The sequence below is a fragment of the Lithobates pipiens genome, unplaced genomic scaffold (assembly GCF_037356315.1).
Source record: "Lithobates pipiens isolate NorthernLeopardFrog02 unplaced genomic scaffold, aLitPip1_a1.2 Scaffold_13, whole genome shotgun sequence".
Lineage (NCBI taxonomy): Eukaryota > Metazoa > Chordata > Amphibia > Anura > Ranidae > Lithobates > Lithobates pipiens.
In genome coordinates this window covers 387425281-387642074 of record NW_027507718.1, presented here as the reverse complement: position 1 = coordinate 387642074, position 216794 = coordinate 387425281, and the positions used below count along the sequence as shown (strand labels likewise).

Genomic DNA, 216794 nt, shown 5'->3' with positions numbered 1-216794 from the left:
GGATCACAGCTAGCTCTATGTGCATGGACAATGATTTTTATTTCTATGTTTTATGGATGTTATGTGAGCCCTGCACTGTGATCCTGGACAGAGTCATGCCATGATTGCCACCATCTGTTGCTGCCCTCCTCCTGTCAACTGACAACTGTCAGACTGGCCACACAGAGTTCTAGTCTAGTGTGCAACAATCCATGGTGTCTCGGTCGGTGTGTGTATGGAGTGCACAGCCCGATCTTTATTCAAAAGACGAACAATGAGGACTGTCTGTGATCAGAGATGTCACCTTCAACCACTTCCGACTAGTAGAAGACCCGTGCCAGTCACATTGGAGGCATCATGTGACACCTACCAGGGAGGGTGATCGGAGAGGACAAGCTGCTCCTGGATTTTCATAGGGGACAGAAATAAATCACACCACACACAGGGGGGACTGTCCATAGTATGGTGCCACTGCCTACTGAGCACATGCTCCTTGTGCAAGGGTGTCAGGAAATGGCAGTGAAAGCTGTCATAGAAGACAATCACACCTCGGGACCATGTGCTTAGTAGGCACCATACTATGGACAGAGGTGTGATTGTCAGTGCCATTTCCTGACACTCTTGGCACAAGGACCATGCCCTCAGTAGGCACCATCCCCTGTGTTTGGTGTCATTTATTTCTGTCCCCTATGAAGATTCAGGAGCAGCTTGTCCTCTCCAATCACCCTCCCTGGTGGGTGTCATATGATGCCTCCAATGTGATGGGCACAGTCTAGTAGTCGGAAGTGGGTGAAGGTGACATCTCTGTGTAATTCTGTAGAAATATTGCTATAGGCTTACAGTGACACTCAGGAATATCCTCAGTCTCCAAATATAATCCATACACCCATTACTTAATGACCCTGACATATATTTTTTATGAAAATGTTTTAGGGTCCATTCACACTAAGGTTGCACCCATACTGGTGCCCATACTAAGCATTTTCACAACTAAAACCAATACATTTGCAGTGCAATCTGAGCCCATACAAAATGAATAGGCTCAAATCGCACTGCAAACAATCACATGCAATTTGACCAGAAATGCGGCGTGATTCCTGTCTGAGCCTAGGTTCACGTTGATGCGATTTGTCATGCGATTTGACATGTTAAAAGTAGTTTCTGTACTACTTTTGGCAACTTTGGGTGCGATTTCAATAGATAGCTGTGCATAGTTGCCAACACTGTAAAATTTTTTTTATAGGGACACTTTTTTGGCTGTAGGCAGAGTCTTGTTATAATTAGGAGGAGGGGTATGCACTTTGAGGCGTGACATAGCAAAAAACGAAAAAGTGGCACGCCTCGCTGAAAATGGGCATGGTTTATGCAAAATAGTAGGCGTTGCCTATATGCAGGGCCGGCGCTACCACTAGGCAAACCAGGCAGCCGCCTAGGGCGCACTGCCGCCTAGGGCGCTGCCACGGCCTGTCACCTTCTCATCCCCAGTGGATGTCACATCGGGAGCCTGCACTAGTGTATCGCAGGTCCGGAGGAGGAGAGGGAGGAATAATGCAGGGGCGCGGGGAGGGAACTATCGCATGCAGTACACTCACAGATCCCTCCCCTGGCTCCCCCAGCTGTTCGGCGGCTCAGGGCTCTGATTCATGCAGAGAACATCCTTCATTTTCACTGGTCAGTGGTCGGGACTTGTGAGGGGGCGTGGCCAGCACAGGGTTGATCCCATCTGTCACTGGGGGGGGAAGGGGGCAGAGCAGCCAACCTCAGGTATGGTGGTGCAGTCCTTCTGGGTCAAAGAGCGACATGGAGGCAAACAACTTCTATCTGTTTTTTTTTTTTCAGCTCCAGGGGTGAGTGTGCATTGTAACTCCTAATCAGCCTTGTGTGTGTGACTCAGCCAGCCTGGGAGGGAGGTTGGAGAGGGGAGATCAGTGATAATTCCTCCTGCTCTGCTCTATGCACAATTGGGGACCGTCCACCCCTCAGCATGCTGACCAAAGTTTGCAGGGGTAGGCTAGGCTAAGGATTGGGAGGGTGCTGGGAGTGCAGATTGCTGGTAGCAGGAATAGCAGGGTGCTGGGAGTGCAGATTGCTGGTAGCAGGAATAGCAGGGTGCTGGGAGTGCAGATTGCTGGTAGCAGGAATAGCAGGGTGCTGGGAGTGCAGATTGCTGGTAGCAGGAATAGCAGGGTGCTGGGAGTGCAGATTGCTGGTAGCAGGGATGGCAGGGTGCTGGGAGTGCAGATTGCTGGGAGCAGGGATGGCAGGGTGCTGGGAGGGCGGATTGCTGGGAGCAGGAATGGCAGGGTGCTGGGAGTGCGGATTGCTGGGAGCAGGAATGGCAGGATGCTGGGAGTGCGGATTGCTGGGAGCAGGAATGGCAGGATGCTGGGAGTGCGGATTGCTGGGAGCAGGAATGGCAGGATGCTGGGAGTGCGGATTGCTGGGAGCAGGAATGGCAGGATGCTGGGAGTGCGGATTGCTGGGAGCAGGAATGGCAGGATGCTGGGAGTGCGGATTGCTGGGAGCAGGAATGGCAGGATGCTAGGAGTGCGGATTGCTGGGAGCAGGAATGGCAGGATGCTGGGAGTGCGGATTGCTGGTAGCAGGAATAGCAGGGTGCTGGGAGTGCGGATTGCTGGGAGCAGGAATGGCAGGGTGCTGGGAGTGCGGATTGCTGGGAGCAGGAATGGCAGGGTGCTGGGAGTGCGGATTGCTGGGAGCAGGAATGGCAGGGTGCTGGGAGTGCGGATTGCTGGGAGCAGGAATGGCAGGGTACTGGGAGTGCGGATTGCTGGGAGCAGGAATGGCAGGGTGCTGGGAGTGCGGATTGCTGGGAGCAGGAATGGCAGGGTCCTGGGAATTCGGATTGCTGGGAGCAGGAATGGCAGGGTGCTGGGAGTTCAGATTGCTGGTAGCAGGAATAGCAGGGTGCTGGGAGTGCAGATTGCTGAGAGCAGGAATGGCAGGATGCTGGGAGTGCGGATTGCTGGGAGCAGGAATGGCAGGGTGCTGGGAGTGCGGATTGCTGGGAGCAGGAATGGCAGGGTGCTGGGAGTGCGGATTGCTGGGAGCAGGAATGGCAGGGTGCTGGGAGTGCGGATTGCTGGGAGCAGGAATGGCAGGGTGCTGGGAGTGCGGATTGCTGGGAGCAGGAATGGCAGGGTGCTGGGAGTGCGGATTGCTGGGAGCAGGAATGGCAGGGTACTGGGAGTGCGGATTGCTGGGAGCAGGAATGGCAGGGTGCTGGGAGTGCGGATTGCTGGGAGCAGGAATGGCAGGGTCCTGGGAATTCGGATTGCTGGGAGCAGGAATGGCAGGGTGCTGGGAGTGCGGATTGCTGGGAGCAGGAATGGCAGGGTGCTGGGAGTGCGGATTGCTGGGAGCAGGAATGGCAGGGTACTGGGAGTGCGGATTGCTGGGAGCAGGAATGGCAGGGTGCTGGGAGTGCGGATTGCTGGGAGCAGGAATGGCAGGGTCCTGGGAATTCGGATTGCTGGGAGCAGGAATGGCAGGGTGCTGGGAGTGCGGATTGCTGGGAGCAGGAATGGCAGGGTCCTGGGAATTCGGATTGCTGGGAGCAGGAATGGCAGGGTGCTGGGAGTGCAGATTGCAGAAGTTTGGTTTGTGTAGAGAGCAGCAACTTTGAAGGTATTTTTAATTTAATTTTTTGAGCAGTCATTAAAAGAGTCAGGGCAAGGACAAAGGGGTGGGGTCAGGGGCAGAGCCAATGGGGCGGCAAAATAAGGTTTCGCCTAGGGTGTCAAAAATCCTTGCACCAGCCCTGCCTATATGGGCCAGAGTCTGAGATGAATGAGAGATGGAGAAAGAAAGGGGAAAAGAGGGAGAGAAGGAGAGAGAAAGAAGCAGGGAAGGAGAGAGAAGGAAGGAAAGAGGAATGGAGGGACAGCAGGCCCAGATCCTACACCACAACAGAAATGTGTATTCCAGAGTTGAACAAATCTGCTGATAAAGACACTCCAAACACCTCCATGGTTGTGGTGTCAGGATGATTGAAGTGCATTATTACTATTATTACTTTGTAATATAGAATTAAATCATTCAACTCACCATAATCCAGAATCAGTGGGACCCCTAAGCGTGTCACCTGCCAAGTTGCCTGCCACCAGATACCATCAGGTGCCCCAAGCAGAGTCCATCCTTGCTACAGGTGCCCCCAGCAGAGTCTGTCCTTACATCAGGTGTCCCCAGCGGAGTGCCTCTTACATCAGGTGTCCCCAGCAGTTAGTGTCCCCAGGGGAGTGCCTCTTACATCAGGTGTCCCCAACAGAGTGCCTCTTAAATCAGTGCCCCCAGCAGAGTGCCTCTTAAATCAGTGCCCCCAGTGGAGTGTCTCTTAAATCAGTGTCCCCAGCAGAGTGCCTCTTAAATCAGTGGCCCTAGTGGTGTGTTGGCTGCAGATGGAGTGTTGGCTGCAATCTAGCTACATCTCCTCTTGTTCCTTGTGTTTAGTGGAGAGGGGAGGGGCTGATCCGTGCAGCTAACCCTGGCTGGAGAATTGTGAAGAGAGAAGCTGATTCATTGGCTGCACAGATCGCCCCCCTCCCCTCTCCACCGAACACGAGGAACAAGAGGAGATGTAGCTGAACACAAGAGGAAACTCTTGTGGTGGCGCTGGCGGCCATTTTGTTGGAGCCAGAACTGCTGTAAAGCCAAACATTCCCTTTTTTTCATGGACAAAGGGCAAAATCTCAAATCAGGATGGCCTCTGATCGGGACGAGGGTCCCAAAATCGGGATTGTCCTGGGAAAATCGGGACTGTTGGCAACTATGATCTGTGCAGAAACCCACACAGTTGTCTCTGAAATCGCCCCCGAAGTCAGACTGACTTGCGGGAATGAGATCAAGTTCAGATGAACCTAGACTGTGTGACCCTAGGCTGAATCACCTGCAGTTTCTCACACTGTTCCTGTGAGAGCCTTGTCTAGTGACTTGAGTCTAGGTTCACACAGGAGCGGTGCACATAGAGAAAAGTTGGTGCTTGCACCAGACTCAGTGTTAGTCCACCAGTTCGGTAAGTACATAGGAAATGGGGGATGATTAAGAGGAATTTAAAAAAATGTCTGATAAAAGTCCATATAGTCCGTATGATAACACCTAGAAGGCAGCCCAGTGGAAGATGAGAAGCAAATCTTGGAACAGCTGAGGATAAAGCACACAGGCATCACTCCAAGTGCATTATAACAGTAATTTTAATACACAAGATACATACTCATAAGAGTAGGGTAAAAACAGGCATTTTTTGTCACAGATTGCCTAGTGTCCGAGAAGGGGGTGCATCCGTGGAGCTGCCGGCTGGTGACTCAGAGTGGTTGCGCCGGTGGTCGCAGACACTTTCTGGATCTGGAACACACAGAGAGCCGAGGGGTGACGTCACTTCCGGACAGGGCCGCTGATAGGGCAGTACAACCAGCCCTGTTGTACCGGGCCCGGCCAGCAGGGGGGGCCCGAGCAGCTTTTAACTTCTAGCTAAAAAAAAAAAACAACAAAAAAACGAAATAACTATATTAACCTGCACCCACTTGATTACTAACATATATAAGGAATATATATTCATTTCCTGGGCCCCATCAGGTTACCAGAGGGGCCCAGGAGGTGAAAGCAGAAGAGGGACTTTTTTTCTATTTTCGGGTGCAGGGATACAATGCTGTGCCGCATGCTGTTCTCAGTATACCTGCACAAACTAAAATTCTTCCTGCTCACTGTATGCTTCTCCGGCGGATGGATATTACTGTTATACGGCTCCCTTCATCCAGTAAGTGCTGCAGCTTGAGGGACTTATCACTGGGACGGCTGAGACAGACAGAGCAGCAGGAGTAATCTGGACAATGGCAGTGGTGCACAGGCAAGCAGTCCCCTGCACACACACACACACACTGACAGGTCACACTATTGTAGCATGTGCAGTCCCTAGACTCTGTGTGCTCATGGTTATTATCATTATGATGATCAGGGCACAGTAGGTGCTGTATGGCTCTGTCAGTGTAACATGACTGTGTGGTGCTGACTTTCCTGATATATGACTGTACTGTGTGTTACAGACTATAACTCAGCACAGCCATAACAAAGTCAGCATCACACAGTCATGTTACACTGACAGAGCCACACAGCACCTGCTGTGCACTGATCATCATAATGATAATGACCATGTGCACATAGTGAGATGCTACTTTTACACATGTGATGGGGGAAGGGACAGTAAAAATACATAGCCAAGCTGCATTTTTACCACCCCCAAACCACTCTCCTTTCATAACCTTTCACCCAAGCTTTGCAATTAGGTCCTTTTTCATGCAGACCTGATTGAAAGCTCCGTATGAAGACACAAACTGAATGGGCACAGATGTCAAAACACTGACATCTCTCCCATTCAGATGCAGTTATGATTGGTGGGGCGCTGTAAATGTTAAATGTTCCAGCTCCTGCCTCCTGCCCTGACAGCGTGGAGGCAGGGGTGGGGTTATGGGCGGAGCCAGGATGGGTTGTGGGCGGGGTCAATGGGGCCCCGTCAGGTAGGCTGTATGGGGCCCCATGATTTCTAACAGCGGCCCTGCTTCCGGATATGTGATGAACCAATAGGCGTCGCGTTTGCGAAGCATGTGCTCCTTCTTCAGGCCTAACGGGAGCCATGTTGGATGAGGGCTTATAAGCACCACATATACAAATGCCATGTTTGAACAATATATCATTTAGTGACAACTTTATGTAAACAAAAAAATATTTTTTTTTAATTTTCCCTGAAACTTGGGGCAAAATATAAAATATTCCATGGGCACCACATGCCTCTCAGCAAATAGCTTGAAGTGTCTACTTTCCAAAATGGGGTCTTTGGGGGGGGTTGTGCTATCTTGACTTATCATGGCCTCCGAAACTGTGATAGGTAGTGAGGAGTGAAATCACTATTTTACGCCCTTAGAAAGCTTGAAGGCGGTGATTGGTTTTAGGGGTCCTGTACACGGCTAGGCTCCCAAAAAGTCTCACTCATGAGGTATCCCTGTACTCAGGAGAAACAGCAGAATGTATTTTGGGGTGAATTTCCACATATGCCCATGGCGTATTTGAGCAATATATCATTTAATGACAACTTTGTGCAAAAAACAAAAAAGTTTGTAATTTTCCAGAAACTTGTAGCAAAATATAAAATATTCCATGAACTCAACATGCCTATCAGCAAATAGCTTGGGGTGTCTACTTTCCAAAAAGGGGTCATTTGGGGGGGTTGAACTGTCCTGGCATTTTAAGCACAACATTAGAAGCTTATGTCACACATCACCCACTTATCTAAACACTTGAAGACATGATAGAAACATTACTTTGAACCCCCAAACATTATATATATATATATATATATATATATATATATATATATATATATATATATATATATATATATATATATATATTTAAAGAAAAGTCCCTACAGATTAAAATGGGGGGGGTGTTGCAATTTTTTTTTCATACAGTATTTGTGCAGCGATTTTTCAAACGCAATTTTGTTGAAAAAAAAAACAACTTTTTTTAATTTTAATACACTAAAACACACTATATTGCCCAAAAGTTTGATGAAATAAAAAAAGATGATCTTATGCTGAGTACATGGTTACCAAACACGACATGCTTAAAAATTGCGCACAAACGTGCAGCAGTGGCAAACTACATACATTTTTAAAAGCCTTTGAAATCCTTTACAGGTTACGACTTTAGATTTACAGAGGAGGTCTACTACTAACATTACTGTCCTCGATCTGACCTTCGCGGTGATACCTCACATGCATGGTGCAATTGCTGTTTACATATGACACCAGACCGACGCTTGCGTTCGCCTTTGCGTGTGAGCACTGGGGGGCAGGGGGCTTTTTTTTATTATTATTTCTTTTGCTTTTTTATTTTATTCTTAAATGGTTCCTTTTGTTTTTTTGTTAAATTATTTTTATTGTTATCTCAGGGAATGTAAATATCCCCTATGATAGCATTAGGTAGTAACAGGTACTCTTTTTTTGAAAAAAAAAAGGGGTCTATTAGACCCTAGATCTCTCCTCTGCCCTCCTCAAAGCATCTGACCACAACAAGATCAGTGTGATAAAATGCTTTCCCAATTTCCCAATGGCACTGTTTATATCCGGTGAAACCTAAATCATTCCGGTTTCTTAGGCCATAGAGATGATTGGAGCCATTCTGGTCTCTGATCAGCTCAATGGTCAGCTGGCAGAACCACCGGCTGCATTCTCGGTTTCCCTGTTGGGACAGGAGAGCCTGAGAAAACCATGGAAGATGGTTCCCTCCCACTGTTTATAACAGAGGTTTAGAGGCTAATTAGCCATTAACCACTTAACAACCGCCCATTGCCGATTAACGGCTTCAGGGTGGTTGTTTAACTCTGAGAGGCCGTTAATTAACGTTAATTAACGGCCTCCCAGAATTCTGCTCTCGCGCGCGGCTTCAGGGTGGTTGTTTAACTCTGAGAGGCCGTTAATTAACGTTAATTAACGGCCTCCCAGAATTCTGCTCTCGCGCGCCCCCTGGGGCGCGCACACGAGAGCATCTGTGACCGCTGGGTCCAGTGGACCTGGCGCATCACGAATCACGGTAAACGGCCGCGCATTGCGGCCGTTTACCACGTGATCGCTCCGTCAAATGACGGAGTGATCACTTGTAAACAAGCCGGCGTCATGTTATGACGCCGGTTCCTCCCTCCCCCTCTCTGTACCGATCGGTACAGCGGAGGGGGAAGAGATCGGTGTCAGCAGCGATGTGGGCTGCATCTGCAGTGCCCACATCGCTGCTCACCGAAAATTAACCTCTCGATTCCCTGCATTACTCTGCAATGCCCTGCAACACTCCGCAATGCCCTGCAACACTCCGCAACACCTCGCAACACTCCGCAATACCCTGCAACACTCTGCAACACTCTGCAATACTCTGCAACACTCTGCAACACCCTGCAACACCCTGCAACACCCTGCAACACTCTGCAATACCCTGCAACACTCTGCAATACCCTGCAACACTCTGCAACACTCCGCAATGCCCTGCAACACTCCGCAATGCCCTGCAACACTCCGCAACGCCTTGCAACACTCCGCAATACCCTGCAACACTCTGCAACACTCTGCAACACCCTGCAACACCCTGCAACACCCTGCAATACCCTGCAATACCCTGCAACACTCTGCAACACCCGCCAATACCCTGCAACACTCTGCAATGCTCTGCAACACCCGCCAATACCCTGCAACACTCTGCAATGCTCTGCAACACCCGCCAATACCCTGCAACACTCTGCAATGCTCTGCAACACCCGCCAATACCCTGCAATGCTCTGCAACGCAGTACTCTGCAACGCCATACTCTGGGATACCCAGCCATACTCTGAGATACCCAGCCATAGTCGGTGATGCCCTGCAATACTCAGCCATAGACACCCCCCCTCCCGCCGCCCTCCGCCCTCCGGTGCTTCTACCGAATCGCTAATACGATCAAAGCCAGAATCTTTTTTTTTTTTCAGGCTTCCCAGCTTAGAGGTGAGATGTGGGGTCTTATTGACCCCACATCTCACTGTAAAGAGGACCTGTCATGCCATATTCCTATTACAAGGGATGTTTACATTCCTTGTAATAGGAATAAAAGTGATCAAAAAAATGTTTTGGGGGGAAAAAAATGTCAAACTAAAATAAATAAAGTAAAATGAACAATAAAAAAAAATGTTTTTTTAAAGCGCCCCTGTCCCCATGTGCTCGCATGCAGAAGCGAATGCATACGTAAGTCCCGCCCACATATGAAAACGGTGTTCAAACTACACATGTGAGGTATCGCTGCGAACGTTAGAGCGAGAGCAATAATTCTAGCCCTAGACCTCCTCTGTAACTCAAAACATATAACCAGTAAAAAAAAATTAAATCGTCGCCTATGAGGATTTTTAAGTAGCGACGTTTGGCGCCATTCCACGAGCATGTGCAATTTTGAAGAGTGACATATTAGGTATCTATTTACTCAGCGTAACTTCATCTTTCACATTATGCAAAAATTGGGCTAACTTTACTGTGTTTTTTTTTTTTAAGCACAAAACTGTTTTTTTTCCAAAAAAAAGCATTCGAAAAATTACTGCGCAAATACCGTGCGAGATAAAAAGTTGCAAAGACCACCATTGTATTCTCCAGGGTGTTTGCTAAAAAAACATATATAATGTTTTGGAGTTCTATGTAATTTTCTAGCAAATAAATGATGATTTTTACATGTAGGAGAGAAATGTCAGAATTGTCCTGGGTGCTCCAGAACACCTGATGGCGCTCCATGCATGTTGGGCCTCTGTATGTGGCCACACTGTGTAAAAGTCTCACACATGTGGTATCGCCATACTCGGGAGTAATAGCAGAATGTGTTTTGGGGTGTAATTTGTGGTATGCATATGCTGTGTGTGAGAAATAACCTGATAATATGACAATTTTGTGAAAAAAAAAAAAAGTAAAAAGAATCTTGATTTTGCAAAGAATTGTGGGAAAAAATGACAACTTCAAAAAACTCATCATGCCTCTTACTAAATACCTTGGAATGTCTTCTTTCCAAAAAGGGGTCATTTGGGGGGTATTTGTACTTTTCTGGCATGTTAGGGTCTCAAGAATTGAAATAGGCCGTCAGTACTTCAGGTGTGATCAATTTTCAGATATAGCTTGTGGACTCTATAACTTTCACAAAGACCAAATAATATCCACCAATTTGTACTTATTTTTACCAAAGATATGTAGTGGTATAAATTTTGGCCAAAATTTATGAAGAAAAAATTACTAATCTGCAAAATTTTCTAACAGAAACAAAGAAAAATTCATTTTTTTACAGAATTTTCGGTATTCTTTATTTTATAGCACAAAAAATAAAAAACCCAGCGGTGATTAAATACCACCAAAAGAAAGCTCTATTTGTGTGAAAAAAAGGACAAAAATTTCATATAGGTCCAGTGTTGCATGACTGTGTAATTGTCATTCAAAATGCGAGCACCGAAAGCTGAAAATTGGTCTGGTTATTAAGGGTGTTTAAGTGCCCAGTGGTCAAGTGGTTAAGATTGCTTTTACATGAAAGCTGACCGCAGGCTGAAAAGAATGATACCAAGATGATACCTAAACCTGCAGGCATCATTCTGGAATAACCACTCAAAGTCCAGCAGCATATCAGTACGTTGCTGGTCTTTGTTGGGCATATATTGTAATGTTCTTTTTTTCATGCAGCCTGTGAGCTGAACAAATAAAACAGATTGATCGGTGGGTATGCCCACCATCAGAATACTGCCCTTTATCCACCCACTCCTAATGATGGGCATACATGCACCTTTTTTTTTTTTTAACTGTGGTGGTGAAATCACCTCCTACAGCGCTGGAGTCACTGATTTATGTATCGTGAGAGCAAACGCTGTTGTTTTCAAGATAAATAAATCAGTGCTACAGCTGAATGCCGTACCTTAAAAGCATACAATGGTAACAATAAAACATTAACTCAATAAAACTTGATTTTTTAATGCAATCTGTGCCTAAAAAATATATGCCGAAGCATGGGGGCAATCCGCCCCTAATGTTAGGAGCAAATCGCTCCTCCACCCCTGCCCTCATGCTGAGCATATATGCTCTTTTTTTAACTGTGGTGGTGAAATCACTTTCTACAGCGCTGGAGTCACAGCTTTTCACATCGTGGGAGCAAACGCTGTTAATGCCAGAATAAATAAACCTGTGCTGCAGCTGAATGGAAAACAATAAAATTTAACAATAAAACAGAGTACCATTTCAGTATAACAGTAGGACATATCATACCTGCAAAGTGAATACAATAAAACATAGTAAAAATAAAACATTACCGTTCTAAAATACAGTAACAATAGAGAGAGAACAATAGATATAAAATAATAGAGAGCTACAAATAGAACAGACAACAGAGAGTGAACATAATAGAGAGAACAATAGCGAGAGAAGAAAAATAAAACCACAACTATTTTTGGCTTTTTTATTTTTTATTTGTTTTGTGTTTTTGTGTGTGTGTTTTTTGTTGCACGTTTATATAAACTGTAAGGCCGCATACACACGCGGGGACTGTTCGCCCAACTTTGTCCGTCAAACAGTTTCGGCAAACAGTCCGCTCAAAATTAGCATGGACGGACATGACCACACACGACGTACGAACAGTTTGCTGAAACCGTGCGCGATGACGTGAACGGCACGTACGACGGGACGAAAAATACGACGTCCTATACACTGCATTATAACTTTCGGCGTGTAAAGCCTTTCTGAGCATGCGCAGAACTTAGTTTCTCGAACAAGCCTACACACGAGGGAACTGTTCGCTGAAACAAGGTTTCAGCGGACAGTTTTTCGGAAATTCCGAAAAACCTTGTTCAGCGGACTGTTCGCTGAAACTGTCCGCTGAAAGCCCACACACGAGCGGACTGTTTGCCGAAACACTGTTCAGCGGACAAAGTTGGGCGAACAGTCCCCGCGTGTGTACGCGGCCTTAACGTTCCAGATTAGGGTCTCTCAAAATGTGATGGCCATCTCATCTTTCAAAACTCTGTGTAAGTGTGCCCTAGGTTTTTACAATGCTGTATCCTACGCTAATACTCCACACTATGTGTGGTAGCATTTGAAACAGTCACTGATGCAGAGACCAGGTTAGTCAAGACAGGAGGGACAATAAAAGCGGGTGTCACACCTAAATCCACGTTTTTCTGCAGCTACATCTTCTTTGCGGATTTCTTTGGGTAGGGGTACCCAAAATGCCTCTCATGCAGTCGGCTCACTGCATTTGCGTTGTGAAGGTGGGCCAAAGCTCAGTCTGGAAACAGAAGGGCTGTGATGATTTCTTCCTGGAATTTAAGGAAGGATCCAGTTCATCCTGAAGTTTTGTATAGCACATAAGCATTCAGCAGACCAATTTGAATAAATATACAGACACTTTTTTGTACCAGCGTCTGGTCTTATGGGCAATTTGGTATGGCACCACTAGTTATGAGGTCCACTCCTCCCATGTTAAGGTTGTATTTGTGGACAGAGAGGGGTTTTCCACAATACCAGTCACCGTAGGAATTTGGAGAGTCGTATCTGCGTGAAGGGAGGACAGAACGAAAACATTCCGTGTATCCCTCCACTTCACTGCTAACAAATTATTACATTTCAAGCAGGCTCTCTCCCCCCGTCTAAGTCGGCATTCTACAAGCTGTTGGGGGAAGCCCCGGTGATTAGATCGCATGGTGCCAAATGCGCAAATTCCACACCACACCAAAAAGGTGACTAAAAAGTGGCATACTTGTGTAATAATTGTCCACGTACAAGTGGTACCCCTTTCCGAATAAGGGTGACACCAAGTCCCACAAAATCTTACCAGCGCTCCCTATATAGTCTGGGCAGTTCTCAGGCTCCATGTGACTATCTCTTCCCTTGTAAACCATAAAACTATGTGTATAGCCTGTTGCCCTGTCACAGAGCTTATACATCTTGATGCCATATCTGGCACGCTTGCTGGGAAGATAATGTTTGATAGACAAGTGGCCAGAAAACTTAATCAGGGACTTATCTACGCAGACAGCTTGATCGGGAGTAAACAAGGCTGCCAACTGTTGGCTGAAGTGGTTTACGAGGGGCCAAATTTTGTGGAGCTGATCGTATCCAGGGTCACCTCAAGGACGACAGAGTTCATTGTCATTAAAATGCATGAACCGTAAGATCTCTGCTTGTCGTGTCCTGGTCATGGAGGCAGAGAACACGGGCATATGGTGAATTGGGTCAGTGGACCAATATGACCGCAACTCACTTTTTGTTTAGCTATGCTCATGAGGAGGGATAGGCCCAGGAAGTTCTAAATTAGGAGACCGTAATAGGTCTCCAATCTCTGGCAAGGGCTAACTGGGGATAAGCGGCAATGAATTGACCAGCATACAAACTGCTTTGGTCCACGACAGATCTATAGAGATCTTCCGTGAAAAACAGCGAATAAAAATCAAGCAACGTAAAATCAACTGTTTCTACCTGAATTCTGGTTTGGCCAGTGAATGAGGGAATTATGGGTGCTGCAGAAGTGGTAGGCTCCCAATTCAGATTGGCAAATGCAGCAGGAAGGGCACTATGGGCTCCATGAGCCTGTGTTTGTTTTCTTGGTGGCTGCGGGACTCTAATTGTGCTAGCCACCTCACCAGCTTCAACTGCACTTATGGACCACACCACGTCACAAAGTGTTACTGCAGTGTCGGATGTATGACCAGGATGTGCTAGGATAGGATATTAGGATATATATATATATTTGTATATATATATATATATATATATATATATATATATATATATATATATATATATATATATATATATACACTATGTTGTCAAAAGTATTGGGACGACTGTTTTTACACACACATGAATTTTAATGGCAACCCAGTCTTAGTCCATAGAGTTCAATATTGAGTTGGCCCACCCTTTGCAGCTATAACAGCTTCAAATCATCTGGGAAGGCTGCCCACAAGGTTTAGGAGTGTATTTATGGGAATGTTTGACCATTCTTCCAAAAGCGCCTTTGTGAGGTCAGGCACTGATGTTGAACGGGAAGGCCTGGTTCGCAGTCTCTGCTCAAATTCATCCCAAAGGTGTTCCATTGGGTTGAGGTCAGGACTCTGTGCTGGCCAGGTAAGTTCCTCCACTCCAAACTCGCTCATCCATGTCTTTATGGACCTTGCTTTGTGCACTGGTCCAAATCATTTGGTGGAAGGGGGATTATGGTGTGGGGTTGTTTTTAAGGGGTTGGGCTTAGCCCCTTAGTTCCAGTGAAGGGTACTCTTAAGGCATCAGCATACCAAGACATTTTGGACAATTTCATGGTCCCTATTTATGGGAACAGTTTGGAGATGCCCCCTCCTGTTCCAACATGACTGCGCACTAGTCCTCACAAATCAGACCTCACAAATGCGCTTCTGGAAGAATGGTCAAACATTCCCATAGATACACTCCTAAACCTTGTGGACAGCCTTCCCAGAAGAGTTGAAGCTGTTATAGCTGCAAAGGGTGGGCCAACTCAATACCGAACCCTACGGACTAAGACTGGGTTGCCTTTAAAGTTCATGTGTGTAAAGGCAGGTGGCCCAATACTTTTGACAATATCATTTATATGTACTTTAATTGATGATTCTAGTGCAGTTGCAATTGCTATAAGCAGTGTTGCTGCACAACAAGGAAAGATCTAGTGGGCTAGGAGATCCTTCTACTCCATCCAAAACTTGAAAAATGTTGCATCTCCTTATAAAATGTATTTATTGAACTTTTGGAATAATAAAATCTCATTAAAACATTTTTAGGGTCAATTGCATCTCCAGTTTGTATTTTAGTACTAAAGCTCTAAATCCATATGTAATAATTGTAGAATATTTATTTGAAGATCTTTTGCAGCAGACTTTCAATGCTGTCTTTCCCTACATGTGAGCTCAGCATAATTGTTACCTCTGCGGGGGAACCATAGCAGCACAAATACACCTGCTGGTCACATACAGACACCAGCCAAGCCAATACGATGAAAGTGGAGTCAGTAACAATGCACAGGGACAGTCACCAAGAAAAGAACAGCGAAAACTTGTGACATGGCAAACATAATTATCTGGTGTAATACCGTGTCTGTGATCCTTACACTATATTACTATATGATACAGAACCCTCTATTTGCTTTAGTATTGATTGCTGTATGCATTCATTTATGGTGTGTGGTTTCATTACTCTTGTGTTATGGTGTCCCTGACTTTATTCTATAGTGCACTCTTCTCAGGGACTTTTTAGTCCATTGTAACTCACATTGTTTAAATAATTACACAATGAGGAGGATTACAAGATAACCAGGAGGAGGATACTGCTATACTGCTCTTTTCTATTCCTTTATTTTCTATTCCAGTCTATTCTGTTCTATTCTTTTATTTTCTATTTTCTGAGGAGGATTAACACAAGATATGGATCGATCGTTCGATAATCTATTCTATTCGTTAGTACACAGCTTTAGCACAGATCCGATTACGACAGTTCATGCGAAAATATTCAAAGGGACAAGCACCAAAAGTTTTCTTGTAAGATAACAAAACAAACAATATTATTTGTTTAACTACTTAAGGACCAGCTGCCACAGTTGTACTGCAGCAATGTGGCTCGATCCCACGAATTGCCGTCATTGTACGTCGGCTTGTGCACTGTGATTTGCGGCGGCGCGCACATGCCCACTGGTTAGCAGGGGGGCCAATCAGTGGGTGGGGCAGACTTTATGTAACCTGCGAACGTTCCTCGCCATGACAGAACAAGGTTCTGCCTGTGTAAACAAGGCAAATCCCTGTTCTCACAGGGGAGATCACACAGATCCTGTCTTTCTTCTATGTAGGAAGACGGATCTGTGTATTTAACCAGTGACACAGTCCCCCATACAGTTAGTAAACACACCTAGGGAACACATTTAACCGGGTGGTTGTACAGAAGACAATTAGTAGATACTTCTGTACAATCAGTCTGCCCAGCAAAAATTGTCTGGTTCCTGCTGATCCGAATTTCAGTCCATATATGCTCACATTCTAGGCTCCTCAAAGATGGGTCTTTTTTTTTTTTTATCGGCCAGTGAGCTGATAGAAAAAAATGTAATAGATTCCTCTATCCACACAAGTGAGGCAGATGAAGGAATCCTCCCCACTGTGTTATTGTATTCTGGCAGTGGGACTCCTCGGCTGTTAGCCCTTGTACACACAGTCGGAAATTCCGACGGAAAATGTCTGATCGGACCGTGTTGTCGGATAATCCGACCATGTGTGGGCTCCATCTGACTTTTTTCGTTGCAATGTCCGACCAACAAAGTTTGGGAGCTGGATATAAAATTTTCTGACAACATAATCCAATAGAACTTTGTCCGATCGTTTGTAGAGAATTCCGATCAGACAAAGTGCCACGCATGCTCAGATCTAATTACGAGACCAAAGCTATTGGCTACTAGCCTGAACGTAGTCCCGTCATAACGTACAAACGTCATCACGTTCCGAACGATCGGATTTTCCGTCAACTTTGTCCGATCATGTGTATGCAACACCAGTTTCGGACAAAATCCGTCTGAAAAAATCAGTCGGATTTTGTTGTAGGAATGTCCGACCATGTGTACAAGGGCTTAGAGTAAACCGATCAGCGCTGCAGCTGATTGGCTGTAGCCATTGATCGAATTAAAATTTTCCAGCATTCCCAAGAAAGGCCAAAGCTGTATTGAAATTCGGCCGACCCATAAGTGTGCACTTGTCAGACTCTTCCTCCAGCTCTATGTTTGTACCGAGGTACGGGCTTTCAGTTGGAGAGCTGGATGAAGTGTCAATGGGGTTTGTAATTCATTAGAGATGTGCATGGTGGAAAAATGTGTTTTGTTTCTGTCTGACTTTGTTTTTTTAAGAGGTTGTAAACTCTGACAAGAAAAAAGAAAAAAGAAAAACTGTAAGACAAAGGCATAATGAGGTAGTATGCATTGCATACTAGCTCATTATGAAATACTTACCATAGATCAAAGCTGTTACACCGCTGAGACAGCTGACATTTTCCCCGGAGTTTCTACCGGGTTCATCACTCCTGCGCATGCATGCAGGAGCCTGTTCACGGCACAGGGCTTGGAAGGAATGGCACCTGTGGCATGCACCAGTGATGTCGTCAACTGCTTGTAATGTACATACCTCCTAAACGGTACACGTTTAGGAGATATTTTCACTACCTATAGGTAAACCTTATTATAGGCTTACCTCTAGGTAAATGTCAGCAACGGAAGTTTACTTCCTCTTGAGGTTAATAATTTTGTTTTGTCATATTCGCTATGTTCGAATGATTTAGTCTCAGAATTTGTTTTGTGTATTTAGATTTGTTTTGTATTTTCGTTATTTTCAAATTGATTTGAAATTCAGATTTACTTGAAATTCAGATTTATTTGAAATTAAAATTTTGAAGGACTGCTACCGTGTTTCCCCGAAAGTAAGACAGTGTCTTACTTTCTTTTTATCCCCAAAAGCCCCACTATGTCTTACTTTCGGGGTATGTCTTATATTGGAAAAAAAATTTAGAATTTTTTGTTTTAACCATAAAAATTAACATTTATTAACAACCTGAACAGTATTGTATTCACCACAAAACAGTTTTATAAAAGGAAGTGCCAAGAATGTCTTGTTACAACATTGCATAACATGTAAAACAATGAAAAATGGTAAAAATTTGTTTTTTAGTGTATATGCATTTTATGCGCTACAGAAGAGGACTACAAGTCCCAGCAAGCAAGGCTGCACTGCATTACAGAGGACTACAAGTCCCAGCATGCAAGGCTGCACTGTACTACAGAGGAGGCCTACAAGTCCCAGCATGCAAGGCTGCACTATGGAGGACTACAAGTCCAAGCATACAAAGCTGCTATGCTCAGCAGAGGAGAACTGTAAGCCCACACAGCCCGGTATGTTGGGACTTGTAGTCCTCCTCAGCTGCATCTTGCGGTTACATAATAAGAGCTGCAGAGAATCTCTTCACACCCCCCCCTCCCCCTCCCCCTCCCCCTCCTTGGTCTCTCTCTGTATAACCAGCACTGACCTTTTCCCGGGAGGACACAGAGCCAGTGACACCTGTCGGCAGTGATCCGGGACCTGGCACAATAATCCCCTTCTCTGTGGTTGCGTCGCGCCGTTCTGATCAGTCTCGGGCAGCGGCTGTCACTCACAGCCGAGCAGAGTGAAGCCGCCTCCCCCTCCTCTTGTATGGCTACACAGTGCTGTCCATGAAGGAGAAGGAGGGGGAGGCGGCTTCACTGAAGCCGCCTCCCCCTCCTCCTCCTCCATACACAGCACTGTGTAGCCATACAAGAGGAGGGGGAGGCGGCTTCACTCTGCTCGGCCGAGACTGATCAAAACGGCGCTGTCTCTTCAGTCGGAGGGGGAGGGCGCTGGCCTGGCACCCCCCCCCCCAGGGTGCGGCCCGCACCCCCCGCCCCACTCTTAGTACCGTACGTCACTGGAGGCGGCAATACCCTCGTGTTTCCCTGAAAGTAAGACATATGTCTTACTTTCGGGGTACGGCTTATATTAGCCGACCCCTCTGAAACTCCCGATACGTCTTACAATCGGGGGTGTCTTACTATCGGGAAAACACGGTATAAGTGTTTTATTTTTTTCTATTCTAATTGATTCTATTCTATTCTGTTCTTATCTATACTGCTCTTTTCTATTCCTTTATTTTCTATTCCAGTCTATTCTACAATGTTCTATTCTTTTATTTTATAACTCTATTCTATTTGTTTTATTCTATTCTAATCTTTTATTCTATGCTATTCTTTTTTTATTCAATTCTGTTCTGTTTTATTTTATTCCGTTTTATTCTATTATGTTCTATTCTATTCTATTCTATTCTATAAAGCTGCCTAAGTAGAAATCATCATTTTATTTCACATTTTTTACATTTATGTCTCTATTTCAAATTCAATTAATTTTCTAATTCAAATAATAATTGGATAATTCATTATAAATTATTTCATATTCGCTGAAACTTGTTACATTCGTTATGTTGATTCATCTGACTCTCTGAATAACAAAAATGTAATCCGAATTTTCATATGTTGAGTTTGAGTTTTTTCACCTCCCCGCCAGTGCACCACCCCAGTGTGAAAGCATCCATTGATTTGAATGGTAAGCAGTTTTCGTGAACTTTTCAGGCACGGTTTTTAACACAAAAACGCTTGAAAAACTCCTCAGTGTGAAAGGGGTCTAATGCCCCATACACAACATTCCAACCACAAAATCTGTCTGATTTTTTCCAATGGATTTTGGCTGAAACTTGTGTTGCATACACACGGTTGCACAAAGTTGTTGGAAAATCCCATCGTTCGGAACGAGGTGACATACAAAACGTATGACGGGACTATGTAGAGGCCAGTAGCCAATAGCTTTCGTCTCCAATTTTTTTCTGAGCATGCATGCCACTTTGTGCGTCGGAATTCTCTACACACGATTGGAAAAAGTCCGATTGGCTACTGGCCGACGGAAATTTCTGACTGAAAAAGTCAGATAGAGCCCACACACGATCGGATTTTCCGACAATATAATCTGATCAGACTTTGTACATCGGAATTTCTGACTGTGTGTATGGGGCATAAGAGTGTAGACCCAGGTGTACACAGCAGGTCACCATCATAAGCAAGGGCAAGGCAGAAAATGATCCACATCTTTACCTCCCACAAGGAAGTCCGGACAAGCCCAGAGAGGAGAGACTGGAATGACCACATAATATCGGCATGTGACTTTTCTTCCTGTTCCAGGCCAATCACAAATGTTGCTAAGATGGATCGCCATGCAGCTGCCTGAACTGTGGATGCCATTATTAAAGCTGGAAAGAAAATTGGGACACATTCTTTTAACTAGGGGCGAAATTGCGGGACAATTTTTCCTGATGACAGCCCCTAAAATCAGGGACTGCTCCTGGAAACCAAGGACATCTGATCATCCTATTTTAATTGGTTTGAATCCTCAGGGAGAAACACTATATAAATAAATACAAAGACATCTTATGAGCTGTTTTGTTTCCTATGGTGACCATTGTGTTCCCTGGTTTTAGTGTGCAGAGTGGCACAATAGAATTTTTAATAAATAGGATACACTATGAAGACATGCTTTTACACAAAATTATAAAAACTTCTGAGATGACTGTAGCCCCCTGGTCCTACACCTCGCTGCTAATAAATCTAGTTATGCTAGATTATAACTAGCCTTTGGTAGGTTGATCCACTAATTCCTGTCCTAAGTCTGATTTTGGGTAGTCTCTCTCTTCTGCCAATAGATAGCACTGTTGCTTTTGGCATTAGAATGATGGATTACCATAAATTCAGGTGATAGGTAAATAGGTTGTCTCAGCCAATCAGCAGGAGTTTCTTTGACCGCTGTGTATGCTGGGATAGGCTATTTATTTGAGAGGAGTCAGGTGATCGGGGTTGTGATCTGCAGTCATTGGTGGGTGTGTGTTGAGAAGCTCCTGGTTGCTAGGCCTGAAGCCTGAGGCCTATTCAGGAGGCATGCTGGCTACTAGGTCCACTTAAGGCCTATCAAGCAGTTTGGGGTTCCACAAAGGAGGAGCATCCAAGGTTAAGCCTGAAGCCTGGGGTGGAAACACATGTGTTAGAGGCTCGGCCTGACGGGAGCCTGATTGTTGTCAGAGGTAAGGGGGGAAACAGTTGCCACTAAGGGACAACCCCTTCTGTTACCAGAGGCAAGTTTGGAAAGGAAGGATTTTTGAAGGAGTACCAGAGCAGACAGTTCACTAGCTGGGGACAGTTTAGTGGTGGGAAAGCTTCAGTAGAGACTCATCCAGGAAGGCCGCGGGTAGCTGTGAGTAAAGCTTGAAGGAGCACGGCGGGTAGCTGTAAGTAAAGTTTGAAGATAAAGTACAGCGATTAGCTGTGGCTGAGAATCCAAGAAGTCTAGTGAAAGATGGCGAGCTGAGCTTAAGGATCTACAGTGGGATATTGTGAGTTAAGCTGGAAGATCTGCAGTGGGTTACTGTGAGTTAAACTGGAAGATCTACAGTAGGATACGGTGAGAGAATTTGTTGCCATAGGAGGCAGTGATTGCTACAAGATACAGATTGCTGCATTCAGCTTAAAGGCCCTCTATCTGTATTGCTGTCTGTCTAATTCTATTTTTGTTGGCGGATTTTGCTTTCATTGCTATTGCACTTGGGTTTCCTGTGCCCTAAACCCTCTCTCCCACCATTCCTAATAAGAGAAATTAAACTCTCACTTTGTTCATTTGTACAAAAGTGACTGGCGCCCGATCTTTTCACCTTGCACCACACCCACTATGCCTAGTAACCTGCACGATGGGGAGGAATGTCAGTTCTCCCTGGCTCTTGGGATCACCATCAGGCCCTTGGAATTCGGGAAGACCACTACATGACTAATCTACTAAATGTGTACATGGTCCATCCGTATAGTTTGTATTCTCCTACCTTTGCACCCCATGCAACTTCTCAAATAATCCTTTTCCTCTTTCCGACCATCACCTAATTAGTTTCTCTCTCTCCCTGTCTTCCAACACCTTTCCCTCCAATTGCCTAACTATCACCTGTAGAAACGCTCGCAACTTCAACTCTTCTCTCCTCTATTCTGCTGCTGACCACCTCTATGACAAAATCTCTCCCCTGTCCTGCCCCAACCAAGCCACTTCCATCTACAATAAATACCTGTCCTCCACCCTGGACAAGCTCTGCGTAAACTGTCGGCGCTATATAAATCCTGTATAATAATAATAATAGTCACCTTACGATTACTATATAATTATGGCAGAGGCTTTATGTCCTTGTGTTCATTTCATCTCCATTTATATATTGTATACACAGTATGTGCTTTTATACCCCTACCTGTCTGATTAATACTTGAATCCCAACTGGAAAAATTATTTCTATTGACCTATTAATAACCAAGGCCATCAACAGTTTTATCTCCAGGTAACAATAGACATGTCTGGCTGGAAATACATAAACCTGCTAACTGTACATTGAAATGTCAATAATCTTCAGTGACGTGCTCAATAAATGGAAGAGTGTCAGGCCATGGTCACATAAAGTAAACTCTGAATGACAAACACACACAAAGCACATGGATTGTTCTGTAAATGAATCCACTTGTTATATATGCTACCAGTTAATGTTGAGTGTCATTGTCGGTTCTACAAAGAAAGTGTACAAATATTATTTTATCATGAGTGCACTTTCACAATGTGTGTGTCAACTCTGGGGTTTGCATGCATCACAGGACTGAAGGCAAAACTTTTATTTTCATTTTATATATAGTAAGAAAGGGTTATAACTCCTGTCAGTTTTTATGTTTTGCCATCTGTGCCCCATTGGGGGGGATTTTCCTTCTATTCATGTCCCATACCCAAAACAGGAAGTGAGAGGAAATCCCAGGTTGTCACCAGGTCAACAGAACGCACGTCCCTATCAAAAGATTTGCCTTCTACTCCCGTTCTGGTGACAACCCAAAATCCTGAATTTTCTTTCACTCTCCGTGATAACAGTAAACAGTACAGATATAGAAGGTGAAACTCCCTTATGGGGATAGCAGTAAAAACCTGACTAATCGTTAGTGGAGTCAGAAATTGATCTGCAGTGGGTGTCAATAATAACACCGGCCACGCGCGATCATGTGTATGAGTGCCAGCACGGGGATTTGTGTGTGTAAACACACAAATCCCTGTGCTGTCAGAGGAGAGGAGACATGTCGTTTGTTCCTACTACTATGCAGGAACAGTGATATGTCTCCTCTCCTACTCAGTCCTATCCCCATACAGTTAGAAACACTCATGAGGGAACACATTCAACCCCCTTTTTTCCCCCCAAATATATATTTTTATTGATTTTCAACAATGGGGCAAGAGCCCGTCAAATATACAGCGGTAGCTTAAAGCAGGAGTCCGCCGGGAGTTCCGCCGTTTTTTTTTTTTTAAAAGCCAGCAGCTACAAATACTGCAGCTGCTGACTTTTAAAATAAGGACACTTACCCGCCCAGCGCGCCCGCGATGTCGGCACCCGAAGCCGATCTCTCGATCGTCTCTCGGGTGCTGCCTCCGCCCTCTTGGGTATGGGAATCAGGAAGTGGAGCCTTTCGGCTTCTTTTCCCGGTTCCCTACTGCGCATGCGCGAGTCGCGCTGCGCAATAAGGATGGTCCCGCTGCCTCTGGGATCCGTGTGTTTCCCAGCAGGCAACGGGGGACTTTCGGAAAGGGGCGTGATCTACGCCCCTTTCCGCAGATAGCTATGCCGGAAGTGGGTGCAGATACCTGTACTGTACAGGTATCTGCACCCCCCTCCCCCTGAAAGGTGCCAATTGTGGCGCCGGAGGGGGGGAGGATTCCAATGAGCGGAAGGTCCACTTTAGGGTGGACCTCCGCTTTAACTGTGGAGGTCACAGCCTCTCAACAACATGTCTTAGTAATTTGTAATGCATATTTAAACATTCAATGTATAGCAAGAAGGGTCCACCGGTGGGGTAAATAATAATCTGCCAGCCCCACGGTCCTGGGAACACAAAAAATACAAAGATGGTAAGGTAACCAGGTGTCCTATGTCTCAAAACGTCAGTCCATTGGTTCAAATAGAATTGGAGCAAGATAGGTCACATTCAACCCCTTGATCACTCTTTAGTGTTAACTTCTTCCTTACCAGTGTCATTTACAAAGTAATCAGTGAATTTGTATAGCACCGATCGCTGTATAAATGTCAGTTTTGATGCAGATCACTGCCATTACTAGTAAAAAATAAATAATAAAATTGCCATAAATCTTTTCCATAGTTTGTAGGCACTATAACTTTTGTGCAAACCAATCAATATATGCTTATTGTGATTTTTTTTTTACCAAAAATATGTAGAAGAATATATATTGGCCTAAACTGATGAAGAAATTTGTTTTTTAACCTCTTGCTTACTGGCCACTTAAACCCCCCTCCTTCCCAGACCAATTTTTAGCTTTCAGTGCTGTCACACTTTGAATGACAATTGCGCAGTCATGCTACACTGTACTCATATGAAATTTTTATAATTTTTATTTTCACACAAATGGAGCTTTCTTTTGGTGGTATTTAACCACTTGCCGCTCGCCCTATAGCAAATAGACGGCGGCAAAGTGGTTGCATAATCCCGACCGGACGTCATATGACGTGATCAGGATTATGAGCCGCTGCGCGCCCCCGGGGCGATCGTTGTTGCGGGGTGTCAGTCTGACACCCGGCAACTACGATCTCGGTAAAGAGTCTCCGACGGAGACTCTTTACCACGTGATCAGCCGTGTCCAATCACGGCTGATCACAGTGTAAATAGGAAAAGCCGGTGATCGGCTTTTCCTCACTCGCGTCTCTCAGATGCGAGTAGAGGAGAGCCGATCGGCTGCTCCTCTGACAGGGGGGGTCTGTGCTGATCGATTATCAGCACAGCCCCCCCGAGGATGCCCACACTGGACCACCAGGGATGCCACCAGACCACCAGGGATGCCAAGGACAAGGTATGCCACCCTAGACCACCAGGGATTTCAATCCGTGCCACAATGGATGCCAATCAGTGCCCATAATGGATGCCAATCAGTGCCCACAATGGGCATCACTGATTGGCATGCATTATTGATTGGCACTGATTGGCATCCATTAGTACAATATATTATAATACAATGCCGCCTATCATTTCCCATCTGTGCCGCCTATCAGTGCCTACCCATGCCCACCTGTGCCGCCTACCCATGCCCACCTGTGCCGCCTACCCATGCCCACCTGTGCTGCCTAACCCATGCCCACCTGTGCCACCTATCCATGCCAATCCGTGCCAATTTGTGCCACCTATCAGTGCCCATCCGTGTCGCCCATCAGTGCCACCCATCAGTGCCGCCTATCAGTGCCACATATCGGTGTCCATCAGTGCCACTTCATTGGTGCCACCTCATCGGTGCCCATCAGTGCCGCCTTATCATTGCCCATCAGTGTAACCCCATCAGTGCCCATCAGTGAAGGAGAAAACTTACTTATTTGCAAAGTTTTGAAACTGAAACAAAAAAAAAACATTTTTTTTTCAAAATTTTCGGTATTTTTTTATTTGTTTAGCAAAAAATAAAAACCGCAGAGGTGATCAAATACCACCAAAAGAAAGCTCTATTTGTGGGAAAAAAATGATAAAAATGTCATTTGGGTACAGTGTAGCATGACCGCGCAATTGTCATTCAAAGTGCGACAGCGCTGAAAGCTCAAAATTGGTCTGGGCAGGAAGGTGTTTAAGTGCCCGGTATTGAAGTGGTTAATCACCATTTGGTTTTTTATTTTTTGCTAAACAAACAAAAAAGGCAGAAATTTTTGAAAAAAAAAACAAAAAACATGTTTCATAGTTTGTTATAAAATTTTGCAAACGGGTAATTTTTGTCCTTCATTGATATTCGCTGATGAGGCTGCACTGATGGGCACTGATGGGCTGCACTGATGGGCTGCACTGATGGGCACTGATGGGCTGCACTGATAGGCACAGATAAGGCGACACTGATAGGCACAGATAAGGCAACACTGATAGGCACCGATAAGACGGCACTGATAGGCACTGGTAGGTGGCACTGATGGGCACTGGTAGGTGGTATTGATAAGCAGCACTGGTGATGAAGCACTGATTGGTGAAATTTATAAGTGGCACTGTGGGCACTGATAGGTGACACTGTGGGCACTGATGGGTGGTACTGTGGGCACTGGTAGGTGGCGCTGATGGGCACTGGTAGGTGGCACAGGTGGGCATAGAAGCCTCTGCAGAGGCTCTCCATGATCGGGACTGATGTCCCTCTCACAGCCACCGGTGGTCGGCTGTTTTGTTTCCTCATGCTACCAGCGCGAGGAGAAGAAAAAAGCCGATTAATGGCTCTGTTTACATCACATGATCAGCTGCCATTGGCTGACAGCTGATCACATGGTAAGGAGTCGGGATCAACCCCTTAATCCGATCTGTGATCAACCGAGTCTCATAGACTTGCTAATCACAGACTGCGCCACGCCCGCCCTGCAGGGGGCGAGCAGGCCGCTCAAGCACAGAAGGATGTCTATGGACGCACTCCTGGCAAATTAGGTCCACGCTGTAGCCGTCTTTCAGCTATAGCGTGGACGGGAGGTGGTTAAAAACATTTTTGGGGATATTTATTATAGCAAAAAGTAAAAAAAAAATATATTTTTTTCAAAATTGTCGGTCTTTTCAGAGTTGATCAAATAGCACCAAAATAAAGCTCTATTTGTGGGAATTTTTTTTTAGGTACAGCATTGCATGACTGCGCATTTACCAGTTAAAGCGACGCAGTGCCAAATTGTAAAAAGTGCTGTGGTCAGGAAGGGGGTATAACCTTCTGGGGTTGAAGTGGCTAATGTGCCTCAAATGCACGTAATACCCGTCAAAAACAGATGTTAACACTATAGGCACATTGGTTCACATTATAATTTTTTGCTAATTTCAAATTAGCCTTATGGCCTATACACATAATCCGAATATCTATGACCTTTTTCGCTTTATAGTCGCAAGTAGAAATTGAATAGGTAAATAAAGTCCCGAAAATTCTCGTACGACAGAAAAAAAAAATTCGGAAGTGATGTCATGTGTTGTAGTGTATTTGTATTATATTTTCGGACGACAACTATACTGACTAAATTAAAATCGTACGATCTGGTATCATACGAGGCAAATTTTCGTGCAAATAATAATCAGATGAACTGGCGTGATCGGCTCTCGAAAGTAGTGTACACACGATCCAAAAATCGTACGATTCTTCCTCGGGCCACAGTTTTCGTACGATATTCGGATCGCGTGTATGGGCCAGGCTTTACAAGATGACAAGAACAATACAAATGTTTCTGATTTTTTTTTTCCCTGTATTTTAATGTAAACTCCTCCAGGAAATCATGTTATTCAGCGATGTTAGATGTGCATTTTACTTTAGGTAGCCTGTTTCTGTTGTAGTGATCAGGGGAAAGGTGTGGCTGTCACTTCAATTCATGAGCCTTCTGAAAGGACGGGGCTTGGTTACAGCACTGATTGACATCTAGGCCTCCCAGAGCTGGCCACAGCCTCCCATCACAATACACTGGCAAGAGATTTTAGAACTCTCTCTGTTGCCTCTGACAACCTGTCTCTGTATAATTAAGGAGAACAACAGAACAACAAACACCGAGAGCACTACTAAGCTAGGAAGCCTGGATCATAAGGATCTAAAGAGGAAAACGTCACATTCACACTCGCAGTGAGTTTTCTACAAAATTTGTTAACGTAACGCGTTAAAGAAATGAGGGAGAAAGTTTGGATGGGGCACAGCAGTGTAAACCTGGGACTAAGGCAGGCCCTGTCACTGAGTGGGCTGAATTTAAATGCACAGTACAAAGGGAGCTTTAATTGCATGAATAGCGGGGATGTTTTGGTGGATTAAAAGACTATTAACTTTGTGATAATTAGCTAAGGCCTTCAGAAAAAACTGCTTGTTAACTATTTACAAATTCTGAACTTTGATTATAATTTTGAAGAACATTTCTGTTAGATTTTGAAACAGTATTATATATACCGTCGGAGGGGCTATAATTTAATATGCTATAATTTTTTTCACCAAGTGCTTCAGATGTGGGAAAAAGACAAAGCGTCACCCCACATTAACAATCAGCTATTTAAATAGCCCCACTTGCGTCCTTTTTTGTTTTATGTGCAGTGCTTACGCCGCCATTCACTTAACATAGAAATTGTCATAATTTACATGAAAAAGATACTTTTTGTATGTGGTTTCTTAGTGAACATACACAAAGCACACCTGCGTTTCCAGTATTTCAACAACATATGCTTGAATAATGTCGAACAATAAACAATTGATCCATTATGTGAATGGTCACAGGTAATCTACAGAGCTCGGTAATGTTGAGTCCATTATGTGGTCTGGATTGTACGCTTATTATTGCTATATGCTTAGTTTATAAATCAACATATACCTTTTATGTTTGCCAAGAATATATTCAGGTAGAAATTCACAGGTGTGCAGCTCTGATTTCTGCCAAGCACCCCAGACCCTCAGATCAGAGTACGAAGCCAAACAGACCGGTTGAAATGTCTTAGCCCTTTTACACATGGTCAGATATTCTGACAACCAAATCCGTCGGATTTTTTCTGACGGATTTTGTCCGAAACTGTTGCATACACACAGTCGGACAAAGTTGTCAGAAAATCTGATCGTACTTAACGTGATGACGTTATTTCGTTAAGACAGGACTACGTTCAGGCTAGTAGCCAATAGCTTTGGTCTAGGAATTTGATCTGCGCATGCGTGGCACTTTGTCCGATCGGAATTCTCTACACATGCTCGGACAAAGTCCGATCAGATCATGTTGTGGGAAAATTTTATAGCCCAGCTGGAAAAGTTGGTCCGTCCGATACTCCGACGGAAACAGTCCGATGGAGCCCACACACTGTCGGATTATCCAACAACACGGTCCTATCGGACATTGTAAATCGGAATGTCCGACCGTGTGTACAAGGGCTAAGTCCATTGGACTAGGTTTGACATTGACAACAGCAAAGATATTCTCCTGCCCATTGGTGTGATGGTGCAAATTATAAGAGGACTTAGCGGTCGCTGGTGGATATTAATGCACAGCCTTGCTGCCCTCTTGGACTGGGGTTGTACTCAGAACACTGTGGAAAATAAATAAAAACGGAGGGCGCACTGGCCTAGTGCATTATCCAACATAGATTTATTGAAGATAAAATTAAATATAACTACTCACAAGTGTAGGTAGTAAACTCACTCATCGAGCCACTGCAAGTTGCTACAATCTACCAACTTTACCAAAGCCTCTAGCTTAAAGAGGACCTTACCAGGGTCTGTGCCGGTTGACGCATTTTGAAGGTTACCCTTCTTCATCAGAGCAAAATAACAACTGATTATACAACCTATATCTACACTTTCTAATTACTGATACCATGCTAGTCCAGTCACAGCCTACACTTAAACTATTACAATCCGAAAAAAGTCTCTGGCCCATTTGCAGCTCTGTGACCCGTTAGACCATTGCCGAACTCCTGAAGTAAAAGGTGCTTACCTGACTGGTAATATGACGCTCTTAAAGTGGTTGTAAACCCTTACAAACCACTTTGACCTACAGGTAAGCCTAGATTAAGGCTTACCTGTAAGTCCAAGAAATATCTCCTAAACCTATACGGTTTAGGAGATATTTGCCCGAAGACAGGCACCGCTGTCTACGGCGCATGCGCCGTACACAGCGGCGCGCAGGCGCACTGAGCACGGCATCGTCAATGATAAGGATGCCGCGCGTGCTGATCCAGAGCTCCACCAACTTATCATTTAAATATTTTCAGCGTTGATTAAGGTCCTTTTTTTTCCCAGGTCCTACCAGTTGACTGTCAGAGGATGTTTGGCCGTAATCGTTCCCCACCTGGATCCTCCGTACCCCGTCTGCCTGTTATAGAGCATCCATTGTCCCGCCTAGGAGACCCAGAAACATTGTCTCTCAGAGGGGTTTCCAGACCAGGGGATGAACAGCATGAAGAAGAGGAAGAACTATACCCTAGAAGGAACCTGCAGACAGCATCTTCCTCCTACAGTGACAGGAGCCTGACCCCACTGAAGCATCATGTGCCACAAGGTGTGCAGGTCACTCTCTCCTCTGAGCCAAACAAGACCAGACTACCTATATTTGGTAAGTTTGGAAATACATAATATAAATTCTGCAGAATCCAGAATATTACCTAAATGCTTCAGAAACTGTTGTGTTATAGGTGAGAGATCATCACCAAGTGATTTTATTTTGCCTTCCCTGATTCCCCCACCCCTTCATTAATATGTTATTTTTTTATTAAAACCTACCCATTTTTTACTACCTTATTTTAGAGCCATTAATGTCATTACTGGGTGTCAGTGCTTCTCTTTGCAATACAGACTGGTGGAAGGGGCTTGTAGGGTACATAGCTTCCTATAAACATCACAGAATTTGGCCCCAGTACTTACCTCAAAAGCCCTCAGCCCTGATACAAGTAGTGGGCTGTTATTTGGGAGGAGTTATACAAATGTTCAGCTTCTGTCAAAGGAGCATGACCAAAAAACATCTGCTGATTGGCATCCGATCAATGCTCTCAGCCAATGGGTGTGAGCGCTGACCAATGTGTTCTGGTGGGGGCAGTCTCCCCCTGTCAGAACGCAGTAGCTCAGTGGGGTGATCACCGTACTAATATCAGATAGTTAGTACAGCAAGCTCCTCTTGAACGCCTCCGTTTTTTTTTGTTCAGCCTTCTGGGTTGAACAAAAAAAACTGATAGTGTGTGCCTAGCTTAACTGCTTCCCACCTAGTCAATGTACATAAATGGGCAGGTAAGAGCTTCACCATTCTGAGTGGATGTACCCGTATGTCTCTCAGAGTGGGTGCCCTGCATGGCTCCAAGGCTGTGCAGCGGCGCAATCCTGTGATGGCTGTGATCTTTAGGCACAGCACATCACAGATCAGGACATGGATGCTGTGGGGGGGGGGGGGGGGGGGGATGGCAGAGCAGGCCTCTATGACAGCTCTGTGTAACTCGTGATTTTAGTGTTTAGTTACGCATAGATCACACAGACTGCAGCCATCCCCACACAGTACACCAGGCACCATCTGTTCCTGTCCCTGTCCAAGTGTCCCATAAACATCTGTACCAGTACACAAAAACATCTGCAATAGTGTTCCATTGCAACATCAACATCTATCAGTGTCTGCCAGTGAACGATCAACATTAGTCATAGTGTACAAGTGAACAAAAATATATTTCAATATACCAGTGTCCCACCAATGAATAAATAAAAATGTAAAGCACCGCGTTCCCCCGTGCTTGCATGCAAAGGCGAACGCACACGTTGGTCCTGTAGGCATATGTAAATGACAATCATGTGACACATGTGAGGTATCGCCGCATATGTCAGAGCGAGATCAATAATTCTTGCACCAGAGCTGCAACTCTAAACTGGTAACCAATAAAGGCTTATAAAGCATGGAATATGGAAATTTTAAAATGCTGAAGTTTGGCACCACTTCACAAGCATGCACGATTTTAAAGCATGACATGTTTGGTATCTATTTACCCGGCACAACACCATATTTAATATTTTACAAAAAAAATCGGTATTATATTATCTTTGTGTGCGTTGAAATTCATTAAAGTGTTTTTACGAGTTAGTGTGTAAAATTGTGTTTAAAAAAACGTTGCACAAATAAACATACATAAACAACAACAAAGTTTGCAAAACCCACCATTCTATTCTCTACAGCAGGGGTAGGCAACCTTTTGAGTACAGTGTGCCAAAAAATGTTTTCAAAGAAATTGAGCACGCTGATTTTTTAACAAACAAATGTCAACTTCACGCTCTCAATCACAAAAAGGATTTTTATAAAGTAAATGCTGTAAACTACTTTAGTAGTGAGAAATTAACATCCTGCACTCTCACGCCTCTGATCAGCTCAAATTCCTGCACCTTCACACCTCAGATCACTGTCCCCCCTGCAAAACTGTTTCACCACTGTAACCCCCTGCACATCTGCCCCACCACTGTAACCCCCTGCACATCTGCCCCACCACTGTCCCACCCTGCTCTTCTGTCCCACCACTGCAACCCCCTGCTCATCTGCCCCACCATTGTAACCCCCTGCACATCTGCCCCACCACTGTAACCCCCTGCACATCTGCCCCACCATTGTAACCCCCTGCACATCTGCCCCACCACTGTAACCCCCTGCACATCTGCCCCATCACTGTACCATCCTGCTCTTCTGTCCCACCACTGCATCCCCCCCGCTCATCTGCCCCACCAATGTACCCCCTTTCTCATCTGCCCCTCCACTGTTACCCCCTGCACATCTGCCCCACCACTGTAACCCCCTGCACATCTGCCCTACCACTGTACCACCCTGCTCTTCTGTCCCACCACTGCAACCCCTTTCTCATCTGCCCCACCAATGTACCCCCTTTCTCATCTGCCCCTCCACTGTAACCCCATGCACATCTGCCCCACCACTGTAACCCCCTGCACATCTGCCCCACCTCTGTACCCCCTGCTCATCTGTCCCACCACGGTAACCCCTTGTACATCTGCCCCACCACTGTAAGACCCTGCTCTTCTGCCTCACCACGGTAACCCCCTCTCATCTGCACAACCACGGTACCTCCGTGCACATCTTCTCCACTGCCGTACCTATGCCCTTCTGTCTCACCACTAAACCATCTTCTCATCTGTCCTAACACTGAACTTATCTGCTCATCTGCCCCACCAATGTAATCCCCTTTCTCATCTGCCCCACCAATGTAACCCCCTTTATTATCTGCCCCACACTGTACCTCCTGCACATCTGTCCCACCTCTGTTCCCCCTTCTCTTCTGCCCCACTACTGTAACCCCCTGCTCATGTGTTCCACCAATGTAGCTTCTTTCTCCTCTGCACCCCACATCCATTTAGCAGCAGCAGTGTACATGAGACCTAAAACATGCCTCATGTAGAGCTGCACAAACCTGATGGTGCTGGTCCATATGTAGTTCAGAGGGGTGCTCATAGTGATTCCAACAGATGGCACCAAGCAAAACGAGTACTACTTGAAGGAAGTCATCCGAACTCCAAGAAGGTTAACTCTCAAAGGTAAAAAGCTGTTTTAGGGCTTTACAGTGTCCCCTGCCTCATGGCAACCCAGTGACTGAGTTGGGTGACCCGAGGAAGGGATCCATGGCCTGTGAGATCCTGAAATTAAAGCTTTTTGACCTATGTGATATTATCTGTTCATTATTTTTGACAATGTATTTTGGAGTGCCAGTGACTTCCTTCCTGTACTAGTCTGGAGTAGTAGACATGCCTAGGCAGAGTGCAGGTGCATACAGACTGCCCTAGTTTATGCCCATGTGTGATGCTGAACCTCCATGATTGAAAGAATACACGAAAGTGGCAGGTCAGGGATAGTCGGAATTGGAAAGAAAATGCTACATGATTCTGGCCATGTAGATGCCATTTCCAGCCAGGAAATGAGGCGGGCTCTATCTGATTTCCTGCTTAAACAATTCAGTACAGGAGAGGAGCCTGTACAGCTGTGATAGACTGATAGTACCTCTATGGTGAGGTGCCAGTATGAGTTTCTTGGTGTTGTAACATTAAATATTTTAAATTGAAATAATACCTGCTGAGTATTCTAACCATCGAGGGAACTAAGAAGAAACTCTTGACATGTTGGACCGCTGTCCCAGACAGCCCATGGAGCTTACTCAAGGCCACAGACTGGTGATATGGCCATAAAGCCTGGTGTTGGAATTGGTCTCTAGGTTGTTATACAGTAATATGTTAAATCTCCCCCCTTCCTCTTTTGTAAGACCTACAGGCTACAACTATATATTAGTGTTTGAAAATATGTATTATAGTCTATTAAAGTATACAGCTAGAAGCTAAAATTTAGGTTTTAACAAAATGTAATGGACTTTTCTTTAAACTTGATGGTATAATGTTTGGTGGATGCTGGAGAATGAAATCATCTGACAGTTTTCTTCTATCTTTTTGAGATGAGACATCTTTGTCAGAGATCCCAGGTCTGCACGCCAGCTGCAACCATTACAAGTGGTCTTTAGTCTCCCTGTGGGGGTTTTAATTTTGTGGTATAAGGAAAGCAAGATTAGGTGCTGGAAAATGTAAGGATGGGTGGGAACACCCCAAACTCCGAGGTGGATAGGAAAAGAAGTCAAAAAGTTTTGAGGGCTACACCCTCTTCTTCAGAGCCACTCTGAAGAAGGTGGTGTAGCCTTCGAAAAGTGTCATCCAGTAAGGACCCTGGTGGGGTCCCCCTGTACTTTGGAGTGAATTGTACTGTGGACTACTGGGCTACAAATGAGTAGCTCGAAGAGCGTTTTTAATGTAATTATTCGTGAGTATATTTCATGACGATTGCCTTTTAATAAATGCTGTGGGATAATGCGCGAGGCTGGTGTGCCCTCTTTTTGCCATATTTTGCCTTCTAAAGAAAGTGCTTGTGTTGGTACTTTATTTTGTGATGATGTGTCTGAAATGACAATTACAATGAATACAAGTACCAATACTTTCATTTTAGTACTTTTTAGTACTAATTACCAATACCTACCACAACTGTTTTGTTTACACTTCAGCTGTCTACAATGGTACAAAGCATTGAAATTTTATTTGCAAATTAAATCATTTTTTTTTTTTTTTTTTTACGTTTTGCGATTTGTTTCAATGTGAAACGTTAAAATATATGTTAAAGGTAAACAAATATTAAGCAAACAAAAAATGATTAATAGTTTATTAAATGAACTGCTTTAGGCAGCACAGTGGTGTAATGGGAAGCACTCTAGCCTAGCAGTAAAAAGGGTCGCTGGTTCAAATCCCAACCACGACACCACCTGCCTGGAGTTTGCATGTTCTCCCTGCACCTGTGGGGGTTTCCTCTGGGTATTCTGGTTTCCTCCTACACTCCAAAGACATTTAAGGTTAATTGGCTTCATGCCCAAAAATGGCCCTAGTATATGAATGTGAGTTGAGGACCTTGGATTGTGGGCTCCTTGAGGGTAAGGTGCATTGTATGTGTGGAGCGCTGTGTAATATTGAAGGCACTATATGGGTACCTTAAATAAATAATAATATAATAGATGAGCATCCTAATGAGACACAATGTATAGGGATAGGGACAATTGTAGACACACACCCACACTCACTCAGGTTGGACTGGTGTCTTTATTCAACCTTACTAACTAACTATGTAACTAACAAAAAACAACAGGGAAATATTAATTAAATGGTGGAGAATAAGAAGTTAATTAAGGCTGATTGAAGTAAACGAAAGGTTAATAAGGGGTTAAACAGAGGATAATTTAATGAAAAATATTTTTTTTTTTACTTGACAGGTTGCTTTAAAACTGACTTCATCTGCAGATCGTAGTTCATCCTTTTGATCTGTAGATGAAGAAAAACAGTAAGATACAAAATGAAACAATGTTTCTTTTTATCTTTCAGCTGAGCGGCTGAGCATTGTTGTTCATAAACATTGCCCAGCTTTTTCCTTTTCTTTTTTATAGCTCCAATTGCCAGGACTTTATTTACACTTCAGCTCTCAACAGGGTAACCCCACTGATGAGTCATCGGTTGTTAAGGACACGCCAGCTACTTAAAAACCAATAATTACCAGGGTTTTTTTTTTTTTACATTTTAGCTGTCAGTGGGGTCGGTGGCATTGTCAGCTGAAAGAACCTAGCCTGAAAGTATCGGTTTCAGGTATCGGAGCATTTGCACGAGTACTGACACTTGTGCAAATGCTTAGTATCTGCACCAATACAGATATTGGTATTGGTGCAACCCTAGTTAATAACAGAGGGAACAAGACTGAACGTTTAGATTTGGTCAAGGTGAGATAAGGTGTTGAGAGCCCAAGAGAATTTGGGGAAAGCCATTTACCAGATCTGATGACCTTCTTTGAAGAACGTAGTTGGCTCCTCACACTCCATAAGGCCTGGAGAAAGATGTTTGCCATCTGCAACTTGTAGATGAGTAAAGAACCTTTAGCTTAGTGAGGTTCTGGGCATGACAATAGAGGGAGCATGTGAAGCCAATCAAGAATGAGAGACAGTGCCAGAATGCCAGATTCCCAGACAGTAGGTTTAGGGATTTGGAGTGAAAAAGTCATATGATTAGATTTTACTTTTATGCTGACAGTAAGCACAAATATGGGTAAAACGAGTCGATCATGAGTAGAAAAGATTGAGAGAAATGAAAAGGATTGAGTGAAAATGAAGCCACAGTTGGTATTTGGTAAGATGGGTGGAGGAGATGTGTATCTGAATCGCAAATCATATACTGTATACAAATATTAATCATATTGTAAAAATGTTTTTGGCAGCCAATAAAGTGAACTGCGTCTAATTATTTCTGACTTTGCAGTGTAGCACCCAAGCAGTCAATAGTAGTAAACGGTATGAGAATAGCCTGGAAATGACATTTCATCAGGTCAAGGGTCATGATGTCCATGTGCTGGGTTTCACTACACGCAGTATGTAAGCACTAAACGCTGTCTGTGTCACCTGTGAAAAAATATATTTTGGGAACTAATAGTGCAGGATAGACACTTTGGTAATAGCATGGCATTTTTACATGTAGTGATTAGCCACCATGATACATAATGAAAAAATATATAAAAAATTTTTTTTTCCCTCAGTTTATGCCTATACGTATTCTTCTACATATTTTTGGTAAAAAAATTGCAATAATTGTTATTAATTGGTTTGCGCAAAAATTATGGCATCTACAATATAGGGGATAGTGTGTCCTAGGGAGTGATTCTAACTGTGGGGTGAGGGGCTGTGTGTGACACGACATTGATCACTGCTCCCGATCACAGGGAGACGATCACCGTGAGACGATCACCGTGAGACGATCGCGGGTATGCCTGTGGATTCGAGTCCGCGGGACCCACAATCACACTCACGGAGCCCCCGACGGGCGCGTGCGCCTCTTAAAGGGCAACGTAATCTGCCTGTACATGCCTTTCTGCCGAAGTATATCTGCGTGAGGCGGTCGGGAAGCGGTTAAGGGGGAAAACCTTCCAGGGGGAGAAGTGGTTAAGTATCATCTACAGGTTCAGCAGTGTCTTGCCTACTTATATATTTATTTATTTATTATTTATTTAAGGTACATCTCTGGACCATAAACATTTGTATATTATAAAGCAATCTGAATTTTACAGGCATTTTTGTTAACTCTGAATTTAAGAACTGGGGTTTAGGAGCTGTTTTAAAAATGAATGTAAATCTATGGAATGCATATATTTGTTCCAGTATCTTAAAGAATGTTACTCCAACATTTCATATTCCTGATCAGTGGCGGCCTGTCCGTTAGGGGCACCGGACGCTGCCCCCTCCCTCCATGCCAACCCCATATGATAATGGATAGATTCATGCATAGCATGAATTTATCCATGGCCCCCGTGGCAACCCCCTATTCATGCATCCTGACCTTTTTGGGATGCCGGACGCATGAATTACAGCGACAGGGGATTTTTTTTGAAGCACCTGAGGCCAGCCTATGGCCAATTTTCTGGCTGTACTGGGAGAACAATCAGCCTATCCTTCAATGATCAGACTTGTGCTGGCATGGCAGCCCCTGAACAGCCATTCACTGTGAAGATCAGTGTACTACTGTTTCTCCACCCTCATTTTGTTTTATATATATATATATATTCAGTATGCACAAATGTTTCGCCTTTCATTTCTATTGTAAACTAAATGGGTTGGTTTACAAGGTAGGAGTTCATATATACTTTACTTTTCTTACACTACCAATTGCAAATATGGACAGAGTTGACTATTGTACAGGGCAGAAGTGTGTCGCTGATGCTATGTCATAAGGGTTACACAAAATAGAATGATGGTTGGTCTGTTCAGGCCCAGCCATCATATTTTAATAGCCAGGTGGTAGTTTAAAGCTGAAGTTTATGTATGCCAATTTTTACATAGTTACATTGCTCTAGCTTGGACCACCACGCCACAACCAGGTGCATTGCATTCAGCATCAGTACTGGCCATGAAATATGAGGAAGGGGCTACACTTTACCCTTACAGTTTTGGGTGGGGGTTGGGAAGTGCTAAAGTGCTAAAAACCTGGTTCGCAAGTCTAAACAAGCCGTAAGGGTTGAGTTTCTGCAATTAATTACCCCTCTGACACAGCTACTCTTCCTTAGCTACTATGTTTATAAGTTTCTGCTTGAGTTATTGAATTCTATAAACAACAGGCTTTTTTAGCGGAATACAAAGCAAGTGAATGTGAAATGGAGTCCATAATTGTACTTGCTGGCTTACAGGAAGAATAACATATATTTTTTTGATTACTCTTTTAGTCCTTAGATATATACTGTATCTATATAATTAAAAAGTCCTAAAAACACGGGTATGTTCCCTGGTAGTATGTAACAGTCAGCTACTGTTTCTGTCATGACAGCTTTCCTTGAAGTCTAGCAATGTTGATTGTCCATGACTCCCTCTAGTGGATGAATAGATAATTTCTGCATAATGCTAATATCAATATACCGAGGAGCATGCTCTATGAAACAAGGTATAGTAAAAGAAAAAAAGTTAGTTTTCTTGTTGACTGATTTATTCAGTTTGGATTGTAGAAAAATGAGCAAGGCTACCAAGGCAACCAGCTTATAAAAACAACCATTCACTTTGTGTTTTGGGGACATAAGTCAAGCATGGTAATGCAAAACGTGGGCAACCTGAAGTAGAAGAAGCGTAGATGTGACCTGAGTAATTTAAATCCATTAATGTAGGAATATTTTAACCCATCTTAACTGTCATGGTAAATAAGTGCAGGCACTGTGTAATCTCTTTAATCAGAACAAATAAACAAATGCAAAATCATATATCTCAATACCTCCTTTTTGTCAGTACTGTACAGGTAGAGGTGGGTTATATAGGAATGACATAGTAATTAACAATAATCAAAATAGTGATTAACAGGAAAAAAAATCTGTACAACTCTTTATCATATGTGAAGATTCTGAGCTGCACATAAGCAACAAACAGAGCGAGAGTTCAATTTGTCTTGGGAAAAAACAAATAAAAAATAAAGAATTACTTGTAACTAGAGATTAGTTTGACATCTTTTTTTTTTTTTACTAAAATAGGAGAGTGCAAAATCGGGTGCAGCTCTGCATGGTAGCCAATCAACTTTTAACTGTACCTTGTTTAATTAAGCTTTGACAGTAAGGCTATATTCGCACTGATCTAACACGGAAGTCGCACTTTGTCCTGAAACTTCAGGACCGACTTCCATAGGACTTCAATGGACGAGATCTGAATTTGATCCGACTTTGAAATGATTGCAACTAGTCCTTTGATCAATCAAAACAATTCCTTTGCTTCTGGAATGGATGAAATCTCACGCCAAATTTATTTTAAAACAATAACCGTTGGGTCACTCCCCTCTCCAAATCCTTACCAGGCCCTTTGGTCTGGTATGGATTTTGAGGGGTAACCCCTATGGCAAAAAAAAACAAAAAATAAATGCCGTGCCCCCCTCCCCCATAATCCATACCAGACCCTTACTCGTGGATGCAGCCCAGTAGGGCAGGAAAGGTTGTGACACAACGGTGGAAGCCAGCGGCGGAGGAGGAGTGTTTTTTATTTTCAGCGGGTCAGCAGCACAGAAAGAAGACATCGTGGAGGAAACAGAGAAAGAAGACATTGTGATTGTCGTGGGGTTTCCCCTCAAGATTCATACTAGACTGAAGGGTCTGGCATGGTCTTGGGGCGGACCCCATGCTATTTATTTATGGCAGCCTCCATATTTCTCTTTGCCAGAATTACTTGAAGTAGTGACTACTAGTTTGAGAATTTTCATAACTTGATTTTCGTATACAAAACACAGCAGAATTAATTATTTTAGCAAATTGATCTGAACCATGAAATAAAACCTATAAAAACAGGAAAACAGCACACAAAAAGGAAAATACTGCATGCAGTAGTAAATGAACCTTCAGATTCATTTCATATGGATTTTAAAGTGCTTGTAGAATTTGAGATGAAACCGTATACACTGCTAGGTGGTATGTCTTTTCACAGCCCTAAACTCTTCAGCTTTTTAATGATAAGTTACGATGCGCATAATGTTACAGCGGGTAACATGTAATTATCCAGTACCTGAAAATGTGCCACATTAGCAATTTGTAGTGTAATATATAACATATTATTAGTGCCTAGATTGTGCAATACAGGGTAGTATATTCTTAGCCTCAGTTCTAGCTTTTCGGTAGTACTGTTATAATAAATTACAGTATTTAATTCAGTTACATAGTATATGCTCATTCTTCACAAAACTTATCATACCCCCCAAAAACTGTTCCAGTGACACCAAGAGAGACTCATGATGGCCGTAGATGTAATGTTGGTCCTGCTGATCTGTTACACATATTGTGGTAGTGCCCCAAACTCCAAAGGTACTGATGAAATATTATACACATTATACAATAATACATTTCAGGTTTTAAGTCCATTAAATCCATGTATATTTCCCTTGGACACAGCCAATCACAGGTTGCTGTAAATGGTCAATCACAGCGGCCGTTTACAGAGCGATCGGCGTGGCCAATGAGAGATGAGCTCAAATGTAAACATATGAGATCATCCGTTATTGCCGGCTCTGCCTCCTCACACAGAGACCGTGTGTGAGGAGAGAGAGGTTCTGTGCTGAATCATGAGTGATTCCTGAGCACTCCAGTAAAAAAAACAGTAACGAAAAAACTTACAGTGCCCAAATAGTGCCCAATCAGTACCACGGTCCCAATTATCGTCAGTGCCATCTATAACTAGTGCCCATTTATGCCATCTGTGCCCACCTGTGCCCATCAGTGCCCATGTGTGCCATCAGTGCCCATTGTGCCATCAGTGATCAGTGCCTGTCTGTGCTGCCTCATCAGTGCACATCTGTGCCACCTCATTAGTGCCCATCTGTGCCACCTCATCTGTGCCACCTCATCTGTGCCCATCTGTTTCACCTCATCAGTGCCCATCTGTGCGGCCTCATCAGTGCACATTTGTGCAAGCAATCAGTGCACATCTGTGCCACCTGAGTGCCCATCTGTGCCGCCTGACCAGTGCACATCTGTGCAATCAATCAGTGCACATTTGTGCTGCATCATCAGGGCACATCTGTGCAATCAATCAGTGCACATCTGTGCCACCTCATCAGTGCCCATCTGTGCCACCTCATCAGTACATATCTGCGCCCATCTGTGGCGCCTCATTAGTGCAAATCTGTGCTGCTTCATCACTGCCCATCTGTGCCACCTCATCAGTGCATATCTGTGCCGCCTCATCAGTGCCCATCTGTGCCGCCTCATTAATGCACATCTGTGCAATCAATCAGTGCACATCTGTGCCGCCTCATCAGTGCACATCTGTGCGATCAGTGCCCATCTGTGCCGCCTCATCGGTGCTCATCTGTACCATCAATTAGTGCACATCTATGCTCATCAGTGCCGCCTCATCAGTGCCCATCAGTGCAGGCTTAGCACACATCTGTTCCACCTGATCAGCGCAGGCTTATTAGCACACATCTGTGCAGGCTCATCAGTGCCACCTCATCAGTGCCCATATGTGAAGACTTAGCACACACCTGTGCAGTCTCATCACCACCGGCAAGCATTGTCCACAACATGCTTTTCCGCCAAGGAGGCATACTAAATACTTTCCACTGCCGATGAGAGCAACGAGGAGCACTCTTTTTCAGATTCCCTTTCAAATTCAGATTTTGAGTCTGACGTAAATTATAAGACAGTCCTCAGTAGTGGAACACTGACAGACTCAGAGAAGGAAGATTTTCTGTCTGCCAAAGAAAGGTGTTCTGGTGAGGAGGCAGTGGCATCCACCAGCACTGCAGTGCCATCCACCAGCGCCGAAATGCCATCCACCAGCACCGCAGTACCTTGGCAAGAAAGGCCAAGTACCAGTAGGGTGTCACCTCAGCCCCAAAGGGCTAGGACCCATGCCAGCCTTCCCTATGCCCTTCAGAACCCCTTGTGGCTTCCTCCTAATTCAGGAGAAGCTAACCATCCCCCTTTCACTGCTCAGCCAGGAGTCCAGGTGGACATGGAGAATTTTGCTTTAATCATTTTTTTTTATTTCATTTTTACAGAGAACATGTTAGCGTCAATTGTGGCCCAGTGCAACCTGTATGCACAACAATTTATTTTGAATAATCCAACATCCTATTATGCCCACCCCTACGAGTGGAGAGACCTAATAGTGGAGGAGTTGAAGTTTTTTTTGGGCCTCACCAAAAAAAATTAATTGCGTTCCTATTGGTCAACCAACTCTATCCACCACATGCCGATCTTCTTCATGGTAATGCCCAGAACCAGATATCTCATGCGGTTCCTACATTTCAGTGATAATACCCAGTGCCCTCCCCGAAATGACCCAAATTATGACAGGCTTTACAAAATACTATGCCAATACTAAATTATTTTTCAGAAATATTCCCCCAGTTGTTTACCCTGGACCAACACTTATGTGTGGATGAGTCCCTTGTTAAATTGAGCGGCAGGCTTAAAATTAAGCAATTTATCCCCAGCAAAAGGGCCCGCTATGGGGTGAAGGTGTACAAATGATGTGACCGAGCCACAGGGTACACATATGCCTTCATAGTGTATGAAGGGAAGGACACCCAGCTGCAGCCCCCTAATTGCCTGGACTACTCGGGATCAAGCGGGAGAGTTTTTGGGACCTCAGATACCCCCTACTCGACAAAGGATACCACTTGTATGTAGACAACTTCTGCACAAGTCTGCCTCTGTTCCACAACCTTCATTGGAAGAAGACACCAGCATGTGGCACCGTAAGAAAGAACCAGAAGGGCTTTCCTCAAAGACTTGTCAATATGAAGTTGAGAAGAGGTGAGACGGCAAGTCTGCGAAACAAGGAGATTCTGGAAGTGAAGTGGAGGGACAGAAGGGATATCTGCATGTTGTCTTCGATCCACAATAACACCTACGTGGATGGCACCATCCAAAAACCAACATGCATCCATGAATACAATTTGTTTACGGGGGGAGTCAACTTCAACGACCAAATGCTTGAACCAAAGCTTTCCACAAATGGACATACCATTGGTATAAAAAAGTAGAAATTTATTTTTAAATGCTATGTGTTGGAAATATCTTATAAACTGACAACATTGTATAAAAAAAAATGTGTTTTAATTTTTTTTCCACATTTTTCAAAATTTCAATTTTCAAATGGGGTCATTTTGTGGTGCTCTAGGGCCTTCAAAAGTATAATAGGTAGTCAACATGTGTAATGTATGCTCCTTGAACACCTGATGGTGCTCCCTGCATGTTGGGCCTCTGTATGTGGCCAGGTAGTGAAAAAGTTCCACACATGTGGTATGGACAGGAGGAGTAGCAGAATGTATTTTGGGTTGTCATTTGTGGTATGCACATTCCATGTGAGAGAAATAAGCTATTACAATGACAATTTTGTGAAAAAAATAAAATAAAATCTTAATTTTTCAAAGAATTGTGGGAAAAATGACAACTTCAAATAACTCGCCATGCCTCTTACTATATACCTTGGAATGTCTACTTTCCAAAAAGGGGTAATTTGGGGGACATTTGTACTTTCCTGGCTTGTTGGGGTCTCTAGAATTGAGATAGGCCACCAGTACATCAGATGTGATCAATTTTTTATGATTTGCACCATAGCTTGTAGACTCTATAACTTTCACACAGACCACATAATTCCACTAATTTGGGTTATTCTTACCAAAGATATGTAGCAGTATAAATTGTGGCCAACATTTATGAAGAAAAATTGCTAATTTGCAAAATTTTATCATAGAAACGAAGAAAAATTCGTTTTTCTTCAAACTTTTTGGTCTTTTTTCATTATAGCACAAAAAATAAAAAACAGAGGTGATCAAATACCACCAAATGAAAGCTCTATTTGTATGAAAAAAAGGACAAAAAAAATCATTTGGGTACAGTGTTGCATGACTGGGTAATTGTCATTCAAAGTGTGAGAGCACCGAAAGCTGGAAATTGGTCTGGGCAGGAGGGGGGTTTAAGTGCCCAGTAAGCAAGTGGCTAGACCGCTGTATGGTCTTGGCCACCGTGCTGCTGCTCAGTTTCAGGGTCTTGACAATCTTCTTATAGCCTACGCCATCTTCATGTAGAGCAACAATTTTTTTTTTCAGATCCTCAGAGAGTTCTTTGCTATGAGATGCCATGTTGAACGTCCAATGACCAGTATGAGAGTCAGAGCTATAACACCAAATTTAACACACCTGCTCCCCATTCACACCTGAGACCTTGTAACACTAATGAGTCACATGACACCGGGGAGGGAAAATGGCTAATTGTGCCTAATTTGGACATTTTCACTTAGGGGTGTTCTCACTTTTGTTGCCAGCGGGTTATACATTAATGGCTGTGTTGAATTATTTTGAGGGGCCAGAAAACTTACACTGTTATACAAGCTGTACACTCACTACTTTACATTGTAGCATAGTGTCATTTCTTCAGTGTTGTCACATGAAAAGATAGAATAAAATATTTAAAAAATGTGTGGTGTGTACTCACTTTTGTGAGATACTGTATATGTTACTATGTCTGTAAAATGTACTACTACTACTACTAATAATAATACAAACAGTGCCTTAAAGTATTCATACCCCTTGAAATTGTCCTCATTTTGTCATATTACAACCAAAAGCATAAATGTATTTTATGTGATAGACCAACACAAAGTGACACATAATTGTGAAGTGGAAGGAAAATGATAAATTGTTTTCAATTTTTCTTTTCAAATAAATATGTGAAAAGTGTGGTGTGCATTTGTAAAGAGCTACCTTTACTCTGATATCTGTCCACATGACAACTATCACTCCACAAATCTGGCCTTTATGGAAGAGTGACAAAAAGAAAGCCAATGTAGAAAGAAAGCCATGTGGGAGACACAGCAAACATGTGGAAGAAGGTGCTCTGGTCAGATAAGACCAAAAATTTACTTTTTGGCCTAAAAGCAAAATGAGTGGTGGAAAATGAACACTACACTTCACCCTGAACACACCATCCCCACCGTGAAACATGGTGGTGGCAGCATCATGTTGTGGTACTATATTGTGATGGTTTTTGTATATTTATATGTTTCATATGCAATAAATTTTTGTATTCAATACATTTTTGTATAAAATTTGGTGTTCTCAGTCACTTTTAAAGTCCCGTTCCCGTGGGGGTGTGCTTCTTTGTATAATTAATTTGGGATGTGGTGACTGATTAACATTATTACTTTCCATGTGTATTGGTTTTTTTCTAATTTGGATGAGAGTTTGGGGTGGGGGAACTTGACTGGCCTGCACAGAGTCCTGACCTCAACCCGACAGAACACCTTTGGGATGAAATAAAGCAGAGACTGTGAACCAGGTCTTCTCGTCCAACATCAGTGCCTGACCTCACAAATGCGCTACTGGAAGAATGGTCAAACATTCCCATAGACACTCTCCTAAACTTTGTAGACAGCCTTCCCAGAAGAGCTGAAGCTGTTGTAGCTGCAAAGGGTGGGTCAACTCAATATTGAACCCTACGGACTAATGCCCTGTACACACGGTGGGGCACTCCAACCACAAAATCCGTCAGATTTTGGCTGAAACCTGTGTTGCATACACACGGTCGCACAAAGTTGTCAGAAAATACGATCGTTCTGAACGAGGTGACGTCAAACATGTACGTCGGGCCTTCAAATGGGCCAGTAGTCAATAGCTTTCATCTCTTAGTTTATTCTGAGCATGCGTGGCACTTTGTCCGTCTAAATTGTCTACACACTATCAGAATTTATGCAACCGGATTTTGTTGTCGGAAAACTTTAGATCCTGCGCTCAAACTTTGTGTGTTGGAAAATCCGACGGAAAAAGACCGATGGAGCCCACACGCGATCGGATTTTCCAACAACATGGTCCAATCGCACATTTTCCGTTGGAAAATCCGACTGCGTGTACAGGGCATAAGACTGGGATGCCATTAAAGTTCATGTGTGTGTAAAGGCAGGTGTCCCAGTAATTTTGGTAATATAGTGTAGTTTTGTTCTAAGTGCATGTTAAACAGTAGGTTCACACTATGCCAGTTTCCCAGTGGCTATGGTTGCACAGGCACAGTAGGCTATTCATTTCCCTACACAGGGAAAAGGTCTCTGTACTTTTTTTTTTTCACAAAATCACAGCCGCAGGGCAACCACATTGTGATATGCGCACTGTAGTTTCCACTGTGTTGGGGTGGCATTAAGAATTAATGGCATCCCCCTGCCTCTGTTAACAGTTTTTGATGCGGGTGCGATTACATGCAGTCCCACTCTCACATATAGTGTGAACCAAGCCAAAGCTCACCTTTTATTGAGGAAAAAATCATTCCCCTCTATATGGTCTATGTACAATACAGGGATTTTAAAAACATTGTTGTAGATTCATATCTATTTCTGCTTTGTGGATAAAGCTGTTTGTCTTTTGCATATGGATTCTGAATAGGAGTAACTAAATAATTATAATCAGCTGATGTACTTTCATGGTTCTTATGAGAAAAGTTGCAGGGTCTGCATCCATTTAGAAGTGATTAACCCTTAGGGATTATCTCACCAAAAATTACATTTCTTTTTGCAGAGGGTGTCTAAATCTTAGTGTAGACCAGTGTCGGCTGGTGGTATATTTTTTTGGGGGGGCAGCAATCCGTCTGCCGACACCCCCCTCTATCTAGGTTGCTGTCTTCCTCCGGGCGGTGGCTTTAACCTGCATTTCCTCCTTCCTCGGCTTGACGGTGGCGCAGCTTCTCCTGCATCTCCTCCTCCTCCGCAGCCAATAGAATTACTTCCTGAGTCGGTATTGGCAGGGAGGAGAATCAGGAAGACAATAGCGAACATTAATTTGCTACTATCACACAACTGGGTGGGCTTGGGGTGCAGTGCTCTGCACCCCAAGCCCACCCTTTTTTGAAGCCAATTAGAGCCTCCGGCTCTAATCACGTGCTTCTAAAAAAACACCTATTGGAATCCATGCATCCGGTGCCCCGCATGTAAATTGGGGGCCTGGGCACATGGATTAGGGGGCAACTTTTTGGAAAATTAATGATATAATCACACAAGCAGGAAATTACATTTCTGGGAAAGGTCTGTACATTAACAGTGTATAGAACACCTGCAAGTTGCCAAATTACAATGGCTGAAGATTGAAAAAGAAAGGCGATTTTTGATATGAACCACTTCCTGCCCTCCATATAGCAAAAGAACAGCCGGAAAGTGGTTATGTTATCCTGAATGGACGTCATATGACATCCAACAGGATAAACCAAGATCGGGCGCTCGCCGTGGCACGCAGAGCGGTGATTGTTGGTTTGGTGTGTCATTCTGACACACCGCATCTCCGATCTCGGTAAGTCTAGGATCTTAACCACTTCAGGACCGCCGTATTGCCAATGTACGTCAACACAATGGCACAGGCAGGCACAATCACGTAGATGTACGTGATTGCCTTCCAGCGGGTGGGGGGTCCGATCGGACCCCCTCCCGCTGGTTACGGCGGTCCGGTTCGCTCCAGGAGCGCTCCGTGATGAGGGGATGGCCGTTGGTTTTCGGCCACCCCCTCTGGATCGCTCCTGGCCAATGAGAAGCTTCCTCCCACTGTGTATTGTTTACACAGGAAGGAGGAAGTGATGTCATTCTCCTCGGGCGGTCTTTTTGACCGGACTACGAGGAGAAGACTAATAGTAAGTGTGCACCAACACTACACTGACATGTAGGTACACACAGGCACACAAACCCCCCCGATCCCCCCCCCCGATCGCCCCCCGATCCCCCCCGCCCCCCCTCCCCCCCCCCAGTCACAGTGTCACTGATTGCATTGATCATTTCTTTACTGATCAATGCATTCAGTGTCAGTTGTGACAGTAAAAACTGTCAGGACAGTTAGTGTTAGGTCCAGGGTAGCCCCCTATCACCCCCCAATAAAGATTTAACCCCCTGATTGCCCCTAGAGTTAACCCTTTCACCCCCTTTTGCCAGTGTCACTAAGCGATCATTTTTCTGATCGCTGCATGTGTCGCTAGGTAGCTAGTTATTTTTTTAGGTTCACCGCCAGGTTTTTATATCGCTAGGTACCCCGATATACTACCCAATAATGGTTTTAACCCCCTGATTGCCGCTAGTTAACCCTTTCACCCCCTTTTGCCAGTGTCACTAAGCGATCGTTTTTCTGATCGCTGCATTAGTGTCTCTACAGTCGCTAGGTAGCTAGTTATTTTTTTAGGTTCACCGCCAGGTTTTTATAGCGCTAGGTACCCCGATATACTACCCAATAATGGTTTTAACCCCCTGGTTGCCGCTAGTTAACCCTTTCACCCCCTTTTGCCAGTGTCACTAAGCGATCATTTTTCTGATCGCTGCATGTGTCGCTAGGTAGCTAGTTATTTTTTTAGGTTCACCGCCAGGTTTTTATATCGCTAGGTACCCCGATATACTACCCAATAATGGTTTTAACCCCCTGATTGCCGCTAGTTAACCCTTTCACCCCCTTTTGCCAGTGTCACTAAGCGATCCTTTTTCTGATCGCTGCATTAGTGTCGCTACAGTCGCTAGGTAGCTAGTTATTTTTTTAGGTTCACCGCCAGGTTTTTATAGCGCTAGGTACCCCGATATACTACCCAATAATGGTTTTAACCCCCTGATTGCTGCTAGTTAACCTTTTCACCCCCTTTCACCAGCGATCACAGTATAAGTGTCACTGGTGACGCTGGTTAGCCAGTTAGTTATTTAGGTTCCCCGTCAGGTTTTTATATAGCGCCAGGGACCCCCATATACTACCTAATAAAAATTTGAACCCCCTGATTGCCCCTAGTTAACCCTTTCACCACTGATCACCGTATAAGTGTTACGGGTGACTCTGGTTAGTTTGTTTTTTATAGCATCAGGGCACCCACCATTTATTACCCAATAAAGGTTTAACCCCCTGATCACCCGGCGGGTGATATCAATTAGGTTTTAGGGTCAGGGTCTGCGTCGCCCCAGGCAGCGCTAGGTTAGTGCCAGTACCGCTAACACCCACACGCAAAGCATACACCTCCCGTAGTGGTATAGAATCTGAACAGATCAATATCTGATCTGATCAGATCTATACTAGCGTCCCCAGCAGTTTAGGGTTCCAAAAAAACGCATTGTTAGCGGGATCAGCCCAAATACCTGCTAGCACCTGCGTTTTGCCCCTCTGCCCAGCCCACCCCAGTGCAGTATCGATCGATCACTGTCACTTACAAAACACTAAACACATAACTGCAGCGATCGCAGAGTCAGGCCTGATCCCTGCCATCGCTAACAGGTTTTTTTGGTAGCATTTTATATTCAAATCCGGAAGGCAGTGCTTGGTTTTCGGGGTCCCGTACGTGGCTAGGCTCCCAAAAAGTCCCCCACATGTGGTATCCCCGTACTCGGGAGAAGCAGCAGAATTTATTTTGGGGTGTAATTTGACTTCTGCCCATAGCATGTGTGAGCAATATATCATTTAGTGACAACTTTGTGCAAAAAAAAAAAAGTTTGTAATATTCCCGCAACTTTTGGCAAAATATAAAATATTCCATGGACTCAACATGCCTCTAAGTAAATAGCTTGGGGTGTCTACTTTCCAAAATGGGGTCATTTGGGGGGGTTTTGTGCTATTTTGGCATTTTATGGCCTTCGAAACTGTGATAGGTAGTGAGGAGTTAAATCAAAAATTTGCACCCTTAGAAATCCTGAAGGTGGTGATTGGTTTTCGGGGTGCCGTGCGCGACTAGACTCCCAAAAAGTCCCACACATGTGGTATCCCCGTACTCAGGAGAAGCAGCAGAATGTATTTTGGGGTGTCATTTCACATATGCCCATAGCATGTGTGAGCAATATATCATTTAGTGACAACTTGGTGCAAAAAAAAAAGTTTGTAATATTCCCGCAACTTGTGGCAAAATATAAAATATTCCATGGACTCAACATGCCTCTCAGTAAATAGCTTGGGGTGTCTACTTTCCAAAATGGGGTCATTTTGGGGGGTTTTGTGCTATTTTGGCATTTTATGGCCTTCGAAACTGTGATAGGTAGTGAGGAGTTAAATCAAAAATTTGCACCCTTAGAAATCCTGAAGGTGGTGATTGGTTTTCGGGGTGCCGTGCGCGACTAGACTCCCAAAAAGCCCCACACATGTGGTATCCCCATACTCGGGAGAAGTAGCGGAATATATTTTGGGGTGCAATTCCACATATAACCATGGCATGTGTGAGCAATATATCATTTAGTGACAACTTTTTGTAAAAAAAAAATTATTTTTTTTTGTCATTATTCAATCCCTTAGGACAAAAAAAATAAATATTCAATGGGCTCAACATACCCATCAGCAATTTCCTTGGGGTGTCTACTTTCCAAAATGGGGTCATTTGGGGGGGATTTGTACTGCCCTGCCATTTTAGCACCTCAAGAAATGAGATCGGCAGTCATAAATTAAAAGCTGTGTAAATTCCAGAAAATGTACTCTAGTTTGTAGACGCTATAACTTTTGCGCAAACCAAAAAATATACGCTTATTGACATTTTTTTTACTAAAGACATGTGGCTGAATAAATTTTGCCCTCAATGTATGACTAAAATTTAGTTTATTCGATTTTTCTTATAACAAAAAGAAGAAAATATCTTTTTTTTTCAAAATTTTCGCTCTTTTTCCATTTATATCGCAAAAAAAAAAAATCGCAGAGGCAATCAAATACCATCAAAAGAAAGCTCTATTTGTGGGAAGAAAAGGACGCAAATTTCGTTTGGGTGCAATATTGCATGACCGCGCAATTACCAGTTAAAGCAGCGCAGTGCGAAATTGCAAAAAGACCTCTGGTCCTTAAGGTGTTTATTGGTCCGGAGCTGAAGTGGTTAATCTATGCGGGTATGTTTGATGCTTTTTCAGGGACGTTCTGCAGTGCATTTTGCGCTTTTAAACCAGCGTATTTATGCATTTTTTGCATGCAGTTTTTTATTGCATTTTGCGTTTCACATTTTCTTTTCTCTTTAACCACTTCAGCCCCGGACCAATTGTCAGCCTAAGGACCAGAGGTATTTTTATAATAATAGTAATTCGCTGTTGTAACACCTGGGTGGGCTTGTAGCGCAATGCTCTGAGCCACAAGCCCACCCTATTTTTAAGCCTATTAGAGCCTCTGGTTCTAACCGGGTGCTTAAAAAAAACACCCCTGCTGCTGTAATTCAGGTGCCTGAAAGGGGCCGGACACATGAATAGGGGGTGGTGGCTGCGATGGATAGAGCATAAATAGGGGGTGGCAGCAGTGGATAGAGGGGGCGGCTCTCAGGCGCCCCTGATGGATGGGCCGCCACTGTTCAGAAGAGCAATTCAAATTAAATACCTAATAACTGTTTTACAGCTCTCTATAAATCTATATTGAACATTAAATGTGTATTTTTTGTGCACCAATATGGTGTAGGTCGGAGATGACTGACACTAGCTTTCATTTTGTTCAGGCAGCATCTGCACCCAAGGTTCTTTTGTTACTTTACAGATATTAGCAATTCCATTTGATATATGTAATGCTGATTTATATTAAAACTAAGATTTTTTATGAGATTCTTAATGAATCTAATCAATCAGCATAATATTACTTGCCCCCACCATGTTTATCAATAGGAGGACATGGAGGAGGAGGGAGGGGAGTGCCATTTACCACTGTGCTTCTCACATGGGTCACATGGGCTGCACAAATAAGAAAAAGGAAAGAATGAAGAGCTTAGAAGGGAACTAAAATTGAGCATGCTCCATAGAGGACACCAGTTGGTCTACACAATCACAACCTGCAGTGGGAACACAGAGAAGATGGGAGATACAGCTGAAGGCAGGTTCAACCAGGTATATTTCACAAAACACATGCTTTAGTGGCTTTGTGTGTATGAACATGTAATGAGAGTTTTTAATAGTCTGGGTTTAATGACACTTTAAATTACAACATGCCATGTGTAGCAATTGTGTATGGTATAATACTTTTTTAATTTGCCTTATTTTTTGAAAGTGTAGTTACCCTTTAAGTCCTGCCTATGCATTTGTGGCAAACATGTATTATTACATACGTAACATGTATTTGTTATACTCTTTTCATGATAATATACAGTAAGTCACATTGAGCACTTGATGTGTGACCGGATAATGACATGTAAAAAGTTGAATAAAAACCAAGGTCTGTGGTTGGCACCGGAGAAAGCTAAATATGTAGACATCATAAGCAGTAGCAAAATAGTAATAATAATGCATATGTGTGAAAACCAATAAATGTTTCCCTTCCCTGTTCACCTGCAGGTCAGAGGGCAGGCATTGCTAGTCGCGCTGAGAGCAGAGTAAGTACCGCCAGCAGTAGGTCCAGCCTTGTGTCCCGACCTGGAACCCAGCTAAGACTTGAAGTGGATGAGGTACAAATATAACCGTCAGTTTTTTTTTTTTAAAACTGTTTTATTGACTTTCCAGCAGGAGAATAACATCACATCGGGAACAGGGTTACATTCACGGTCAATTTACTTACATATGATAACTGTCACTTTGGTGTTAAGGAATGTGTGATTGACAAAGGGTATTTTTTAATATTTGGTGTATAAACAAACTTTATCACTGCTAAGGTGTATGGCACATCAGGATAACTGCTTGTTCTTTTATAGACAATATTTTTCTTCTTGTGTATCACGGTCCCCTTGAGGACTGCTTGGATTTACCTGCTCATCTGCATCAACATGACCCTGTAAACCTTCCAACCCACCTGACACTCTGGGTTCTGACATCTTTCCACAAGCACTTTTAAATGACATGTCACACAGATGAATATGATTATATTAACTCAGCTTTTACTGGAGTAGCTAAGTGGTATTGATACAAAGAAGAGCAATAGATCAACCGAGTTTTGAATAACAGCTCAGGCTTAAGAACAGTTTAACAGTATGAAGATACAATATACATATATGTACAGTGAGATGCCACCTGAAGCATGACCTGTAGAACAATAAAGGGTTAAGTGTTTAATGCAGAGAGTTGTACTCTAAAGGGGAACCCCAGGCCGGCCTTTTAAATCCTAATGAGAGATCAGACAGAATAAGGATAATGTAGGGTCCTTTAAATAGTACCGAGGTGCAGACCTGATAGTCTTCATCGGCAGTTGGAGCTCATTAGATTATATCCAATAAGGCACAGTAATGTATTAACAGACTGGCTGGCTTAAACAGGCTAATGGTACTCATTGAAATTGTTGTAGGTAGAGGTGTTTACAGTGTTCAAATAGAAGTTCAGTAAAGTGTTCCAAAGATAAATGTGTCTGTACACAGTGTTCCAATAAAGTAACCGGGGAAAGATTGCAGAATATGGGCAATTGCCCTCTCACCAATGACTGGACCGAACAAGATGCTTTGTAGGCAGCGACCCGGGATGAGACATCTGTCAATGAAGTTCGCCAGTGATGACCCACAGGTGCGGAGTGTAGACAAATGTGGTATTGAACTGCTGAGTTGGTGCTGTGTAGGTGTCTGATGAACAGCAAGCAGGGTAAGGCCCTCCGAGGCCGGTCTGGAATCACTTGAACACCGCCGCAACCTCTCTCGCCTGTCACAGAGAGGTGTGCATAATGCAAGGCCCAGGAAAGAGAGCGCATGGGACGGATATCCGATCTCCTTTATAGTCTCTCAAAGAAATCCCCTGGATGGTGGCAAGGATTTCTGGGATGTGTAGTAGCCCAGCATTAAAGGAAGCGATAGAGGTATTTCTACACACAAAAAGACAAAAAGAATAGGAGGAAAAACCATGCTCAAAATATTACCATAAAATGTATTAATAAATTAATAAATACTCCTCCATAATGTACAGTTGCTACTAATAATCATCATCCTTGTCTTGGCTTCATTACCTTGGAAAGTCACTGATCTGGAATAAGCATGGACCAGAATTACAGGCCTGAAGCATGAATCTTTAAAAAACAGTCAGCAATGGTAGCTTTTAAATAGTTTTCTCCCCTTTAGGGATATTTTTTCCTGCACACACACACACACACACAGAACACAGAATTTTTAGAAGGAGAGCATTGGATTGGAATGCCGACCGTACCCTATTCCATTATCACACTTTTCTCTTTTGTAATTCATTTCTAAAACATTTTGGGGCTGAGGATATAAGTGCTCATAGCTCCCAACTGTCCCTGAATTTGAGGGGCTGTCCCTGATTTGGAGCAATGTCCCTCTGTCCCTCATTCCTCCTCATTTGTCCTTCATTTTGGTCTGATCTATATAGATGTATATAAAATGCACTTGTTATCTATCAAAAAGGGTTTACCAGTGTTAAACTTGTCATGTGATTTTGAATTTGCTGCATTTGTAAATTCCAAAAGCCAATATGAAGAAATAGTAGTGGTAAAAAAAGCACTTGTGGGTTTAACCAATCTTGTTTTTTATACAATTCCCCTTTAAGGGGGTGTGGCAAGGGGTGTATCATATGCCTGCATACTTTTTGCTGATAGGTGTCCTTCACTCCCATCTCAAAAAGTTGGGAGGTATGTCAGTGCATACATACATGAATTATAGAATTATGTGTGTTATATGAGATGTTTAGAATGTGAGAGCCCAAAATCAGCGGTCCTAGAGGTAACACAGTAAAAGTGGCCCACATTTGACGCATTATATTTATTTTTTCCCCCCCTGTTTCGCATGTTAAATTTTGAAACATATTACAGTATATTAGATACAAACTGTAGTTTTTATCTTGTACACACCTTTTTACTTCTGCTGCTTACAAAAACCACATTGTTGTGTGTTGCAGTTGGAGTATGTATTACGTGAGAAGATGAGGTCTGGTGGCTATTTCAGTCTCAGGCAACTGTTTAAAAACAATGATCCAGAGGGCAAAGGACAAGTAAGCAGGTTAGTGGGTTTCTAACTAAATAAGAATGTGTGTAATTAGAAATAAAAAATCGCAAATTCAGCAGTTATACAAAACTCAAAGTACCATACAAGTAGCAATTTCACTCAGGAATTGTGCTGCAGCATGAAAGTATTATTTTCCAGCATAATCTTAGATTGATGATCACTGTAAATGTTCCCTGTTACTTTTGAAGTCGATATCAATGTCAGTCCTACATTGGTCCATTGTTTCAGTGTTATAGTCAGTGTCAATTCCCCCATTATATTAAAGTGGATGTAAACCCTCACATATACCCAGTGAAGTGAACAGCCTCCGATGATGCACAGTTATGAAAAAAATCTCCCTACATAAGTTTTACTTATATATCTGCTGCCTTCAGCTTGCTATATTCTTTAGAATTCTTACATCATGTTAGAATTTTTACATCCTCATTGAGCAGTAGGATTGTAGTCTGGACATATACTGTGTGACAGCTGATTGGAGGAAAGCCCCCCCCCTTCACATGGCAGAGAAACAAAGATACTTTCAGAGCTGCGCTGTGACAAGACGAGCTCTCTGCCAATCACCCACCCCGACACAAATTTCAGGCTAGTTTTATCTCCCATCTTGGAGAGCTTGTCAGAAGTTATGCTGATAACTGAGTAACAAAACAGCAAAAAGATGCGGGACCCAGGGCTTTGGAGAGAGATGAGTAAACACTGCACATATATATGCCTAGTTTAAATTTCATGAATCGAGTTTACAGCCACTTTAAAGGTCAGTGGAATGACTCCTTTACAGTGCTGATGGGCCTTCTTTTATTTATGGAGCCTATAGTAAGTCACCACAGCAACAGCTCCCCAGTCCCAGAGATATTGCAGCTAACCATTTGGTGACACACAGAGATTAGTCCACTCTCTGCTCTGTACCCAGGTGACACTGGCTGTTGACACTCCTGGACTCAGCACTCCAGATACTGCTAAGGCCGCCATTATCCAGCATTGTTGGTGCACACTAGACAGCGATCTGGGCGCCCTCATGGCAAGTGGAAGCTGTGTCCACTACAGCCTAAGAAGTTGCAGCTATTTCCCCCCCTCCTGGCAATCTCCCTCTGAGAAATGCAGTTCAAAAACTCTTGATTACAGTAGAGTCTCTCTCTCTGTCTTCTGGACTACAGTTCCCACAGTGTAGTGCTGCCAGTCTTGTGCTTTTAAAGTCTTCCTGCTCAGCGGCTCCCTCCTCTTGCTGATATAGCTTTTAACTAGTTAAGCACCAGCAGGGCAGCAGCTACAGAGAGCAGATGCAGCCAGTGTTTCTCTCACTCTCTATTCTTAGCCAAGCACCCGCCTATATGTAAAAGAACGTGAGGAAACCAGCAGCTGCAACATATAATCCAAGCACACCACTCATGTTAAAGAAGTAATTGGCATTGCTTGAGTCCATATTATTCTTAGTTGCCAGCTCTCACAGCTATCCTATGTCATTGCTATCTTGTACCTTACAGAGATGTTCTGCTAATGATGTTAACAAAATTCCTTGGAAGAATTATAAGCTCCAGACAATATCAGCAACTTCTTTTAAGGTATGTAGCTATAAACCAATTATTACATTTGTCACTTCGCTTGTGAACTACTTTTTTATTTTGTGGTTTGATTGGTTTTAATATTTAAAAAAAATATTTTATCAACTCTTGGGATTTTTTTATGTTTCCAATTCAATAAAGGCACAAATCCTTACCTAGTCTTTTATTTTATATAGATAACAATAATAATTACCACAATTTAAAAACAAATTGTGTATAAAGAAGAAAGTTTACTAATATGTAGAGGTGATTGTAGGGTTCTTTTTTTATTTTATTTTTTTAAACAACAAACATATTATACTTATCTCCACTGTGCAGCTTGTTTTGCACAGAGTGGCCCCGATTGTCCTCTTCTGGGGTCCCCAGTGGCTCTCGTGGTTCCTCCCCACATCAGATAACCCCCTAGGAGAAGTGCTCTCCCGAGGGGGTTACCTTGCGGGCACGCTCCCGAGTCCAGCATTCTGCATCCATAGCCGCTGAATGTATGACTGAATGTATGACCACCCCCTCGGCGCCCGCATCATTGTATTTAATTGACAGCAGCGGAAGCCAATGGCTGCGCAGCTATCAATCTATCCAATCAAGAGCCGAGAACCCGGGGCAGAGAGAAAGCGTGTCCCCACCGGGTCAAGTTCCAGGGCTCAGGTAAGTAAAACGGGGGGGGGGGGGGCAATCACTGCTAGGTATTTTTGCATCTTAATGCATAAGATGCATTAAGGTGAAAAAACATGAAGGTTTACAACCCCTTTAAAAACGTTTTCCTTTTTACAAAGTGAATTTTCAATGAGCTTAGGGAATGTTGTGCATGCTTCAATCATCCAGTCATGTGCAAGCTAAAATTCTTTATTTATTTATTTCACATTGGACAAATTATAAATATATGTTAACTGTTAACATGTTAAAGGAAGTCATACAGTATAGGTATGAAATGGGGTATTTCTCTCCAGTGAGCTTTTTGGTGTAGTTTGCATTTTCTACCACTAGATGGTAGTGGTGCCTCGGGTTAAAGGCAAATCTGTTTGTTTTTTTGGATAAATAAGAGATGGATCAGAACATCATCAGGCTTTATTGCTGGCTGTTGCGGAGATTTACCCTCCCTGTTTGTCCTTTTTACCATTATCATTGTAAGAGAAAGTAAAATAGATCCTACATTTAATTGAGGGGAAATCTTCCAATGGGGACACTAGTTCTGGTGACCTGGGGGGCTCCAATGAATTTCCTTACTTTGCAGGGATTTTCTCACACTTCCAGTTTGCTATGAAACAGGAAGTGAAGGTAAATCTCCCCAATGGGATAAGATGGGAATAAAAAAAAACTGCTAGTGGTTATACCCTCCCTTACTCTATCCAAAATGGTAAAAAGATTTGCCTATAGTTCTACTTTAAATAAAACTAATGGCAACATTTTTTGTTTTTGTTTTGGATAGAGTGGAGGTTAGAAAAGTGGATGGCAATGCATTCATTTAAAAAGTTTTTTTATTTTTCTTTAAATGTAATAACTTATAACAAAACTATTACCCTTACTTACAGATTAGCCCACTAGGTGGTGATAAAGACTATTTTACTAACCTACTGACAAATTAACTAAGGCCCCATGTACACGGGACACTGTTAAACGTATGTTCAGAGGCAGTTGGACACTTTTTTCATCTTCCCCTAAACTCATTGAATGTTATCTTATGTGACCATGTACATAGACTCATTTATTGCCATTTTTATATAGTTGCGTTTAACAGCGTTTCTTTGGAAGCAAAAGAATGGGTTCAGATGCCAAACACGCCTAAACTGGGCTAAACATCTGTACATCTGTATATATTTATATAAATATATATATATATATATATATATATATATATGCACATACCTCCTCACTAACGGACGTTCCTCTGGTGACCCACTCTTCCTCATGTTGGTGTCCATGCATGTCAGACCGGGTCGTACTTTTTCAAGTAGAAGGTCAAATGTGGCAATGGACATGCGTGTGAAATTAAAAAATGTCAGTAGGTACGCAGCTGTACATACATCTTTACCAAATATCCTGCCGACATTCGCTGTGCAATCAAAGGATGGGTCCAATAGCGACGAACTCTGATTCTGGACCCCTCACGCAATTTTCTATGTCGTTCTAGCCTCATCAAGAGCATTTTATCACATATGCTCGTAATGGGATCCATTTCCAAAAAAAGCACAGGAATAGAGGCAAATACAAGTAGACAACTGCTCTCTCTGCTGCTGCTACTCACTCTGGTCAAAATGGGCTGAAATAGTTAACCTACAATGTTTTTTAAGCTTGGGGAGGGTCTTAAATGAGGTAATCCTAATAAACGCTTCTAGACGCAAGCACGGTTAAAAGTGGCATGCAAACGCAGCTATACGGGCATTTTAAACGCCGGTTTCAAGGTGTCAAAAAAATTTGTTTAGAGGACTTTGCCTCATTGTCCCGTGTACATGTGGCCTAAAGACAAAACTTTTTCTTTAGTTTGGATAAGGTGGAGAGGTATTAGAACACCTGTCAGGTCTTTATTGCTGTCTGTGCCCCCATTAGGGAGATTCACCCTCTCTATTTGTCCTGTTTGCTGGTAATACAGAGAGTGAAAGTGAAATAAATTCACAAATATTGGGTTGTCACCCAACATAAATAGTGAAAAAAAATCTTTCAGTAGGGGACACTAGTTTTGGTGGCCCTGGTGACAACCAGGGATTTCCTCACTTTGGGGGGGGGGGGGGGGATTCCCTCTTGTTTCCTATTTTGGCTTTGGGACCGGAAGTAAAGGGAAATCTCTACAATGGGACACAGATGAAAAAAAAATATACCCAATACCGAAAATAGTTTGGCCTTTAGTTCTACTTTGATTAGAATTATGTTTGAGGGGTGTGCTAGCCTTTTCTCTGTTTTCCATGGCAAAGGCAAGCATGGCACCAGTGGGTTCTCTGTCATGGACACTCCAGGTGCTATCTTGGGGGAGCCTATGTTTGACTGGGGCACTGACTTCTCCTGAGTCTTGGATGGCCACCCTAGACACAGGGAGGCTATTTACAGCTCCTGCTGGGTCAGTTAAGGAGCCTTGCAGAATGAAGGTAAGGATAGAGACACGCTTGTTTGGGAGAGATAGGCTGAGCCTTGGAACAGGTTCCTGTGGAGAAGTGACAGCCTAGGGGACATCCCAGACACCTGTCTGTACTTTGATGGGAAGATGGAACTTCTCTGTGTGTATTCAGTGTACAGATGTGACGTGAGCCTGTACACCAGTGGGACAGTGCAGCACCCCCCTCAGCAGGTAACAGTGATTGGCCACAAGCAAATCTGCTTAATAAAGCAAGCCTCTGCCAACCTACCCCATATAAGCACTGCATTTCTAATTGCACAATTGGAGCTGTATTATATTTGTTGTGGATGCATGCCCCGCTATTAAATTTGATTTTAGAATAAAGAATAGCCTTGTTTTCTACTGTTGATTACTCAGCACATTAATAGGAAAGTTAAAGGAAAACTTGTACCACCTGACCCCCTCTATGACTATGACATAGCCACATGTAAGCAGGTTAAGTAATTCACAACAGGTACAGTTACTAAGAAAGCCAACATACTATACTGATGCGATTACTGTACAAGAGATGAGTAATTTTTTTTTTTTTTTATACTTCTTTGCACACAATTGGCTATTCAGAGCAAACATAAACTAAGAAACATTCTCTTTTCTTTTAGTAAATCAACCACATTTACATTTTTGATTTCGGCATAAGTTGAGTGCACAGCACATTGGAGTTGGTTTATTTAAAAATGGGCCAAATAATAAATGATGTTGTTGCTCTCTAATTTGCTAAAAATGTGCCATGAACAACAACTCTAAATTCTTTGCCCTAATATGCATAAATATTTTAAACACTTTGGGGTTGATTCTTGAAGGCAACAGAGACATGTAACTATGCATATACCATACCTGGCTAATGCATTTGGAAGCTGGAAATCACTGAAGTAGACACTGCTATTCCAGTGATCTCCACGTGCTTCTGGATCCCGTGCTGACGGGCTGGCCTGCTCTATTCTAGACACAAGAGGTCAGCCACTCGGCACTGGCACTGTTCAGAGAATGCTTTGCATTTTTTAATGCATGCAAGGTGTTCTCTGATTGGACATGGTGTGTTAAAAATGCAGCAAGCCAGCTGCTTAAAACAAGACCTGGAAGCTAATGGAGATCACTGGAAGAGCAGATTCTACTTCAGTGATTGACAGCTGGGGATCAGCCAGGTATGGTATATACATTGTTACATTGGCCCAGGCTGAACCCATGTTACTATGTATAAAATATTCATACCAGGAATTCCTCTTTAACCAGTTGCCACCCGCCCCTCTGTCACAGTCATATGATGGCATCCCAGAAAGGCTGCTCGCGCATGTAAACATGGAGATGACAGTAATCGGTGCTCCTCGCCTCACATTGGCAGAGTGTGTGGCGAGGAGAGCCGATCATTGCTATCTTCCCACAGGGGACAACAAAACATGTAATCAAGGCATTGATCATTAGTGCCCTGATTATATTATAGTGCCAACAGTGTCATCAATCAGTGTCCACCATTGCCCACCAGTGCCCACAAGTGCCACCAATCATTGCCCATTAATATCACCAGTTAGTGCTGGCTATCAGTCCCGCCTATCAGTGCTGCCATCAATGCATATCACTGCTGTCAATCAATGCCCATCAGTGCCCCCATCAATGCCCATCAGTGCCGCCTATCAGTGCCCCCCAGTGCCGCCTATCAGTGCCAATCAGTGCCACCTATCAGTGCCTTTCAGTGCCACTTATTAGTGCCTATCAGTGCCACATATCAGTGCCATCTGTCAGTGCCCATAAGTGCAGCATATTAGTGCCTCTTCATCAGTGTCACCTAATCAGTGGCCATAAATGCCGCCTCATTAGTGCCCATCAGTGCCACCTCATCAGCGCACATCAGTGAAGGTGAAAAATTACTTAGTTACAAAATTTTTTGTAAAAAATAAAAAACTCAGAAGTGATTAAATACCACCAAAAGAAAGCTCTATTTGTGTGAAGAAAATTGTAAAAATTTCATTTGGGTACAGTGTAGCATGACCGCGCAATTGCCATTCAAAATGCAACAGCGCTGAAAGTTGAAAAATGGCTTGGGCAGGAAGAGGGTGTAAGTGCCCTGTAAGCAAGTGATTAAATAAGAACTCCAGGAATTGTAACACGTTTAAAAATATGCTGGCTTATAAGGGGTTAAGTCTAATTAGGTGTATGATTTATCTCATTTATTAACAATTTACATTGTAACTGAGTGTAGGGAATACAAGCTACCACTATACTTCTGGCACTCTGACGCTAGACCTTTGAAATTTCCCATACAGCAGCTGTGGAGTCATTTGCAGACGCCTTGCCTGCCCTTATCCTCCTCCATAGCTCCAAAGTGTCCCTGATTTCAAGGGACTGTCCCTGATTTTGAGCAATGTCCATTCTTCTGCCCCTCTTTCCTCCTCATTTGTCCCTCATTTTGGTCTGATCTATATAGTTGTATATAAAATGCACTGGTTATCTTTCAAAAAGTGTCTCCCAGTGCTTTCATCCAAATTCTAAATTGCTGCATTTGTAAATTTTAAAAGCCAATATAAAGGAAAAGTAGTGGTAAAAAAAGGGTGGGGAAGGTAGCAGAAATGGTGGAACTTATTCACATTGCACACGACTCTCCACACAAATATGCCCAGATTTGGGAAAAGTGGACCCACTTTCGCTCTACAGAGAGGATGGAAGACTACATAGGCACTGACCCCCCCTGATAGCACAATCGGTTAAACACAATTAAACCTTACCCTCGTTTGACTAAAAATAATGTCTCTAAATGAACAAAGCACCATATAAACACCCAGAATTTAGAAATAGGGGCATATCATCACGTATTAATCCACCGTCACATACTCTCATCAACTTATTTCAGGCGTGGTGGAGCCCGGAGAGACGATCCCCCCCTTCCCATTGCTCCTCACCCCCCCCCCCCACTACCTTACCTTCTCTTACTACCCCTTCATTACCTTTTTATCCTTCCTACCCTTCCCTCCCTTCCTCTCCTCCCCACCCCCACTCCCCCCTTTACTCTGCTATATCAGATGCAGATACCCCAGACTCATAGACGGCGACCGGCTATACTCGGCTTCAAGCTCATACCCCTTGCTCATCACACCAAATGTCCAGCTGAGAACACCCCTAAGCACAGACAATACCCTTTACAGCCCCAGACAGACTGACCGGCACACCCTTCTAGAGCGACCCATCTGAGACAGCAGTTTATACCTCTCAGAGGCCTAATCCCATACAACCACAACTTTAATCTCACTGAAGGATCTCAGAACACGGAGAGTTCTCTTAATGTTGCTGATGTTCCAACCCAAGGATATCAACGTGAGAGCCAGAGTATTTTAAGACTATAGCAATTTCTGTTATCTGAACTTAAGTTGTATGTTTTTTTATACTCTGTATACTACCAGCTATTTTTGAAAATAAAAACTTTTATGGAAAAAAAAAAAGCCTTTGTGGATTTAATTAACCTTTTTTTTGGTTAATTCTTTTTCCGGGGGTGTGGCAGGGGGCGTGTCCTATGCCTACATACGTTTGCTAGTAGGTGCCCTTCATTCCCATCTCAAAATGTTGGGAGGTATGCTCCTCTTGTCCAATTACTAAAGGCTTTCAGTTATGTGAATTCATTGATAAAATACGGTGTACTGTATTCTCTGAATGGACAGTGGAGGGGAGGGATGAGCAGTGCAGCTGCTTTGCAGTAGAGTACTGGGAGTGTAGCTATAACTGTAGTCCGGTGCTCAGCAAAAAATGTAATGGTAAATAAATTGGATAAGTCTGCAAGTTAAAACAGCATGCTGTACATAACACCTACATAAACCAACATTTTTTTTTTTTTTTTTTAATTCTTTATTTATGGATTGCAGGTAATACAGAGACAAACTGTAAAAGACATAGATCCCTCAGTTTTCCAGTTTAACAAATATACATAGTTAATACTTCGTGGGGGACCGGGGGAAACCTATCCATTTATGGCAGCAGCAGCCCCAGCCGTGGCTAGACCACCACATTATCCCACTCTAATGATCTGGCACCCCAGTGTCCACTTATAAACCAGGGCAGTCCCCGGGGCGATCCCCCTCCAGGCCCAGACTGAGGGGCCTCTAACATCGGTCACCTTCATTCAATTGGTCAAAGAGCTCAGCCGGGACCACCCCGAGGGCCGCCAACCCCTGGCTGGGAAACTGAGGGAACAAAATGGAAAGATCCGTGCAATCACCATGTATTTTAATTATACTTGGGAGTTAGGGGATAGGGAAAGAGGGGGGAGCAAATGGGCAGGGGAAGGGGATGGGGGTAGAAAGAATGAAAGTTATAGGGGGCTAACAGTGCTACGAGGCAGACGGGGGGGAGAGTGAACCAGAGTGGTATACGAGAAGGGAGAGAAAGAAAGAGGACTCCGATGGGTTCCCACGGCCGGACCCTTCCCTCTGTACACGTGCCAGAGCCTACAGATAGGATCTGTATGCGTCGGAAAACCTGAACAGGCTCCAAGGCAACCAACGAGCAGTGTGTTCCTCCTCCCTGTCGCCCAACGCCGATGTGAGCTGTTCCATACGGTAGATGTCGCAAACTCTTGCAAACCAGTGAGACACCATTGGAGCGGCCTGCTGCTTCCACATGCTAGGTATACATGCCCTGGCCGCACTCAGCAGATGTTTTAAGAGAGATTTATGGTACTTCTTGCTCGAGAGTGGGGTCAGATAGAGGAAGACCGCCGCTGGGTTGTTCTGGAGATCGATAGCTGTGAGGTCATAAATGATATTGAGAACCTGTCTCCAGAAATGGGTCAGTTGAGGGCATTCCCAGAAGATATGTAGTAACGTGCCGGCTTGTTCACCCCATCTCCAGCACAAAGGGCTGTGACCGGGAAACATAGCCGCCAGGACAGTGGGGGTCCGGTACCATCGGGTCAAAATTTTATAAGCTATTTCCTGGTATTTACTACATAGGGATGACTTGTGCGCAAAAAGAAGCGCGTGGTTCTTCTGGTCTGGCGAGAGCCGGACATGCAGGTCTCGCTCCCATTTTTCTAAGAACACCAGATTACCCTGGGAGAGTTGGTCCAGTAGGATGCGATATGACAGGGAAAGAGACCCTCGGGTCGGTCCCTCCCCTGAGCATACCTCCTCAAACGATGTTAGGGGTTTGCGGAATTCGCCACTGTTTGGCAAAGATTTCAAGAAGTGGGAGAGTTGGGCAAGCTTCCACTGTCCCAGGGTCGTGGTTGCTAATGCCTCGTACATAGTGGAGACCGCAGTCCATGTCCTAAGGCCAAGAAAAGAAGAGGCCCGCACAAGGTCCCGGTCAGGGTCGAGGCGGAAAGACTTTTCCGTCATGCCGGGTTCAAAGCGTGGGTGTCCAATAATAGGAGTCATGGGCGAAGGGAAACTGGGCACGCCCGTCAGTGTAAAATATCTGTCTAGCTCTTGTAACGTTGGCTCAATGAGTGGGTGTGCCCGCGTTGCTCCCGACCAGCCCGGTCCACTCCAGGGCAAACCCTCAAGTGGAAATGGTACGGATTCACGTTCCAGACGAACCCACAGCTTATCCTTTAGGTGTCTGCACCAGTCAACTACTCTTTTCATGTGTACCGCCGTATAGTACCATGCCGGGTCCGGGAGGCCAATCCCTCCTTTGTCTTTTGGTCTGAGCAGTAATGTTCGGCTGAGTCTTGGAGGCCAGCCCTGCCATACATATCGAATAAAGATGGAGCGCATGGCTTTAAAAAATGATCGGGGGATTTTTATCGGTAAGGCTAATAATGGTAAGGTAATAGGTACAAGAGTCTGGGCATTACATTCATTTTGAGCACATTGCATCTCCCAAACCAAGAGGTCGCCAACTTTGACCACCTCTCTAGGTCTACGGCAAAAATTTTGAGAAGCGGCTGGAAATTCAATTGGTAAATCAGATGTGGGTCCGGGGGAACCTTGGTACCCAGATATTGTATATCCCCAGTAGCCCAACGAAAGGGAAAATTAGTGCTTAGACTCGTCTGGGCGTTGGTAGACAGGGAGACGTTGAGTGCCTCTGATTTCTGTAAGTTAATTTTGAAATTCGACAGGGTGCCATATCGTCTTATTTCCGCTAAGAGATTCGGCAATGTAATGTGAGGCTCCGAGACATAGAACAAGAGGTCATCTGCAAAGGCTGCGACCTTATGGTGGTGTGAGGGGGTGTCCAGTCCCTTGATGTCTATGTTCTGCCTGATGTGGTGCAGCAAGGGTTCAAGCGATAGGACAAATAAAAGGGGGGACAACGGGCATCCCTGCCTCGTTCCATTGCCAATAGTGAAACACGACGAGGCAAAACCATTGACCCTAACCATCGCCGTCGGTGACGAGTAAAGAGCTGTAACCCATGAAAGCATGGGGGGGGGGGTACACCCAGGCTTCGCAGGGTGGCTAGCAAAAAAGGCCAGCTCACCCTGTCAAACGCTTTTTCTGCGTCCACAGAGAGCAACATAATCGGTAGTTTAAGGCGTCTGGCGCGTTCTATAACATTGATTGTCCTGGTAGTGTTGTCTCGGGCTTCCCTGTTACGAATAAACCCCACCTGCTCCATAGGTATCAGGCGTTGGAGAATGGGCGCCAACCGCTCCGCCAGTATCTTAGTGAAGAGCTTAAGGTCGCAGTTTAATAAGGAGATGGGCCTGTAGTTCGCACAGAGAAGCGGATCCTTCTCCGGCTTGGGTATGACCGAGATGCTTGCCTGCAACAGCTCTGGCGGGAAGGTCTGGCCTTCCAATAGGGCGTTAAAAGCTGACACAAACGGCGTGGACAACAGGGAGAGGAAGGCCTTATAGTAAGGGACTGTAAACCCATCTGGGCCTGGTGCCTTGCCCTTGGGTGAGTCTCTTAACGCTGCCGACAATTCCTCCGGGGAGATTGGTTGCGAGAGAAGCTCTATCTCTTCCTGTGTCAGCGACGGGAGGTTTGCCGATGCTAGGTACTCGTCAATGGCCGCTGTGCCGGCCTGGAGGGCGTCTCCTGAGTCCCGGGGGTGCAAGTTATAAAGGGCTTCATAGAAAGATCGGAAACACTCCGCTATCTCCCTTGAATCATGTAGCTTGGCACCCGAAGGGGAGGTTATGGTTGGAATGAAGGACGCGTTGCGTTGGGTACGCAGGGAGTTCGCTAGGGACCTACTACACTTGTCTCCATATTCATAATACGTCCTGCGGACCCACATGAGTCTGGTTCTAGCCTGAAAGAGAGAGAAATCTCTGATTTGTTCTCTAAGATCTCTCACCTCCACCTCCAGCGCAGCAGTCGGCTGGGATTTGTGTCGTTGTTCACACGCATGCAACTTGGCAATAAGTTTGGAGAGAGCCTCAGTTTTGGCCACTTTGAGTCTATGACCATGTTTAATAAGAATGCCCCTAATGTAGCATTTATGAGCTGCCCATAACATGAGGGGGTTGGAAACAGAATCACGGTTATGTAACTTTCTAATTCCCTAAGCAGGTCTGCGTGGGTCTCAGGGTCCTTCAGGAGAGACTCGTTCAGTCTCCACCAGGACTGACCACGTGACTCCTGTTGTAGCTTCAGCATCAAAGAAATCGGGGCATGGTCAGACAGGGCTATGTGGCCTATCTGAGCGTCTGTAACCGCCGGGATAGCATTGTGGGCGACTAAAAACATATCAATACGTGAGAAAGAACGTATAGTCCCTATCCTGTGGGTGAAGCGTACGCCACACATCGATCAGTCGGTGGGAGTGTAGCAGGTCTCTTATGTGTGAACGCGTTCTCGCAGAAATCGCAGAGGTGCCCGATGATGAGTCTCTGCGGGGGTCTAAGGTGAGGTTAAAATCCCCTCCAACGATCAAAGTACCCTCTGAGAATGCAGCCAGGGCATCCAAGCATGCTTCTAAGGCCGGCAGCTGGTCCACATTCGGCATGTATAGGTTGGCAAGAGTAAAAGTTTGCGAGTGGAGAGTTCCCTTAATGAGGAGATATCTCCCTTCACTATCGGCTTGGACAGCTAACAGGCGCCACGGCAAGTTTTTAGCAAGAAGAACACACACTCCTCTCGATTTGGAAGTAGGTGACGTGCTGTGGTAGGCCAGGGGGGAAGTGCTTACTATAAAGCCGTGGTATTTGGTCTGTCCTGAAATGGGTCTCCTGGAGGAAAACTATTTGGGGCTTCATCCGCCACAATTCTGTTAGGCAGCTGGACCTTTTTTCAGGTACATTCAGCCCTTTCACATTCCAGGAAACCAGCTTCAGGGCCATGACGGCAGCGGTACCCGGCCGGCGGTCCCCACCAGAGTCAGTAGTAGATATAGAGTTCAAGCACAGAGGAAGAGGAGGAGAAAAAGGAAAAGCAGTGACAAAGCGGGGAAGGTCCGGAGTTAGTAGGGAGGAGGAGGGTAGGGGGAGTGAGGATAGATCGGGGAATTGCTAATGCTCCTATCGGAGAGAACCTGCCGGTTAGGGCAGAGGGGCCTAGTGGGGGAAGAGGTAAGGCACTGCAGAGGGAGGAACCCGTTGGTGCAGTACCCCTCCAGCATCCCATGGTCCATGCAGCCGCAATCGGGCGTGCACGGAGCTTCTTTGGCATCTTAACTACGACATCAAACGCATTATAGAACATCAATGCAGCTAGTATCGGGCAGCTAACAACAGTAGAACAGTGCATAATTAGACCAACACATTAAACTTTTCAACACAGAGTATAGATAACTTTATACCACCCAGGCACCCGCCCCTCCCCCCCCCCCCCCCCCAAAAAAAAAAAAAAAAAAAAAAAGGAAAAGGGGGGAGGAGAGGGGGAGGGAGCAGGAACGCCGCTCAAGGGCACCCGGGGGGCACCACCAGGCAGTCCAAAAACAAAAAGAGCACCGAGACTAGGGCACCTGTAGATAAACAGTAACGAGAATGGTAAACAGTACCGCCAGTAACTCAGGGCCTCATCCAGGAAGCGCAGTGTCCAACTCTGTTCTTCCAATGTCTTTCCTCTCCCCTAGTGGGGGCGCTGGGAACAATGGCCCGTGGCATGGTAAATAATACAAAGCCGAATACTCCAGTCGTCTACGTTGGTAGAGAAAAAGAAAACAAAAAAAAAAGGGTATAACACAGGAACAACGGAAAATTACTGTACTCTCTCAGGGTTCACGATCTTGAGGGGCCTGCGATCTCTGACGTTGGGATCGCCGGTGGCATCTCACTCTCTGTGGCCTGGTTGAGGGGTTGTTCGTCGGGGCCACTGCTCCCTGGGGGACAACAGGAGCCAACCAGTCGGGGACCTGAACCGAGGGCAGGCCCAAAGCCTCCAGAAAGGACGGGACCTCCGAAGGGTGTCGTAGCGCAAGAGGCCTCCCATTTTTGCGTTGAGGTGAAACGGATGGCCCCACTTGTATGGAATCCTCCGTTCAGTTAGGTGTTCCAGAAGGGGTCGCAGACAGCGTCTCATTTGGAGGGTCTTACGGGATACATCTGGCAGAAGGGTGACTTGGGCCCAATCAAAATCAATGCTTCCTTTGCGCCACGCCGCTTGCAGGACATCCTCCCTAACTGAGTAATTGTGGAGACAGCATAAAACGTCACGTGGCCGGTTCTCCGTGGGGCTCCTGGGACCCAGGGTCCTGTGGACTCTATCAATGGCTATTACTGTGTCAGCAGCGCGGTCCAGACAGGCGTTCAATATAGCTGTAACTGTGGCTTTGAGGTCTGCCTGGCCAGTGGCTTCGGGCAAGTCTCTGATCCTGATGTTGCGTCTGCGGTTGCGATTCTCAAGGTCATCCACTAGGAGTTGCAACTGTGCGACTCTGTCAGCAAGGGTATCATGTGCGGCTTTCAGGCCAGTAACATCAGTGGTCAGGGAGGTCACATCCGATGCCAGGGTGGTCACCCGCTCATTCGTAGCCGACACGTCACGTTTGACCCCTGCTATTTCATGTCGCAAGGCCGTTTCAATCCTGGCTGCCATACAGCTAAAGTCTTCTTTAGTGGGAAGGTTTTGGAGTAAAGCCAGGATGGCCTTGTCCCTCAATAATGTCGGTGCTGGTGTAAGCGGTGGGTCCCCCTGTGTGTCCGCGACGAGAGCAGCTTGGCCATGCGGTCCTGGGATGAGGCTTCCACTGCGGGAGGGTCTCTGGGACAGCTGGGAGTTGTGAGGGAACCAGGGTGGCAGGCCGCTATGGTTCGGGCTGTCAAGCGAGGCCATGGACAGTGAGCGGGGGAGACACGGGGACAAGTCACTAGGCGGGGAGAACGGAGGCATGTCGTGTCCCCGCACAGCAGTCTGCTCACCTTCCCTCTGTGCCGCGTGTCCTGGAGCGCCGGAGGCCGCGGGCGCCATCTTGGCTGGATCCGGCGTGGAGGCCGGAGGCTGTAGCGGGACCAAGTACCTGTCCATGGCAGTAGCGGCGGACCCCGCTGGGCTGGCTGCGTTCCGCCGAAGCGCGGGGATGTCGGCGATGCCGAAATATGCGACCGGACTGTGGTAGAGGGGTGCGGAGGGGTCACGGACCGGGAGCTCCGGAAAAGAGCGTCCTCACTCCTTCATGCCTAGGCCACGCCCCCAACCAACATATTTTTAAAAGGGTTATAATTGGACCTGAAAAAGCCTTTTACAGACTACAGATCTCAGCACCCTTATGAATAAGGCCTAATTTGATTTTTATATGTGATTGGTTGTTATGTTTTGTTGAATTTTGCAGCAACATCTCTATTTAGGTATTTATTTCTCTTGATTTTCTAGATTGAAGCTTAATGAAAAGACTATAATAAAGTTTGAAGAGCTATATTCAGCAATAAGAGATCCAGTCCCATCGGGAAGGCCTACATGGCTGGATCCCATTAACAGGAAATCAGATGAGAAAACTTCAATGACAGCATCCCAAGTTCACACACAGTTGAAAATGAAGAACAAGTAAGTTCAGCCACCTATTACTGTGTGCTGTCTAGATCAAATGGTACCCTAAGCCTAGATATCCGGACATGGTGTCTGTCAGCTGTTAAGAAGAACAGACAGTCAGGGAGATGTACTTTGGTATATGATTAGCGGGGAAGAAAGATCAGTAATAAAGCTGGACATAGACCTCAGAGAATGATCACATTTGGAGACCACAAGAACATGTATGTTCAGAAAGAATTATTATATATTATTATACAGGATTTATATAGTGCCAACAGTTTGTGCAGCGCTTTACAAAATAAAGGGAGACAGTACAGTTACAATACAATGAAGTACAAGAGGGTTGAAAGGGCCCTGCTCATAAGAGCTTACAATCTAATAGGGTAGGACAAGTGGTACAAGAGGCTATAACTGAGGGGGGATGAGCTGATGGAAGTGATAAAAGTTCCGTTAGGCTGGCCATACATTATATAATTTTCTTGTTCAATTTCTTTTAAAGTTAGGTCAAATATATAGTGCAAGGGCGGTTTGATCTTATATTTTATGGTTTTGGTAAATCTAAAGGGAAATTGTACAAGAAGATTCTATAATGTATGGTCAACCTTAGTTGGAGATGTGATGGGCTTCCCTGAAGAAATTTGTTTTCAGGGATCGTCTAAAGGCAGCCAGACTAGGAGATAGCTGGACAGATTGAGGTAGAGAGTTCCAGAGGATGGGAGAGGCTCTGGGGAAGTCCTGCAGATGAGCATAGGAAGAGGGGACAAGGGAGCTTGAGAACAGGAGGTCTTGAGAGGAGCTGAGATGTTTGGGTGACATTTTGAGACAAGGATAGTGATGTAGCTGAGGCAGAGTTGTGATTGGCTTTGTATGTTGTTAGTATTTTGAATTTAAACTAGGCAATCGGAAGCTAGTGTAGGGATTGGCGGAGAGGGGTGGCAGACATTGAGAGGTTGGTTAGGTAAATGAGTATGGCAGCAGCAATCATGATAGACTGAAAAGGGCATAGCCTATGGTGAGGTAAACCTATGAGAAGGGAGCTGCAATAGCTAAGGCGAGAAACGAGGGAGTTAATCAGTAGCTTGGTGGTTTTATTAGTTAAAAAGGGGTGAATTTTAGAGATGTTATGGAACTGAAGTCTACAAGCTTTTAACAGCAATTGGATTTGGGGCTAAATGGACAGGTCAGAGTCTAGGACCCTGGCATGAGGGGAGGGACTGATAATTAGACATTTGCATGGCAAAAAAATTTGTTTTGTTTCGTTTAGATTCGTTAACCTCTTGCCGCCGTCGTTTTACAGTGGCAGGACTGCACCGCTGCGCAAATCGCCATAGGTTTACATCGGCGGATTTAAGAGGTATAGGGGCGCGACACCAGAGCTGATGCGCGTGGCTGCGATGTCCCCCGGCGACCTGCCATCGCTCCTGAGAGAGGCAGAACGTGGATCTGTTAATGTAAACAGACAGATCTCCGCTCTGTCAGAGTAGAGTGATCGTCTGTTCCTAGTGATTAGAAACAGCGATCTCTCTGTACTCCCTGTCAGTCCCATCCCCCCACAGTTAGAAACACCTCCCTAGGGAACACTTAACCCCTTGATCACCCCCTAGTGTTTATGCCTTCCCTGCCAGTGACAGTTATACAGTAATCAGTGGCTATTGATAGTGCTATTCGCTGTATAAATGTCAGTGGTCCCAAAAAAGTGTCAAAAGTGTCTGATCTGTCAGCTGCAATATCTGTCCGCAGTCCTGTTAAAAATCTCAGATCATTGTCATTACTAGTAAAAAAATAATAATAATAAAAACGTCATAAATACATCCCCTATTTTGTAGAGGCTACAACTTTTGCGCAAATCAATCAATATATGTTTATTGTGTTTTGTTTTACTAAATATATGTAGAAGAATACATATTGGCCTAAAGTGATGAAGAATTATTTTTAGTTTTTTGGATATTTATTATAGCAAAAGGTAAAATATATTGTTTTTTTTCTCAAAATTGTTGCTCTTTTTTTTGTTTATAGCGCAGAAAATAAAAACCACAGAGGTGATCAAATACCACCATAAGAAAGCTCTATTTGTGGGAAAAAAAGCACATCAATTTTGTCTGTGTACAACATCACATGACCGCGCAATTGTCAGTTAAAGCGGCACGGTCATTAAGGGGGCAAATCGTTCCGTGGCTGAAGTGATTAATCTAGTTATTTCATTTTGTTAAATTTGGTTGATTCGTTCAATTCATATTCGGGATTTGTAGTCAGAATTCATATTCGGAACTAGTTTTATGTCTTTTTTAAAATTTCTTAATTTCGAATTTTCTTTTCGAAACGTTCAAATCAATACATTTTGAATCGGCCAAATCGAAAACTTTAGATTTTTTTTTTTATTATTCAAATGTAGCAAAGTGAACAAACAAAAGAAAAATCTTCATCAAATGATTACAATGACTCTTTAAATCACCTTTAGCTTAACTAAAACAGCATTGTTTTGAAATGGTACTCTAATAACACGCACAGTCTGTGATTTCAGAAACATGTTTACAGTTCAAATTCGACTGGAAATTTCAATTAGAATTTTTGGAAATTCTGAGAAATTTAATTTCGTTATTCAGAGCATTGGGTAAACTTTGTTTATCCACTTACAGACCGGACCATTTTGCTGGTCAAAGGCCAAACTACTTTTTGCGATTCGGCACTGCGTCGTTTTAACTGACAATTGCGCGGTCGTGCGACGTGGCTCCCAAACAAAATTGACGTCCATTTTTTCCCACAAATAGTGCTTTCTTTTGGTGGTATTTGATCACCACTGCGGTTTTTATTTTTTGCGCTATAAACAAAAATAGAGCGACAATTTTGAAAAAAAACGCATTAATTTTTACTTTTTGTTATAATAAATATGCCCAAAAATATATAAAAAATAATTTTTTCCCTCAGGTTAGGCTGATACGTATTCTTCTACATATTTTTGGTTAAAAAAAATCGCAATAAGCGATTATTGATTGGTTTGCGCAAAAGTTATAGTGTTTACAAAATAGGGATAGTTTTATGGCATTTTTATTAATAATTTTTTATTATTTTTTTTTTTACTAGTAATGGCGGCGATTAGCGATTTTTATTGTGACTGCGACATTATGGCGGACACATCGGACATTTTTGACACATTTATGGGACCATTGTCATTTATACAGCGATCACTGCTATATAAATGCAGTGATTCCTGTGTAAATGATACTGGCAGTGAAGGGATTAACCAGTGGGTGGCAGTGTAGGGGTTAAGTGTTTCTAGGGGTGTGTTACTAACTGTGGGGGGGCTGGGTTTTCATTTAGTGAACACTGATCTCTGCTACAATCACATGGAGCAGAGATCAGCATCACTAGTTGCTAGGCAGAATGGGGAAATTCTGTTTACAACGGCATTTCCTCCATTCAGCCGCCCCGTAAGATGATCGCGGGTATGCCTGCGGCAATTGAGTCCGCGGGACCCGCGACCGGACTCACGGGGTCCTGACCAGCACGCGAGTGTGCCGCCGGCATTGAAGATTGGACGTACCTGTATGCCAATATGCCTGCCCGTGCCATTCTGCCGACGTACATCGGCGTGCGCTGGTCGGGAACCAGTTATACTGTAATTCAGGTATCTGAAAATATATCCGATTCTCTGAATAATGAAAAATGTGTCAGAATATTTTTGGGAACGAAAAAAACGCACATGTCTACTGATAACGGCATTATTGATCTTTGATGGAAAAGTCATGGAGGGGGGTACGGGCAGTGGGGAATGTTATCAGCTCAGTTTTAGAGAGATTTCGTTTAGGGGGGCGGTTAATTGCAAACAGACCAATTTGGAACTGTTAATGGCGCCTATAACCGGGTTGAACTGGAATTGCCTAGACTGGGCAAAGTTCATCTTACGTATGGGCACTTTTAAGGTACCTTGCAGGGGATGGGATGGGAGGGGAGGGGAGGGGATGGGGGGTGTGATGTACCACTTCTATAGATATTTCATTTCTTTCCAATAATTAAATGGTAATAATCATAGTCCCTGCAAACTTCTGATGCTCGTGTTATTACCCTTTTGTAACACAACTTCTGCTTTATGTTTGTTTTCCAACATATTGGTGGGTAGGCCTCTCAATCAGTGCAGCATCTTTTAATTGCCAAGAATTTAGAACACAGTAGAAACACTTCACTACTCAGGGTGTTAATTCTCACATGCAGCTATAAATTGGTGCTGGATGTAACTGTTACAAATCACATAATCAAATGTTTTAGCTGTATTTTAAACAACTGCTTGACATAACAGCTGACAAAATACTGTGATTTCTTCCTAAAACCAGACTTGCAGAACTTTCTGAGCTGATAGCAGATAGAAATTTACCTCCGGAATTCAGAGATGTATTGACACAGCTTGGTTTCCACCTGGACGATGCAGAGTTCAACAAACTTTTTAAAAGGTTTTATTCATTTTTTTTGTAGTTTATTGAATCTTTCAGTGTATCCACATGATCATCTTTATTCACATGTATCTTTATGTTGATGTACAGTATCTCACAAAAGTGAGTACACTTCTCACATTTTTGTAAATATTTTATTCTATCTTTTCATGTGACAACACTGAAGAAATTACACTTTGCAAATATAAAGTAGTAAGTGTACAGCTTGTATAACAGTGTAAATTTGCTGTCCCTTCAAAATAACTCAACACACAGCCATTAATGTCTAAAACCAGTGGTTCTCAACCTGGGGGTCGAATGATAATTTTGCAGGGTTCACCGAATCCTGGGCTGTTCCTGAAGCCTGCACCGTTCGCCCAGCCTCTTTGTGGCCGCCCAGCTAAGCTGTTCCTGGAGCCCACAGATGCCCACTCAGCCTCTTCGTAGCAGCCCATTCAGTTCATGGCATGGCTGGGGGGCAGAGACTAGAGGTCAGCTGACTGGGGAGAAACGTGACGTGGAAGAGGCTGGAGGAGATCCTATCTCCCGATTTTGGCATAGGTGTCACTACTACAAGACCACAAAGTTGGAGACACAGTGAAGCCGGAGACAGTGAGTAACACTACCTGTGATTATAGTTGCCATTAAAAGCCCTCACTACAGTTCTCAGATCAGCAGATTACCTTAATCAAGAGCACCTAAGTTGGCTAATCAGAACTCTCCGCCAGCACTGCCACTCATCCCAGCTCCCCACCAGCACTGCCACTCATCCCAACTCCCTGCCAGCACTGCCACTCATCCCAGCTCCCTGCCAGCACTGCCACTCATCCCAACTCCTTGCCAGCACTGCCACTCATCCCATTCCCTCCACCAAGGAGTAAGAGAAGGAATAAACATAGAGAATAGATGGAAGGAAGAGGAAAAGAGGGGGAGGAACAAAGAAAAAGGAGAGAAAGAATAAGAGAAAGAACAAGAAAGATGGCTAGAGGGATGGGGGAAAAAAAAACAAGACATTGGGATAGAGAGAGATAAAAGGGAAAGAAAGGGGAACAAAGAGAAAGAGTGGTACACCCTAAAATGTACCATAAGGGGTTTTAATACTGTATGAGTGGAAGGGACTCAAAGAGCGCTAAATGTCCATGGATTAGGGGCGCCTTGGGTGCTGACAACCCACGCTATGAAAATAATTTTAATGTTAGGGTTTCCCACATCTTGGGATATTTTATCAAGGGGCCACGGCACTGGTCTAAACCATTGGCAACAAAAGTGAGTAGACCCCTAAGTGAATATGTCCAAATTGAGCCCAATTAGCCATTTTTCTCCCCGGTTTTCATGTGACTCGTCAGAGTTACAAGGTCTCAGGTATGAATGAGGAGCAGGTGTGTTAAATTTGGTGTTATCACTCTCACTCTCTCATACTGGTCACTGGAAGTTCAATATGGCACCTTATGGCAAAGAACTTTCTGAAGATCCAAAAAAAAAAGAATTGTTGCTCTACATAAAGGTGGCCTAGGCTATAAGAAGATTGCCAAGACCCTGAAACTGAGCTGCAGCATGGTGGCCAAGACCATACAGCGGTTTAACAGGACAGGTTCCACTCAGAATAGGCCTCGCGATGGTTGACCAAAGAAGTTGAGTGCACGTGCTCAGCATCATATCCAGAGGGTGTCTTTGGGAAATAGATGAATGAGTGTTGCCAGCATTGCTGCAGAGGTTGAAGGAGTGGGAGGTCAGCCTGTCAGTGCTCAGACCATACGCTACACACTGCATCAAATTAGTCTGCGTCATCCCAGAAGCAAACCGTTGAAGACAAGCAGATTAAGGACATGGATTACTGGAACTATGTCCTATGGTCTGTAGAGACCAAGATAAACTTATTTGGTTTAGACGGTGTCAAGCATGTGTGGCGGCAGCCATGTGAGGAGTACAAAGACAAGTGTGTTTTGCCTACAGTCAAGCATGGTGGTGGGAGTGTCATGGTATAGGGCTGCATGAGTGCTGCCGGCACTGGGGAGCTACAGTTCATTGAGGGAACCAGAAATACCAACATGTACTGTGAAATACTGAAGCAGAGCATGATCCCCTCCCTTCGGAGAGTGGGCTGCAGGGCAGTATTCCAACATAACGATCCCAAGCACACCTCCAAGATAATTTAGCTAAATAGATAAAGGTGATGGACTGGCCAAGAATGTCTCCAGACCTAAACCCTATTGAGCATCTGTGGGGCATACCCAAATGGAAGGTGGAGGAGCTCAAGGCCTCTAACATCCACCAGCTCCATGATGTCATCATGGAGGAGTGGAAGAGGACTCCAGTGGCAACCTGTGAATCTCTGGTGAACTCAATACCCAAGTGGGTTAAGGCAGTGCTTGAAAATAATGATGACCACACAAAATATTGACACTTTGGGCCCAATTTGGACATTTTCACTTAGGGGTGTACTCACTTTTGTTGCCATCGGTTTAGACATGAATGGCTGTGTGTTGAGTTATTATGAGGGGACAGCAAATGTACACTGTTATATAAGCTGTACACTCACTACTTTACATTGTAGCAAAGTGTCATTTCTTCAGTGTTGTCACATGAAAAGATAATATATATACTGTGTATATATATATATATATATATATATATATATATATATATATATATATATATATATATATATATATAAAATTAAAAATTAAAAAATAATATAAATATTTACAAAAATGTGAGGGGTGTGTACTCACTTTTGTGAGATACTGTATGTCAAACTTATGTTATCGATGTGTGTCTTATGTAGTATGTGACAGAAATCCTGAACTCAAAATGTAAAGATGTGCTATTTTAAAGGGCACCTCTAAGCATTTTTATTGTGCCGAAAGCTCCATTTACACCTGAGCGAGCGTAGTGATTGAAGCTGTAGCACGCTTGTAAAAAGCTTCAAAAATGCTTTAAAAGACCACCAGTAAGCCATTTTTGTTTAGCCAATAGAAAGCACTAGAGGGAGGAGAGGGAGAGGAAATTAGGGGTGGAGAGCTGCTGTTTCAGGTGAAAACGAGCGACAAAACGCTTGTAAAATGCTCAAGTCAAGCTTTTTCAGGCATTTCTATTGAAGTCTATGGGGCCAAACATGCTTATAATCTGCCAAAAAAGAAGCTCATGTACTTTTTTGAGTGACAGGCGTTTTGCTTCAGGCAACAGAATGCTCATATGTGAACATGGGCCTTGAAATGAATGGAATTTGTCTTGTTGAGAGTTATAGAGCTACAAGCAGAAAATCGCTCAGGTGTGATGGGGGCCTAAGTGGTACCATGAAATTGTACCGTCTGTTTTGAATGGGCCTTTTTGTCTTTCCATGTGACTGTGCTTTCAGGCTCAAAGTTGTAAAAATTTGCTGATGCCACTACTGTGCTGCTAAATTTTACCCTTGCTGGTTAGGAAGCTGTACCTGAGGATGTGCAGTGAAAGCATCTTCTTGTTTTTGCTTTATTCACTCTGTGATCATGGTTTCTTATCCTCTTCTACTGCTTCTTTATCATCCCCCCCTATAATCAGCAGTTCAGGGGTCATCAATAGGGTGGGTTTTCAAACACCAGAAAGCAAAGCCCGCTCTTTTACCAAGATGGGCACCTCCACATAAAGACACAGTGTGGGTAGGAATGGTAAATCACTAATAAGAAGAGGGTGAGCTGTTCTTTGTTTTGTTTTATTTAATGTGCTAGTTCTTTTGTTTTGTTTTATTTATTTTTTTTGCCACAGCTTCCACATTTCAGGTTCTCTTTAACAGAAGAAGCATTCTACAAATAGTAGAATAATAATCAAACGTTTGCAGTTTTTACATTGTAGCAAGGAAAATAGATCATATCTGTACTAGGGAACATAAAATATCAGATCTGTAACTGATAATGGATTTACATTTAAATATAGAAGCTCTATCTGTGCACTCAAAATAATGAATTGCGTGTATTTTAATCGGTGGTATTTGTACGTTATTTTGATCTACTTACAGTATATGTCACCCTACTTTTATTCTGTTAGGTACGATGTGGATGGAACTGGTGTGATTAAAGGGGACTTACTGATGAAAAGACTTGGGAATGAAATCCAAAATCAGTCTTCTAGGAATGTAACTACAAAAGGTAACAGAGGAACTTAGGCTGCATGTGTTTAAAGGAAATATGATGTATTCATTTTTTTTCCATGGTCAGTTTGTATTGATAAAAGTACATAGGGGCAGCTGCATTTGCTCATTAGATATGTACAGTATCTCACAAAAGTGAGTACACCCTTCACATTTGTGTAAATATTTTAATATACAGTCTTTTCATGTAACAACACTGAAGAAATTACACTTTTCTACAATGTAAAGTAGTGAGTGTACAGTTTGTATAACCGTGTAAATTTACTGTCCCCTCAAAATAACTCAACACACAGCCATTAAGTACACCCCTAAGTGAAAATGTCCAAATTGGGCCCAAATTGTCAATATTTTGTGTGGCCAAAATGATTTTCCAGCACTACCTTAACCCTCTTGGGCATGGAGTTCACCAGAGCTTCACAGGTTGCCACTGGAGTCCTCTTCCACTCCTCCCCTGATGACATCACAGAGCTGGTGGATGTTAGAGACCTTGCGCTCCTCCACCTTCCATTTGAGGATGCCCCACAGATGCTCATTAGGGTTTAGGTCTGGAGACATGCTTGGCTAGTCCATCACCTTTACCCTCAGCTTCTTTAGCAAAACATTGGTTGTCTTGGAGGTGTGTATGGGGTCGTTATCATATTGGAATACTGCGCTGCAGCCCAGCTTCCAAAGGGAGGGGATCATGCTCTGCTTCAGTATGTCACAGTACATGTTGGCATTCATGGTTCACTTAATGAACTGTAACTCCCCAGTGCCGGCAGCACTCATGCAGCCCCAGACCGTGATACTTCCACCAACACGCTTGACTGTAGGTAAGACACACTTGTCTTTGTACTCCTCCCCTGGTTGCCGCCACACACTTAACACCATCTGAACCAAAAAAGTTTATCTTGGTCTATTCAGACCACAGCACATGGTTCCAGTAATTCATGTCCTTAGTCTGCTTGTCTTCAGTTCAGCAAACTGAGGGTTTTCTTGCTCATCATCTTTAAAAGAAGCTTCCTTCTGGGATGACAACCATGCAGACCAATTTGATGCAGTGTGTGGCGTATGGTCTGGGCGCTGACAAGCTAACCCCCCCCCCCTTGAACCTCTGCATTAATGCTGGCAGCACTCATACATCTATTTACCAAAGACAACATCTGGATATGACGCTGAGCATGTGCACTCTTTGGTTGACCATGGCGAGGCCTGTTCTGAGTGGAACATGTCCTGTTAAACTGCTGTATGGTCTTCGCCACCGTGCTGCAGCTCAGTTTCAGGGTCTTGGCAATCTTCTTATAGCCTAGGCCATCTTTATGTAGAGCAACAATTCTTTTTTTCAGATCCTCAGAGTTCTTTGCCATGAGGTGCCATGTTTAACTTCCAGTGACCAGTATGAGAGAGCGATAACACCAAATTTAACACAACTGCTCCCCATTCACACCTGAGACCTTGTAACACTAATGAGTCACATGACACTAGGGAAGGAAAATGGCTAATTGGGCCCAATTTGGACATTTTCACTTAGGGGTGTACTCATTTTTTTTGCCAGCAGTTTAGACATTAATGGCTGTGTGTTGAGTTATTTTGAGGGGACAGAAAATTTACACTGTTATACAAGCTGTACACTCACTACTTTACATTGTAGCAAAGTGTAATTTCTTCAGTGTTGTCACATAAAAAGATATAATAAAATATTTACAAAAATGGGAGGGGTGTACTTACTTTTGTGAGATACTGTAGGCTCAGTTCCTGCTTTTCAGAGGTATACAATGGTTGTCCTTATTGCTTCTTCTCAGGAGAGCCAGTCATGTTGACTATCAAATGAACACTTATAGCACTGTCACACTAGTGATCCCGTCACTGGTGATAACTCACCAAAGACAGGATCTCTGTGCAGGGCAAATAGTCACCAAATTCCTTGTGTCACTCCCTTACTCTCCAGATGAGCAAGCCATTGCCGGTGAGTAGCATTCTAAAGTTTCTCCATCAAAACAGAGCATAGGCTCACTTATCCATGCAGCAAGGGAGTGGGGAACCAGGTAAGTATTTGCATCCTGTCGCAGTTGAGTTGTCACCGGCAACAGAATTTCGATTGTTACATGGTCCTTATTCAAAAGATTAAATAAATAAATGTCCTTGTTATGTATATTTCTTATTCTGTCTCTCTTTAGAGTCAATGAGAGAAATGTCACAAGCAGAGCTGGAAAGGAAGGCCTCGCTCAACATTGAGAGATGGTTGAAGGATAAATTCAGAGAAGGATTCCGGAGCATGAAGGGAGAATTTGAGAAGTATGACCTTCATAGAATTGGCAAGGTAGGCAAAATAGAAAGTGAAAACAAATTATGTAATGACTATATCTTTTTGAACACAAATGACTTTCATGTAGCTAATCCAATGAGGCAACCATTCCGGTTTTCATGAGCCCTGAAAACATTTATTTTCCTGACGCTTCACCCATGGATGTGAACAGTAAGGCATGACTCCTCACATATGGTGAAGTTGCCCAAAAGTCTGGAGATTCTGGATTAGAATATACACTATATTACCAAAAGTATTGGGATGCCTGCCTTTACACGTACATGAGCTTTAATGGCATCCCAGTCTTAGTCTGTAGGGTTCAATATTGAGTTGGCCCACCCTTTGCAGCTATAACAGCTTCAACTCTTCTGGGAAGGCTGTCCACAAGGTTTAGGAGTGTGTCTCTGGGAATGATTGATCATTCTTCCAGAAGTGCATTTGTAAGGTCAGGCACTGATGTTGGTGGCTGGCAGTCTTCACTCTAATTTATCCCAAAGGTGTTCTATCGGGTTGAGGTCAGGACTCTGTGCAGGCCAGTCAAATTCCTCCACCCCAAACTCACTCATCCACATATTACCAAAAGTTTTTGGGCCACCCCTCCAAATCATTTAGTGGAGGGGGGATTATGGTGTGGCGTTGTTTTTCTGAGGTTGGGCTTAGTTGCAGTGAAAGGAACTCTTAAGGCATCCACATACCAAGGCATTTTAGACAATTTCATGCTCCCAGCTCTGTGAAAACAGTTTAGAGATGGCCCCATCCTGTTTCAACATGACTGCGCACCAGTGCACAAAACAAGGTCCATAAAGACATGGATGAGCGAGTTTGGGCTGGAGGAACTTGACTGGTCTGCACCTCAACCTGATAGAGCAGTGAATCGCGAGTGGATTTTGAGGGCTGGGGAGCGTAGGCTGCCTGGGAGTGAGGGGGGCAAGCACTGCCAGCTGGCGGGTTGTATGGGAGTCCTTCTCCCATCGTTCGCGGAGGGGAAGAGAGAGGATAGAGTCGGCTGGATGATCAGAGCACGAGGGATCACTAGCATATTTCAGTCCAATAGCCGAGTGTTCCCCGCACTCGCTGTCACACCACACAGTCCTGTCCCCTGGTCCTGGGGAATTTGATAGACAGATCATCCGTCCAATCCCAGGACGAGTGACGTGTATCAAAGTTCTCCGGCCAGGAGGCGGGGCTGTGTGGGACGCCGAGCGGCGGGAACACAGCAATTTAAATCAAAGCTGTTCCAGTGATGTCCCTTGGCGCTCTTATCATCCGATCGGCAATGCTCTTCTTTTCCTCTGCTCTCCGGCATGATGGACACAGGTAGGCTGCGTGATGGACACAAGTAGGCTGCATGATGGACACAGGTAGGCTGCATAATGGACACAGGTGGGCAGTATGGTGAACATGGGCAGGTTGCATTGGTGGACAGGGGCAGGCTGCATTGGTGGACATGAGTGAGCCTGCATTGGTGGACACGGGTGAGGCTGCATTGGTGGACACGGGTGAGGCTGCATTGGTGGACACGGGTGAGGCTGCATTGGTGGACACGGGTGAGGCTGCATTGATGGACACGGGTGAGGCTGCATTGGTAGACATGGGAAGACTGCATTGGTGGACATGGGTGAGGCTGCATTGGTGGACACTGGTGAGGCTGCATTGGTGGACACTGGTGAGGCTACATTGATGGGCACGGAGTAAGTTGCTTAAAGTGGATGTAAACCCTAAATTTTTATTTTTTATTTTGATGTCATAATGTAGAGTATAAGATTTCTTATCATTTGAGCCCAGTCTTGCCACAAAGAGTTAATCCAGCTCTGAGCAATCCTCTTTTATTGTTCAGTGAGATAAATCTTGACAGAGAAAAACTTTGTCAAATCCTCCCCCTTGCTGTGAGTGTCAGGTGATTTACATATCTCGTCCACTAGCCTAAGAGATATGCATTATTTTTTTATTCCCTGCCACTCCTTTCTTCTGCTGCTCTGCCAGAATTGGATGTTCCACACCTCAGCTTGATTGGGCATGCTGAAGTCATGCGGTTACTTTCCTGTCTTTTCACTGGATGTTAGAGATTATAGCAGAAGTTCAGTGTAAGAAATAAAACAGGAGAAAATGCATATTGACAAGGGGAGTGTAGAGGTGGGTGGGGAGTCTACTGACATCACGACTCCACCCACCGAGCTCCAGACAACAGACCCACCCACAGAATCTGCAGTTTTTCGGGTCTCATAGCAGACAGAGGGGAGACATTTGACAAGTAAAGATACATGCAGGAGTCATCTATATCCTTATAGATAACCCCTATGGCAATAGTTTAGAAAGGATGACATTGGGTTTACATCCACTTTAATTCTGCATAAAACATTTTAAGTGTCATTTCATGAGATCATTTATGAAAGCGTGTTTAAGGGTCGGAACTAGGGGCAGGGTAGGGGTTGGGTGGGGCAACTGGTGGCGAGTAACCCTTTAGGCTTGGCTAGTAGCTCAGGACTTAAAATTTTGAGCCCTGATATAGTGTATAATTGTTTATACTTTCTTACCCAAATAAACCTGATAAACAGGATTAGCAGGGAGCTGCCTGGACCATCCAGGAGGCTGATTTCTTTCATTTTTATAGCAGCCACAATTACCATAGCCAGATAATGGAAGACATCATCCACATTTTTTTGAATTGGTGAAAGCTAAACTCTGCTAATAATCATTAAAAAATCATCCACTTATATATATATTTTTTTATTTTTTTAACATGTCAAGTGAAAATAAATATTGTTTGCTCAACCATTTCCATGTGCAATACCTGAAAATCGAATTGTTACTATCATGTTAATTACCAAAGTGCTAATCATTTTTTGTGGCATTAAAGAGGTGCAGCGCCCTCAATAGATTTAATTCAGCAACCTTGAAGATTTTTAAACCTTATTTATGTAATTTAACTTAATTATTATTTACCACTATATGCAGGGTGCTGGCGTTTGTGGTACTAATCCAAGCCCAATGTATACTATAAGGTAGAGGGTTGCCACACTCTGATCAACCCATCTATAGATTTAGGTTTAATCTCTTTTTATTAAGTATTTGCAGACAAATACAGGTTAGCAATACAAATATAAAGTTGTATCTGAACAAATGTATCCAGAATGGTACATCCAATTCGTAATGAGCAACTAGCCATATAGAACAGACTCTAAAACATAAAAAAAGGGGTTTTATTTGTAAACAGTGGTACACAAAACCAATATCAACCCATTTATAAATTTACACGAGGAACGACCTAAGCCTACGCCCCTCCCAGGTCATGCCGCTGATGCAATTCGTCCTGTGAGCGGGGTGAAATGTGTCATTGGAATGGCCTGGGAGGAGATGATAGATGGCTGATTGGAGTGCAGGGGAGTGGAGTACTTAATAGTATACCCCTTGAAGATTTATTATGCTTAGTTTGGCCCATATATTTTTTTTTAGTTGACAAGGCACATGGTTGGCATGGAACAAATGTAATTAATATATGAATATATGAGCACTATAATTATAAGAAGTTCCTTGTTATCATTTCACAATAGAGCATTTCCATCAATATAGCAATAATGCAGAATCAGAAAGTGATTTTTTTGGTAGAAGATCTTGTTCAATGAGATATGGTCTGTTGAATGTCTCCCCAAATGTCCCATAGTGGAGATTGTATAGTCATAAATAATCCAATCACTGAATGATGACTGTGGGGTGGAAAAGAGAATTATAAGGAAACTCGTAAAAAAAATGAAAGTACATCACTATGTGTATATAGTGTGACGTTTGTAAGTGGAATTGGTAAATCAGTCAAGCAAAAGGTCTTCGGGAATTTAATGTGACGCATTTGTCTTTGTAAAGGTTGAGAAGGAGGATTTCCTCACGGTGTTGGAGAAGTTCGACTTAAAACTTAAAGAGGAGTACTTTACCCTTTTCCTGGCAAGATGTGGCCTAGAGAACTCTCTGTCAGGCATCAGTTACATGGACTTTCTTAGGAATTTTCAAGACCGCAGTGAAAAAGGGATTACACACAAGATACTCTCCAACCCGAAACACAGGTCAGGGATGAAAGATCAACCATACCAGAAACTTCGAGAGCATTTTTAAGATTGTATCAGTCTCTATAAGTTGATGGCAATGTATTTATTTAAAAAGTTTTTATTTTTCTTTACATGTCATACATTTTAACAAAACTATTAGGCCCCTTTCACACATGCGGACAGTATGTCCGTATTTCATCCATCCATTTGCGGGTGAAATACGGACATACATGCATCCTTATGGGATAACGGGTGTCTGCGGATGAACATCTGGTGATATCGTCCGTCTCCACTATGGTCCGATTCTGCAGACGGAGGAAAATCCTATTTTTCTATCTGTCTGCAGAGCGGATCGGAGGAACATGGACAGACGGTCCGTGTTCATCCGATCCCCCATAGAGGAGAGCGGAGATCTGATAGGAAAGTGTGCAGGGACCGCTCCTGTCATCAGCCGGCTCAGCCGGGATAAACGGAGCGATCCCCGCTGAGCAAGCGGATCATCACAGGCGGATCATTACAGATCTGTCCCATGTGAAAGGGGCCTAAGGCTCGATTAATATAAAAAATTTCTATCAGCACAAATAATAACCTTAAACACTAAATAGTGATATATGTGGTAGGTGATATACCAAAAAAAAAAAAAAAGGAGAACCCAAGCTGTTTTTTTTTTCATGTTTTTTTTCTTTAGCCAGCAATTCTTTTTTTTACATTCAATGGGGAAGCCCGCTGACAGCTGATGACTCGTCGGTTGTTAAGGAAGTGGTGGCCAGCTTCCTGGCCCCCTCCTTAGCAACCAGCTATATACAGTGTAAAAAAAATGCAAAATGCAAATTGCAGCAAAATCGCGGTAAAATCGCAGGAAAAACGTGTGTCCAAAAACAGGCAAGTCAGAATACACTGATCAGTGGCTGCAGCAGGCTTTTCCAACCACCCCATTTGACAGAAACCAGCTGGGAGATTGGAGATTGACTTCTGTTGAGCAGGAGCGGCCAGACGTGGCTTGATATTCAGCTGGACTATCTATGGCTTAAATATTTAAAGTGTATTTAAAGCAGCAGTGGCGGCTCAAATTTTGTTTTTGGCACAGCACAGCGTGGCTCTAACACCCCCAGCAAACCACCCGCCCCCCTCCCACTACACGCTCTTCTTACCCTGGATGCGGGCAGTGAGAGCAGCAGTCAGAGCTGATGTGGCCATCTTCCAGCTCTGTCCTTAAGCGTGGTCGGCTCGGGGAAAGCTGCTCCGTTGTCCTCTTCTGGAGCAGCTTCCGCTGTGCATCTCCCCTCTGCTCCTCCCAGCGCTAGGCGTCCAATAGGATCGCCTGACATTTTGGCCAATCGGGAAACGGGTTACGGGCCTAAATTGATGAAAAAATTAGATTTTTTGCTGGATATGTTTTATAGCAGAAAGTAAAATTATTAGGGCTGTTACTGATTAAAATTTTCATGTTCGATTAATCTATTTTTTTTAATCGATTAATCGACTACTTTCGATTAATTAGTACGCACATACAGATCCAACTACTTTTAGCTGATCTCCTTTCATTGCAACTCTGCATTAGTCAGTGGTAAATGTGGTATACACAATATACAATCACCCGACACTAGTTCGTTTCCACAATCCATAACTTAACTTCACAGTTCACACAAATACGTTTTAAATTCAAACTGTAGATTATTTTTTTTTCCACAGTAGCGTGACAATCCCTCCACCTCCGATCTAACTAATCACTCTCACCTTATGGCATGGACCCCTGTGCAAACAGGTGGTCATGTAAGCGGGTATCAAAAGGGTTAACACAGACCATAAACTTCTCTCATGTCTCCTTAGATCTCAGCAAGGACACCAGGTCATGTGTAGAAAGAAAAGATCTAAGTGCTTTGTTTGATTGATAAAAAAAATGTTGATTGATCAAAAAAATTAACTATTAATTGAGGAATTAATCTTTAATTTCCACAGCCCTAAAAATATATTTTTTCAAAATTGTCGGTCTTTTGTTGGTTATAGCGCAAACAATAAAAACCACAGAGGTGATTAAAATCCACCAGAAGAAAGCTCTATTTGTGAAAAAAAAGGACATAAATTTTATTTGGGGACCGTGTAGCACGACCGCACAATTGTCATTTAAAGTAACGCAGTGCAATATCGCAAAAAATGGCCGGGTCATTAAAGGAGTAAATCTTTCAGGGTTGAAGTGATTAAGAGGCAGGGGGTCAGAGGGTGGTAGAACTGCGGCACAATTGCTTATTTTAACCATCCCCCAACTGCCAGTATAAACAAGGTTTAAAAAACATACCTTTTTTAACAATGAATACCCACAGTATTGGTGGGTAGTTTTTTAAATGAGGAAAATAGTATACACGTCAGTTATAAAGCGTGTACAACTAGATAAAAGCAGTTGGTTGGCAATGAATTTCAAGAAATGTAACAAATGTTGTTTTCTTTTGTGATTGAAGTTCTACCATTTTCAAAATGTTGTCCATTGTCTCCAGGTTTCATCGGGAAGGTGCCATTAGCCCTGGGTCTACTCTAACAACAGTGGAGGCCAGGCTGGCTAACCTCTTTCAGTCAGATTTCCTGGCACTACTCGCAACATTTGAGTAAGTCATTTTTTTTTTTTACAGCAGAATAATTATATTATATAACATATTTATTTATTTTACCTTATTTATTACAGGTACTTATATAGCGCTGTCAATTCACGTAGTGCTTTACGTATATATTGTACATTCACATCAGTCCCCGCCCTCAAGGAGCTTACAATCTAAGGTCCCTATACACACATTCATACACATACTAGGGCCAATTTATACAGGAACCAATTAACCAATCAGCATGTCTTTGGGGTGTGGGAGGAAACCGGAGTGTCTAGAGGAAACCCACGCAGACACAGGGAGAATATGCAAACTATTTTTTTTTTTAAATGTATCTAAAGCTGAAACTTTCTTTGTTTTGAATAGACTGATGAGAGCTCAGAACCCTTGTCATGTTTTTTTTTTTTTAGCTGTCCATGTCCTTGCTGGGGATCCTTCCTCTCTATTTGTCCTGGTGTCCAGTGACACTTGGACAAACAGTGAGTAAAAATACAACATTTTCTGAATAGTGGAAAAATCTTTGGACTTATGTTCCAGTGACAATTGCCACTAATTTCTCACTTCTATGTGTGTCTACAGAACGGGAAGTAGAGGGAAATCTCCCCAATGGGACACATATGGCAGAAAAACAACTGCCAGTGGGTTTTACATTCCCTTTTCCCATGTCCTTCCTGGGTACAATGTGTGGCGGGCAGTCCCCAAGTTGGGTGTGGCCCACTATGCTCTTACACACACTACACAACATGAAGGATTTGTGATCCCAAATAACTCCCACGCAGTGTGCCCCACCGTCAGATGGGTGAGCCAGCGGCAGCCACACCTGTCTCTGCTCGCTTTTGACTCTGTTACAGGATTCCTGTGTGAGTGACTCACAGTGGTGGGTGCCGATGTCACGCTGGGGATGGGGCCACCATTGTCATACTAACCACAAGCTGAGTGTGCCACAGAAGCACTCCACAGTCTCCACATTTGATCTGAAGCAGAGATTTAAAGGCTCACCAGCTCTGAGCTGCTTGTCTCTGTAATTATTGCTGCTCCCCAGTCTGTAGTGCACATGCACTACCTACCCACCATCTGGATTTTGGTAGGGAAAAAGGTGAGAGACTGACTGAAGTAAAGGTTAAAGCGTTTGTTAAACCCCCCCCCCCAAAAAAAAAGGATCCTGCTCCTTTAAATCATTTTTTACAGCACAGTGCTTGTGCTGTGTAATTTGGCCCCCTGTAACACCTGAAATACCTGGCTGATCCTCCCAGTTTCTACCCTCCCCTCTGTAAACTGATCACGTTATATCACGGCTGCTGAACCCTGACACCATGGTCAGTTTGCGTGCCTCCGTCATCTGCAGCCCTGCTGTCTCTCCTCTGTCCTTTCCCCCCTCCCTCCCTGCCTGTTGGTTCCTGTGTCAGGGCCCGCCCCCTCCTGCTGCTGAAATAACAATATTTACTTTAAACAATCCACTCAGTCTAATGATATGTCCCCCATGTGTGTGTTGTATAAAAAAAAGCCTTATATACCTTATTTGTGAGCGCTAATCGGTGGTCACGTAACCCGCCAGCTCTCTCCTCCCCTCCAGACTGACGTTAGCGTGGAATCTCGGTCCCTCCCGCTGCATCTATCAGACGGGGAGAGGAGAGAGGCGGCAGGTCACATGACCACTGATCAGTGCTTACAAATAAGGTATTTACGCCTTTTTTTAATACAACACACAGATAGGGGGACATATCATTAGGAGACCGAGTGGATTATGTAAAGTAAATAATGTGGGTTAACAATTCCTTTACTAAATTCTGTCAAGGCAAGCGATAGAGCTCCTATCCATGCAGATGTGATAGTGGGAGCATTTTTTTAGATTACACCATGTGCCAAGATAGGGCTACCCAACACACTAATATCATGCCAAAGAAGTGATTGTGGTCTTTTTGGCAACTTTGCCTCCTCATTCTGTACACTACGCTGTGCATTCCCTATTCCACACCACCTCAATCTGTACACTACGCTGTGCATTCCCTATTCCACACCACCTCAATCTGTACACTGTGCTGTACATTCCCTATTCCACACCACCTCAATCTGTACAATGCTCTGTACATTTCCTATTCCACATGACCTCAATCTATAAACTGTGCTGTACATTCCCTATTCCACACTGCCTCAGTCTATACAGGGGAATTCCACTCATAGACCGTAGTCACTAGTCCAGGTTTCCCCACTGGAGGATTTCCCCACCATTCAAAAATCTTGAATTTCCCATCCTTTTTTTACAGAGACAATAGCCACTAGGGCCAATAAGGAGGGTCGATCTTCAAAGTGGAGACGCAGACAGGAACAAAAACCTCACAGAGGTCACCATACATTATCTGTACAATCTTCTTTAAATTTATCAACTATGTAGTGCAAGACCCTGCCTGAGTGGATAAAGACTGATTGGATAGTTCAGAGGTCCTCACATTATATAGATTTGGTGAATCTAAAATTGACGTTTATAGTATAATGATATAATGGGTATGGTGGCCACATACAGTATATATATACATATGTGTATATATATATATATATGTATATATATGTGTATATATATATATATATATTTTTTTTTTTTAAACCACCTGACAGTTTCTATCTTTTGGGGTATTGGGTCTGCATACCTGCTGATCATTATGAAAGGCCTCCACTGTCCCTGTTGCATTTTTCATTTATTTGATATTATGGAGTATGTAGGCAGGTGCAGTCTACTTTCTCCACTGCAGGTGGCATACCTCTGCAGTGGCATTGCAGTTGGAGAAGACGTCAAGAGGATATTGTTCCTCTATGGTTTCCTGGGTCACTTGGAAAGCATTCAATTGCATGCTGTTGCCCCATGTGACTCTTGCAGCCCTCTTGCATCAGGCAGCCCCTATTTAAAGGGATTGTAAAGTGTAAAGTTGTCCATTAGCTTCAGACGGGCCTGTACATGTGCTTTCTTGAGCAGGGGGACCTTGCTGGCGCTGCAGGATTTCAGTCCTTCACAGCGTAGTGTGTTAGCAATTGTTTTCTTGGTGACTATGGTCCCAACTGTCCTGAGATCATTGACAAGATTCTCCCATGTAGTTCTGGGCTAATTTCTCACCATTCTCATGATCATTGAAACTCCATGAGGTGAGATCTTGCATTAATGAAATACTCTCCCCTGGTCTAATCTATGCTTTCAGCACCTATACTCGCCATGTTTGTAAAATGTCTACATTTCACATATCACATGTGGGTGTAGGTGCATGTATGAGTTAATTTCCGGTGATGTGCCTTGGTTAATCCACATCTGCCTTGCCCTTGTCACACCAGTGTTGACGATGGTGCTGGGTCAGATGGGACACCGAAGCGCCCCTTCATTGGACACTTTTCGTCTACTTCACCTGCCTGGGCTCTTTGAATTTGTTGTATTTGTTACTAACAGATAATCTTAATACTAAATGTACTTGTTTACACATTTATAGACTGATCCCGCTTGGTTACTATCTTACTACTTGTACCATTTTGTACTTTTTGTAAACCTCAATAAAAATTTTATTATAAAAAAAATAATAATAATGCATGAGGAAACAATTGTACAAATGTCCAATTCACTAAGAATTTGACGGTAAATAGCTCATGTGGTAAAATACCCGCAATGCAGTAAATTTTCACACGGTAGCTGGTTGTAAAAAAAACATGCCGTCAATTAAAAATTCTTAAACAAAGCAGCGTACACTTTTTTGGTGAATGGGTGGGGGTACTATGTAACCAACATTCATTCACATGGAGGGCCAGGACCCCTTGTCAAAGGGGGCTTCCAGATTCTTATAAGCCCCTGGCCTGCAGACCCCTATAACCACGAGCCAGGGTTGTGGGGAAAAGGCCCTTGTCCCCAAAACATCCCCCCCCCCCATGTTGAGGGCATGTGGCCTGATATGGTTCAGGAGCTGCTGGGTTGCATGCTCGGAATAAGCGTTTGGCATGGATTTTGGGGGGGGGGGCACACTGTTGTTTTTTAAAATGTTGGCGTGGGGTTACCCTTACCAGACCTGAAGGGCCTGGTATGGATTGGGTGGAGACGCCCACACAGTTTTTTTAAATAATGTTTAATTACAGCATGTTTTTTTTTTTAGATTTAATCATTCGTTGTTAAGGACACGGCGGCTGGTTTCCTGGCCAGCACCTTAACAACCAGCTATTGGGGGGGGGGGGACCCCCACGCTGCATCTGAGCAATACCGCATGTGATACCACCAGCAAAACCCTGGTGATAAATATTAATTTTTTTTTTACTTCCTGTTTTGTTTGTGAATTGGACTTAACAGCCTCCCGCATTTTATTTGCGCCATTTACCAGCACATTTTTCATGTTGCGTTAAATACCGCATAATAATTTTTTGTGAATTGTACATTCGTTTAATGCATGCAAATTAGTCACGTAACCATTTTATCATATTCGGTAACCGTTAGTGAATTGACCCCCTTGTCTTATCTGTTCATTTGACTGAATATGTACAACTTAGTTACATGTCTTTGTTAGCAGCGGTGTTGGTACCTTTTGTCCATTTCAATACTAAAAACATGTTTTTTTGGATTAACCCCCCTGACGGTATTCCCGAGTCTGACTCGGGGTGGATTTTTTATACCAAAAGCGGTATCCCCGAGTCAGACTCGGGACTGCATCGCTGGATCCAGGAGGAGGTTTACTTACCTTCTCCCTCGGATCCAGCGTTGTCTCCCCGCTGTACGAGCGAGCCGTGTCTCGCTCGATGCATTACATCGCCGATCTCCGTGCCCTGCGAGCGTTGCGACGCACGGGGACGGAGATCGGCGCCAAATTCAAAAAGTGAAACAAACAGTAAACATACAGTATAATGTAATCTTACAGATTACATTGCTGTATGTAAATATTTCACATCCCCGTTGTCCCTAGTGGTCTGCCCAGTGTCCTGCATGCAGTTTTATATAATAAAAACTGTTCTTTATGCCTGGAAACTGGAGATTGCCCATAGCAACCAAAACTGTCACTGTACATCAAAAATGATTTTAGACCAGCTAGAAAACAGCGATAATAAATTAGAATCACTCGCAGAATTGAGGGATAGCGATTTGTGGGGAGATCCGTCATCAAATACTGAAAAGTAATGACAGTGACAATTCTGCAACTGAGCAAATTTCAGTGTTTTTGATTTGATTACATTATTGAATAATTTTTATTATTGTTATATTATTATTTGGTACAATTATTTATAATTATTTATTATATTATAATTTATGATTTAATTTTTCAAACTTTATCATACCCGGGATGTCTGCTAGACTCTGGTTTGGACAGATTTAAGAGAGTTATTCCTAAGAATTGCAGGACTACAATATAAAACGCCAAATTTTCATGCAAAATAATGGTACCGCTTTTAGCACCTAAAATCCGAAATAATCGTACCGCCAGGGAGGTTAAAAAAAGGATGAATTAATTTGGTAATATATTACTGACATACTTTCCCCCTTTTTTCCCAGAAAAATTGATAAATACAGCAGAAATGTAATCAGTCAGCAGGAATTTCGAGCTGCAATAGAAAGCAGGTAGGTACATTGAGACTGGATAGTCCAAATACATAATAATGCATGTATAATTCAGTTTCTCCTTCTGTTTTGTTGGATTATACATTATTACATGTCCACCTACTTTCCGCAAGCTCATTGTGGTTGATTTACTAAAACTAGAGAGTGAAAAATCTGGTGCAGCTCTGCATAGAAACCAATCAGGTTCCAGGTTTTATTGCCAAAGCTTACCATATTTATCGGCGTATAACATGTGCCGGCGTATAACACGCACCCCAAGTTTAGGAGGGAATTTTAATGAAAACAACTTTTAGGAGGGAAGTTTAAGGGAAAAACTTACATTTAAATGCCCATCAATGCAGCCTTGTCAGTGTCCATCTGCAGCCTTGTCCATCATTGCAGTCTTGCCCAGTGTCCATCTGCAGGCTTGCCCAGTGCCTTTGCAGCCTTGCCCAGGGCCTTTGCAGCCTTGCCAATCTGTTTGCAGCATTGCCCTGACTTAAATTTGGCGCCAATCTCTGCTAACTGTGAGCGGAGAGGAGCGAGCAGAGCTGAGATACACAAAGCCGAGTGTACTTCGGCTAGACTCGTCTCTGCTCACAGTCCCACCCATCTTCACTGATTGCGGGAGGAGAGGAGCGAGCACCGTTGACATACAGAAAGCCGAGTGTACTTCGGCTAGACTCGACTCTGCTTACAGTCAGGGGCGGGACTGCGAGAGGAGCCGAGTCTAGCCGAAGTACAATCAGCTTGCTGTATGTCAGCTGCGCTCGCTCCTCTGACAATCAGTGGAGGTGGGCATGACTGCGAGAGGAGCCGAGTAAAGCCGAGTGTACTTCGGCTTTGTGTATCTCGGCTCCACTCGCTCCTTTCCTCACAATCAGCGGGAGATCGGCGGGGATTGGCGTATAACACACACCCATTTTCCCCTGATTTTAAGGGTAAAAAAGTGCTTGTTATACGCCGATAAATACGGTTATTAAACAAGCTGACGTTAGAAGCTGATTGGCTACCATGCACAGCTACACCAGATTTTTCAATTTCCAGTTTTAGTAAATCAACCCCATTGTGTTATTTACAAGCTTCTGAATAGCCTCGGACTATTCCCTTCTGCAGACGAATGTAAATGCCTGTGAATCTCTTTACATCCGCCCAGCATCCAAGTCCATTTTGGTCCCCAAAAATACATGAATCAGGTGAGTCTTCTTCAGTCTTCGCAAACCCAAACAGGATAGATCAGTTGATTACTGACACAAACATATGCACATCTGTGCACATCTGCCCCCCCTATAGAGATTTGATGGGTCAGGTTTTCTTCTATCACAAGACAGAGAAAGTTGAAAGGGGGACACAAAAAGTGGCATCCATCCCATTCTTTTGCCATACTCTTTACAGATCGCCTGCTGACATGGAACAGCCAATTGAAAGGGACCTTAGGTAGTTATTATTATTTCTTAAAGCGGTAATAAACTGCAGGTGGTTGAAAAAAAAAATGTCCCCGCAAGGCCATGTCAAAATGTGCTAGTATGCATTGCATTCTAGTGCATTATGAGAAACTTACCTTAAAACAAAGCCCTCCAGCACCACAATGTCACCACAGAGAGGGCTGACATCTTTCCCTGATCTTCCTTCTGGGTTTGCAGCCTCCAGCTACATGAGTAGCCTGGGGCAAAATTATGTCACTCCCATGCATGCGTGCAGGAGCTGCTGTTTCTGGCACGGGCTCTAAAATCCGGCACTATAAGCCAGACCTTCAAAGCCCATGTGTCGGTGATGTCATTGGCTGCATACACTCTGAATATCTCCTAAAGAAGGCAAGTTTAGGAGATATTAATTTAGGAGATAAGTTTACCTGTAGGTACAAGTGGTGTAACAGAGTTTACTACCACTTTAATTTCTGTACATAGAGAGACTTTCACAGGTCTCCGCAGTAAATCAACCCAACATTTTGCTAAGTGAACAGACTCTTTTCTCTTGTTCAATATTTTTATTGAAACTCAAAGTATATAGGCTAGAGGATATCCACATTACTGATATTACATTGTACAGGAATATAACATAGTATTCAGTTACATTGAGGTGACATCAGTGAAGAGCAACATAAGAAATGTCTGCAAGAACCTAACCTGTTTTCTCAGCTAAACACACCCCTCCTGTCTGCATGCCTAAGCTAAGGGCAAAAGCATTCCAGGAAGTAAATGTTAAATGAATGATCTGCCCTTGGCCAGAAATGCTAAGGGATGTTTTTTTTTTTAAATGATTTTGCATCAAATTAAAGTATGGAGACGTGGATGGATGGGTGAGTTTGCTTTGAGTATTAAAAATGAATTAAATAGCGTTTTGGCTTGTAGTACTCAGATGCAGTGTAGTTCTGCTTTAAGAGTGAAAAATCAATGAAAGTTTTTCATGTTTGACTTCACCACAATGTATTTGATATACATCTTGCATGCTGATGGTTTGAATGGTTAATAAAATACATCAAGAATCATAACCTTTTGGCTAAGAATGCGCCGACATCAGTTTTTTAAGACTCGGTATAAGGGCCAGTTCACACTTGTGCAATGCCAGACATTGCATGTAATTCGCAGCACACTGCTGTTCACAAGACATGTCTGTGCGGTGCGATGTCAGCCATACAGATAGTATGGCTGATATCGCACCGCATTCGGTCCAAACACTCACAGGACCCTTTTTTCTGTTTGGACCAGAATCGGATTGCATATGTGTTCACACATATGAAATTAGATTCATGTCCGAACTGTCAGTTCGCAGTGCGATATGCAAGCTGAAATGGGGGTGTCGTTAACATATCATGACACTCCCCAGCAGTTTGCATAGTGCGTGTCGGGTGCGATGTGGAAAACCGCAGTATTCGCCGATACCAATTACTGATACCTATTTTTAGTGTCATGTGACAGTTCTTTGAGTACCGTTCAGGTGCGATTTCCATTGTCATACACTTTTGGCAATTTGTACTTAAATCACACCTGAACCGCTAAACAAATTCTCATTGGAGGGGGCTGAAATCCCAAAGGTATCAGTTTTAGTATGGGAACATGTGTATGATTATGAGTACTTGTGCAAATGCTTAGTATCGGCAACGATATTGATACTGCTCTCAATAATGGCGCAATGCTTCTTTTAGCCAACTTTTGATCCTTTGGCCTGATTTACTAAATTTGTCCTCCACATGATTGAATATTTATTTATTCTTCATGTTCATTCACTTAAGCACATTTTAATAAATCAGGTCCATTCCATAGCTGTAATGTGATGTTACACAAATTCATTATCAGCCAATATACAGTGCTCATAAGTTTACATACCCTGACAGAATTTATGATTTCATGGCCATTTTTCAGAGAATATGAATGATAACACAAAAACTTTTCTTTCACTCATGGTTAGTGTTTTGCTGAAGCCATTTATTATCAGTCAACTGTGTTTACTCTTTTTAAATCATAATGATAACAGAAACTACGCAAATGACCATGATCAAAAGTTTACATACCCCAGTTCTTAATACCGTGTATTGCCCCCTTTAACATCAATGACAGCTTGAAGTCTTTTGTGGTATTTGTGGATGAGGCTCTTTATCTTCTCAGATGGTAAAGCTGCCTCCAGTTCCTGTAAATTCTTGGGCTGTGTTGCATGAACTCCATGTTTGAGATTTCCCCAGAGTGGCTCAACGATATTGAGGTCAAGAGACTGAGATGGCCACTCCAGAACCTTCACTTTATTCTGCTGTAGCCAGTGACAGGTCGACTTGACCTTGTGTTTTGGATCATTGTCATGTTGAAATGTCCAAGTACGTGCCATGTGCAGCTTCCTGGCTGATGAATGCAAATGTTCCTCCAGTATTTTTTGATAACATACTGCATTCATCTTGCCATAAATTTTGACCAAATATTCTGTGCCTTTGTAGCTCACACATCCCCAAAACATCAGCGATCCACCTCCGTGTTTCACAGTAGAAATGGTCCTGAACAATTTTCCTGGCAGCTGTGGCTAAAATTTTAGTTGGTCTACCTGATCGTGGTTTGGTTTCAACATAACCTCTAATTTTCCACTTCGTGATTAGAGTTTGAACACTGCTGATTGGCATTCTCAAGTCCTTGGATATCTCTTTATACCCCTTTCCTGTTTTATAAAGTTCATTTGACAATTCTTTTGCTTTCCCCATGACTGAGGCCGCGTACACACGCGCGGACTGTTTGCCCAACCTTGTTCGTCAAACAGTTTCGGCAAACAGTCCGCTCAAAATTTGCATGAGCGGACTTGCCCACACACGAGCGGACTGTTTCAGCAAACTGTTTGCCAAACAGTTCGCTCAACTTTTGAAATGAACGGACTCGCCCACGTAAGGAGGAGGCAAATCCGCCCATTTCGAGCGCGTGTACATGTAGGCGGGGCCCGTGAAGGAGACGTCGCGGGCTCCGCCGCCTGGAATGGGCTTAAAGGGGAACCCCAACGCCGAAAAAAATCGGCGTGGGGGTTCCCCCAAAGTCCACACCAGACCCTTGTCCGAGCACGCTACCCGGCCGGCCAGGAAAGGGGGGCGAGCGAGCGCGCCCCCCCTCCTGAGCCGTACCAGGCCGCGTGCCCTCAACATGGGGGGGTGCCTTGGGGAAGGGGGGGCCGCGCGGCCCCCCCACCCCAAAGCACCTTGTCCCCATGTTGATGAGGACAAGGGCCTCTTCCCGACAACCCTGGCCGTTGGTTGTCGGGGTCTGCGGGCGGGGGGCTTATCGGAATCCGGGAGCACCCTTTAAGAAGGGGGCCCCCGGATACCGGCCCCCCACCCTATGTGAATGAGTATGGGGTACAATGTACCCCTACCCATTCACCTGTGAAATAAAGTACAAAAAAAAACACAACACAGGGAAAAAATATTTTATTGCACAGCTCCGGGGGTCTTCCGTCTTCGGGGGTCTTCTCGCCGGACTCCTCCGCTATCTGTGTGTAGCTCTTTTACTAGCGGAGGAGTCCGGCTTTCTTCCTCCCCGCCGCCGGCCTCTTCTCCCGACTTCGGGGGTCTTGTCCCCCTCTTCGGTTCTTCTGCCGGGCCACCGCGCCTTCTTGTAGCTCTTTTACAGGCGGTGGCCCGGTCTTCTGTCGCCGCTGCCTTCCGTTCTTCTGTCGCCGCCTTCGGTTCTTCTGCCGGGCCACCGCGCCTTCTTGTAGCTCTTTTACAGGCGGTGGCCCGGTCTTCTGTCGCCGCTGTCGTCGTCGCCGCCGCCGCCGCCGCCTTCCGTTCTTGTTCTTCTTCTTGTTCTTCTTCTTCTTCTCCTGGAGATGTTGACTCGACGAGCTCTCCGGCCGGAATGCCAGGGACACGCTCCGCTGCCACTTATATAGTGACAATGGGGCGGTGTCACATGGTATATGTCACATGGGTTGGTCACATGGTGACCCCGCCCCCTTACGATGTCATAGTCCCCATGTGACATCAACCCATGTGACCAACCCATGTGACATATACCATGTGACACCGCCCCATTGTCACTATATAAGTGACCGCACAGCGCGGCTCTGGCATTCCGGCCGGAGAGCTCGTCGAGTCAACATCTCCAGGAGAAGAAGAAGAAGAACAAGAAGAAGAACAAGAACGGAAGGCGGCGGCGGCGGCGGCGGCGACGACAGCGGCGACAGAAGACCGGGCCACCGCCTGTAAAAGAGCTACAAGAAGGCGCGGTGGCCCGGCAGAAGAACCGAAGGCGGCGACAGAAGAACGGAAGGCAGCGGCGACAGAAGACCGGGCCACCGCCTGTAAAAGAGCTACAAGAAGGCGCGGTGGCCCGGCAGAAGAACCGAGGAGGGGGACAAGACCCCCGAAGTCGGGAGAAGAGGCCGGCGGCGGGGAGGAAGAAAGCCGGACTCCTCCGCTAGTAAAAGAGCTACACACAGATAGCGGAGGAGTCCGGCGAGAAGACCCCCGAAGACAGAAGACCCCCGGAGCTGTGCAATAAAATATTTTTTCCCTGTGTTGTGTTTTTTTTTGTACTTTATTTCACAGGTGAATGGGTAGGGGTACATTGTACCCCATACTCATTCACATAGGGTGGGGGACCGGTATCCGGGGGCCCCCTTCTTAAAGGGGGCTCCCGGATTCCGATAAGCCCCCCGCCCGCAGACCCCGACAACCAACGGCCAGGGTTGTCGGGAAGAGGCCCTTGTCCTCATCAACATGGGGACAAGGTGCTTTGGGGTGGGGGGGCCGCGCGGCCCCCCCTTCCCCAAGGCACCCCCCCATGTTGAGGGCACGCGGCCTGGTACGGCTCAGGAGGGGGGGCGCGCTCGCTCGCCCCCCTTTCCTGGCCGGCCGGGTAGCGTGCTCGGACAAGGGTCTGGTGTGGACTTTGGGGGAACCCCCACGCCGATTTTTTTCGGCGTTGGGGTTCCCCTTTAAGCCCATTCCAGGCGGCGGAGCCCGCGACATCTCCTTCGCGGGCCCCGCCTACCTGTACACGCGCTCGAAATGGGCGGACTTTCCGAGCGGGAACAGTCCGCTCATTTCGAAAGTACAGCGGACAGGCCCACACACGGGCGGACTGTTCGCTCAAACACAGTTTCAGCGGACAGTTTTTCGGAATTTCCGAAAGACTTTGTCCGTCCAACTGTCCGCTGAAACTGTCCGCTGAAAGCCCACACACGGGCGGACTGTCCGCCCAAACACTGTTCAGCGGACAAGGTTGGGCGAACAGTCCGCCCGTGTGTACGCGGCCTCAGAATCCAGAAATGTCAGTGCAGCACTGGATGAAAGATACAAGGGTTTGCCACGAGTCCAGAAACTCATTGACCTTTTATACACACACACTAATTACAAGCAAACAGATCACAGATGAGGATGGTTACCTTTAATAGCCATTTAAACCCCTTTGTGTCAACTTGTGTGCATGTTATCAGGCCAAAATCACCAGGGTATGTAAACTTTTGATCAGGGTAATTTGGGTAGTTTCTGTTGTGTTTATGATTTAAAAAGAGTAAACAACCACAGTTGATTTTGTGTTATCATCCATATTCTTTGAAAAATGGCCACTAAATCATAAATTCTGGTATGTAAACTTATGAGCACAACTGTATTGGTTGGGAGTAGGGATGATCTATCTAAACTTGGAATTTAGCTGTCCTTGCTGGGCTCCTGCTCTGTATACAAAGGGGTAGGGATGCTTGTATCATCACTGATCTATCCTGGCCCTTTGGGCATGTCAGTTGTGAGGCAGGGAATCTCCAACTCATAGCTCATTGCCCCAACAAAGACAGTTAACATTCTTACTTGTTAAAAAAAAAGGACAGTTAACTTTCAGACGAACCTGGGTTTGGACCAAAAGCAATCAGAAACCCAAGTTAGGAGTAAAATACTGGAGGAGGTCACCAATAAACAAGTGCATTCCTGTGATCCAGAAGAGAAGTATGGCCAACAAACCTTTGGCCATACTTCTCCTTTAAAAGAGAAGTTTCATATTTACCTAGGTGGATGCAGCATCGGTCTGATGCTGCATCTGTCCCCCGCAACCTCTGCACTGAGAACCGATCGATTGAACACTGCCGATGGTTCGGTTCTCACAGCTACCTGAGCAGAGAGCTGCTAACTGTCAGTCAGCAGCTCTGCTTTTTGCTCCTTCATGCTCACTGGAGTGCTGAGCGGCTGTGGAGGGCCGGGGATCGGCCGTCTCAGGCTCACATCGGCTCGATGAGAGCCTAAGATGGGTGTCAGTCCGGGCACCTGGTGGATCCAGACTTTATTGTCGTGATGACGCAGTGCCTGGACTGATTCCTGTTAGATCCTTCAGTCCGCTCTCTGCTGAAAACGGGTTACAGGAGTGCAAAACGAATTGCACTAATGTGAAACATAGGAGAAGCCCAGCCAAACGAGCCCAGGCTGGACATCTCCTTTAAATCAGATTGAAAACTTTATTTCAAGTTTCATGCTCTGATTCTCTAATTGGACAATCCAAGTCGTTAGAAAAACACTTTTTTTGTCTTCAAAAGAAATCTGGAATCTCTTCTAGAAAGCTGAATCAGGATTTCTTTTACTGGAGAAAATAAGGGTTTCATTTAAGTGCAGTAGGATTGTTGCTGATTCTATGCTATAGGAATAAGTCTGTCTATAACCAGGAAGGATTAGGAAGTTTTATGCAGAGCTGGCAGTGCATGAGTGTCTATTGTAGGAGAGGGGTTGTGGATACATGTCATCTTCCACTGGATATCTTATGAGACTTATATGTCCAGATAACAAAGATATTTCTGAGCATTTTCACCCCCCATCATCTTCCCCCGCTGCTCCTCTGCCTTCCTCTTCACTGTCTCACAACCTCCGTCGCCCAGCTTCCCACTATTGTGTCCTAATCCTACCATTGTCTCAATATTCCATCACTGTCTCCCATTCAGCTCTCATGCATAACCGCTATTGTTAGATTGTGGATAACTGGCATAAAAATGAAACTTTTATAAGGATGCTTTGGTCATTCAAAATAAAGCCAGTGATATGTTAAGAACGTGTCTGACTGGTTTTCTAATCCAACTGTCCCATGCCACCAGTGTACAGGAACACCTTGGCTACCCATAGACAATAGAGATAATGCCTGTGGGAGAATGACACTTTTCCCAACTCAGGGATTCATCTAATGGTCTTGTGACCATGTTTGTTATGTAATTGTCCTATATACTGTATCTATATATGCCTGCCAGTGACAACATAATATTTCTATATCTGTGCACAATTATCAGAGTTTACCATGTTGTTGTGATCTATTAGCAGCTGGCAATAGACATCATTGAAGTACTTGTTATCTTCCATCTGATCAATTCACAATGGTGGACTATCTGCCATATATCAAACCATCAGAGCACCGTTGTTTCCTTCCCTAAGTTTCTGTTCCATGGCCTATTTCTGGACAATGTTATAACCAGTAATTCCTATTGCTCTGCCAAAATGGATCAAGGAATTTTAGCTGCCACATGGGTCACAGGGAGTCTCAATAGCTTTATATCATCTCATATACATCTGTTTTCAACGCTTGATAGGAAACGTATCTGTGTGCCGGAGCCCTTGTTCTTTCTATGATATGATCCCTGTGGTTATAAGCTAGTTGCAATGAAATTCACATTGTAAAAATCAGATATGTTACGGGTTATAGAGAGACAATGGAAAGCTTGTCTGTACTATCACACATATATAGGTTGATTTACTAGCACTGGTGCAAAATCTGGTACAGCTCTGCATAGAAATCAATCAGCTTCCAGGTTAACCGAACAAGCTTGTAAGCAGGGGAATTAGTGTGTCTGTATTATAGAGGAAAACACACTTACTGAACTTGGTATTGGTATTGTAAATGAAGTAACTTTAATTGCCAGATAAGCAGCAGTGGAAAATTATATTCGCAAAGTGGAGTAAACAGGTCTCCTGTTAGCATAAAGGCACAGATTCACAATCTATTCACCAAATATACAGAGTGCAGCTTAGTAAACTGGCACTGTAGTTATTATTCCTCTCTTCGGGCACATCAGTGGTATACGCGGCACATTTTGATTACTTGCCATAGGCTGGTGGCCATAAGCATGTCCCGCAGCTGCAGAAGAGATGATTTAACAGAAAAATACACTGTCTCAGACGATCTTCTATCAGAAGCACAGCAGCAGTGCTGATAGGCAGGACTCCTGAGGATCCCTGTTCTGTCCCTGCAGGCTCTCCTTGAATAAGGCCTAGCTTTCCCTCACAGGCAGTATACCTTTCCCTCACTCGTTCCACAAACATGTCTATCAAAATGGTGACTGGGCCCTCTTTTTATATGGAAGCTAACAGAAAATGGTGGACAAAATCTCTAGAAAACTTGGTACCAAGCAGAACATGAAGCTTCTCCAAGATGGCTGCTGGAGACAAGCTAGTGAACAGTTACAGCCTCAACAGGATTTCACAAAACAGCAGGAAAATACAAAACACATTCTGAATATAACATGACATTTCTGCATGAGAAAGTAAGTATGATGCAATTTTAGTCCTACTTCTTCTCTCAGCCAGCAAGACTGTCCCATCACAGTTAACTGTATGTGAGGAGGCTACCTACATTTCCCCCCTGCTTAAAGAATGCAGTCCTTTGCATTCACCTAGGTAAAAGCAATTAAATAGAGCAATAGCATAACAAGCAAACAGTCATACCAGTTCAAGTCACATAACATAATCAAAATACTTGACGTGTTTCAGTCCCCTGGTAGTGCGCCTGGGTAAGCGAGGCTCCGGAACTTGCAACTGTCCATCTCCCTCTGGGGACGCAGGGCACCATTCCTCCTCTGCATCAGAACCAACAGGTGACACTTCATCCACAAGAGGCTCATCTTCAACAGAAGTGGAAGAAGCCTAATTATCTGTAGCTATTTCAGCTGATAACGCCTCTACTGGTGGCAGAGGAGGTAGATACCACTATTGAGGATCACTGGGCAAAGGAAAATCAGGAACAGGTTCAACCAACAGTGAATCTACAGCGAACACACATGGGCAATGTAGGTTACGGTGCAGTCTCTTGCAAAGCCCATTTGACTTCTCGGAAACAACATCATACACGACCCGTCCAGGAAAAGATTGCTTTTGAACCCAATATGGGCCAGCCTCCCACTTGAGCTCCATCTTGTTGCCTCTAATGTGTCTGGGGTTGCACACCAAGACCCTGTCTCCTGGTTTAGTGGCAGCAAGTTGACAGTACTTTCGTCAGCCAGAGCCCAATGCCTCCCCAGCACCATTTGTTTAGCTCAGGCTAGGCAATGCAAATGGTCTTGGACCCACTCATCAGGGGTCCTTGATGTGATGGGCTCTCCAGAGTTTCCAATAATAAATCCACAGGTAAATGGCCTCAATGGCCAAACATCAAAAAATGGGGAGTATAACCAGTTGCTCTATGCACTGTCTGATTATAAGCCCAGACAACATCACCGACATACTGTGGCCATCTTTCTCGTTGCTCTTGCTCCAAGGTGCGAATCAAGGCAAAATGCATGCAATTAAAGAGCTCACAGACACTATTCCCTTGGGGATGATAGGAGGTGGTATGAGATTTTCAAATGCCACTAAGGCGACACAGTTTAGAAAACACCCGAGACTCAAAGTTTGGGCCTTGGTCAGACAAAATCCTCATTGGGCACTCATAGGGTTGTACCAAATGTTTCCAGAACAGTTTAGCTGTGGTAATGGCAGTCTGATCCTTGGTTGGCACGACAATGGCACATTTAGAAAAGTGGTCCACGAACACCAAGGCATAGCGGAACCCAGATTTTGCAGCTACTGTCAGAAAGTCCATGTTCAATAATTCAAAGGGCTCTCTTGTGCTCACCACAAGAGGGGTGGTTTTCTCTGCTTTTTCCTTGTGAGTGGCACAACTCTGACACTCCTGACACACCTTCAGCACCGACTTAGTCAGTCCAGGACAAAAAAACTTACTTACAAACAAAAGCCCCTGTCTGTTTGGCACAAAAGTGACCTCCAGTACTGTGAAAGACCTGACAGACCTCTAAGGCCTCTGACTGAGGGATGATGGGATGATCAGTTGACGGATAATCCGTGGTTTTCCTGGTATGCGTGTCTTTCGGTACAAGAGTCCGTTATATCTTTCCAACTTATTCCACGGCTTAAGAAGCTGAAACAAGGTTGACGAGAACCTTCTTTGCTCCCTGTAGTCTGGTTTTCTATTCCTGTCCCAATATTTCATGAGCTGACCAATGTCGAGGTCTTTCCACTGATGTTTAATCCACTCTTGAGGAGTATGAATTTCTGGCCCTCTTTGTGGGATTTGGTCACTTTGCAGAGCTGGAGACGCTCGTTGCTCTCGTAGGTTGACCCTGGAGGAGACAACCACATACTCTTCACATTGTTAATCTCTATCCTCCTGAGGCTGGTCATGGGGAAACCTTCAGAGGGCATCAGCATTGCCATTGAAGTGCCCTGGCTTGCAGTGAATAGTATAATTGAACTGTGCAAGCCAGAACACCCAACGTTGCTCCAAGGCCCCAAGTTTAGCAGTTTCTAGGTAGGCAAGAGGGTTGTTGTCAGTATAGATGTCCACTTGTCCACCTACCAAATACTCAGCAAACTTTTCAGTCATAGCCCAGACTACCTCTAACAGCTCAAGTTTAAAAGAGTTGTAGTTGGCTGGATTACGTTCTGTAGGTCGCAAGCTGCAACTAGCATATACTATCGCTCATTCAGTCCCATCTTGCTTCTGAGAAAGCACAACTCCCAAGCCTTGGAGACTGCCATTGGTGTACACCCGGAAGGGTTTACAGTAGTCAGCGTAAGCCAGTATGGGCTCAGAAGTCAGCTTTGCCTCGAATGTCTCAAACGCTTCACTCTGTGCTTCCCCCCCAACTCTCATTAACACTTGGGGAAGATTTTACCTTTTTATGGGCAGGTTGACCACACAGCAACTGGGTGAGTGGAGCCGCAACACTAGCAAAGTTCAGAATGAATCTGCAGTAATAACCTACAAACCCCAAGAAAGATTGAAGCTCTGTCATCGTTTATGGAGTGGTCCAAGCCTGCACAGCCTGAATTTTATCTGAATCTGGGGACATCCCCTTTTCCACAACCACATGCCACAAATAGTGGATTTTGGTCTTCATATGATGACATTTTTCTGGTTTGAGCTTAAAGCCATATTGAGCTAGCCGAGAGAGGACTTGGTCCAAATGCTTCAAATGGTCCTCAAATGTATTGGAAAAGATGATGATGTCATCCAATTAAATCAGAACGGAGTCAAAGTTCAAGTCTCCCAAGAAACGTTCCATTAGCCTTGGTAAGTGATGGGTTTATTAGTCAGGCCATTACAATGTTTTTTCACAGTCGTCTTCCTTTACTGGGACCTGCCAGTATCAGCAGGCCAGGTCTAGAGTAGAAAAATACTGAGCCTGGCCTTAGGCCATTAGTGAGTCTTTGACCCGTGGCAGTGGGTAAGCATCTTGAGTTCAGTCTGTGATAATCCACACTAAAATGTAAATTTCCATCATTCTTTCCGACAAGAACTACGTAAGCAGCCCAAGGACTGCAACTCTCTCGTATCACCCCCCCCCCCCCCCCATAGCATTCCTCATAGTAAGTCTTTAACTTCCTGACAAAGGGCAGGGGGTATATTACGATACTTTTCACGGATGGGAGCAGCATCAACAGGGTGGATTGGATGATCCAAAGCAGTAGTACAGCCATAGTCTTCTGGGCCCCCGAGAGAATTCAATCATATGTTTGTGAACCAACTGCTGTATTTCAGTTATTTTTTGAACTGGGAGTGTGAGTTGTGCTAGTAACTGCAAAATATAAGATATCCTCGGAATCAGGCAGAGCAGATTGCAAAGAAGCACATGCAGCTTCCATTCCAGGGCAAGGATCAGTTATGCAGTTTCTAGGTACTGTATACACATCTGCAATAGCCAAGTCAGTGGAGAGGGGCAGACCCTAGGTTAACAAGTTGCACCAATACCTGTCCCTGCTGGATGACAGAAAAAAGTCCTGCCTATTAACCATTCACCTTTTATTTCTAGATTGCGTTATGGTTCTACCATCACAGTGGCTCCTTCTACGTGCCTTCTAGCCACAACAGGAAAGGGGCACACCAGCTCTTGACAGGGTTGTATAGTAACCCGCTGGGAAGTCGGATGAGCCCAACGTTCTCTGTATGTTTGTGACATGATATCCGAATAGCCTGACAAGCATTAATCAGATTATGTAGCTGGGTTTCTGGCTGTTTAGACCCCTGTGTAGAAGCCTCCTGAAGAGAATGGGTTAAATCCAGTTCCTTCAGGGGGTTCATGCCCAACAACACTGGAATATCTGGGAAGGAAGCACCACGGGTCACCACCACCCTGACCTGGGTGAGGGTCTGCCCATAGACCTTTAGGGACCTCCAGGTGACCCCTACTACCGGAATAGGCAGGTTATTTGCAGCTTTCAGATTTAGCCAGGAAGGATCTTGAGTTGGGGTGTTGCTAAAATGGTGCTGTTAGAAGTGAGATGCCATGGTAGTGACCTCTGATCCAGTGTCCACCAAACAGCTGGCCAGCTGGCCATTGAATGTTACAGTTACTACTGGGTATGTGGATATCATCATAGGATCTTGTTGGAGCTGTGAAGAAACACTTCCCCTGAGTTGCCCCTTTGCCACAGGAACCTCTAGTTTAAAGGATGCTGTTGGGCAATCTTTGCTCCCTTTCCTGCACAGTTCCTGGAAATGGGGCCTAACTGTCGGCACTGCCAGTACCTACAATCTGTATCTGGGTCTCTCCGGAATGGGTTGCATGATGCACTAACTTGGGTAGACCCGCACTGAGTAGCTGACATTTCCTGTATGAGGGAAGCTGATTGGCTACCATGTACAGCTTCACCAGATTTTACACTCTCCAATTTTAGTAAATCAACCCCACATATTTCAGTGGGATTAAAAAAAAAGGTAGAAAAAAGTGTCCTTTCTATTTAAAGCCTAAAGACATTTTGGGGTTGATTTACTAAAGGCAAATAGACTGTGCACTTGCAAACTGCAGTTGCTCTAGAGTTTAGTAAATGAGGTAAAGCTTCACTTTGCAAAGAATACCCAATCACGGCAAGGAAAATAAAAAAAACAGCATTTTTTTCTTTTTACATGATTGGATGATGGAAGTCAGCAGAGCTTCTGCGCATTTGCTAAGCTTTGGAGCAACTGCACTTTGCAATCTATTTGCCTTTAATAAATCAACCCCTTTGGGTGTGGTTTGCATATTCTATGCAACCAAATTTTACTGTAAATCACACCAAAGTAAATTTCAGCTTTGCAGCATTGGTGTGAATGGGCACCATTGGAATCAATGTTATTTCCATTGTCATTGTCCAAGTCGCATCTGAAATCGCATCTGTGTTAACCAAGCCTTAAGGTAAGTATTGGTCCCCATTGCATCCCTCAAGATAAAATTAGCAGTATATTATATATAAGTGGGGAGGTAAGGTATCACTTTTTGTTTTTGAAGAGGTTACTATGGGTTATTGCACTTTTGCACATAGTACATATTTGTCTTATTCTTTAATGTGTAGTGTAAAATAAGATGGACACTTTCTTACGTTTATTGGAATATATACTGCCCCCACGCACTTCTAATAAAAAATGGTAGTGGTCTGGATTTTTTTTTAAATGAGGACATGATTCTTTTGCATATGGATTAATTTTATATTGCTTTTGTTTTCTGCAAATCTCTGGAATTACTTGGCTAGTTAGGTTTATTAGTGGAAAATACTGTTTCCTGGACATTTTGTAAAAGCAATATGCAAGTGAGCTATAACATGTCTTGTGCATAAATTGTATATACAGATACACATGCTATAATCATATATTGGAGATAATTACTCACTATCTAGATCTCTTTGTATTTCTTTAGAACTGGGAGGAAAAATATTAATTTCAAAAACATTAAATAATACATTTTTTTTATAAAGCATAAAAAAAACTGTCCATGTAAAATAAGCTACTTGATTTGGATGAGTTTTTTTTTTTTTAGATCTGCGCATTCACCTATTCATCATATCTTATGTTTTAGACCTGTGGGTTTGCAGGACTTCCCTTGTTCTCATTTCATACATTTCAGAACTCTGGAGGTTAATGCATCTAACCTTTAAAGAGCTGTGTGCGCTTCCATAATTGCATTAAGTATATTAACATATTTTATTGTGCCGGACTATATACCACGTATGTACAAGATCAGAATTAAGCGAAATGCCTTTTACATGCTAATGAGCTTCTATCACTGTGATATACATAACTTTACAGAACCTTTAAGAAACTGGGCAATTTTTGTCCTGAGAAAGACATTTATGTCTAAAGCCATGACAGGGAATCCTTCTGTAGTTTTACAAGGTCTCTTTTATTTACATAAATCTGTCAAAGTGATGAACAGTCTGCAAAATGAGTTGAATAGTTACTTGTGGCATAGTATTCTTTACCCTTGCCACAAGGAAAGAAACTTACCGCAATTCCCATCCCCTCCACAACCTTCTTCCCCCAAAAGTCAGCTGTTCATTATCACCGTCTCCACATAATGAATGAAGCCTTGTTAATCATTATTTTCTTAAGTCATCCTGATTTTTGCCTGTGTTTGTGGGGATTATGCCTAAATTGTGCTCCAGGGATGAAAACACTTTGTTGCCATTGAACAAATACTGGCACTTTCCAGATATTCCTCTTAAGAGCCCTCACAATGCACTTTCTAAATTCACTCTGTGTTTCTTATGGAAAGCAATGTTTTTGTAAATTCCCTTTCAAGCCAACCGGGACTGCTGAAAAGCCCTTTTGCAGTGTTAGCTTGTTTAAGCAATACAGTGTTTTAGCCTAATGAATACAGTCTTATAGAGGACAATCCGACATGGCTTTCTATGCCGGTATCTCGTCCAGAGCCCAGGCTCCATGTGCAAGTGCTGAGCTTGAAATTCTTTCACTGCTGAAAAACATGATTAACCTCTGATATTCACGTGGGCATTCTTGATGGCGAGGGGCAGAGTGGTGACAGAGTTAATGGCAGCCATATGCTGCTGGTATTGTGGGTGTCTGAGAGGCAAACAAACTACATGATTGACTGGTACTAACCTCTGTTTCAGGTTTGGTGTAGAGATTACTGATGAAGACTTTGAGCTGCTACTTGACAGAGCCCCCCTTGACGAAGATGGGAATATCCGATACCCTCACTTCATGGCAATGTTTGATTCTCGGTAATTAATGTCTTTAGCTGGTCTATTATTTGCATGTTTTTTTGTGTTTAGAATAAATTTGTCTTTGCTAGTTTAAGTGATACTCTATACTCATTCATTTGAATGAGACCAGTGGCATTATATGTCACAAAAGTAAAATCCAGGAACCTATACATGGTGAGTGTGCAAACTGTTGAATACATATTATTGTATCTACTTATTAACAATTTATATAAGGTAGTCTGCAGATAGCCAAGCTTGCTCAATTTTAAATGTGTATTTTCTGAAGTGTTTATGAGCATTTTTGGCGTATTTTCACCTTGTTTGCCTTATGTTTAAAATGGTATCTAACTAACAATGGTCTTTTTTAATTACACTTTGATAGCCTTATACACAAGAGGTGGTAGACAGTATGATGGAGAACATATGTAAATCTGTGCTATTAAGACTGTCTGACCATTTTAATTATAATTCCTTTTTTTTGTAAAGGTTTTACATGTATTTATGTTTAATTTTAATGCATTTAATGTCCTTTTTAAAACTGCCATTTTCTGTACATAGTTTTTTTAAATAGCTGCAAGGCTAACTAAAAGCCCACTGATTTCACAAAACATCAAAATTTAATTTGACCTTTTACACATTTGGCAAATAATAATTGAAAAATGTGTTTTAAAAGATGGTCCAAACAAAAACAAAAAAACGGCAAACGTATTCCTTTATGCCAGTCTTTATATAAATAGACCTGTCTATCAGTTTTCTGGCAATGTTTTTCTCAAGAATGTTTGCATTAGATGAGTTATAATATACTTGTTAGAATTTCTGTCACCAATGTGCATTTACCAAGAATTTTTAAAATGACAAGGCACGCTAATAAGCCTATCTAAAACCTAAATCTAATAAATTTACCCTAAACCTAATCCTTAAATCTGCCCAACACCTGACCCTACATTTGAACTTATCCCTAACTCTCAACCTAACCTCAACTCTAAATCTCTACCTAACCCCTGACCCTGATTCTTTTCATAACCCCTAACCCTGAATCTCAACTTAATCCTCTACCCTCAACCTAACTTCTAACCCTAAGTTTTAGCTTATCCCCTTACAGCCACCCCCAACTCGAATTTTTTTCCTAAAACTGAGCTCCAGGCAGATATTAACAAAACACCAATAAGTGCAGTTTTATGCTTATTAACCACTTGCCGACCGCCGCACGCCGATGTACGTCGGCAGAATGGCACGGGCAGGCATAAGCACGTACATGTACGTGATTTGCCTCCCGCGGGTCGGGGGCCCGATCGGGCCCCCGCCCGGTGCCTGCGGCGGTCGGTTTTCGTTCGGGAGCGATCCCGGACGAGGGGACGGCCATTCATTCATGGCCACCCCCTCGCGATCGCTCCCGACGAATGGAAATCCCCGGTGACATCACTTCCTCTCCTGTAATGTAAACACAGGAGAGGAAGTGATGTATTCTCTCCTCCGTGTCGGTATTTTTCGTTCCGACACGGAGGAGAGCGGATCAGTGAGTTGCACCAACACATCCCACACACAGTAGAACATGCCAGGCACACTCACACCCCCCCTTTACCCCCCGATCACCCCCCCAATTACCCCTGCCCCCCCAGTCACAGTGACACCAATGTCATTTTTTTTTTTTTTTTTTTTTTTTTGCATTGGTGTCATTTGTGACTGTAATAACTGTTAGGGCAGTTAGGGTTAGCCCCCTTTAGTTCTAATGTACCCCCCTAACCCCCCCAATAAAGGTTTAACCCCGTGATCACCCCCCGTCGCCAGTGTCACTAAGGCTGGGTTCACATTGCAGCGGTTTATGAGAACGAATGTGATTCGCACCGCACTGCAGTGCAAATCACATCCGATCTCTGTGCGATTCGAGTTCAGCCATTCGCCGCACCCGCCGCACCCGCCACACCCGCCGCACCCGCCGCAAATTCGCACGGGACCCTTTTTTTGGCCCGCAGCAGAATCGGATCGCATGGGTGTTCACACCATGCGATCCGAGTTTGCAGATCGCACTGCGATATGCGAACTGATCTGGGGGTGTCAGTAACATTTCACTGACACTCCCAGCAGTTCGCATAGGGCAGTGTGAACTGCCGCCGGGAGGCATGCGATGCGGGAACCCGCCGCGGATTCGCGGCGTTTCCGCATCGCTCCAGTGTGAACCCAGCCTAATAAGCGATCATTTTTCTGATCGCCGTATTAGTGTCACAGGTGACGCTAGTTAGGCAGGTAGGTATTTAGGTTCGCCGCAGCTTTTTATAGCGCTAGGGACCCCCATATACTACCGCATAAAGCCCCCTGATTGCCCCCTAGTTAACCCTTTCACCAGTGATCACCATATAACTGTTACAGGTGACGCTGGTTGGTTAGTTATTTTTTTATAGTTTCAGGGCACCCGCCATTTATTACCTAATAAAGGTTTAACCCCCTGATCACCCGGCAGGTGTCATTTGTGACTAATAACTGTTAGGGCAGTTAGGGTTAGCCCCCTTTAGTTCTAAGGTACCCCCCTAACCCCCCCAATAAAGGTTTAACCCCGTGATCACCCCCCGTCGCCAGTGTCACTAAGGCTGGGTTCACATTGCAGCGGTTTATGAGAACGGATGTGATTCGCACCGCACTGCAGTGCAAATCACATCCGATCTCTGTGCGATTCGAGTTCAGCTATACAGATAGTATGGCTGAATTCGTGTCGCACCCGCCGCACCCGCCGCAAACTCGCACGGGACCCTTTTTTTGGTCCGCAGCAGAATCGGATCGCATGGGTGTTCACACCATGCGATCCAAGTTTGCAGATCGCACTGCGATATGCGAACTGATCTGGGGGTGTCATTAACATTTCACTGACACTCCCAGCAGTTCGCATAGGGCAGTGTGAACTGCCGCCGGGAGGCATGCGATGCGGGAACCCGCCGCGCATTCGTGGCGTTCCCGCATCGCTCCAGTGTGAACCCAGCCTAATAAGCGATCGTTTTTCTGATCGCTGTATTAGTGTCACAGGTGACGCTAGTTAGGCAGGTAGGTATTTAGGTTCGCCGCAGCTTTTTATAGCGCCAGGGACCCCCATATACTACCGCATAAAGCCCCCTGATTGCCCCCTAGTTAACCCTTTCACCAGTGATCACCATATAACTGTTACAGGTGACGCTGGTTGGTTAGTTATTTTTTTATAGTTTCAGGGCACCCGCCATTTATTACCTAGTCTCACTAGTGTACCCCTAAATTTAGGGGTGTCTACTTTCTAAAATGGGGTCATTTGGGGGGGGGGGTTTGTGCCATCTTGGCATTTTATGGCCTTCAAAACTGTAACGCCCTTAGAAAGCCTGAAGGCGGTGCTTGGTTTTTGGGGCCCCGTACGCGGCTAGGCTCCCAAAAAGTCCCACATATGTGGTATCCCCGTACTCAGGAGAAGCAGCAGAATTTATTTTGGGGTGTCATTTCACATATGCCCATGGCATGCGTGAGCAATATATCATTTAGTGACAACTTTGTGAAAAAAAAAAAAAGTTTGTAATTTTCCCGCAACTTGTGGCAAAATATAAAATATTCCATGGACTCAACATGCCTCTCAGCAAATAGCTTGGGGTGTCTACTTTCTAAAATGGGGTCATTTGTGGGGGTTTTGTGCCATCTTGGCATTTTATGGCCTTCAAAACTGTAATAGGTAGTGAGAAGTGAACTCAAAAAATTACGCCCTTAGAAAGCCTGAAGGCGGTGCTTGGTTTTCGGGGCCCCGTACGCGGCTAGGCTCCCAAAAAGTCCCACATATGTGGTATCCCCGTACTCAGGAGAAGCAGCAGAATTTATTTTGGGGTGTCATTTCACATATGCCCATGGCATGCATGAGCAATATATCATTTAGTGACAACTTTGTGAAAAAAAAAAAAAAAAAAAAAAAGTTTGTAATTTTCCCGCAACTTGTGGCAAAATATAAAATATTCCATGGACTCAACATGCCTCTCAGCAAATAGCTTGGGGTGTCTACTTTCTAAAATGGGGTCATTTGTGGGGGTTTTGTGCCATCTTGGCATTTTATGGCCTTCAAAACTGTAATAGGTAGTGAGGCGTGAAATCAAAAATTTACGCCCTTAGAAAGCCTGAAGGCGGTGCTTGGTTTTCGGGGCCCTGTACGCGGCTAGGCTCCCAAAAAGTCCCACATATGTGGTATCCCCGTACTCAGGAGAAGCAGCAGAATTTATTTTGGGGTGTCATTTCACATACGCCCATAGCATGTGTGAGCAATATATCATTTAGTGACAACTTTGTGTAAAAAAAAAAAAAAAAATTTTTTTTTTGTCATTATTCAATCGCTTGAGGCAAAAAAATAAAATATTCAATGGGCTCAACATGCCTCTTATCAATTTCCTTAGGGGGTCTACTTTCCAAAATGGGGTCATTTGGGGGGGTTTTGTACTGCCCTGTCATTTTAGCACCTCAAGAAATGAGATAGGCAGTCGTAAACTAAAAGCTGCGTAAATTCCAGAAAACGTACCTTAGTTTGTAGATGTGACAACTTTTGCGCAAACCAATAAATATACAATTATTGACTTTTTTTTTACCAAAGACATGTGGCTGAATACATTTTGGCCTAAATGTATGACTAAAATTGAGTTTATTGGATTTTTCTAATAACAAAAAGTAGAAAATATCATTTTTTTTCAAAATTTGCGGTCTTTTTACGTTTATATCGCAAAAAATAAAAATCGCAGAGGCAATCAAATACCATCAAAAGAAAGCTCTATTTGTGGGAAGAAAAGGACGCAAATTTTGTTTGGGTACAACATTGCATGACCGCGCAATTACCAGTTAAAGCAGCGCAGTGCCAAAGTGTAAAAAGACCTCTGGTCATTTACCAGCAAAATGGTCCGGTCTGAAAGTGGTTAAAGAAAATTGTTATGCCCCATACACACTATCAGTTTTTCGCTGAGTTTTTCCTTCAGATTTACCAAAACCACATAGTGCAAGGGCCTGCCTTATTGCATACAAATTGAAACTCCCAAGGTTTGACCTCATATTATATGGTTTTGGCAAATCTGAAGGAAAAACTCAGCAGAACAACTGAATGAATGAATGAAATACTTGTATAGCGCACAATGCGAACTGAATCGCCTCTAGGCACTGTGGCGAGCTTTGATCATCTGCTAAAAGAGGAAGGTCTTGAGTTTTTTCCTAAAAGCCAGGTGATTTTCTTCCAGGCGGATGTTGATTGGTAGAGCATTCCATAGCCGAGGCCCTTCAACTGATAGTGTGTATGGGGCTTTACACTTTTTTTTTTTATTTAATGCAACTGACATAAATACCTACATTTGGCTTGTTTATAGCCTCTAGTATATTCCTCTACAGCAGCACAGAGACTGGGAAATGAAGATACTGGGAGACAGTCCTAGAAGCCTTACCTGCCTGCCCCATGTTTCCTGCAAGCCTGATAATTCAACCCTTTTGATTTTGAATGAAGCCACCAAGAGTGTGCCTGTTCACTTAACAGAACAAAATGCTAATCATAGAAATGTACAAAACCCTTTTACAGAGTTCAGCAGTCTGGGGAATCTAATATATACAGTAGCTCAGCTTACTGATTGCAGTGACCCAGAGTATGTATTGTAATATACAGCACAACACAAAAAAATGCTGTGGTGCAGACTGTAAAAAGCTAGCTTACACTTGCTTATTGTCACATTTGAATAAATGTATTTTTGACAAAACTATATTTTACAGACATAATTTAGCTAGGTATAGCCTTCATATTTTGACTATGTTGTTGTTCTAGATTTACGAAAATATATATATATATTTCTATAGAAGTAACACTTTATTTTGCAAGGCCTGTTGAACTTGTGGCGTATGGATGGTGGATCTGAGGTGTGGTCTTATGGTGATGTATGATTGTTGCAAAGTAGAACTATAGCCTTTCATAAACGATCAGTGCACTAGTTTTCCCTTAGTCTCCCTGCCATGTCCCATAAATACCTATTGATCCCGCCAGTAAAGTCCGCCTTGTACAGCTTCCTTATGATGGGGTGGCAATGATGCTGCACTGCTCCAGAATTTACAGCAGAGTTGTCACTTTCATGCTGGTTATGCCTGCTTCACAATTGGATGAAAAAAAGGTTGCAGGGGGCATGGTTATTAGTATTGCCACTGCTGATTCAAAAACCTGTAGCTTCTAAATGAGCACTTGACCACATCTAGTTCTGCCCATTGCTTTCTGGATTGACAGCACTGCCCCTGTTCAGTTGGTGTCACCTGGTGCGGTAATACATGGCGGCACCCCCAGTGGGCAGTCTCATTTTGGGCAGTACGGTACGCACCCCAAACCCACTTATCTACAAGCTAGATAGCTGACATTCTTTGAAATTCAGGCTCCTGCAGCCACTCTCACATTCTTCTGAAGGCTTCCTTGCCAGATTTCAGTTTAAGCCAAGGTTTGGGGATCCTTAGAAGGTCTGAGAGGGTTCCCTGGGACCGGCACAGCACCCTCTGGGTGAAGATAGCCTGGGGGATGCTGTACCTTTTAATTTCAGCTGTGATTCTCTGCACCACTTCTTTGGTGTTGACCTCTTCCTACTGTCCAAAGTTGCTCAGCTGAGACTTGGAGGAGGAGGGTGGCCTGTCATGGCTGGTTGTCAAGATTGAGCATGGCCTGGGTGGCCAGGGTGGTGCATCCAATTGAGGTGAGACATCATGGCAGATGGTGGGGTAGCCAGCCCCTGGAGAGGTTCTAATAGCATCTTGTCAGCATGGCAGTATGGGCTGAGCATCTTATTGAGCTTACTTTATCCATAATTGTGCAGGCTCTGTTGACTGTTGTGGATGGAGCCGAAGCCATTGCCTAAAGGGTAGCTGTCAAGGGGCACAAGCTCTGCCCCATTCAAGTTATGTCCCTGAAGGGGCTGTACAGGTTGTTAATAGAGGGGATCCCCCTGACATCCCTTATCAGGGTGAAGTTACCACTGATATTGCCAGAGAGCCACTGGTGGTGATGGTGATGGGTATGGTGGAACTTGTCTGACACAGTGGAGATGGGGGCAGTGGCTGGAGAGGTTTTAGGGTGGCATGAGTGCTGCTCATGCCTATCTCAGGTAGTGAGGAATCACAGGGCATGCCCATGGCATGGTGCAAGGGGATAGGCAGTTCGGGTTGGTAGTCCCCAGTCCCACCCAGGATGGAAGGGACAGCTCCTGTTGGATCCTCTGGTGGTCATGAGGGCTGTGGCTGCTCATCAGAGCCTGCTCATGGCTGTCCGTAGTGATGAGCCAGGACACTGACCAGCCTCTGAGTGCAGCAGGCCAGGCAAGAGGGGAGGTACGGGAGGTCTTTCCAGGCTCCTCCTCTAGCATAACAGATAGTAAGGGATGATGCAAGTAGCTGCCCTGGAACATGCCAGTCTGGGTCTGGTGTCACCACTCTGGTGACTGTCATCTGGGTGCTGTCTGCACCCCCGTAGCGACGTCACTGCCTCTGATGCTGAAACCATTCCACTGTGAGCTGCACTGTCTGGAATACGGAGTGTGTTAGACACAAATGAAGGAGAATCAAGGAAGGTTTACTTTAGGCGGCTTGTGCATAACATACCGTAGTAACTGGATTCTGTATTTGTTTAGACTGTCATACAGGGATTCTTAGTTATTTAACTGTATAGACAACAAGAAATACAACTCTCTTAAATTGTCTTTAGAGATAAGGCTACCAGATGTGTGGGGTGACCAGTCTTAGGCAGGCCATGGATGATAACATTTTCTTTCCTGCCACTACGTGTTGATGAGGGAATCCCACCCGCGGAGCTATTCTGTTCTCCTGGCTGGGACGCGGGAAGCCCTGCCTGCAGAACGAATACTGTGATTATTGATTGCGGCTTTAGCCACTGGCAATAATCATATCCTAAGAATCTGACATGGATCAACTTGGGTACGTTCAACCTGCCCATACATGGTTTAAATCTTGTCTGGTCCCTGCTAAACTGAGACGATTATTGTCTTTTCTGGCTAAAACTGGCTACATCAGTTAATGATTATGTAAAGTGATACCAAAGCTTATATTCTTTTTATTAAAATAAAAAAGACGTTTATACTTACCTGCTCTGTGCAACGATATTGCATGGAGCAAACTCGTACCTTTTATTTAGCGGTCCCTCGCCATCGTTGTCCATATCTTCTTCCTGCAGGTGGACACTTAGCAAGCCACGCCATAGATACACACAACGCTGCTCAGCCACGCCCCCTGCTCCCTCCTCACAGGATTTGACCGACAGCAGCAGGAGCTTATGGCACCTGATGCTACCTGAGTCTCCTGTAAGAGCAGGAAGTAAAAAGAGAAGACCTGCCGCTGGGACAGCGCTGGATCAATCAGAGGTGCCAGGTAAGTGTTTAGGGGTAGGGGGCTAGAAAACAGTGTTAATTTCGTGGACGAAAATAGTTTCATCTATGAAATGAACACTATTTTAGTTGACTAAAATAAGACTAAAACAATTCAGATGATTAAAATACAACTAAAACTAAAATGGCACTTTAGTCAAAAGACTATGACTAACATGAAATGTGGGGGGGTTGGGCTTTCATTTAGTGAACACTGATCTCTGCTCCAATCACATGGAGCAGAGATCAGCGTCACTAGTTGCTAGGCAGAATGGAGAAATGCTGTTTACACGGCATTTCCTCCATTCAGCCGTCCCGTGAGACGATCGCGGGGATGCCCGCGGCGATCGAGTCCGCGGGTCCCGCGATCAGACTCACGGGGGGTCCCGACCGGTGCAGGGCGGCATTGAATATTGGACGTACCTGTACGCCAATATGCCTGCCCGTGCCATTCTGTCAACGTACATCGTCGTGCGCTGGTCGGGAACCGGTGAATAAACAAACAAAAATATTGCTTTTTGACAAGAGGTACAATTTGAAAATATAAAAAAAAACAAAAAAACTGTAGACTCTATTGGCTATAATGTCATTGCACATATTACCTGAATATATTACCAATATTAAGAAAAAATATAGGAAAAGCCTTTTTTTTCTTTTTTTTTTTCTTTCAGCAGCTTAGTAGATGCCCCCTACATATTCTTATGTGGTAGCACAGTGATAATTTTGACGTCAAATTTCAATTTAGTTTTCGTCTTAGTCTTTGACTAAAATGCCATTTTAGTTTTAGTCCTATTTTAGTTATCTGAATTGTTTTAGTTTTAGTCCTATTTTAGTAGACTAAAATAGTATTAATTTAGTATTTAAATATTTTAATATTTTTTTTTTTTTGCAAATCTTTTTATTAAAGTTTACAGCAAGCAAACTAACAAACAAACAAAAAACTACAGTTACCGGCGTGATGTATACAGATTTGTAATACAAGACAGTTAGGTACATACAGAATATGACGGAGAGTCTAAGGCACCTCAATGGCCACAGATAGCTGACTTCATGTGCAGCAGGACAACTTGGAGTTACAACACGCTACTCAGACATATGACATTTCCACTGGTGCAGTTACCTGTGTACTAGCAAAGGGTAACTTGTTAAGTAGGCTGCGGGTCAGAGGCTGTGAAGGCGTCAGCCAGCCAGCTGGACCAGACCTTGTCATATTTTTGCGGGCAACCCCTATTAGCATAGCAGTCTTTGTAAAGAGGCAGGCTGCCGTTGACCAATTTTTTCCACAGGGAGAGAGGAGGGGGAGTTGGCTTACGCCAGCTGAGGGCTATGGCCTTGCGGGCATAGAAAAGGAGAAGCCCAACCAGGGTGCGTCGCGCCACAGTGGGAATAATATGATCTATCAGGCCCAGTATGCAAATGTCTATGGAGGGCTGGAGCGATATGGAGGTGACCTGTGTAATGACCCTCAGTATCTCCTTCCAATAGTCAAATATTTTAATATTTAGTTTTTTTAATTTAGACAAAAATATTTTAGTCAACCAAATTAACACTTTAGTTGACTAAAATATAACTAAAACTAAAACAATTCAGGTGACTAAAATACGACTAAAACGAAAATGGCATTTTAGTCAAAAGACTTTGACTAAAACTAAATCGAAATTTGAAGTAAAAATTAATACTGCTAGAAAAGGTACCTAAGTGTTTTTACCTTAATGCAGGGAATGCATTAAGGTAGAAACATTTTTAGACTTTAGAACCACAATAAAAGTGGTTGTTAACTCCAAAAAAAACAAAAAACCTACAAGACAAAGGCATAATGAGCTAGTATGCATTGCATATTAGCTCATTATGAAATACTTACCTTAGATCAAATCTGTTGCAGTGGTCGTCGCACACCGATGTGATTGGCCGGAGCCGTGATGACGTCACTCCTGCACATGTGCGTGGGAGCCAATGGTCATGGCACGGCTCCTGAAGAAATGGCACATGTGGATACAGTGAATATCTCCTAAACTGTGCAAGTTTAGGAGATATTCATGGTACCTATAGGTAAGCCTTATTATAGGCTTACCAGTAGGTAAAAGTCGTGTAACAGGGTTTACAACCACTTTAATCTCTGTAAAATGTTGCTTGTTCGTTTAACATTTTTCAGTTGAAGATTTCCGAAAAATCTCAGTTTGTAATGGAGTGTCAAAGCCTGGTTATATAGGTAATACAGCTGCAGCAAAGCACAAATCAAGAATGTACCTGATAAATTATGGGATGGATTTACTAAAAGCAAATAGACTGTGCACTCTGCAAGCAAAGTTACTCCAGAGCTTAGTGAATGAGAAGTTTCAATCACATGCAAAGAAAATAAAAAACAGCATTTTTGATGGCATGTGATTGAATGATTTAATTCCGCAGAGCTTCCTCTCATTTACTAAGCTCTGGAGCAACTGCATTTTCAGAGTGCAACTAGCACTTGCAAAGTGCACAGTCTATTTTTACCTTTAGTAAATCTATCCCTATGTATTTAGTGCATAACTATTTCACATAAAGTAAAACAAGTAGTAAAAATGTACACCAATTGAAGCCCCTCATTCAAGCACTGTAGGCTAATTTACTCCTAAAGCCTCGAACACCCTGCTCAGGAGGAGCCGCTGTACTAACTATCAGATGTTACAGTAGTACAGTGATCTCCCCTGCTGTTCTATTGTGTTCTGACAGAGGAACGCTCCCCACCAGAACATGCCAGTCAGTGCTCTCAGTCATTGGCTGAGAGTGCTGATCAGGAGCCGATCAGCAGACCTTTTTCGGTCATGCCCCTTCAACAGAAGCCGGCTGAACTTCTGTTAGACCAACTCCAGTACACACGGAGTTTGCTGGTTTTCTATTGAACAGGCCGTTGCCGTCTGACTTTGGGCCCCTGTGTACTAAGCTTAACCACTTCACGTAAAATGACATACCTGTACATTGTTTTGAGGAAGTGTTTGTTCCCGGGGTGATGCCTGTAGCTGCAGGTTTCACCCCAGCACCGTTTTTTAGAGCTGGTGGTCAGATTTCTAATAATAATAACCGATGCTGCTCAGCAGCCACTCGGCCATTATCACATAGAGCTGGAGGGACTCCCCCCCCCCTTCCCGGCACTCCGTCCGGGTCTCCCGCCCCACCGGGAGACTTGAGCACCCAGCGGGCATGTCCAATGTCACTTCTGGTTTACTCTGCTGCCAATGGCACCGATTTTAAAAAATAGTATTCCAAAATGTAGAATTTGGCGTTTTGAATACTTTTAAGTAAAAAGGATGAATTTGGGGTCTGTTAGACCCAAGATCCCTCCATAAAGTGTACCTGTCACTGCCTATTACTGTTACAAGGGATGTTTACATTCCTTGTGACAGCAATAAATGTGATCAGATTTTTTTTCTAAAGAGACAGTGAAAAAAATTAATAAACAAAATAAATAAAAGAAAAAAAGAAAAAAATGTAAAGTGCCCCCGTACCCGCGTGCTTGTGCACCAAAGAAAATGCATACGTAAGTTGTGCCCGCGAATGTAAATGATGTTCAACTCACACATGTGAGGTATCGGGGGATCATCGGAGTGGGAGCAATAATTCTAGCAAAAGACCTTCTCTGCAACACTAAACTGGTAACCTTTCATTTTCTTTAAAGCGTCGTCTATGTAGATTTTTAAGTACCGCAATTTGTCGCTATCCCACGAGTGTGCGCAGTTTTAAACCGTAACATGTTAAGTACCTATATACTCAGCGTAACATCATCTTTCACAATATACAAAAGAACTGGGCTAACTTTACTGTTTAGTTTTTTTCAATTTCAGTGAAGTTTATTTTTTTCTAAAAAAAATTGCATTTGGAAGACTGCTGCACAAATACCGTGTGACATAAAATATTGCAACGACCGCTATTTTATTCTTTGCTAAATATATATATATATATATATATATATATATATATATATATATATATATATACCGTATATACTCGAGTATAGGCCGACCCGAATATAAGCCGAGGCCCCCAATTTACCCCCAAAAAAACTGGCAAACTTATTGACTCGTGTATAAGCCGAGGGTGAGACATGCCTGTCCATCCCTGTGTGTGTGTCCGTCCATCCCTGTGTGTCCGTCCATCCCTGTGTGTCCGTCCATCCCTGTGTGTCCGTCCATCCCTGTGTGTCCGTCCATCCATCCCTGTGTGTGTGTGTCTCCATCCATCCATCCATCCATCCCTGTGTGTGTGTGTCTCCATCCATCCATCCATCCATCCCTGTGTGTGTGTGTCTCCATCCATCCATCCATCCATCCCTGTGTGTGTCTCCATCCATGTGTGTGTGTGTGTGTGTGTGTGTGTGTGTGTGTGTGTGTGTGTGTGTGTCCAGCCTACCTTTGTCCCGAGCCTCCGTCCCGTGCCTTGCCTCCTTGCCTCCGTCCCGTGCCGTGCCTTGCCTCCTTGCATCCGTCCCGTGTCGTGCCTTGCCTTGCCCCCGTCCCGTCCCGTCCCGTGCCGTGCCGTCCCGTGCCCTCTTCGTCGGCGGCCATTGTAAAGTTCAAAAGCTGCGCCGCCGCCTTCGCCTGTGATAGGCGGAACACTGAATTTCCCAGCAGACTGTGTTCCGCCTATCACAGACGTCGTATCATCCTCGTCCGTAGTACGAGGATGATACGATGTCCGTGATAGGCGGAACACAGGCTGCTGGGAAATTCAGTGTTCCGCCTATCACAGGCGAAGGCGGAGCCGGAGGCGCGGCTTTTGAATAGAATGGCCGCTGTCTGTCTGCTCGACACGCTGATCGAGCGGGCAGACAGCGATGACTCGAGTATAAGCCGAGGGGGGCACTTTCAGCCTCAAAAAAGAGGCTGAAAATCTCGGCTTATACTCGAGTATATACGGTATATATATATATAATGTTTGGGGGTTTGAAGTAATTTTCTAGCAAAAAATACTGATTTTAACTTGTAAACAACAAGTGTCAGAAATAGGCTTGGTCTAGAAGTGGTTAACCTCCCTGGCGGTATTCCCGAGTCTGGCTCAAGGTGAGATTTAAATACCAAAAGCGGGAATTCCCAAGCCAGACTCAGGACCGCATTGCTGGCTCCATAGATGGGGTTACTTACCTTGTCCCCTGGATCCAGCGATGTCTCCCCGCTATGACCTGCGAGCCGTCCTCCGCTCAATCTGTCACATCGCGGAGCTCCCTTCCCTGCGAGCGTTGTGACACATGGGGACGGAGTTCGGCGCCAAATTAAAAAAGTAAAAAACACAGTATAGATACAGTATACTGTAATCTTACAGATTACAGTACTGCATCAAATAATTACACATCCCCGTTGTCCCCAGTGGTTTGTCCAGTGCCCTGCATACAGTTTTATATTATAAATACTGTTCTTTATGCCTGGAAACTGGAGATTGTCCATAGCAACCAAAAAGTGTCCGTTTACATCAAAAGTGCTTATAGACCAGCTAGAAAACAGCGATAATAAATTAGAATCACTTGCAGAATTGAGCGATAGTAATTTGTGGGGAAATTCATCATCAAACACTAAAAGTAATGACAGTGGCAATTCTGCAACTCAGCATAATTCAGCGTTTTTGATTTGATTACATTATTGAATCATTTTTATTATTATTATATTATTATTTGTTATAATTATTTATAGTTATTATATATATATATATATATATATATATATATATATATATATATATATATATATTATAATTTATCATACCCAGGATATCTATTAGACCAGGGGTGCCCAACCAGTGGCCGGGGGCCACATGTGGCCCGCAGAGCCCTCTGATGTGGCCCGCGACCTCTTGCCCTGGGATGGCAGGTTGGCAAGCCCAGATTGCAGGTTGCCGACCCGCCTTCCCAGAGCATCAGTGTTGTGAATGAAGCCGACGGTAGAGGAAGCAAGCACCTGCAGAGCAGAGCCGCATAAGCCAAGCTTCCTGTGCCGGCTCATGTCATAGGCGGAGTGATACCAAATGCGCTCTGCCTGGGACAGCAGCAGCTGGCGATATCTGAAAGGAACTCACTAAAATCATGGTGTATATATGGGCATATCTGTTCTGCAGTGGTTACTGGGCTGCTTTCAAACTGATCCGCAGGTGCACCTGCAGGTTACCTGCACTGAGCCATAGACTTCTGGTTTTACCTGCGCTCTATTCACCTTTATGGAGCAGCAGATGAAAACAGACTTTTGTCAGTTTACACCCGCCTACCTCAGATCCGATCTGCTAAAAAAACAGAAGTGGATCCGTCCCCTTCCATCTGATCGGATCAGAGGGCCCATAGAGTAGAGTGGGCTCTGTCTGTGTCCACTCTGCATATGCATAGTGGACACGGACTTGTCATCCGCCTGCTCTGCTCATTGTGGCCCGCTACTGGTTACTAAGTCGCTAAAGTGGCCCTCGCTCTTCAAAAGGTTGGGCACCCCTGTATTAGACTCTTGTTTCTAAAGCCTCAGACACACTATCAGTTTTTATGCTGAGTTTTTCCTTCAGATTTACCAAAACCATATAATATGAGGTCAAACCTTATGAGTTTTAATTGGTATGCAATCAGGCAGGCCCTTGTACTACATGGTTTTGGTAAATCTGAAGGAAAAAAATCAGCAGAAAATCTGATAGTGTGTATGAGGCATAAGAATTACAGACCTACAATATAAAACGCCAAATTTCCATGCAAAATAATTGTACCACGTTCAGCACCTAAAATCTGAAATAATCATACCGCCAGGGATGTTAAGTGTGTGTGTTGTTTTATGTGTCTCTATCTGTTCACATCCATTTCCTTTGGGTGTTTAACAAGGGTCCAGGGACCAAAAATGACTTCCATACAGCAACAGAGCTCATGTGCATTCACAGGTATGAATTGCCGTTTTCACTAAAAGGTCAGGTAAGCTGAACACTGTATTGATATTTGCAGGTGCCGCCATCAGGGGGGTACAGCCAATACAACAGCAAGGGACCCTGGGGCCCGAGGGGCCCACCTGGGCCAGAAGAAGGCGGGATGCTTGAAGGGGAGCTGTGTTGTGCACTATAGAAATTATCTCACAGCTTCTTCTGCTCTCTGTGTCATTGAGCTCTGACATCGAGCTCTTTACTGACACCTCTGGCTACTATGTGCATGTGCACCCTTCCTGTGAGCTGTCTATACTATGCTCCTCTGTGTCAGCAACATGTCGGCTTTGTGAAAACGAGCTGGGACTAGGTAGGAAGATTCTCTTTACAAATAGGGGCTGTGAAGGAAAGGGAGGGGGGCTGTTTGTGTACAGGGAGGGACCAGAGGCTTGTGTGTTTACAGATTTGTGTATGTGTGGCTGGCATATATACAGGTGGGGGGGGGGGGCTGACATATATACAGGTGTGGGGGGCTGATATATATACAGGTGTGGGGGGGCTGACATATATACAGGTGTGAGGGGGGCTGGCATATATACAGGTGGGGGGCTGACATATATACAGGTGTGTGTGTGGGTGGGCTGACATATATACAGGTGTGGGGGGGCTGGCATATATACAGGCGGGGAGGTGACATATTTACAGGTGTGAGGGGGGCTGGCATATATACAGGTGTGAGGTGGGCTGACATATATACAGGTGTGGGGGGGGCTGGCATTTATACAGGTGGGGAGCTGACATATATACAGGTGTGTGTAGGGGGCTGACATATTTACAGGTGTGAGGGGGGCTGGCATATATACAGGTGTGAGGGGGCTGGCATATATACAGATGTGTGTAGGGGGCTGACATATTTACAGGTGTCAGGGGGGCTGGCATATATACAGGTGTGAGGGGGCTGGCATATATACAGGTGGGAGGCTAACATATATACAGGTGTGTGTAGGGGGTTGACATATATACAGGTGTGGGGGGGCTGGCATACATACAGTTGGGGGGCTGAAATATATACAGGTGTGTGCGTGGGGGGCTGATATATTTACAGGTGTGAGGAGGGCTGGCATATATACAGGTGGGGAGGAGCTGACATATATACATGTGTGAGGGGGGGCTGGCATATATACAGGATTGAGGGGGCTGACATAAATACAGTTGTGGGGTGGTCTGGGTCACATATATACAGGTGTAAATGGGGGGCTGGCATATATACAGCTGGGGGGCTGACATATACTCTATACAGGTGTGAGGGGGGCTGGAATATATACAGGTAGGGGGTGAGGCTGACATATATACAGGTGTGAGGGGGCTGGCATATAATGTATACAGGTGTGAGTGGGGCTGGCATATATACAATTGGGGGGGCTGACATATATACAGGTGTGAGGGGAGCCAGCATATATACAAGATTGAGGGGGCCTGACATATATACAGAATTGGGGGGGGGGGTGAGTGCGTACAGGTGAGGTGGCTGGTGTGTGGATTTGGTGGGATGACCCATGGGCAAGCCCTGGGGAGTTGTTGGTGGTCAGGCTCAGGGGGGCCCAGGCCTAAAGCTGTGTAAGGGGCCCAAACATTTCTGATGGCTGCCCTGGATGTTTGTTGGGAGCACATAAGAAATAAATAGGAGCATCCCAAAAAGCATGCACAATGCCTGAAAATGAGCCTTACATACGCTTATCATACAAAATACCCTTAATTATTAGCTGTATTCACTATGCAAGCAAAGCATTTTTTTTTTCTTTATATTTTTTTAGTAGCCTCAGATAGATGAACACAAGGACATTTGAGCCCAGGGCATAGAAATATGTGTGCTAGCCAGCTTGAAAAAGACTTTGAAATGAAAAACCAGAACCTGTTCTGCAGTAGAAGAAACATTGGAGACCACTATATTAAAGAACCTAAATACATTAAAATATCTTATATTTTAAATTTAGACTATATAATATAATTAGAAAATATTGAGCTTTATAAAGCAAATATTGAATAAAAATTGCTAAAGTTAAAGGGTTATATACATCCAAGGACTTTTTTGTAAGATACTATTTTGCTTATTGAGTGCAAATGAAATAACAGCTTAGTTCATTGCAATTCCATCCTAATTTTTTGAGTCTACATTCTGATAAATGGTAACTTTATAAAAAGTTATATTGGGATAATTTTTTCTCGTCAATAACAATTAAAAGACCATTTTTACCAACAAATTCAATTAATCTCTTAAAGTTTAATTGAGGTTCAAGTTTACTGCTATCATTGCACAACTTGTTATGTTTAGGTGTCTGTTTAAGAATTAGTCAAACACCTTGTGGTTGATTTACTAAAGGCAAATAGACCAAGCACAGTTGCTGCAGAGCTTAGTAAATGAGGTGAAGCTTAATTTTGCAAAGAATACCCAATCACATGCAAGGAAAATAGAAAAAAGCAAAAACCAGTATTTTTGCTTGCACATGATTGAATAATGGATGTCAGCACAGCTTCCCCACATTTGGCTTCGGAGCAATTGCACTTGCAAAGTGCACAGTCTATTTGCCTTTAGTAAATCAACCCCCTTGTTTCACTGCTATTTTGTCAAGATTTCTTGTATACTCTGTTTACTTTTGTATCCAGCCAAATGACGGCTAATGTTTATAAAGCAGAGTTAGAACACTAATATAACAGTGGTGTACATATTTAATTTGAATGTAAGTCTCATTCTCTTTCTTTAACCCCCTGGCAGTATTCCCGAGTCTGGCTCGGGGTGAAAATTTTGTACCATTAGTGATAACCCCAAGCCAGACTCGGGATCGCATTGCAGGATACAGGGAGACTTACTTACCTTGTCCCCTGGATCCAGCGATGTCCTCCCCACTGTGTGTGCAAGCTGTCCTCCGCTCGATTCACACAGTGCCCGAGTGCTGCCGAGCTCCGTTCCCTGCTACGTTATAACGGTGTTACAATGCACGGGAGTGGAGATCGGCACCAAATTCAAAAGAGTAAAAACACAAAACACATACAGTATACTGTAATCTGTAAAATGCACATCCCCTTTGTCCCTAGTGGTCTGTGCAGTGCCCTGCGTGCACTTTTATATTATAAATACTGTTTTTTTTCTGCCTGGAATTTGGAGATTGTCCATAGCAACCAAAAAAATATAATCACTTGCAGAATTGAGCGATAGCGATTTGTGGGGAGATCCATCATCAAACACTAAATCTAATGACAGCGACAATTCTGCAAATTAGCAAATTTCTGTGTTTTTGGATTTGATTACATTATTGAATAATTTTTATTATTATTTGTTATAGTTATTTATAGTTATTTATTATATTATAAACTTTATCATACTTGGGATGTCTACTAGACTCTGGTTTGAACACATTTAAGTGAGTTATTCCTAAGAATTGCAGGCCTACAATATAAAACGCCAAATTTCCATGCAAAATAATTGTACCGCTTTCAGCACCTAAAATCAGAAATAATCATACCGCCAGGGAGGTTAAACAAGTTTTGCAGTTTGTTGTCAATTTGCCAGTTTTTCCAAATATCTGACACTTTTTTCTCGGCTTTTGCTGTTTTACCCAGCCTGACAATCTATTGATCACTGCTTTCTAACAACCTGGAAAAACAGAGGGCAAATTTAGTTTTAGTAAACCAAAACAAGAAGTAAGCCCAAATTAGTCTGCAATTTCTTTTTAAATGTACCCCAAAGTAAAAGATCTGGTAATAATATTGGCGTACATGGAGGTAAAAGTAACATTATCTATACTAAATGGTATATTTGACATTTAATTACCTTTGCTGTGCAGATTATTTTGATGGTCATTTTTTAGCAGACTGAAAATTACAACTAACAGCATTTTTTCTGAGAGATTACTAAACATTAATATTTTTTATGAGAATTTGGTCTGACATTAGCCTATTATAATTCCTTGCACAGTAACATTCAGATGGGAAGAGAGAGAAGCAACTAAAAGCCAATCTCTGCTATAGTACACATGTTGAAAATAGTGACAGAGCTAAGGGGTGACCCAGTCACTGTGCTCATTGTTCTGTCTGGAAGTATGTATTTGACCAAGCTTTAAATCTTCTGCAGCTAAGTTCCAGGACCCTAATTCAATGTTGCCTATCTACCAGATTGAAATTTATTGACATGACACCCAAAAATTACTGGCACAGCCAAGTTTTTACTGGCATTTCCAAAATGATAATTTTAAATGCAAATTTCATTATTTAGGCTACATACAAGTACAATATGCAATTAGCAATGTGATTTAAGGTAGATTAAGGCAAACACATATTTCTCTTTTAATTTTCGATATAGTAAGTAGCACAGGGACTGGACAGGAGGGCAAGAAATTAAAATGGGCAGGAACACACACATGAAATTGGCTCTCACAGTGAGACTGACAGCAATGTGCAGCAGCACAGATAATTGATAAGACACCTTCCCATCCTGAGTCACAGTGACAGTTTCTCTCTATGCCAGGTGGTCCCTTCACTCCACTCCAGTCCAAACATCACTGACAGTCCCGCTCCTGTCTTGTCTTACTCCCGTCCCGCAGACCTGCACACGAGGCTCCAGCTGCTCCACTCTGGTTCCTTGCACAATGACATCACACTACGCAGTCAGGCACCGCTTCCACCAGGCCCGCCCTCTGTGGACACCATCCAAAACACACTGTAGCAGTGTGATGGCACTGGGATGGTTTTTGCCGGCTCCAGACCATAACTGCGCATGCATAGTTCCGAGGCAAATGTCACAACCATATTTTTTACTGGCAACGTTTTTCTGTCACTAAACTAGTTGCATACTGGACTAGGGTGGGTAAAACAATTCTTATCATAGGCATTCGCAAGGAGAGTGTGTCGGATGTGCCTGGGCACTCACTAATCATTATGTGCAGTGTCGATTCCCCCCTACTGCCCAGCTTTCCCCCATGTTGCCCCCCCTTCCCACAGTGCTGCTGGCTTCCCTCCTCTCCCTCCAGCTGCCGATGTTTCAGGATGGAGAGGGGGGGGAAGGGGCTAGTAAATATATATTTACCAGCCTCTTCCTTTTCTAAATGACCACACTCACTCACTGTATTCAGTCATAACTGAAGCATAGTAAACTAGTAGTTTATATAGTAAATAGTATATAGTTTCCATAGTAAATAGTTTACTATGCTTCGGTTTGTGAATGAACAGGAAGCACAGAGCTCTTCCTATTCATTCACTGTCCTGTGCAGCTGAGGCTGCAGAGAAAGGCGTGGGTGTTTGAACTTAGGCTTATAGTTCACATGCATATATTTCAGGAGAGTATTTAACTTGTGCACCTAGATAAAATCCCAGTATTTTTTTCTAGTTTTGGATAGAGAAAGTAAGGGTTTGAACCCTTGTCAGGCTTCTATTAATATCTGTGTTTCTGTGGGGAGATAAAACCTCACAATTTAGCCTGAGGACCATAATCATTGGAGAGAAGGTTAGAGGCTATCTACGTTTTTGCAATAGATACCAGAAAAGGAGGAAAAACTGTCCCTGGTAATGACTGTAAGTGGGGGGATTTACTGTAAGTTTGGGGAGATTTCCAGTTGCTTCCTGTTGTGTCTCGGCAAACAGGAAGTGTAAGAAAATCTACCTGATAAGGACAGAGACTGTAAAATAAAAAAAAAACAGGTAGAGGTTCCAACACTTCCCTATTCTATCCTAATGTGAAAGAAAAAAAAAAAAGCTGGAATTGCTCTTTTATCATTCTTTTTTAGATGTTGCGGTCTACCACCCACATTAAACATTTGGAAATACTTGGTAAATAGTAGAAAAAAAAGGAAGTTCACAATAAATAAATAAGTTCACTAAATATACAGTAAGATGCCAAATAGTTTCTCATTGTTTATGTAAAACACGTGTTTTACTGAAACCTCTAATAATAATTAAATTAAATCAAATTAGTCTAATTAAAGCAGTGAAGAGTTCCAGGCAAGCATTAAACCACTATTTAATCCACTTATGTAATATTAAGTCAAGAACAAGCACATGCCTTTGTCTTGGTGTCACCCATCTGTAATCTCCTGCACAGCAGGGCACAAACTAGGAGAGGAAGTGGCTGCATCAGCAGCCAAAGAACCCTCTAGTGCAGGGGTAGGTAACCCTAAAGAGGTGGAGAGCTACCTGAACAACATGGGAAAAGTCAAAGATCACCAAGCAGAGTGTCGCCTCCTTACACCTTATTTAAACCTCTAATTTCCGCACTGTCATGTCACAATTTTGTGCATTGCACGGCCATCATGGGTGTAAATCATGTGGTGAGGAGGCAACATATCGCCTCCTCTCCACCTGTCAAACACACTAGGGTCGCTTTTCAGAGTGCCTGCTGCACTTGTGAATGAGCCCTTAGTTGCATTCGGCAGCGGCACCCTTAGGGTTTGTTCACATGTACAGTTGGGGGATTGTAAAACAATGCAGTTGAGTCATGGTTTTACCACCCCAATCCCCACCCCCATTTAGTTGTTGAGGCAGCAGAAAAAGGTGTATACATGCTGCAGCAGGATTGAAACCTCCTGTTGCATTTGGTGGGTGCTACCGCCTGCAAGGCTGGACCCATTCAAGTAAATGGGGAAACTTTGCAAGCTCTCCACAATTGCATGCAAGCTCCCCACAATTGCATCCAAGGAGTTAAAGCAGGTGGCGAGAAAGCAACACAACGCTGTCTGATTTAACACCTTGTTTGCTGTACTGCACAAGGTTGCAGGGCACTTGCAGAGTGGCCTCATTCATTTAAATGGGTCATCAGCGACAGGTGCTACACCCACCAACCATGTCAAGGAGTATACCGCCTGCTACAGCTGCGATATGTGTGTGTGGTTGGGGCGGGGATGATAAAAACACGTCTTAACTATGGAGTTTTACCCCCACAACTGCAAATGTAAATGAACCCTTACTGTTTTGAGCCCCCTATATGGCTGCTTTCACACTGATGTGCTGTGGTTTACCTAAACCGCGGGTGCAGCACAGTGCATCTGCAACTTTTCTGGGTTAGCTGCGCTTTGCCATAGACTTGTATTATATCCTGCAGCTGTAGTGTTCTGTGGAGTGAAGGAGAAAACTTACTTACAAAGTTTTATAACAGAAACGAAGAAAAACTTTTTTTTATTTTCAAAATTTTCTGTCTTTTTTTTATTTGTAGCGCAAAAAATAAAAAATCCAGAGGTGATCACATACCACCAAAAGAAAGCTCTATTTGTGGGGGAACAAAGATAAAAATTTGTTTGAGTACAGTATTGCATGACTGTGCAATTGTCATTCAAATTGAGACTGCGCTGAAAGCTGAAAATGAGAGGAGCAGGAAGTGGGTGAATGTGCCCTGTATTGAAGGGGTTAAAAATGTTCCAACTTACATACAAATTCTTAAAAAAAAAATCAAAGCGGGAGTAAAACCAGTTTAAAAAAACACTTACATTCCCAGCATGCTGGAATTGCTAACTTTCCCATTGGTTGTGCTCTCAACCAAACTTTCAAGCCATCCAATGGCTGGTGTCATAACTGATCACATGTGCAGCATTATGGCAGTTGAAGAATTCTTAGAGGCCAATATGGCAGCCTCCTTGACTGAAAACGATAGAAGGGTTTACTTCCACTTTAAGAACAAACCTACAGAACCTTGCTTATAACCCAGGGACTACCTGTATATTTATGAGAGGATTGATTACAGTTTAAGTTAAACCTTTTATTGACTTGCTCGAGCTACTAAAGTGGTTGTAAACCCTTACAGACCACTTTGACCTACAGGTAAGCCTTATGCCGCGTACACACGGTCAAACTGTATGACGTACTTAGTCTGGCGGAAACGTACGCCAGACTGTCCGTCGGAATTTCCGAACGGGCTACTTGCCCACACACGGCACTTTTTGAGCAGACTAATACGGCGTACTAAGTCTGCCATACTATCCGCCCTACTTTTGAAATGAACGGACTCACCCACACACGCGGAGGAAAGTCCGAGCGCGTCTCCAGGTAGGCGGGGCCCCGCGAAGGAGACGTCGCTGGCCCCGCCGCCTGGTATGGACTTAAAGGGGAACCCCAACGCCGAAAAAAATCGGCGTGGGGGTCCCCCCCAAGTCCACAACAGACCCTTGTCCGAGCACGCTAACCGGCCGGCCAGGAAAGGGGGGCGAGCGAGCGCCCCCCCCTCCGGAGCCGTACCAGGCCGCGTGCCCTCAACATGGGGGGTGCCTTGGGGAAGGGGGGGCCGCGCGGCCCCCCCACCCCAAAGCACCTTGTCCCCATGTTGATGAGGACAAGGGCCTCTTCCCGACAACCCTGGCCGTTGGTTGTCGGGGTCTGCGGGCGGGGGGGCTTATTGGAATCCGGGAGCCCCCTTTAATAAGGGGGCCCCCGGATACCGGCCCCCCACCCTATGTGAATGAGTATGGGGTACAATGTACCCCTACCCATTCACCTGTAAAATAAAAGTACAAAAAAAACACAACACACGAGATAAAATACTTTATTGCACAGCTCCGGGGGTCTTCCGTCTTCGGGGGTCTTCTCGCCGGACTCCTCCGCTATCTTCTTGTAGCTCTTTTGCTAGCGGCGGAGTCTGGCTTTCTTCCTCGCCGCCGGCCTCTTCTCCCGACTTCGGGGGTCTTGTCCCCCTCTTCGGTTCTTCTGCCGGGCCACCGTGCCTTCTTATAGCTCTTTTACAGGCGGTGGCCCAGTCTTCTGTCGCCGCCGCCGCCTTCCGCTCTTCTTCTTTTTCTCCTTCTTCTCCAGGAGATGTTGACTCGACGCTCTCTCCGGCCACAATGCCAGGGCCGTGCTGCGCGGCCACTTATATAGGGACAAGGGGCGGTGTCACATGGCTTTATGTCACATGGGTTGGTGTCACATGGTGACCCCGCCCCCTTACGATGTCATAGTCCCCATGTGACATTAATCCATGTGACCAACCCATGTGACATAAAGCCATGTGACACCGCCCCTTGTCCCTATATAAGTGGCCGCGCAGTACGGCCCTGGCATTGTGGTCGGAGAGAGCGTCGAGTCAACATCTCCTGGAGAAGAAGGAGAAGAAGAAGAAGAAGAAGAAGAGCGGAAGGCGGCGGCGGCGACAGAAGACCGGGCCACCGCCTGTAAAAGAGCTATAAGAAGGCGCGGTGGCCCGGCAGAAGAACCGAAGAGGGGGACAAGACCCCGAAGTCGGGAGAAGAGGCCGGCGGCGAGGAAGAAAGCCGGACTCCTCCGCTAGCAAAAGAGCTACAAGAAGATAGCGGAGGAGTCCGGCGAGAAGACCCCCGAAGACGGAAGACCCCCGGAGCTGTGCAATAAAGTATTTTATCTCGTGTGTTGTGTTTTTTTTTGTACTTTTATTTTACAGGTGAATGGGTAGGGGTACATTGTACCCCATACTCATTCACATAGGGTGGGGGGCCGGTATCCGGGGGCCCCCTTATTAAAGGGGGCTCCCGGATTCCGATAAGCCCCCCACCCGCAGACCCCGACAACCAACGGCCAGGGTTGTCGGGAAGAGGCCCTTGTCCTCATCAACATGGGGACAAGGTGCTTTGGGGTGGGGGGGCCGCGCGGCCCCCCTTCCCCAAGGCACCCCCCATGTTGAGGGCACGCGGCCTGGTACGGCTCAGGAAGGGGGGGGCTCGCCCCCCCCCTTTCCTGGCCGGCCGGGTAGCGTGCTCGGACAAGGGTCTGTTGTGGACTTGGGGGGGACCCCCACGCCGATTTTTTTCGGCGTTGGGGTTCCCCTTTAAGTCCATACCAGGCAGCGGGGCCAGCGACGTCTCCTTCGCGGGCCCCGCCTACCTGGATACCCGCTCGAAATGAGCGGACTTTTCTCCGGGCTGGAAAAGTCTGCTCATTTCAAAAGTACGGCGGACTTGCATACACACGGCCGGATTGTCCGCCGAAATGCGAGTACGACGGACAGAATTTCGAAAAAAACGAAATTCTTAGTACGCCGGACTGCACGCTGAAAAAGTCCGCTGAAGCCCACACACGAGCGGACTGTCCGCTGAAATGTGTTTCGGCGGACTAAGTAGGCCATACATTCCGCCCGTGTGTACGCGGCATTAGTCTAGGCTTACCTGTAGGTCAAAGTGGTCTGTAAGGGTTTACAACCACTTTAATAACTCGGTCCAAGAAATATCTCCTAAACCTACATGGTTTAGAAGATATTTGTAAAAAGACGAGCACCGCTGTTTACATGTCGCATGCGCCATAGGCAGCGGTGCGCAGGCACACTGAGCGTGCCGCTGCTAATGGCGATATGCCGTTAGTGGAGGGTCCCGTGCCCATGTGCGGGAGTGATGTCATTGCGGCTCCGGCCAATCAGAGGGGACAGCGGTAACATCGCTGGCTCCTGTGTCAGGTAAGTGACACATAATGGGCTACTATGCGATGCATAGTAGTCCATTATGCTTTACCTTTTGCAGGGAAACAAAGAGGAAGTAAACCCATCAGGGTTTACTTCCTCTTTAAAAGTGCAAACTTTCTGGATTCCTTTAGACCCCTTTCACACTGGGTTGCTCTGCAGGCGCTACAGCACTAAAAATAACACCTGCAAAGCGCCCTGAAAAAGCCGCTCCACACACTCCAGTATGAAAGCCCGAGGACAGTAAAAAAAGTCCTGCTAGCAGCATCTTTGGAGCGGTGAAGGAGCGGTGTATACACCACTCCTTCACCGTTCCTGCCCATTGAAATCATTGGGGCAGCGCGGCTATACCGCTGGCAAAGCGACGCTGCAGCAGCGCGTTGCGGTGGTTTATAACCCTTTCTCAGCCACGAGCAGGGGGATAAACCCACCCCCCCCAGCGGCCGAATACCACCGCTAAAACGACGTTAAAGCATCGCTTACCGCCGGCACCCGCACCGCCCCAGTGTGAAAGGGGCCTTAGATCCATTCCTCATGCTTTACAAAAATCATTGTATATTTACATTTGCCCAGGGATCTGCTGTGTTATTGATCTTGATGCACAATATTCTTTTTCTCCTGGTCCTGTTGACCTAGGTGCATATTACTCCAAACACCTTCAGTTTTGATATTGCTACTTTGTATAATACAATTTGTATTAAAAAGATAGCTTTTACTGTTCAATCTACATTAAATGTTGGTTCTCTGACCGCTGTTGCTTGAGGATCAACTTTGTTGTCATTGTCAAATCCGCCCAATATGTCTTTACCCTTGTTCTAACGCCCCTTTCCATGTAGTATATTTACTCTTTTTAGAAAGGAGAATGGAAGTAAAATGTTGACATAGGCTTTTCTCCGGGTGATGGACAGCCAGTGTTTGAAGAGCAGCTGCAAGTTTTACTTAAAAAGAAACACTATCTAATCGGCCATATTTATGAGGAATGTACAGGTATCCAGAAGAAAAAAGTACTTGCTACTCGGTTTCTTAATTTTCAATACATAAATCTGTAGAAAAAGAGATGAATGATTGTAGAGCAATTAAATCATCTTCCGCCAGACCTCCAAAAGTAACCTTTGTGTGGTCCGGCTCTCAGATAGGCATCAATCCTGAAGGTTGTCAGGGATGTGTTCCCTTCTAAATGACACAAGATGTGTGTGGGAACTTTCAGGAAGCAAATCCAGTCTTAGGTTCAGATTTTTGTTCTTTCTATACATAGAGGAGAAAAGTGACGCTATAGATGCAACTAAAGTTAGTCCTGCTCAAGCTTGGCCAGGACAATAGAACAGTGTTGTTTGTGGGATGCATCCCCGACTTATATATTCTTCCCATGTCAGTATAATCACTACTGGGAGGTAGCTCGATTAAGGATTACCATATCATTAATAGTATCCATGACTTTTGTTCAAAGGCTACTTGTGTAATGTTGCCTTGTATATGAAGCACTTTAATCCTCTCAGCCGCAGCTGTAGAAAGGGGTCTTCCTTAGAGCTCCCCACACTGACTTTCCCTGTCCCCTTGGATCAGTTCTAAAAAAAAACAGACAGAAACAACCGTCAGCTGAAAGACAGGAAAAAAAGAAACAATCATTCTACATTTCCACATTCATCCCCTGGCTTCAATCCTCGCCAATGTTTTCCATTCTTCTCCTTTTTATCTAACAGCCAGATCACCACTCGGATGGTGGCCAGATTAGTCGAAGAACAATGCCATTTTAAATGTAAAGTTTGCATCTCATTTATATTTCTTCTTTTTTTTTTTTTTTTTGCTTTTTTTTTACCTTGCATGAAAAGAAAAGTGTAATCTTCCTAATGTGCAATGCACACCCTGGGATTGTATCTCCTAAGCATTGCTTTTGTGCTGAGTATGAAGGCAAGTTTTGGTTCACCTGGGTTACCCTGAACTGAAAGACAACTGTTTATCGATTTATTGTTATCTGATAAATGTATGTGGTTAGAACCCATATGATGGTATTCAGCATACCATTTCCTTTTTTTATTTTACATCTTTGTTTATTTTTTCTCCCACATTTACATACAGACCAAGCTGTCAAGAAAAGTGACAGTTACAAGAGTTGGGACAAACCATATAAGACTGCCGTAGGTGTTTACAACAGTCTACTTTTGTTCATATGATATAAACCTTATTTTACAAAATAAGCAAAAGTACTGTTGTTGCAATTACATAAGGTGGTGTTTGTTTGTTGCTTACCTAGTCCATTTTAAACTATAAGTCTATCTACCTTGTCCACAAAGTGACAATGCTGCTCAAGATTTTAGCACAGAAAGAACAGCGTTGTGATCATGTTCTAAAAAAGTGAAAAAAATATAAGATCTACTGGCAGGATTAATAGATAGTAATTCCACGCTACAGGAGAAACACCAAAACAGTTGTATTAATGCTAGGGATAGAGTGCATCATATTGTCATTTTTTTGCCCGTTTCCACTATAAGGCTTAGCCACAGACAATAGACAAAGCTCACCAGGTATGGTACAGGTCTTTTGCATGAAAGATTTTAGCACTAACAATCATTCACAGGGCAGCACAGTGGTGTAGTGGTTAGCACTTTCACCTAGCAGCAATAGGGTTGCTGGTTCAAATCCTGACCACAACACTATCTGCCTTGAGTTTGCATGTTCTCCCTGTGCCTGTGTGGGTTTCCTCCTGGTACTCCGGTTTCCTCACACACTCCAAAGACATGCTGGTAGGTTAATTAGACCCTGTCCAAAAAAAATTGGCCATAATATGTGTATGTGTATGTCAATGTTGTAGGTGTGTCAGGACCCTACAGGTTAAAAGACCGTGTAAAAGCTTCAGATGGACACTGGTGGCAAGAAAGCGCCCTGAGGCGATTCAGTTCGCATAGGTAGCGCTATACAAGTCATTCATTCATGTTGCAAAAATTGTTCATTCACAAACTATGGATAGTGGCAGATGTGAATGAAGTGATGCTTTCAGGTACAGAAAATGTGCATGGCTATTGTGTGCGATCATTCACTTGCCATCAGATGAGAAACCCGATGTGAAAAGATTGTTTATCTTATGGATATAAATGTTCATCTCCACAAATTGAGTTTTCTAGAAACAAGTCTAACATATAATGTCTAATTAAAATATTTTGTATGAATGATCTTTCTTTCATACAAACAATTGTTCATTTCTTTTAACCTCTATCTAGTGTTTATATTCTTTCTTTATTCACCTTTGTTATCGGGCAACTTATCGTTATTTCACCAAGCATCTTATGTTTCGCTTTTTTTCTGGTGACAGACTTCCCCCTCCTATATGGATCAATAATCAAAAGAGATGCAACAGGTTAAGGCCCATCTGTGACAATCCAACAGAGTAGAGGTGAACTGTAGCCTTTTAATGACCATATAAAAGCATCTGTAATCACTTGTAGAGGTTTTTCAAAGCATTGGAAAATACATTCCATTTATTTAGTAACATTATTTTCACCACGCATGCACCAAAGTTAAAAATGAACCAAGCTGAGAAATAATGTCCGTTGTCTCTACTAACTTCATTGAGTGATGAAGAGTACCTCTAACTATAGAAATAACTTGCTTCCATCAGCTAAAAGTTCAAATGGCCTGATATTCCTGAGTAATCAACATTCTAGATCATACTTTGTGTGACCCCTTATTTTTGTCCTTAGGTCTATGACAATCTGCAAATTGATGGCAAGGAAACAACTCACTTATTTCTACTGTGTTATTCACACATTGGACAGAACATTGTAGAAACTTCCTTGCTAGCGAGGAAGCGACACATCACTAGTTTATTCAATCATAGAGGGAACAAAGCTCCTTCTCTGCCTTTGCTACCAATTTTGTTGCTGGAGGAAACTCACCAGTGTGTCATAAGCTTTAGATTCTATCAAGATGACAGTGGTTCTATTGGGCCTTAAAGTTAGCTAGTTTAACTCCCAAACACTAAATATATCTTTGGACAATCAGACACTTCCTAACATAAAGACATCAGAGGCTCTCTCATATCTACTGTAGGAATACCCTCATTACATTTTATACTAGCACTGACTGCTGTATAAATGGTAATGGTCCCAAAAATGTGTCAAAAGTGTCCGATCTGTCTGCCGCCAATGTCGCAATCCCAATAAAAATCGCAGATCGCCGCCATTACTAGTAAAAAAATACAATAATAACAATGCCATAAAAATGTCATAAATCTTTCCCATAGTTTGCAGATGCTATAACTTTTGCGCAAACCAATCAATATACACTTATTGCGATTTATTTCTTTTTTTTACCAAGAATATATAGAAGAATATATATTGGCCTAAACTGATGAAGAATTTTTTTTTTTAAAACATTTTTGGGGATATTTATTATAGCAAAAAGTAAAAAATATTGTTTTTTTTTCTCAAAATTGTCACTTTTTTTTTGTTTATAGCACAAAAAATAATAACCACAGAGGTGATCAAATTCCACCAAAAGAAAGATCTATTTGTGGGGAAAAAAGGACAGCGCATGACTGTGCAATTACCAGTTAAAGGGACAAAGTGCCAAATTGTAAAAAGTGCTCTGGTCAGGAAGGGGGTAAAATCTTCCGGGGCTGAAGTGGTTAAAGCACCATGAATGCTAACTAAGGAATAAAATGCACATGCACCAAGCAAGGCATTAGGTCAAAAAGACACCATCACATGTATGAGTATTTATCAATGGAGCCTCCATTTTAAGCCACATATTAAAGTATGTACTGTACACATGCTTGCTCTGGCCACAGTGTGCATTGAACATTATGATATCTCTAGCACAGAATGCATTATCAGTATGCACTTCATGGGGTTTTGCTCCTACATGAAATTCACATATAAAAGCTCCAGCATAGCATTCAAACACTAGAGAAAAACAGTTTTAAAAACACTCCCACTATTGATACATATGTTACAGGATGTATGTACTGTACATTGTAGCTTGCACGCCCATATCCAGGCACATAGTAAATATTGTTAATGAATTATTATTATTTTTTTTTAATGCACACTTAATGCTGCAGGTAAGGCAAACAAGGTTTGGTAAATCAGGCACTGTATTTCGCTGTAAATCCTGTGCATTGTTATCTAAGCGTATAGGCAGGAGGAGAGAGAGGGGGCTTTTCCCTGCATTGGTCTCACATTTTACTCCCATCATCAGCAGAAATACAATCATCTCATATAATATATCATGTATGCATTGTCACAAAAGACTACTAAAATTTGAAAATAGTTTGTGTAAAAGAGATTATTCTGTTGTAAGGCTGTTGCTTTAGGTTACAATAATGGAGCTCTTTGCCTGGCTGACATGTCTATTAAGTCTAAGTAATTATTTGTTAGGGAAAAAATTGAAAGAATTGAGTATATAGGAAATCCATGATATGTTCAGGCTTATTACACATTGTAAAAAAAATGCAAACTAATGTTTTCTTGCTATTATAACCTGATAGTATAACCTTATAAAAGAATAAAGTAGCCTTTAAACACTTTCATATCCAGATTTTTCACGGTTCTTCCTACTGATGCAGACGTATTTTTTAGAAACGTACTATGTACCTAGTTTTAGAGCTCTGCGTTGCACCAGACAGATATGGTACCATTTCTAATTATTTTACAAACAGTAATATTTTTTTGTCGTCATCATTCCTCTTCATTATCACCACTAATGCCCTAACTTGATTTTCTATAATTTAGAGAAAGCAGAAAATTGCCACATAGGACAAGAGGCCAATATATTAGGAAGCATATGATTTATATGTATGAATTTTTCTTTATAAATCAAAGTATTTAGTAGTAGCCAAAAAAAGAAGTGGATGTTGACAGCAGTGTGTCTTTGTTGAATAGCAGGACAAAGCTCTGTGAGGAAATCATCTGGGTATCACTTTCAGGCTCATCTTGTGTCCTGTTGAGTTCTTGCATTGATTGTCCTCTGGGGTCACTGTCTACATGGAATCCCCACTGAGATCAGCTTCAGGTCAACATCCCAATGTTCATTCTCTGCCCACTCACTAGCAAAGTCATGCTATGCACATAAAATGTTTCTGTCTGTAAATCAAGCTGAAAACATATTTTATAAAATTCTGTTGTTTCAATATCTTCTAGAAATTAATATTAAAAATTGGAAACAAAAAACTTTTTAACAGTGGCCATTAAAGTGTAACTAAAGGCAAAACTTTTCTTTAATTTTGGATAGCTTAAGAGAGAGGGTTATACCCCCCATCCATTTTTTTTTCATCTGTGTCCCATTGGGGAGATTTCCCTTCATTTCACTTCCCATAGTCAAAACAGGTGAGAGGAAATCCCTCCAAAGTAAGGGAAGGTGTTACTATGGTCACCAGAACTAATGTTCCCATTGGATTATCCCCCTTTATTAGTGTTGTGATGTCAAACCAAAATTTGGGATTTTCTTCTACTTTTACTTTGGATGATAACAGTAAACAGGACAAATAGTGAGGGTGAATGTCCCTAATAGGGCACATACAGCAATATACCCTGACAGGTGTCTTAACCCTTCTCCACTCTATCCAAAACTGAAAAAAAAAAGTTTTGCCCTTAGTTACACTTTAAAGCACAGCTGCTTCATGCGAAGCAAGATTACATTGTAGTAGCAGGCTTTTAATAAGATTAAGAAGTGCTGATCAGTGGGCTCCCATCCTGTCCTAGGTTTACTTCTTAGTCAATCAGATTCAGAACAATCATACAGCTAGTAAAGTCTTAAGGGTCTGAATTCCTATTTCGTAAGCTTGTTCCAGGTCAGGACTTAGTAGATAGTGAATCCAGGATCAGCCTGAAGCCTTAAAAATAAGTTAGCAATGGCAGCTCAAATATTTCTGTTTTCATGAGTTCATGTTAATTTCACGCTATTGTACTCAGAAATTGAAAATTATTGGATGTTGCACACATGTATTCCAATGAACATTGAGCATCACAGCTGCTTGATATCTGATTGGATATTTGTCATCCTGAAATGTCAGGAATGTCCCTGTTTATTGGCAGCTTTGATCTAAAATAACAAAATCTTGTTCACAAATGGGGCATATATTGGTACCTTAATAGATCTTAATAATTATTTTCCTTTTTAGTACGAACTTCTCAATCATACATTATCATAATCATAATTCTAAATAATCATTCTATTAAAAAAGCTTTATTAGATAATGTAACATTATCCAATCAAGAAATTGACAGACAATCTACGTCAATGGATACCTTTCTATATGTGAAATCACATAAGGATTATTCTTGTATTGACATAAGCATTCACTTGCTAATTGGCTGGACACTGAACAGCTAATACCCTAATGGCCTCTCCGCCCAACAGTCTTGACAAAATCTCTGGTTCTTGCGCATTTATTTACAAGTTTTTTCTACTTCCACAAGCTTCATAAATGCCAATGTTTTGATCGCCTTAAGGATAAGAATGAGTTAAATGGACCAACATATTAGCCCTGGCTCTAAAACCAACTCCTTTCAGCGTTTCCTCAGCACCTGCAGGATATTTGCACATACATAAATAAATAAATTAACAATGAATAAATAATTTTAATCCCACCACCTTCAAGATTTGATCCTTTGGCACTGGGTGTGTGTTTGTCAATTCCTAATTCTTTTTGATACAGTCTTCAGATACTTGGTGTCTGTCAGGCAAATTTGGGGTATTGTTTTCGCTTGATTAGTTCTGTATGACCCAAGGTCGCCCTCAAAATCCACATCACTCATCAGGACTTGGAATGGCCTCCTTTTTTTTTAAAGGGATGCAAAGTGCCTGCCATTCCTCCGGACAAAGGCCTGGGAGGTTTGCAGCATTTGGCCTTCTCAAGGCGTCCGTTTTGCTCAGTGAAGCAAAGATAAAACTCATTAGGGTATACATCCAGTTCCCGAGGACTATACAGCACTTTTGCCTTTTATTGCTATGAAGAATGGTTCCACTGTACATGCTCATGTCACCTGATGTTATTATACTGCTGTCGGTTGCATGAATATACTATTAAGAACAGTCAGACATGGGTACAGAGGTTTCCATTAATGTCAGTTGTATAACGCTCATATTAATTAGGCAATATAGACCATTTATGTCAGGGTTTCCTCATATTTTGTTTTAGGAAAATGTGCCATAATCAACTGTAACAAGTGGAGAACTGTAACAAGTTGGTTGCTTAAGGTGGAATATGTAATGCAAAACATTTTGTAGTTTCCAGTGCCAATAACATGCTGCAGCAACTTTTAATACTAATTATTTATTCACTGGATAAGTTAAGTATGCTGCTACAGGAGTTACTTTAATGTTACAAATCAGTGTTACATTTAAGGGTGTTAGGTTAAGTATTAGGGTTGAGGTTAGGGTTTGTTAGTGTTTATGTTAATACTTAAGAACTAAAGTGAACCTATGCTTTGCAAGAGGTTTATTGGTGGCCCCAATAGAAGCGTATACCTGCCATCCATTTTCTCCCTTGCTCATTAAACAGTGGGAACTAGAGAGGAAGACGATTGTAAACTTCAGGTTAAAACTTGTAGCTTTTAACCCACCCCATGACAGTGCTGAGTTACAAATTACCAAGAACCAGTGCTGGGATATAGAAGGATAGCGCAAAAGTCTCATGCTCCTATACCTGAAAGTACCTTTTTTTTTTTCAACTCTGGCAGTCAAACGGAGTTGGACAAGAATGAAGGGAAGGTGAAAGTAAGCTTCTGGAGCCCCCAAAAGGGTGAACAATTTGCTTTGCTCTGCAACCTGAACAATTACATATAAAGTATAACTAAATGCAGCATGCTAGTTTTAGTAAACCCTTATATAAACACCTCAAAGTTACACATGGCAATAAATATAACAAATGAGATTATACTACCATATAGATGAAATTGGGGTCTCTTATGCTTGATAATGCAAGTGATGGTGGGAGGAGTTCTGCAGAGTTAGCACATAATTTCCTTTCACTGTGCTAGCTTCTGCATCTCCCACAGGGAACCGCATTTCCCATGACTACTTATGCTTTCTATCATACTTAGTCTATTTTACATAACACATGCCCATCTAGCTGGGTTGGTGTGTGCTGCGTGTGTGTTATGTAAAACATAGCCTCAGCATGATCAAAGGTATATGACTGCCAGTGCTGCTGCAGCAATGCTCTCAGTTAAAGGTAGAATAGACAGGAACAGGCTGTATAAAGATAGTCTGGAGTAGGCGGAGCATAGGCAGGGCATATGCGGGAGTAGGCAGAACATAGGTGGGAGCAGGTGAAGCATGGGTGGGGGATTGTAGGCCGATCGTGAGGGGAGTGGGCAGAGTCTTGGCAGGACTTCTGTGTTGATTTGGATGCCGGGTTTTTCCTGGATAAAGGAGCAACTCTACCAATGATGTAATGATGGAACATTGTAGTCTGTACAATGCAAAAGGGGAAAATGGAGGCATTTAGAAACAGAGGAAGCAGCATTGTCTCCTGATTACAGGAAGTGAGCATGCGAGCTTTCAGCTGCAGGGGAAAAAGTTCAATATGTGAATTACTGTTATTTACAAAACAACCAGTAAGCATAGTTCTACTTTAAGGGTGGGGCAAAGTTAATATTTGCATGTTAATATTAGGGGTTAAATGTTGGGGTTTGCTTTAAGTTCATGTGAAAAAGTAGGATTTTTATAACAGCTAATCTGTAAAAGCCTTTTCTTGGAGTACATCGTGGCACACAGAGCCATAGTAATAACTATGTGAGTTATATAGGCCACCTTTAGGTGATAGATACTGGCATACCCTAAGACAGGAAGTTCACTCCCTATATAACACCTCCCATTACTGGGGGTACCTCCGTTTTTGTAGCAAAGCAATATACATGTATCCAAAGAGGGGAGGGACCTCTGTGTCCCGTGATGTACTCCAAGAAAAGGATTTTACAGGTAAGCTGTTTTAAAAATCCTATTTTCTGTATCGTAAATCACGGGACACAGAGCCATAGTAATAACTATGTGGGATGTCCCAGAGTAATTCTAACTGAGGGGAGCTAGACACAAACAAAAATAGGGTGCCATCAGACCTGAGGACCTATACTGCTGCCTGCAGCATACTGTGCTCAAATGCGACATCCTCATGCCTTTTTATATCCGCCTGATAGAATCTGGTGAATGTATGGACTGAAGACCAAGTTGCGGCCTTGCAGATTTGAGCCATGGAGGCTTGGTGATGCACTGCCCATGAATCACTAACAGCCCTGGTGGAGTGCGCTTTGATTTGAAAAAGTGGAATCTTCCTCCTCAAACCATAAGCTTAAACAATTACTTGCCGAATCCACTTAAAAATAGTAGATTTCAATGCTGCCTGTCCTTCTCTAGGACCTTCAGGCAACACAAACAAAACATCAGTTTTTCAAATCTGAGCAGTCGCCTTCAAGTAGACTTTGACTGCTCTCACTACATAGGGAGAATGTAGCGACTTTTCTTCTGTAGAACAGGGTTCTGGAAAAAATTAAGGTAGAACAATAACCTGGTTTAGATGAAAACCTGACACTATCTTTGGCAGAAAGCTAGGATAGGGACGCAATACCTTCTTATCCTTGTGAATAATTAAATACGGCTCTTTACAAGAAAGAGCATCCAACTCTGATACCCTTCTTGCAGAAGAAATGGCAAGCAGAAAAACTAACTTCCTTGTCAGAAGGATCAATGAAGTATGTTGTATTGGCTGAAAAGGCTGTTTTTGTAATACTGACAGAACTATATTCAAGTCCCAAGGTTTCAAGGGTGACCCAACCGGTGGATTAAGTCGCGTTACCCCTTGTATAAAACTACGGACCAGGGAATGTGAAGCAAGTGGTTACTGGAACAATATAGATAATGCTGAGACTTGGCCTTTGATGTACTCAAGGCCAGCTTCATCTCTAACCCTACTTTCAGATAGGCAAGGATTCCACCTATGACATACTTTCTAGGATGCCAACCCCTGGATTCACACCAGGAAACATATGCCTTCCAGACTCTACAATAAATGACTCTAGAAGCTGGCTTCCTTGCATTAATCAAGGTAGATATCACTGACCCTGAAAGCCCACGATTCTTCAGAATGTGGGTTTCAATAGCCAAACCGTTAAAATTTGTGTTTGTAGGGTAGGATGGAATACTGGTCCCTGTGAGAGCAGGTCTGGACGTGGTAGTGGGGTCCATGGGTCCCCTACTTCCATCCTTGCAATCTCTGCATACCAAGATCTTCTGGGCCATGCTGGAGCCACATGAATTACCAACTTCCTTTCCTGCTTGATCCTAAGAAGAAGTCGTGGTAGCAGTAGAATAGGAGGGAAGGCATAAATTTGTGAAAACCGATCCCACGGGGTCACTAAGGCATCCGTTCCGCATGCGAGTGGATCCCTTGTTCTTGACACAAAGTTGTTGACTTTGCTGTTGAACCTGGACGCAAACAGATCTACATTCGGGACCCCCATCTTTGGCATATAGCAAGGAAGATGTCGGGGGTGAAGCAACCATCCCCACGAGAACAACTGCTGGTGACTCAAGTAGTCTTCTCTATCCCTGGAATGAAGATTGCTGATATGCATGGCACATGCTTTTCTGCCAGGCTAGGATATGGTTCACCTCTCCCTGGGCTGCATGACTTTTGGTGCCCCTTTGGTGATTGATATAGGCCACTGCTGTGGCATTGTTAGATTGGATCCTGACAGGACAATTACGCAACCTGAATGTTCAGGCCCTCAGGGCCAAGCGCTCTGCCCAAATCTCTAGAATGTTGATGGGCAAGGTCCTTTCAGTTCTGGACCATTTCCCTTGGACAGTCGCCTCTCCAGGACTGCTCCCCAACCTGAAAGGCTGGTATCTGTTGTTACCACTTTCCAGGGAACTGGTATGAATTATTTCCCTTTCTGCAAATTTTTGGTTATCCACCACCAAAGGCGCACCTTTGGAGACAGGCGCATTGGAAAATTTAGAGCTTGGATCTTCTTATTCCAAGCAGATAGGATACTGTTTTGCAGCAGTCTTGAATGAAACTGAGCATAAGAACCAGATTTGAATGAAGCTACCATCTTTCCTAACAACCTCATGCAAAGACAAATAGAAGGATCCATCTTCGCCCTGAACACCTGAACCAGCTCCTTTATGGCACTGATCTTTGCCTGGGGCAAAAACACAATTTTCTGGGCTGTATCTACGATCAGACCCAAGTACTCTAGTCTTCTTAATGGTTTTAAAGATGATTTCTCTAGGTTTAGGATCCAACCTAGGTATTCCAGGAAGTTGACTGTGGTGACCATGCATTGGTCTAGCGGGCTACCAACTGGTCTATCAAGAGCAGGTCATCTAGTTATGCTATAATTGTTGTACCTTGAGCCTTTAATCTGGCCAGAGGAAGGGCCAGAACTTTTGTAAACACTTGGGGTGTAGAAGTTAGACCGAAAGGCAAAGCTACAAACTGAAAATTGAGCTTTTCTACCTCGAAACGTAGATATTTCTGACGAGCGGAGAAAATAGACACATGCAGGTATGCATCCTTGATATCAATTGACGCCAGAAGTTCTCCTCCTTGTAGGATGGAGACAACTGATCGGATTGATTCTATGCGAAAAGAGCGTTATTTCAGGAATCTTAATGAGCTAAAATGGGTCTGACATCTCCATTTGGTTTTGGTAGGGCGAAAAGGTTTGAATAAAACCCCAACCCCTGCTCTTTCATGGGGGCCACCATGATCACTTTTTGAGAAAAAAGTCAGTCTAATGCTTGAAAGAGAGACTTCTTTTTCTCTGGATCTTTGGCTGAGAAAACAAGGAGACTGGAACTCTTGGAACTATAGTTTGAAACCTAGAGTTATTGTGGAGAACATTCATCTGTTTCAAAACTCTTCCTGCCAGACTCTTGATGACTGCAGAAGTCTTCCCCCCACTCGAGCAAATGGGGGCACCCCTTCATAAAGAGGCTTTAGCATTCTGTCTTGTAGGTTTCCTTCCCCATGACTTCTTTTGTCTCTGGGGTTGACTCTGAGGTTTACCTCTTGAACATGACAGTGGAGGCTGTCGCGACTGCCTGGAGGCTGATGCCCCTGGTCCTGGAGAAGGAGCCTGTTTAAATGAGGGATGTTTATTCCTTCTCTTAACTGGCAAAAGGGTCTTTTTCCACTTGAAATTTTGTGGATGTATTTGTCCAAAATCATAGTACATAGCATCCCCAAACAACCGTTCAGCACAGAAAGGAGAAAAAACAGCCAGGAGTTTTTTGCATGGTGCTTCGGCTGACCAATTTTTCAACCATAATATTTTATGCATATACACCAGCCCAAGCATAAGGCATGAGACCTGAAGAATAGAATCTCTCATAGCGTCAACTGAAAAACATAAAGCTCCTGGCAGCTTGGCTAAATCCTGGGCCTGCTGATCAGGGATAACCTTGAGCACCTGTCTCAACTGGTCCCTCAAGGATTGACGTACACCAATTGTACCACTGCAGATTAAGTCACTGAACCTGCCAAAGAAAAATTGTTGAAATTCCAATTTCTTATCGGTTGGATCCCTAAGAATTTGAGGGTTCTCAACCGGACAAGTCAAACTTTTATCCACAGAGGATGTAGCCACGTCAATTGCTGGTATATCCCACTTTTAGTGAATTTTTCCTCAATAGGATAAAGTCCCGACAACTTTTTGGGAGGATAAAAATGCTTATCTGGGTGAACCCACTCAGAATACATAAGCTGTTCCAGCAAAGAATGGACAGGAAAGGCACGCAAAGCCTGAGGAGGTTTTAGTGAATTCATCCTCTCCTGCCCATTATTCCTCTGTTTAAGGGTCCTGGGCGGTAGAAGGGGACCCGTTGCGTTTTCTCCTATACTGGGCAGATGCGATTAAAAGCGGCTAAAACTTCCTCAGTAACATAGATCGGGGTTTAAACGTTGAAAACAATTGCTTGACGGACCCGATAGCTCACCCTGACTAGCCACCCCGGGTCTTTCAGGGGAGAAGAGGGGAGGATGGCATTGTAGAGCATTCCCACCGCGCCCCCCTTTTCAAAAAAAGAGTGTTTATGATCTGACTGGATCGGCATGTGGGGGGGATGGTGGAGAGGAGGAGAGCAGGAGGAAGAGAAGGAGAGCCGCTGCTGCTAAGGCCGTGGAAGAGGTAGCGGAGCGGCATACCACCGACCATCTTTGACTCCCTCTGCCTATTCCTGGAGAGGATAGAGAAACTCCTGTCCAGGTGGGGGGCGTTTTTGGAAAGAAAAAACCTCCAACATCTTACCAGAGGCTTGGGACTGCTTGGCTGGAGGAAACCAGCAGCTTCTGCTGACACAGAGCGAGATATGGGAAGCATGAACCAATTATGCTCTTTACAGCCCCCGGTGGCGACTTTTAGGCATGACAATATTTACTTTAAAGGAGAAAATCCATAAGAAAATTTTTAATTCCTTGGCAATCTCCACTTACCTTATCCTGCCACAGGATTCTGTGATAAAACCAAACAGACTCAATCTTCACCCCTAATGGTGGGCTCCATTAAAAAAACCTTCAAGGACCCTTTTTAATCAGGGTTCCACTCCCTTGGACCCATATAGCACCCTGCCAGGAAGCTTTATGGCTGAAAAAAACAAAGCACTGGATCCCAGGGTCCAACTCTCAAAAAGAGAAGCGTTACAGGCTAAACCTCATTTCTTCCACCACGAGGCCCGGGTACCATCCAATTCAGCCTGAAAAGACACTTTGGATGGATCCGGTTGCAAAGGCTTGCTCCAGCAAGGAATACTCCAGTGGAGCCTCTGCATAGCACATATTTACTCGAGACCAACACCTAAGACACTGGCGAAAAAACAGGTACTTCCAGTAATGGGAGGGGTTATATAGGGAGTGAACTTCCTGTCTTAGGGTGGGCCAGTGTCCATCACCTAAAGGTGGCCTATATAACCCACATTATTACTATAGTTCTGTGTCCCATGATGTACGATAAAGAAAAAACATACATGGGGACTTTTTTTTTAACCTGTATTTGGGCACTCAAACCGACTTACTAAGAAGAACTACTAAAATGGGAATGGATAGGAGCTTTTATTTCTGTCTCTGTCACTGTTAGGTCACTTGTGGCAAAATCTTTCTGAAGACACAGGCAGCAGTGCAAATCTGACACAAGTTGTAAACATAGATTTTAATGGCATCTCTGTTGTAAAGATGCACATGTGGAATTTAAAGTGATTGGCAATCTCAGCAATAGAGAACATTTAAAACCTAACATGGGTTCTAATTCTTAACAGTTTTTGCTTGAGGGAAACTTCTAAAGTGAATGTATCCTAGTATTATTATGTTATAAACATGGCCAGTAATACCATATTTTCTCTTTAAAGGCGGGGAGTGCCAAGCTTATTTGATGAACGGTCGGTAGGAATGTCTGCAGTGGAAGAGGAAAAAGAGCATGGACGTGGACGAACACCAGAACAAGTAACTATTTCGACTTTTTAAAATTTTAGATTTTATACAAAATGCATTATCACTGTCAATGTTGAAAGGGTTAATCCCAAAAGCAGAGTTCAAAATGACACCTTTTAGCATATAATTATTTCTATACAACGTTTAACCTATACACACAATTAGGCCACATGCTCATGGGTGCTTTGGCCCTTCGGCATCAAATCTCAATGGTTTCAGGTGCACAGAAGGCACAGGTGCAGCCTTCAGCCCTGCTGCCAGCAGTTTGTCAGAATCTATGACAGGCTAAAATACTCTGTCGCTGAATGCTGTCCCAAGTGGTAGACATGTTTAGAGCGAAATGGTTCATAATTTCCTGAACACATATGGCCCTAAATGCAAGTACTACTCGGTACATCATCAAACCACAGCTTTATTCAGCCTATCATAGATTTTGTCAGGCAGCAGGGCTGAAGGCTGCACCTGTGTCTCCAGATTCCTTGAAAATGGTGAGCTGTGATGTCGACAGGCCAAACCACCCATATGCATGAGGCCTTAGAGGGCAGCCAAGCAAGTTTCATTTTTAGAAGACCATGGTCAGAAATGTCAATCCTTTACTTCTGTTATAAAAGATTCATTAAAGAGTAGTTTAACAAAATCTGTGTTGTGAGGAATAGGGTTCTGATAGTCCTGGGTTACCTCTGAAAATACTATTTGTGCAACTGACATGTAAATCTTCTGACTTTAATACTTTGTGAATCACTGTTCCAAAGCAGGCATGCAGTCACTAAAGTCAAAGATAGGTCAAAACTCCAGATCTATTTTCATGCTTAAAGTCAGTAACTTAGGAAGTATTGAAGCCAATAAAAGTGATTGTGAACCCTTACATATACCCAGTGAAGTGACTAGCCTCAGTTGATACACAGAGATTAAACAAATCCTTCTACATCAATTGTACCTGTTTATCTGCAGCCTTTCCCCCTGTACAGCTATTTAAAGTGCATAATTTATACAGCTTTTCTGAGCTTCCAGAGGTGGGGGACAGGGATCTGACATCACACACTGCACAGTTCAGAGTGGAGAGCTGACTGTAATCTGAGACCTGAGTGGAGGGAATGGACACACACCCTTCTACACAATTTTATAGGGAAACATGCACAGCTGAAGCTGGAAATCATAGGCTCCCCTCCCCTTCCCCCTTGATTACTTGGAGCAGATATAACCTGCCAGAAGTGACAGATAACCAAGGAACAAGACTGTAGACAGAAATCACAATCTGTGCTTTGAATTGAGGCAAGTACACACTTTCGGAGGATATGCTTCGTTTATTTTTCATGTCAGAGTTTTACAACCAAATTAACTTAGTATTGCAGCCAGGTGAGTGGATTTGGGAAAGCCTAGGTCAGTTGTGGTAGAATCCATATTTTTTCTCAGAAAAAATGATAAAATGATTTTGTTGTGAAAAGTCATACCAAACTATTTCCACCACTAGGCCTTATGCACTGTCAAACATGTATTTACCGTGCCGATGTATAACACGCACCCCAAGTTTAGGGGGGAATTTAAGAAAAAACTTTTAGGAGGGAAGTTTAAGGAAAAAAACTTACATTTAAATGCCCATCAATGCAGCCTTGTCAGTGTCATTTGCAGCCTTGTCAGTCATTTATAGCCTTCCATTGCAGCCTTGTCAGTCATTTGCAGCCTTGCATTTAGCCTCGTCAGTCATTTGCAGGATTGCATTTAGTCTCAGTAGTCATTTGCAGTCTTTTCTGTGGCTTTGTCATTTAAAAACAGAGTGGCTGTCCTGTGTATCTCGGCGGGGCTCGGTAGTTCTCAGCCGCTCTCAGCGGCTTTCGGCCGCTCTCGGCTATTTTCAGCCAAAGTCAGCTATTCTCTTTCAGCTTTCCGAAAGCCGCCGAGAATGGCCGAGTGTGGCCGAAAATAGCCGAGTGCGACCGAAAATAGCCGGGAACGGCCGAAGATAGCGGGGAACGGCCGAGTGCGCCGAAAATACCCCCGTGGCCACAAAGAGGCAGAAAGGGTTAAAAATTGTGGGGAACACACACCCCCACTTTCCCTCTGATTTTAGGGGGGAAAAAAGTGCGTGTTATATGCCGATAAATACTGTATATTCATTTAGAGGTCATTTATGAACCCATTTAAATGTATGTACCTGTGTTAGTGCAGTCAGTTTAGTTGTGTTTAGAGAAAATAGAATTCTGCATATGGTTTGATTAGAAAATCTACATCCGGCTACATGCATGTAAACATGACTAAACATGACCAAACCTGCTTCAAAGCAGTAAGATCTAAACACAAGTGTTCTGGGAAGCAATACTTTTGTTCATACATCCCAGATAACACGTACTGCATTTTGAAAAGCTAAACACGAACGTTCTAGGTAGCCTTTTTGCCTTCCAGATTTGTCTTGGGATATTGAGGACCAGGGCTGAATTTATAATTCCTACCCCCTAGGTCGACTGACCCCATGAACACCAGAAGGTAGTTATTTTTTGTAGCATGCTTTTAGAGGTCGAAAGCTCTGTTTCCATTCTTCAAGCAGTGATCTGTAGATTCAAAAATCCTCCTTTTCTGATATAAAAAATGATATTAGATTTATATGATTTACTGTATATCACAACCTAAGAATAGATTATGTATATGATCTGATTACTTTTTTAAGCTCTTCAAGATTATTAAGAGTCTCGTCCATAAGAATTATGCAGCAGTAGAGAAAGCATTTGAGGATCTGGATGAAATTAATTCAAGACGCCTTACACAGGAGACCATGTACTTCCTTTTAAAGAGGTATGTATAGATGTTGGAAGCTGTGTAAACATACGCCTTTTTTGTATCTCCAGTTGACATACTTTCAGACAAAATATTAGATCAAACATTACCCTTTAAAAAAAATATTAGATCAAATTATTTAAGACAACCCATTACAAAGGTTTTTCTTGTAAATCTGTAATGTGAATGTCTCAGCATTCCGACAGCTGTCACAAATAATCCCCGTAATGTGTCTAATATGTTTACTTCCTTAGATTGTTAGTTCCATCTGGTGTCCATAGTTACCTAGTTAGTCTGGTTGAAAAAAGACCATCTAGTTCAACCATTAAAAGTGGAAAAAAATCCTAAAAAAAAAAAAAATCATATACAGTATACACAAGCCTATACCCACAGTTGATCCAGAGGAAGGCAAAACAATCCCCAGTAAAGCATGAACCAATTTGCTACAGCAGGGGGAAAATTCCTTCCTGATCTCCCCAGAGGTAATCAGATATTCCCTGGATCAACTTTACCTATAAATGGTAGTATCCGGTTATAATATGTACATTTAGGAAATAATCCAGGCCTTTCTTAAAGCAATCAACTGAGCTGGACAGAACTAGCTCTTGCGGGAGTCTATTTCCCATTTTCCCAGCTCTTACTGTGAAAAAACCTTTCTGTATTTGGATTGAATCTCTTTTCCTCCAGACATAAATTGTTTCTTCATGCTTCTTATCAGTTTGGTTGCCCTTCTCTGCACTTTCTCAAGTTCCCCCATATCCTTTTGAGAGCTGGTGCCCAAAACTGAACTGCATATTCCAGATGAGGTCTTACTAATCATTTGTGCAGGGGCAAAATTATATTTCTCTCTGCTAGGGATGAGCTGAGTGTTCGAGTCAAACCCATGTTCAACTCGAACACCGGCTGTTCGCCCGTTTGGCAAAACCAGAACATTATGGGCCACTCGCGCCAAATTCGAGTGGCGCTCACGGGCCATAATGCACTGCAGCATCGCCTGTGGCCAATTAGGGCCCCACACTAAATAAGGCTGCCTGCATGGTGGCCTTGCGTAGTTTGTTGCGGCTCATAGGGACAGATAGACGGAGAGACAGTGTCTTAATTTCCTTTGAAGCTATTGCAATTACAGTCGGTGCATTGTGCCCCCTGCACAGTGTACGCCTGAAGCTACCCCAGTTGCTGGAGTTGTTCTGGTCCTATGCCACAGGCAGCTGCAGCAGTTACAGTTGGGGTATTGTGCCACCTGCACAGTGTACACCTGAAGCTACCCCAATTGCTGGTGTTGTTCTGGTCCTATACCACAGGCAGCTGCAGCAGTTACAGTCGGTGAATTGTGCCACCTGCACAGTGTACACCTGAAGCTACCCCAATGTCAATGTTACGCAATACACTTAAAAGGCATTAGTCTATAAAATAGTCTTTACAGGTTGTTGAGCACTTGTGGGCAGCCAGTCCATAAAGCAAGAAGAGGCTCTAAAATTGGATCAAAACAAAAAAGAAAGAGAGACGACACCCTCTAAGTGCAGCAGATAGTTGACACAAATTTATTGTAATAAAGGGATTAAAAACACTCACAAAAGAGAGTAAAATGCAGGCATGAAATTGTTACTTCTTTAATCTACATTTCCCGGGTGGCAGAAGTCTCCTGTGCTGGTGTTCTTCAGATCCTATACCAGAGGCAGGCAGCTGCAGTAATTAGTCGGTGTACTGTGTCATCTGCTCAGTGTGCACCTAAAGCTACCCCAATTGCTGGTGTTCTCATCTCCCTGCAGGCCATTAGTTTGTCTGGAAGGCCAACAAGGAGAGGCAGACAGTCACGAGCCAATAAAAGAGGGCAAGCAGACTCTGTGTCTAGAGGCAACAGTGCTGGTCATGGACACAGTGCATCCTCATCAGCACGTGGTCATGGGACACGCTTGTCCTTATTTTTGGCAGCTGGACGTGTTGAGCCGCAACATGCAGAAGACTTGGTAGAGTGGATGACCAAGCCCTCCTCATCCTCTTCATCCTCTCTCACTGGCAAAGCAGCTGCCAACGCGGCCTCTTCCCTCGTTTCAATGGCATCAGTCCCTAGCCCCACCATGTCCTCCTCCTGAGGAGTCCCCCAAACTGTTTGAGAACAGTGTTGGGTACATGCTCCAGGAGGATGCCCAGCATTTTGAAGGCTCTGTTGATGATACCCAGCTAGAGGAAGGCAGTAGCATGAGCCCAGAGAGAGGGGATGCCCAAGAAGGACAGCAATCTGGCAGTCATGTTCCACCAGCTGCAGCATACTGCCAGGTTTGCTCCAGTAATTAGGAGGGAGGGGATCATGAGGTCACTAACTCCACGTAGGTACCTGATAGGAGAGAGGAGGAGGAGGAGGGGGCATATCTCCAACGAGGCAGGATGCTCTCCAGGAGCCAACTTAAGGGCAGCACACCAACTGAATCATACCGCAGAGCTCCGCCTGTGCACCACATGCTTGACCAGACATATGTTGACCTGCCATGCAGTTCGTTGGCAAGCGCACCTTAAAAACCCACACCAAAGAACAAAGCGGACCTCTCCTTGATCCTCATCAGCTGGGATCTCCAACCCCACTATATCTTCTTGTCCTCTCTGAAACCTGCACTGAGAGGAATGAAGGTGTAGAATTAGGTGTGTCACAGCCAAGTACTTGCGGGCAATCTGCTAGCGGTACACCGATGTCCGATTATACCAGGCAAATTTCCCTGCCCCAGCTGCTGGACCGTCGAAAGACGTTCACTCCCAGCCATCCACATGCCCAGTGGTTGAATGCTAGCTTGGCTAAATTGCTACCACTTCAACTGCTGCCTTTTCAGTTGGTAGACTCGGCCACCTTCCGTGAGTTGCAATGTGCGGTTCCTCAGTGGCAGGTTCCCAAACGCCACTTTTTCTCATGGAAGGCGATTCTGGCTCTCTACTGGCATGTGGAAGGCAATGTCCATGCCTCGCTTGACAGGGCGGTCAGCGGAAAGGTGCTTATTACTAGTGATGGACGAACTTCCGATGGGACGTTTCGCGAACGGGAAACGCGAACGGGAAACGCGAACGCGAACGCAGCCGATAGTTCGCGAACCGTAACGTTCGCGGCGGGCCCCATTGACTTCAATGGGAGGCGAACTTTACAAACCTACAGGGTCAAATTTGCAGCCACAAAATAATTACTAGCTGTGCACACATAGTCCCACCACATGGCCAATGACATAACACATGTATGAGGTAAATCTGGGATCGACAACTACAAGCATTCTTTTTTTATATGTAAAATTGTGACAATTCAGGACTGTGGAGCGCATTAAGGCAATGGAGGAGAGGGAAGGTCAGGGTAGGCAAAGAAGAGGGTGCAGGAGATGATCACCAGCACCGTGATATAGGGCACTGACACCTGCACCGTGATAGAGTGATCTGACACCAGCACCGTGATAGAGAGCACTGACATCAGCAGCGTGACATACAGCAATGACACCTGCACCGTGATAGAGTGATCTGAAACAAGCACCGTGATAGAGAGCACTGACATCAGCAGTGTGACATACAGCAATGACACCTGCACCGTGATAGAGTGATCTGACACCAGCACCGTGATAGAGAGCACTGACATCAGCAGCGTGACATACAGCAATGACACCTGCACCGTGATAGAGTGATCTGACACCAGCACCATGATAGAGAGCACTGACATCAGCAGCGTGACATACAGCAATGACACCTGCACCGTGATAGAGTGATCTGACACCAGCACCGTGATAGAGAGCACTGACATCAGCAGCGTGACATACAGCAATGACACCTGTACCATGATAGAGTGATCTGACACCGGCACCATGATAGAGAGCACTGACATCAGCAGCGTGACATACAGCAATGACACCTGCACAGTGATAGAGTGATCTGACACCAGCCCCGTGATAGAGAGCACTGACATCAGCAGCGTGACATACAGCAATGACACCTGCACCGTGATAGAGTGATCTGACACCAGCACCGTGATAGAGAGCACTGACATCAGCAGCGTGACATACAGCAATGACACCTGCACCGTGATAGAGTGATCTGACACCAGCACCGTGATAGAGAGCACTGACATCAGCAGCGTGACATACAGCAATGACACCTGCACCGTGATAGAGTGATCTGACACCAGCACCGTGATAGAGAGCACTGACATCAGCAGCGTGACATAAAGCACTGACACCAGTACCGTGATATACAGCACTGACACCTGCACCGTAAGCAGCCCCAGGAGTAAGTCAGCATAGCACAGGGATGGTGGGAGCCCCTCATAATGAGCATAGCACAGGGATGGTGGGAGCCCCTCATAATATGCACAACAGAGGTACAGCCCCAGGAGTAAGTCAGCATAGCACAGGGATGGTGGGAGCCCCTCATAATGAGCATAGCACAGGGATGGTGGGAGCCCCTCATAATATGCACAGCAGAGGAACAGCCCCAGGAGGAAGTCATCATAGCACAGGGATGGTGGGAGCCCCTCATAATGAGCATAGCACGGGGATGGTGGGAGCCCCTCATAATATGCACAGCAGAGGTACAGCCCCAGGAGTAAGTCAGCATAGCACAGGGATGGTGGGAGCACCTCATAATATGCACAGCAGAGGTACAGCCCCAGGAGTAAGTCAGCATAGCACAGGGATGGTGGGAGCCCCTCATAATAAGCAGCCCCAGGAGTAAGTCAGCATAGCACAGGGATGGTGGGAGCCCCTCATAATAAGCAGCCCCAGGAGGAAGTCAGCATAGCACAGGGATGGTGGGAGCCCCTCATAATGAGCATAGCACAGGGATGGTGGGAGCCCCTCATAATATGCACAGCAGAGGTACAGCCCCAGGAGTAAGTCAGCATAGCACAGTGATGGTGGGAGCCCCTAATAATGAGCATAGCACAGGGATGGTGGGAGCCCCTCATAATATGCACAGCAGAGGTACAGCCCCAGGAGGAAGTCAGCATAGCACAGGGATGGTGGGAGCCCCTCATAATGAGCATAGCACAGGGATGGTGGGAGCCCCTCATAATATGCACAGCAGAGGTACAGCCCCAGGAGTAAGTCAGCATAGCACAGGGATGGTGGGAGCCCCTCATAATAAGCAGCCCCAGGAGGAAGTGAGCATAGCACAGGGATGGTGGGAGCCCCTCATAATGAGCATAGCACAGGGATGGTGGGAGCCCCTCATAATATGCACAGCAGAGGTACAGCCCCAGGAGTAAGTCAGCATAGCACAGGGATGGTGGGAGCCCCTCATAATAAGCAGCCCCAGGAGTAAGTCTGCATAGCACAGAGATGGTAGGAGCCCCTCATAATAAGCAGCCACAGGAGGAAGTCAGCATAGCACAGGGATGGTGGGAGCCCCTCATAATGAGCATAGCACAGGGATGGTGGGAGCCCCTCATAATATGCACAGCAGAGGTACAGCCCCAGGAGGTAGTCAGCACAGCACAAAGATGGTGGGAGCCCCTCATAATAAGCAGCCCCAGGAGGAAGTCAAGTATGTGCAAGTATTTTATTCGTGTATTACACAACTATATACTGCACACCAAATAGTACACCTATACCAGTCCTTAAGGACCTTTGTGGAACTAGTAGGTTGTGATTAGCAGACTATACCTCACTCAACCCTATATACTGTAGTACACTATACCTTACCAGTCCTTATAAGGACCTTTGTGGAACTAGTAGGTTGTGATTAGCAGACTGTACCTCAGTCCCCATACTCATAAAGGACTACTGCAGCAGAAGGGCAGCAGTCAGCAGTAGTGCACCTCAACCCTATATATTGTGGACCTATACCAGTCCTTAAGGATTAGCATACTGTACCTCACTCAACCCTATATACTCTAGTACGCTATACCTTACCAGTCCTTAGAAGGACCTTTGTGGAACTAGTAGGTTGTGATTAGCAGACTGTACCTCACTCAACCCCATATACTGTAGTACACTATACCTTACCAGTCCTTATAAGGATCTTTGTGGAACTAGTAGGTTCTGATTAGCAGACTGTACCTCAGTCCCTATACTGATAAAGGACTGCTGCAGAATAGGGCAGCAATCAGCAGTAGTGCACCTCAACCCTATATATTGTGGACCTATACCAGTCCTTAAGGATTAGCAGACTGTACCTCACTCAACCCTATATACTCTAGTACGCTATACCTTACCAGTCCTTAGAAGGACCTTTATGGAACTAGTAGGTTGTGATTAGCAGACTGTACCTTAGTCCCTATACCCATAAAGGACTACTGCAGCAGCAGTCAAGTATAATATTCTTTCTATATTTGGAAGAAAGAATATTATACATGTACAACCCTATTACCATACCAGTCCTGAAAAGGACCTTTGTGGACCTATATAGTAACAGCTAATGATTAAACTGACTGTCCCTCACTGCTACACACAGCTTCCTGTCTGTCCCTATTTAAACTGACAAAACACAGGCTGCTGCAACAATAACTTGAATAGCACTGCACTCAAAACTATATCCTGTACTACTACACCATACCAGTCCTAAAAAGGACCTTTGTGGACCTAATAGTAACAGCTAATGATTAAACTGACTGTCCCTGCTGCACACAGCGTCCTGTCCCTATCTGCACTGAGAAAAGACAATCTGCTGCAACAATGACTTGAATAGCAGTGCCTCAATCCTATATCCTGAACTACACCTATACCATACCAGTCCTTAAAAGAACTTTTGTGGACCTAATAGCTAGCGATTTGTGTCACTGCAGTCTCTCCCTGCTCCACACAGCAACCTCTCCCTATAGCGACAGTAGATAGAATGTAAAATGGCCGCCGGATCGGGTCTATTTATAAGTTAGGGGGAATGTCCAATTGTCCATGTGCTGTAATGTCTCAATTGACTGTCCTGTACCCCATGATGGATGTGTCATCATAGGTCAAAGTTCTTTTACACAGTAAACACGTAAGTCCGCCGGGCGAACAGCGGCAACAGTCCGCCGATCGGGTGGACCGCGAACAGCCGAAATTCGCCGCGAACCGACCGCCGGGCGAACAGTTCAGCCATCCCTACTTATTACCACTGACTCATGGTCCAGCAGGCATGCACAGGGAAGTTACCTATCTTTCACGGCGTATTGGGTGACTTCCGGCAGCTGGGAAGGATGCAGGACAAGGTGCAGTAGTGTTGGAGGTTGTTCGCCACCACGGATCCAAAATGCTACTACTGGTTGTGACACACCTCTCTCCTCCACCCCCTCCTCTTCTTCTTCCTCCATGGCCTCTTCCTGTGCTTTGTCCTCGGAACCAGTGGTGCTCCGTAGGCATTCAAGGGGCTACGCAAGTACGCAGGCAAAAAGATGCCATGCCGTGCTTGCGCTGGTGTGCTTGAGGGACAGGAGCCACACTGGGGCAGATATTCTGTCAGTTCTGCAGGGGCAGTCTGAGAGGTGGTTGACGCCACGCCAGCTTAAGCCAGGAATGGTGGTTTGCGACAATGGCACTAACCTCCTCTCCGCCCTCCAACAGGGACAACTGACCCATGTGCCCTGTGTGGCTCACATTCTTAACTTGGTGGTGCAGCGGTTCTTGAGCAGCTACCCAGGCTTACAGGATGTCCTGAGGCAGGCCAGGAAAGTCTGTGTGCATTTCCACCAGTCATATAATGCCAGTGCTCGGCTGGCTGAGCTCCAAAAGGAATTGAACCTGACCAAGAACCGCCTAATCTGTGACATGCCCACCAGGTGGAACTCAAGTTGGCCATGCTGCAGCGGCTGCACACGCAGCAGAGGGCCATCAATGAGTAACTGTGTGACTACGGAACCGGGACAGGGTCAGGGGAGCTCAGTTTTTTCCTCACGCCAGTGGGACATGATCAAAGATGCATGCACTGACCGGTCCCCATTTGAGGAGGCCACGAGGATGGTGAGCAGTGACAGTGCATGCATCAGGGATACTGTACCTCTTGTCCACCTGTTGGAGCACACGCTGCGTGGAATAATGGACAGGACATTGAGGCAGAACAGAGACAGGAAGAAGAGGACTTCCTTGCCTCTCAAGGCCCACTTTATCCAGACAATGTTCCTGCTGGCCCGCCAATCACACAGGAAGAGAAGGAGGTGGAGCAGGATTGTGTCAGCATGGAGGTGGAGCCTGGCACTCAGCAGCAGCAGCAGTCTTTTAGGGATCATTTACAGTCCCAAGAAACCTGTGGACTTTTACGTGGCTGGAGGAGGTGGCTGTGGATCATGTCGTCCTTAGTGACCCAGAGGACTCCGGACCGAATGCCTCAGCTAACCTACGCTGCATGGCCTCCCTGATCCTGAAAAGCCTGCGGAAGGATCCTCGTATTCAGCGGATCAAGGAGATGGATTATTACTGGCTGGCAACTCTCCTTGATCCACGGTACAAGGGTAAGGTTGCGGACCTTATCTTGCCATCTCAGAGGGAGCAGGGGATGAGACATCTTCGGGAGGCCTTTCAGAAAGGTCTGTGCAACGTGTTCCCAGAGACTGGGAGGTTACAGATTCCTGGTCCTGGACAACGTGTTGCTGATGCTTCGGTCAGTAACAGAAGGAGAGGTAGAGAAGGTGGCCATATGACCAATGCGTTCAGACAATTTTTTAGTCTGCAGTCTCAAGGTATGATCAGTTCCTGCACCCATCTCCAGCATCTGATTTACATGGTGCAGGAATACCTAGGGGCAAGATCAGACTTGGACACCTTTTCCACCGAAAATCCTCGGGGTTACTGTGTCTTGAGCACAGTATGCAATTGAGCTACTGGCCTGTTCTGCATCCAGCGTTCTTTCTTTTCTTGCTGCTAGAGGCTTTGTAACCGATCACACGGTGCGCCTGTTCACCGACTCGGTTGATCGACTGACCTTCATAAAGATGAATCAGTCTTGGATCACCACCAGCTACCAAGCACCTGAAGCTGATGTAACCAAATTTTTTTTTTTGAAATGTCATATCCCTTCAAGACTGCATATGCTGATGCTGAGTGACTATCCTGTTATGCTGACTGACTATCCTCTTCCTCCTCAATGATCCTGCTGATTGCTTAGAAGAACATTTTTGGTTCTGGATGCCGCCACCAGTGGCTAAGGCCCAATTTTTCAGCCCCTGTTTAACAGGGGCATGTAATTACAATTTTTAATGCAATATTTTGCAGGAGAGTTCGTTGCTGCGCTCAACTACAATATTTATGAGTGGTTGCAGTGTTGTGGCACCAGCACCAGTGCCCAAGGCCCAATTTTTGAGCCCCTGTTTAACAGGGGCGTGTAATTACAATTTTTGATGCAATACTTTGCAGCAGGGCTCATTCCTGTGCTCCAACTAGAGTATCTGTGAGAAGTTGCAGTGTCGTGGCACCAGCAACAGTGCCTAAGGCCAAATTTTTCAGCCCTTGTTTAACAGGGGCGTGTAATTACAATTTTTGATGCAATATTTTGCAGGAGGGTTCGTTGCTGCGCTCAACTACAATATTTGTGAGTGGTTGCAGTGTTGTGGCACCAGCACCAGTGGCTAAGGCCCAATTCTTCAGCCCCTATTTAACAGGTGCATGTAAATAAAATTCTCGATATAATATTTCACAGCAGGGCCCATTCCAGCGTCCACCAAGAGTAAATGTGAGGACTTGACAGTGTTGTGACACCAGCACCACCACCACCACCAAAGGCCCAATTTTTCTACCACTGTTCAACAATGGCATGTAATTACAATTCTTGATATAATAGTTCACAGCAAGGTGCTCCAGTGCCCACCAAGAGTCACTCTGAGGGCTTACAGTGTTAACTTGTGGCAACACCAACACCTTAGGCCCACATTTCTGCAGAGCATATAGGGCAGGCCCCTAATTTCAAGCATTCAACTTACAATCGTCTCCTACTTGCAAACGGAAGGAGACAACAGGAAGTGAGATGAAATCTACCTCTAGGAAGGAAAATTCTCTCCTGTAAGAGTTGATATGGGAAAAACGTGTCTTCTCTCCCCTGATGTTTTATCCCAAATCCTTGTTTTACTAAAAAACCCACATTTTCAAAAAACATTGGTCATTGGGACAGAAAGTGAGGTGAAATCTCCTGAAGAGGTGCAGAGACGGAGAAAAAAATGTTACAGGGGTGATAACCCTTCCCCATGTTTTCAAAAAAGCTTAAAAATAGATTTTTTGACTGGAGCTACACTTTAAAAATGTGCCAGTTAAAAATTACAAACAGATTCTACTTAACAACAAACCTACACAGTCCCTGTCTTGTTTGCACCGCCTGTATACTGCTGTTCTGACTATATAGGGCCTGGGGGCCCCACGCCTTTCCTTTTTTTAATTTGTGTACGGGGTTCCCCTTAATATCCATACAAGACCCAAAGGGGCTGGTAATGGGCAGGGGAGGCTGCCCATTCCATTTTCTCAATCATTTTCATCCATATTGCCAGAACCAGACATTACATTAAAACCGCAAGCAGTTTTAAATGACTTTTTTCCGTTAGAAATGTCATTTTATGTAGGGACTGTTCTAAACACAGCAAACACGTGCCACTATACTATAGACATCCCCCCAGGCAGGATATTTAAAGGAATATTTCACTTTTTTTCACTTTAAGCGTCATTAAAATCAGTGCTCCCAAAAAAACTTCAGTTTTTAAAACTTTTCCACTGGGGCACTAGCCGGGTCCCCAAACCCTTTTTTGGACAATAACTTGCATATTAGCCTTTAAAATTTTCACTTTTGATTTCAAACGTCTGAGTCCCATAGACTTTAATGGGGTTCTAAAGTTTGCGCAAATTTTCGGTCCGTTCGAAGCTTCTGGTGCGAACCGAACCGGGGGGGGGGTTCTGCTCATCCTTACTCTCTGCAGCCCATACCTCTCTTAATACAGGAAAGGATTTTGCTTACTTTGGAAATCGCAGCTTGGCATTGCCTGCTATTATTAAGTTTATGATCTACCAAAACACCCAGATCCTTCTCCACCATTGATTCCCCCAGTTGTACTCCTCCTAGTATGTAAGATGCGTGCATGTTTCTAGCCCCCATGTGCATAACTTTACATTTATCAACATTAAATAATGCAACATTTTCCTGAAAAATGTCAATCAGAAAGATATTGCCTAATAGCCATCAGATGGAGTTGACGATCATAAGGAAATAAACATATTAGAAACATTATGGGGATTATTCACAACAGCAGCATGCAGAGAGATTCGCAAAGAGAATTTTTATTATAAATTGACCCCTAAGTGTTTTATTAAAGACCATTTTGAATTATATACAATCTTGAGACACTGTGGAATTTAATCTGTTCTTTTATTTATTTATTTTTTAAATACAGTTTTGACATCCAGCCTGGAATTACTCGTGGAGAGATCCGCAGACTTTGGAGCACCTTCATCACCAACCAGGACAAAACATTAGACTACCTGGAGTTTGTCAGACACTTTGGTTACTCACCAAAATCTGCATGTTATCCCAATGCAAAGATAAGCCCCCCAAAGAAAGGCGATGGAGATTTCCACATTCGATCTAGGAAACTGAACTGTGATTCTGACATTCTTATAGACAATGTCCGTGCAAAGGTATTACTGTTGGGAATATCATAATGTTATGTTATCCAATAAGTGGGACTAATGCCACCTACACACGATCAAACAATCCAGCGGAAAAGTCCAGTGGACTCGAGTCCGCCGGACAATCCCCACCGTGTGTGGGCTCCGGCTGACTTTTTTTAGCCAAAACTCTGGTGGACTTAGAAAATAGTTTTGCATCAAAATTTGTCCGGCCGTGTGTGTGCTAGTCCACCATACTTTTGAAATGAACGGAACTTTTCCCGCACGGAGAAAAGTCTGTTCATTTTGAGCTCGGCTCCAGGTAGCCGGGACTAGCGAAGGAAGTCAATGTCGTGACCTTTGGTGGCGACATTGACACATCGCTGGCCCCATCACCTGGTATGGACTTAAAGGGGAAGCCCTACGCTGAAAAAACTGCGTGGGGTCCCCCCTAGGTCCATATCAGACTCTTATCCGAGCACGCAAGCCTGGCCGGTCAGGAAAGGGGGTGGGGACGAGTGAGCGGCCCCCTCCCTCCTGAGCCGTATCAGGCCGCGTGCCTTCAACATGGGGGGGGTGTTTTGGGGAAGGGAAGGCCGCACAGCCTCCCCACCCCAAAGCACCTAGTCCCCATGTTGATGAGGACAAGGGCCTCTTCCCGACAACCCTGGCTGTTGGTTGTCAGGGTCTGCGGGCGGGGGGCTTATCAGAATCCAGGAGCCCCCTTTAATAAGGGGGCCCCCGGATACCGGCCCCCCACCCTATGTGAATGAGTATGGGGTACAATGTACCCCTGAAAAAATGTAAATAAAACACAACACACAAGGGTTAGAAATAGTTTATTGCACAGCTCCGGGGGTCTTCTTCTGTCTTGGGGGGTCTTCTCGCTGGACTCCTCCGCTATCTTCTGCTGGCTCTTTTACTAGCGGAGGAGCCCGGCTTTCTTCTTCGCCGCCGCAGGGGGGTCTTCTTCCGACTTCGGGGGTCTTGTCCCCCTCTTCGGTTCTTCTTGCCGGGCCTCTGCTCCTTCTTCTAACTCTTTTACTGGCGGTGGCCTGGTCTTCTGTCGCCGCTGTCTTCGCCGCCATCTGTTCTTCTGTTCTTCTCTTCTTGAGGTGTTGCCTCGTTGCTGTCTCTGGCTGCAATGACAGGGACGCAGTGTGAGGTGACTTATATAGGGACATCACCGGGTGATGTCCCCGCCCATTATGATATCACAGTCCCAACATCCTCTGCTAGTCCTAGTCTGCCGGAAAAGTCCCATGTGTGGGCAGGTCCGCTCGGACAGTCCAGCGGACTTTACTGTGGTTTGCCCGGCAGACTAAGTCCGCCGGATAGTCTGATCGTGTGTACGCGGCATAACTTTAACTAGTGGTAATTATGTTCACTGTAGTTGGGACACTACAGGGTTTAGAATTTCTAAACCAAACCACCTCATGGAAATTATTTTTCAAAGTCGGATCAGCTACCAAATAATAGATAGCGCAGGGAGCATGGTGAAAATGTTTGTATGGTGTTGTATATGTGCAGCGGTACCCCCGTGAGGGCTGCTAATAGACTCTGTACCCCACTGATTACCTCGACTCTGCAAATCCTCCATTACCTCTGACACCCTGGGTTCAGTCATATTACCAGCTGTATTAGTAAATAGACACTCACACAGTATTAAAGAAACAGTTCCAGTATGTTTATTGTATTAGTAAGAACACAAACATAGGTTTATCTCAGCTTTGTCAGATAATAAGAAAACACTCTTACAAACACATATTTTATCTATACTTATCAAAAATACAATATAATGTGTAAAGTCCCTTTAAATGTAAATGAGCATAAATATAAACCCAATCACAGAAACTTATGTGAACAGATTAACAGGAGGGTAGACTACTGGCACTATATCTTCTGTACCTGTATTGTACTTCCTTTGATGTGATCCTAATGATGTTATCCAATATAGCTACTGAAATCAAAGATGTGAACTGGGCATAGATGTCTGCTTTCAGTGTTTGTTATAAAAGTACCACCAGTTGGACTATGTGAATGATGTCTGAAAGCAGTGTTTATAATAATAAGATGGGCTATGCCCGCTCACCACTCTGGAACTCAGATATGGTTGGCAACAATGCAGATTATGAGAAGACTCTAACAGGAACTCTCTCTCTCTGTATCCTGGCTTTGGGAAATGGTGCCCGCCGCGCCACGCTGCAGCCCACTGGGATCTGAAGAGCAGGCATCTCCGGATGACCTGGAACACCCTCCGGTCTGCTGCAGGGAAGAAGCATGCTGTCCGCAGAGGTCCCTCTGGATATAGCTGTATCTCCCCACTGTGTAGGCCACAAATCAACAGAAACTCACTGTCACACAGACCTCCTGCTGACAGAGTCAAACGACATCTCAAGAGGGTGATGTAGGCCGCGCCACCCCCTTTTATATCCTTTCTCAGCAATCTATTCTGTTCACTCAGCATTCTGTTAATTGTAGTTCAGATCAGTCCTGCTAGCATAATCTCTTCAGCATTCTGAACTACACATCCCATGATACTTTGCTCTAAATCCTTTCACAGGAAGAAGGAAATTAACACAAAGAGTCCAGCAAACACTAGAGGGAGCCAACCCCACATTAATAACACAGAAAATGTCTCTGGATTGTAGGCATAATAGCCAGTCCTGGCTACATATGTTCCAGTGGGCATTTTGAAGAAGACAATGTTTTCTAAGTGGGTACTGACAGTGTTTGTTGGTGGCTTATGTGTCAATTTTTTATATTACAAGTTGTCCTAAGCCATCTCTGAGGCTAAAATGCTGGTACATGACTGGGTTTTTTAATTGAAGAAGCCTGATAATAATGGGATTTTATCTATTACTAGTGGTCTATTTTGTTTTTAAAAAGTCAATATCTTCAGTAATGTGCAAACTGCAGTAACCTATTATTCTATATATTGATTTTAGAGTGGTCAACAAAGTAAAGTTAAGTTCTAATTGGTTTTTGTGGGTAACTGTCCTATAAACATAAGGGGCGATTCATACTGGTCCGAAATGCATTCTGACTTCGAGAGCACAAGTCGCATAACATGTCAAAATTAATGGTTCCCTATGAGACCCATGTTAACTGGTCCGGCTTGTGTCGGTCCAACTTTGAAAAAGTTTCCTGTACTACTTTGGTCTGACTTGAGCACGATTTCAGGCTATTAATTTGAATGTAAGTCACATCGAAGTGGGATCATATTCTTAACTGATCCGACTTGTGGCATGCAACTTGTGCTCTGAGATCAAGTGTATGCAATGCTAGCAATGTAAAATCCTCTTACAAAACGGCATGGAGTCCCCCCCCCCCCCCCAAATACATACCAGGCCCTTTGAATCTGGTATGGCACTTGAGGGGCAACCCTAAGCCAAATTTTTTTTTAAAAACGCAATGGGATTTCCCCCAAGACCATACCAAACCCTTTGGTCTAGTGTGGATTTTGAGGGGAACCTCATGCCAAAAAACAAAACAATGTGGACCCCCCAAAAAATCCTTACCAGACCCTTATCCAATCTTGCAGCCTGGTACTCCCCTCCTGAACCATACTAGGCCACATGCCCTCAACATGGGGGGGGGGTTGGTACTTTGGGGCAGGAGGGCTCAGCCGATGGTTGTGGGAGTCTGCAGGCAGGGGGCTTATTGGAATCTGGAAGCCCCCTTTAAGAAAGGGGGTCCCCGGATCCTGGCCCCCCCCATGTGAATGAGTATTGGGTACATTATACCCCTACCCATTCACCAAAAAAAAAAAGCAGTGTAAGGTTACAAAAAAGAAGAGAAGTCTTTTGTTAAAAATGAAGAGTGTCCCTAGTCGTCGCTCCAAAGTGAATCACAATGTCTTCTTTTTCCACTGATGTCTTCTTTCTCCAGTTCCTCCACCTATGTCTTCTCTCTCCGGTTCCTCCACCGATGCCTTCTTTGTTCGGTGCCTTCACTGATGTCGTCTTTCTCTGGTTCCTCTGACAATGTCTTCTTCCTCCGCCTCTTACCCACTGAAAATAAAAAAATGCTACTCCTTCGATGCTGGCTCCCATCATTCTGTGAGCTCTGGTGTCTCACGGTTACTATATAGCTATGGTCGTGGCCATTGAGTGACGTCGCACTGAGACTCCACCCCCTTGTGACATCATGAACCCAGGCATGATGGGTCTGTGATGTCATGAGGGGGTGGGGTATCAAGGTGACGTCACCGTATGACCACAATCCATAGCTATATAAGAACTGTCAGACACCAGAGCTCACAGAACTGCGGGAGCCAGCGTCGGAAGAGGAGCATTTTTTATTTTCAGCAGGGCAGCAGAGGAAGAAGATATCGCGGAGGAACCGGAGAAAGAAGAATTTGGTGAAGGAACCTGAAAAAGAAGACATTGGTGAAGGAACCGGAGAAAGAAGACATCGGCGGAGAAAGAAAACATTGTGATTCACAGATGAGCTATGACGGGGCACATTCTTCATTCTTCATTCTTAATAAATAACTTGATAAAAACTATCTCTTGTTACCTTGCAAAGTAATTGCTTAAATGATTGGAGTTTTAGCAGTATTTGTTACATTTTAGGTGGAGTATTTATGGGAGGAACTGCGAAAAGAATTTGAAGATCTTGATCCATACCACACCAGTTTTGTCAGCAAGGAAGAATTTAAAGACCTTTTAACTGAACTCTGTATACACTTGAATGAATATGAACGTGAGATGTTAGCAAAGAAATTTGAATCTAATGGTGATGGACGGTAAGTTATGCCTAAAATTTGTGTTATATTTAAATATTACATTTATAATTAATGATGTCCTAGATCTGGTAATAATACAATATCAAAGTTTGATAACTCCTTTTGATACTCATTGTATAGTGCTAATCCACTTTCACTTTACTTGTAACTTTCCCCCCTAATGCTTACCTGAGCCCCATTTCAGTCCAACGATGTACTCAAGTGCCTCGGCCATCAAAGTCAGTTAGCTAATGAGGAGAGAGAGGGGGTGGGGCCGAACCACAGCTGCGTGTCTGAATAGACACACGGAGCAGCGTCTCAGCTCGGGTGCCCCCATAGCAAGCTGTTTGCTGTGAGGGCACTCATAAGAGGGAGGGGCCAGGAGCACCGGTGAGGGACCCGGGAAGAGGAGTATCCTGGCTGCTCTGTGCAAAAACCTTGCACCAAACAGGTAAATATAACATGCTTTTTATATAAGTCTGGAGATGAGCTTTTTTTGTACTGGAATTGCCAATCAGCCAGAGAACCAATCTTAGTTTAACTGAGAATTTGTGGCTGAAATTAAAAAAGCTGTTCATTCACAATTCACATGTAATCAAAGGGAACTAGTGCAGTTATGCAACAAGGAATGGAGATAAATTGCAGTGTCTAAATGGGCAAAGCTAATAAAGAACTATACACACAGACTCAAGGCTGTAATTTCTGCCAAAGATGTATCTTTTTAACACTGACTTGAAGGGGTATCTACTAATGCAATCAGTTATTTAATGTCATTTCACTGTAATTACTTAACTTATTAGAGATCTGCTTTAATTTTTAAATTAAAGAGTCTATCTTGATTGTAAAAATGTAAAATGAAATTCACTGAAAAATAATATTTTATGTAAATATACCATATATGAAAACATCCACAAGGGTGAATACATTTAATAGGTGAGATATGGTGTGTGCAATCTGTGTAAAAGTGAGTTGTGAAGTCATCAGGCCCTAGGTATTTCCCCACAACCATAGCTTTGATGACATATAGCATTTTATCTTAGGAAAAACTTTATACCTCATACAATAGGGTTTTATTGTGATAGAAACTCACTTCCTGATATGAGATATATTGTGAATGGTCTTAATTTTTCTGCTTCAATACATTTTTACTGAGATTTTTTTATGGTTATCCAACAACAAATGGAACAAATACATACTTTAACAAGGAAGAAATACATACTTTAACAAGGAAGAAAGCACAGTTTCAACATAAGTAATAGTGAAAATCATGAGCATATAGTATAATAAGTAAGTATAACAGTATAATAAGCAAAAATAGAAAGTCTGGGGGATTAGGATGCGGCAGGGTGTATACTCAGTCACACCCCACCCACCTTTGTGGGCAAATAGTTTCATTTTTATTGCGACTTTTGGGGTTTGCATTGTTTAGTGATTCCAATGCAACTCATATTTTCTGGCATCATTGGAAATACTAAACCCCAGAATCTTTATCCATTTTTTGAAAGGCATAAATGGATAAATGGATAAAACAAAGAGTACAAAATCTGGTGCAGCTGTGAAAAGAAACCAATCAGTATTTTGTCAAAGCTTCATTGAACAAGCTGAAGTTAGAAGCCGATTGGCTACCATGCACAGCTGCACCAGATGTTGCACTCTGTTAAATCAGTCCCACTTTGGTAAAAAAAAAAAAAAAAACAGTCAGGCTCCTGCGATCCTATATTTTAGTCCTTCTACACACTGTCGGACATTCCAACAGAAAATGTCCAATCGGACCGTGTTGTCCGATAATCCGACCGTTTGTGGGCTCCATCGGACTGTTTCCGTCGGAATATCCGACCGACAAAATTTTAGAGCAGGGCTTTAAAATTTTCAGACAACATGGTCTGATCGGACTTTGTCCGATCATTAGTAGAGAATTCCGATCAGACAAAGTTCCACGCATGCTCAGATCAAATTACAAGACCAAAGCTATTGGCTACTAGCCTGAATGTAGTCCCGTCGTAAGGAAATAACGTCATCATGTTCTGAACGATCGGATTGTCAGACAACTTTGTCTGACCGTGTGAACGCAACACCAGTTTCGGACAAAATCCGTCTGACAAAATCAGACGGATTTTGTTGTCGGAATGTCCGACCGTGTGTACAAGGGCTTAGGGTATTTTAAGAGTTATTCGAATTTATCATGATCCAGGGTAGATGAATTAGGGTAAACACATTTGTATGCATTTTTTAATCAGAACAATGATAATTAAGATCGTATGAATTATAATTAGTGATAATAAAGTCATAAGAAAAAATGATTTGCACTTTTTTTTTTAATTTGCCTTAATATTAGCATGCAGATCTGTCTGATCTGCAAAGAATCATAGTCCATAACCAAGCAGTTTTCCCTCATGAAATGTAAAGACTGAACACAGACCAGGGGTGTATCATAAAATGAGTGGGCCCATGTGTAAGATCAAGAGTGGGCCCAGGCATCGATAAATAAATAAATGCTGCGGTGCAGCTGCAAAAAGTGGGAGCGTGGTTTAAAGTGTGCTAAATATTTGGTGTGGCTTAAATGAGTTGTAGTTAAATAGAGTCTGAGATTACTTACATAGCCCAGAATGTGGTAATGTTAAATATGGAATGTACAGTGTGGAGTGTACAGTGGTGGGTTATATGTGCAGGAGAGTAGTGTGGAGTGTACAGTGGTGGGTAGTATGTGCAGGAGAGGAGTGTATGACGGTGGGCAGTATGTGCAGGGAGAGGGGTCTGGAGTGTATGGCAGTGGGTAGTATGTGCAGGAGAGAAGTGTGATCTGTATGGTGTTGGGTAGTATGTGCAGGGAGAGGGATGTGGAGTGTATGGTGATGGGTAGCATGTGCAGGGAGAGGAGTGCAAAGTGTGTGGTGGTGGGTAGTATGTGCATGGAGAGGGGTGTGGAGTGTATGCTGGTGGGTAGTATGTGCAGGGAGAGGGGTGTGGAGTATATGGCGGTGGGTAGCATGTGCAGGGAGAGGAGTGCAAAGTGTGTGGCGGTGGGTAGTATGTGCAGGGAGAGGGACGTGGAGTGTATGGTGGTGGGTAGCATGTGCAGGGAGAGGGGTGTGAAGTGTATGGTGGTGGTTAGTATGTGCAGGGAGAGGGGTGTGGAGTGTATGGTGGTGGGTAACATGTGCAGGGAGAGGAGTGCAAAGTGTGTGGTGGTGGGTAGTATGTGCAGGGAGAGGGGTATGGAGTGTATGGTGGTGGGTAGTATGTGCAGCGAGAGGGGTGTGGAGTATATGGCGGTGGGTAGCATGTGCAGGGAGAGGAGTGCAAAGTGTGTGGTGGTGGGTAGTATGTGCAGGGAGAGGGATGTGGAGTGTATGGTGGTGGGTAGTATGTGCAGGGAGAGGGGTGTGAAGTGTATGGTGGTGGGTAGTATGTGCAGGGAGAGGGGTGTGAAGTGTATGGTGGTGGGTAGTATGTGCAGGGAGAGGGGTGTGGAGTGTATGGTGGTGGGTAGTATGTGCAGGGAGAGGGGTGTGGAGTGTATGGCGGTGGGTAGCATGTGCAGGGAGAGGAGTGCAAAGTGAGTGGCGGTGGGTAATATGTGCAGGGAGAGGGGTGTGGAGTGTATGTAGGTGGGTAGTATGTGCGGGAGATGAATGCAGAGTGTATGGTTTGGGTATGGCTAGTATGTGCAGGAGAGGATTGCAGAAAGTATGGAGGTGGGTAGTATATGCAGTGGATGGTGTCAGAAGTTCTTTATTATTATTTTATTTATTTATTTACAATTTTGTTTCTTTGTATTTTTTCAATTTTTTTCAAAATGCTTTCTGGGGGCCAGTGAATAGTCAGTAGGGCAGTGGACTGTCAGTAGAGCAATGCACAGAAGGACGCAGGGGGGCTGGAGGAGGACACAGAGGGGCCAGAGGGACAGTCGGGGGGTGATCACTGCAGTGGGTGAGGGGTAGTTACAGCGGGGCTGCTGTTAGAAATCATGGGGCCCCCTACAGCCTTCCTGATTGGCCCCCCAGCCCTGCCCCTGCATACCTGCCAAAAAGAATGCATCTTTGTCTTCAAGGGGGTTAAGAGGGAGCACTGGTGCTCAGTCAGGGGAGATGGGGGTCTTGGAGCTTAGTAGGGAGAAATGGAGTCCTGGTGCTTTGTGGGGAGAGATTGGGTGGTCCTGGTACTTAGTGGGGAGAGATGGGGTCCTGGTACTTAGTGGGGAGAGATGGGGGTCCTGGTACTTAGTGGGGAGAGATGGGGGTCCTGATACTTAGTGTGGAGAGATGGGGGTCCTGGTACTTAGTGGGGAGAGATGGGGGTCCTGGTACTTAGTGGGGAGAGATGGGGTGTCCTGGTGCTTAGTAGGGAGAGATGGGGGGTCTTGGTGCTTAGTGGGGACAGATTGGGGGGCACTGCCAGTCAGTGAGGAGGGGGCACTGGTACTCCCTATCTGCTTGATCTATCTGGAATCCTGTGTAGAAAAATCATACCATCTCTCACTTTTCTTCTGGGCTGATTTCTCTCATCTGAACGTATGCCGGGGATGACAGTGCAGTGATAGCTCAGACCATCTCCCGAAAGCAAAAGAAAACTTCCTCTACTCACGCCTTTGCCAGGCTTTTGACTTATGACTCCTCTATAGCAGAGCCCAGCAGAGGAAGCCAGTGGTGAAAGTGTTACTTTGTTGACGCTTTTTCCTTACTGTACTTATCTGAGCTGTCACTGAACTGGCTTCCCCATCATCCCTCCAAGTGTGCCGGCCTGGCCACAGGAGCAATTGTACTGCTGTCACTTCTCCTGTCAGCAGTGGCCCCCCTCCCCCCACCTTTAATGTGGTACCCTGGGCCCCCACTGCTGCACTGATCATCCCTGACATCCCCCGGTTATATCATTTATGTGTGCAGGGTGAGTCAGGGCACAGTGCCCCCCCCTGGGAACTGTGTGTAGTGAACATTTTGCACACATGGATGATACACCACTTACACAGACTGAACAAATCCACATGCTTTTACTCACATGGGTCAAAAAATTGCAGTTTCTCATTTTGCCTGATTTGTGATTTTTATCACTGTTCATAAACTAAAGATGGTACCACCTTCTGGATAACAAGAAATCCTTTGCACCACTCATTTACTTATAGATCAAGTACCGTCTTGCAGGCCGCTTACTGAGACCTTTGCCCTGGTATACCAAAGATGACTTCCTTTTCTGTCCCTCTATTAAAATAATGGTGATAGACATTCTTCCTACAAAAGACCTGTTATTAAATGTCAAACCCTAAATAAACATTTATATTTATTTGCATGGATTAAGTTGGTTTGTGTTTTTTTTTGTTTATGTAAGGGTATGCTACATTGATTTCCTGCAACCGTTTGTGCCTCGACGACAAGCTTTAAAAGCTAAAACTAACATGGAGGCAGTTATGCAGAGTTCACGGGAAGAAGATAATCCATCTGAATCCCGTCCTAATGGTCTGGGCACACTGACATCAAGGATGCGTAAGAAGGTAAGATTGTTCACATGTTCTCTGTGTGTGTATATTTTGTCTCTATATTTTATAGCTATTCTTCGTTTAATGCCTACTTTCAAATATACCTTTCCCCTTATATATGTAATTAAATTGTTCAGAATTTATGATCATAATCAAGTAGTGTTCTTCCATTTAAGTTATTAGAAATAAAATACTGTACAGTAAACATATTCCAAAGAATGTATGACACCCAGAAGACCACCTTTATTTTTTTGTTAATGTGATTAAAGGACATACAGTGGGAAAAATAATTATTTGATCCCCTGCAGATTTTGTAAGTGTTCCCACTTACACAGAAATGAATGATCTATAATTTTTATCATAGGTGCATTTTAAATGATAGAGGCAGAATATCAACTAAAAATCCAGAAAAAACATGATACAAATGTTATCTATTGAGTTGCAGTTCAGTGAGTAAAATAAGTATTTGATTCCCAAGCAAAACATAACTTAGTACTTGGTGGAGAAGCCCTTGTTGGCAAGCACAAAGGTAAGACCTGTCTTGTGGTTGGTTACCAGGTTTGCATACATCAGGAGGGATTTTGGTCTACTCTTCTTTTCAGATCTTCTCTAAATCCTTAAGCCCCATGCACACAGTTTTTCATCATTCATCATTTTTTTTTATCAGTTTTTCTGCTGAGTTTTTCCTTCAAATTTACCAAAACCATATAATATGAGGTCAAACCTTAGGAGTTTCAATTTGTATGCCATCAGGCAGGCCCTTGCACTATATGGTTTTGGTAAACCTGAAGGAAAAACTCAGCAGAAAAACTGATAGTGTGTATGGGGGGTTTAAGGTTTCTTGGCTGTCGCTTGGCAACTTGAAGTTTCAACTCCCTCCATAAATTTTCTATAGGATTAAGGCCTGGAGACTGGCTAGACCACTCCATGGCCTTAATGTTCTTCTTCTTGAGCCACTCCTTTGTTGCCTCGTTGGTATGTTTTGGGTCATTGTCATGCTATAAGACTCATCCACGACCCATCTTCCGTGTTCTGGCTGAGGGAAGAATGTTCTTATTCAAGATTTTACAATACATGGCCCAGTCCATTGGCCCCTCAATCCGTCAAAGTCGGTCTGTACCTTTAGCAGAAAAATGTTCATTGGCAAACTTCAGATGGGCCTATACATGTGCCTTCTTGAGGAGGGGGACCTTGCGGATGCTGCCAGTTTTTAATACATGGCGGCATCTTGTGTTACCAATGGTTTGTTTGGTCCCAACTGCCTTGAGATCATTCACAAGCTCCTTCCATGTAGTTCTGGGCTGATCCCTCACTTTTCTTATGATCATCCTTACCCCATGAGGTAAAATCTTGCATGGAGCTCCAGACTGAGGACAATTGATGGTTATTTTGTATTTCTTCCATTTGCAAATAATCTCTCCAACAGTTGTTTCCTTCTCACCAAGTTTCTTGCTGGTAGTCTTGTAGCCCATTTCAGTCTTTGTGCAGGTCTGCAGTCTTTTCCCTGATGTCCTTTGACAGCTCTTTGGTCTTACCCATGTTGGAGAGGTCTGAATGGAAGAAAGATTCTGTGTTCAGGTGTCTTTTATACACATAATGAGTTGTCGTTAGGAGCACCTTTCTTAAATTGACAGGACTAATCTGTGTACCACATGAGCACATATGATAGCTAGTCTGTGGGAGCCAGAATTATTGTTGGTTGGGGATTAAATACTTATTTTACTCACTGAATTGCAAGTCAGTTTATAACATTTGTATCATTTGTTTTGTCTGGCTTTTTATTGATACTCTGTCTCTATCATTTAAAATACGCCTATGATCAAAATTATAGACCCTTCATTTCTTTGTATGTGGGCAAACTTACAAAATCTGCACGGATCAAATAATTATTTCCGCCCACTGTAATTGCTGAAAATCATAAAGGTTTAAGGTATTGAACGAAGACACCTTTAGGCAGGCCATACACTGTGAAAATTACTTTCCTGCATACATGAGTTGCAGGAAAGACATTTGCATGATTCTCCAAACAACACAGACCGTGCTGACAGGGGAATCCCTCCTGTCCAGCAATTGTCTACTCCTAAAGAGGGGGCAGGGGCAGGTGGGGGATTTTTCCACATTTTGGAGAGTTACAACCTGGAATAAAAATTTGTTTCATTATTATCTTCTATCACTGAAAATAGTCACAGTGTCTAGTTGTAACAAAAGTACAATCTTTTATTTTCAATGTTGAAATGTATTCACTGCATAAGTATTTGGCTCCTTTTTTGGGGGGGGGGGGGGTCTTTAATAGGTTTTGGTGCAATCAATAGCATTTAAAGTGACAACATTTCAAAATTCTTATACCTGTTTTGGAAGGTTCAGAGTTTGGTAGAAGAAAATACACCAAATAAACAGTGTGACCAGGGAACTCTCAAAACATTCAAAGTGTTGTGTAAATCAAATAGTAGATTGTAACTATAAAATGTAAGTTGAAGGGAAGGCTCATTATCTTCAAGTCTTGCACAGTTGTTCGATAAGTGTCAGCATGTGGCTAAAGCATATGTTAGCAAAGATATAATTATGTCTAAAGCATATGTAATTAGTGCATAATGTAAATTGACTCTACTATCCACCTTACTATACTGCCAGGTGTGTTTGTCCTCAGATGTACTTTCCTATAGGTTTTCACTTCTTGCGGTACATAACAGTTTCAGTGTCAAGAGTGGAGTGTTGGGCCTAGTTCCAGAATATAACATTAACGCAAATTGATTATGAACATTACCGCAAAGCACAAGAACGCTGAAATTCAAATGGGCTTTAAGCGATTCTGAGAGTGATTCACAGAGTGAATCATCTCACATTAGATACTGTACCACAGTATTAACCACTTAAGGACCACCGCATGTAATAATACGTCGGCAGAATGGCACGGACAGGCACAAGCACATACCCATACGTGCCTGCCTTCCAGTGGGTGGGGGGTCCGATCGTACCCCCTCCCGCTGGCTGCGGCAGTCCATTTCGCTTCAGGAGCGATCCGGGATGAGGGGATGGCCGTTGGTTTCATCCCCTCTCGATTGCTCCTGGCGAATGAGAAGCTTCCCCTGCCTGTGTAGTGTAAACACAGGCAGGAGGAAGTGATGTCACTCTCCTCGGGCGGTCTTTTTGACCGGACGGTGAGGAGAGAAGACATAGTAAGTGTGCACCAACACTACACTGACATGTAGGTACACATAGGCACACTGTCACCCCCAGATCACCCCCCTGAACCCCCCCCCCCCCCAGTCACAGTGTCACTGATTGCAGTGATGACTTATTTACTGATCACTGCATTTAGCGTCAGTTGTAACTGTAAAAACTGTCAGGGCAGTTAGTGTTAGGTCCAGGGTAGCCCCCTACCCCCCCAATAAAGGTTTAACCCCCTGATTGCCCCTAGAGTTAACCCTTTCACCCCCTTTTGCCAGTGTCACTAAGCAATCGTTTTTCTGATCGCTGCATTGGTGTCACTGGTGCCGCTAGGTAGCTAGTTATTTTTTTAGGTTCACCGCCAGGTTTTTATAGCATTAGGTACCCCCATATACTACCCAATAAAGGTTTTAACCCCCTGATTGCCCCTAGAGTTAACCCTTTCACCAGCGATCACCGTATAAGTGTCACTGGTGACACTGGTTAGTTATTTAGGTTCCTGTCAGGTTTTTATATATATAGCGTCAGGGACCCCCATATACTACCTAATAAAGGTTTTAACCCCCTGATTGGCCCCAGGTAACCCTTTCACCCCCTTTTGCCAGTGTCACTAAGCAATAGTTTTTCTGTTTGCTGCATTAGTGTCACTGGTGCCGCTAGGTAGCTAGTAATTTTTTTAGTTTCCTGCCAGGTTTTTATAGTGTTAGGTACTCCCATATACTACCTAATAAAGATTTTAACCCACCGATTGCCCCTAGAGCTAACCCTTTCACCAGCGATCACCATATAAGTGTCACTGGTGACGCTGGATATCCAGTTAGTTATTTAGTTATTTAGGTTCCCCGTCAGGTTTTTATATAGCGTCAGGGACCCCCATATACTACCTAATAAAGGTTTTAACCCTCTGATTGCCCCTAGTTAACCCTTTCACCAGTGATCACCGTATAAGTGTTACGGGTGACTCTGGTTAGTTAGTGTGCTTTTTATAGCATCAGGGCACCCACCATTTATTACCCAATAAAGGTTTAACCCCCTGATCACCCGGCGGGTGATATCAATTAGGTTTTAGGGTCAGATAGGGTCTGCGTCGCCCCGTCGCGCTAGGTTAGTGCCAGTACCGCTAACACCCACGCACAAAGCATACACCTGCCGTAGTGGTATAGTATCTGAAAAGATCAATATCTGATCTGATCAGATCTATACTAGCGTCCCCAGCAGTTTAGGGTTCCAAAAAAACACATTGTTAGCGGGATCAGCCCAGATACCTGCTAGCACCTGCGTTTTGCCCCTCTGCCCAGCCCACCCAAGTGCAGTATCGATCGATAACTGTCACTTACAAAACACTAAACACATAACTGCAGCGTTCGCAGAGTCAGGCTTGATCCCTGCGATCGCTAACAGTTTTTTTTGGTAGCGTTTTATATTTCAATCCTGAAGGCACTGATTGGTTTTCGGGGTGCCGTACGCGGCTAGACTCCCAAAAAGTCCCCCATATGTGGTATCCCCGTACTCAGGAGAAGCAGCAGATAATATTTTGGGGTGCAATTCCACATATAACTATGACATGTGTGAGCAATATATCATTTAGTGACAACTTTTTGTAAACTTTTTTTTTTGTCATTATTCAATTACTTGGGACAAAAAAAAATATTCAATGGGTTCAACATGCCCCTCAGCAATTTCCTTGGGGTGTCTACTTTTCAAAATGGGGTCATTTGGGGGGGGTTTGTACTGCCCTGCCATTTTAGCACCTCAAGAAATGAGATAGGCAGTCATAAATTAAAAGCTGTGTAAATTCCAGAAAATGTACTCTACTTTTTAGATGCTATAACTTTTGCGCAAACCAATTAATATAAGCTTATTGACATTTTTTTTACTAAAGACATGTGGCTGAATACATTTTGGCCTAAATGTATGACTAAAATTGAGTTTATTCGATTTTTCTTAGAAAATATCATTTTTTTTCTAAATTTTCAGTCTTTTTCCTTTTATATCGTAAAAAATAAAAATCGCAGAGGCAATCAAATACTATGAAAAGAAAGCTCTATTTGTGGGAAGAAAAGGATGCAAATTTCGTTTGGGTACAACATTGCATGACCGCGAAATTACCAGTTAAAACAGTGCAGTGCGAAATTGTAAAAAGACCTCTGGTCCTTAGGCTGACAATTGGTCCGGGGCTTAAAGAGGAGGGCCGGTTATACAAAAAAAAAAAAAAAAGTCAGCAGCTGCAAACACTGCAGCTGCTGACTTAATCAACACACTCACCTGTCCAGGGTGCCCGCGATGTCGGCCGCCCGAGGCCGACACGTCCCTCGGCTCTCGGGTCCCGGTGCTGCCATTCCTTGTAAGGGAAACAGGCAGTGGAGTCTTACAGCTTCACTGCCCGTTTCCTACTGCGCATGCGCGAGTCCCGCAGCTACTGCGCATGCGCGAGTCCCGCAGCGCTTTCTGAATGGGACGCGCTGTGTTCTGGAACACACAGTTCCCAGAACACAGCGCGACTCATTACCCAGAAGACGCCACGACGAAGACAGAAGACAGAAGATCTCCACGGAGGAGGAAGAGGAAGATTAGGAGAAAGTGCCTAGCAACAGGCATTTCTGGTAAGTAAAAAAAAAAATTTTTTTTTCATTTTTTTTTTTATATTTTTTTGTAATTTTTAATATTTTTTTTGTTTTCAGGGTGGCCCTCCACTTTAAGTGGTTAAACCACTTCAGCTTTGGAAGGTTTACTCCCTTCATGACCAGGCCATTTTTTACGATATGGCACTGCGTTACTTAACTGATAATTGTGTGGTCCTGCAACGCTGGACCAAATAAAATTGATGTCCTTTTTTTCCCACAAATAGAGCTTCATTTTGGTGGTATTTGATCACCTCTGCGTTATATATTTTGTGCGATATAAACATAAAAAGACTGACAATTTTGAAAAAAAAAAAACAACAATATTTTTTATTTTCTGCTGTAAAACACATCCAATAAATGTAAAAAAAAACAAATTTCTTCATAAATTTAGGCCAATATGTACCTGCCAGGGGCAGACTGACCATTCGGCCACTTGGGCAATGCCTCGGGCCCCATCAGGGTTGCCAGCCTCAGTAAAACCAGGGACAGTATGTAAAAATCTGTGTTTTTTTTTTTACATCTGTCTCTGAAATGTCCCTTACCGACATTCTTTTGGTCTAAAAATCCTGAGATTATAGCTGCCCCACCTCTCCAGTACCTTCTCAGCCAATAGAAACATGTCTGTGTATACTGTGTGATTGTATACTGTGTGTGTGTGTGTATACTATATGGCCCCATGATCTCTGATTGCCTGGGGGCCCCATAATCTCCTATTGCCCGGGGGCCCCATGAGTTGTTAATCCGCCCCTGGTACCTGCTACATGTTTTTGGTAAAAACAATCCCAATAAGCATATATTGATTTGCACAAAAGTTATAGCGTCTAAAAACTATGGGCTATTTTTATGCAATTTTTATTTATTTATCTTCTTTACTACAACATTGCAGCAGACAAATCTGGCTCGTTGACATTTTATTGAGGACCAGTGATAACAATACAGTGATCAGTGCTAAAAAATGTGCACTGTCATTATACTATTGACACTGGCAGGGAAGGGGTTAACATCATGGGCGATCAAAGGCTTAAATGTGTCCCTAGGGCAGTGATGGCGAACCTTGGCACTCCAGATGTTTTGGAACTACATTTCCCATGATGCTCATGCACTCTCCAGTGTAGTGGAGCATCATGGGAAATGTAGTTCCAAAACATCTGGGGTGCCAAGGTTCCCCATCACTGCCCTAGGGAGTGCTTGCTAACTGTGTGGGGGGTGCTTTAACTGTGGGAAAATTTCACCTTGGTTTAGCAAACTTTTATGAAATCTGAGCTGTATAGCTAGATATGGCATCACATTTTATAGACTGCTTATGCAGGCCATATATGGGTCAAATTCTGTACAAATTTTCTTGAGAAAAGCAGAACTTTTGTGCATCATCCGATGGTGTCACCATTGATTTTGAAATTCGATCAACCAATTCTTCTTTTTCACCTCATGTTGCTACAGAAAAGAATTTTCGTGGCTGGGAATCTTCTTTTCTTTCTGGGTCACAGCTCATGCGCATTTCTTTTTCAATTATATTTCTCACACGATTCTTCCATCATTGATTAGAAATTAGTTTGTTTTTCAAAAAATTTCCAACATGCCCAATCACTCAATAGTTGATGTCCGCACCAAAAATTGTCTGTTGCTACAGCCCACTAATGGTGCGAAATTCAAACGAAAAAAATTAGTAGTTACGATTTTCAAAGGAAAATTCTTTTGGAACTTGACCCATGTATGGCTGGCCTTATGCCCTGTACACACGGTCAGACATTCCGACAACAAAATCCATCGGATTTTCTCCGACGGATTTTGCACCAAACTTGTCTTGCATACACACGGTCGGACAAAATTGTCAGAAAATCAGATCGTTCTTAACGAGGTGATGTCAAACACATACATCCGGACTATAAACAGGCCAGTAGCCAATACCTGTGGTCTCTTAATTTATTCTGAGCATGCGTGGCACTTTGTCCGTGGGAATTGTCTACACACGATCGGAATTTATGCAATCGGATTTTGTTGTCGGAAAATTTTAGATCCTGCTCTCAAACTTTGTGTGTCGGAAATTCCGATGGAAAAAGTCAGATGGAGCCCACATACGATCGGATTTTCCGACAACACGATCCGATCGCACATTTTCCATTGGAAATTCCAGCCGTGTGTACAGGGCATTACACTTCCTTGGATTTGCTCCTAGTTTCAAGTTATCTGTTGCTTTTATCTGTCACCTGCTCTACTTATTAACTTTTATTCCAGAACACTACTTCTGCTAAAGACTTGGAACTTTAAAGTTAAATGTATTGTCTTGTCCACTTGAGCTCAGACACAATAGTATATTTGTCAGGATCTGAGGACACTTAAGCACATGTGAACATAATTGATTTTAAAGCAATCGGTGAACACCAACATTAATTTCTCTTTTTTTTTCTACCAAAAAAATCCAGAATGCATATTAATAGGTATAGTCATTCGAGTATAATCCCAGTTTATAGATATGTATATTTAACAGTAAGTAGTGATGGTGTACATGTTCTTGTTATAAATTTAAACCTCTCCATCTAACAGTTCTCAAGCAGATATTTCTAATCTAGCTTTTGGTCCAGACACAGCTTTGTAAATGTGCATAATTACTGCCCTCTGTGACATGCTTGAAATGGACACCCACTACATCAGTAAAAGCAATGTATGCTACCTGCTGGAGATTGAGAACAGGCGTCCCTCCATAATGACAGATTAGCCGAGGTATTGTATAAATAAAAGGACATACACAGAGGACAAATATGAGGTCTTACCAATTTGCATTGGACACCCGCCTATATTATCTGCATGACTAACCATGCAGAAAATGACAAATAGTGTGTCCTGAAAAGTACTGCAACATGCATTTATTGCTGTCACTCCCCTTATTCAAAGAGCTGAGAATACCAAGCGCCTGGTTTACTCCCTCTGGTTTAACAATTAAAGAAGAAAAGAAAATGTATTGTGGGTACAGTGTATATGTTTATGAAGCTTTACCTTACACAAGACCCTGTAGTGATCTGCTCATAGTCAATGCTGAAAACAACTCATGGAATAGCTTTTGTCCTGTGTATCTGGTTCCATAAAAATACAAATAGTAATGTGCTTCCAGGAACACAGGATTACTAAATTTAAATGGGGGATTTAAACAGCCATTTCTTCTAATATACAGCTGCAAGGGGAATGGAAGACACTACGCAGAGCCTTTAAGAAGCTGGACACAGACAACAGTGGCTACTTATCTCTACCTGAGTTTAGATCTGTGCTGAAGCTCTGCAACTTTGTTCTTGATGAAGATGAGGTTTATCACATCATGTCTAAATACGACCAGAATATGGACGGCCGCATCAACTACAAATCATTTTTAGAGCACCAATGTAAGAAAGATAACCGTTCTAACTCTAGCACACCTCTGTCAAACACTGTATAACGGTCATTTGATAAGCATCCATATAAAGGACAACCATATAATTAACCAGCCCGGGTAACCTGTAGCTCTAAAGCTGTTGGAGAAATGCTTGCCACTGCTTGCCTTTCTTTGTTTCTCTTGCCCTAGTAAACCTATTACATAGAAGTGCATACTGGTATTTTGTATAAAAAATTTCTGACTTATCAGTTCACATTAATATTAGTATCTATGTGAGCCAAGCATTAGTAAACCACTGGAGGTGGTTTGATATGATCACTTTTGTCTGGTTTCAGCAACATTTACAGTATTCAGACAGAGTTTAGATATATTTTAATAAGTATGCACCTATTTCAGTACTCATGGATACTTGACCTGATACTGGTGACCTGCAAGAAACATAGCTTCTGGAAAAATGATCAGTGTGTACTAGAGCTGCACGATTATTCGCCAAGAATCGTTATTGCGATTTTTTTCCCCATTGAGATCTTGACAAAAGTGTTTGATGATTCTGTCTATGCAAAGAATTCTCCCTGCTCTTCTGAAGCCACAGCCGTCAAAAGAAAGGAAGAGAAAATCCCAGCAGTCGGCCAAGAATCACAAAATTCTTTAGCAGTGGAATTAAGTGTAAACATTGTAACAATTTGTCAATGTGTAAATCAAGAAAGTTTAACCACTAAACAGTTTTCTGACATTTGTTGGTTTCAAGTTAAAAATATTATTTTTTTTGCTTGCAAATTACTTAGAAGACCCAAACATTATATATATATATATATATATATATATATATATATATATATACATATATTAGTAGATACCCTAGAGCAGCCTTTCTTAACCTTTTCAACACAGAGGAACCCTTGAAATAGTTCTCTGGTCTCGGTGAACCCCTGCTAAAAATTAGAGATCTACAACTCATGATACAATAGTGTGATATCATCAGTGGGAAGAATGGTCCTTACACTTGTGGTGATTGGGAAGAATTACCTCCTTACAGATAGCTAAAAAGATCAATGATGTCTGTGGGAACTTATCTGAAAGGCAGAAATTGCACAGTGCTGAAGGAAACCCTAGCAATCTCTGGAGGAACCCTAGTTGAGAATCACTGCCCTAGAGAATGCAATATTTTATGTCACACTGTATTTGCGCAGTAGTCTTTGAAATGCAATTTTTTTGGAAAAAAATACTTTAATAAAAAATTTAAAAAAAAACACACTAACCAGTAAAGTCAGCCCAATTTTTTTTGTATAATGTGAAAGATTTTAAGTCGCAAGAATCGTAAGAGAATTGTGATCTTTTCATTCTAAGCAAAAAAAATCATGATTTTCATTTTGGCCAGAATCGTGCAGTTCTAGTGTGTACTGACATGTTTGACTTGTTGACCACTCAGTCATGGCAGTTCTGTTTTGGTACCACACGTGAAGTTCCCACAAAGTCAAGAGATTTGTGCCTTAAAAACTAGTGCCATTTATCTGCATGATACCATTAGTGATGGACGAACGTTTCGCCCGGCGGTCGTTTCGCGGCGAATTTCCGACTTTCGCCGTCCGCGGGTTCGAACGCCTTTTTCCGTCGTTCGCCCCGGCGGACTTACGTGTTTAATGTATACAAGAACTTTAACCTTTCGTGACACGTTTATCATGTGTTACAGGACAACCAATTGAGACATGACAGCTCATGGACACTTGGACATTCCCCCTAACCTATAAATACACCCGATCCGGTGGCCATTTTACATTCTTTCTTCTGTCACTGTAGGGAAAGGATCCTGTGTGGAGTAGGGACAGAGAAAACGCTAGCTATTTGGTACACAAAAGTTCTTTTCAGGACTGGTATAGGTGTTAGGTCAGCAGCCTGAGTTTCTTTTGTCAGTTTAGATAAAGGGACAGAGCGCTGTATGCTGCTATTTTAGGGACAGCTCAGCCAGATTAGTCTTTCTTCATCATCATCATCATCATCATCATTAGCTGTTACTATCAGGTCCACAAAAGAGCTATTCCAGCTAATCGTTCCAGCCTACTCTTTTTTGCCAATTTGTATAGGGACAGGCAGGAAGCAGTGTGTCAGGCAGTGAGGATAATTTTAAAGACTTGCTGTTACTATTAGTTCCACAAAGGTTCTTTTCAGGACTGGTATCAGTGGTACGGTAATAGGCTTGTACACGTATAATATTCTTTCTTCCAAATATAGAAAGAATATTATACTTGACTGCTGCCCTTCTGCTGCAGTCTGCTAATCATTCACAACTCACTTGTTCCACAAAGCTCTTTATCAGGACTGGTAACTTGGTCTGTCTAGGGTGCTACGGTACATAGGCTTGGGTGCGGTACAGTCTGCTGTTCTGTAAGGACCGCTATCGGTCCACAATACATAGGGTTGCCGTGCACTACTGCTGACCGCTGCCCTATACTGCAGCAGTCCTTCAGCGGTATAGGGACTGACGCACAGTCTGCTAAACACTAATACACAACCTGCTTGGTCCACAAAAGTTCTTATAAGGACTGGTAACTTGGTATAGGGTGCTACGGTACATAGGCCTGAGTGCGTTACAGTCTGCTGTTCTGTAAGGACCGCTATCGGTCCACAATACATAGGGTTGACGTGCACTACTGCTGACCGCTGCCCTATACTGCAGCAGTCCTTCAGCGGTATAGGGACTGACGCACAGTCTGCTAAACACTAACACACAACCTGCTTGGTCCACAAAAGTTTTTATAAGGACTGGTAACTTGGTATAGGGTGCTACGGTACATAGGCCTGAGTGCAGTACAGTCTGCTGTTCTGTAAGGACTGCTATCGGTCCACAATACATAGGGTTGCCGTGCACTACTGCTGACCGCTGCCCTATACTGCAGCAGTCCTTCAGCGGTATAGGGACTGACGCACAGTCTGCTAAACACTAATACACAACCTGCTTGGTCCACAAAAGTTCTTATAAGGACTGGTAACTTGGTATAGGGTGCTACGGTACATAGGCCTGAGTGCGTTACAGTCTGCTGTTCTGTAAGGACCGCTATCGGTCCACAATACATAGGGTTGCCGTGCACTACTGCTGACCGCTGCCCTATACTGCAGCAGTCCTTCAGCGGTATAGGGACTGACGCACAGTCTGCTAAACACTAACACACAACCTGCTTGGTCCACAAAAGTTTTTATAAGGACTGGTAACTTGGTATAGGGTGCTACGGTACATAGGCCTGAGTGCAGTACAGTCTGCTGTTCTGTAAGGACCGCTATCGGTCCACAATACATAGGGTTGCCGTGCACTACTGCTGACCGCTGCCCTATACTGCAGCAGTCCTTCATTGGTATAGGGACTGACGTACAGTCTGCTAATCACTAACACACAACCTGCTTGGTCCACAAAAGTTCTTATAAGGACTGGTAACTTGGTATAGGGTGCTACGGTACATAGGCCTGAGTGCGTTACAGTCTGCTGTTCTGTAAGGACCGCTATCGGTCCACAATACATAGGGTTGCCGTGCACTACTGCTGACCGCTGCCCTATACTGCAGCAGTCCTTCAGCGGTATAGGGACTGACGCACAGTCTGCTAAACACTAACACACAACCTGCTTGGTCCACAAAAGTTTTTATAAGGACTGGTAACTTGGTATAGGGTGCTACGGTACATAGGCCTGAGTGCAGTACAGTCTGCTGTTCTGTAAGGACTGCTATCGGTCCACAATACATAGGGTTGCCGTGCACTACTGCTGACCGCTGCCCTATACTGCAGCAGTCCTTCAGCGGTATAGGGACTGACGCACAGTCTGCTAAACACTAATACACAACCTGCTTGGTCCACAAAAGTTCTTATAAGGACTGGTAACTTGGTATAGGGTGCTACGGTACATAGGCCTGAGTGCAGTACAGTCTGCTGTTCTGTAAGGACCGCTATCGGTCCACAATACATAGGGTTGCCGTGCACTACTGCTGACCGCTGCCCTATACTGCAGCAGTCCTTCATTGGTATAGGGACTGACGTACAGTCTGCTAATCACTAACACACAACCTGCTTGGTCCACAAAAGTTCTTATAAGGACTGGTAACTTGGTATAGGGTGCTACGGTACATAGGCCTGAGTGCGTTACAGTCTGCTGTTCTGTAAGGACCGCTATCGGTCCACAATACATAGGGTTGCCGTGCACTACTGCTGACCGCTGCCCTATACTGCAGCAGTCCTTCAGCGGTATAGGGACTGACGCACAGTCTGCTAAACACTAACACACAACCTGCTTGGTCCACAAAAGTTTTTATAAGGACTGGTAACTTGGTATAGGGTGCTACGGTACATAGGCCTGAGTGCAGTACAGTCTGCTGTTCTGTAAGGACTGCTATCGGTCCACAATACATAGGGTTGCCGTGCACTACTGCTGACCGCTGCCCTATACTGCAGCAGTCCTTCAGCGGTATAGGGACTGACGCACAGTCTGCTAAACACTAATACACAACCTGCTTGGTCCACAAAAGTTCTTATAAGGACTGGTAACTTGGTATAGGGTGCTACGGTACATAGGCCTGAGTGCGTTACAGTCTGCTGTTCTGTAAGGACCGCTATCGGTCCACAATACATAGGGTTGCCGTGCACTACTGCTGACCGCTGCCCTATACTGCAGCAGTCCTTCAGCGGTATAGGGACTGACGCACAGTCTGCTAAACACTAACACACAACCTGCTTGGTCCACAAAAGTTTTTATAAGGACTGGTAACTTGGTATAGGGTGCTACGGTACATAGGCCTGAGTGCAGTACAGTCTGCTGTTCTGTAAGGACCGCTATCGGTCCACAATACATAGGGTTGCCGTGCACTACTGCTGACCGCTGCCCTATACTGCAGCAGTCCTTCATTGGTATAGGGACTGACGTACAGTCTGCTAATCACTAACACACAACCTGCTTGGTCCACAAAAGTTCTTATAAGGACTGGTAACTTGGTATAGGGTGCTACGGTACATAGGCCTGAGTGCGTTACAGTCTGCTGTTCTGTAAGGACCGCTATCGGTCCACAATACATAGGGTTGCCGTGCACTACTGCTGACCGCTGCCCTATACTGCAGCAGTCCTTCAGCGGTATAGGGACTGACGCACAGTCTGCTAAACACTAACACACAACCTGCTTGGTCCACAAAAGTTTTTATAAGGACTGGTAACTTGGTATAGGGTGCTACGGTACATAGGCCTGAGTGCAGTACAGTCTGCTGTTCTGTAAGGACCGCTATCGGTCCACAATACATAGGGTTGACGTGCACTACTGCTGACCGCTGCCCTATACTGCAGCAGTCCTTCAGCGGTATAGGGACTAAGAGTTTTGTCACAGGGTGATTTAAAAAATGACAGGCAGAGGAAGAGGCAGGCCCTTCCGCAGGGGTGGTAGGGGTAGGGCAGGAGCAACAGCCTTGAGCCAAAGTGGGAAGTTGCAGAAGGTGCGTTCAATTACTTTAAAGGACGCACCAGACTTGGTTGAGTGGCTCACTCAGCCTTATTCTTCTGCACCCTCCTCATCCTCTCGATCTGCACCCTCTTCTTCACTCTCTGCTATGTGCACCCCCAAAGACACTACCACCAACAACACCACCACCACCACATACCTTCCGCTTGAGTGCAAATGGGGGCCTTCATGCTCCAGTGTTTTAATAGGGACCCCCGTATAAAAAGCATGAGGGTCAAGGACCAGTACTGGGTGGCAACGTACTTAGATCCCCGGTACAAACACAAAATGGCGGAAATGTTACCGCCGTCGCAGAGGGCTGTCAGAATGCAGCACTTCCAGGCCTTGCTTCGAGAAATGCTGCATTCTGCTTTTGCGTGCGCTGGCAGAGGAGCAATTCCCACTCCCAGAGAAGGATTTGCGGGTACCAATCCAACAGCGCCTGCAAGAAGAGGCCGGTTTGAAGATGTGTTGGTGACTTCGGATATGAGGTCATTCTTTCAGCCGACCCATCGACAGGTGTCATCCGGATCCAGCATCAGGGAACGCCTAGACCGTCAGGTGTCCGACTACATTGGGTTAACGGCCGATGTGGACGCTCTGAGGAGTGATGAACCCCTAGACTACTGGGTGGGCAGGCTTGACCTCTGGCCAGAGCTTGCCCAATTTGCAATCGAACTGTTGGCTTGCCCCTCATCCAGTGTCCTGTCCGAAAGGACGTTCAGCGCAGCAGGGGGGATTGTGACCGATAAGCGTACTCGCCTAGCTCACGACAGTGTTAACTACCTCACATTTCTAAAAATGAATGAGGCATGGATCTCGGAGGAATTCAACACATGTGACCAGTAGACCATGTATATGTCTATAAACAATTTTTGGAATCAAGCACACAGACCTTCTTAATTCATTTGGCTCACTTCCCTGACCCAAAAAAGCACACCGTACTATATGCCCCTACCCTCCTCTTTGAAGAGGTTGAGCGGTGTCATATTTCTACTGGGGCTGCTTATTATGAGGGGTTCCCACCATCCCTGTGCTGTGCTGACTTCCTCCTGGGTGTTCTTATTATGAGGGGCTCCCACCATCCCTGTGCTGTGCTGACTTCCTCCTGGGGGTTCTTATTATGAGGGGATCACACCATCCCTGTGCTGTGCTGACTTCCTCCTGGGGCTGCTTACGGTGCTGCTGTCAGCGCTGTATGTCACGGAGCTGCTGTCAGCGCTGTATGTCACGGAGCTGCTGTCAGCGCTGTATGTCACGGAGCTGCTGTCAGCGCTGTATGTCACGGAGCTGCTGTCAGCGCTGTATGTCACGGAGCTGCTGTCAGCGCTGTATGTCACGGAGCTGCTGTCAGCGCTGTATGTCACGGAGCTGCTGTCAGCGCTGTATGTCACGGAGCTGCTGTCAGCGCTGTATGTCACGGTGCTGCTGTCAGCGCTGTATGTCACGGAGCTGCTGTCAGCGCTGTATGTCACGGAGCTGCTGTCAGTGCTGTATGTCACGGAGCTGCTGTCAGCGCTGTATGTCACGGAGCTGCTGTCAGCGCTGTATGTCACGGAGCTGCTGTCAGCGCTGTATGTCACGGAGCTGCTGTCAGCGCTGTATGTCACGGAGCTGCTGTCAGCGCTGTATGTCACGGAGCTGCTGTCAGCGCTGTATGTCACGGTGCTGCTGTCAGCGCTGTATGTCACGGAGCTGCTGTCAGCGCTGTATGTCACGGAGCTGCTGTCAGTGCTGTATGTCACGGAGCTGCTGTCAGCGCTGTATGTCACGGAGCTGCTGTCAGCGCTGTATGTCACGGAGCTGCTGTCAGCGCTGTATGTCACGGTGCTGCTGTCAGCGCTGTATGTCACGGAGCTGCTGTCAGCGCTGTATGTCACGGAGCTGCTGTCAGCGCTGTATGTCACGGAGCTGCTGTCAGCGCTGTATGTCACGGAGCTGCTGTCAGCGCTGTATGTCACGGAGCTGCTGTCAGCGCTGTATGTCACGGTGCTGATGTCAGTGCTCTGTATTACGGTGCTGCTGTCAGTGCTCTGTATCTCCTGCACCCTCTTGTTTGCCTACCCTGGTCCCTGACCTTCCCTCTCCTCCATTGCCTTCATTAGCTCCATAGTCCTGAATTGTCAGAACAATTTCCCAAATAAAAAAAAAATGCTTGTAGTTATCGATCCCAAATTCACCTCATACATGTATTATGCTATTGTCCAGGTGGTGGGACTACGTGCTACCCCCTAATAATTACCCCGTGGCCGCAAATTCGACCTAAAGGTTTGCGAAATTCGCCTCCCATTGAAGTCAATGGAGCCCGCGGCGAACGGTCGTTTTCGCGAACGTTTGTGTCCGTTCGCGTTTCGCGTTCGCGAAACGTCCCGTCGGAAGTTCGTCCATCACTAGATACCATTAATTCATAGTATTTGGCCAGTTGCACTTACATTACTGTTGTTTCTGCTCCTTGCATGACTTCCTCCTCTGTGTGTAAGGCTCGTGTTATAAACATGCAAATTAAAATAGAATAAAGACATTCTTTTCAACAGGTTCTGGGTCTATTATGTTTGGGAAAAAAATTTACTACTACATCCAATTTTTGCAACTTATTAACATTTTTGCAACTTATTAACATTACCATCACCCTGTTATTGTAACTCATAGAAAATGGTTGTCAGTAAGTCATCACCCCTTACTCAAAATAACATGTGTTCTGTTTGAAACAGTAATTTGTACTCTATATTAGCAGCACACATGTGGCTTTCCCGTTAAAGAATAATGCGGTCCTCCACCCTAAAGGGGAAGTTCCGCTAATCTGATCCCTCCCCCCCTCCGGTGCCACAATCGGCACCTTTCGCGGGGGAGGGGGGTGCAGTTACCTGGATAATCCAGGTAACTGCACCCACTTCCGGCCAGACCGCCGCAGACCCCCGCAGACGCCCCCCCCCCCCCCCCATTGTGTTCTGGGAAACACACAGTTCCCAGAGACACAGCGGGGGACCATAAGAGACGCGCAGCGCGACTCGCGCATGCGCAGTAGGGAACCGGGCAGTGAAGCTGTAATGCTTCACTTCCCGATTCCCTGACAGAGGATGGCGGCGGGGGCAGCAGCGAGACGAGCGATCGCTCGTCATCTGCCGCCGACATCGCTGGACCCTGGGACAGGTAAGTGTGATTTTATGAAAAGTCAGCAGCTGCAATATTAGTAGCTGCTGGCTTTTAATATTTTTATTTTAGGTGCAGAACCACTTTAATTATAAATACTGTATCTTCTAAGGGGATGCTTCTTCCAGTGGATTTACTATGTGACACTGCATTTTATGTGTTACTCAAAACAGATAGTTATTTAAAGCGGTAGTAAACCCGCATTTTTTTTTTTTTTTTTTTAAAACCTGCAAAGCAAAAGGCATAATGAGCTAGTATGCACCGCATACTAGCTCATTATGAAATACTTACCTTAGAACGAGGCCCCGACATCTCGCCCGATCCACGCCGAGGAAGCCGACATGCTCCCTCGGCGTCTCTTCCGGGTATCGCGGCTCCGGCGCTGTGAGTGGCCGGAGCCGCGATATCGTCACTCCCGCGCATGCGCGCGGGAGATTTAAATCCGGCCGGACGAGCGCTGCCGGATTTTCGCGGAGAGAACCCCCTTGTGCGCATGCGCCGCTGCAGTCAGCGGCGCATACCGAGGGGAATATCTCCTAAACCGTACAGGTTTAGGAGATATTTTTTTTACCTACAGGTAAGCCTTATTATAGGCTTTCCTGTAGGTAAAAGTTAAAAAAGTGGGTTTACTTCCACTTTAACAAGTTGTACACTTTTTAGGGGGTATTTGCTTAGTTTCATAACTCCCATCTTTTTGAGATGGGGGCAGGAACACAATTTTAGTAAAAATTTGTATAGGACACGTCCCCTTAACAGAGAATTATATATAAAAAACGATTAGTTAAATTCTTTTTTTTTTTTTTTTTTTTTACCACTACTATTCCTCTATACTGGCTTTTGAAATTGACAAATGCAGCAATTTAGAAATTGGATGAAAGGTTTAGCACTGGAAAACACTTTTTGAAAAATAAAAAGTGCATTTTTTATACAACTATATAGATCAGACCCACATGAGGGACAAATGAGGAGGAAAGAGGGGGGACTTTATTCCAAATCAGGACAGTCTCTCGAAATCAGGGACAGTTGGCAGCTGTGTTAGTTCTATAGTAGATGTTATAACAGAAAATAAAGAGTACATAACCAAATATGAACTAAATTGTGTGCCATGTGTTAAAAATCTTTTAAGCTGACTTCACACTTGTGCGTTACACTAACAGGCAGAAACATGCATGTTCTACTGTGTTACCATGTGCTGTGTGGTGCCATTTATTTTGCCAGCATCTGGCAATTCAGCTGCGCCACAGCATATTGTGTTTCCAAAATTGCTGCAGGTACTTAAAGGTTATGCTGCCAGACCATACCGAATCAGTGGACTGCCTTAAAGTAGCATGCCTTGATGCTTGAAAACGTGCTGTAACATATATACAATGACAAATAGGTAAGTGTAAAGGGGCACTTAAAATCATCTTCATTCTCACCTCCAATAATATTTGCATTAGTTCAGCGGCTGATTATAATTTTCAGAATGTTTTTTTTTTTTTTTCTTTCCGACTAGCAGAATGGCAATAACCATGTTAAGAAATATGTTTGCAAATGTTCCAATACCAATTCAAATGTAAGCATGACTGATGGTGTACACCCTTTTGTTGTATAGCGGAATGCAAGTTTTTGTTCCATGCTATCGGCCATTTTAGGCTAAAGGAGACTGAATGCAATATCCTTAAAAGGCATTACAAACAGCAAGCTGATTATGTGGGGTGTTTGATTGTTATCTTAATATTCAGTTCTTGCATATTCTTCGTATGTTTGCATATAGATCTTGTGAATGTTAATGCTTGCTCTTTATATAAGCCATTTAGGTTTGATGCTTTAACTTTGATAAGATATGAACTTACTGAGTGTTACAACCATACTAAGCCTAGGTTCACATTGATGCTATTTGACATGTGATTTGACAAATTGCGTGCCAAATTGGCGCTATCGCCAGCAATGGCACCGTCCGAATTGGTGCGATTCCTAAAAGTATTTTCTGTACTACTTTTGGCGACTTCAGGGTGTGGTTTATATAGATATCTGTGCAGGAACCCTCACGAATGTCTCAGAAATTGCCCCCCAAAATCTGACTGACATGCGTGTATGAAATCGTGCGAGTTGATTTCAATCCCACTGTCAGTGTGAACCTAGGCTCATGGTAAGAAGATTATCTTTGTGGATCAACATTTTTGCTCTGAGTTTCTTAGATTTTATTAGTTATTTGTGAATCATATTTTTAGCTTAACTAGCTTTTTAACTTATTTTTAAATAAATGCAGCAAAGATTGAAAAATGGTTCTGTTGTTGTCTTTGCATCATACTAAAAGGTGCATTAATATAATCTGTTAACGACTCTTTAATGAGGTTGGGTTGGGCTACTACAATAAATTCATCTAATGCAATGGCTATTTTCTTAGGAGACTCTTTATAAAATATGCATGCTGGTGCACAGTTTTAACTGTTTTTAGTGTTTGACTGCATTTACAATAAATTTTACCATTGTCCACTCCTTTCAGATATACACCAACGCACAAAAAGTTCTAAATTACCAATAATGTCTATTGCATTACCTTATTACAGGGACATTCACATGCTTTTATATTGTAGCTTGTGTTGTAGACATGCAGAGGTATTTTAGTAGGGGCCCCATTCACACCACTGCACTGTGGTAATTCATGATGTGCTGCAGTGTCATTTATTTTGAGTGGTATCTCAACACACCTTCACAACTCATCTGTGTTTTGTGGTGCGCTACAAAGCATGTATGTTGCACAGGCGTGTTTTGCGGTATGCTTTAATAGAAATGATGCTGCAGGTATGATTTTAGTCTGTGGTGCATTAGGCATCTCATTCAAAAAATGGGCTATCTTACCACAATGCACAATAACGCATGTTAATACGCATGCATTAAAGACACTACAACAGGCTAGAGCTACACGATTCTGGCTAAAATGAGAATCTAGATTTTTTTGCTTAGAATAAAGATCACGATTCTCTCACAATTCTCACGGATTAACATCATCTTTCACAATATACAAAAAAATTGGGCTAACTTTAAACTTTAGTTTTTTTTAAATTAATTGAAGTGAATTTTTTCCCAACAATTTGCTTTTGGAAGACCGATGCGCAAATACAGTGTGACATAAAATATTGCAACAATCGCCATTTTATTCCCTAGGGTCTCTGCTAAATATATATATATATATATATATATATATATATATATATATAATACAGATTTTAACTTTGTAAGAAACAAGTGTCAGAAAAAGGTTTAGTTACTTAAATGGTTAAACTGCCCTCATCCACACACCAAAGTTAATTTCTTTGAGCTAAGAACAAAAAGTTACAATGTTTATAGTTATCTACTAGCGTGGACAATGTTGTGAAAAGAGAGTGGCCAGAGGGATTCATCAGCAAGAATTAACCCACAGCTAGTTGCTACACTCCCAACCACAGCATAGTGTGCAGTTGCCCAACCAGGTGGATTTTCAAACTGTAGATAAGTCTGGGACATTACCCCCTATCACTAAGGCCCCATTTACACCTGAACGTAGCGTTTTCAGGCAGAAAATAGCGTGATTTTACTGCAATTTTGCGGCGGTTTTTGCTGTGTTTTTACCATGATTTTGCAGCGTTTGTTTACTGCGTTTTGACACGATTTTGTGCAGGGCAAAAGATCACCAAAAAAAAAAAGTACAAATCTGCCCATTTTGAGCGACAAAAAAAGGTCAAGAACTTGTTTGAGCTTCAGGCGTTTGGCTTCAGGCGACATCGAGTGGAGATGTGAACCATCTCCATTAAGAATAATCGATTTTTTCCCCTCCAGCATTTTGTAGTTTCAGGCTTCAAGCTACAAAATGCTCAGGTGTGAATGGGGCCTAACCAAGGAGTGGATCTGTGACACTGACATATGAAACAGGTAACATCGTTTGATGCTTTTAGTTTTTTTTGGACCACATGAGCAATGCTGGGATGAGGTTAATAAAGTAAAAATAGCAAATCCACCACTTGATGTGGAGAGAATATAGCACAAAAATATTCATTCCAATATGTGGCACAGGCCTGTATGTTTGCTTAGAGCACTGGATACTGCATTAGCATCCCACCTTGGCAGGTAGTGCAACAGGTGTTAGCCACAGTGTGCTATACAGGTCCAGGGTTGTGGTCCATTCCTATGGTTCCTAGACCCTTAAGACCCCTTTGGGGGGTATGCCAACCTTGACAAGCAAAGCTTGGAATTCTAGTAGGCCCAGCACCATGGATAAGGTAAGACTGCGGCACAGTGGTGTAGTGGTTAGCACTCTCACCTAGCAGTAAGAAGAGTTGCTGGTTCAAATCCCAACCACGACACTACCTGTCTGGAGTTTGCATGTTCTCCCTGTGCCTGCGTGGGTTTCCTCTGGGTACTCCAGTTTCCTCCCACAAACCAAAGACATGCAGGTAGGTTGACCACTGGGCACTTAAACACCCTTAATAACCAGACCAATTTTCGGTGCTCTCACATTTTGAATGACAATTACTCAGTCATGCAACACTGGACCTATATGAAATTTTTGTCCTTTTTTTCACACAAATGGAGCTTTCTTTTGGTGGTATTTAATCACCGCTCGATTTTTTATTTTTTGTGCTATAAAAGAAAAAATACAGAAAATTCTGTAAAAAAATAAATTTTTCTTCATTTCTGTTATAAAATTTAGCAGATTAGTAATTTTTTCTTCATAAATTTTGGCCAAAATTTATACCACTACATATCTTTGGTAAAAATAAGTACAAATTAGTGGATATTATTTGGTCTTTGTGAAAGTTATAGAGTCCACAAGCTGTGGTGCCAATATCTGAAAATTGATCACACCTGAAGTACTGATGGCCTATTTCAATTCTTGAGACCCTAACATGCCAGAAAAGTACAAATACCCCCCAAATGACCCCTTTTTGGAGAGAAGACATTCCAAGGTATTTAGTAAGAGGCATGATGAGTTTTTTGAAGTTGTCATTTTTTCCCACAATTCTTTGCAAAATCAAGATTTTTTTTACTTTTTTTTTTTTTTCACAAAATTGTCATATTATCAGTTTATTTCTCACACAGCATATGCATACCACAAATTGCACCCCAAAACACATTCTGCTATTACTCCCGAGTACGGCGATACCACATGTGTGAGACTTTTACACAGTGTGGCCACATACAGAGGCCCAACATGCAGGGAGCGCCATCAGGCGTTCTGGAGCACCCAGGACAATTCTGACATTTCTCTCCTACATGTAAAAATCATCATTTATTTGCTAGAAAATTACATCGAATCCCAAAACATTATATATGTTTTTTTAGAAAACACCCTGGAGAATACAATGGTGGTTGTTGCAACTTTTTATCTCGCACGGTATATGCGCAGCAATTTTTCGAATGCTTTTTTTTGGAAAAAAAAACCGTTTTGTGCTTAAAAAAAAAAAAAAAACACAGTAAAGTTAGCCCAATTTTTGCATAATGTGAAAGATGAAGTTACACCGAGTAAATCGATACCCAACATGTCACTCTTCAAAATTGCACAGGCTCGTGGAATGGCGCCAAACGTCGCTACTTAAAAATCCCCATAGGCGACGATTTAATTTTTTTTTACTGGTTATATGTTTTGAGTTACAGAGGAGGTCTAGGGCTAGAATTATTGCTCTCGCTCTAATGTTCGCAGCGATACCTCACATGTGTGGTTTGAACACCGTTTTTATATGTGGGCGGGACTTACGTATGCGTTCGCTTCTGCATGCGAGCACATGGGGACAGGGGCGCTTTAAAAAAAAAAAAAATGTTATTGTTCATTTTACTTTATTTATTTTAGTTTGACATTTTTTTCCCCAAAAATAAATTTTTTGATCACTTTTATTCCTATTACAAGGAATGTAAACATCCCTTGTAATAGGAATATGGCATGACAGGTCCTCTTTACAGTGAGATATGGGGTCAATAAGACCCACATCTCACCTCTAAGCTGGGAAGCCTGAAAAAAAAAAAGATTCTGGATTTGATCGTATTGGCGAGTCGGTAGAAGCACCGGAGGGCGGCGGGAGGGGGGGTGTCTATGGCTGGGTAATGCAGGGTATCACCGACTATGGCTGGGTATGGCTGGGTATATCAGAGTATGGCTGGGTATCTCAGAGTATGGCGTTGCAGAGCATTGCAGGATATTGGCGGGTGTTGCAGAGCATTGCAGAGTGTTGCAGAGCATTGCAGAGCATTGCAGAGCGTTGCAGAGCATTGCAGAGTGTTGCAGGGTATTGCAGAGTGTTGCAGAGTATTTCAGGGATGGGGACGTCATATGACGGCCTCCCAGAGTTAAGAAACCGCCCTGAAGCCGTCATTCGGCTATAGGGCGGTTATTAAGTGGTTAATTGGCTTCTGTCCAAAATTGGCCCTAGTATATGAATGGGGACCTTGGATTGTGGGCTCCTTGAGGGTAGGGACCAATGTGAGTGTGTAATGTACAGGGATGGGGACAATTGTAGACACTCTGGATGGACTGGTGTCTTTATTCAACCTTACTAACTATGAAACTATGAAACTGTAAGTGGTAGTGGTAAGGTTCCTGGCTGGATGCACTAACCACGGTGCATAGCACATTATGTGGTTTTATAGGCAGAGGATTTGGGATTTATTGATTTTATTGTGCTAACCCTGCCTTTTTTTTCCTCTAACATTTTTCAGCGCAATCATTTTGAAATTGGCCCTTTTCTCCTCATATACAAATTTAGTCTCAGGAGCATGAGGTAACTGCATCACACCTTCCGGATTATTCCATCTGTCTATTTCATTGAAAATGCACACATCCTGTTGCTGCACTCCTGCCGCCATTTTTTACATGGACACAGCCAAAAATCACAGTCAACAACTGGGTTATAGCACCTATGACTTCTAGCAGATCAGCCTTCCCTATTCTAAACAGACCAGACTTACTGGCCTAAGGTCCCCTATTCCATCCTGCTTCTCAGTTATTAGCATGGCTGTTGAAATGCAAGTCCTAAAGAATAGGGTTATTTCTGAGTCTGTTATTCCCACCTACCTCAGAGCAAGAAAATTCCAATCCCAGATGATTTACCATGGCACATGGAGGGTCTACTTTGCCTGGGGCGAGGACAGGAAGCTGTGTCCAGCAAACACTCTTATTTTGACATTCTTCAGTCTAGTCTTGATCATAGTCTGACCCATGAGCACCCTTAACCACTTCAATACAGACCACTTATACACCTTCCTGCCCAGACCAATTTTCAGCTTTCAGCGCTGTCGCACTTTGAATGACAATTACACAGTCATACAACACTTTACCCAAACTAAATTCTTATCATTTTGTTCCCACAAATAGAGCTTTCTCTTGGTGGTATTTGATCACCTGTGGGATTTTTATTTTCTGCTGAAGAAAATAAAAAAGACTGAAAAAAAGTTTTCTTTTTTTGTTTCTGTTACAAAACTTTGTAAATAAGTAAGTTTTCTCCTTCACTGACTGGCACTGATAAGGTGGCACTGATGGGCACTGATAAGGTGGCACCAATGAGGTGGCACCGATGAGCACTAATATGCGGCACTGATGGGGCACTGTTAGGCGGCACTGATGGGCACTGATAGGTGTCACTGATATGCAGCACTGATGGGTACATATAGATGGCACTGATGGGCACTGATAGGTGGCATGGATGGGCATGGATGGGCACTGATAGGTGGCACTGATGTACACTAATTGATGGTGTGGATGGATGCCAATCAGTGCCAAACAATAATGCCTGCCAATCAGTGATGCCCATTGTGGGCACTAATTGGCATCCATTGTGGGCACTGATTGGCATCCCTGGTGGTCTAGGGTGGCATACCTGGTGGTGACATCCCTTGTGGTCCTAGTGGCGTTCCTGGTGGTCCAGAGTGGGCATCCTTGGGGGGGCTGCACTGATAATCAATCAGCATAGACCACGTGAGAAACAGCTGATCAATGGCTCTTCCTGTTTACACTGTGATCAGCCATGATTGGACATGGCTGATCACTTGGTAAAGAGTCTCCGTCAGAGATTCTTTACCTAGATCGGTGTTGCGGGGGGTCAAACCGACACACTGCAACAGCGATCACCACAATGCGTGCCCCTGGGGGCACACAGCAGCTTGATAGCCTGCTGTATGTCATATGACGTCTGTTCAGGATATTGAAACCATTTTGCCACCGTCATTTTGCTATATGGCGGGTGGCAAGTGGTTAAGGGACAGGTTTCTGCCTAATCCATTTTATATGCTTACCTAAGCCAGATCTCGATCCAGCACTGTGCAAAAGACTCAAGGTTCTCCCGGGTCTCTCTCTCTCTCCTGATTGGATGAGATACAGCAGCAGGAGCCATTAGCTCTTGCTGCTGTCAATCACAGTAAATGGCTTGCTATGGGGCACTTGGCAAGGGGGAGGGGCCCAGAGCGACGGTGGGGGACCTGAGAAGAGGAGGATCTGGGCTGCTCTGTGAAAAACCACTGCACAGAGCAGGTAAGTAAAATATGTTTGTTATTTTTTTTTAATAAAATATTTTCCTTTACACTTTATGTCTCCAAGGAGAAAAGTGCTATATAAATATTGTTCCTCCTGCCAGCTTGTATGTCATTAAATGACAGGAGTTATCAGAGTCTAACCAGCAGTAGGACCTAGAAAGTGCTTCAAGAAGCACAGCAGAGCTTAGGAACAAATGATATATTCAGCTGCCATACATGGGGCAATTGATGTACACATTTTTGGTATAAGTGCACCCAATTGCTGTCTATGTGGGACTTTGGAGACAGGCAGGGGTTGAAAGGAACTGAAAAACCTAATTGTCAACAACCGTAACACTCCCAGACAATAATGTGGAGATGATCTGATATGTTATGATGTTTTGGCTAGAGTTTGACTTTAAAGCATATTAGGGCTGCAACTAACGATTATTTTCATAATCGATTAGTTGGCCAATTATTGTTTCGATTAATCGGTTAATAACCTTTCAAAAAAAAAGTTGGTCAAATTGACGTTCATTTTCAACCACAGTGACAGGAAAATTTGGAAATAGAAAACTTCTTAGTCAAAAGAATTTTCAGACACTGTATGTGATTTTCATTCAGAAATTACATTCATTTTAAAAACAGAATGTTAAAAACAAGTGAAAATTTCAAACAAAATTCTTTCATTCAGCGAATGTACAAAGATTTTTAGTCGGATTTGCTTTTGATCTGTTTCTGCAGTGCTTTTTGATGTGCGTTTTGATTTTTGCGCACGTGATTTTACTGCAGTTTGCATTTTTTCATTTTCTTTGGGCAGATTAAAAAACACAAATTGCTGCAAAAACACATTGCATTCTTTTCTGCAGCTTCTCCATTGAAGTATATTGAACCAATAAAGCACCATTTTGCGTTAAAAGTCCCTGATCCTTTCAGATGTGAACGTGTCCCATAGGAAACCATGTAAATGAACTGTAGTGCATTTCTGCAAAAAGCACCAATAAACTCATAGATGTGAACCAGGTCTAAGACGTTTAGTAACATAATGGGGTTAAAAAAATGAAAATTAGCCCTTTATAGTAGAAAAAAGCAGATAATCACTACTGAAAGGGGTTCATTTTTTTTTACTGTAGAACAGTGAAAGTAATATTTACAGTAGGGATTATTTGCTCTTTTTGTACTATAAAGGGCTCATTTTAGTTACCATTATGTTACTGGCCGATTAATCAATTATGAAAATAGTAATCGATTAATTTCATAATCGATTAGTTGTTTCAGCCCTAAAGCATATGTCTATTGAGAGGTATATGCAAGCTGCCGTTGCTTAGCTCTACTACTGAACATGCTTGTTTGTTGTCTGTCATGTTTTACATGTGGCTTTAATAAATTGACTCACTGAGTTTGGATGTTCTGATTTAACGCTAACTTCAGTTTCTGCATGCTAGTTCTAGGGTCAGTGACTCAAAGTAATGACACTAAAGCTAGCAATACTAGACTACATATTCCCGCTACAGTAGGTTGAGTTTGAGCAAGTAAAACATTCCTAATAAAAATATTACTACTACTAAAGGGAGTATTTACCAAACTGTATATGAAATACAACAATCAAAATATAGACCACCAAGTAAGTAAAAAACTTCAAGTGAACCTGTGCCCATTGGAAATTCAAGTTTTTACAGGTAAATGAACTTTAACACAATCTCTGTAGTTGTAGGAGCACGGTGAGCTGAGCTGCATAGAGAATGACTTACTGCAAATACTTGAATCTACATAGCTTTGCCACAGTTTGACTTTAAAGTGGAACTAAACCTTCCTATGCCCTAGATCCAAAGAAGTAGCCATCTTAGCCTTTGTTTGATCTGCAGTTGCCATTGTGATGCACATGTGACAAGTTATGACACCAGCCAATGAATGGCTTGACACTTTGGTTGAGAGCACAAATACCTGTGGTAGTTATCATTTAACCCCCCCTGACGGTATTCCCGAGTCTGGCTCGGGGTGGAATTTTTATACCAAAAGCGGTAACCCCGAGCCAGACTCGGGACTGCATCGCTGGATAAAGGAGGACGCTTTCTTACCTTCTCCCTTGGATCCAGCGATGTCCCTGCGCTGTACGAGCGAGTCGTGATCTATCACAGAGTCGATCTCCGTGCCCTGTGAGCGTTGCGATGCATGGGGACGGAGATCGGCACCAAATTCAAAAATTTAAACACTCACTACACATACAGTATAATGTAATCTTACATTGCTGTATGTAAATATTTCACATCCCCGTTGTCCCTAGTGTTCTGTCCAGTGTCCTGTTGCAGTTTTATATAATAAAAACTGTTCTTTATGCCTGGAAACTAGAGATTGTCCATAGCAACCAAAACTGTCCCTTTACATCAAAAATGATTTTAGACCAGCTAGAAAACAGCGATAATAAATTGGAATCACTCGCAGAATTGAGCGATAGCGATTTGTGGGGAGATCCGTCATCAAATACTGAAAAGTAATGACAGTGACAATTCTGCAACTGAGCAAATTTCAGTGTTTTTGATTTGATTACATTATTGAATAATTTTTATTATTGTTATATTATTTGGTATAATTATTTATAATGATTTATTATATTATAATTTATGATTTCATTTTTCAAACTTTATCATACCCGGGATGTCTGCTAGACTCTGGTTTGGACAGATTTAAGTGAGTTATTGCTAAGAATTACAGGACTACAATATAAAACGCCAAATTTTCATGCAAAATAATTGTACCGCTTTTAGCACCTAAAATCCGAAATAATCGTACCGCCAGGGAGGTTAATAAGGCATGCCCTTTATGTGTTTTGGGGAACTGTTAAAGCAGAACTAAAGGGTTAATATTCATCTGTCCAACAGTCCCTTGCTGGAGCCCGTATCTTCTTCTGAGTTCCAATCTTCGAGCCTCTTCATTGACCAGCACGGGATGAGGTCACTCCTGCCCATGTGTAGGAGCTAGTCATCCCGGCATTCGAAAACCAGCCAGGCATTGTAAGCTGAGCAGCTCAGTTTACAGTGCCAGCAGAGACAGCAAGCAGGCAGGTAGGGGCATTTAATTGCAGAAAAGCCATTGCATGTCTCTTCTGCAATTAAAGCTTGTCTGCTTGCTGTTTCTTACAGTGGAACTTTAGTTCCATTTTAAATTGATGGATATTGTTCTGCTTTAATTTCACATCAAAAGGTACTGCCAGGTGAATATTAAATAAACAACCTAATGTGTGCCGAGTAAAAATAGACATTGGTTTATTGCATTTGTGGGGAAGCGGGGTTTGAACTCTCCTTGGAAATAATAGCAGGCTTTAAAAGGGAACTATTGGGGCACAAAATGTGAAAAGGATTGCTGTTAAGCAATGGCTGCATGAATATTTCAATGTCATTTATTTGTTTGGCTTGAGTTTCACTGTAAAATGCAGCTGCTTCTTCAAAGTAAAACTCCATAAACAAGTTACATTATTGTGAACTGATCTTTATTAGCCCAGCTGTTAGTCTTAATCTGATATCTCTCAAAGGACATATATAGTGGACACAATCCATCCTCCACATATTTAAGGCGCACCCCCTTCCCTACTCTTGGCGAAGGATGAGATTAGTGCATTGGGTACTTGCACTACAGGCAGCTGCAATAGAGGCACCTGCACTGCCCTTTCTATACAAGGTCCCAGCGGCTTTAGGATAGACTCTGCTGGTGTGGTTACAGCATGGTGATCTGTTGGTTCAATAATGCTTGGGAGCACAAGTGAGCTCTGTATTAGTAAGAAGGAGGGGAGCCTTGCACAGGCTGAAGACTCCTAGCCTGGTAAAAAGAGAACCACAGAACAGTGTGGAACCTTTGATTTCATGGAGATGATTATATGTATTCTTGCCTACTCAAGGGTGAAGCTCAAGAAACAAGGGATTGTGCCATTCAGGGCTATTTCAACGAATTAGCTCCAGAAAAAAAAAACACTGCCTGTTTTTTTTCTTCTCTTCTTTTTTTCAGTTTGGGGATTTAATTAGAAGTCAGCCATACACAACTTATTTTAAGAAAAGAAGCAACAAAAAGAAAGAATACAGATAAACCTATTCATGTATTGTGGAAGAAGGGAAAACACATTTAATCACAATCTTGTTTGAATCGGCTTTCCTAGTTTTTTGGAAAGCCTAAAGTGTCAGGTTTGACTTTTGCCCAAAACAGAGAAGCTGAGGCTGTTCTGAGACTCCAAATACTGACAGTATTACAATGCGACAGTACAACACCCAAAAATGTATTTCTGCAAGCAGTATATTTAGAACTAGAGAGGCTTCCCTTATGGAGGTGTTGCTGGTAGCAGTCAGTCAGGTTCATAGGTTGCTATGGGTCATTTGGCAAGAAATCATCCCTTTTTTCTTCTTTTTTATAAAATGTTATGTCTGTGCCATTAACACAGACATTATTAGTATTAGAGACAGCCAAGCACCTTGCATTGCCAGGAGGAGGTGAGCATGGCAGTCCACGTATTTTTTCAACTTCAGATTTCCATTACAGTGTCCATTTCATAACCTATCCAACCTGACTTGTCTAGGGAGTTAGGCTGGGTTCACATATATGCGAATTGGATGGGGATTTACCCCCCATCCAATTTGCGTGATAGGAGAGTGTGCCTGGCTCTCAATGGAGCCAGTTCACACAGCTTTCTGGCGGCTGCGGTCTGTATTTGGAAAGGGTCCTGTGCGTCTTTGGTTCCGATTCAGGCAAAAATTCGGACCCGATTCGCACCTGAATCAGTGAACAGGGACGCACCAGACTCCCCGCTGTGAGCCACGGCTGCAGCATATGTGAACCCAGCCTTATTTATTAAACACATACTAACTTTGGCGCATACAAACAATATGCTCTTTTATACAGGCCACATTCTTTTTGTCATCAGCCAGTTATATTGAAAGACTAACATCCTGTTGCAGCGTGATGTTAATTGTTTATATTCAGAAATGCTTCAAACTTGATGTTACTGTGGCTGCTCACTACTAGTCTCGTTAATCCTCTATGCAGTTCTTACATCACCATCCCCTCAGCTCTTATAGATTTACCCATAGACCAAAAAAAAAATCGAAAAGAAAAAACATTTTAAAACATATCTTAGTGATGACCTTTCTTATGGATTCATACCTATGTACAGTGCATTTATTTCTTAAACCAGTATTGCACCGTGTTAGGCATCAATTACTATATAATGTTAGGAGTTTAGAAGTACCCTTTACTGGCTACTTAAGTTATTAAAAATGCAAGCTTATAGGATGCCTTAGATCCCTTCTATAGGCTTTACACATTCTATAAAGCCTGAAGGGAGGGATCCAGGGCATCCCATAAGCGCACATCTTGAATAACTAACTTAAGTTAGCCAAAAAGGGTCATTTAAACTTCAAACTTTCTATATTTTTTCATTTTTCAAACATTTTCAGCAAGGTTCTGAAAATAATATCCCATCTCCTTGTCTTACTGCCTCCTGCCTTTCCTTTATTTTCTATTGTATATATTTAAGTGTTAACTTATAGAAATATCTCTTAGTTTTTCTATCTTAGGTTGGAAATTACCTAATAGTTAGCTGTGGCAAACACTCTTACTTTTTATATTAAGTGTATTCTTGAGAACATGGTTATATTTTATATGCAGTTTTAAGGCAACCTTCAAAAGACAAAACATGTGTATTATATATAACAAGAGCAAAATACTATATAAATATGTAACCAAATAACAAAGTGCTCAATTAGTAGTAGTGCTGTGAAAAAGTATCCAAAAAACAATAAAAGTTCTTAATAAATAGTCTCATACGTATAAAAAGTAATATTATAAAACAGTCCTCAGTATATCCACTCCAAGTGAATCCAAGTATCCAAGTGAATAAAAAACAATAATAAAGTACAAAAGAGCAAAATACTGCTAGTTCACAAAATACCAAAATAAAAAATTGAATATGTTAACCACTTTCAGACCGGACCATTTTGCTGGTAAATGACCAGAGGTCTTTTTACACTTTGGCACTGCGCTGCTTTAACTGGTAATTGCGCGGTCATGCAATGTTGTACCCAAACAAAATTTGCGTCCTTTTCTTCCCACAAATAGAGCTTTCTTTTGATGGTATTTGATTGCCTCTGCGATTTTTATTTTTTGCGATATAAACGTAAAAAGACCGCAAATTTTGAAAAAAAATGATATTTTCTACTTTTTGTTATTAGAAAAATCCAATAAACTCAATTTTAGTCATACATTTAGGCCAAAATGTATTCAGCCACATGTCTTTGGTAAAAAAAAAGTCAATAATTGTATATTTATTGGTTTGCGCAAAAGTTGTCACATCTACAAACTAAGGTACGTTTTCTGGAATTTACGCAGCTTTTAGTTTACGACTGCCTATCTCATTTCTTGAGGTGCTAAAATGGCAGGGCAGTACAAAACCCCCCCCAAATGACCCCATTTTGGAAAGTAGACCCCCTAAGGAAATTGATAAGAGGCATGTTGAGCCCATTGAATATTTTATTTTTTTGCCTCAAGCGATTGAATAATGACAAAAAAAAAATTTTTTTTTTTTTTTTACACAAAGTTGTCACTAAATGATATATTGCTCACACATGCTATGGGCGTATGTGAAATGACACCCCAAAATAAATTCTGCTGCTTCTCCTGAGTACGGGGATACCACATATGTGGGACTTTTTGGGAGCCTAGCCACGTACGGGGCCCCGAAAACCAAGCACCGCCTTCAGGCTTTCTAAGGGCGTAAATTTTTGAGTTCACTTCTCACTACCTATTACAGTTTTGAAGGCCATAAAATGCCAAGATGGCACAAAACCCCCACAAATGACCCCATTTTAGAAAGTAGACACCCCAAGCTATTTGCTGAGAGGCATGTTGAGTTCATGGAATATTTTATATTTTGCCACAAGTTGCGGGAAAATTACAAACTTTTTTTTTTTTTTTTTTTTTTTTCACAAAGTTGTCACTAAATGATATATTGCTCACACATGCCATGGGCATATGTGAAATGACACCCCAAAATAAATTCTGCTGCTTCTCCTGAGTACGGGGATACCACATATGTGGGACTTTTTGGGAGCCTAGCCGCGTACGGGGCCCCGAAAACCAAGCACCGCCTTCAGGCTTTCTAAGGGCGTAAATATTTGACTTCACTCCTCACTACCTATTACAGTTTTGAAGGCCATAAAATGCCAAGATGGCACAAAACCCCCACAAATGACCCCATTTTAGAAAGTAGACACCCCAAGCTATTTGCTGAGAGGCATGTTGAGTCCATGGAATATTTTATATTTTGCCACAAGTTGCGGGAAAATTACAAACTTTTTTTTTTTTTTTTCACAAAGTTGTCACTAAATGATATATTGCTCACGCATGCCATGGGCATATGTGAAATGACACCCCAAAATAAATTCTGCTGCTTCTCCTGAGTACGGGGATACCACATATGTGGGACTTTTTGGGAGCCTAGCCGCGTACGGGGCCCCGAAAACCAAGCACCGCCTTCAGGCTTTCTAAGGGCGTTACAGTTTTGAAGGCCATAAAATGCCAAGATGGCACAAACCCCCCCCAAATGACCCCATTTTGGAAAGTAGACACCCCTAAATTTAGGGGTACACTAGTGAGACTAGGTAATAAATGGCGGGTGCCCTGAAACTATAAAAAAATAACTAACCAACCAGCGTCACCTGTAACAGTTATATGGTGATCACTGGTGAAAGGGTTAACTAGGGGGCAATCAGGGGGCTTTATGCGGTAGTATATGGGGGTCCCTGGCGCTATAAAAAGCTGCGGCGAACCTAAATACCTACCTGCCTAACTAGCGTCACCTGTGACACTAATACAGCGATCAGAAAAACGATCGCTTATTAGGCTGGGTTCACACTGGAGCGATGCGGGAACGCCACGAATGCGCGGCGGGTTCCCGCATCGCATGCCTCCCGGCGGCAGTTCACACTGCCCTATGCGAACTGCTGGGAGTGTCAGTGAAATGTTACTGACACCCCCAGATCAGTTCGCATATCGCAGTGCGATCTGCAAACTCGGATCGCATGGTGTGAACACCCATGCGATCCGATTCTGCTGCGGGCCAAAAAAAGGGTCCCGTGCGAATTTGCGGCGGGTGCGGCGGGTGCGGCGGGTGTGGCGGGTGCGGCGGGTGCGGCGAATGGCTGAACTCGAATCGCACAGAGATCGGATGTGATTTGCACTGCAGTGCGGTGCGAATCACATCCGTTCTCAAACCGCTGCAATCTGAACCCAGCCTTAGTGACACTGGCGACGGGGGGTGATCACGGGGTTAAACCTTTATTGGGGGGGTTAGGGGGGTACCTTAGAACTAAAGGGGGCTAACCCTAACTGCCCTAACAGTTATTAGTCACAAATGACACCCGCCGGGTGATCAGGGGGTTAAACCTTTATTAGGTAATAAATGGCGGGTGCCCTGAAACTATAAAAAAATAACTAACCAACCAGCGTCACCTGTAACAGTTATATGGTGATCACTGGTGAAAGGGTTAACTAGGGGGCAATCAGGGGGCTTTATGCGGTAGTATATGGGGGTCCCTGGCGCTATAAAAAGCTGCGGCGAACCTAAATACCTACCTGCCTAACTAGCGTCACCTGTGACACTAATACGGCGATCAGAAAAATGATCGCTTATTAGGCTGGGTTCACACTGGAGCGATGCGGAAACGCCGCGAATCCGCGGCGGGTTCCCGCATCGCATGCCTCCCGGCGGCAGTTCACACTGCCCTATGCGAACTGCTGGGAGTGTCAGTGAAATGTTACTGACACCCCCAGATCAGTTCGCATATCGCAGTGCGATCTGCAAACTCGGATCGCATGGTGTGAACACCCATGCGATCCGATTCTGCTGCGGGCCAAAAAAAGGGTCCCGTGCGAATTTGCGGCGGGTGCGGCGGGTGTGGCGGGTGCGGCGGGTGCGGCGAATGGCTGAACTCGAATCGCACAGAGATCGGATGTGATTTGCACTGCAGTGCGGTGTGAATCACATTCGTTCTCATAAACCGCTGCAATGTGAACCCAGCCTTAGTGACACTGGCGACGGGGGGTGATCACGGGGTTAAACCTTTATTGGGGGGGTTAGGGGGGTACATTAGAACTAAAGGGGGCTAACTCTAACTGCCCTAACAGTTATTACAGTCACAAATGACACCAATGCAAAAAAAAAAAAAAAAAAAAAAAAAATGACATTGGTGTCACTGTGACTGGGGGGCAGGGGTAATTGGGGGGGTGATCGGGGGGTAAAGGGGGGGTGTGAGTGTGCCTGGCATGTTCTACTGTGTGTGTAGAGTGTTGGTGCAACTCACCGATCCGCTCTCCTCCGTGTCGGAACGGAAAATACCGACACGGAGGAGAGAATACATCACTTCCTCTCCTGTGTTTACATTACAGGAGAGGAAGTGATGTCACGGGGGATTTCCATTCGTCGAGAGCGATCGCGAGGGGGTGGCCATGAATGAATGGCCGCCCCCTCATCCCGGATCGCTCTCGAAGAAATGCCGACCGCCGCAGGCACCGGGGGGGGGCCCGATCGGGCCCCCCACCCGCGGGCAGGCAGGGACTTATATATACGCCCATATGCCTGCCCGTGCCATTCTGCCGACGTATATCGTCGTGCGGCGGTCGGCAAGTGGTTAAAGTGAATGTCATGTGAGTCACAGTATAAAATGGAGTAAGATAATGCAGAAGTAGCGTTTTCCTTTACAAAAAGTTATCTGCATTGAGAAATCAATGGTATTGTTGGATTTATATAAGTTACCAACAATATCACATAAATCTATGCCACTTTTACTTTTTAAACTTATTTAAACTTATGCTAGGTTAACATAGGTTAGAAAATTAGCACGTCTGGCATCTTTTTATTTAAATCCTTGACAGTTTTTCAGCCTCAGGCTGTGTAGAAACTGTGTAGAGTCAGAGAGCTTGACACGTCTCTGTGTCTGGACAAAGAAAATGATTCCACGGGGCAGCATGCAACGTAAAACTATTATTACATTGTAACATTAATTTGCAAAGTGACAAGACTTAGTAGAAATTATACTTTAATTGGTAAACTGCTGCATGTCCCAAGCGTTATTTTACTTTGGTAACAAATTCACTTTGTTTAACATAAATGAGGAAATTTCAAAAAAAGCTACACCAGCAGTTTATTGCAAGTAAAAACTTTTATTACAAATCGTACAGAATAAATACAGCTAAATTTACAACACCTATGTACTTTTACAAAAGTGTTAACATTTTAATAAATTATAATAATCCAATTACAATTTACAAGTATTTACAACAATAATTCATGGAAGCATGCTGATAGATAGGCAAAGGGCTATATGAGGGAATAAACAATCTCTCTCGGTCAACGCTGGTACCCAGTTGAGTCAAATAATTGTCATGATACTTTTGTGTTTTAACCCAGAATTTTTTATGTATGTACACATTTAAATGAGACATACTGATAAACATAAAACATTAGACAAGATCAGGCAACCTGACAGATGTACTTTAACAGGACAACGTGCTTTGCTAAGCTGAAGCATTGGCTAAACAATGGCATTGGCTAAAACAAACTTCATGACCTTGGGGTGTGTTGTGGAGCTATAAATACCTGCATGTGATGCAGCTTCCTCCGCAGCTAGAAAATCATGGTTTCCCCAGCACTCATGGAGGAAAAGATTATTCTGATAATAGTGTGCGAATATGTGTATGAGTTTGTTGGAGGACTGCTTGCTAACAGTACAAAGGGTCCCAGTGCAGGACAAGGTGGGTATGCAGTAGAATAGGGGTGCAGTTTTGTATAATTTAAAGGCTAAGTAAGGGTTGATTAGTCTTGGGCTAAAATTTTGGGTTTGGTGTTAGTTCTACTGCATGTTAAGCACTAAAGTCTGGTTTAGGTGTAATGTAGTTAAGAGACTTAATAGCTCCCAATAGTTCCAGTATTGGGAGACTTCCTCCAGAAACTGGTGCTGACAAGAAATCTTTCACTGATTTAGATATCACATTTTGAAAGACAAGCAGAAATAATACCTAAGACCATGGGTTAAACCTATACACATCCATCCAAAATTTTGTCCAAAATGAATGCCTTGTCTATCAGAACAATGAGGTTTCAGACCTTCTGCCCCAATAAAAAAAAACAATCCTATGGCTATAGGAAATCCCAATACTCCTGCAGATCCAACCCCCCCTCATCAGCTGACCAACTTTAGGGAAAAATTGCATGTTTCTGTCATATTCGATCACGTGACTGTGGATCCTCTGCCCTCTGCCATGCCATCTCACTTCTATAGATAGCCTAGATACCAAATAGATTCCCACTGTCATTTTTACTTTAAGTTAAAAAATGAAAACGGGCATCTGATTAGCTGCTATACACAGTGCAGAGATTTTTTTTTTCACTTTATTTTATAGTTATGCCCCAAGAAATGTGGCCTTGTGATATCCTAATGCTAAGTAAGCACTGAAATTAGTGTCACAGAACAACAGGATGCTGTGAGCTGTGCATACTGAAACTATTAGTATGGGAATGTCCCAGGAGACTGAGGTAATGTCTGTCTAGACTCTGCATGGGAGACAAGAAGGTGCTATGCGGGGACTGCTGTGGCGGTGTGCATGGCAGTGGCATAGTGGTTGGACTTGAGAGGTAGTTCAGTGTTGGGCCTCTAGTAGTGCTGTGCCATGAGAATGGGCCTCCTGAGCTCTGTGTGAATGTAGAGTCACCACTGCTTGGATAATCAGGTGGAGAGGGGGGCAGCTGGCAAGACATGTCTACCTCCTGAAGGGAACTAAATAGTGGCTCCGTGGACAGGTGTGCTTTAGACTGCAGGAAGGCAACAATGCGTGCGTATTTGGTGTCCTTGGTTTCCATCCTTTCCACTGTGGTCAGGTAATGAACAAGATTCTTCATGCACTCATGGTAACCATAGTGAAAGTAATTGGCAAACTCTGACAGGAGGTCTGCAGGGAGAAAATAAGCTAGGTTAGTGCTTTGTGGAGGTTATTAGCTTTACAGTATATATCTATACACTTACATACAAAAATATACATCTACTTGACATCCCCCACACTCCCCAATGGTTTTTAATACAGGGGTTTGGGGGTGCGTTGCTTTATTTTTATTGCTCTCTTCTGTTTCTAGTAATAGATAAATATGATTGCAGCTGGGCCCAGCAAAACTCTGGCAAGATAATGTATGTAGCAGTATGATTTGGCAAATAATTGTTAATAAGACACATGCATGTATATAGTAAAGGTATTCATGTCAGATTTCTTGGATCAGTTTGTTTGTTGCATTGTTAGCTACTGTTTAGAACAATAAAAGTACCAGTAAAAGAAATGAGTTAATTATGGCATACTCTATAATGATTCTACTATGGAATCCTATCAATAATGTCCCTAAAATTCATCCTACCCAAATATTAAAGTTTGGGGAATAAAGACTTTATAATGATTTTGCTATGGCTTCATAAGTACTGTGCCTAGTATAAATCCTACCTAAATACTAAAAGTTAGAGGAGAAAGACTCTCTAATAGGTTTGCTATGGTACTTTGACAATAATGTCCTAATATTCATACTAACCATATATAAAGCTAGGTTCACACTGCTGCAATATTATTTTGATGTGACTTTCTTTGCAATTATGTAATGCTACTTGGATGGAACTTTAATCCCACTTTGAACAAATTTGTATATTTTATGGGGCAAAAATCGCACTGGAATTGTACGAAAATAGTACAGGAAACTTTTCCAAAATCACTCCATGCTGAGTCTAATTGATGTGAATGAACACTATTGAAAACAATATGATTTCTCTTGTCATGAGATTCTGTCAACTCAAGTCGCATCTGAAATCGCACTATCGTTAACCAGAAGAAAGATGCTCTAATAAGCTTGCTATGGTACTTTGACAATAATGCCCTACTATTCATCCTACCTAAATAATAAAGATTAGAGGATAAAGATGCTCTAATAGGTTTCCTATGGTTCTTTGACATTAATGCCCTACTATTCATCCACCTAAATATTAAAGGTTAGAGAATAAAGAGGCTCTAAGAAGATTGCTATGGTACTTTGCCAATAATGCCTTACTATTCATCCTACCTAAATATTAAAGGGTGGAGGATAAAGATCCTATAATGATTTGGCTTTAGTATTTTGTCACACGTATTTAGTTAGAGGTATTAATGAACTATATGAAACAAACCACACTGACTTATTATAAGCTGCTGAGTTATAAAAAGAATATTCATTACAATATATATTCCATTATTCTTTCTAAAAAAAATGATTTTATAAAGTTAAACTATTCAAAACTGAAGAAAATAATAAACTAAGTGCTATGATATTTGTACTGTTAACGCTAATATATAAAATTATGATCTTACCTTTGTCCCGACCTCTAGGAAAATCAGCAGCATGCAATGCTCTTAAGTACTGAACAGTCATTTCCAAAATCTCAGCTTTCTCCAGCTTACCAGAGTTCTGAAAATAAAATAATTAGTATAATGAGATTGATGTGTACTGTCTGACATAGTTAAAGAGCACATAAAATAAACAGCATTCACTAAACAAGTTTAATGTAATTATATATCACAGACAGACAAAATTTGTCGCCAACAAAACAAAAAGCGTTTATGATATTGTTGACTATTAAGGTGATGATAAAACATTAAAAGCATTAAAATTAAATTATTAAAATATGCTGCTTTACTTGAGACAGCATGATGAACATTTTCGATCATTTAATATGTGTAAACAGAACTACTAGTTTAACTTTGTTTTATAGATGTAGAATTTCAGAATATCTGAAGTATCACCTCTGCCTGCTTAACATTACAAAAAACAGATTGTAATTTAATTACTGATAATTTTAATAAAAAGCCCAGTAAAAAATGTAATATGTCTCCATGACTTTATACAGGATTAATAATGTTGCTTTAAATAGATATGGCAAACTACTGTACAGTGTGACTAAAATGGAAAGGTGATCTGAAAATTATCGACCTCATGTTCAGGACAAGTAAATAGTTCAGGAACAACTTTGGATATGAGATTTTATAGAAGGCAATGCAGGTCATAAACACAGCAAGTTTTTAGCAAGTTCAAACATCAACTTTTAATTTTACAGGTCAAGGCTACCTGCCACCAATAATCATGACTAGGTAAATTTGGCTGCAATTGTTAGAACATTACTGTGTGTATAAACAGTGAATGTGAATAGGTGAAATCTGAATGACCTAAGTGAGAAAATGAGCATGATAGAGATGGGATGGGTATGCTTTACTAAGGGATACATCTCCACTCACTTCAAATGCCCAGGGGAAATATTTTTGAGTTATTTTTAATTTTTTTGACGCTGTTTAATTTGATTTCTGTAACTGCAATTAATGCAAGCTATGTTAAAAATGAGTTTGATGAAAAAGGGTAAAGGGTTTAAAAAAGACAATAAGAATTAAAAAATAATCAATAGATAAATAAATACTATGGACTACTATAAATGAATGAAATCAGAATCTGTGATGGTGTAAAAGTAAAGTACAGATAAAATATTATAGCACATGAATTCAGCTGCACATTTAAACCCTTTATGATGATGGAATAATATAGTGTTGGTGACATAATACGGTAGGGGTGAAATTAAACAGTGCTAGTAAAATCGCACACACAATGGTTAAAGTCATTATAGATGAACATAACACTGCATGGATGATAACATGATACTGTATGGTCTAGTTCACTGTTGATGTACCACACTAGGAAAGCGCCACTGACCTGCTTGGCAAGA

At 43.6% G+C, this 216794-nt stretch overlaps 2 protein-coding genes and 1 pseudogene across 2 annotated transcripts in view; 1 reads left to right on the top strand and 2 right to left on the bottom strand.

Moving 5' to 3' along the window:
* The first annotated feature begins 27593 nt into the window (after window positions 1-27593).
* On the top strand, window positions 27594-186597 carry LOC143975198 (EF-hand calcium-binding domain-containing protein 6-like). The gene is made up of 19 exons (XM_077477308.1): window positions 27594-27775; window positions 29918-30230; window positions 52435-52544; window positions 54925-55025; window positions 56510-56587; window positions 70382-70552; window positions 74866-74982; window positions 78985-79085; window positions 81244-81386; window positions 85230-85426; window positions 87901-88008; window positions 93506-93571; window positions 110145-110255; window positions 151188-151281; window positions 153932-154056; window positions 165338-165581; window positions 170129-170301; window positions 175603-175765; window positions 184712-186597. Exons 2-19 carry the CDS (start codon window positions 29942-29944, stop codon window positions 184967-184969), a joined length of 2649 nt encoding a protein of 882 aa, XP_077333434.1. The 5' UTR covers window positions 27594-27775; window positions 29918-29941; the 3' UTR covers window positions 184970-186597.
* On the bottom strand, window positions 116583-117589 carry LOC143973900 (one cut domain family member 2 pseudogene; annotated as a pseudogene).
* Window positions 186598-212179: 25582 nt separating the features above from the next.
* The window catches only part of HELT (helt bHLH transcription factor), a 5017-nt gene continuing 402 nt past the window's right edge, over window positions 212180-216794 (bottom strand). The window contains exons 2-4 of the mRNA XM_077477307.1: window positions 216782-216794; window positions 215395-215491; window positions 212180-213966 (exon numbers count right to left, since the gene is read on the bottom strand). The exon at window positions 216782-216794 is cut by the window's right edge and continues 92 nt beyond it. Of these exons, the coding sequence (XP_077333433.1) occupies window positions 213482-213966; window positions 215395-215491; window positions 216782-216794 (595 nt within the window). The 3' untranslated portion in view covers window positions 212180-213481. The remainder of the gene's footprint in view (window positions 213967-215394; window positions 215492-216781) is intronic.

Bases quoted from the DNA above. Each gene is read 5' to 3' on its own strand.
- LOC143975198 (XM_077477308.1), top strand. From the start codon at position 29,942: ATGTTTGGCCGTAATCGTTCCCCACCTGGATCCTCCGTACCCCGTCTG. The intron at 79,086-81,243 runs GTAACAGAGGAA...GTCTCTCTTTAG, and splicing joins TAGGAATGTAACTACAAAAG to AGTCAATGAGAGAAATGTCA. The intron at 81,387-85,229 runs GTAGGCAAAATA...GTCTTTGTAAAG, and splicing joins ACCTTCATAGAATTGGCAAG to GTTGAGAAGGAGGATTTCCT.